The sequence below is a fragment of the Ochotona curzoniae genome, unplaced genomic scaffold (assembly GCF_017591425.1).
Source record: "Ochotona curzoniae isolate NIBS_2020 unplaced genomic scaffold, NIBS_Ocur_1.0 contig_908, whole genome shotgun sequence".
Classification (NCBI taxonomy): Eukaryota; Metazoa; Chordata; class Mammalia; order Lagomorpha; family Ochotonidae; genus Ochotona; species Ochotona curzoniae.
In genome coordinates, this window is record NW_024466607.1 from 17,030,393 (window position 1) to 17,262,500 (window position 232,108).

A 232,108-nucleotide genomic window follows, 5' to 3' on the forward strand; every position below is an offset into this window, starting at 1 on the left:
GTGTGTAGAGGGGTCAGAGAAACGGTTGGGGCTGTTTTTACACAAGGAGCTTTCTGCACCGGCCCCTTAAGTCCTAATGACACTTGCTTTGCAGGACTGGGTGTGCAGGTCTCATCCTCGCCCCACAGACAAACGAGAGAGCTGAGCGGGGGTGAAATTTCCAGGCCCCAGTAGCTTTCCGTCCGCTCCCTGGCCCAAAACACTTCAGACGGAGGGGCGGGCCTGGGTGCCTGGGGTGCCGCCCCCGGTCGGCACTGAACAGGGACAGCCTGGAAACACGGCGCCGCGGTCTGCGCAGGCGCGCCTCCGTGGCCGCTCGGCTGGCCGTCGGGTCACCGCTCATCCCGCACAGTGGCGGGCGCAGCGAGTGCCATGGCGCGCACTCTATTCAGCAACTGGTTCCGCCTGGGCCGAGCCCATCCAGCGGCGGCCAGCTCGCTCCGCCCGGTGAGTGTACCCCACCCCGGTGGAGGATAAACCTGCAGACTGCCCGAGGGCGGGCCACCCTTGCTCCACCCCTTCCCCCCTGCGGTCAGAGTGAGTCCAGCGGAAGGGGCTGGCGTTGCGGGGCGAGTGTGTGTGTGTGTGTGTGTGTTTGTGTGTGTGTGTGTGTTTGTGTGTGTGTGTGTGTGATGTGAGTGCGCATGCGTGAGAGTCTGAGCGTGCACCTGGGCGTATGTGTTTCTGCACACTTACCTGGGAGGTGTCAGTGTAGGTCTACTGTGCGTATTTGCGTGCGCACGACTTTGAGGGTGGAGTGTATATGTGTCTACCCTTGCCTGTGTGTGCCTGAAGAGTTGTGCGTGACTGCTTGAATTATTTCTGAGGGTCTGCATGTGGTTTTTAAAGCCTGTGTCTTCCTGATGCCTGACTGCATGCATGATTTCAAGACTGTTGTTCCAAGGAATAGTTTGTTTACCAGCTAATGGGAGTACGCACAGGGAATAGCCTAGGCAAAAGCAAAGCTTGTAGGGCCAAAAGTCAGTGTCTTTGAGCATGTGGGCACACCTGTGTGTCACTGTCCACGCGTACTCCAGGGACTTCTTGCAGGGGATAGTTCACTCCCCACCCCACTTGTATGGATAGAGTGGACCCTGGCATGAGCTAAAGGTCCCTATAGTTGGCCAGGATGTCCACACCCTGGGTGTCCACATGACAACCAAAGCCCAGCAGCTCCCTCTGGGAGAAGGCTGGGGTCTACCCTGCCACCTCCCCAAAGACTACAAAGAGAGGTGAAGCACCAAAGCGCTACTCGGTGGGAATCTGGGCATGCTTCCTGCCCCCTGGGGCTGTGAGCAGTCAGGAACCAGAAAGGAGGGCTCTCTTCCTCTCCCTGGCTCCTGCTGTTCCATCAGCACCCAAGGGTGCTGCCAGTACCCACACACTGCCTGTCCTCAGAGCCTGGGGCTGAGGGCTTCAGGAAACAGGAAGGATGGATTCCAGCTGCTGAGTGTATGTTCAGCTGGCTCGGCATAAATAAAAGTTGACAGGAATCCTAGAACAAGACAGCAGTGTGCAGGTCCAGGAAATGACAAGGCTGGCCCTGGATGGAGAGCATTGTGTTATTTCCATATATCACAAAAAGCCTGGGAGGGCAGTGTGAGGTTTCCCATTCTACTGTCAAACTGAAGGCACACCACCTTCAGGATGGGTCTTAAAGCCAGGGCTCACTGCCCTTTTTGAGGCTTTTTTTAAAAAGCTTTATTTGAAAGGAAGAGTTGCAGGGAGAGGGAGAGAAAGAGTGGAGAAGAGCTCTTTCATCTGTTAGTTCACATTCCAAGTGGGTGCAGTAGCCAGAGCTGCGCCAGGCTGAACCCAGCAACCAAGAGCTTCACCTGGGGTGCAAGGAACCAAACACGTGAACCGTCTTCCACTGCTTTCCTAGGCCATTAGCAGGGAGCTAGATCAGAAGTGGAGCAGCCAGGACTTGAACTGGTGCCCATATGGGATACAGGCATCTCAGGCAGTAGCTTAAGTCACTCTGCCAAAACACTACCCCCTAGGTCCTGGGTCTTGCAATCTGCCCTTTGGTCTGGCAAAGGCCTTGAACTGGAACAACTCATGGGACTGAGCTGTGTGCACGTGGGGGGAGTGGTAATCCATGTCTTCCCGCCTGCATGCTGCCCCTCCTGTTTCTACATGTGCCATGCCCTTCACTGGCCTCATTCCACTCATGCCTTAGCATTGTGGGCATTACAAGCATTCCCAGTGGGCTACACCTTTCACCCTTCTCATAAACTATAAAACATGATCGAACTCTCAATCAGACATGCAAGTGTGATAATAGGAAGTCCATCCAAACATGTACCACGTGAGAGGGCCTTGTATGTATGAGTGTATTCCTTGAACAGCCCTCATGACTCTCTCCGCGTGCAAGGCTCCAGCAGTTCATCTGTCCCCTGTCAATACCCACAGTGTCACCAAGTGTGTCCTGGCCCTTAGGAGTCCAGCCATGAGGTCAAATCCCAGTTTCCCTATTGGCAGCACTGCACTTTGGGCAAGAGAGGTTAAGTCCCTGGGCCTCAGTTTCCTCAAAGACCTGTAATCCCCCTGCTCCCAGGTATTCCTGGGGGACCAAGGAACTCTTGCATGCCAAGGATCAAGCACAGGGCTGGAAGTTCCCCTGCACACTGGTGACCATGATCGCTGAGCATGCTCAGACACACGTCCTCATGTGCAGGGCATCTGAGCCTTTGCTTTGGCAGGTGTAAGCATTGGCTGTCAATCCCAGCACATTTGCCTGGAGCAGGGGAAGGATGGGGGCTGGGGTTCTTTCTCAGCTGGGGCCTTCTGGATGGCATGTGGGGATGCAGCCCAGAGGACACTGTATGGGGGCAGCCCCAGTCTATTCGTTCTCCCGTCTTCTTGCAGGCTGTGGCACAGATTTCCATGCACTGGCTTGTGGGAGCCTTGTTGGGCCTGGGGCTGCTGCTCATGCTGCTCCTGTATGGAGGACTGCCAGGCCCCCCTGAGCAGACCTCTTGGTTCTGGAGACAGCCCAATGTCACCATCCTGGCTGCCTTCACCCATGGCAACCCCCCCATCTTCTACCGTGAGGCACGCCCCCTCCATCGAGCACGAAGGTGGGTGTTAACTCTCTGGAGGCCTGGAGGGGACCCTGTGCGTGGAGGGTAGTCCTCACTCAACACAGCATGCTCAGAACCTGGGAGGACAGCGGGAACAGTCTAGGAAAATGGGGGACTACCTGGTAGCCCCCAGGACATACCCTGCCCTGTGTGCCTGCAGGGTGGATGTGGTGCTGCTCCATGGCAAGGCCTTCAAGTCACACACATGGGAGCAGCTGGGCACCCTTCAGTTGCTGTCGCAAAAGGGCTATCGGGCCGTGGCCATCGACCTTCCCGGTGAGCATTCTGCACACTTCTGCCCCTCAACAGCCCAATCTATCCCCTGCTGCCCCAACCCCAACTAAGAGAGGCAAGAGGCAGCAGGTGTAGCAAATGTAGCACCCCAAAAAAGTCTTGAGTTTTAATTTCTGTCTTGGCAATTCCAGTGTGAAATGTATGTCATATAGCAGCGCCAACATGCCTCATTTTGCCAGCAAGCACATGGGAGATTGCTGTGCCTTCAATGACAAACCATGGAGCTTGAGGTTCATTGCATGACAACAATAGTTTGCACTGTCATTCTTGTCAGTAAAACAAGACACAACACAGCCCTGAAGGACCAGCCCCATGTTGCTCTCCCTCTCTGAGGCAACTTTGGGGTGCCAGTCCTTGTCCTGGGCCCTACCACACAGATACACAAAACACACAGAACAAGTGCCGCCATGTACACGTGACTGGTGCCCTGTTGGCAAGTCCATCCACAGCCTGGCTTCCCACCTGCACGCCCTGTTAAGAGCCAGTGCCTGCGACGCTCCTACTGTGTTGTCAGACCTGCAGTGTGTGGCACAGGAGGGATGGATGGGGTGTTATTTGGCCATATCTCTTACTATGACTTCTAGTGTCAGTTGAGATGGTTGACTATTTAAAAGAAAAAAAAAGGGGGGGAATGATGTACACTGTGTTTAGTTACCCTTTTTTGAAGTGCTGACATTCCCATATTGGAGAACTGGTTCAAATCTCAGCTGCTCCATTTCAGATCCATCAGCTCCCTGCTAGTGTCCCTGGGAAAAGAGCAGAAAATGGCCCAAGTACCTATGGGCCCTGCCACCCACATAGGATACCCACATAGAGTTCTTGGCTTCTAACTTAGACCTGCCCAGCTTCAGCCATTGTGGCCATTTGGGGAGTGAACCAGCAGATTGAAAATCTCTCTCTCGGCTTGTCTTTTAATTCTCTTTCTCCCATTCTCTCTCTCTGTCTCACTCTGGTTTTCAGTTCATTTAAAATACAAAAAGAAAGAAAGAGAGAAAGAGAAAGAGAGAGAGAAAGAAAGAAAGAAAAGAAAGAAAGAAAGAAAGAAAGAAAGAAAGAAAGAAAGAAAGAAAGAAAGAAAGAAAGAAAGAAAGAAAGAAAGAAAGACTCAGTAACCTAGCTGCATCTCCGGACATGCATCTTCAAGTATGTGGGTGTTCGAACCTTTTTACCCCAATTAACTATGTAAAGATTGTCAAAAATATAATAAAAAAAGGTTAAAAAAAAGAATGTGGGTGTTTATTTCTCTTGGGTAGTCTACTGAGCTAGTGATGGCTCAAAGACATACATCTTAAGATTTTATATATATATATATATATTTTAACTTGAAAAGTAAAGTGAAGGAAAAACAGAGATCTCCCATCTGCTAGTTCACTCCCCAAATGGCCACATCAGCTGAAGCTGAGCCAATCCACAGCCAGGGGTCTGAAGCTTCTTCTAGGTCTCTCACATGGGTGCTGGGGCCCAAGGACTTCAGCCATCTTCTTCTGCTTTCTCCGGTCATAAGCAGAGAGCTGGAGCAGAAATGGAGCAGCCAAAACTAGAACCAGCACTCATATAGGATACTCACATTACAGGTGGAGGATTAGCCTGTTGAGCCATTGCATTAGCCCCAAGATTTTGCCAAATACTGCCTCACCCTCCAAAAGACCTGTATGGATTTATGCTTCTGTCAAGTTACATGTGAAAATACATCTAGCAAGCCTGTTACAAATATATATATATACACACACATAAACATATATATGGCATCTGGGAAATGGGAGTGGCATGTGACATATCACACTTGTTCTCACCTCTCTCTAAGGTTTGCTTATTTGAAATTCAGTGATAGAGGAAGACAAAAATCCTACAACTGCTAGTTCACATTCCAAATTCCTACAACAGCCAGGGCTAAGCCATGCCAAAACCAGGAACTAGGCGCTCCATCCAGATCTCCCACATGGGATTCAGGGCCCAGGTTCTAGGGCCATCTTCTGCTGCCTTTGAAGGTACATTAGCAGGGAGCTACTGAAAGTAGAATAGCCAGGACTCAGACTAGAGCACTCGCATATGGGATGCCTGCATTGCAGATGGCAGCTTAAATCGCCACACCACCACACTCCTGTTCCCCATCTCATTTCCCCACTACAGTGGGCAGGCAGCCCTGGGTTCCTGCCCAGGCCCCCATCAGCTAGGGCTTACTGTCCTTCTTAGGTTTTGGAAACTCAGCACCTTGGAAGGAGGCCAGCACAGAGGTGGGGCGGGCGGAGCTGCTGGAGCACGTGCTGCGGGACCTGGAGGTGCAGAATGCCGTGTTGGTGAGCCCCTCGCTAAGTGGCCAGTACGCCCTGCCCTTCTTGATGCGGGGCCACCGCCAGCTGCGTGGATTTGTGCCCATCGCACCCACTTCCACACAGAGCTACACCCAGGAGCAGTTCCAGGCTGTGAAGGTACCCCATCTGGAGCTTATGTTGGTGGGAGTGAGGAGAGCTCAAGCCTTCCCTGCCGGGTGGGGGTAAACAAGGCTCAGATCCCTACAGGCTCTAGGTCATGGCCCCTTCACTTGCCCTCAGACCCCAACACTCATCCTCTATGGGGAGCTGGACCACGGCCTGGCTCAACAGTCACTACAGCAGCTGCGCCACCTGCCCAACCACTCCGTGGTGACCTTGCGGGGTGCGGGGCATGCCTGCTACCTCCACAAGCCACAAGACTTCCACCTCGTCCTCCTGGCCTTCCTTGACCGCCTGCCGTGAACTCACCTACTACCCGGGGCCCCCACGTCTGGCCTGAACTTGAAGGGAGCTGGACTACTACCTCCACGTCACCAGGGAAGGAGCCTCCTGGGATTGGAGGACAAAAGCAGAGGACAAGATCCAATCGGGATCTTCAATTCTTATTTCACACGCTCAATTTGTTTTAAGTCTGTTTGCCTATTGTGGGAAGAGACAAGTTCCATTTCCTGGCATGTTTTGGGAGAGGCTAAGATTGCAACATTTCCTAGCTGATGTCCCTACTGTCACATTGTTTTCTCACCTAAATGAAATGCTGAATAATAACGGAGGCTGGGAGGGTGGTTGCAGGCTTGAAAGCATTAGGGAAGCACCTGGGAACACACTTGGTACAGGACTTTGGGCAAGGGTTGGGGGTGGGTGACAGGTGGCTGCTAACATAGGACCCTTGGGATGGGTGGCACAGTATAGACAGCAGGCAGATTAGGAGTACAGATGTTGAAGTGCAGAGGCAGAACAGGGTTGAAGTAATGGCCTGCTAAGGGGCCGGTGTGGCGGTAGCAGGAAGAAGGATGTTATCAGTGATGCCAGCATTCTGTCCGGGTGCCTGAGGGTGTCCTGGCTACTACACTGTTGATCTAATATATTGCTGATCACATGGGGAAGACAGCAGAGGGTGGCCTAAGTGCTTGGCCCACAGCCACCCATTTGGAAGGCCCAGATGAAACTACTGGCTTTCTCTCCCGCTGTACCTATGACATTCACATAAATGAATCTTTTTTTTAAAAAAAAATTAACAGTGTTGTTGATAAACCACCAAGCCTGATCCCCCATTACATGTGGATTAGCAGGACTTAAACCCCAGCAGAGGTGGGATGGGCCCTTCTGGACCCAGAGGTTGAAGTCTCAGCTCCAAGCTCCTCCCCAAGCTGACTCAGCACACTGGAGCAGGGGCCAGAGGCCACCAGGCACCCCAATGGGCAGACACAGCCAGGGATTGCCTGCGGGTGGCCTGCAGGACACCTGTGCCACCTTCTCCCTCCCTCCCCAGGAGTGCAGAAGAGCAAGAGAGGTGGCCATACGGTCAGCCACGAGTGCGTGTTCTCCCGTCTCTCTCGCTCAAGCCTCCTGGGACTGCCCTGGCTCCCGGTTCCACCCACTGGTGGCACACAGCCAGCCTGCCGCCCACACCAAAAGCTTGGCCCTCACCATGGCACACTCCCAACCGGCTCCCACCCCTTTATTTACCCTCCTACTTGGCTCTTGCTCCCTGCCCTGGGCATGCGGGTCGCCCTCCTGGAGCGCACAGTGTGGGGCGGACCGACAGGTCCAGTCGGTCCCACATGAGGCGCTGAACAGTCCAGAGCAGCATAGGCCTGGAAGAGCCTGCAGGAAGAAGACTGCAGGGGTGGGACTGGAAGCCAGGAGCAAGGACAACCGGGCCCTTCCTGCCCACCTCAGGTCCCCTGGATCCCAACCTGCCACTGTGCTCCAGCCACATGGTGGGAGGGCCAGGGCGGGCCTGAGCTTCTGACCTCCTAGGACACTGAAGCTCTGGTCACAGTCCGGGCCCGACACTGGAGCAGTGAACGAAGCTCCAGGCCAGGAGAGCAAGGTCGAAAGTGTCCCCCAGTGGGGAGATTGGGGTGGTTGGATGAGGGAGAAGGCAAAAGGGAAGGTTTATTTATGAAAACTTTCATAGCTGCTCTGATATCTCTGTGAGCCTCACCTTTTTTGATCCATGTAGTGGGCATTCTGGGGCACACAGAAAATTGGAACCCTGGGGTGGGTTCAGGAAGAAAATGTGTTGAGATCTCAACACTGGTCCCTAACATGGTGTGGGAATTCTGGGGAGAAACCAGGTGACCTCTTCCGAGTGGGGGCGCTGTGTGCAGGTGGTGGTCCAGGACAGAGTGGTGTTGCCTACAGATCCCCACGTGCAGCACCATGACCAGCAAGGGTGCAGAGAGCGAGCACCCCTCCGTGACTCTCTTCCGCCAGTACCTGCGCATTCGCACGGTCCATCCCAAACCCGACTATGGTGAGCACAAGGAGCTTGGAGATGGGAGGAGAGCCTAGGGTGGGGGCTCAGGTGGGCGCTGTGCCCACATCACCCAGCTGCACCCAGTTCCAGCTCTCAAGTGGCTCCCCAACTCCTCCAGCCACTCTTGAGGTCTGTAAACTGAGGCAGCACCCAAGGGGCCCAGGATGTGCACCCTGCTCCAAAGGCTACACTGCTCCCAACTTCATTCCTGGCACCCAGTGGAGGTGGAGGTGGAGGTGGAGGGACCCCCAGGAGCCTCCTGGGGCTAAGACCAGGCACTGGCTCCTATGAAATGAAGGGGGACACCCAGGGATTGTGGATGTGGCATCCTGCTCTGGGTTGGCAGCCCAGGGGCTCTGCGTGAGCCCTCTTTTCTGCAGCTCTCCAATGCCATGGCTTCCCCACCTGAAAGGGCCATAGCAACTCTGCACTTTCCCAGGCTTTTGGCAAAGAATCCCTTCTCCCTGGGGGGTGGGGAGGGCAGAAATACAGGTGCCTCTGAGGCAGGGCAGGCAGGCCGGGGAGGTCCACTTCCTCCCAGGGTGAGTGGTGTGGGTGGGTGGGAGCCAGGGGTAGGTGGTCCCAGGACTCTGTGTCCCCAGGGGCTGCCGTGGCCTTCCTGGAGGAGCAGGCACGCCAGCTGGGCCTGGGCTGTCAGAAGGTGGAGGTGAGCCTGGGGCCCACACGTTGGGGGGAGGTGGGCCTGCAGGGTGGGAGGTCACCCCGTGCCGATCCCCCACCCAACCCTTATTACCAGGTGGCACCTGGCTATGTGGTGACTGTGCTGACCTGGTTGGGCACCAACCCAGCCCTCTCATCTATCTTGCTCAACTCCCACACGGATGTGGTACCAGTCTTCGAGGTGTGTATGGCCTGGGGCACAGCACAGGTCTGGGACCCCAGGAAGTGCATGGTGGTGAAGCCAGCACTGCACCCAAGCAGCCCTCATTCGTGCCAGATCAGGCTTGGTTCTGGACGAGGAGGTGGGGGTGGCAATCGGTTGCCTCCTCTGTCCCCTCACCACCCCACCTGTCACTCCAACCAACCTCTCATTGGACACCTCTTCCCATCCCTGCCAAAGGAACACTGGAGTCACGACCCCTTTGAGGCCTTCAAGGACCGTGAGGGCTACATCTATGCCAGGGGCACCCAGGACATGAAGTGTGTCAGCATCCAGTGAGTGTCCTCCACTCTTGTCCCTCACGGTGCCCACCCCAAGCCTAACACATGGACCTCGGGACCTGGGCTGTATGGGGAGACGCTCAAGGCCACAGGATATCTCTTTGCTTTTGCAATTAATTCACTCATCCTGTTTTATTTGAAAGGCAGAGAGATCACCCATCTATATGCTGGTTCATTCCCTATATCACTGCAGCCTCGGCCATACCTGGGGCCGAACCAGGCCAAACTCAGGAGCCAGGAACTCAGTCCAAGTTTTCCCCATAGGATGGCAGAGATCCAAGTCTTCAGCCACAGCCCACTGCCTTGAGGGTGTACATTAGCAGGAAGCTGATTGAAAGCAGAGCTGGGACCAGAACTCTGGCACTCAGATAAGGGATGCAGGGCAACACGTGGTGTCACGTGCTGTGCCAGACGCCCCCATGCAAGGGACTTCTTGACACCATCCCTGGGGCAGGAAGTACTGACATACCCGTTGCCTTGATAGGGAAATTGAGGTCCCAAGAGAGGTCCAGTGTTGATCCAGGACCCAGAGCTGTCACCTCCCTGGCCCTGCTCCAGCAGATGGCTTGTGTCCCCTCAGGTACCTGGAGGCCGTGAGGAGGCTGAAGGCTGAGGGTCACCGCTTCCCCAGGACCATTCACATGACCTTTGTGCCCGGTAAGAAGGCTCTGGCTGGGACAGCACTGGAAAGGGGAACTGTGTTGGGGGCAGCTCTCTCATCTAGTTCCCGTCACGCTTAACAGATGAAGAGATCGGAAGTCAAAAAGGTATGGAGCTGTTTGTGCAGCGGCCTGAGTTCCAGGCCCTGCGGGCTGGCTTTGCCCTGGACGAAGGTAAGCAGACTGCTGGTGCCTCTGAGCTGCCCGGCTGTTGGGGGAGAGTGAGGCCTGGGGCTGTGTGACTGGGCTGGGCCACTGCCTGTTCTGAAGCCCCGCTGCACCCACTACTTCTCAGGCCTGGCGAATCCCACTGATGCCTTCAAAGTCTTTTATGGGGAGAAGTGCCCCTGCTGTGAGTACATATTGAGGGAGGGGTCTAACACTCAAATAAGGTCCGGGAAGGTCTCAAACCCAGGGCCTGTCCTCCCAGTCCCTTCCTAAGTGGATGTCTTCTTCCTGGGCTACTCCAGAGTGGGAGCAAGAAATGGGTTCTACCCTGAAGGCTCAAAGGCCAACAGGGTCCTGCCAGCAGAGCTTGGCATGAGGGGGACAGGCCTGGACACTGGCTGTTCAGAGCTGACAGCCCCTCCCATGCCAAAAACCCCCTCCTCCCCTCACCCTTTCCTCCAACTTGGGCTGCTCTGCAGGGGTGCGGGTCACCAGCACCGGGAGGCCAGGCCACGGCTCACGCTTCATTGAGGACACCGCGGCCGAGAAGCTGGTATGTGACAGCTGCAGAGGGAGCCTGGGAGGGCTGTTCCCTGGACCCCTCAGTGTCTAACTCCATGCTCTCCTAGCACAAGGTTGTAGGCTCCATCCTGGCCTTCCGGGAGAAGGAAAAGCAGAGGTGAGACCGAGACCACCTGGCACGTGGTGGCTCTAGGGGGGCAGTGCAACCGAGGAGGAAGAGGAGGCCAGGCTGCCCTGTGTGACCTGCTGTTCCCCACCCTGCCTCAGGCTGCAGTCCAACCCCCATTTGAAGGAGGGGGCAGTGACCTCCGTGAACCTAACCAAGCTCGAGGGCGGTGTGGCCTTCAACGTGGTCCCTGCCACCATGAGCGCCAGCTTTGACATCCGAGTGGCCCCGGATGTGGACATGAAGGTACAACCTGCACTCTGGTGTGGAGGTTGGAGCCTGGGCCCTGTGCCCACCCCCTACACAGGGTGTTTGGGAGGGAAGCCTAAGTGTTGTCGGCTCATCTCCTCTCCCTCAGGCCTTCGAGCAGCAGCTGCAGGCCTGGTGCCAGGCAGCTGGAGAGGGTGTCACCTTCGAGTTTATTCAGGTATTACCGTGGGCCCTGGGATGGTGGTGTATGGCGGGTGTGTGAGGGGAGAGCCATGCACAGTGCATACCGGGCACCTTAGTCTTCTTCAGCCAGAAGCACTTCTTTGGGCCGTCAGTGTTTTCGAAATCTGCTGTATGTTCCAGGGCCACTGTGCCAAAGAAATGAAGGACTGCGATGCCCTCAGGAACCTTAAAGAGCCCATTCTTGCTTTGCTGTTCCATGGACATAGGTGGCTGGGAGGGCGGTCTCACACTGTGGGTCCTGCTGTGATCGGAGTGTTTGAGCAGGCTGTGGCCCAGCTGGAGCCCCATGGCTAGGATCTGAAGGCAGGCCTGTAGCCAGAGTGGGCATCTGCCTGGGAAAGGGGGTGGGTGTAGATGTGCCCAGGGCCCTGTCCTGATCCTGCTCTCTGTCCTTCCTTCCCCCAGAAGTGGACAGGGGCCCCGGTGACACCCATTGACGACTCAGACCCCTGGTGGGCGGCTTTCAGTGGAGCCTGCAAGGACATGTGAGCCTGTACTCCAGCTCCCAACCCCACCCCTTCTTCTCCCACTTCCCTTTACACCTCCAGGTCTCCCCTTGCCCACTTTCTGTCCCCTCTTCCATGATATTCCCTGAAACCCTAGGAACCTAACTTTGGAGCCAGAAATCCTCCCAGGATTCACTGACAACCGCCACATCCGAGCAGTGAGTCCCTCCGGATGTGGTTCCTGGGTGGCAGCAGCAGCGGGCTGGCCCTCCTGACACTCTGCTTCACCCCTGTAGGCAGGCATCCCGGCTCTGGGCTTCTCTCCCATGAACCACACCCCGGTGCTGCTACACGACCATGATGAGCGGCTGCACGAGGCAGTGTTCCTCCGTGGGATTGACATATACGCACACCTGCTGCCTGCCCTGGCCAGTGTGCCTGCCCTGCCTAGTGACGGCTGAGCCCCCAACTCCCCAACTCCTGTCCAAGACCTTCCTCTTCCCATGCCCACTAATAAAGTGTGTGTGGATGGGGCTGCCTCAAAAGGACAGGGTGTACTCGGGGTGAGATTTCCTTCTCTGGGAACACGCTACCACCGGCCCCACTGACCATGAGGAACCTGGGCCCTGCTTTTAGGATCGACATGTTCATCTGTCCGGGTCTTAGAGCCATAGTGCTTCTTGCAGCCACCACATGCATTCCTGCAAAGGTGTTTCCCAGAGACCTCAGGGAAGTAGTCTGGGGTACCAGCCTGAGGAGCCCAGACAGGACCAGACAGAGGGCAAGAAGCACAGCTTGGGAGGTTGATCTGCCTTGTAATGGTTTTGGTCCCAAGCCATGGATTCTGAAGTTGGGAATAGGGCCTTAGTAGAATCAGTTTCATTAAGGGTCCCCCACACACCAGCCTGGGTTCAGGGGTCCATATGCAAAGGCTCAGTGATCTTCTGAGGCTGGCTGGGGCTTTGCGTCCTCAGGCTGGGACCAGAATCTCCACATTTTGGCAGGGCACGAATGCCCAGGCCTTGCTCTTGAAATGAGCCAACTTGGAGCCATCTGCTTAGCCCACACCACTGTGAGGACACAAAATCTACTCCTGCCACACTTCCAGGCACTCAGAGCCACGTCGTCAGGAGTTAGCAACACAGCACGATGGACAGACCCACATAGAAGCTCAGGGAAGCTCCAGGTTCATGCCTTCACACTTGGCTGGTGTGGTCACTCAGAGTGAACGTAGCCAAGCAGAACACACCTCTCCTCCCTTACTGGTTTCCTTTTCTGTCTTTGTAACTATGACATTCACATAAATAAGGTTGATTTTTTTTTTAATTAACACCTTTGTTGATAAACCACCAAGCCTGATCCCCCATTACATGTGGATTAGCAGGACTTAAACCCCAGCAGAGGTGAGATGGGCCCTTCTGGACCCAGAGGTTGAAGTCTCAGCTCCAAGCTCCTCCCCAAGCTGACTCAGCACACTGGAGCAGAGGGCCAGAGGCCACCAGGTACCCCAATGGGCAGACACAGCCAGGGATTGCCTGCGGGTGGCCTGCAGGACACCTGTGCCACCTTCTCCCTCCCTCCCCAGGAGTGCAGAAGAGCAAGAGAGGTGGCCATACGGTCAGCCACGAGTGCGTGTTCTCCCGTCTCTCTCGCTCAAGCCTCCTGGGACTGCCCTGGCTCCCGGTTCCACCCACTGGTGGCACACAGCCAGCCTGCTGCCCACACCAAAAGCTTGGCCCTCACCATGGCACGCTCCCAACCGGCTCCCACCCCTTTATTTACCCTCCTACTTGGCTCTTGCTCCCTGCCCTGGGCATGCGGGTAGCCCTCCTGGAGCGCACAGTGTGGGGCGGACCGACGGGTCCAGTCAGTCCCACATGAGGCACTGGAACAGTCCAGAGCAGCAGAGGCCTGGAACAGGCTGCAGGCGGGAGACTGGAGGGGCGGGACGTGCCCGCAGGGGCGGGGCCATCACACCGCTCGCTCCGCCCCTCGTGGGCGGGGCTGGCCGCGCAAAGCAGCTGCCCGGGAGGGGAGGGATTCCGAGGCCGGCCCAGGCCCGGAGCGACACCGACGGGTCCTTCCTGCCCGCCTCGGGTCCCGGATCCCGCCCCGCGAACGCGCTCCAGCCACGTGGTGGGAGGGCCGGGGCGGGCCTGAGGTTCTGACCTCGCAGACGCTGAAGTCTTGGTCACAGTCCGGGAGAAGTGAACGAAGCTCCAGGCCAGGAGAGCAAGGTCGGGTTGTGGGACGAGAAGAAGGGCGTCAGGAGTTCCCAGGCATGGAAGCTGAGCAACTGGGAGAGGGCGGGGGCCGTGGGAGTAGGTGTGTGTTAATTCAGAGCTTTAAAGCTGCTCTGATATCTCTGTGAGCCTCACCTTTTTTGATCCATGTAGTGGGCATTCTGGGGCACACAGAAAATTGGAACCCTGGGGTGGGTTCAGGAAGAAACTGTTGAGAGCTCAACACTGGTCCCTAACATGGTGTGGGAATTCTGGGGAGAAACCAGGTGACCTCTTCCGAGTGGGGGCGCTGTGTGCAGGTGGTGGTCCAGGACAGAGTGGTGTTGCCTACAGATCCCCACGTGCAGCACCATGACCAGCAAGGGTGCAGAGAGCGAGCACCCCTCCGTGACTCTCTTCCGCCAGTACCTGCGCATTCGCACGGTCCATCCCAAACCCGACTATGGTGAGCACAAGGAGCTTGGAGGTGGGAGGAGGGCCTAGGGTGGGGGCTCAGGTGGGCGCTGTGCCCACATCACCCAGCTGCACCCAGTTCCAGCTCTCAAGTGGCTCCCCAACTCCTCCAGCCACTCTTGAGGTCTGTAAACTGAGGCAGCACCCAAGGGGCCCAGGATGTGCACCCTGCTCCAAAGGCTACACTGCTCCCAACTTCATTCCTGGCACCCAGTGGAGGTGGAGGTGGAGGGACCCCCAGGAGCCTCCTGGGGCTAAGACCAGGCACTGGCTCCTATGAAATGAAGGGGGACACCCAGGGATTGTGGATGTGGCATCCTGCTCTGGGTTGGCAGCCCAGGGGTTCTGCGTGAGCCCTCTTTTCTGCAGCTCTCCAATGCCATGGCTTCCCCACCTGAAAGGGCCATAGCAACTCTGCACTTTCCCAGGCTTTTGGCAAAGAGTCCCTTCTCCCTGGGGGGTGGAGGAGGGCAGAAATACAGGTGCCTCTGAGGCAGGGCGGGGAGGGCCGGGGAGGTCCACTTCCTCCCAGGGTGAGTGGTGTGGGTGGGTGGGAGCCAGGGGTAGGTGGTCCCAGGACTCTGTGTCCCCAGGGGCTGCCGTGGCCTTCCTGGAGGAGCAGGCACGCCAGCTGGGCCTGGGCTGTCAGAAGGTGGAGGTGAGCCTGGGGCCCACACGTTGGGGGGAGGTGGGCCTGCAGGGTGGGAGGTCACCCCGTGCCGATCCCCCACCCAACCCTTATTACCAGGTGGCACCTGGCTATGTGGTGACTGTGCTGACCTGGTTGGGCACCAACCCAGCCCTCTCATCTATCTTGCTCAACTCCCACACGGATGTGGTGCCAGTCTTCGAGGTGTGTATGGCCTGGGGCACAGCACAGGTCTGGGACCCCAGGAAGTGCATGGTGGTGAAGCCAGCACTGCACCCAAGCAGCCCTCATTCATGCCAGATCAGGCTTGGTTCTGGACGAGGAGGTGGGGGTGGCAATCGGTTGCCTCCTCTGTCCCCTCACCACCCCACCTGTCACTCCAACCAACCTCTCATTGGACACCTCTTCCCATCCCTGCCAAAGGAACACTGGAGTCACGACCCCTTTGAGGCCTTCAAGGACCGTGAGGGCTACATCTATGCCAGGGGCACCCAGGACATGAAGTGTGTCAGCATCCAGTGAGTGTCCTCCACTCTTGTCCCTCACGGTGCCCACCCCAAGCCTAACACATGGACCTCGGGACCTGGGCTGTATGGGGAGACGCTCAAGGCCACAGGATATCTCTTTGCTTTTGCAATTAATTCACTCATCCTGTTTTATTTGAAAGGCAGAGAGATTGCCCATCTATATGCTGGTTCATTCCCTATATCACTGCAGCCTCGGCCATACCTGGGGCCAAACCAGGCCAAACTCAGGAGCCAGGAACTCAGTCCAAGTTTTCCCCATAGGATGGCAGAGATCCAAGTCTTCAGCCACAGCCCACTGCCTTGAGGGTGTACATTAGCAGGAAGCTGATTGAAAGCAGAGCTGGGACCAGAACTCTGGCACTCAGATAAGGGATGCAGGGCAACACGTGGTGTCACGTGCTGTGCCAGACGCCCCCATGCAAGGGACTTCTTGACACCATCCCTGGGGCAGGAAGTACTGACATACCCGTTGCCTTGATAGGGAAATTGAGGTCCCAAGAGAGGTCCAGTGTTGATCCAGGACCCAGAGCTGTCACCTCCCTGGCCCTGCTCCAGCAGATGGCTTGTGTCCCCTCAGGTACCTGGAGGCCGTGAGGAGGCTGAAGGCTGAGGGTCACCGCTTCCCCAGGACCATTCACATGACCTTTGTGCCCGGTAAGAAGGCTCTGGCTGGGACAGCACTGGAAAGGGGAACTGTGTTGGGGGCAGCTCTCTCATCTAGTTCCCGTCACGCTTAACAGATGAAGAGATCGGAGGTCACAAAGGCATGGAGCTGTTTGTGCAGCGGCCTGAGTTCCAGGCCCTGCGGGCTGGCTTTGCCCTGGACGAAGGTAAGCAGACTGCTGGTGCCTCTGAGCTGCCCGGCTGTTGGGGGAGAGTGAGGCCTGGGGCTGTGTGACTGGGCTGGGCCACTGCCTGTTCTGAAGCCCCGCTGCACCCACTACTCCTCAGGCCTGGCGAATCCCACTGATGCCTTCACTGTGTTTTACAGCGAGAGGAGTCCCTGGTGTGAGTACATATTGAGGGAGGGGTCTAACACTGAGATGGCACACTGGAAGGCCTTGAGCCCAGGGCCTGTCCTCCCAGACCCTTCCTAAGTGGATGTCTTCTTCCTGGGCTACTCCAGAGTGGGAGCAAGAAATGGGTTCTACCCTGAAGGCTCAAAGGCCAACAGGGTCCTGCCAGCAGAGCTTGGCATGAGGGGGACAGGCCTGGACACCCGCTGTTCAGAGCTGACAGCCCCTCCCATGCCAAAAGCCCCCTCCTCCCCTCACCCTTTCCTCCAACTTGGGCTGCTCTGCAGGGGTGCGGGTCACCAGCACCGGGAGGCCAGGCCACGGCTCACGCTTCATTGAGGACACCGCGGCCGAGAAGCTGGTATGTGACAGCTGCAGAGGGAGCCTGGGAGGGCTGTTCCCTGGACCCCTCAGTGTCTAACTCCATGCTCTCCTAGCACAAGGTTGTAGGCTCCATCCTGGCCTTCCGGGAGAAGGAAAAGCAGAGGTGAGACCGAGACCACCTGGCACGTGGTGGCTCTAGGGGGGCAGTGCAACCGAGGAGGAAGAGGAGGCCAGGCTGCCCTGTGTGACCTGCTGTTCCCCACCCTGCCTCAGGCTGCAGTCCAACCCCCATTTGAAGGAGGGGGCAGTGACCTCCGTGAACCTAACCAAGCTCGAGGGCGGTGTGGCCTTCAACGTGGTCCCTGCCACCATGAGCGCCAGCTTTGACATCCGAGTGGCCCCGGATGTGGACATGAAGGTACAACCTGCACTCTGGTGTGGAGGTTGGAGCCTGGGCCCTGTGCCCACCCCCTACACAGGGTGTTTGGGAGGGAAGCCTAAGTGTTGTCGGCTCATCTCCTCTCCCTCAGGCCTTCGAGCAGCAGCTGCAGGCCTGGTGCCAGGCAGCTGGAGAGGGTGTCACCTTCGAGTTTATTCAGGTATTACCGTGGGCCCTGGGATGGTGGTGTATGGCGGGTGTGTGAGGGGAGAGCCATGCACAGTGCATACCGGGCACCTTAGTCTTCTTCAGCCAGAAGCACTTCTTTGGGCCGTCAGTGTTTTCGAAATCTGCTGTATGTTCCAGGGCCACTGTGCCAAAGAAATGAGGGACTGCGATGCCCTCAGGAACCTTACAGAGCCCATTCTTGCTTTGCTGTTCCATGGACATGGGTGGCTGGGAGGGCGGTCTCACACTGTGGGTCCTGCTGTGATCGGAGTGTTTGAGCAGGCTGTGGCCCAGCTGGAGCCCCATGGCTAGGATCTGAAGGAAGGCCTGTAGCCAGAGTGGGCATCTGCCTGGGAAAGGGGGTGGGTGTAGATGTGCCCAGGGCCCTGTCCTGATCCTGCTCTCTGTCCTTCCTTCCCCCAGAGGTGGACAGGGGCCCCGGTGACACCCACTGACGACTCAGACCCCTGGTGGGCGGCTTTCAGTGGAGCCTGCAAGGACATGTGAGCCTGTACCCTGCACCCAACCCCACTCCTTTCCTGTTTTCCCACTCCCTTTTACCCGTTGCAGTTCCTTGTCCTCCTCCATCCCCTTTTGTTTTCCCGTTTGGAACAGGAACCTGTCTCTGCAGCTGGATATCTTTCCCGCAGCCACTGACAGCCGCTACATCCGAGCAGTGAGTCCCTAAGGAGGTAGCCCCTGGGTGGCAGCAGCAGCGGGCTGGCCCTCCTGACACTCTGCTTCACCCCTGTAGGCAGGCATCCCGGCTCTGGGCTTCTCTCCCATGAACCACACCCCGGTGCTGCTACACGACCATGATGAGCGGCTGCACGAGGCAGTGTTCCTCCGTGGGATCGACATATATGCACACCTGCTGCCTGCCCTGGCCAGTGTGCCTGCCCTGCCTAGTGACCACTAAGTCCCCAAATCTCTAACTCCTGTTCATGACTTTGCTTTTACCATGCCCACTAATAAAGTGTGTGTGGACAGGTGCTGCCTCAAAAGGACGGGGTGTTCTTGAAATTTTTAAAGATTTTTTATTCGTCAGATATACAGAGAGGAGTGACATAGGAATTTCTTCCATATGCTGATTCACTCCACAAATGGTAGCAACCACTGGAGCTGAGCCCATCCAAGCTAGGAACCAAGGTCTCCCAAAGGTGCAGGGTCCCAAACTGTTAGGAGTTAGCATGACAGCCCCAATGCACAGACTCAACTTTAATGGTGTTCAGACCGAAACCTTCACCAAAAAGGTTCCAAAGGGCCCGGCGCGGTGGCGCAAGTGGTTAAAGGTCCTCGCCTTACATGCCTGGGATCCCATATGGGCGCTGGTTCTAATCCCGGCAGCCCCGCTTCCCTTCCAGCTCCCTGCCTGTGGCCCGGGAAAGCAGTTGAGGACGGCCCAAAGCTTTGGGACCCTGCACCCGCGTGGGAGACCCGGAAGAGGCTCCTGGCTTCGGATCGGCATAGTATTGGCCCGTTGCGCTCACTTGGGGAGTGAATCATCGGACGGAAGATCTTCCTCTCTGTCTCTCCTCTCTGTATATCCGCCTTTCCAATAGAAAAAAAAAAAAATAATAATAATAAAAAAAGAAGGCTCCACAAATACCAGCTACACTATTTGGTACTGTAAATAGACCAATTTACAGGATAGTGACACAACATGCTGCCCTGACCCTACCCACCCTTGGGCCCAACCTCCAAATCGACCTTAGAATGCAGGTTTTGCACCCTAGCAGGGCAGAAAGCCACCCACTCCCCCGGTTCTCCTTTACTAGCACTATTCTTGAAGCCCACCTCTTCCCAGACCCAAAGCAGGAAGCCACACTGTCCCCTGGACCAAAGACGCAGACCATGATATCCTGTCTCAGGTTTATTTGTACAAACAGCACAGGAGGACAGCAGCCTAGGGGTCACACCAGTCCTTCTGTCCCTGCAGTGGCCAGCAGAGGCTGTCTCTACTGAGCCTTCGTGGGGGGCTGGGCACCTTTGGGAGATGGCTGAGCTGGAGTAGCCGCTGCGGGTGCAGCCTGGGCTGGGGCTTTGGGCTTAGCCTTTCCCTTGAGCTGAGCCTTGGCTTCAGCCTTGACCTGAGCTTTGACCTTGCCCTTGATCTGAGGCTCGGTCTTAGCCTTTGCCTTGGCCTTTGCCCGAGCCAGCCTGGCACCGCAGGACATGCGGGCACGAGCACGCTTCCCGAGCTTGGGGTGGGCGATGTAGGCAAGTCGATCGAGCTTGCGGCTGACTCCCTTGGGGATGGTGGGCTTCACGTGCTTGGGTTTGACGATGGCCTTGATGGCCTCAGCCCGTGCACTCATAGCCTTGGCATTGTTGGCCTGCATCTTCTTCAGGCCCTTCTTGTTGTGCTTCTTGGCAAAGCGCATGTTCCTCAGGAACTTGGGGTCCACCTGGAAATCAGGAAAGGTGCAGGGGGCAAGCAGTGAGGGGCTGCATGGCCCTCCCTCGTGTGCTTTTCCTCCAGGGCACCTGCCACTCTAAAGGCAACAGGTAGAAACACTCAACTCTTTAAAACTGATTCCAGGGCCAGGCATAGTAGCTAAAGTCCTCGTCTTGAACTTTCCAGGATCCCATATGGGTGCCAGTTCTAGTCTCAGCAGCTCTACTTCCTTTCCAGCTCCCTGCTTGTGGCCTGGGAAAGTAGTCGAGGATGGCCCCAAGCCTTGGGACCCTGCACCCACATGGGAGACCTGGAGGAAGCTCATGGCTTCTGATTAGCTCAGCTCCAGCCATTGCGACCGCTTGGAGAGTGAATCACCAGATGGAAGACCTTCCTCTGTCTCTCCTCCTCTCAGTATATCTGCCCTTCCAATAAAAATAAAAATTTAAAAAAAAAAAAAAAGAGCATAACTGATTCCAGAGATGCACCAGTAGCACTCCAGCGGACAGGAGCCGTGCAGGCCACACGTTCAGGTCACATGTCCACAGCCCAATGCAGCTGCCCTGACTGCCAGTACTGCACAGCTTCCAGTCCCCACTACAAGGGGATCCATTCCAGTCCTCCCAGGTACAGCAACATAAAGACAGGTCTGAGCATAGGGATTCGCCCTACAGACCAGAAGAGCAGAAAGTTCAGGGGAAAAAAAACAGGGCCGGCCCGGTTCCTCCCAGCCCTCCCTGGACAAGAGGACCCTCCTCCAAGTCCAACAGGGAGTCATACTAAGGTACCAAGATCAGGTGCCCAACACAAACAAGCTCCTTCCCAAATTCTCTTTGGGCAAACGTGGTGGCACAGGCTGAGCTGCTGTCTGCAGCACCAGCGTCCCACACGGGTACCTGTTCAGATCCCAAGCAGTTCTAGCTCCCTGCTAACGTGCCTAGGAAAATGAAGTGCTCAGACCCCTGCATCCAAGCGAGACCAGGGAGACGCTGGTTGCTTCGGCACAGCCACTGCAACCATACGGGCAGTGAACCCAGTGGATGGGAAATCTTTATCACTCTCTTTTTGACTCTACCTTTCAAGTTAATTAGATAGATCTGAGTGAGCGCCCTTGGAGGCCAGAAGGGACAAGGACTGGGATTGCCTGCACACTCACCCCTTTAAGAGATTCGTATCTTTGTGATCGGGGCTTCTTGATGCCATTTCTGTGCCACTTTCGGGCTGCAAATAAAAACAAAAATGAAGACCAAGCACGATATTTCCTCTAACAAGACCCACCTGACACCCTGACATGTCATGGAGACCCTCCCTTCCCAGAGCAGGAGTGGAGATCCACCGGGGATTCTGCCACTGTAGGCCTGGTCCCTACAACCTTTAACCCCAAAGACACCGCAAGCGGGTCCCCTTGTCCCGCCCCAACCACCCCAATCCCTCCCAAGCTTACACTGGTTGTGTGTGGTGTGGTTCTTGGACTTGGCCATGTCTACACCTGCAGGACAGAGTGGAGATGAGCGAGGGGGCCCCAGGCCAGAGGGAAGCCACGCGACGCAGCCCCGCCGCTCCCCCCCGGTCAAGACACCCCGAGACCCCGCGGCCGGCGTCCAAGCGGCTGTCCTCCGCCACAGAGCCCGACTTCCTCCCCCCACTCCGCCATCCACCTCCTGAGGATCCAAGAGCATCGCCTCCGGCCAGCGGCCTCTACTCCGCGCAGCACCCAGCGCGCGCGCCTACCCTCCCCGCGGCCCGCGGCGCACAGCCGGCGCCCTGCCGCCAACCGTCAGCGGCGGATGGCATCGGATGCCACGGAGACATCACTCACCGAAACCCGCGGCTGCCGAAGCCTCCGAGACCGGAAGAGGAAGAGGGAGGCCGCAGTGCAGCGCGGGAAGTAGAGTCGACGATGCCGGAAGGTACTCTTGGAAACATTTCTCCAATCGCCTAGAAGAAAGGTTCCGGAGCCCGGAAGCGCACAGCCCGCCCCGGAGGCGGTGCTACGGCCTGGCCCCGCCCATTCGCTGGTCCCGCCCACTCCCTCCTCCTTGCGCGGCCTGGTCCTGAGGGGATGGAGGTGTGGGTGCTCCTGGAACGGGAGCTGCGCGCAAGGAAGCTTTGACTGGTGTGTCTGGACATGTTTCTTTTCAAATGCATTAAATCCCCTGAGCATCCGAAGTGCAGAGATTGGAGAACCTACTAGTAAGTCTGTTGTCCTCCAGGGCCTCTTCCCCTCAGTCTGTCTCTCTCTGTAGTTTTGTCTTTCAAGCAAATAGGATAAATATATTTTTTAAAAAATCTCCTTTGGGAGCCCGGCACACTGGCCTAGCGGCTAAAGTCCTCACCTCACCTTGTACCCTCAGGGATCCCATATGTGCGCTTGTTCATGTCCCAGTGGCCCACTTCCCTTCCTGCTCCCTGCCTGTGGCCTGGGACAGCAGTCGAGGACGGCCCAAAGCCTTAGGACCCTGCACCGATGTGGGAGACCCGGATGAAGCTCCAGGCTCCAGGTTTCTCTGTTACTCTGGGTCTTTTCGTTGTTTCCTTCCTGGCACTTTCCCAGACTCAAATTCAATGCTGTGTGTGTGTGTGTGTGTGTGTGTGTGTGTGTGTGTGTGTGTGTAGTGTCACAGACACCATCAGTTTTCGAGTGGTTGGTTAGGTCACCTTGGCTTTCCCACTGCCTGACGCAGCTTCACACACACCTGCCGAGTGAATATACAAGGCAGCTTCCCAGAGGGCGAGCTAGGTTGCCGAGCTTTGAGGAGTGATGGGGAAAGGAGGTGGTGGGGGCAGGACGGGTGGAATACTCCAGGCCAACACTCCTGAGGCCTGGCAGCTGCTAGCTGGGACCTGAAGAATGGCGTAAGCTCTCCACTTCCAGAAAGACGGCCTGGCTGATGTCCCGGCTACTCCACTGCTGACCCAGCGTCCCGGGGACCAGCCGGTACTGACTCGCTACCTGAGTCTCTGTCAGCCAAACAGAAAACCAAGCTGATCTTTCTGGCTCCTGGCTCCTGCCTGGCCAAGCCCTGGTTGTTGTAGCAATCTGAAGGCGAGCCAGTATATGGAAGATCTCGCTCTGGCTTTCAAATAAAATAAAAATATAGAAGTTTGAAAACCTTTTTCTAACAAAACCTCAATAAATATATTTCTAAAGATTTATCTATTTTACCTGAAAGAATTAGACAGAGACCCACTAGTTTACTCCCAAATGGCCGTAACTGCCAGAGCTGAGCCTATCTGAAGCTGGGAGTCAGGAAGTCCTTCTGGGTCTCACCTATGGGTGCAGGGGTCCAAGGATTTGGGCCACTCTGCTGCTTTTTTGAGGCCATTAGCGGGAAGCTGGATCAGAAATGGAGCAGCCAGGACTGAAACAGGTGCTCAAATGAGGGCCAGAACTACAGGACAGAGGATTGGCCTGATGTGCCACCGTGCCAACCCCAAAACATCAATAAATATGACTAGGAGCCAAAGATGTTCCGGCACCAGAAAGGGTGGTGAACTCGACCCTTCCTCTAGGGCCAATGTGCCATCTTATGTAGAAGCCCATGCACACTGCTTTCCTGTGTGGCGCACCCTTGGGCGAGGCTATTAGCAGGACACAGGGCATTGGCCAGCCTGAGCCCTCCCAGGCACCTTGGACGCAGCTAGCAAGGCCATCCCCAGCGGGGCTCATGTGACCCATCGAGCCATGTGGCCTTGTCTTGTCCAGGCTCGTGCCGCCCCTCAACCAGCAGGATCCCCTGGAGCCTGCTCAGGGGAGCGGTTGGCAGCACCCGTCATGATCCTGTTGTATCCGCCTGACAACAGTTTGAGGACTTTAAATTTCTTTTAAGATTTATTTATTTTTTATTGGAAAGACAGATTCACAAAGTAAAGGAGAGACAGAGAGAAAGATCTTCTATCCGCTGGTTCAGTTCCCAAGGAGCCGCAACACCCTAAGCTGAGCTGAGCCGAAGCCAGGAGCCAAGAGCTTCCTCAGGGTCTTCCATATGGTTGCAGGGTCCCAAGCCTTTGGGCTGTCCTCTATTGCTTTCCCAGGCCACAAGTAGGGAAGTGGAACAGCCCGGACAGTAATCGGCGCCGATATGGGATCCTGGCAGGCGTGCAAGGTGAGGACTTTAGCCACTAGGCTGCTGCGCCAGGCCCTAACAAAATCTTTTTTTGGAAAGATAGGAGAGACAGAGATCTTATTCTGCTGATTCAGTCCCCAAATGGCCAGAGATCCTGGCATTACCTCCTTAGCCCCAGGATGAGTATGTCCCTCTAGTGGGGCATCCACCTGGCCCAGGGAGATGCGGGGCCATGAGCCAGTCATCCACAAGGTGGCAGTGTGGAACCACGGATGACATCTCACCACTGCAAGTGCACCAGGAGACCAGGAGGGGGCCACCTCCCTCCCTGTTAAGAAAGCTCCTCCACTCCAGCTCTCCACTGCTACTTTACCCCCTGCCTAGGGTTTTTACAGCCTCTCTTCTTTATTAAAGATTTGTTTGTTTTTATTGGAAAGTCAAATTTACAGAGAGAAGAAGAGACAAAGATCTTCTGCCCGCTGTTTCTCTCTCCAAGTGGCTGTAACGGCTGGAGCTGAGCTGATCCAAAGCCAGGAGCCAGGAGCTTCTTCTAGGTCGCCCACAAGGATGCAAGGTCCCCAAGGCTTTGGGCTGTCCTCAGCTGCTTTTCCAGGCCATGAGCAGGGAGCTGGGTGGGAAGTGGAGCTGCTGGGACACAAACCAGCGCTCATGTATGATCCCAGATCATGCAAGGTGAGGCTTTAGCTACTAGGCTATCACACTGGCCCACAGCCTTGCTTCTAACCCATCCTCCCAGCCCCCTCCTGCTGTAATAAATCAAACCTCTCTCTGCTCATTCTGGAACAGCTCATTCCGGGCTTCAAGCACCTATACCTTCCTGAGAAAGGGCTCAGAGCAGAGCAAGAGCCAGGGGTGTGTGTGTGTGTGTGTGTGTGTGTGTGTTTGTGTGTGTGTGTGCACGTGCACCCACTCCTGTGCATGCTCCCTCTCGATTCTTTGGTTCTTGGGAGTTCAAGGAAGAGGCTTCAGTAGCTGCTGTTGTAGGGTAAGCAGTAAAGTCATTGCCTGTGACACCAGCGCCCCTTATGGGTGGCAGTTTGTGTCCTGGTTGCTCTACTTTTGATCTAGCTCCCTGCTAACGGCCTGGGAAAGCAGCAGAGGATGGTCCAAGTCCCAGTGATCCTGCACTCACATAGGAGACTAGGAAAAAGCCCTTGGTTCCGGACTTTAAACTGGCTTCAGCCATTGTGGCCATACGGGGAGTGAACCAGCAGGTGGAAGATCAATCTCTTTTTCTATGTAACTCTGCCTTTCAAATAAATACATTGCTTTTAAGGAACAGGCTTCAGTGTTATTCTGACAGCTGCTCTCTCTGGCCCTCAGTTTGATCCACAGTGCTGAGCTACCGGGAAGTCTCCAGGAGGCTGAGACCCACAGCAGCCCTGTGGGCGACGGCAGCAGGGTGTTCACCAGCCCACCTCACCGCTGCGAAGATCAAGTCCTTGGGCATGACTCGGCAAAGGCATTGCAGCCAGATGGTGATGTTCCAGGGACCAGCAGGACTGTGGGAGCAGGAGATGGCACACACCTGATGAGGCAGTAACCACCAGGTGATCTGGAGGAAACCCCCGGCTTGGATGGCTGACGGATGCTCCTGGCTCCACTCCCGCACACCCAGCCCACTCAGAACAGGCCAAGCAAACAAGTAGGTGGCCGTGCCCATGGCAGGAAGGCAGGCTGGGGCCAGCGGGTCTCAGGCAGGGAGTGGCAGGTGTCAAGGCAGGAAAGGTGCCAGGACAGGTGTGGAGGGAAGCAGTGAAGTCAAGTGGGTGTACAGGATGCGGGGCTGAGCAGGGCCGGCTGAGAACCCCCAGGCTGATCCCCTGACTCAAAAGAGGGCTAAGGATCCTTCTTTCACTCAGTCAGTTCAGTCCCCAGCCCCATCTCTTATGCAAACTAATGGATGGTTGGGTTGGGGCAAAGCTCTCACAGTCACCAGTGGGAACAGTGACCGGCCCAGCAGGGGAATATTTGTAGCCTTCCTACCAGCCCCACTCCAGGTCTTTTTTTTTTTAAGATTTATTTTTTCTTGAAAATGCAGATTTATGAAAAGAAAGAGATATAGAAAGATCCTTTATCTTCTGGTTCACTCCCCAAGTGGCCACAATGGCTAGAATTGAGCTGATCTGAAACCAGGAGCCAGGAGCTTCTTCCAGGTCTCCCATATGGGTACAGAGTCCCAAGGCCCTGTGCCATTCTCCACTACCTTCGCAGGCCACAAGCAAGGAGCCGGATGAGAAGTATAGCAGTTGGGCCTCATGCTAGTGGGTGCTGCAGCCTAGTCCAGCCCAGGCAGCCCCCAATCCCGCCCCTCATGTGAATTGGCTGGTGTTGTGACCCAACTAGCCAGTCCTGCATGCATCCTGTTCTAATTTTCACATCTGCCAGTGGGTGTTGCAAACTGGCTCAGCCCAGCCTACCCCCAGACCTAATCAACACAGAAGCCAGCAGGTACTGTAACCTGGCCTGATCTCGGCTGTCCTAGTCTTGGTTCTTGCACTCACCCACGGGACTGCATCCTGCAAGAGAATGAGTTCACCAAGCTCCTTTATCAGGTTACCTCCCAGTTTCAGATCTCACACACACTGGTGGGTTCTTGGCCTAGCCTGACTTGGCCCACCTCCTGTCCTGGCAGGAACAGCGGCCTTGCACAGCCAGCCCACAATCATTTGTTCTTACCATTGGATGCTACAGCCCAATCCTACCTAGTTCAGCCCATCCTGTATCTACCCTGGCTTCTGCAAGAAACAGCAGGTAGTAGAGCCTAACCCAGTCTGGCACACCCCAGACCCAGGCCACACCCATGCAAAGGGATGCTACAGCCATGTGCAGTCCAGTTTGCTGCCCCCATTTCAGCCTTCACACTTACTAGTAGGAACCACAGCCCAGCTGAGGTGTCCCCTTAGCTCTCCAACTATGCGTACTCTCAACCACAGAGCTTGCACATGCTGGTGGTTGCTCTGACCTACCCTGGCATAACCCATCACCTGGCTTGGCCTTTGCCATTGGATGCTGCAGCCTGACCTGACTTGGCCCGCTCCCAGTCCCAACTCCTGGTTGAGGGGTATTGCAACCCAGTCCTGCCCAGCCTGCCCACATCCCCAGCTATCATGCAAACTGGTAGGTGTGATAACCTAGCTGGCCCAGCCCAGCATGGCCTGTACCCCATCCTGGCTCCTGCCCATGCTAGTGTACTATGGTTTGGCCTAGCCCTGCCCAGTCACCTCCCTCCCTGGGGAACCAACCCACACACCTGCCAACAAGTGAAGCAGCAGCCCTGTCTGGCCTGATCCATGCCCAGCTGACTTACATGCTTACCAGTGGGAACTATGGCCCAACGCCCGCCCCCCCCAGGGGGAAATGATGATTATTTATTTATTTATTTATTTCTGTTTGAAAGGCAAGATTTCAGCAAAAGGAGAGACAGAACCATCTGCTGGTTCACTCCCTGAAGGACTGCAGGCCAGGGTGTGAGCACATCTCTGTCACCAGGCATTTGGAGGCCCAATTCATTCCCCAGCCACCTGTGGGTTCCTCCAGCTCCTCCGCTGTCTGGGCTGGCCGTCATGGAGTCAGAACAGTATCACTCCCTTTGGCAGCTTTCCTGGGACACGGCTAGAAAGGCAGGGAGCCGGACACAAAATGAGGGCCCCTCCCTTCCCCCTTCCGTTGTCCCCTTCTGGGCGCGGGGATGGGAGAAGAGGAGAGGCTGCCAGGACAGGGCCACATGAGCTTGGGCTGGGTCCCCCCGGGCCAGTGGCTGAGAGCTGCCCGAGGGTTGCCTCTGCCCATCTCAGTGCCTGCCGCCCGCCTGGCACGGGGCCCTGGCAGGCTTGCTTTGAATCGATCGCTTTCCGCAAGCAGCTCCTGCAGGCGCGGGGGCGGCTTCCCCTCCACTGGAGGCTCCGTGAGGCTGCAGCAGGACTAAAAATAACTGTCAGCGCGGGCGCCCCTCCACGGAGGGCGCGCAAAGGCGGAGCCTGGGGGCTGCGGGGGCGGCGTGGGGCAGGCACAGCTCGCTGCTGCTGCTGCTTCTGCTACCGGCACTGCGGCGGCGGCAGCCAGGAGGGGTTCCCTGGAAGGAAACACAGCCAGAACGAGCCGGTGGTGGCGGATGGGACAGTGCTGGTCTTTCCCATTCCCCTTCAGGTGGCTGCGCCAGGTTGCTTGTGCAACGGTCAGAGAGAGGCTTCCCTGATTCCTGCACTTAACTATTGAGGATGCCCAGCACCACCGAGGTGACTGGGGCAGAAAGGTAGTCGCCAAATCATCATTGGAAAGAGATGAGCAGGCATGGTGCTCCCAGAGTGAACCCTTCTCTCCGCCCTCCAACCTGCAGCAGACTTGGGACAGAGCAGCTGGATCTGGGCTGCTGTCCTGTGTGTGTGATCCTGAGCCCAACTGTGTGACCCCTCTGTGTGGCGCTGAGCCCAACCCCCTTACCTTACTGTACAACTAAGCCCTGATCCTCTCCACTGGCCCCCATCCACCCCCTACCCCCAACCCCACCTCTGTGCTAGGTGCAGTCTCCCTGCACCCTGGAGACAACCTCAGGTTCCCTGCTACTGCCCATCCCAGGCTGAGTGGTCCACCTGTGTCCATCCTGGGACCATCCTTCAGAGCAGCTCTGTATGAGAGCTGGGGGTCCTAAGCCAGCCAGGACCCAGGGCCAGGGGATAAAGGGGAACTGGTGTGGGAGTGTAGGGACATAGGGATCAGAAAGGTAATTTCAGGTCCCAGGCAGGCCAGGGGCTGGGTGGACGGAAAGCCACTGACCCTGATCTGGTGACAGCGACACAGCTGGTGCTGGCTTCCCTGCCCTCCTGAGCTTCCCACCCCAGGTCAGAATGGAGCAGCAAGGAGGGGCACAGAGTTTAAGGCAGGTCTGGGGCCCCTTGGTGAAGAGGGGACAGCCCAGCAGTCCCTTGCACACATGGGGCCCATTTGGATAGTCAGGTGTGGGACAGGGGACTGATGAACCCCAGGGCAGAAGTTGGCCAGGAGCTTCTGCACACGTGGTACCTCAGTTCCCCCAGCTGTGGAAAGGGCTGCATCAGCTACTCGGTAGGGCACCGCAGCCAGCCGGGGAGAAAAGGTGTGATGGGAAGGACAGGGCCTGGCAAGGTACCTCTGCCGGTGCAGGGCTATTATAGTGCATTAGCAGAACTTGAAGGTGTAGGTGGTGCAAGATCTGCTCCATCTTTGGCTGTTTCTCTCCACCAGGAGGAGGGGGGCTTAGCCTGCTATCCACCCCTCAAGCCATCTGTTCCGTCTGTTCATCTAGCCAATCATCCACCTGTTGAACCATCTAGGCCACTAGCCTTCCCTATCTACCCATTTATCCCACAGTCCACCCATTTAACCATCTAGCCATTCATGGATCCGTCTACCCAGTCATCCACCCATTCAACTTCCCAACATTGTTCATCTGTCCAGCCAGCCAGCCAGCCAACCTTCCACCCAGCTATCCACCCTTTGCACCATTTAGCTATTTGTATTCAGGCCCATCCAACCAACTTTCTCTCCCTCTTTGATGGGCAGGACAATGCCCCACCACAACCCATTATTAAATTACTTAACATGCCAAAGGACGGGGAAGGATTAAAATCACAGATAAAGATAAGGGAGTTAATTACCTAGTGTTAAAATGGAAAGATGAGCTTGACTTATCTGGGCAGGCCAAGTGTAACCAAAAGGGTTCTTAAGAGGAGAAAGTGGACTCAGAAGCAAGACTTAGCACAGCAGTGGAAGGCAAAGGCTTGGCCACGGAGGTAGAGAAAGTGTAGTCTCCAGCTGGACAGGGGAAGTTAGAGCCTCCACAGAGGCGCCCTGCTGACTCTGGGAGACCCCGACCCCGAGAACTGCTAGATAGTAGGTGGGTGCTGCTGTGCCCACTGATATTGGCAGTCATCTGCTGTAGGAGATGACCTTATCATGTAGCGTGCAAACCAACTCGCGGTCACCTAGCAGGAGCAGCAGTCACTGTGTATCGCTCTGGCCCCAGTGCCTCCTGGGCACCTGCACTCAGGGCCCTCAGTGCAGTGTGACTAGACTTGATGCCTTCCGGAAGGGTTATTGGGAAGGATTACGGAGTTTTTTGTGCCAGCAGCAAACAGGGAGCACTGACCACAAGACCACTGAGTCTCTGTGGTCAGCCCCTCCACGGAAGGCTGTTCCTCTGGGGCTGCTGTCTCTTGCTGCCTCTGCCCTCATTCCGGGGCACACTAAAGTCTGCTGTCCTGTCCAGTGCTGACTTCTACTTCCTGCTCTGCAGCTCAAATGCACACCTGCTGTGCCAAGGTCACTCCTGTTCCCACCTGAGTGAGCCCCTAGCCCACCGGCTCCTGGTACCCCTGAGGAGCACCTGCCTAGGGGTCCACTCGAGGCTAGTTGGAGAGATGTGTAACTTCAGGCCAGGGACTGCCCTTTTCTACATCTTCACAGCCTCGCCTGTAGAATGGGAACAGAGCCAGCCCCTCCTCCCAGGAAGGAGAGAACTGAGTGAGTGTTGTAGGGTAGCGGGTTAAGCTGCATCTCAGGACATACACCTCTGTGTTGGAGCACCAGTTCAAGTTCTAGCTACTCCACTTCCAAGAGAGCTCGCTGTTACGTAGTAGATGATGGCCCAGGTCCTTGAGCCCCTGCTATCCCTATGGGAGACCTGCGTGATGCTCCCAGCTCTTGGCCATCCTGGCCTACCCTGGCTGTTGCAGGCTGTTCCACCATGAGGAAGTGAATCAGTAAACAGAGGAGGAATGTGTGTTTTCCCTCTCTGTTTCTGTTATTGAAATAAACTAACAAATACATCTTGAAGTAAATCAAAAGGTAGTGAGAAGTAGATCTGGAGATCAGCCTGCAAAGCTTGACCTGTGGGAACCCCACTCGCATCTGCCCCTGGGAGACACGTGTTGGCTTTCTCAAACCCCAACAGGAGGATTAGGGCTCTGGAAACTGGAAGCCAGTTGCTGGGATCCTAGCTCCACCTCCCCCCCCAGGACAATCTCCAGTAACCCCAGGGGGGAGCTGGATCACAGGGGGAGCCTGCAGCCCTTCAGCCAGCAAGCTGCCCAGCATCATGTGGGTCCTGGGCACTGCCCCACCAGCACCAACGCATATCACTGTCCTCCAGGAACAGTCTGTCCCCTGGCGTGGCTCTGAGCCAGAACCAGGAAGGTGCTGCCCATCCGCCTCAGCCTCCTTGCAGGCAGGACGTGTGTTTGGCCACGTCCCGCGGCTGCTTCAGGCCAAGAATGTGGCCTGGGAGAGCTTCCCTAGAGGCTGGCCCTGGGTTGGGGTTGGTGAACCGGAGGGCAGGGCTCGGCCTGGGGAAGGAACGGCGATGAGGGTGAGGGGCACTTGGAGAGAGTGGGAGGCAGACTCTGGCAGGGTCTTGCTAAGCTTCCTTAAGGTCTCCCAGTGCACACTTCAGAGGACTGCTGAGCCAGCTCTGCATGCATCTAGGTGGCTTTCCTCCACTGAGACTCTAGATGCCACCTGCATGGGCCCTGCTGACTCTGACCTGCTCCAGGGCAAGGACCCATTGTGGTCAGGATAGTGCAACACATGTGCAGTGGGGGTGCACTCTGGGAGTCACTCCTGGCTCTTCCATTGCCCTCCATTTCCCTTCTAGAGGCCTGGGAAAGGAGTAGAGGATGGACCAAAGCCTTGGAACCCTGTACCCACGTGGAAGACCTGAAAGACTCTCCTGGCTCCTGGCTTCAGTTCAGCTCAGCTTAGGCTGTTGCAGCCATTTGGGTGGACCAGAAGATGGAAGGTCTTCCTCTCTGCCTCTCCTCTTTGTCAATCTGCCTTTCCAGTTAGAAAGAGAGAGAGAAAGATCCAGCGCTGTGACCTAGCAGCTAACGTCCTTGCCTTAAACGTGCCAGGATCCCATATGGGCACCAGTTCTGGTCCCAGCAGCTCCACTTCCTATCCAGCTCCCTGCTTGTGGCCCGAGAAAGTAGTTGAGGACAGCCCAAAGCCTTGGGATCCTGCACCCGTGTGGGAGACCTGCAGGAGGTTCCTGGCTCCTGGATTCAAATTGATGCAGCACCAGCCATTGCGGTCACTTGGGGAGTGAATCAAGGGACAGAAGATCTTCCTTTCTGTCTCTGCTCCTCTCTGTATATCTGACTTTGTGATAAAAATAAATAAATCTTTTAAAAAACAAAGAAAGAAAGAATCTGACCTCAAGGATGTCCCACCTGAAGATCAGGAGTCTGTTTCTCCCCTTGCTGGGTCTGGGAGTTGAGGAGGGTGAGATGTAAGGACCCCTTTCCCTGGCCCCTGCTTCCTCCCAGCTGTATGTTCCCTGTCCAACTCTGGCCTGTGGAAGCAAGATCCAGAAAGAAGATACCACAGTCCAGTCAATGTCATCCTCCCTCAGACGTGCAACTCCTTGGAGGTTCTGGCCAGGCAGTAGGAACAGAATCCCCGCCCTCCATGGGGCCTGGATGTGCAGGCTGCCCTGTGGCAGTCAGAGGAGGGGCAGAGACCAGTCACTGCATAGCTACTCTCCGATCTGGCCGGGCCATCTGGCTGGGCACAGAGCAGGATATAAAGGATAGCACCTGGAGCCCTGGATCTGGGTTCAAGTCCTACACCTGCCATGGTGAAGCAAGCCACTTGCATGTCCTTCTGTGCACCCATTATCTATGCAAATGCATTTATAGGGCCCTGTCTGCAAGCCAGACACAGGGCTAGCCAACAAGAACCAGGCCTAGGGGGAACAGGATGGGAGGCGTGTGGCTGACTGAGTGGGAGCAGAGGCTGGGGAGCCAGGCACCTGTGAAAGCAAGGCCCTGCTGCAGCCGGACCTGCTTGTGTGTGCACACACATGTTCACAGAGCCCTGAGTATCTGGGAGCAGTTGGTGAAGCCTGGGATCATTCGTCATGCAGCTGAGAAACACTCGGATAGTCAGGGCAGTTACACCCTGGCTGCCAGCAGGCCCAGAGCAAGGGGAAGGGGTCTCAGCCATACTGTCCCCCAGACTTTGTTCCCAACTTGCAGCCACGAGCCTCACCAAGTCTTGGAAGCCACTTTGAGGAAGCAGAGATAGGCAATGGTTTTTGGGGAAGCATGGGGCTTTCTTGCGGGGGCGCCCCCTGGCAACTTTGGGTTGCTGCAGGCCAGCCTCCCAGGGGAGTCTCAGCTCCTTCCCAACTGTCTCTCCAATCTTGTTGTAGTGTCTCCCTGCTGGACTAGACCCAGATCTCACTGGCAAGCCTGAGCAAATCCCCTCTCTGGGGGCCCCCTACAGCCATCTGGCTGCGCCGTCTCAGCTCCTGACCTCTCCGGGCTGGGCATGCCTTTCGGAGCAGCCAGCGCCTTTCAGCCTCACATCCCCGCAGGGAATCTAGGGGCAGGACGCCCAATCCCAGCTCAGCTGCAGCAAAGGAAAACCGGAAAGGGGAGGCCCAGGAGCTTCCAGCAGGCTGAACCTCTCCAGCTAAGGCCCCTCTCCTTGCCGATCCCAGGCTCTGCTGTGGCCATAGAAGCTCCCCAGCTCACTCGGGGTGGGCAAGAACCAGCATGTGTGCTCCACCTGGGCTGTGGAGCCCCAGCCCCAGTGTGTCCACTCCGGCTACCCATCTTGTCTGTCCCCAGGTACGCTTGTCTTGCTGCCTCTAGGATGTGCAGGTGTCATTCAGGCCCACCTGCCTCTCTACCTCTGCCTTGTGCAGATGAGGTTCCACCTCCAATGCCCCTGCCTAGATTGGTATACCTCCAGCTACTGCCTCCGGGACACCTCTCAGGACCACCCCAGACCAGCCAGGCCCATCATTCCCACCCCAGTCCAGCTATGCTCCCCAGTCCCACCTAGCCCAGCCAGGCTCCTCAGACCCAAAGCAGCCCAGCTAGACACCCCTAGTCCCTCCCCAGCCCAGTTAAGCCCCCCAGTCCCATTCTACAGACTGCACACGAGTTGTGCTTGGGCAGTCTTTCTTTGTTCATGGAAGGGCCTCCCAAGGGAGGTCCCAGACCTCTGGTACCAACACTACAATGGGGACAGTGTTCAACTTCCTTTTACCTGCCATTCCTGGAGGATGGCAGCCCTGCTTCTCCCCCAAATGTCAGGGCTCTGGACATCATCTCTTCCCCTCCATGGTGGCTTTCAGTAGGAGAGGGTAGCCAGGGCAGGGTCTAGGGCTGGGGGCTCTGGAAGAGTCCCTCATCCTAAGGACTCTGCCTCGGTAACCCGGGATGGAGGCTGGGACAGGGGCAGGCTATGGAGGAGGTGGCAGGAGCTGGTCCTCCATCCAAATCCAGGTCGCTTGTAGCCTGCGCAGCAGCCGCTCGGTAATTAGGGGCCAGCAGGACATGGGCAGGCAGTGGCAGGAAGCCTAATTGTCTGATTTTTCAGGTAATTAACGGGCGGCTGTCTGGCCTGTCCCCACGGGGCCCCACATCCGTCACCCCCTCCCCTGGGCAGGCTCTGCAGCCTAATGAAGCCAATTACCAAGTGCAACCAGGACCCTCAATAGCCACCTGGAAAGGTCAGGTGGGACTGCAGCAGGAGACAGGGCTCAGCCAGCTCCTAGGGATCCATCCACGTGTAGGGATGTGTGGGTGCCAGCCGGGGCTCCTGTCCAGCACCGCACACAGGACAACTGCTCTAGAACAGACAGAGCTTATTCTGCCGCCTGCAGCTGTGTGGCTTGGGCCAGGTCAGAGGGGACAGATGGACATGGAACCCCAGTGCCCTGCACACTGGTGAGTGCTTACATCCTTCCTGGGAAGCAGCTCCGGCTTCCACCTGCAAGGAATAAGGCCCAAGGTCACCATGTCAGCCTGAAAGCAACTGGGACGGCCTCTGGGACTGACCCATAGAGTCCGTAGGCCTGGGGTGGGGGTGGAGGAGTGGCTACTGTAGCAGCGGCTGGACCCTTAGTGCACCTGAGCCAGTGGAGGAAAGAAAGCCCACCTGTCTCCCTTTGAACTCCAAGATGCTCTAATACACCCAGGCAAAGTGCCCAGAGCACCTGGGCTGCCATCCCTTCCTGGCCCTGGAACTCTGAGCAGTGCTGTGCCCCGGGCTGCTGAGGCCTATGGCATCCCTGTTTTAAGGATTCTGTGACCTACTTCCATGCTGACACATTCTGTGTTCTGGCTCCTGGAATCATCAGCTAAACGCTACTTTTGGATTTGCTGCCAACCCACAGTCTAAGTTCTCCAAGTAGCATCCTGCCCCGCCCCTGCCACCAGCCTTCAGGAGGAAATGAAAGTTGAGGGGGTAGCCCCCCCAAAGCCAGAGCAGCCCCCTCCTTGACCTAGGATCAGTATCAGCAGTCTCCCCTCCCTGGTCTCTTACCACGTGCCAAACCCACGCAGGAACTCTGCTGCCACGATGGCACCCTTGTCCTCAGTGAACCCCAAGAGGAAAATGACTTCACTTCACATTTTCGAGGAGGATTCTGAGCCCAGCTTGAGGACTTGGGCTCGGAAGAAGGGGAGCTGGGGCCAGACCCACCAGGAATGTGAACTCGTCAGTTAGAAGCATGGGAAACCAGCACCATGGTATAGTGGGTTAAGCCTCCACCTGCAACACTGGCATCCTAGATGGGTGCTGGCTCAAGTCCCAACTGCTCCACTTTCCACCCAGATCCCTTCTATTGCACCTGCTAAAGCAGCAAAAGAGGGCCCAAGAGCTTGAGCCCCTGAACCTGAATGGGAGACCTAGAGGAAGCTCCTGGCTTCAGATCGGCTTAACTCTGGCCATTGCAACCATTTGGGGAGTGAATAAGCAGATGGAAGATCTCTTTCTATTTTTCCTTCTCACTCTTCTCTTTATCTCTGCTTTCAGTTAAATTGACAGATCAAAAAAAAAGCAAGCTTGGGCCGGGACTGGGGTGTACATCACATTTACCATAATGTGTCTCCTCTAGGTTGGGGTATAGGTGATCTCCCAAAGGCCTTTGCATTCCACCATGTGCTGCCTGCGTGCTGTCCGCTTCCCTATGCTGCCTATGCAATGACCTTGCCTTCCCTTGTGGTCCAAACTGGTAATATACAGTCCAGAAATAGCACGTCAATCTACCTCAGCTGGTGTCTGTGCTAAAGGCCTGGTGTGTTCTACCCCTGGGTTTGCTGGCTGGGGCTCCAAGCACGGCCATGGGCCTCAGCAGGTAGAGAATTTTGGAGGCTCAGGCTCGGGAATAGGGCCAGTCCTCCCCAGACCTGGGGTGGGGCTGGGGCCCAGCCCGGGCTGGGAGTCAGACGTCAGCACCCAGGGTCAAGACAAAACGGAGCTGACGTCACACTGTAGGAGTTTGGCCTTTGATCTTGTCATTTTATCAGCGGTCCAGACTTGGCTTGGGGGCAGGGGCACAGGTCAGGGTTTTCATTCAGAAGCCATGGAGAATGAAAATCCCAACTTAGGCTGGGTATTCAAGGCTGGAGTTTAGGTCAGAAGCCAGGGTCAACCCAATCCCGCCTGGTCTCTGCTGACTGGGTGGAGGGCATCCTGCTTCTGGAAGCGATTCCGAACAGAGTGACGTCACGACTGGTAAGACGGGAATCCCTGGGTCAGCATGTGGCTATAGCTGGGCCTGTGACCAGGCGTCCTCCCTAAGTTTCCAGCCACATTGGCCTGCTCTGGGAATGCTCATGCCAATGCCGTGGTTGCCCTGAAGTAAGGGTAACCCCATGCCCATCTGCACACTCACGTTCATCAGGCCCACCTAGTCGTACCATGGAGCAGTGGGCTCCAGAGTGGAGTGTGAGCCTGCCAGGCCAATGTGGGCTCCTGGCCCTTCCCTGCCTCCATGGCACAGAGTAGGGGGCATTGGTAGCAGACCAGGCCAAGGCTATAGGATTCCGGCTGCAGCCCAGAGCTCCAGCAGTGCAAGGCAGCCCCGCAGCCTGCATAGGCCTCAGCTGTCCCACCTGGGTGACAAACAGGTGCACACTCAGTGGCACTTTGTCCAGGCTTCATTGCCACTGGGGATGGCCCACCCAGCAGCAGATGGCAGAGCCAGGGCTGAGGTGGGCGAGTAGGAATGAGAGGCAGTGGCAGAGGACAGGGTGCGAGGGGACAGTCACATCACAGGCTTCTCTGTTCTCATCTCCCACGGGTCTGTCACAGGCCAGCCTCAGGCCACCAACCCACCCCCAGGCCCTTGACCCAAGGGGTCCCCATTTCCTCAGTATGGAGTGAGGAGACCAGGGAGCCTCCACCAAGGGGTCACCACCAGGTCCGTGAGAGGGAGTGGGGGCTGAAGGCAGAGACCTTCAGCCGGGATAAGAATGGTGACACTTGGGGCCAACAGGGGAGGAGCCAGCGGCCCACAGGAGGACTGCCCTGCCTGTCCAGGCTTTGAGGCCTGCAGGGTTTGGCTGTGAAAGTCCCAGCTGCCTCCTCCAGTTGAGCTATTAATACCCAGTGCGATCCACGCACCCTGGCTTGGGAGGACGCCGAGTTCCTCAGGGGGCTAAAAACGGAGTGGGGTGGGGGCGGGCTGGCCTGCTCCTTCTCCTGTCAGAGGAGCTGGGGCCAGAGGCCAGGCTGGCTTGGAAAGGGGCCTGCACTGTGTGGAAGTGCAAGGTTGTGGCGGAGCCCCGGGACTGGGCAGGAGGAGTGTGCCCAGCTCACTGTCAGGGACCTGTGGGTTGGCGGGATGGGGGAGAGGCTGACCACAAGGTTCAGTCCAGGAAGGGATTACTGCCAGGTCTCTGGCTGCTTGCTCCCTCCGAGGAGCTATCCTTCCCCTCAGCCGTCCTGTTGGTCCTTCCCAGGTTGTCTCTTTCCACCCAGTGGGGCCTGGAGGAGGGATACAGCAGGATCTGTGGGTGCTGAGCTGCCCTGGGCATGACCATCTGTGGTTCTGCATCATGTGTGAAGTCCTCCCCGTTCACAGCACTCTCAGCCTGCCAGGAATCGCCAGCAGCCCCATTGCTTAGATGGGGACACTGAGGCTCAGTCACCTCCACGGGACCTGAGATGCTGGACCCCAGCCCTGTCCTCTGTGACTTCTTTTCACAAAGCAACTTTTCTTTTCTTTTCTTTTTTAAGACTTATTTTATTTTTATTGGAAAGGCAGGTAGACAGAGAGCAGGAGAGACAGAGAAGAAGATCTTCCGTCTGATGACTCCTCAAATGCCCTCAATGGTTGGAGCTGAGCCAATCTGAAGCCAGGAACCAGGAACTTCCTCCAGGTCTCCCATGCGGGTGCAGGTCCTAAGGCTTTGGGCCATCCTCAACTGCTTTCCCAGACCACAAGCAGGGAACTGGATGGGAAGTGGAGCTGCCAGGATTAGAACTGGTGCCCATATGGGATCCTGGCACATTCAAGGTGAGGACTTTAGCTGCTAGGCCACAGCACCAGGCCCTTCTTCTTTTTTTTAACTGTATAAATTTTATTGTTTAGAATTTTTACATATTTGATTAGGGTACAAAGGGTCAAGGGCTGGAGGAAAATGGGTGAGACCATTGTTTTCACGTTCTCTTTTTTCATTACTGTATCTGGGGTGTGGGGAGAGATAAGGGGAAAAGCCACATCCAGCCTCCCACCATCCCAGGGTCTCCGATGTGGGGCATGCTCCGAGGGTCCTGCTCAAGTGTACTGCTGCTGATCTTGCAACTCCAGTCACTCTGAAATCTCTCCAGACTCCACTGGCTGACATAGTCCACCTTAGAGTCTGTTTGCCCAGGTATTCACTGCCATCTCTTGGCTGGGGTAGCTGATCCATTTGTTCTGTCCCCCGTCCTCTGTTGTGGTACCAGGTGTCCTCTGCAGACTCCAATGTACTGCCATATCCTCTATGTGCACCTGGATATGCTATCCATTGTTCTGTCTAAGCCGCTAAGGAGGCCCAAGGCACGGAGTAACTTTTCTGGTATTTCCTAAGGCTCCCACCATGTCCTGAGTCCACTGGGCTGCCCATATCGAGACTGAGGGGCCTGAAGGGGCCATGCTCCCTTTACAGAGTAGCTGGCTATATCTTCCCTTTACTCCTGTAGCTCAAGGGCACCTCCCAGAGAACCTGTGCTGGTCCGCTGGGCTCGCAGCCACTCACAGCCACCTGCTCCCTGCTGGGTGCCTGCTGTCCTCATGACAGATGCTCCCGTGGTCCAGACACAGACCCCAGCAGAGCACACACTTGGCCAGGAGATTCCAGACAAGCAAGTGGCTGAACAGGGCAGGAGGTAGGCTTCCCCCCCGCGTCTCCCCCCCCCCCATGCCGGAAATCCGGACAGCTGCTTGGCTAACAGGCCCTGGGCACTGGGCCCTGCCTTGGGGGCAGGCGGTGGCCGTGTCAGGTGTCCAGACAAGTTGAGGGAGGCAGTTGCTGAAGCCAGGGGCAGTCTGCCTGTGGTTAGCAAGGCTGTCAACACCTCTGGGGCCTGCCAAGGCAGACTGGACTGGGGGGCCGGGGGAGGGGTCCTGCCTAGAGGATCTAAGGGTAGACAGTGTATGACCTGGTCTGACCTGGGGGTGGTTCTGCCAGAGGGGGCAGGTCCTGCCTGAGAGGCCTGAGAGAAGAGGTCGACCCTGTGCTGAGAAGGCAGCTGGACCCTAGGTAGAGAAGTGTGAAGGGGGAGACAGGGTCCTTCCTAAGGAAGTCTGAGGTGGGAGGCAGGATTTGTTCTGTGAGCTTTGAAGGGCAGCCAGCCCTGTCCTGAAGCCTTAGGGAGGGAAGCACAGGCCGGCAAGCTGAGGGTGCCCTGGCTCAGCTTGAAGGATCTGAGGAGGGCCCTGGCACCTCCGGGACCTGGTGGAATGGCTGGGGCTGCCCTGGAGAAAGGGGCGCAGCCAGGCTGCTTTTGCTGCCCCGGGCAGGGGAATGAGGCAGGTCTCTCAGCACTGCCTAAATTTTGCTTCACTCCTTGGAAGGGGCCTTGCCTCTGAGCTGGGATGTGGAGGGTAGCCATTCCCCAGTCCCCCAGACTGGGAATAGCTGCAATGGTCAGAGCTGGACTAGTGTGAGGCCAGGAGCCAGAAGCTTCTTTCAGGTTTCCCACCTGGGTGCAGGGGCCCAAGGACTGTCTTCCTAGGTGCATTAGCAGGGAGTTGGATTGGAAGTGAAGTAACCAGGAACTCGGAGTGCCAGTACTGCAGGTGGTAGCTTACCCCACAGTACCACAACACCAGGTGCTCTGTTTTCTGGGCCGTGTGGTTCAGGATTCATCTCTGCTCTCTGTGTCTGCAGTTGTACTGGTGACTCTTCCCCACACCCTCCCAGCTCTGTGTACCATTCTGGTCTGGCATCACTCCATCTCAGTGTGTCCGTCATCAGACACCTGCTTAGACGTCTGCTCCAGCTCCATCAAGAGCTCCAGCCACACTTGCGGTCTCCACTCTGGCCCGGGTCCAGGTTGCTGCTGGGATTCCCAGAAGGCTGGTGAGGGGGACAGACCCAAGGGCCATATAAGTGTTTGTCCCTTGGGCCTCCCACTTGGGCCACTGACCATGGTTCCCAGCCAGGCTGCTGACCGGCAGCCCCCATGGTTCAAAATGTCACCCACCATCTTGGGCTGCATGACCTTGGACAAGTTCCTTATTTATTTTTATTTCATTTGGAAGGAAGAGAGACAGAGGGACATTTCCTATGTACTAGTTTACTTCCCCAAATGCCTGCAATGGTTAGGAATATGCCAGGTTCAAGACAGGAGTCTAAATCTCCATCCGGGTCTCCTGCAAGGGCGCTGGGGTCCAAGCCCTTGGACCAGCTTCCATTGCTTTTCCAGGCCATCAGTAAGGAACTGCATCGGAACTGGAAGAGCTGCAACTCGTACTAGCACTGTGGCCAATACAAGATCCAGTATCTAGATGGCAGCTTAGCCTGATGAGTCTCAGAACTGGCCAAGGAGAGCCTTAGGGACTGAGCCACACTTGCCCTCCAGGGGGAGTTTCTGAATCCTGGTCTTCTACAGATTGTGCCTGTTTCTGGGCCTGCATCAACAGATGTCAGAGGGTTAACTATCAAGGGTATGCGGCAGGCGTCTGGCACTGTGCCCAGCACACAGCAGTGCTAGGTGGGAGTCTCCCTTGGGGTGCCCGGAACCACGATGAGCTGAATGGGTCTGGGGAAAGTCTCTTCTGCTTGCCCCCAGGTGAAGTCCTCATCCCATGCCTGTCTTTCCTCTGCTGGTCAGAAGGCATTCCCCCTCCAGGGACCTTCCTGTCCTCAGAGTCCATCTCAATGGCACACAGAAATACTCACTCAGTTGCCCCTGGCTCAGAGATGCACTTTTTTAGGAAGATATTTTTTTCTAGAGGAAGGACATGCGGGAGCTATAATTAGTGGGGAAGAGGACAGAAGAGTTGAGTGTGTACACCTCAGCCCCCGCGGCAGGCGGAAGAACCAAGTGCAAGTTCTGGGAGAGGCTGCGGGGGGTGGAGTTGTCTGGGTACCTCCAGGTGGTGTGGCATGGGGATGCTGTGCCATCCCTGGCTATTGGGTGGGGGTCCTTGGTTTCCAGGTCTTTGCTTGTGTCCCTGAAGTGTCCTTTTGCCTCACCCCTGCTAGACCAGGATCTCCCAACACCAATTCTCCCCACCTCCACCGCTGCCATCCTGCCTCTCACGTCTCCTGCTCCTACCTGCCTTGACCATCCCCAGAGCTTCTGCTCTCAACAGCCCTGCCAAGGCCATTGCCGGTCCTTGCTGACTCACACCTGTGTAGAAAGACTTACAGGGTTGAAGCCAGCAGGGATTTGGAGAGTATCTGGACCAAACTGTCACTCATTCACAGACCTACAGACAGGCACCGCCCTGCAGAGTGCTGAGCAAGCCCCGAGGCCACTCCGCTGTGGGTACAGCAGCTTCTCTGCTCCTCTAGCTCACGTGCTCTGCTGAGCCAGATCCTGGTAGGGCTCTCAGGCCACCAAGATCCATTGTGTGTGAGGAAGGAATGGGTCCATGTATTCATTCAACAAATACTTTCTGAGGCACAGCAGGTTTGAGTCCTGGCTGCTCCACTTCCAGTCCAGTTCCCTGCTAATGCACATGGGACAGCAGTAGAAGATGGCCTGGGTGCTTTGGCCCCTGCAGCCACATGCTTCTGGCTCATGGCTTTGGATCTGCCCAGCTCTAGCTGCTGCTGGGGTCATTTGGGGAGTAAGTGGATGGAAGATCTCTCTGTCTCTCTTTATTACTCTGCTTTTCAAATAAATATATACATCAATCTTTTATTAAAGACTAAACACAATGAAAAGAATGTAAGGAAAACAGCTTGTGAGTCCAGCAGCCCGCCTACTAGAAGAGGTGAGTGCAGTGTGGAGAGGGACAGGCCCCACAGGCCACATGGCACTCATAGGCAAGGTGGAGGGCACAGGCATTGGCTTCAGGGCTAAATGAGGCCCAGGACGCTTGGTGGAACTTCTCCCAGCAGGGTGGAGGAGGGGAACCTGGAGTCCCTCCATTTCCTGATGGCATCTCTGTTGGGCAGCACTTCCTGCGTGATAGACATGCCCCTCTGCCCCACTCTCCTTGCCCCACTCTGCCCCCTATCTTTCCCTCTGCTTGTGACCTGAATATGTGCCCTATGGACTTAGGTACAGGTTCAAACCCCTAAGGTCTAAATTAGTTTTTCTAAGAGGGGGAAGACCTTGATCCTGGGAAGCTGGTTAGAGATGCTGTCTTTGAGAAGTGAACAGGCTGTGCTGGGTCATAAGGGTGAACAAAGGAACTTTGGTGGCTTTCTAAGGAGACCTCAACCAGTTGATGTCATGAGTCTGGCTCTATAATGCTTTGCCTCACCTTGAAACTCTGCAAAGGCCAAACCCGGGAGCTGTCTGCTCTCATGAGCCTCCAAAATCTACAGCCAAAATAAACTGCCTCCTGGTTGACAGAACCCTCCTACCCCAGGCTTCCCCAGTTGCGGGACCTGCTATGTCCTGGGTGGATGGTGCCTAGTGGCCTAGTGGGGGCATCTGGCAGCGATCATGCCAGCATTAACAAAAAACACACAGTCCAGTTCCTGGGTGCCCAGGCAGTTCTCCTACACTTCCTCCCTGGCCCAGCCCTGCTGCGGTCAAGGTGAAGACACAGCCGTGGGGTAAAGACAGCGACATACAGTATCATGGGCATGGCCAGCCAGATGGGGCACACAGGCAGAGAGTGCTGTCACCTACCCAGTGTGTATCTGTTTAACTTGACCTTGTGTTGGCCATGTTACAGCTGCTAGATCCCCCTGCAGAGCCAGGACAGGCCCTGGCCATGACGATAAACCAGCTCTGCTCTAGGCATTTGGGAGCAAAGGCTTATGGGGTCATTTCCACCCAGCAGCCTGGGAGGCGCCTTTCGAGGTAACCTCCCCTCCCTCCCCGCAGCCCCTAGTGCCAGGCTCTTTCCTTGCTGAGCCAGCTTCCCAGCCCTCACTCAGGGAAGCTTTGCTGGTCACTGGGACCTGCTCCTGAGTCTTCTGGCCACCACGGCAAGGAGACCTTGAATCATGTGCCTCCTCCCAGCACAACTGCTGCTGCCCATTCCTAGGAAGAGACCAGGACATGTGTTCAGTCAACACAGTTGAGTGCTGGGTACATGAATGTGATAGCTGGGTCAGGGTGGTTGTTAGGCACAATGGTTAGAATACCACCTGGGACTCTCCAGTGCCCTGTCTGGGTTGCATCTTGGTTCAGCTTTCTGTTCTACTCCAGTTTCCTGCTAACGCACATCAGAGGCAGCAGGTAATGGATTACTTAGTTGGGTCCCTGCCACCCTCATGGGAGACCTGGATGGAGTCCCTGGCTCCTGGCTTCAGGCTGGCCCAGTTCTAGCATTTGGAGACTACCCCAACAGATAAAAGATCTCTCTCTCTTCTTTCCTCTTTTTTCAAATAAAATAATTAAAAAAAAAAAACCCACACAGTGTTTCTATTAATAAAAAAAAATTGAGTTCAGGTGCATCCAAGGTAATAACATTGAAAATGAGTTTCCCATGTGCTGCAGATGTCACAAACACAGCCTCACTCCATCAGAAGAGACTGGAAGGTACTGCTTGGAATACTGCCCCCCACATAAGAGTGCCGGTTCAAATCCTGACTGTTCTGCCTCAGATGCAGCTTCCTGCTAATGTGCCTGGGAAGGCAGCAGACAATGGCCTATGTGCTTGGGTCTCAGTCACCCATGCAGGAGACCAGAATGGATTCTGACCTTCAGCTTTGGCTTGGCCCAGTCCCGACCATTGCAGCTACTTGGGGAGTGAACCAACAGATGGAAGAGTCTCTCTCTCTCTCCCGCTCTGTAAATGCCCTGGACAGCCCAGTGTTGCTGGCTGCTGCAGGTTTGGGGATGACCCTGAAGACAGTGGTAACAGCAATGAACATGGCCATGTGCTGGGAGGTGCCAACCGCATGTGAGTAGAGATTTGTCTTTCAATGAAGCCACATATTTGAGTGCAGGAATGTGGGCATCAGAGCAGGTGACATCCAGGCTCAGGTGCCAGCCATGTTAATCGTGTGCAGGGGTTGGCTGACTACCATGTCTGCCTAGTCCTTGCCTATCTCCCTATCCAGCTCTGGGGCTCCACAGGCCTGAGCCATGGGCCTTCCATCCGAAAGGCCATGGCTGGGTCACCCTGAGCACAGCTGCAGTCTGCAGACAGACACAGGCTGACCTTGTCCTGCCAGCTGGGGGCCTTGGACGCTGCGTCCCTCAGCTCTGCTGCTGGCCTTGAAGATGGACTTCTCCTCTTGGCACAGGAAGCCCACTCCACAGCCTCCTCCATGGGATCCAGCCCTCAAGCCACTACTGCTGGAGTCACAGTGCTGAGCTGCTCCTCCCTGTGCCACAGGCTGTGCTCCTCCCTGTGCCACAGGCTGTGTGATGGCAAGAGTAGGGTTGGGAGGGGGCAGAGGGAATGGGGCGCCTTGGGGGGAACCATGGTGCCTTCCTCTGGGATTCTCCAAGGCAAGACCTTGTTCTCCTGCTTCAGAGCAATCCCCAAGGTGTCTTAACCAGGAAGGGGCTGGGAGGGGACGTGGCCAGTTTCTCAGGTGCCAGGGCCTGGGATGCCCCGCAAGGGCGATGCTGACGTGCCTAGGCCCAGGTCCTCATCCGCTGTGCCCAGGGAGGTGTCTGAAGGAAACAGACAGCTTTTCCTCTGTGGGGACACTGGGGCCATTTATCAGGGAGATAAGCCATGGCCAGAGGACAGAGCTGGCCAGGAAACTGTCTGGAGGAGATAACTTGGGGTCACCCAGAGGATACGACAGCCTCCTGTCCCCTCCATGCCCTGACACCCTGCTCCCATAGCTGTAGGCCCAGACCTCAGGAGGGCCTCAGCTATAGAACAGTCACCTTTGGGAGTCCAGAAGCATCTGGATCTTGGGGGACAGAGACAGGGAGGAAGAGGAGGAGGACGGAGAGAGCAAGCACATGCCTGGGGTGGGGAGCCCGGCTGCTCTTTACCCCACAGCAGCAGAGACTTCTGAGGTCCCTATGTGCTCAGGAGTTAGAGGAAGCAGGCCTTGGCCTTCCTCTCTGTTCCAGAAAGAGGACAGGCTGGGGGCTTTTCTGCCGAGTTGGAAGGGGGCTTCCTGGGTGGAGCTTTGGCATTTCCTCTGCAGGTGCCTTGGCAGGCCTGGGGCCTCAGCGTTCATGGCCACTGTCAGGAGGCTTCTATAACATTGGGAAGGAATGGGGGTCTGGCTGGAGAAGCGCAGGGTCCCAGTTCCTAAGAAGGGGGCTAGCAGGGCGTGGCTAGTGACTGCTCACCCCCTAGGAGGTTCCCACGGCCAGAGGGGGACCTTCCCAAGCCAGGGGGCCTCATCCTCTCTCCCCAGCTGGACTCTGGAACTCCAGAAAGTGGGGGAGTTCTTACCTCACACTAAGCCCCCGGAAGGCACAGCCATCCACCTTCAGGGCACAGTGCAGGGTCCACCTCCAGGACCCCAAATGCAGTCCCACAAAAATCCCAAACTGAGGTAGTAACCATGACAAACCACAGACTTGCATGTGGATCAGGCCCTGTCCCATCGGGGGCCTGTGACAGCAGCCCTGGCAGGGGAGCAGCACCACATTATACTTCAGCCCAGCTCTCACACTGTAAGGGGTGTGGGATTGCAAAGCACTCCTCCCCTCCTCCGCTGGAAGAGCTGAGGCTCACAGAGTGAGCCAGTGTCCCCAGTTCTGGTGGCCGGAGCAGACTCTGGGGGGCAATGCTTTTCCTGGGTTGTCAGATTCCCACACACGCCCTTAGCAAGAGGGCCTCTGACCGAGGACAGCAAGGAGGGTCTCCTGGTGGGGATCCCCGGAAGCCCTTCTGATGACAGTCCTGCTCAGAATCCAATAGGCAGGCAGGTGTGGCAGGCTGCAGGAAGAGTCACCAAAGCCCAAGAGGGACCCAAGGCAGTGGTGGCCCCTCAGGGGTGTTATGGTCACCAAAACTGGGGTTGTGCTATAGGGTATGAGCACACACAACTACACACAAACTAGGGGATCCCCCTACCCCACCTTTCCTCAGAGCCTGAGGGTGCTGCCCACACCCAGGCTACCTCCCAGCAGACCCAACATGCTCAATCCCTCTCTCTGCCCGGCCACCCTGCCCACTGGGCTGGGCACAGCGGGATGCAGGTGTGCAGCAGGCCTGGCTGGGCTCCAGGGTTGCCCAGACCCTGGCAATCTGGGACCTTGGCTTTGTCTCTTCAGCAGCTCCTTCTCTCTTGTCTACTGCCTCTCACCTCTCTCTTAGCTTAGAGAAAGCCCCAGCAGGTGGGAGGAGAGTCTTTGATAGCACCAACCACACACATGGCATCCATGCCACCCTCCTTTTCCTTTGTCATGGTCAAGGGGTTCCTTCCCCTGCCCCAGAGCCTCACAGTGCCCGTGGGCAACCACCTGGGGTCAGGCTGACCTGTGGGGGTGGCAGCCTCACTTGGAGTCAGTTGGGCTTGGCTGAACTTGAGCAGGATGGAACACAGAGTCGCTGGCCTTGAAGTCCCCACCCCCACCCTGCAGCAGCTCTGAGACGGGTGCACTGTGGGAGGACAGAAGCTTCTGCGGCGGTGGCTGTTGCAGTGCCCAGGGAGGGCATGGGGCCAGAGGACAGAGAGGGTGCAGGCCTGGGAGGGCTGGCACAGTTTAGGGAGTGGGGCCAGGCTGGGCCTCCCTGGGGTAAGTCACAGCCCTTAGCTGACTCCAGCGCACCACCTGTCGGAGGCTGTGGACTGTCCTGACGTGTGTCTGTCATCTGGACCAGTGCCCCACCACCCCGCCACCTGGTCACTATGTACGCTGCATGTCCAAAATAGATGGACTTGCCAAGGTTAGAGCCAGGCTTTGAACGGAATCTTCTGTGCCAAATGACACTTTCAGAGCAGCCCAAACCATGTGCTGGCAAGAGGAGGCATGGTGCCTGTGACCTTGCTGTCCACCCCACCTGTGTCAGTGAGTTAGGGTCATTGCAGCCCCAGTGGAACCCACTAACTGGCTACAAGCTGACTCACGCTACATTGAACAGGGACTCTAAAGCTGGAGACCCACTAGCTCCTTTGCTTGGTCAAAGTTGTGCCCCCCTCTACTCCCTCCTCCAAGGAGCCCTCCCTGACCCCTTGCTCTTCAGCAGTCCACGCCCATGTACAGGGGGCCTCTTAGAGGTCTGGTGCTAAGTCTGGAGGGTCCCCTCCCAGCTGCAGCTGGCTAAAGGGACCTTCAAGGGTACCTGGCACTCAGAGAAGCAGAAAGGGGACTGCTGAGCCTGAATTCAGCTGCTCATGTGGCACGCTCTCGGGGAGGGAGAGGGACGAGCCTGGCCCTGGGCTTGGAATCTCCTGGCTGGAGTGGACACTGGCTCTGGAGGAAGAAGCCACCAGGGTTAATCTGGGAGGCCGCCTAGGAGGAGGTTGCCAGGGTTGGATGTTGCTCTCTTTGTCGGGGTGGAGTCAGGAGTCCATTCATGCTCATGACTACCCGGGAGGCTGGCCAGCCCCTGTGTCTCAGCCTTGCTCCTCCAGCTGCTGCACTGACACTGGGGGTGGGGGAGGGTCACAGAGCTCCTGGAACAGCCTGGTTCCTGAGATGACCCCATCCCGGATCTCCTGCACCATCCAGGGAAACTGCAATCACTCTTGAGTCAGTGCCCAGCCAGGCTACACTGGGAGGATGGGGCTAAAGCTCAGGAGAGGCACCTACCAAGAGCAGACCTGGAAGCATCACCTGCCCACGCCTGTGATGGTCTTGCCCCTTTCCTGCCCTTATACCCAAGTCAGGCCCAGGGCCCCTCATCCCCACCGTATGCCTGCTTGCTGTGCCCCTCATCTTCCTTACTCCCTCCCGACAGCACAGAGCATCTCAGCCTGGGTGCCTCAGTCTCTTCATCTGTGAGATGGAGAGAACAGGTGTATCTTGAGAGGTTTTCCTTTCTTTCTTTCTTTCTTTCTTTCTTTCTTTCTTTCTTTCTTTCTTTCTTTCTTTCTTTCTTTCTTTCTTTCTTTCTCTCTCTCTCTCTCTCTCTCTCTCTCTCTCTCTCTCCCTTCCTTCCTTCCTTCCTTCCTCCATCCCTCCTTCCTTCCTGGCTTTGCAGTCATAGATGCAAAGGTTTCCCCAGAGCAAGGCTGTATCAAATGGGGTTGGGGTGTGGCCAGGGGAGCCTCGGTTTTCACCTGAGACACAGCCCCGCTGTATTTTCCCACTGGGGATTGTGGGTCTCAGCATGGTTGCAGTGTGCCCAGGCATCCACAGAGAGAGGTTACAAAGCTGAGGCTGGAGCTGGGCCATCCCGCACCTGCTCACACTGATGGTTGAGGGGCAGAGCATCTGGTCTGTACAGAACCCCAGGGAGGAGGGTTGGGTGCAGCTGCCAGGCTCTGTGCTCAGCCCTCTGGGTGGGTGTGAGCTGGGAGCCTGAGCCTGGGGCAGGCCAAGGTAGGGGCAGGAGCAGCTGGCTGAGCTTAATTCTCTCCTCTTTTCTCTGGACGGGGATTGCCAGGGTTGGCACAGATGCTGCCACTGCATGAGCCCTTCCGTGCACGAGACAAACTGGACTGGCTCTACCTGGAGCTGGCGGTTAGGCTCAGCTCTGATGCTAAGGTTTGGCTTGAGAATTCCAAGCACATCCTGCAGCTGCAGCAGCAGCAATGCCAGGGTCTGGGCTGTGTGACCTGGCAATGGGGTAGGGAGGTCAGAGTAGACATACCCTCAGCACCTGCTGCGACTGCATGAGGAGTGTCATCATAAGCCAGGCCCCCTGCCAGCATCACCTCCTGGCCTCAGCCACACAGGGCATACTCCCCATTGCCTGCAGGATCACAGCTGTGTGCCTCCACTTTCTTGTTTGCTAGGGGTTTCCAAAGTTACCCCCTCCCACCCAGGAAACTTGGCACATGGGCGGGGCTGGAGCATGCACTTCCTCCTCCCTCACTCAGTTACGTTCAGATCCTGGGAAGTCGCGTGGGAAGAGGGCAGGAAGGCATCTTGCCCATCCCAAGGGTGCGTGTGGCACCCAGGGGTGGTGCTCCTCGCCCCTATTTGCCTCTCATTGCCTAGTATCCTCTGCTCCCTTGAACTCATAAGGAGCATGGGATGAGCCCTGGCTGTGGTCCATGATGGTTACCATCAGGATGCCTGCTAGCCTGAGGGCCACACGGGCTATCGCCATAGCTATTGTCCATCAAAGCTTTCTGGTTTCTTGACCATGTCTACCAAAAGGGAAGGCCTGGCACAACTGGGAAGCCCAAGCAGCAGGGGGTGTGCCCTCTGCTCAGCCAGGTGCTAGGCAGCTGGGCCAGGCTCAGAGGCCCCGGGCTGGTGACAGTGTGCAACCAGCATCTAGGGATTTAGGACACTGAGTGGGAGAGCGCCCACAGCCTCCCCCCATACAGCCTGATGCCAAGCAGGTCTCCCGGAGAAGGCAGGCTCTGGGCAGGGCTGGGTTGGGCATTTCCTGCTGATGGGTGCCAGCTCCTGCGCCCTTAAGGGATGATTTTGTCATCTTCGTCAGAGGAAGTGAGGTGGGCGGATGGGCAATGCTTGAAACACACCATAGGGGCCGGGTGGGGAGCAGGGCTGCTGGAAGAAATCTAACAGATGCTACAGGGGTCCCACCCCCTCTCAGCCAGCCTATGACCTGAAGGGCCCTGATGGTGACCAGTCCTTGATCCCGGTGGCCTGGACTTACATGCTGAGTTCTGCTCTGCCCCTTCCTTGCCCTGCAGTCCACACAGTCCCTACTCCTTCTCTGAGCCTCGAGGTTTTCATCTGTGAAAGGGGGACCCCAGGGTGGGGGCTCCACACTTGCCATGAGGCTACCACCCTGTCCCATAACCCCTGCAGCTCAAGGCCAGGCTTGGGCCTCTGGCAGCTGGATTTATGGACTTTTATCTGGCCCAGCTGTGGCCACAAAGGTGGGGAGGCACAGCCTCTGTCTTGGCCCCCACCTCTGGGCCTCCCTACAGCCAAGTAACCTTTGTGGCTGAGGCTAGCCCAAAAGTAAGCCTTGAGCTAGCTCACATCATGGGAACAGAAGACTCAGGAGGTCTCTAAAGCTTCCCCACCCAGGGCCAGGAGCCCCTTCCAAGGAGCTGTGGTCCTGCTCCTCCTCAGGGCTCCCTTGTAGGGGACAGGGTTGGGGCGATAAGGGGAAGAGCAGGGAGTCCCATTAGGATGTCCCCACTTGGAAACCAATCTCCACCCCCACATCCTACCGCCCAAGGTTCCAGGAAGGGAAAGGGCAGGAACAGGGCTGCAAAGTAGGGAGGTAAGGCAAGCAGGAGGTCTGTGGGACCACTGTGCTGTGCTGTTAGCAGCCTCGGAGAGGATCCCAGTCTCCCTCCCTCCCCCAGAGAGGCTGGGCGGGGCAGTGACTGGGGCGGGCAGGCTGTTGATCCAGCCCAACAATGATGAAACAGCCCCTTTGTCCTGCGGCGCCAAAGTTGCTGTGACTGGAGGAGGCGGACGTGAAAGGGTCATTGTTCCCACTTGGGCAGCCACTCAGGGAGCTGGAGGACCGGCCCAGAGCAGGCTTCCTGCCAGGCTGCAACCCTAGCCTCTGCCTGCGCCTGTTCTGAGGGCTGTCCTGGGCTCTCAGCGTCCCACTCGGGGCCAGCCCTGGCACAAGTCCCCTCTACCGCCACCATGGTGTCCCCTCCATCCCTGAGCTGCCTTCTCTACCCTGTGCCTCATGCAGTCTGAAGTTGTGCGTGAGCAGGGCTGGACTGCTCTTGTAGGGAGATCCTTTGTGGGGGCCAAAGGTACCAATCACAATCATATCCCTGGGCTGTGGCCTCAAGAACATCTTCTTCCCACCCTGGCAGCCCCAGGTGAAGCAGCTGCAGCTGACCTGCTGAGACCCAGGCTAGATCTCTCTGTCCACCAGCGCCCAGGCCAAATGGTCCTCTCTGGAGACCTTAGGCCCCTTCTCCCAGCCCCCCAGCCCTCTCCAGCCCCTCTGGCCCACACTCTGCTGGGAACTTTCTAAAACTCCAACTGAATCAGACCCTTTCAGCGTCACACCTGGGCAGTCATGGCCAGGGGGAGCTGATGTTCTCGTGCTGGCCCTCAAAGTCCTCCCTGCACTGCCGACCTGCTGTGGAATAGGCTTCCATCTCTCCATGACAGCCTCCGTCCTGCTCTTCTGTGAGTCTGGTTCTCTCTCCAGCCACATTGTCCCCCATCTTCCCTTTACAACTGCCCTGGGCCTCTGGGGCTCAGGAGTGGTTGGTCTTGGCCGCAGCTGGGTGATCGGCTGGCTGGAGTGCCCAGAAGCATCCCCTGCCTCTCCTGGGGTCCCCCTCCTTTCCTCCTGGGAGCAGGCAGCAGGTTCAGCTTGACCTTGGCTGGTCAAAGCATGCCCCAGCCCAGAGGAGGCACTGGTTCTCTTTTCCCAGGAGGGATGGAGCTAATTAACCGAAAGGGTTTAATTAATCAATTAGCGTGGCCTCCAGACCCCTCCACTTAGCCCGGGTAGTGGCAGATCTTTCTAAACAGACCCGTCTCTGGCTGGAACCCAGCCGAGAGGAGCCAGGCAAGCCGGGTGGGCGTAGAGGCGGCCAGGAGAGCAGCCAAGGCCGGAGACCCACAGAGGAACTCAGCCCTGCTAAACTCCCCAGGCCTGGGCAGGTGCTCAATCAGTGTTACCTGGACCCAGAAGGAGACCCAGGGGACAAGCCCTCCATGGAGTAGAGTTACACGGGTCACATAGGTCTGAGCCCAGAGCTGAGCAGGCCCCCAGAGCTGCTACAGAACTGTGGCCAGAGGTGCTGATGGTACCCAGCTGAATCTAGTACCCTGGCCAGCAGGGACTCCAGGGGGAGACCCCAGAACCTCAGCTAGGGAAGGAAGCAAGGGAAGATTTCGTGGAGGAAGAGGCATTTAACAAGGAAATTCCTCTTCCCCCAGGAAAGAGGAGACAGAGGAGGTGGGGGTGGGAGTGTGGGAAGAGCAGTCCCAAGGTTCCTGAGGCTTGAAACAAGCACAGCGGAAGATGAACACGCTGAGAAGCCTCCGGACGTGGCTCCTGCATGCTCCGGGCCAGCCCCGACCCTGTATTGGCCTCCCCTGCACCCCCAACCCCTGCCCAGCCCAGGTCACTCCTGCATCTCAAACTCTTCCAGAAGGGGACTCTGGATCCCTTCTCCTCAGCTCCCTGATTTCCCAGGTGGCACAGGGGTTGGGGCATGGTCAAAGACCCAATGAAAGCAGGGGCTTCTGTATCAGCAGATCGGGCTAATACAGTACCTCTCTCTGAAGGCTGCCAGGAGGAATGTATGAATTTATCTGCACCCCTGCGGAAGTCTCTTGCCATTGCCATTGCACTTGCTGCAGTTGGCCCAACTCTCAGGCAGGAGCAGGCAGGAGGGCAGGGTGCTCAGCCCAGTGACACATGGCTGCTCTTCCTCAGCCACAGGAGGAAGCAAACAGGAGAGGCAAAGGAGCCTTGTCTCCTCTTAGCAGCCATGTGCTGCCCCCAGATATGTCACGTGTGGGATAGGAGATCCCACCCCAGACACCCCAGGCCAGAGGAGAGAAGGAAACCATACGGGCTGAGCCCCAATGCAGGGCTTGGTAGCTTCTGAGGCTGCCCTGAGGTCACAGGGTCACATGCAGGCATGGAGGGGATTGATGGAGACCCCACACAGGCCACACGGTACGAGGTGCTCCAGAAGTAGATAGCCCTAGCAGGTGGGGTGACAGTTGGCTGTCCATCCTGGCACAGAGGGGTTTTGAGTGATGTTAGAGCCCTCTGACACCTGTTGGGGCTCCCCTGGTCCAGGCCGAGACCTTGGGCCTGAGGCCAGCAGTTGCCAGTGATGGGCTCTGGTGGCTGATGACATCAACCAGGACACACCCTGAGGAGGGGAGGTTGGAGTCAGAGGCAGGTGGCTCCTCAATTGGTAATGGGACCTGCTTGGGCTTGTCCAGTCTGGGAACCAAGGGGGTGGTATGTGTGTGTGTGTGTGTGTGTGTGTGTGTGTGGTTCCCAGAGAGCCAGAGGGGACCAGCTCCCAGGCCAATGGAGGAGGCAGGGCCAGGGCCTGGGACAGATTCAGGGCTGCGAGGTGGCCTGGCTTCTCTCCTGACTGGCTCTACAACACCCTGCTGGCATCCTCTTTCGTGTTACTTGCATAAGGTGAGGGAGGTCAGGATGAGTCTGGGCCTTCCCAGCGTCTCGTCTTGGGTGTGTTGGGTGTCAGGCTTTGGATGGACAAAAGCCATCCTAGGAAGCCTCTAACATGGGGCTCAAGGGGACGTGGCTGGGGCAGGGGAGCCCAGGGCAAACCAGAGGAATGGAGTTCAAGAACAACAGGAGTTCAAGACCAACAGGACCCAAGCAGTCCCTGAACCAGGCCACTCAGAGGACAGTGTGTGCCCTATAGAGCCACCTGGTTCCCCAGAGGGCCTCCTGGCATGCACTGAGGGCTGGAGGCTGGGCTTGGGCGTCCCTGACCCACGTACAGACACGCAACTGGCCCGAGTGTGCTAAACAGCGGCTGTGGCCTGATCCATTCATGACATTCTCCCTCAGGGGGCAGAGGCGGAGGGGTAGGGAGTAGGGCAGCAGTATGGGAGTGCCATCCCTCCCCCAGTCTCAGAGCACAACCATCCTAGGGAAATGCTGTCTTTTCTGGTCTCCTGATCAGACCTCCTGCAAGTGACCGGAAGTTCTGCTTGGTGTCAAGCATTAGTCACTCCCACTTTTGCACCTGATTCAGGTATAAGAGGACAAATTGAGGCCCCATGACCCTGCCACTCAGCCTAACATCACTAAACTTTCCCTCAGGCATGTCCCCTACTCCAGGGCCTGCCCAACCCGCACAGGAAATGACTGTTGGATGAATGTGCCAATGAGTAAGTGACCTGGCTCCTCCTCCCAGGAGGACATGAAAAACATGGCTAAGACATGAGAGGATCCTTGGGCCTGGGGATACAAACAGGGACGCAGGAGGCAGATGAGGGTCAGGACAGTGAAGGGCAGAGCAGAGTGGAGATAAAGAAGATGCTGCCTGGGGAGGTGGCTGGCAGGACTCAGTCTAGGATGACCTGCAATGGGCTGAATGCCTGGCAAAGGACAGACAGCCCAGAATGGAAGCCTGGATCAAGGCAAGGGAGCCAGGCAACCATGAGGGGCAATGGCCCAGCCCAAGGTCCATGGATGAGGATTGGGGGAGTTCCAGTCACTCAGCTGACATGTGCCCCACTGCTCACCCCACTGCTGCTGCCCAGCCTCTGGCAGGGTCTCATTGCCAGGCACGGCACCAAGACGGCAATCTCTACAGAGCCCACTGAGTTTGGGCTGCATGGGAGTGCCAAGTGCCGGGCCCGGCTGCCTTCCTGAGCCCCAGTCTGGAGGAGTTGGCTCAGGAGGCGGCTGCTCTCCCATCCTGTCCTGTACTTGGGCACGCCGGCACTGCCAGGCACGCACCCGGCCATCAAGGGCCTGCCCCCAGCCCAGCCCCCGCGGGCTTCCCTGGGCCTGGGTGAGGGCAGCAAGAGGGAACAAAGGCCCAGTCTCTGTCCTCAAGGGCTCCCACCCCTTTGCCTGGCTCTGGCACAGAAGGTCCAGGCCCTGAGGAAGCCCAGAGCAAGAGCAGTGCCCACCACTTTGCCATGGCTACCACTGCAAGAAGCCTGCTCTCCCGCCACACCCTTCCCCGCCATGGGCCTGCTGCCTGGACAGCAATACCTTGGCTCCCAAGAAGGGGACAAGTGGGACTCTGAGCCAGGGCCTGTGATGGCAGAACCAGAGAGGCAAGGACATAGATCCTTAAGCTTCCTGGGCAGCCCCATGGCTGAAGGGTTGGGGAGACCCTGGGAAGGTTGCTGCCTTTACCCTTGAGGCCTGCCAGACTGTGTCCTGCTGGGCTCAGCTCCATATTGATCCTGCAATCTGCTTAAGGGAAAGCTGGGGAGGGCAGAAATGGGGAAACTGAGTCAGCCTGGCACACTGCAGCCAAAGGTAATGAGATAGCACACAAGTGACATGGGACTGCCCCATTCCCCAGAAAGCTTGTTTCTCTACACCGTGCATACCGTTCTTCTCCAACCCGGGGGAACCTGCAGAGGCCTGAGCGCCAGCCCATGGCCCACCCTGCCAGACCACAGCAGGCCAGGCACCAGCCCCCATGTGGCAGAGACAGACACTTTAGCCTCGTCCTTGGCCATACCCTCCTCCAAACTGCAGGGTACTAAGGACCAGGCAAGTGCCAAGCAGCACCAGAAGGGCCCCTCTCCTCACCTCCCCAGACACCATGACTCACTTTACAGAAAAAATAATATTTATTTGCAATATAAACAAACTCCCGTTGCTGGCTCGGGAGTTATATATGTCCATGTGAGTGTATACATATGTAGGGTCACAAATCTTCCTTCATTCGGTCACAAAGCAAAGCTGGCCACCCTTGGCACACCCTCACTGACACAAATCTGATGCATCGTCCTGGGTTTGTCTTGTTAAAAATTAAAAAGAGAGAACCATGTACGGCGTGGGAGCTTTTGGTCAATTTCTCGACTGTGGCAAGATTTGAACCTGCTGCCCGAGAGCATCCCTGAAGAGCACCCCTGTGAGGTAAGATGCGGTGGGGGTGCAGTTTCCGTGGCCTCGCTCCCGCCCTGCCCCTGGCCCCCATACGGTCCTGACGCCTGGTGGGACTGAGGGGGAAGAAGGAACAAAACTGGAGGTGGTTAACGGAATCCGTGGCTTGGTTTCTGGGGATGCTGGGGTGGGGCAGACATGGCCTCCTGCCCCTTCCATGTGGCTGTTCTCGCCCTGCATGCCCCTGCCCTGGGGTTGAAATGGGTGTGAAGTTTCCTGGTGGCAGATGGCATGGGCAAGGTTAACAGCCAGGTATGCGTGCGGGGGAGGTGGCATGAGTGAGCAGGAGATGCCAGGTGGCCCAGCGCAATGGCCAGGGCAAGGGGCAGAGCTTGAGAGGCCGAGCCCCCATGCCCGGAGCACCTCTATTCCCCCTACAGAGCTGGAGAGGAGGGCGCAAGAGTGGAGGACATGCACAGAAGAGGGTCCTGGGCTCAAGCTCCCAAGAGCTGAGCCCAGAGCGTTAATGCTACTGCTTGGCAGTCCCCCAGGGTGCCACCTCCACCAAACCAGCAGCAGGGTCCCCCCCACCCCTTCCTCTGCCCCTTCTGCTTCGGGCAGGTCTACAAGGACCACCAGAGGGGCAGATGGGAGGGTGGAGTACCAGCTGTGAACCCAGGAGCAGGCCATCAACTACTGTGGTCATCACAGGCCAGCAAGGTGCAGCGCTGACCTGGGTCAGGGGCGGAAGATAGCATGACTTAGGGTAGAGGGTGGGCATGTTCCGGCACCCAGAGAGCAGCGAGCTACCCCTTCAAGAAGGGTCTGCTGATGAAACAGAGGTTTCACACATGTGCAAAATGCATTTGGTCAAGATCTACACAGGGCCGGGATTGGTATCTGTCTTTTCCATTGGAAAACCAAAACGGAACACACTGATAATGCTTTTTTTTGAACTGGGAAGAACAAAACTGAGAATGCGTCTCATGCGCGCGGGATCAAGAAAGGGCTGAAACACTGGTTAATACAATCCACGGTTGCGTGGAGCCTGAAAATAATACTTTTCGTTTAAAAACTTTTTTCAGAAGAGCGTGCACACTCTCTGTGTTTGGGGCAGGGTTCGGATTCCCACACCTTAAGAACAGGGCACACTTGGGTCCATAGGTGCGCTTTTGAAAAAGGAGCCACATTGGCCAAGGCTGCCGGCACAAAGGTGTCCTGGGCCCCAAGGCCTGTGTCTGAGTAAGTCTTGCGAGAGCGGCCTCGCCTGCGGGCCAGAGGGGGAGGCACGAGGGGAGCTCAGCACCCCCGCTTGGGCCTGGACCTGGGGAACAGGTGCCAACCAAGGGGTCCTTGGGCGGGGAGGGATGCAGAACATGGCACTGTGTCCACCTCCGGGCACCCTGCCTCACGTGGACTCCAGCGTGTTGAGCGGGAACAGGTTGCGGTTGGTGGGCGTGGAGAAGTACAGCTGCTCATTGGACGCGTGGTTGTCGCACGGGCTGCTCAGCCCCAGCGTCCGCTCAAAGTCCAGCAGCTGCCCCATGAAGTTGAAGTTGGGCGAGATGTTTGATTTTTTCCTCTTGACGAAGTCATAGGCGTCGTTGAGTGACAGGTTCATTTTCTGCATCAGGTAGGCCACGGTGACCGTCACCGAGCGGCTAATGCCTGCCAGGCAGTGCACCAGGACGCCACACTTCTTGGAGCGGGCTTCATCTGAAACACATGGGCACCAGTCAGCCAGCAGCCATCCCCTGTGGCTGTCCAACACAAGGCACCCGGCCTATCTGGCGCAGTGACTCAGAGCTACGCACAGAGCTGTCATGCTTGTGTCCTCAGTTACTGGCCAGGCCCATGCCTCAGTGTCCCCATCTATAGAATGGGCCTCTCAATACGAGCCACTGACAGTCTGTCGACCTATCCTACTGCTGGTGGTGCTGTGGCTGCCTAAAAGGTAGTTTACACCCCCGGCGCCGTCAGCCCAAGGCCACCCGGCAGCTCCTGTGGTTGTAGCTTCTGCTGCTGCCAGGCAGTGACCTGATGGGTGGAGCCAGATCTTTTCTCTTGGTGCAGCTCCTAAGGGTACTACTCCCAGAGTATCCTGGGAAGTGGGCTGAGGGAGGTTCCTCTGGCAGGAAGTGGCTGGCTTGGCCCAGCCCTACCAGTCCCCAAGGCCTTAGAGACCCAGGGGTTGGATGATAGCTATGCCCAATACATCACAGGTGGACATCACCTGAGTGGGCTCACCTAGCCCAGTAGACCCTCCCCGACAGATTCACGTGCCAGGACATTTCCCCACCATGGCCAGGTTGCCCAGTGTCCTTGGGGCTACCTCAGGTGTCACATAGGGAACCCCCCACCCCCAGCTGGTTTAGGGAGCCCGACACATGGTGGGTGCTTGGTCAGTGCTTGCCTGCAAGGTGATACACAGGTCCCCCAGTTCTTCAGAGCTTGCCCTTCCTTCATGAGCTACGGGTGGCTAAGGATGCCAGGACCCCAACTCAAGGACTAGCAGAGCCAATCCAGGGATAGGACCAGGGAGACAGGCCCAGAAGGGTGAGAGGCAGCTGCTGCAGCTTGCTGCGGGGCCATGTGTGAGGTCTGTGAGATTTGGGGTGACACAGGAAGGTGTGGACTGTGCGGGCTCCCAAACACACTCTGGGGTGACCCAGAACACAACTGTTTCTGGTTTTTACTTTTCGCCCTCTTAAGTGTGTCTTGTGCTAAAGGCTATCCCTCAGTCCTGTGGTCTCCATGGACCCCAATTCCTTCACGGCCTAAGTGGGAAAAAGGAACCTCCCACCCCAGCACCCCACATCCTGTTCTGTCCTCCCTTTCAAGAAAGACAAAGCCAGGCTCAACCCTGAGGAATTAGAGGTCCCATCCATAGCACCTCCCACCCCAAGACCCCTGGGGCTTCAGGGCTGGGAAGCTCCTGGCAGCCCCTCCTCCAGGCCTCAGCTTCCTTCCTTCCTCCCTCTCAGCCAGGCACCTAGTTTTGGTTCCCAGTAAGCGGATAGGGGAGGGCGGGGGTGGGCGCAGCCTCCCCACTTCCTGTTATTAACGCTAGCCCAGCCCAGCTGACACCACACGCCCTTTGCTGGACACAACTGCCCCTAGGGGAAAAAAAAGACAGTCCAGTCCCCCCACCCCTGCCCTGGGGAGGCTAGGCACAAACACTGGGTGGGCCAGACTTGCTAGAGCTGACCACCCTCCAGAAAACCAAGGCCACGGGCAGGATCTGACAAGGAGGCCTTTCAGCCTTTCCCTGCTTCTCTGAACACCCCCACAGCCTGCCCTGAACCCCACACCTCCATCCTGGGCACCCAGCACCACCAGACTCCAAGGGGCTGTCAGGGCTGGGTGGGCCTCTCACCCCTTTAGCCTTCCAGGAGGTTCTGTGACAACCCAGCCCTGGAGAGACACATGTGCTGGGGCATGAGACACAGTGAGCGAGTGAGCCTGTGGGAGGGTTGTAAGTGGGGGTGTTTTGGCTTTATATGCCCGGAACAGCAGCAAAGTTGGGAAAACAACAGTTGGAGAGCAGACAGCCCTAGAGATGCCGACAGCAGGGTGGGGGAAGCCTGGAACCTGGGGGACTCTCAGGCCCTGACAGGTCGAGGTCTGAGGGACTCGATGACTCACAGCAGGCATGGGTACACCCACGGGCACATGCTGGCACACGCAAGGCACACACAAGCCCTGACAGGCCCAGAGGGACCCGGCTGGGTGCAGGCGACACCCCCAAGGCCTGGCACACCCCTCACCGTGCCTGCCCAGCCCAGCCCAGCCCAGCCCAGTTGAGTGGCAAGCGACAACACCTACCGATGAAGCTGATGGCCTCGGGGAAGAACTGGGAGAGGTTCTGGCTCCAGTGGTCAGAGATGGGGATCTGCTTGTAGGTGAACTCGCCACCATGCTCAAAGGCGTTAGGCAGGTTGGGTGTGACGTTGAGGATGTACTTGATGCCATATTTGCCCAGCACGTCCAGGTTGGTGGAGTCCTTAGCGCAGCCGAGGTAGAGGTAGGGCAGGATCTGCACGGGGAAGGCCGGCTGGCTGGATGGCACAGGGCTGCCGTCTGACTCGGTAGCGCTGCTGGGCAGCTCCCGGTCCGACTCGCCATCCGAGCAATCAGAGCTGATGCGCAGGCCGCCCAGGCCCAGCACCGAGGTGGGTGGCGAGCTGCTGGGTGAGGACGAGCTGTCCACGTGTGTCTCGCAGTGCTCCGAGTACTCCGTCTGGAACTTGTTGAAACCACCTGCGGCCAGTGAGTAGCGGCTGCTCAGGCTCTGAACTGGCTGCCTAAGGCCCAGCTGAGGCTGTGACAGCAGCTGTCACCACGGGCCATGCTCGGCCTGCTCCCCATGGTCCCACTTCTGCCTTCACTCCATCTATGTCATGCCCGCTTTGCAGATGAGGACACTGAGGCAGCCCTGGGAGGTGCAGCCACATGTCTGAGCTCTGGCTTCTTCCCAGAGGTTTCAGGGCCCTTGGCCACACAGCACCAGCTGCAGGCCACCTAAGGACATGCCCTCAAAGCTCATTGCTGCTCTGTGGCTCCCTGCACACATCAGGCACCCATGGGTGCTAAGTGGTAAAGCAAGGCAGATGAGGGCACCCACATCTCAGCATGGCAACTGTGGGTACCCAAACCTTTCCTACAGTTAACACCACGGGCCTCAGCTGCACAGAGGAATCAAGCTAAGGGGCACACAGGCCTGGGCCTCCACTGGCACTGGCTGCCCACCCCTCACCAGGGAATGGGGTTAACCAAGGTCCTGGCAGGCTCCCCAGCAGGGGCCTGATCACCAAAGGGGTCTCAGCTCCACTTCTCAGGAATGTTCTCTCCCCATGAGAACACAAGCTCCATCTCGTCTCCACCCCCGCTCCCACCCTGGCCCCAGCCTGGGACCCACAGAAGAGGTAGGGAGAGACCACCAAGGCTGGTGGGGAGACAAGGGTGCCTGCAGTTAGACACCGGCCTGGCGCCCGAGGGTGCTGCAGGCCTCCCCTTCCCTCTACTCCCCTCCCACCCGCCCCGCTGCCAGTGAGAGGCCATTTTGGAATGTTAATTGGAAACACCAGCCGCAGCGGCTCGCTCCCCTCCAGCACTGCCTCCCCTTTCTGCAGGGTCTGAGAAGGAAGGCTGGGGACCTGGGCACTACCCACGCCCTACCCCAAGCGCCTCCAAGAGGCCAGGATCGCTTTGGGGTCCAAGAGCCATGCCCGGATCCCAGACACTCCCAACCCCCCGTCAGCCCCGACCCTGGGTGACCTAAACAGAGCCAGGCACCCATGAAGAGTGGCCTCTCTGACCCTGGCCCAACAGGGACACATACATTGCAGCCTGCCCTTGGGCCCTGCCCCTTTCCGGGCTACCTCTCTCTCCCGGGGGGTAGGGGGATGGCGTTCCGCTATTGCCATCAACGAAGGGGGGAAGGAAATCTTTGGCAGGGAAAAGTTATTCCACCCACTCAAGTCGTGCAGAGAAAGGGGGCCCGCGACTGTCCAAGCCCACACCGTGGAGGACGGACTCCCGGGAAGGCTGACGCGGGCCAGGGGCGACGTGGCGCCGGCAGTGGGGCGGGGGTGGGGAGAGGAAATGATTCGCGACCGCAGGCAACCGGGAACCCCGAGAGCTGCCCCCGACCAGGGTGCGGGGGTCTCGGGCCCGCCCTTACCTTGGAGGTAGTAGGCCTGGCAGCCGTCGTCGCGTAGCTTTTGCAGGAGCAGGCCGAGCACTGAGGCTGGGGCGCCGGGCTCTGGCTGCCACTCGGCCGTGGCTTCGTCGTAGAGCAGCACGGTGGCCGCCTTGCAGCGCGAGGCGAAGCGCTCCTTGTCGGCGTGGTTGGGGATGATGGAGCGGATGGGCAGGTTGCCCTTGCGCAGGCGGCGCAGCATGAGGCCCGGGATGGCCAGGTTGATGGCCGTCTCGATGTGCGACGACTCGAAGAGCTCGTGCGGCCGGCAATCGAGCAGTAGCAGGGACGCGCCGCCGCGCGCCTCCAGCTCCTCCTGCAGCCACTCGGCGCTCTTGCAGGGCATGGCTCCCGCGGCCGTCGCCGCGCCCGCCCCGGTACCCGCGCCGGCCCCAGACCCCGCAGCGGGCTCCGACGCCGCCCGGGTGCTCCCAGCCACCGCCGCCGCCGCCGCCGCCGCCCCCGAAGCCGACATGTGCGCCCGCGCTGGGGGGCCGCGGAGCTGGTTTTTCATGAGTCGCGGTGGTGGTGTGTGTGTGTGTGGCGGGGGCAGCGCGGGCGGCCCGGGGCCGGGGCCGGGCACCTCGCCCTGGGACGGCGCCCCGGCCGCGCGGGCCACCCCCCGCCCGCAGCCGCGTCTCCGGGCGCCCGCCTCCCGCCGAGCTGTGCGCCCGCCACCCCGGCCTCCCGGCCCTCGGTCCCCACCCGGCCGGCCGGCCCTCCGCGCGCGCCGCGGCCTGACAGCCCCAATTAAACGGCGGCTCCCGCGGCCGCGCGCCCAGGCGTCCTCGGGGGGGCGGGGCCGGGGCCGGCGCTCGAGCTTAAAGGGGCCGCGCTCGGCCGCCCCTCCCTGCGGGGCACGCGGGCGCGCACCGGGCCCTCCGCCTGCCGCGGCGGACTCGCCTCGCCCCGCCCGGAGCTGCTCACGACCAGCCCGGATGCCCCGACACTCCTGGGGCTTGTGTCCACAGGGAGAGCTGCCTTGGGGCGTCTCTTACATCTGGCTCCCCCACCCCACGCTCACAGCCGAGTCTGTGACAACCTCTCTGTCCCCTCCTGCCTGTCACTCCTCATCCATTCGGCCTTTGATCGGGTTCGTTCAACACTTGGAAACTGAACGCCCACTGCGTGCCCCTTGCTATCCAAAGGCGGTTACCATTTCAGGCGACCGCGTTGTCCCTCACACGGCCACCGGCCCTGTCCCCTGGAGCAACACCCCAGTAGGGCTGAAGAGATTTGGGCGCGTGGCAGGTCAGGACTGCCCGGGGCCGCCGCGACCTTGCGCGGACAGGCATGAGGTACCCCAGGTAAAGAATCGAGCCTAGAAAGAGGAAGCGAGCCCTTTAAGAAAGCTTCACCAGTGGGGTGGTGACAGGCGGCGAGTGAAGCGCCACGTGACTTTTCGGCTGGAACGGGAGCGCGTCTTTATAATCTGCTTTCCTTCGCCTCCCTCTCTTTCCAGGCACCAATCGGTTTTTACGGTAGGCGGGCGCACACCGTATAGGCGACCAATCACAGCCAAAGCAGGCCGTAAGGGGTGGGGACAGGGGCGGGGCTTGTGGCGGGCCCCACCCCGTGCGGGAAGCGGGCGTGGCCTTGCCGGCTTGAGTGTCGGCTTGCGGGCGGGGCACCGGAGGTGAATGGATCCGCAGGTAGCGCTTGAACAAAGCGGCTCCTCTCTGACATCGCGCGTGCGCAGACGCTGCCGCGCGTTCCCCACCGAGCCCGGGCGGTGGGCCCCGGCCCTGCTGGCTGCCTGTTCCCTTCCCAGTCCCTGGCGAGCAGAGCCCGAGTGAGGACCCCGGGGCCCCGGATCTGAGCTCTCAGCTGGTTTCTGAGCAGACGCTGTTTGCACCTCGTGGCCTCCATTCTGGGCCGTGTCTCAGAAGGGCCAGGCTGTCTCACCCAGAGGCCGCAGAAGTGAGGCCAGAGGTGGATGCCCAGAGCGTGAATGAAGGAGCATCAACTCTCAGCACAGTCCCATGAGCAGTCCAACAACCTGAAGAGTGTCGGGGTCACAGATGTCCAGACCCAGACAGGCAGGTAGAGGCAGAGAGAGAGAAGGAATGTCCTTCTCAGACACTTTCTGAGCACCTGCCCTGGGCCAGGAGTGTGCAGGGTAAGTGGTCTGGGGGTCAGATGGCATCAGATCAGCTTGCCTTTCCTCTTGCAGCTGCCCAGCTGGTGGTAATAGGGCAGGCCTATGGCCAGCCTCTCCAAATGGAGTCCCTGTGGTCACTCATTTGCCAGGGGCAACCGCAAAGCCAGGCCACCAGGTATGGGAAACAGAGGATGTTTTTTCCTCAAATTCTTCCAAACCTTTGCCCCTGACAGATAATACTGGTCAATCAGCGCTATTTTTGCTCACTGAATTATCCTTTGGCCTCCAACCCAGGCAGGCATGAATGGTTGATTGTGGAAGGTGATTAAAAACCTACAGGTTAGGGCTCCAATTCACCACTGTTGCCTCTGCCCCCACCCCCTGATCTCCTCGGGCTCCCTACACAGGGGCCCCTCCTCTTCATACTTCCTCATTCCATCCCACAAACTCCCCCCACCCCCTGTGCCGGGGCCTCACCTCTGTGGGCCTCTTTCTCATCACTGGAATTCTGCAGGACAGTAAGCAAGACAAGGTGACCCCCTGGCCCCATCTGAAGGTCTCCCCGGCCTGAGTTCCCTAAAGAGAGCTGGAGTGGGCCAGGCGGCCTCAGGTCTGCCTGCTGCTGTCTTGGGATCACTGCCAGGCACTCCTTCCTCCCTCACTCTCCCACAGCCTCTCTCTGACTTCTTTGTTCTCAGTCACCCCAGGTTCCCTAGTGGGGTGTGCAGAGCAGAGCTGGTCTGACCGTTCTATGGATGGGAAAGCTGAGGCCCAGGAAGGGTAAGTGTTTGGCCCAAGGGCCTTGGTGCAGCCCCAGCCAGTGACTCACCCAGCGGGCCTGGCTTGAGTCATGATGGCCCAGGTGATGGGAAAGCAACACATCTGTCCACCCAGGGGAGCAGGTAAGAAGGTCTTGGGCACAAGGCCTCTTGGGGCTCCTAGCTAGGAGTGCCCACACAGACCCCCACACACTGGACTGCCTCATTGTGTTCCTTCCTCTGTCAGCCTGGAAAGACCTGCCAGCTCCCATGGGGAACTGAGACCCATGCTCTCGAGGCAGCTGTAGCAGGTGCTGCCCCAGTCTAGGGGTTCCCAGGCCACAGGAATGTTTCAGCTCTGGGGAGGCAGAGTGGAAGACACACATAGGGAGCAGCTACCAATGCCTTCTTGCTTCCCTGGTAAACAGGGCTCATCATCCCACGTGGATGAAGCTCCAGGACACTGCCTGGACCCCTCCTCCCTGGCCCTGGCCCCACCTCCACCCCACAGGGAGCAGCAAAGCAGTTTTTTGAGAATGTCAGTACCACCTGGTCTTCCCCTGCTCTAAAGCCACCTGCTGTCCCTGGCAGAGTCTAGCAGAGTTCTTCGCTCTATGGCCAGCAGGGCCCTCGGTGGTCTGGTTTTGCTTGTGTGGCCAGAGCTTCTTTCCCCGGTCTCCTACAGCCTCCCAGGCTCCCTTCCTCTCCCCTCCAACCCAGACCCTGATGCTGTCCAGCCTGCTCCCTCTGTGAGGCTGGATACATATTAGTGTCCATCTCTTCTTCCCCAGCTCTTCTCTGGTTACCCTTTCCCAAACCCATGCCTCCTCCAGGCCAGAGGCACCCAGAAAGTAGCAAGGCCGGGACTGGAACCTTAGCCTCCTTCGAGAACTTTCTGTGCTGTCAGCTATGAGAACATAATCCTATGACTGAAAGAAAGGTAGCTGGCTCTCTCTTACCTTGCCAGATGGTTCTGGAAGCTTTCATCTTCATTTCCTAACTTGAGCCTTAGCCTGCCATGCCCAGTAGCACTCAGTGAGAGTTCATGGGCCCTGGAGGCCCCTGCCCTCACTAGCTGGCAGGACCACATCCCTAGGCCTGTCTTCCCCCCTCCCAGGTACAGCTGCTTCCTTCATACAGGGCAGGGTGGTCCTGTGTCTCTGCTCCCCCATCTTGGGTCCCACATACTAGCAGCAGGAGGGACTGGTGGGGGAGAGGGCTCTGATGCAGCCAGATACCGTGGCACTGGGTCACCCCTAGAGCCAGGAGAGCAGGCACTCAGCTGCTGGGGAAAGCAGGTTGGCGGTATACCATATTCTTGGGGCTCAGCTGGGCTGGGTTTTCTGCCTAAATCTGTGCGTCCCTAACTGCAAAGTCCCCAGCATCCCTGCCCCTTCATTTACCTGACACTCCAGGGTCTATGGTTAGCACGCCCATGAGCACACCCGGAGCTTCGGGGGACAGAATCAAGGGAGTTCTGTCCACATGGGGACTGTGTCAGCCTTGGCCTCCCAACTGAAGCTTCTGATGCCCACTTGAGGCCTGGAGCCCCAAGGGGTTCAACGGGGGAGTAGGAGGCCTACTTATGCGGTTACAGTAAGGGTGGGGAGCAGGGACTGGCTGGGGTGCCCTGGCTGTATTTGTCAGATCAGCTGGTGGGTCTGTGATGGGAGGGCTGGCCACAGAAGGCTCCTGACGGACAAAGAAGCCAGTCCTGTGTTCTGAGGCTTGGGAAGGCGGAGGGCAAGAATTCCCAGGGCCCCTGGCGGGCGGATGTGCCAGGGGCCTGGGCTGGGTCCGCCTCGGGTGGGCAGGTCCCTCTGTAGCTGCTGGGCTTAATTGCCTTATTAGCATCCGCCTGCTGCCTGGGCCTGTCAGGTCCCCTCCCTGCCTGCCCACGCCGCCCTTTCAGGAATCCTTCCTATGAGGTGCTGACGGTGACAGTGACAGAGTTGAGGATGATTCTGGGGAGGTGGCCTGGGAACGAGCCGGCTTGGGCCAGGCACGGGATTGCTGGTTCGTGGCCTCAAGGCCCAGTCCCATCCCACCTGGGCTAGGCTGTGTTCACAGGCAGGCAGCACCAGGAAATCATCTGGGGGATCCCCTGGCTGGCCCAGCCCCACCCAGCCCTAAGCCAGGGCGGACTCCCTTCCTGGAGAGACAAGGGTCCTCAGGAGACAGGGGATGCAGTGAACTCTGTCTCTTGGGGTTCGGGGAGTGGGGAACAGTGTGTACAAGGGGGCTAGCTTTGCTGGGGACAGGCTAGGGGACATGCAGCAGGTCACATCAGACTGCTGTTTGGCGGGCAGGAGGCAGTAAGCCGTGGTGAGGGCCTGGCCCAGTTTTCTATGTGCCCGGGGAAGTGGGGTGAGGGCTTGGGAGAGACAAGATGGGAAGGCCTTTGGGTCACGGGCATGGGAGGGGACCTGGAAGCAGCTGTGCCAGGAGTGTGGGCAGAAGGGCTGTATTGACGGGGAGGGGATGGAAGACAAAGAAGCTCTTCTGAACCTGGTGCCAGTGGCTGCCCCATCCCAAGGCTGGCATGGCCATGGGATGGACACTCCCAATACTCTGGACCTGCCAGTGCAGATCCCGCAGTACAAGGAGGGCTCTGCCTGTCAGATGCATGCCTCTTTGTATGCCCAAGACACCCACCCACCTGCCCACAGGATGATGGAGGGAGCACTGGGGTCATCCCAGCTGCACGCTGGCCTCCTACACACCCTTCCTTAGCTGTCACCCCATTCAGTCCCTTCCCCTTGCTCCCCATGGCTCTCCAGGATACCAGGCTTGCCAGGTCCACCTGGATAGAGGGGTCCTGAAGTCCAGTAACTGGAAGCAGAGAACTGGGTGGCCTCAGCTGCCCTGTATGGGAGGTGGCCAAAGGTTCTGACAAGTCCTGCAGGGAGGTAGCTGGCTTGGCTTTGCTCATCCAGGCTGTTCCAAACTGGTGACGTCAGCAGCAGTGGGGCTTTTTGTTGTTGTTTTTGCAAAGGCTCTACTCAACCCACGGAAGGCAGCCTTCAGGAGGGAATAGGGCTGCTGTCACTCAGCAACTCTGCATGATGCATGTCCTTCCCACTTTTCAGATGGGACTCTGGGGGCCATCAAGTTAAACCGCACAGCAACCCCTGCTCTAGGGGTCCTTAGCTCTGTGTTCCCAGCTAGCCTTGCTGCCCAGGTGGGATCAGAGGTCCCTCCCTATACTCACCTCCTGGGAGGCTGGACGCCCCCAAAGCAGGCAGCAGAAGCTGCAAAGGAGCCAGGTGCAGGGCTGCACTCTGCCCCTCCCACACTGGCCAGCTCTTGACTATGACCGGCTCCTTGTGGGCTCCAGTTCAGGGCTGCGCTGAGCCAGACAGGGGCCAGACAAGGGGAGGCTGCCACATTTCCGCTTGGGAACTGCAGCCAGGCCTTCTCCCCAAGCCCAGGCCAGAGTTAGGTTACGAGCCCTGAGGGTCTCCTAATGAGTTCCACATGCGAGCGGGAAAGAGGAGGGGGCATAGGGCCTGGGAGGGGATTGCAAGCATATGTGCTGGGGGAGGGGGAAGACTATCCCCAGAAGTGCTGGTGCCCACTTCCTCCCGCCCCCCCCACCCCTTGCCTCCGCAGGTTGACTGCTAGGCCCCTGTAGAAGGCCCCCTGTCCAGTGGCCGGGTAGGGGAGTGGCAAAGAGAAGCCCACCCCCTCCTTCAGGTGGAGAAAGCTGACACCTGGCCTGCTTGGGGTGCAAGCCAGCAGAGGGGCAGGACAGAGCCAGGCTGCTGGGAGGGTCTGGCAAGCCGAGACAGGAGAAAGCCAGAGCCTGAAAGCTCCAGTCCTCACAGCTAGTGTCGTCTCTGGTCCATGGCTGGCATGTGGCTCGGTCACTCATGCTGGGACTCTATGTAGAGGTGAGATGTTCGGAGGCATGAAGTGAAGCCAGAGCATTTCTGACCATGAGAATAGCAGGCCCTGGGGCTGGGAAAGAACTAAGAGGCTAGTGTGACTGGAGGGGTCTGGGGAGGGTAGACGGGTGGGCCGAGTAGGGGTGGCACAACCTATCTCGCAGGTTATTCTGATGATTTTTCATCGTTAGCACTCAGGAGAGGAAGATGCACTGATAGCACACGGGGTGGGTCAAGACCACTCCACAGGTCTCAGCATCTTGGGAGCTCACTCGGGGCAGCCTGGGAGGCGGCCATAGCCCAGCCTTCCTGGATAGCTTGGAACAGTACCTGACATGCACCCGGGGGTCCCTGTTGCTGCAGCTCTCCCAAACCACAAACATTCCTAAGGCGGCACTGGACACACCTCTCAGAAGGTCATAAGCACCTTGATGAAGCTCGATTCCTGGACACATCCCAACAACTGGGGGCACTGGACCCAATCCAAGGACCAGGGCCCACCCCAGGAGTACAGGTACAGTCCCATAGGTGAACCACCAAGTGCCTGGTGACATAATGCACCTTTTGCTCCTGGTTGCCAGGTTGAGTGGAGGGCCAGCTGGTGGGAGCCACGTTCTAGGCAGCTATTGAGGAGCCAGCCCAGGAGCAGTTGTCTTAGGAGGAAGATGCTGGGGTCGGCACTCCATTCCCACCTTGGGCATGAGGCCTGTCTTTGGGGAGGGGCAGGTACCCCAGGAGACAGAGATCTAGGAGAGGCCAGCTGAGTAGCGTGTCTACCAGACCTAGGATCTGGGACTAAGAGAACAATGGGCTGGGTAAGGGCAGGCACCGGGGAATTTGGAACCCTAAAGTCACCACTTCAAGTCACCTTAAAGTCACCACTAGGGTCCTGGTGCCCAGCTGCAGAGAATGGAGACAGAGAATGCTCTACAGAGGCTGCTGCTGCTGGCAGGGCCTCTGCCCACCGGGTCCCTACAAAGGATGCCACAGTCCCACTTTCAGGAACACACACTTGTGCCTAGAAGAGAAGTTCAGAGGCAAGAAAGGGAAGCTGAGGGAAGCCATCACTTCCTCCCGCAGCAAGGTTCCTCATCTTGGCGTGCACGTTTCTCACAGGGCTGGTGGGAAGGGGCGGGGGCCACTGCAAGTCCTCCTGGCCAGCTGAATGGCCACACTCCTGGTCTCGCTCTACAAGTGTGTTCTTGACCGAGGGCTTCTGGGAGGACAGCCTCTGGCAGGGCAGCAACTCCACAGCAGGTGCCCCTTTCATCTCAAGTGTGGCTGTGAGGGCCCACCTTGCAGACTTGGGTGCTCTAGGCTGAGCCTCTATTTCTCCAAGCACCCGCAATTCCCTCCCCAGCAGCCTGGGATGGGTGGAGCTAGGGGTTGGGGTCCTTGTGAGGAACTCAGGGATTGAGTCCTTGTCCAGCTTAAATGACTACATCCCAGTAAAAGCTGAAGCCATGAGGGCCCATCTGGATCAAGCCTCGAGGGAGATGAGGTTAATGAGAGCGGGTGGGTGGTGGGGCCAGCATGACTCACCCCAGCTTGCTCAGCGGGCTGGGCTTCCGGGATTCCCGGCAATCGTGGGTACCCACCCCCAGCCTTAGTGACAGGAGTCACCTTGAAGTGCTGGCTTCCTTGGCCAGGGAGGGACCCCAAGACCCTGAGCTGACTGATTCCTGACAAGGGCATGTGTGGTCAGAAGCCTCCCTGCAGCCCCGTGGTGATGGCTCTCATTCTGCACAGGAGGCTGCTGCTCTGGTCGCCCAGGGAGGTGGGCTGGATAGATGTTCCTCCCAGGGATGCAAAGGCAGTACGGATCATAGTCGGGACCCCAATTTCTTTGCTCCACCTTTGCCTTGCCCCTCACAAGCTCCAGAACCAGAATGATCAAGCAGGAAGCTCTGGCAACAGACAGCAGGACACAGGGCTAAGGCCTGTGTGGGGCAGGCAGATGGCAGGGTCTTCTCAGTGCTGGCTTTACTGCCTTGGGTCACCGGACCCAGGGACTCCTAGGCATGAGCATTCACTCAGAGACAAGGCACAGGTAGGCTCGGAACCTGCATCTTCCTCCTGCGGTTGCCTGGGCAGGAGTGTCCAGGGGTGTCTCTGGAACCCCAAGGAGTTACTGGAGGAAAAATAGGGCATGGCAATGGAAACTGGTTTTTTTGTTGTTGAGAAAGTCAGGGCAAGTGGGAACTGCTGCTGGGATGTACTTCCTGCCCAAGGGCCCAGTCCCATCACTTCTTCCTAACAGACAAGAAATAAAACAAAGGAAAGAGGGAGGGAGGAGAAGAGGGAGGAGAGATCTGCAGTGGGGTTTTTTGGGAACTGTTACCAAAATCCAAAATTAGGAGAGATGACGGCTGAGCTGACGCACCTGCGCTTCCAGAAGGCCTGCTTTTGTGCTTGGCAGGCAGCAGAGGAGATTGGTAGCAGCCCCAGTCACAGGGGAGCACTGGGTAGGGCTGGCAGCAAGCATTGCTTGGGGAAACAACACAAATCAAATCCCCCCAACACATGGGCCCCTGCCCTGCCACCAACTGGGAGGGTGTCCAGCTCGGGGGTCCTGCAGCACCTTCATGGGCAGGAGAGGGTGAGGGAACCAAGGCTGGGTGAGCAGCATCCAGAGTGGGCAGGGCTACCCAGGACTCTGCCCGCCTTCTTTCCCTGGAGCAACCTGTGCCCCCACCCTGGTCCCAGTTAGAGCAGCAGGGTATTGCTTTGGAAAAACTGGACCTCCCCATAGCTCTGCCCCCAGCAGTGACACACCAAGTCTAGACCTGAAGGAGGCAGGCCTGTGTCATGCACCACATTCCAAGAACGGATGTCCCCCAATCCAGGGCTGGCTAGTACATCCAGCAGAGGAGGAGGGCTGGGCTGCTCCTGGACAGCCTCCCCAGAAGCCTGCACATTGGGCAAGTGGGCCTTTGGCCTGCCTCCTCTGCGGAGCCCACATCCGGCTGGCCAAGAACTAGCGTCCCAGAACCGCCCCTCTGAAGCGGGAGTGGGAGCCCTGGGGCAAGTCTTGTGCCAACCCAGACCACTTCCATCCAATCCACACTCCCTGCCAAAGAGAAAGGCCACATTTCCAGATGCCGACCTTTACTCTGGAGTAAGCTCAACACAGGGGTGATGGCCACCCTTGTCTGGCCTGAGTCAGGGCTACTGTCTAGCGCCTTGGAGAGGACAGGCGTTGCGTTGTCCCTGCTAAAGGGCCAGCACTTCCCTTTGGAGACAACCTTGGCTGGGCTGGATCATCAGAGATCCAATACCTGGTAGGGTTCCAGGTGCCATCTGGAATCTACAACAGGTAGACGGTAGATGGTAGCTGGTCAGTAGGAGGGCCAGTGTGGGACATGCTGCACCCCTGTGCTGCCTGGTCTCCAAGTGACACAGCCCCTACCTGCAAGTTCAGACCAGCAGGCTGCAGGGTCACCAGAGACAACTACAGCAGGTCCCCTGAGGCCTCTTCCCCACCCACAGAGCAATGACAGCTGTTGTGTCATCCTACTGGGGATGCTGCAAGGCAGGGGTGGGGAGGACCAGGGGGCTTCCCTAGAGCACTGCTCCACACTAGATTGGGACAGTGCACACCTTGCAACCACCAAGAGTGGCTTTGGAAATGACGAGTCAGAGGCACAGAGAGGTTTGGTCACAATGTTGAGGTCACACAGGTGGTAGGCAGACCCAAGGCCAGAGCTTCCCTAACATTCTGCTGGTTTTGTTTGTTTGTTTTAATCAGAAATCAGCATGGGCTTCGCCACATCAGTACAAGTGCTTAGAGTCGGGCTGTGTTCCTACCTGGAGGCTGCAAAGGCTGGGAATCATTAACCACACACGTGTGGTACTTGTGTTGGGGTGCTGACAGCTCCTGGGGAGATGGACACCCCCAGCCCCCAGGGCAGGACAGGTGAAGGACACACAGAGAACACTCACACAGAGGCAGAGGAAGATGCCCTGGGGACCCTCCTGAGCAAATAGAAATGTGGGGCCTATCAGAGAGAGGTGGATGTCACACAGGCTCTGGCTGCCTTGGCGGAGGGTGCTTGGGGCTCACAGGCAAGCCTGGTTGGGCCTGCCCCAGGCACTAAGTTCATTCTCCTTTTATGGGTCCCAAGCACTGGACTAATGAGGTTTCCACCAGATCAAGCCATTCCTGCAACAAGATCAGTCAAGTTGGTTTTAATGTTCCAATTCCTTTGCTCTCCTGCAAGCAAGGAGGAGCAAGCTGCCAGGCCCTAGTGCACATGGGCAGGACAGACAGAAGTGAAGGTCGCTGCACAGTCCCTGCCTACCCCAGTGAGCATGGGCAAACCTGATTCCTAAGTGCCCACTTGAGCATTTTTTTCAGATTTGAGGAGCACTCCTGATACCTCTGACCAAGGAGCCATCCATTTCTAGCCCATGGCAGGGAAAGGCATGAGGAGCAAGCCAGGTGGACAAGACCAGAGGTAGCAAGTGCTAACAAGGGGCTCTCTCATGGTAAACTGAACGTGGTCCTGGTGGGTTGATTTCAAGCTTCTTCATCGTGGAGCTGCCCTCCTGCAAACAGCAAGCTAAGGCCAGAACTGCATTAAGCCCTGGGGCTCAGGGATGGATGTGATTCCCACTGAGTTGAAACCTTCCCCCCTTTATTTATCCAAGTCCCATGGTACAAATCCCTGGCCTGCCACCCCCCAAATCGACTGTGCTCTGATTCGTGCTCCCATGATCACGGTGTTGTTCTGTGCATGATTAGCTGCTGGTTCTCCAGACACTGCTTCAGCTTGTCTTCCGTCAGCGTCAGCCGCTGCTCCAGGATGGAGACCGTCTGCAAGACAGGTGACCGTCAGGGACGCAGCTTGGAGGCCTCAGGCTGCCCTGCTTGCCTGCCTCTACCCACTGCCCACACGCCTGGGGGTCCTGCCTGGTTCCCTGTCTCTCGTGGTTGTGGGTGGTACAACTCTTACCTTCCCACCCACTCCTGGCTCCAGGGGGTGGATTTGTACTGCTTGTGAGCAGGGGTGGGACACAGGAAGGGAAGGCAGAGGGCAGGTCCCACTGTTTTTGATTACTTCTCAAGACAAACCCAAGAATCGGGAAGACCTGGCCCTGGGGGCTGGTGCAGAGGCAGAACCAGCTGCAGGTAGCCGGGGCTCTGTCCAACCGCTTTAGCCGTCTCCACTACAGACGTGAGCAAAGTGTAAGCCAAATGAAGGCACTGCTCCCAGGCCTAGCCCCAGCTCAGGGGCCTCCTTTCCCCACCTGGAGGGGCCTCACCAGGGGCCAGGGGCTGCAGGCTGAGAGGGCAGTCCCCTGAGCTCAGGCGGACCACTGCAGGAATGTGCTGCATGGGGGTCTCTGAGGAAGGGGCAAAGGCCGCAGGGAGCACATAGTCCTGGACCCCTGATGCAGGTCTCAGTTTTCATGCTGCTTGGCCCACATCAACCATGAAGACCATGCCTGTCTTCCTGTAGCTGAGCCCTCAATCCCCTCACCAAACCCAGCATGGTGGCTGGTGGCATGGCCTGCCCCTACCTCTGGGGCTCCCAGGCTTCATGGGCAGGGGCCAGTGTTGCAGACCTGCCAAACTCCCAGGCATGCTGGAGAAAACTACCCATTTCTCATGGTTTTGGACAGTGTCAGCAGGCAAACAGCAACAATGGGAGCCCACATGCCTCCCCATAGGGGTGGCCTACACAGCCTGCCTGAAATCACCACCCCGCTCTGACCAGGGGGCAGCTCCACCCATCACCTCCTATTCTTCACCAGGGACTGTTGAGTGCCCATTGTATGCCAGGCCCACACCCAACACAGGATAAGGGGCATGGGGTGGGAGGGCAGATTAATGGCCCTCAAGAAGTTTTACCCTCATCCCTAGGACCCTACTATGGGAGGCAGTCTCTAAGGCTGCTATGTGTTCTCCCAGCGGCATACACAGACATCTACTGCCAGGGCAATGCTCCGCCTGGCCCTTAACTCACCGAACCAGGTACAGGACTGGCCCTGGGAAAGTCAATGCACTAAGGGGCAGAGCTGGAAAAGCTGGCCGTATCCCCCCATGCAGGCAAGTCAGTCGTGTGTGTATGCACGCGCATATGTATGATTGTGCACATGTGTCTGTAACTTGGAAAATGGCAACAGAAACAGCCCCTGGCCCTGCATTGCTGGAAGTTTCCACCACTGCTGCAAGACTCACACGGGCGTGAAACATTCTTCACCCAGACTTTTTCCAATGGCCCTGGACCCAAGGCCATGGTGGGGAGCCAAGCCTGCTGCTTTTTTTTAAAAAGCCATTTCACGGGAACCTAATTTCCAAATGTGGAGACATATATAACGTGCTAAGCCCACCCAACTTGGGGCCTCCAAGCAATCCTGTGAGGCATCCATCTTCCATTTAGGGGGCTATGTGATCACCAGACCTGTTGGCGGGAAGTTCCCCTGGGCAGAAATGCATCACCAACTGTATAGCCAGCCCCAAGTGGCGGTGCCTGAACAGCAGAGGTATAGACCAGTGCTCCCTATTCCTCAGACCTGCGTTCCTGTTGCCAGCCAGGCTCCAGAGACTTGGGTCATCTGCCTCCCCTGTCTCTCCTGCCCTCAAGTCTCCTCTGCCATACTGGGTCCCACTGTGCTCCATCTGAATGGGGAGGGTGCCTGGCAGACAGGAGGTTCTGGGCTTTGTGGGCCTGGGAACCTTGGTGTCACAGTTTTCCTACCAACCCGACCCCACTGTAGCACGGTCACTCCTCACGGTGAGGCTGAACCCACAGTCTGGTCTGGAATTTTACCAGGTGCTTCTCTCCCATGTCCAAGGAGAAGAGTCTCCTCATTGGCCGAGAGGCCCCACTGGGGCATCCAAGTGGCGACTGTCAGCGCAGTGCAGCTGGTGTGGTGAGGGGGACAGCCAGTGGACCACCTGCAAGAGTCTGCCTGGGCTGGGGGGGAGGGGAGAGGGCCTTGGGTATGGCATGTGGGTATTTGAGGCACCCTTGGCAAGGGCTAGTCTGGCCATCTCACACAGCCTCATCTGCAATGTGTGATATGCATCCATCAGTTCAGAGCAGCAACCAGAGAGCACATGCCCATACCAGTGCCTGGCACCCCACTGGACTTGGTAAGCATGCGCTGTCTCAGTGTTCCCTTGCCCCACCCAGAGTCCCAGAGCCCATGCAGGTGACCCAGGCAGACACTGAGACCCAGCCTGGCTAGTGCCAGCTGCTCATTTGCCCTCCTATCCTGGTCCAGCCCTAGGAGTTCTGCCATGGGGCTTCTCCTTGCTAGGCCCAGGGACAAAGCCACCCCTGCGCAGGAGGGCCAACAAACCCTGCCGAGGCAAACATGCCTATGGGCTTTCCTCAGCCCTCTAGCCTCTGAGTTTCCTTTATCAAAGGCAAAGGAGAACTGACCTTCCCGGGGAGCCCTGACCTACAGGACCTCTCACCTGATTGTATCTAGAGGCGCAGAGGCCAGACACAGCACACTAAGCCACTGTTTAGGATGCCTACCTCCTATACTGGAGTGCTTGGTTCCAGTTCCAGCCCCTCAGATTCCGACCCAATTCCCTGCTAACACTCCATGGAATGAAGCAGATGATGGTTATAGTGCTGGGTCCCTGCCACCCACTGGAAGGCCCGGATGGAGTTCCTGACTCCTGGATAATAAAAAAAAGAAGAGGCTCTGAGGAGGATTGGGTTGGGGCCAGGTGTCAATGAGGAAAACATCCCTGTCCGGCCCAGGAGTCTGTTGGCTCCAGGTCCTTACTTAGCACAAAGGGAAGCAGAAGGAAGAGCTGCGAGTGCAGGGCTCTGCTGCTGGACAGCCTATATGGTCAAAGTGACTGGGAGAGAGGTCCATTTCCCAGAATTCCTGCTTTCTAGGAAGGCTTTCTAGAGCCTTCCACAGGCTCCTCCCATTTGCTGAGCCAGGAGGAAGTAACCCTCCCCATGGTCTGGGTGTGGAGCCCAGACCTAGGCCTGCTGGAGGAAGTCCCGGGCCTGGGCTGTAGGGGTCACCCTGATGTCTTGCTACACTCTGGCCTAGGGTGGCCCTGGCAGCTGGTACTTAGAGTGCCCATGTGTGCCCAGCTGCCTTCCACAACTCCTCAGGTCAGGCTGTCCCATCTCTAGCTCTCTGAAAGAGACAGAGGGGTTAGGGTGAGCTGAGGGGCCCTGCAGGTCAGGATGATGTCAGCAAGGCGGCAGTCTGACTCTTCACAGGGTGAAGTATAGGGCCTTACAGGGAGGATCCAACAGAGGTGCTGGGGACCAACACCCAGAGTAGGGCTGGCTCTTGGGAACCAGATGGAAGATTCACCATGTTTCTGCCTATCCCATTCCTGTCCAAGAATTCAGGAATGAAGACCCAACTCCTGGGTCCTAACACCATTGTCACAGCCCAACCTCAGCGACACGGCCTGTACCAGCTCCTCTCTTTTAAGACACCCTTCCTAGCCCATGCCTGCCTTCCCCTCTTCCCAGGGTATTGTGGCTATAGCACGTGTGTGCCCCTAGGAAATACAGTGGGATGGCCGGTAAGTAGGGACGTCTGGCCTATGTGTTACAAACACAGGCTAAGGAGCTATGTGGCTTGGGTTTTAATTTAAACTTGACCTTTACCTTGCTGTGTGGCTTTGGGCCAGCTACCTGCCTGAAATGCATTTTGCTTATAAAACCCATTTCTCCCAGGATCAGCTGAATGTTCATTTCTACAATAAACAGCTATGCAGCATGTGCTGTGGGCCAGCTTGGCACAGTGTACACTGTGGGCAACCTGACTGCCCCAGCCGCTGCCCTGGCCATGTCCTGGGAAACAGGTCAGGCAAAGCCCTAGGCACAGGTAGGGTGTCAGGGAGGCTGGCCTGTGATCAGGCATAGGAGAGTCTGAGCCATCAGGGCACATGGTGGTCTGGCTGCTGCTTCAAACTCTCTCGTGACAGCAAGTTCCTTTTAATCACTTCCAGGGTTGGGTGAATGTGTCTTTCCCAGGAGGTTCTCCTGGAGGGGGTCAGGGCTTCTCCAGCCACCTTCATCCCCAACACAGGAGTCAGATTCCTCAGGGGCTATCCTGCCCCATCACTGGGGGCCACCTGGGGCAGGCCAGGGAGGAGTGCAGGGGCTGGCCACCAGCATCCATGCGGGTCTCCACTGTGCCATACAATCTCCTTTGGTTTCTCTGCAAACACGGAAAATGTGGAATTAATCTCCGTTGTAGCTTGGTTTTGACTTCACTGAAATCCTGAAGATCTAAAACAGATGTAATAAAAGGGGACTCTCTGCCGTGAGGGTCTTATGAACTATTAAAACAGAGCAAGGCTGCTGGGCCCTGTGTTGGCCTCACTCTGCCTTGTTTCCTGGTATATATGTGTGTGTGTGTATGTGTGTGTATGTCACATGCACACATGGAGGGACATGCCTTGCTAATGGTAGGCCATGTGTTGGGGTTATCAGGGGCTACAGAAGCCAGCCCGGCCCACCACCCAAGTTTCTGCTGCTCAGTCACAGACACTGACTGCCCAGTGCCTAATGGTCTGGCACAGGGGCCTCTGGGCGGGTGGGCGGGGGCATGTAAACGCAGGGCCTCAACAGCCTGTTGGCACCAGTATAGTAGCAGCACCACCAGGGTGCAGGCTTTGTCCTTCCTTGCTGATAAAGGTGCCTGGCACACAGGAGATGCACACTGAATACTGGGCACATGTCCAGGGATGAGTCTGCCTGGCTGGTAAGGAACATCTCCTGAACTTGGCCCTGGGCCCTGGCAGGTATGAGGGGAGTTCAGGGACAGGCAGGAGGGCCTAACCTCCTTGTGCTAACTCTGCCAAGCTGGCCTAGTGGAAGGAAGACTCCCGGTCTCAGCAGGAAGTGGGGGGTGGACAGTGGACCAACAGGCACGGAAGTAGCTGGTTCCTCCTCTTCTTCCTTGGTCCAATCTGCCAAAGCCGAGGCACTGAGGCCTGGACCTCAGAGGGCAGGGACAGAGGGGTCCACGACCACATCCAACTGATCACCAAGAAGTAGGGGTTCCTACAGAAATTCCTCCCACCTATCAGGGCTTGGCTATTATCTGCCTAGCCACGCCCTCCACCCTACAGCCTGCTGCAAACACCACAAATGAGCTTTGGCTCCCCCAGCCCAGTTCACATTAGCTCAGGAATATAGGATTTCTGTGGAGTTCCTGCATCCCTGCCCCCACTTCTCCTCAGGCTCAGTTCTCTTTGGGAAGTTGGAGAGGCACTGCTTTCCATCCATGTATTAGCTGTTGCTGGATTAAGGAATCTCAGCCAGTTTACCATTCTCATGGCTTCACTGTAGTTCCTTTTAAATAAATACAACCCTTTCCATAGTCCCATAGGAGAAGCAACACAAAGTAGGCCTATTCAGGCCCGGTGTGGTGGCCTAATGGCTCCACTTTACATCCAGCTCCCTGCTTGTGGCCTGGGAAAGCAGTCGAGGATGGCCCAATGCTTTGGGATCCAGCACCTGTGTGGGAGACCTGGAGGAAATTCCTGACTCCTGGCTTCAGATCAGCGCAGCACCAGCTGTAGTGGTCACTTGGGGAGTCAATCATTGGACGGAAGATCTTCCTTTCTGTCTTTCCTCCTCCCTGTATATCTGACTTTGCAAAAAAAAAAAAATCAATCAATCTTAAAACTAACAAATAAACAAAGCAGGCCTATTCACCACCATTCATAAAACTGGTTGCTCCTGAGGCCCAAGGGGTATCATTCACACCAAAGGGAGACCTGGGACACAGTTGTGCTGACACCAGCCTGGGTTCTAGCATGTTCTTTGCCATGCATGTGCAGGCTACCAGTTGCAGGATGCCTCAGTAATGGGCTCAGTTGAACACTCAGTAATGGACTCCGTTGTACTGACTCCAAAGGGGAGCATGGGCGGCCTGGGCCCCCTTCTGCCTCCATTTCTTCAAAGGTTTAAATCTCCCAATAATCCACTTGAAGTAGTCAGTTTACCAAGATAGGACAAAATGTGATCAGGCCAAGCCAGGAAGATGGCTTGCAGCTTGAGATGTGGTAAGCGGGTGTTCTCACGGTACAAGCCCAGGGTCCACGGCAGAGCAAGAGGCCAAAGGGAAGCCTACTGCAGCCTCCTCAGCCTTTCATTGGGGAGAGTGCTAAAGGCCAGTCAGCAGGGCTCAGTCGATAGCCATGTAGGCCCTTGGCAGGCACTGGGGCTTCACACACACGCCTTCTCTGTCCAGAGGAGCAAAAGCAAATCACCCAGAGTCCCCTGCTTCCCTCCAGGGGGAATAAGCCCCGAGTCAGCCTGTCTGAGACGGGGCCCTGCGCCTGCTCCCTGCTTCACAGAAGCAATCTTGAACGACTGAGCATGAACACTGCCAGGCTCCAGAGGTAACCAAAGCCATGGCCCAGCCCATCTGGCAGCAGGCAAGGGCCTTCAATCTGCGGCTTTGCTGGGGGAGGGGCTGCTTTTCGTCACAACCGCAGACGGGATCAAAGATGGAAAACCACAGAGTTTTCTGCCAGACCCCCGTGGGAGCTGCCACCCAGCCCCACAGGCAGTGACAAACATGAGCTTGCCCTGTTTTCCAAGGCTGCTAGCAGGCTGCACGCCATGAGGGGAGGCCCATGCTTGACACTTGCAGAAGGCACAGCCTCTCTGGCCCCTCTGGCTCTGCAAACACAGAGGGGTGCATGAGATGCCAAGAAGAACAATGGGGCGGACAAGAAGTTGGGGCTCATTGCCAGCCATCTTCCCCAGTACAGATCAGACAGGATTTGGATCCCTTATTCTCCCAACGCCAAGCGGTGGCACGCAGGCTGTCTTCAAGTTGACTTCAGCCAAAAGCCCAACTCTTCACTTTGCACAAAGAAGAATGGGTGATCAATTCCGGCCCAAGTCCACAAAGTGCTGGATGTACAGCTGATGCGAGAGGACTCATTTGTATCAAGATAGTCACGAGCCACCCGCCTAGGGGAGGAGCAGGGCTGGGCCTGTAAGTATGCGTGGGGGACTGCTACCGTACACCTCCCTAACAAATCTGGTCTGGGTGGCCTTGGGAGGACAGACTGCTCACTGAACAGGGCAGAAAGTGACAGCTGGCCTCCCCAGGGAGGGACACAGGAGCCCCTATCAAGCCCCAGCACTCCCACCTTCCCCACCAGCACAGACCTGAACACTCACCCAAGCAGCCATCCAACAAGGAACTGCTGGGACCATGGAGTGGGGACGGGGGAGGCTCAGCTCTTAAAGCAAACAGGACGTTCTAATCGCCCTTCCAAAGCAAACAGGCAAGCTCCTTGGCCTGCTTTAGTTAGCACAGCAGAACTCAGTGACCTAGGGTACTGAATGAACTCGACCTCCAAAGGGGCCCAGGCTGGCGGGGCTGGCTGGGCTGCTCCCCGCCTGCTTCCCACGGGGTACAGCTCCAAACCCTGGGGGCCCAGCAGTCTGAGTCACAGGCCCCTGAACATGACATCACAGCATTGCTGTGGCCAGCCTGAAGTCCTGGGCACCATCAAAAACAGTTGGAGCAGGAATTTCAAGGCTTGGTATTTTTAAAAAGCAGCAAGATGTGAAACTGGAGTAAAAAATAACTTTGCTGTGTGCTTCTGAGGCAAAACCACCACACAGCTCGCTGGGTCCGCGCCAGGTCCCTCACACACAGCAGCTTCCTCCATTCCTGTTAGCACCCAGAGCCCCATGCCCCACGTTCTTGGCTAAGAGAGACCCCTGGGCCTCTGCAGTTTGCAGATACCATGCAAACCTGTTACCCATGCAGGGTCCAACAAGCAGGCTGGGTGGAGACAGACTTGGCAGCAGTGCTCATCGTAGGAATCGCCTCTCCCTGCTGGCTGCCTAGGTTTCCATCACCTACAAGGGGTACCCCAGGTCACTCTGCAGTGCCCTCACAAAAATACAAGGGGGAGGGCCTGGCGGCGTGGCCTAGTGGCTAAAGTCCTTGCCTTGAATGTGCTGGGATCCCAGATGGGCGCCGGTTCTAATTCTGGCAGCTCCACTTTCCACCCAGCTCCCTGATTGAGGCCTGGGAAAGCAGTTGACGACGGCCCAAAGCTTTGGGACCTTGCACCCGTGTGGGATACCCGGAAGGGGTTTCTGGATCCTGGCTTTGGACCGGCACAGCATTGGCCGTTGCACTCACTTGGGGAATGAATCATCAGATGGAAGATCTTCCTCTCTGTCTCTCCTCCTCTCTGTATATCTGACTTTCCAATAAATAAATAAATAAATAAATAAATAAATCTTAAAAAAAAAAAAAAACACACACAAGGGGAAAAAGTGCTGGGTCCAGGCCTCTGCCTGCACACCTACTGACAGCCCAGCCCTGTTGAGGGGCCTGGTGATCCAGCCAGCTGGAAACACTCACTTCTGCAGCCCACCCTAGGAAAGCAAGAGACAGATGGGCCGCACTGAGACCCTCCCTGCTAGAGTAAGACACAAAGCAGAAAAGCTGGGTCAGAACAGCTGGGGCTTCTAGGGATTTAGGCTTCTCTTTGGACCCTTGGGGTCTCATTGAGGCAACTCTTGGAAGCCCTGGGAGGGCACAACAGGGGAGTGGCTCCCAGGCAGCCACGAGACAGGAACTTGCTCTCGCTAGAAGGCTCAGGGCAGGCTCACTGCAGAGCCCCTGCACCATGAGGGAGGCACAGCATACACACTCCTGACCTCAGCCCTAGTACCACCTGAGAATTTCTAAGGGGGCATGAGGAGCAAAAAGCCCTCCAAAGAAACATCTAAACTGCATGCACTGTCAGGAAATAGATTTCCCCTGCAAACCATGCTAAAGAATGACTCAAAGAATGACTGGCAGAGCCAGTGTAATGAGGTGGCAGGCTAATCCTCCAGCTGCGGCATGTATGGTCACAGGTTCATGTCCTGGCTGTTCCCTAGGCCCTGGACCCCTATAACTATATGGGAGACCAGGAGGAGGCAGATTAAAGATCTCTCTCTCTCCCCTCTCTAATTCTTTCAAGTAAAATAAATAAATCTACAAAAGACAAACATACAAACAAAACCTGCTCTTGATTTAATCTTCTTTTTATCTCTTTTTCTTTTCTTTTTAAAAAGTTTTTAAAGATTTATTTTTATTTGAAAGGCAGAGTTACAAAGAAAAGGAGAAATAGAGAAATCTTCTATTCACTGCTTCACTCTAAATGGCAACATTGGCCGGAGCTCAGTTCATGTGAAACCAGGAGCCTCTTGGTCTGCCACGTGGGTGCAGGGGCCCAAGACTTGAGCTATCCCCTATTGCTTTCCAGGCATAAACAGGGAGTTGAATCAGAAGAGGAGCAGCCAAAATGTGAACTGTTGTTCATCTTGGACGCTGGTGCTACAGGCTGAGGCTTAGTTTACTATGCCACAGCATTGGCCCCTCAACAGTTCCCAGTGCCTCCATCACTTTCTAGGACAAGAAAGACCTCTTCTTCTTCTCCTCTCTCATCCTCCTGCCTTGATAGCCACTGGAGGGTCCCTGGCAGCTGACAAGCCTAGGTATGCCCACTCCTGCCACTTTTGTGCTTTCCTTCACTGCCCCCTTGAGAACATGACTGGCCTGGGTGAGTATAATCGGGTAACCATGAGCATCCACAAAGGAGGGGTCTATAGCTCTGGGAGCCATATCACCTGCCCCAGGTGTGCCAGGTGCTGAATGGTGGAGCTGACGGGCACGTGGTTGCCTAGGTAAGCAGAGCAGCCCTGAAACCCACAGCTGGGGGAGGTGTGTGAAGCTGAGCACGCCCTGGCTGCACTGAGCATGGCCTTTGCCGGCGGCAGGGCCCTAGAGAGCTCAGCAAAGGAACCAGGGGAACCCCAAACAGCAACCTCCCAGGCTCACGAGGGTCTTTCCCAAACAACAGTGGGCCAGAGCTGAGAGGTGCTTACTCTCCACCTGGTGACCTCAGGGGCTCAACCTGTTGGGTTCTGTCATTACAGGGCCCTGCCCAAGGATTCGGGGCCTTAGGTTTCAGAAGGTCAAGCCTGGACTGCAGAAGAATTTATTGATGAGCTGCCCCCAACTCCGCCACAGCTGTTAGATGACAGAAGCTGAGGACACTCTGACACACGGTGGCTGAGATCAGGAGGATCTGGTTTGCTGGAGTTTCCCTGGGTAGGTGCAAGGGACACATAGGGCCTCACTGGCTTGATCAGCCATAATTATAGCCCCGTCTGCGTGTGGAATGACATTTGTCGCCAGGTGAGAGGATGAAGTGGGGGCTGCAAAGGAGAGTGCCGAGAGAGCTGCAGGCCTCAGAAACCCAGGATTGCATCCCTGTACTCTGAGGACCTTCCATCTAACACAAAAACAATGGAAGACCCAGGAGGCCAGCACCTACTAGGGAGAGCAGTGAGAGGCCATTTAACATGCAAGACTATTCCAAAGTCTCTTTTCCCCATGTAAACACACTTCTGAAAAATAGCATAAGCATTTATAGAAAAGATATTTCTAGGTGTGTCATTGTTTTTTAAGGAGTTATTATTATTATTTTGGTAAGACAATATGCCCCTAACTCAGGGCTAGACAACTAGAATTTTTATGCTACACAATCCCCAGGTTGCTTTGGTTTCTTCTAGCCCCAGGAAGGACTACAGGAAGCCACCCAGCCTGTAGGCCTGTTCAGGAAGTCAGAGGCACAGAAGGGCCAGCCATGTCACTGCTTCTTTATCACCCCCTTCCTCTAGACTACAAGGCAGAACAGCTACAGAAGCTGCTTCCCAAGGGCAGGGCTGTGATAGCCCTGCTCATGCCCAAGTCCCAGCCCTCTATGTCCCTATCTCTACTCCACCCCAGACTGCACACAGGGGTCAGGTCCCTACTCTTTTTGCTCAGAGTCCCAATGAGGAAGCCTCTGTGACTACTGCTTTGGTTCCCCCACCTCAGAGCACCCGTGGCCTGGCCCAAGAGGCTTCCACCTGACCTGCTCCTCCTTGGAGGCCGGGCTCTGACAGTAGTCAACTGAGCCGTGGGGACTTCACAAAGGTGGGTCCGGGGTTCCTGCAGCACCCCTCCTCCCCAACAGGACTCAGTGCTTGTGTGTGCATGGGAGGAACCCACCACTCCACTCTGAGGCCAAGCAGTGACTTGGAGCAGGCAGCAGGGAATGGCATCATGGTGAAGATTTTCCACCCCTTACCTTCCCGCCCTGAGCACTGGCCTTGGATCACGACAATGGTGGTGGCAGCAGCACCACCTGATGCATCAGCAACACAGGGCTCTGTTGGGCACTGTTCCACGAACTTCACGTAGGTGGGCACAGTGAATTTTCCCAAGTGGCCACTTGGCAGCTGGCGTCCAGGTTTGGAAAGTGAGGTACATGAAAGGGTCAGTGACTTGCCCAGGTCATAGAACTAGGCCATGGTAAAGGCAGAACAGCTCTGAGCCACATGTCCCCACAGGCCCCCGAGCTGCCTGGCCTCAAGGCCTTTGCTTTGCTTAGGGCACTGCTGAGGAACTGCCCTGACGAGCACAGAGCCTGGGTATCTGACAGCCACAGTGGTGCGGAAGGGGCCACATCCAGCCTGTTCAGCAGGAAGCCAGGCTCCTGGGAGTAAGCCTCTAGTGGAGTGCACTGGTCATGTCACCCAAAGTCCGAAGGCTCCATGCCTCACCCACTGGCCACTGCCTGTCACAGTCCCCATGGCACTTCCCTGGAAGCACAGTCTGCAGGATGGAGACCTGAAGGTCCTCAGCAGTCACTTGACAAGTGGATGTAGATGGGTGGCTTTGAAAGAGGAGTCAGTGCTGGAGTGACAGACAGCACATTGGGGCAGGGGCTGCCCGCAGCCAATATCCACAGACCAAGCAGGGAGTCCAGCTACACAACACTTGGAAAGGATGGTGGTGGTCATTTGGCTGCAGGTTCCCTGAAGTAGATCACTGTGACCAACAGAGTGGGGTCGGCCATGGACCTGCCCTCTGCTGGCCAATCTCAACCTGTCCACGGACTGTGTCTGGAACATCCCAGTGAACACCCCCAGTCCTGAAGAGGAAGCAGGGCCTGGAAAACATCTGAAGGCCAAGGCCAAGGAAAGCAAGGCCAGATGAGCACAAACACACCGTGTGCCAAACAGGCCCCAACTGGTGTTTCACCCACAGAATCCAAGTTTCCTTAGGACACACTGGCCTATCAAGAAGGTTCCTCACTTTACGGCATCTGGGAACACATGGTTTTGTAGGGCAGGTGACCCCTGGCCACGTGGACTTGCAAAGGAGCTAAACAGTGGGAGGCAGGACAAGAGCAGCAGCACACAGACATGTGGCCACCGGCGACCCCTCCCTCATCCCGTGTGATGTGTGTGTCTAGCAAGGTTACCATCCTCGTCGGAACTGAGAACACATCAGCCCTCTGCACGCACCCCGGAGACGCAGCGACAGGAAATGTTTCATGCTATATTCCTCAGGAGCCAATAAAGCTATTTTTAGTCCTCTTCTCAGACTTAATTTCCAATTTTATCCTATAAGGTTCAAATTAATTCCACCTCCCCTCATCTCTCACTTGATGAGACCATGCAGAACATTATAGGCAGTGTGGGGCGGGTTTGAAGTGGGATGTTTTTGAAGTCTTTGCACACTGCTCATATCTCTCTGGGCACACGCTCCTTCTCAGGGAGCTTCCAGAAATGTCCTGGTGTTGTTCCCAGGCGTCCCACAACCTCCCAGTCTGACACACAGATCCTTGCCTTCACATGTGCTTTCTTCAAGGGTGCTGCCCCAGCTGGGCAACCATGACACAGCTTAGATGCCAGGGTACCATGTAGAGGGCCCCCACTATTGGTTGCTGCTTCCTGCCAGGGCTTTGACTGAACTCACTGCACTACAAGGCTGTGTTACCAGCTGCCCACATCTGCCCTGGAGCTTGCTAATGACTGGTGGTCAAGGGCACTGCTAACATCTGTTGAGCTGTGGTCTAGTCTCACACACCCATAATCCTCACCATGAACTTGGAAGGCAGAGTCCACAACTACTTGTATGTTATAGAGAAGCACAAGGTTGTGTGGAAGACAAGGAGAGGTGTGGCCTCAGACCCAGAGGCTGGGCTCTTGAAGTCTCCATCAGCTGCTTGTTGTTTCCTGGCATGTCCTGGGAGTGCCCACCTGGTCATGAAGCCAGCTCTGGTTGGGTGCACTTGGCATGACCAGCACTGGTGATTTTGGAGTCTAGTGGGTCCCTTCTGGCCAGGGCTCAAAGGGCTCTGAGAACAGGGTCCTGGGGTAGGTCTGGCTATTTTATTTATTTGAGATGGAAAACAGATCCACTATATTACGTTTTAAGAACCCAGCTCCTGCTAGCTATCTTCAAGTGGTTCAAATGGCAAACCAGTCCGAGTGGGCAACTGAGTAAGCTCAGCCGGCGGCCTACCTGGGTGAGGACATCCAGCTGGCTCACGATGTGCTCCAGGGTGCTGGTCAGCGCCTGGGGCAGGCTGCTGGGCTCCTGCGGCTGGCTCTGCACCGACTCCAGACTCCTGCCTGCGGCTGATGGCAGGCGGAAATCTTCTTCTGGCTGAAGACACAGAGAAGAGAGTTCCTTAAGTCTGTTCTGTGCTTGAGGAAACACTGAGAGCAACATCTGCTCTGAAGGAGTCAATGGAAAACCAGCAGTTCCAAGTGTCAGAAAGAAGAGAAATGTGGTAGGGTTCCCGCCTCTGTTCACATGTCTGACCTTCTGGGCAGGGGCCAGGCTGGAGGTGCCAAGGGGTAAGGGCCTGGGCAGGCAGGCCTGAGTGCCCGCAGCTTATTCAAAAGCCCTCCAGGAGGTGGGCTGTCTCCCGACTCTTCACATAGCTTGCACCCTCCAGCAGCATCTCTGTGAGCCCAGAGACACCAAGGCCCACTTTGGCCCTCACAGCACCCCTCCTCTGGGTCAGCTTCACTCCAGAACCTATCCCCAGGACTCCCCAGGCCCCTCCTCAAGGCCCAGCAGCTGCTGCCCAGAACGGTGACCCTGGATCACCTGCAGAGAAAAAGGCTCTGTGTGACTATCCCAGCTGATGGTGGCAGGAGTCGGAACCCACTGAGCTGTGAGGGGCCTGTTGTCTCTGCCTGTCTCTCTGCAGCTCCAGACTCTACCAAGTCAACGCCTACTGGGCACTCATGCGAAGCTTCACTTAACCTCGGGAATATATTTTCAGTAGAAGGGGTGCCTACAGCTACAGGTGCCTGTAGGAACACCATGCCCAGTGATGGCTCACACTTGGGGTCCACCCCAAGGCCTCAGAGACCCATAGACGCTGCCTCACCGATGGGTACTGCCAATGTTACCACCTCATTGCCCAGCTTCACCAATCCTCGTGGGTGCTCTGCAAGGTAGCACAGTGGCCTGCCTCCTGCTTCCACACCCTGGTGTCTCTCTCGTTCATGGGCACTCACAGCTGAAGATGCCTTCAGTCACCTGCTTCCTGTGCCAGGCATCCCATCCTCTCCTTACCCTTGCAACCCCTGCATCCCTAATCAGGAACTCTTTGTTGCCTGCTTGCCCCAGCATCCTGTGCTCCCCCAAAACCCAGGACACTGACAGAGATCAAGGCCCACCAATTTCCCACTTATCACAGTCAAGGCTATCCCACCCAGCATCTTCCTGCCCACTGTGCAAAGGCCCCTGGAGTCTCCTGGTTATGATGGAGCTCTCTGAGGATGCCATGTTCTCACCCAGCCTGTGGCCTTGATGACACTGGGTTACCTGTAGCCTGGCCTGCTGTCCGCAGCAGCCGAGTCCCAGGTAGATGCTCTGCCCTCAACAGGCCTGGGGTCTCTGAATCATCCCAGGAGAGGACTCCCAAGCAGCAGAGGAGGAACAGGATGGCACAAGTCGCCCACCTGCGGCTTTTTGCTCATTAGAAAAGTGTTCTAATGCTATGGGTCACAAACCCGCGAGGGCACGTTGACCTGAGCGTGGACACATCCAGCTTTGCTGAACATGAGACCCAGGCAGAGGAATGTTTTCTAGCCATGGGTGGTGCCATGTCCTTGTGCCCTTCATCAGCAGCCTGGCTAGGCACTGCCACCATTCCGGCAGACCATGGACAGGAGGGCTAGGCTCTTCTAGTTCTCCAGGAATCCACACCCATCAGTCTTCAGTGCCCAGATAGAAGTCTATCCCTCAAACAAACTTGCCAGCCTTGCTAGGATAGCTTTCCATCCACAACAGGGGTCCACAGGGCCAGGCAGTGTTGCTGGGAAACACAGGAGGGTGCAGTAGTTAAAATCACAACTCACAGGAGACGTGGCTGAAATCCAAGCTCCACCCGTTGGGCCAGTGTTGTGGCATAAAGCATGTTAAGCCTCTGCCTGCAGTGCCAATATCCCATATGGGTGCCAGTTTGAGTCCTGGCTGCTTCACTTCTGATCCAGTTCCCTACTAATATACCTTGAAAAGGCAGAGGAAGCTGGTCCAAAATGTTCAGACCCCTGTATCTTCATGAGAGAGCCAGATAAAGCTCCCAGCTGCCGGCTTCAACCTGTCCTATTACAACTATCTAGGGAGCAAATCAACATGGGAGATTTCTATACCTCACACACCCCACTGCGTAACTCTGCCTTCCAAATAAGTAAATCCTTAAAAAAAAAAAAAAAGCTTTGCCACTGACCAGCTGGGTAGCAGTGCCAAGAAAGAGGCCAAACTTCTCTAGTCCTCTACTTCATCTGGAAAATGGGAATGATGCCTGGTCAGTCCTTCAAAAGGCTGAGCTGTGCGAGGGGCCTGTCTGCAGTTACCAGCACACTCACAGTCCTGGGCCCACGGCTCCCAGGGGTCCCACTTCCAGCCCGGGACACTCTTGCCCTAGACGCCCATTCTTCACTGCTCCTCCAGGCAAGGCCACTGGAGCGGGGCTGAGGGCCAGAAGTGGGCCAGACTGCTGCTGCCTGGGCTGGAAGGGACGGAAATTCTGAGTGTTTCTGCAGAATGGCCAGAACCTCCTGGAACTAAGCTGCACTTTTGGAAGCAGCGGGGGTGTAACGAGCACACTGACTGCAGTGACAGACACGCTTCTTCTGAGTTACAGCTGAGCCAGCTCCAGGGGCGCTGAGGACAGCAACCACAGTGCCCTGGCCCAGTGGGGTGGTCTTCTGAAGGCAGATGCAGGACCATTTAGCTTGCCCAACACTATATGCTTTCATAGGGTCTTTCTGTTTTATCACAACAGACTGGGAAGGACTGGTTGGGGCCATCCATCTTGGAGTCCAGGGCTGCCCCATGTTTTCTCCACCTCCTTGTTAGCTCTCATCAGAAGACATGACAACACCAAGCTTGCCAGCAGCCTGGTGACCACCGTTGTTCATCTGCTGCACTGGCACCCCCATCAGTATCCCCTCACCTCATTCTGTGAAACAGTCCTTCCCAACAAGCATATTAACTGTATTGTTCAGAAGGGAAAACCTGGGTTCAGAGAAGTCAAGTAACTCGTTCTAAATCACCCAGCACAAGACAAAAACGACAAAAGCTTGGGTCTGAACCCCAGGAGTAGGTTCTTCCCAGATGACAGGTGGCCTCTGGCAGGTGACAATGGCTGTCACTGGGCTTCCACAAGCACAGTTGCTCTTCTATACCGCCAGGAGGCCCCAGATCTTGAGTCTGACACTTCTCATTTGGCTCTCCCACCACGCCTGCCATGGAATGTCTGCCTGGCACCGAGCTGACGACATAGGAGGCCTCCTGAACACTTGGCTGCACCTCAAACAGCCAAACCCCCCACGATGAATTCCTGTGCAATGAAATCTCCCCAAAGTCTGTGCTTTGGCAAAAGTCCAGAAGCCCTGCTTCCCCATGGCACTGCTGCCACTCCTCTACACTCCAGCCTTCTAGAGCGGGGGCATTTCCCTGAGAGCTTGGCAAATAAGCAAGAAAGCCAAGATAAGAAAATGACACTGGGAGTAGGGAGAGACGCTCCTATCAGGGTCATGAGTAATGATGGTGCAAAACAACCAGGGCGTTTGCGGGCAGCCATGCCAGTGGTGTGTGTGTCCCAGTATCAAGGGTCCTGGGAGCTTTGGAGGGTGCTGAGTAATAACACAACCATGATTCACCCAAATGCCTGCACACAGGTCTATACTATGTTAACTTCTTCCTTGTGTCAAACAGAAATATCTTAATCCCACAGCAAAAAGATGGGTGCATCTCCACAATCTTTCTTACCTAAAGAACAAAATCATTGGGGTTTGAGGAAGAGCAGAGATAAAAACCCCTCTGTCCTTAGGGGAGAAGCAGGAAACTATCTTGAGTCGAGATCTCCTTGGCTGAGGGTGAGGCAACCCTGCCGAGAGTGCCCTACTTCTGTGACCCAGGGACACAGGGCCTGCCCAAGGTGGAAACTGGATCAGGATGACAGAGAAAGCCCTCTTTCCCCTCCCCAAACTATACAGTGGACAGGTACCCAGCAACAGGCTCCTCCTGGCATGGGAGAGAGCAAACCCCCCCAGAGGGATGCCCCACAGAGAAGGCTGACAGAGGTGGGTGGGACAACAACACTGAGAAAACTCTTCCACATCCAGTGCAAGGCAACACTCAATGAAACTCAACTGCTAGGACTGTGGGTTACATCTTTTCTGCCCTGGACCAGATGTCTGGCATTCACTCAGAAGATTACAAGACACACAAAATGCAAGGAAATTAAAGACAAAAAACAAACAAGGTCAAGAGACAAAGCAATGAGTCGAATCCAATTCAGATGATCCAGATGTTGGCACTATGACCCAGAATTTTAAAACAGCGGATTTGTATGTTAAAGATTCCACTGAAAAACGTGCATGAACAGACAGGAAATGTCAACAGAAAAGTAGAGATTATAAGGAAGACAAGTAGAAATGCTAGAAATTAGAGACTCAGTAATGGAGCTAAAGAACTGCTATGGTGGGCTCAATTGAGCTAAGGATGCTGTATTATTGCCCTTAAAGAGAATGAACACAGAACAGAGCATCTAAAAGCTACAAGACACATCAAGCTGACACATGTCTAACAGAATACCAGAAGAAGAGATAGAAAAGATGTTTCTAACTGTACAGGTTTGCTGGCAATTAATTTTTCCATTGAAATAAAGAACCCCCACCCATGAAGAGAAGTGCAGGTTCTATGGTCTGCCATGGAGTGCAAGTGCCAAAACAGAGCAGTGGACAATACAATCACGTGCACTTGGAGGATATGGCAGTCTACTGGAACCTGCAGAGGATACCTGACATCACAACAGAGGACAGAACAAATCAACCAACTACCCCAGCCATGTGCTGGCAGTGAAAAACTGGACAAACGGAGACTCTAAGATGAACTATGTCAATCAGTGGATTCTGCAGCAACTTCATCGTGCTTGGAATGGCGAGATTGGCAGCAATTCATAACTGTTGAACTATCAAAACCACTTGAGCAAGACCCTCAGAGCATGCCCCACATCGGGGACCTGGGTGGGTGGGAGGCTGAGTGGGGCTTCTCCCTTTATCTCCCCCTTTACCTCAGATACAGGAAAAAAAAAAAGAGAATGTGTAAATAATAATCTTACCCACTTTCCTGTAGCCCTTGAACCTTTTTGCCCTAAATTAAACCATGTAAAAATTATCAAGAATAAATTTAAAAAAAAATAAAAGTCTTTCCCCTTAATTTCTAAAAGATGTTTATTAAGCACAAGATTTTGATTGACAGATTTTTTTTTCTTTCACTATCTTTAAAAATAGTTTATTTTATTTATATGAAAGACAGAGTTACAGATAAAAAGAAGCAGAGATTCTTTGAGCCACTAGTTGACTCCCTGAAAGGCTACATTGGCTGGGGTTGGGCCAGACTGAAGCCTGGAGACTCATCTGGGTCTCTCAAGCACGTGCAGGGGCCTAGAGACTTGAGTCATCTTCTGCTGCTCTCCCAGTACATTAGCAGGGAACTGGATTGGAAGTGAAGCAGCCAGAACTTAAACTGGTACCCATATGGGATACCAGCGCTGCAGTTGATGGCTTTACCCAGTACACCTTGCATTCAGGGTAAAAGCCACGACCTCGCCACAGGCTGGGATCAACAGGCCAACCTCAAGGCCAAAGACTCCGGGTCAGGCCATAAGATCCACCACAGATGTGGGAATCACTTTCCAAATGCAAAAAGCCAAATGGTCCCGTTTCAGTGCGGTGCCAGCCTCAGAGCCTCAACCCGACAGAGCAGCAGTTTCTCAGGCCTCAGGGGTTCATCCACAGCCCAAGACAGGGGTGTGAGTGTAGTCAGCCGACAGGCAGCTGCGGCTGGAACTTGACCATCCAACACCATGAGCAGACCTGACAGAACCTCCTCTGGTGGTAGAGCAGACAATGATTAAAGCCTGCTCAAGGTGCCAATTTCTCTGTTTCTCTTCACCTCTTCACACTGGAGCTTGCCTGCTGCCTGGCCTACTCTTGAAACTGACACTATATAACAGACAAAAGTGTCCAAGATCTGGTCCACAGACTGAATATAGGACAGTGAGGGAAAAGGAGGTGAACGGGGGTGTTGGGTGGTGGCGGGGGAGGCATGAGCTGGGCTGTCTGCCAGGTGACTTTCTTGTACAGACCCAGCTGGGCAGCCTGTCTGGCCAGTGTCCACTTAAAACACCAAAGCATGTCACCATGTCGCTAAAGCAAGGCCAAGCGCAGTACTGGAGGGCACACACAGCCTGGGCCTGAACCGTTTCAGCTCTTCCCTGCACGCAGCCATCTGCTGAATGAGGATGAGGACTCACATACACAGGAGCTTCAAGTCCTGCTCTCGGACCTCTGTCTTGGGCAATCTGCCCTCAGGATGTTAACAGGCAGCCACGTCTGCTCAGCCTGGCCCTGTTGCGGGAAGCAGAGAAGGGTACAGAGCTCACCTGGGCTCTACCCGAGGCCCAGCTTATCCAGGGGAAAAGGGCAGGGCTGTTTTCCCGAAATCAAAGCTCAAATGAAGCAGCAAGGATTGTGGTGCCTCAGGTTAAGCTCCTGTCTGAGATGCCAGCATCCCACATGAGTGCCAGTTTGAGTCCTGTTTCACTTACAATCCAGGTCCCTGCTAATGCACTTGGGAAATAGGCGGAGGATGGTCCAAGTGGATAGGTCCTGCCACCAATACGAGAGACCCAGATGAAGTTCTTGGCTTTGGTTTGGCCAAGTCTTGGCTGTTGTGGACATTTAGGGAATGAACTAGCTGATTTTTCTTTCTGTAACTCTGCCTTTTAAACAAATACTTAAAAATTAAAAATCTTGCAGGGAAAAAAGGCTCAAAATAAGCCTGGAACCAAGGCTGGTGTGAAAGCTCAACTAGCTACTCTTATACCTGCAAGTGTCAGGATCCCATATGGATAAAGGTTCATGTCCCAGATGTTCCACTTCCCACCCAGCTCCTTATTTGTGGCCTGGGAAAGCACTGGAGGATGATCCAAAGCCTTGGGACTCTGTGCCCATGTGAGACCTGGAAAAAGTTCCTGGCTTCAGATTGGCTCAGCTCTGGCTTTAGTGGCCATTTGGGGAAGAGAATCAGCAGATGAAAGACCTTTTTCTGTCTCTCCTCTTTGTAAATCTGCCTTTCCAATAAAAATAAATATACCTAAGAAAGAAAGAAAGAGTAAAAGCAGCAGCCTTGTCATATATTCACTCTACATATTTGCAGATCAGATAAACTATTACAGCCTTATTTGCCCTATAATTTAGGGTTCTGGTCTGGAATCCAGTGAGAAAGGAAACTTCTGGTTCTAAACATAGCCTTGGACCCAAGAGGAATTTTGGTTTCTTAAAATCGTCTGTTTGGCAGTCTTGCCAGTATTCCTCCAAGCAGAAACAGGGGATTTGGTTACTGTGACTGGCTTCCATCTTCAGTACAAGCACCAGAGTCCCTCTTCACAGCCCCATGCCGGGCCCCAACAGGGGTGGGGTGCAGGCTCACCTGTGAAGGCTCGGAGACTCAGGGACTCGGGACTAGTCCACCAGCCTCCAAATTGAATCAGGCCTGCGCACAGCACTGCTGGGTCTCAAAACACCTCAACTACAGGTCCCTAGCTGTCAGAAACCGACATGGGGTCCTCTGGATTAAATTGTGCAGAGACTGAAGGGCAGGTCTGAAATGGAAGATAAGAGCTCCTCATGTCTGCTCCTGCCCCTGGACCCTAGATCTAGTGGTCCACAAAAGCAGTGTGCCTGGACTCCAGGCCCCTCTGTCATTCCATTACACTTGTGCCTGAAAGCATGTGGGTTAGTTTAAATACACCAGGCCAAGGCAAGCTGAGGTTCCCACTCCAGGGCTGGGACAGCCACTCTTAATCACTCTACTAAGTCACTTACCTCATTTTACAGTTTTTCTTTTCTTTTTTCTTTCTTTTCTTTCCTTTATTTTTTTTAAATTGGAAAATCAGATATACAGAGAGGAAGATCTGTTTGCTGACTCACTCTCCAAATGGCTGCAATGGGCAGAACTGAGCCAATCTGAAGCCAGGAGCTTCTTTCCGTGTCTCCCATGTGGGTTCAGGGTCCCAAGGCTTTGGGCCATCTGTGACTGCTTTCCCAGGCCTTAGGCAGGTGCTGGATGGGAAGCGGAGCCACTGGGATTAGAGCTGGCACCCATATGGGATTGCGGTACATGCAAGGTGAGGACTTTAGCTGTTAGGCTACTGCATCTGGCCCTAAGTTTCTAAGTGCTCCCCACATACAGAGGGAAAAGCTGCCGTGGCAGGCAGGCAATGGCAAAGCTCTTTCAAATCTGAATATGCCCCTAGGAGCCAGAAGTAGAGCTGATAGATCTTACTTAATGGGCAACAGGCTTGGGAAGCAGGAAGGAGATAGGAGGGTGTGGAAATTAGAAGCAGAAGGCTAAGTCACCTCAAACTAGCAGAGGTCAGGAGCCTGCCAGCACCCATGTCCACTGCAGCAAGGAGCCCCAGAGGACATCTCCACCCTCGTCCCTGTGCGAATCCATGAGCTAGAAAAGTAACCTCCATACCATTGTTTTTTTAATTTATTTTTTTTATGTAAAATCAGATTTACAAAGCGAAGGTGAGTCACAGACAAAGCTCTTCCATCTACTGCTTCACTCCCCAAGTGGCTGCAACAGCCAGAGCTAAGCCAATCTGAAGCTAGGAGCTAAGAACCAGGAGCCTCTTCTGGATCTCCCACGCAGGTGCAGGATCCCAAGGCTTTGGACCATCCTCTACTGCTTTCCCAGGCCACAATCAGGGAACTGGAAGTGGAGCTGCTGGGGTACGAATCGGTGCCGATATGGGATCCTGGTGTGTTCAAGGCAGACACTTCAGCCATGAGGTTATTGCACCAGGTCCAAACTCCTACATCTTGAGGACTGAAGCCCTCCAGGTTGTCATACCTGCTGCAGCCAGCAACACACACTTGTGGTAGCAAAGCAGTGCCAGCATCAGGCATATACAGAGAAGGGCCAAGGAAGGCATGAGGAGACTTGCAGTCCCACAAAAGTGTTAAGAAAAGTAGGCCCATTCCAGGGTGCAGAGTAACAGTAAGTCAGCACACCAAGGGGTGCCTCAACTCCAACCCAGAATCCCAAGTGCTGTTTTGAGACTTTAGAAAAAATTTGGTTCCCTTGTCAAATGCCTGATGTTTCACATGACTGGGTTCAGGTGAGAATTATACACTTTTTTTCTTTTTAATTTGAAAGACAGAGATGATTTCTCATCTATTAGGTCACTCCACAAACGCCCATGTTGGTAAGGCCTGGGCTAAAACCAGGAGCTGGGAACCCAATCCAGTTCTCCCCCATGCGTGGCAGGAATGTAGTCACTCAGTCCATCACCGCTGTATTCTTGCATTAACAGGAAGCTGGTGCCAGAGCCTGGTGTCAGACCCAGGTTCTCCAATATGCAACACGAGCCTTTCAGTCAGCTTCTCATCACTGGGCCAAATGCCTGGCCCAGCTTGTAAAATTCTGACACCACCACAAATAGGCACATCACAGGGTTCATGTAGACAGACACCTTTCTGGCATTATTGACCTTGATCAGTAATGACTGACCTTTGCCAGGTCCCCTATTCCAAAGCTACCAACTTGTTCTCCGTGCTAACTTCAGGATGCTAAGACCTTTTCTTTCTTTTTTTTAAGATCTATTTATTTTTTATTGGAAAGGCGGATATACAGAGAAGAGACAGAAAGGAAGATCTCTGTCCAATGGTTCATTCCCTAAGTGGCCGCAATGGCTGGAGCTGAGCCAATCCGAAGCCAGGAGCTCTTCTGGGCCTCCTCCAGGTCTCCCATGCGGGTGCAGGGTCCCAAGGCTTTGGGCCGCCCTCGATTGCATTCCCAGGCCACAGTGAGGGAGCTGGATGGGAAGCGGGGCTGCCGGGATTAGAACTGGCGCCCATATGGGATCCTGGTGTGTTCAAGGTGAGGACTTTAACCACTACGGTATTGCACTGGGCCCTTTTGAAAAAGATTTATTTATTTTGTTTGCAAAGTCATATATACAGAGAGGAGTAGAGACAGAGGAAGATCTTCCATCTGTTGATTCACTTCCCAAGTGACCCTAATGGCTGGTGCTGTGCTGATCCAAAGCCAAGAACCAGGAGCTTCTTCTGGGTTTCCCACATGGGTGCAGGGTCCTAAGGCTTTGGACCTTCCTCCACTGCTTTCCCAGGTCACAAGCAGGGAGCTGGAAGGAAAGCAAGGCTTCCAGGATTAGAACTGGCACCTACAAGGCAAGGACTTTAGCCACCAGGCTACTGCACTGGGCTCTGCTAAGAATCTTTAAAGGACAATGTGTTAGGGCGGAGGTGTAATAGCAGCCTGCCTTATCAGAGTGCTGGTTCCAGGACTGGATCCTCTGCTTCTACTCCAGCTTCCTGTTAATACGTCTGGGAAGGCAGTGGACGATGGCCCTAGTCCTTGGGCCTATCACCCACATGGGAGACTTGGAGTTCCAGACTCCTGGATTCAGCTTGGCCAACCCCTGGCCATTAGCATTATTTGAGCTGTGACCCAGCAGAGGTAAGATAGCTCTCTGTCTTGCCTTCTCTCTTGCTTTACCTTTCAAATATGAAACACAGAAAAAAATTAAAAGGAGTGTGTTGCTGCCACTAGGAAATCCATGTGTGAGCCGTGCTTGCCGGTGGCTGCAGCTGCCCCACAGATGAGGAGCATCTAATGAAGAGCAGCGGAGCCGACATCTCGGCGAGAAGCTGCTCAGCGACAAAGAGGAACAGTAGCAGTTTATTTATAGTTCCACTTGAAGACAGCTCATTGTAACTACTGGAGTTGAATTTTTAAAACCTAGGGGAACAAAGGCTGGCTATTTTAAACCCTCCTTGCACTTAGTTCAATGGAGAGTGCTGGAGCCACTGACCACACCCCGGGCAGTACTCCCGAGCTCGGTAATTCATATTTTGTGCAGCATCACAGGACACCGGCAAAGTCTGCCAAGGCAGATCACCAGCACTGGCTCTGCCCAGCCTGCAGAGGCGACGAGCTCAGATCCCCGCAGCCTTTGCCCAAGGCTTCCAGAGAGGAATCCTGGCAGGCTGCAAGTACTCCCCCATGCTAACCCCCCAGCCCTGAGTCTCACGGGCTCCCCTTTCCTGGAAGATGATGTTGCAGACAGCTGCTGTGAATCAAGGTCATATCATCCCCCACCCTGGCTTCAAACATGGCCAGCGCCCCCAAGTGGATGGCTGTCCAGGACAGCGGGCAGTAGCTGGCCCCGTAGCCCAACACAGCCCCAGACAGGGAAACAGGAACTCCTGGCCCAGGCAACTGCAGCTCCAGGCCGAGTCCTCATCCCCTCTGATGTCCAACAGCCACAGGAAGGGGTGGGGGAATTTGGGACTTTTTTCAACACTCCTTACATCCTTATTTGAACAAAAAAGCACTAAGCAAAACTCTGGACAGAAGGCAGAAAAATGTAAATACAGACTGAGAATTTGATATGAAGAAATTATTAATTTTGCAGGGTGTGATAAGACTGCCATTATATAACTGAGAAAAGTTCTTATTTAGGGTAAAATGATGTATCCAGAATTAAAAACACTCCTAATTTCTAAAAATGTAGGGGGTTAGGCAGATGAAATAAGACTGGCAAAATGTTGAAGTGAGATGAGGGGCACATGGGGACTTATAATATCCTACTTTTTGTGCCAGCTTAAAAATTTCCACAATACAAAGGTTTTTATTTTGTTTTAAGAAAAACAAAACAAAACAAAAACAAACAAACAAAAAAAACCCAGCTGCCTGGTGACTGGAGTGAGCTGTGTAGCCGAGGCCAGGCCAGGGGACCCCGGCAGGAAGCTGAGCCAGGAAATCATCACCACGCTGGTGTCGGGGGACTTGCACCACGGGGGGCGGTCATCTCCATCCAGGTCCACCCAGGGTTCATAGCAGCCTTTGGCGTGGTCAAAGAGAGAGCTGCTGATGGCATCAGGAGTCTTCAGAGAACCCTGTAGCAATGTCCAGACCTTCAAAGAAACTAATTGTAAGATAATCTCCATGGAAACCAACTATTCTGATTTTTTTCCCCATGGTAACCAATAAGAACATAAACACAGGCATTATCCAACACCCTTGCACCACATGGGCAATGCTGCTATCCAATCTGGAAAATATAAACTAGAAAGGGGTTTTTTCCACTTAAAATGGAAAAGAAGTTCTGAAACTTCCAGTCCAGACATGTAGATTCTGCTATCCTCTGTTGCCTGGTCACCACCCCTCACAGTCCATGCCAGCTGCCACCAAGCCGACAAATGAGGCCAGAAAGTGGCTTCCTTCAGTCTCGAACCTTCCGGAATGCCAAGAGGAAAGAGTCAGAGCCTTTCACGCTCAACCATGCTGCCACAGGCAACCAGACATGTGTCCCCCCCCCCCCATGTTGACTTTCAGAGCACTCCAGGCACCACGCACATGCAGGACACAGGGGCATAACAGACCCCTGCTCCCAGGGAGACAAGTGAAACCTGCAAGTAACTGGCAATGGGAGACAGGGGACTGTTCCAGGAAGGAACAGGAGGGACTCAGTCAGCTGGCCAGCTTTCAGGAAGGCTGCATGGAGGAAGTGCCACTTGGAAAGAGACTAAAGGCATGAACATAACTCCACTGGGAACAAGGAAAAGTAACCCCAAACAGCAGATTAAAAAATTGAGTATGCTTCTGCATGTGGCTCAAGTCTTGTATTTTCAGGTTCTGAGTTTTTATAAAATGTAATAAAACTAAGAGGGAAATTAAAAAGGAAAGAGCCTCACATGCGGAGGCCTTGGTTCTTGCCTACCCTTCTGTTGTGCACCACACCACTGGTGTGAGGCTCTTCCTGTGGCCCTTGGATGCCCCTGTGTGTAGAAAATGACCTATTAGCACAGCCTGATGGGCTGCAGGGGGATTGCCCAGGACACCAGAAGGACGGTATCCCAGCAACGGCTCCTGTGCTGATTGACAGGTGCCCCCAATGTGCAGTAGGCTCTCTGGAGGAGGGGCGTTGGCCCAGGTAACAAACAGCAAGAGAGACACCAGAAAACTTGGACTCAAGAACCAACCATCAGATGAATGGCAGTAGCAAAACGCTGTGTATGGCAAGGGCTCAGATGGGATGACAGGCCCAGCAAAAGCTCATGGTCGGGCTGTGGTGAGCTCCATCTTTCTTCCTACACACACAGACCCTCAGCTAGGGGTAGAATCTCATGCTGCCTGCCCAGTTTTAAACAGAGCTTGATGTTGCCTTTAGGTTTAAAGGGTCCATGAGGCACTGCTGACATGTGTCTTTTAACACTGGATAGAGAGCAGAACTAAGGCCATGCCCTCCTCCACCTCCTCTGGAAAGCAGCAGACTACAGAGGGCTGGGACGTGAATTCCCCAACCATATTTCTCAGGCTGTGGACCACCAGAGTCGAGACCCCTTTTCCTCCCTGATGCCAGTCACAACAAGCCAGAGTGTTTCTGCACAGGCCAGTGGTTCCCAAACCAGGACCCTAGGAAATTGTCAGAAATGCAAATTCCACACTGAGTCAAACAAATTGGATTCAGGGTGGGGAGAGTACCACACACTCAGGTTTGAGAACCAGGCAAGGAGCACAGCTGCTCTCTCCCGACAAGGTCATCCTAGATTGTCCCCTGGGAGCTGTAACACCTAATAAGTCCCCAAAAACACATAACAAAGTCTCCACCATTCCCAAGTCACCTCACAAAGCCTCAGTCCTGTCTCACAACCACGAAGCCTGGCAGGATGTGCCCTACGGAGAGGTTTTGCCCTCCCGTTTCTCACCATGCTTTCGTTCCTACGGCAGCTAGTCAGCCACACCCTTTCCGACTTCTTTGTCCTTGCAGACACCACGATGAAAGGACAGTGGCCACTCAATGTGCTGGCACCGCGGGCTCCACACAGCCAGCCATGGAAGTTACGTGGCCACCTGGCATTTATCAACTCACTGGCAGCAGGCAGAAAGCCAGGAATTTCCCCCTCCCCAACCCGTTTTAAGTGTTGAAAACACTGGCAAAGAAAGGTGCTCCTTTCCAACACGCAGAGATCTGAGCGTCACACCTGCTTCAAGCTGCTGCAAAGCCCCTGCTGCTTAGGGAGCACCTGGAATCCACTGAAAGCCAACACCAAGCAAGACACATTGTTTTCAGTGGAGACCTGAGTCCTCCATGTTCTCCAGCAGGGAAGCAAATCAGCCATGTCAGAAGGCTTGTGTTGCTTCCAAATTCACATGCCAAAACAGTGATGTGCAAGGTAGCAGGACAAGGAGGTGGGGCCTTCAGGAAGTCACTGAAATTAGTGTCACTGTAGAAGAGGCCCTGAAATGGAGCCAACTGTTGAGCACGCAAGCACACAGCGAGATAGAGCCATCCACGCACCAGGAAGCAGGCCACGGTCAGTGAGTCTTTGGTACCTAGCTTGGACACCTCTGCCTGGAGAACTTGAGAAATACTTGTAGTTTATCAGCTGCCTGTCTACAGCATTGCATCACAGTAGCCCAAACGGACTACAAAGCAGGGGTTGTGGGGCCCTTCTCCTGCCCACTCACAAACCTACGACTCCACCTAGCCAAGGCACCTGACATGAAAACCCAGATCTCCAGCAACTACTGCTGGCACGCAGCACCCTGAGGTCCATGGCAGAGGACAAGATCTAGTGCCATGAATATCCAGGCCAGGAGCTGGAGCTCCAAGACGCCCTGAAAGCACACTGAGGCAGTGACTGGGAGTGCCAGGCCTCATCCTCAGGAAAGAGGAGCCAGAAAGGAGAAGCAGCCTCCTTACTTGGCGCAGGCTCCAGCTTGCAGCCCTGTTCCAGGTAGCAGTTCTATGCTGGTGGCTCTGGGGGTCTGGCCAGGGCTGAGGGCCAGGACAAAGCACAAAGCAGGTCTGTTTTTACCCCAGGCCAAAGGTATGCTTTTCTGCTGCATCTGTCATCAGGAAATAAAACTAATGCCTGCAAAGGGCCGAGAACTTCACTGGTCCTTTAACGTCAACCCACAGACACGTCAACACACAAAGCCACAGCCGGGACAGAACCTTCCCCGCCGCCCTGCTCACTGTCCCTCACCATAGCAGGTTTGGGACATACAATCACCAGGAACAATCTAAAAATAGCTACAGCTGGGTGAGCCCTGGCTCTGCCAGGCATGGTGCCCAGTGCTGCTTGGTATATACCATCCAGGAGTTCTCACGAGGAGGGCCCGCATCTTCCTATCTGGGAGAAAAGGCCACCGGGTCTCATGGAGAGCTGGTCTCTCCCACAAGGCTGGAGCAATGTTCCATCAGGGGCTGGCCACAAGCCAGACAACTGTGCTCCTGACCACAGGTGAGTGGTTCTCCTTGAAGCGAGCTCTTGAGGGATGAAAGGAGACAAGTCCTCACCCTACAACTCAAGGTTAACGTCTGAACAGGAGGGCAGTCGGCCTAAGAACTCAGGAAGTGGTTGAATTTTTTTTTCCGGTTTCAATGAAATGCCTCGAACTCCGCATTCCGCCCCTCCCACTGCACAACTTCCCTTCCCAATTGCATAAAAGGCTCTCAAACACTCGAAGGGAGGGTGGCAATCAGAGGAAATCCAAATAAATGTATCTTTGCTATTTGGTAGTGGCTTAAAAAATGCTACTGAAGCTAATGCAGAAACCTGTCCTCAGAGAGCTGGGGCCTGGGCACTTGACAAATCCAAGGCCAGCTAAAACACCCCATCTTTATACCAAACAGCCCGAGGCGGAGCTGTGCAGGTGGGATGACAAGGCCAGGGTGGCAGGGAACCCTGCAGAGCACAGGTGCCTGAAGCCACATCACAGGCACCTGTTGCAGACAACTCCCCAGGGCCACCATGTACCCCCAAAGGACCCCACCCACCCTCCTCTAGCCTGTCACAGGTCATGGGCAGCATGGAGCTCTCTGCTCACCCTCAGCTCAGGGCATGGCCCAGAATTCTCCATCCTCTGCAATCTTCCACACAGAGAAAGTCCCCCCACCATAAGCCTTGAACTCCCTCCTCACGCATAGCTCCGCCAAGAATAGAGGAAAAATGGAACCCATTATTCTCATTCTGAATGGCTGGGAAATGGCTTTTGCTTTTCAACATGAAATGTGCCTAAAAATAAGCTGTGAATTTCAACCAGAGGTTGAAAATAGCTCTGCAGTGAACAGCGCTCTGTGCAGAGTGGGCTCAAGGACAGCCTCCGTGCCGGGATCCGGGCACTGGAATGCATGGCCACAGGAGAGATGTGAGCAAGACATTTTCCAGGCAGAGGGACTGGCCCAGTTCACAGGCTGCCCCTGCCTGGGTCTGCGGGCGGTGAGCCCAGCAGAGGCCCTCTGCTGGGTCTGCCCCCTTGGGTTTTTAGCTGCCATGCCAGAAAGAGCCATGTGGTTGGAAATCCAACACCCACAACACTTGGCTGATGGGCTTCCTAACACACCCGATGCCCAGAGCACTTCAGGCAGCTTTGGAGTCAGTGGCCCAGCATGGAGACAGCACTCAAGGAGTGGGGTGGGGGCAAGATTCCCGAGAAGTCACGCCACACTGCTTAGCACCAAACCCTCTCCAGACCTCATCTCAGAGCCAGGAAGACCTGTGGGGCAGGAAGGGAAGGAGTACATGCCTAAGTGAGGAAAATTAAGTGGCCAAAGGCAAAAGGCCTTTTCTGTCACTGCTTACAATCATCCCTAGAAGACTCAGTATCTGACACACCAAACATTCCTACAAAGCAAGCTTCCATTAGAAACCTAGGCCGAGAAATCGGCCACAGCTGCTGTAGCTCGGAGCCCAGTCCTACCGACTGGAGTCCACACACACACCAGTGGGCTTGAATGGCCAGGACTCAGCTCCTGTCCAGCCTCTCTCAGTGCTCAGCAGTCCCTGCTGGCCACATCCATTTCTCCCACTGTGAGGCCAGCTTCCTATGGCAGTGATTCGCAGCTAAGGCAATGTGCACACACCCGCACACACCCCTACTCCACATCATCTGTCAAGGTCTAGAGGCACTGGGAGTCGTCACGGCTGGGAGGGGGCAGCAGACTACCAGCTTCTGGGGGGTAGGAGTTGGAGATGCTGCTAAACATCCCCCAAGTGCACAGGTCAGCCCGCAGCAACAAAGAACAAGCCAATCCAAAGGATTCACACTACCCAAGTCAAGCAACCCTGAGCTAATGGAAGCACATGGTGTGGACCGAGGTGGAGGAGCTAGACAGACACAACTGCAGTGCTCCTGGCTCTCAGGGGAGCTGAGATACCCTGGCCAGCCATAGAACCTCCACGCCAGAGAAGTCTTTAGCAGGAAGGGCGGACACACACGCGTCAGCTCCCCTTCCTGTTTCAGGAACAAACCTAACCACTGAACAGGGTTACAAACACACGCCTGCCTCGGCCTGGGCAGGTGACAGAGTTCTGGGGGTGGGTGGTGACAGCTGCATGCCCAAGTGCAGGCACTCACTGCCCCGGCACTATTGTATACCTACAAATGACTCATATGGCCCATTTTATGTTACGTACACTTGACCACAATCCACCAAACCCACAAACAGCATGGCATTCCTCTCAGCTTGGGAGTGCTAAGGTGAGAGAAGCCCTGCCAGTGGACACTGCATGGAGTGCATGTGTTGGTGAGGACGTGGGCCAGGAAAGGAGCCATGCGTCCTCTCGGAGTCCCAAAGGAGCCACAACAAATAAGGAAGGAGCCCTAATCTTCGCTAAGAGCAATTAACAAGTCGCTCACCCACATTATATTGGGACCTCGTGGCTGTCTATGAGGTCCTCAGAACCCACGATGAAGACGGAGGCTTGGACAGAGCGGGTGATTTGCCGGAGCCACACAGCCAGGGCTCAGAGCTGTTTCTCTAACCCCGAGCTCACAACCCCTCCCTGGTTTGAGCCCCACATGGCAACAGCTCTGACATGGTCCTGAAGGTAATGGGGGAAAAGGGGCTGCCCTACATCCCTCTGAGTGGTTTGCCTGGCCACGTTTCATCCCGCCCTGCTGACGACCCTATCCCACCTGCCTCTGTATGAGCATCAGGGGTCCCACAGCTTGAGGAACAAGGTGAAGTTTGTGCAGCCTCGAGCAATATTCATCCCCAGGCTTATGGACTCAAATCATTCTCAACAGGCAGAAGACAATGCCCTCTCTTCACCCAGGCCTCCTGCACTTTCTAGGTGGGTTGGCTCTACTCATAGGGGCCAGCCAACTCTCTAACCCAAAGTGCCTCATTTGAGATTGGACCAGTGAGTTTACTCAGCTGTTCTGACATGAAACAAAGACAGGGCAAGGAGTTCAGAGTCTGAGCTGGGTCCAGAGAGGTCCTCAAATCTGTGGCCTGGAAATGTCTTTCTGGGCCTGGTGCAATGATTCTGTAGCTAAAGCCTTGCATTGCACACCTAGGATCCCATATGGGCACCAGTTTGCATCTTGGCTGGTCTATTTTCCATCCAGCTGTCTGCTTCTGGCCTTGGAAAGCAGTAGAGGATGGACCAAAGCCTTGGGACCCTGCACCCATGTGGGAGACCCTGAAGAAACTCCTGGCTTCGGACTGGCTCAGTTCTAGCTCTTACAGCCACTTAGGGAGTGAACCAGTAGATAAAAGATCTTTCCTCTGTCTTTCCTTCTCTCACTGTAAATCTGCCTTTCCAATAAAAATAAATAAATCTTCAAAAAAAAAAAAAAAAAAAACACAGAAATGCCTTTCTAGATGGAAGGTGAACTAGCAGCAAGCAGACCACTGTGCAACTTGGCCACCCCTGACAAACCCAAGTGCAGAGAACAGTCTCCCGGACGTGAGGCAGGCCAAGAGGGCTGCCCTAGAAAGCAAAACAGAAAGCTGGAGCCAGCATTGTGGCAAGGGGTATGAGTTCACCACTTGCAAGGCTGGCACCCCCTATCAGAGTACCAGTTCAAGTCCTAGCTATTCTGCTTCTGATCCAGCTCCCTGCTGATATACCCGGGAATATGACAGAGGATGGCCCCTGTGCTCATGTGAGAGACCAGGATGGAATCCCTGGCTCCTGGTATCAGCCTTGCCCAGACTTAGCTGTTGCAGGCATCCAGGAAATGAACCAGTGGTTGGAAGACTACTCTCATGAGGATGGAGCTGCAGCCCTAGCCACTGCAGCTATTTGGAAAATGACCAGCAATTGGAAGATTCTTTCTTTTCTCTTTCTCCCTTCTTCTTCCTCTCTGCCAGTCTGTCTTTCAAGTAAATAAATCATAAAAATTTTTTAAAAATTAAAATTACCACTCTCTCTGCCCTTCAAATAAACACATTTAAAAAAAAAAAAACAACAAAACACTGGGCCTGGCACAGTGGCCTAGCGGTTAAAGTCCTCGCCTTGAACGCGCCAGGATCCCATATGGGCGCCACCAGTTCTAATCCCGGCAGCCCTTCTTCCCATCATCTCCCTGCTTGTGGCCTGGGAAAGCAGTCGAGAACAGCCCAAAGCCCCGGGACCCTGTGGTAAACCCAGAAGAAGCTCCAGGCTCTTGGTTTTGGATCAGCTCAGCTCTGGCCGTTGCGCTCACTTGGGGAGTGAATCATCGGACAGAAGATCATCCTCTCTGTCTCTCCTCCTCTCTGTCTACCTGCCTTTCCAATAAAAATAAATAAATCTTAAAAAAAAAATGCAAACATATTTTTAAAAGCCAAAAGAGAAGCAAGAAACCTCAGGCCGACCTATTCCTGGAGGCCTACCACACACAGAACAGAGGCTGTGAGTGCGTTTGGGGAAGGGCACGTCCGTGTGCTGCAGCCATAGAAAACCCCACCCCGGGCGCAGGAGACTTCCTGCTCCTGTTCTCAGCCCAGCCTTGACTTGCTGGGGGCCTTGGGCGAGCTGCTTCCTGTTGTCCAGGCCAGCTGCCGCCTGTGGGGGAGGGAGGCACAGCCTCTATAGGAGCTGAGAATCCTGGGGCTATCACAAGCCTCGCTGAACTATTTATTTCAACCAAAGCTGCAAAACCTTTATAGAATGAGACTATTATCAGTTATCAAGTTTTCCCCCAAATATCTGTCAAAAACGTTAAATATTTTTTAATTCAGGAACACCAAAAGCCTTTTTACCAACAGATACTAAAAAGGGTTCTTGGGTAAAGAACTTCCTCTCTACGGTTAAAAAAAAAACAAACCACAAAAAAAAAGAGGATCAGGCCCTCAGTGGGCCAGGCTGTGCCTTCAGGCCCTGCACCCTGTTAGAACCTGACGCTTAAGGCCTGCACTCAGGCTCACCATGAGAGAGGTCCTGCTTCTCAAGGCCCCCATGTGCCAGAAAACATGGCTGCTGAGCATTTGCAAGAGTGGGCACCTGGCAGTCACTCCAACAGCCTCTCCAGGTCCCTAGTGTTCCCTCAAGTTTAGAAAGTGAGCACCCCGAGCAAGCCAAGGGCATATTTGATAGATGACAGGTTCTGACCTCTAGCACCCCACTGTCTCCAGAACCACCGCAGAGTCCCAGAAACTCAGGACTCACCTGTCCTGTCACTTACCAGAGTCCTGGCAGAGCTGGCCAGCGTGGCTAGGGGCTTCCGCACTTTGATGGCTTCTCCATAGTCAGCAACGTCAAAGTTACTCTTCCAAACCATTACCTGCCAAGATGAGCACTCAAGATGAGGGGCAGAATAGCCCTTGCCAGTCCCTTCCTTGAGAAAATGGACCCAGAGGCCACCCTACCGGGCCACTGAGGAACAGCTCAACAGGCACGAAGGGACGTGTCAGTGCCACCCTCTGGCCTGCCCCATCTCCCTGGGGATGGAGCTTCATTGTGCAGAGCTGCTAGGCACAGGTGTCCTCAGGGTTGGTAGCTACTTCACCCAGGGTCTGTCCCATTCACTTGTTTATCATCTACCCACCTCCCCCAGGCAGACACTCCTGAGCTTGGAGGCCAGGCTGTGACCCTGGGACAAGGCATGAATACATAGATTCCAGGTCAGACCAGGAGGTTAAGATCCTGGCCCTGCCCTTCCTGTGTGGCCCCAGGCAAGGACCTCAAGCTCTTCATCTCAATCCTCTCATCCAGTTTCCACTTCTGGGCTGCTGCAAGGCTCACCAGATTGTTTGGCACACACATTGGCACCCAGGGAACCCTCAGCAACATGCCCATGATCCCAAGGCAGAGCTCAGTCAGAACACGCCCCACCAAAGTATCTGCAAAAGCAGAGGGATCAGCCCTACTTTGAGAGCGAGAGCACCCCCTGCTGGAGGCTGTCAGCCATGCTCATCTGTGTGCTTCAAGGATCTCAAGGCATGGGGTCACAATAGACCAGTAGTTGGTCAGTGGAGGCCAGAGAAACCCATCACGTCCACCCAAAAGGACACAGCCCAGACATCACGGTTGCCACAGCTGTCCAATGCAGCTGGGGCTTGGTTCTCCAGGTGGCTCCCCCCCATGACCTGAGCAGCATCATGGATGACGGATCCCAGCCACAGGGGCAGCTAGGCTATCTCACCAGTCACCTAATGCATGGTGTGTTGGCCCACACCCACCCTGGTTTACAGGATCCTTGTGTAGCTAAAAACCTAACTGCAGAATACACTCCCAGGAGCCAAATGGTCATCATGAACCAAGAGATGATGCCAATGTCCCCTGTCCCAAGGCCCTCGGGGCAGACTTTCTTTCAACAGGCAGCAGGAGAGGGCAGCCAGCGTTGTGGTGCAGCAGGTGAAGCTACAGCCTGCTGTCCCATACTGAGACACTGGCCTGAGTCCCAGCTGCTCACTTCCAGTCAAGCTCCCTAATAATGTATCCTAAAAAGTGGCAGAAGATGACCCAATTGCTTGGGTTCTTAATGCCCATATAAGAGACCAGGATGGAGGTCTGGGTTCTGGCTTTGGCCTGGACCAGTTGTGGCAATTAATGATGTGAACCAGTGAACAGGAGTGTTTTGTCCACTGTCTTATAAGTAAAATTTAAAAGCATTTTAAAAAGGCAGGCAGCCATTAAAAAAAAAAAAAGAAAGAAAGACAAGCAGTAACTGCCCTAGGAAGACAGTTTTTTCCACCAGGCTGCCTCCAGTCCTGTGGGAATTTATGCTGCCACAGTGCTATTATCATACCACTCCCTGTCTTCCAAGCTCTAATTCAAGCTCCATGCTCAGGTAAGGCTCAAGGTGCCCTGTGCCTTACTCCACCTTTGTCCATTAGCAAGGAAGTGTTCACATGAGAAACATCTGCTGCCTCTTTTCCAGGCTGTGGTCAGAGAGCCTCAATCCACCCTTTCTGCTTTACTGCTGGCAGAGATGCAATGAAAACTCATGTATCTGGCTGGGGCTGGGGCCCAGGGAGGGCCAACAGTTGTAGCCAGTACTGTGCACAGAGAACTGCCAGTGGTGCCAATGGTGCCAACTCCCAGCTGTGGTTTTGAGCAGCCAGACTGGCTCTGGCCTCAGGGGCCACTGCATGGCTGTTCTAGAGACTGCTGCAGACAGACCCATGGGCTTTCAGTGCTTGCCAGAAGACAGGCCACTGCTGAGCAGGCTGGACAGGAACACAGACAGGGTGAAGAGGCAGGACAGCACCTCGTCACAGCATGCCTTCTACAGCCAGGGAGATGGCAGCAGTGACACCCATCCCGAGGACAAACGGTGGGTTAGGGGGCAAAAGGCAACAGAAAATGTATTAAAGGCTTTTAGGCCGGAAGGACAGCTCTCTAAAGTCTGAGGAAAGGCAGGCACTGCAGTGCAGTAGATCAAGCTGCCGTGTGGAATGCTTGCCATCTCATAGTGAACTGGCAGTTCAAGTCATGGCTATGCCACTTCCAATCCAGCTTTCTGCGGGATGCTCACGTGGGAGTCATAGGTAAAGTGCCAAGCTCCAGCCTCATCCAGGTCTGGCTGTTGAGGGCATCTGAAGAATGAACCAATGGAAAGAAGATCTTTCTCTGTGGCTCTACTGTCCAAACAAACAAAAATACATCAACAGTTTTAGGGGAAAAAAAAAAGATAAAACCAATGAAGTCGGATGAACCCTGGGGCCCTGTCCCAGTCTGCATTTGCTGGGAATCAGTTTTCCCATCCACAGGATGGGAAGATGAGAGGGTGTGTCCCATGGGACTACGATAAGCATAAAGAGGAATGACATTCTTATTGAATTGGGCACATTTGCAGGTTGCATTTAAGATCTAATAATTATTAACTATTCATAAAGAATCAGGGAAAGAACTGAAAGACTTCAACCTTTCTATGACACTATAGCCCAGAATCCTTTTCACCCATTCTGGTTTCAGCTGCAGGGGCTCTGAGATGCTGCCATGCAGTCAACACCTGCCAGAAACCTGTCCTGGGCCTCCCTCAGTGGCTAAGACGGTGTAGTGGATGGCATGCTCAGATGTACATGGAGGATTTGGCAGTCCACTGGGGTCTGCAGAGGACATCTGGTACCATAGCAGAGGAAGGAGGGCAGAACAAATTGGACAACCTCCCCAGCCAAGCGTTGACGGCAAATATCTGGGCAAATAGAGACTCTAAGGTGGATTACCTCAGCCAACGGACCTTGGAAGGATCTCATCTCTGGATCCGTGAGAGCAACAGCAACTTAGAACTATCAAAACCACTTGAATAGAACCCTTGGAACACGTTCCACAAGGGGACCCTGGGATGACATCGAATGGTCGTTCCCCTCCCCCAGGTACTGAGGCGGATGGGAGGCTAGGTGCGGCTTCTCCTCTTACCTCCTCCCTTTCCCCAAGTACAAGAAGAAAAAAAATTTGAAACAATGTTCTCATCCACTTTTCCCTAACCCTCAATCCTTCCCACCCTAATCAACTATGTAAACATCATATCAAAAATAAAAATTAAAAAACAAAAACAAAAAAACCTGCCCTGGGGTGGCAAGGACTCTGGACCTGCGTCCTCATGCCGAACTCCAAGAGGGCCTTCACGTCCTTGAAAGCCACCAAGCCAGCTGCTGAGCCACAGCCCGGCTTCAGGATGGTCGCCTAGACTCCCATCCCTGTCTGGGCAGTGTCCGTCCCGAATCCCAGACCACTGCGGACTTACCTGCTCATCAGAACCTCCAGAAGCAAAATACTCCCCAGTTCTTGAAAAGGCAACAGTGGTGACAGGACCCTAGCAGAGGAAACAAAAAAGGACAGACACCAAAAGTTACTCTGGATTCCATGCATGGGAAGAAAGCAGCTCCTGAATGACAGCAGAGGTGGGTAAAGGACCAAGAGCCCAGCCAGCCACAGTCCTCCCCAACCCCAGCAGAGAGGTGCCTGGAGGTGCCGAGTGCCAGCACCACTACCAAGTCCTCTTTCCTGGAGTGCCACAGCAGGGCCAAGGCCAGGCCACAGGAGCAAAGGCAGGCAGATGAGGGACCCTGCTGAGCTGGTATCATTGTCCCTATGTCCCCAGCAAGATGCTGAAGGTCAAAGTGATACACTAAGCAGCCCCAGGCCACAGCACCTTGACTGTGCAGCACTGTTGCTGACCAGAGCAGAGAAGTGGGAGTGCCAAGGAAGAGCTCCAGAGACAGGGCACAGCTGGGCCCCCAGGGCAAGGAAGCGGCCAGGGAGGGGTTATGAAGTGCCTGGGCAGCAGAGCATTGCTGCACGTCTCTCTAACATGCACGTCACTTTTTCAAGCCTCGGGGGAAGATGGGCCTGCTCTGGCTGCCCAAGTGCAGAAGGGGCACAGGAAGCCCAAGCACCCTGAGGGCTGTGAGCATACCCAGTCTTGGGAGAAGGCACAAGATCTTCTGGTAAACAAAGCGGGTTCCTGTCCCACACCTGAGATTCATTCCAGAAAGACGCAGAGTGGGAATCTATTTTGCCACAGTGACACCACAATCACAGCCACTACCCTCTCCTCCTTGGAACAAGGCTCTTACCACGGTCAGGGCCTGGCTCCTCCCAGCTGAATCAGACCACAAATCTTTCCCTCCTGCATGAAGAGAGTAGTCTCTGCTACACAGGCCACCCAGGTCAGGCGCACCGGGCAGGCAAGAACATGCGGCTCATGTCTGACGAATCCGCCCCTGGCTCATCCTCTCAAAGTTGCTTGTAAATGATCTAACTTGCTAACCACTCAGGCTGGCTCTGAGCACTTCACCTACACTGATCCACTTAACCCAAATCTACTTTTCCAAAAGCAGGTGTGGCCCAGCGAGGGGAATGAGCCTGAAGGGACACAAAGACAAAATCTTCAGACTGCGTCTGCTTGTCACGTGCCTTCTCTGTGTGGTGGCTGGCTTGCAGGGGAGAGCCACAACCCCCAGCAGTCCTGGGAGTCCTAATCCACCATTCACAAGCCTCACCATTCACTATGGAGAGGAACAAAGCCCAACAGCATCACTGAGTGTGAAGTGCCAGGTGCCAGGCATGAGCTGTGTGGCCCCATTTGTTGAAAACTGGCTGCACGTGCAGTGCCAGGGGGCGGCGGAGGGGGTCAGGTGGCTCTCAGATATCCTTCTGAGCAGACAGCCCTCAAAGAGATAACAGGGCTTAAGGGAGGGGTGCAGTTTTAGGTACCTTTTCCTTAATTCCAAAAAATCTGTCATTTTCAATACTAATTATACAATGAGTATAGTAGAAGGTACCGCCACAATTATTTAAAAATAAAGTTATTTTCACTTTGAGGAAAAACTAGAGAATAGAGAAAAGGAAAGGAACCTAACACACTGAGCATCAAAAATGATGGCCTGCTCCATGGCCAGCTCCATGGTGAGCAGGCTAAGCTTCCACCTATGGTGCAGCATGACATATGAGTGTCCCAGCTGCTCCACTTCAGATCCAGCCCCCAGCTTATGAACTTTGAAAGTAGTGGAAGATGACCCAGGTCCTTGGGCCTCTGCACTCATGTGAAGACCCAAGAGGAGGCTCCTTGTTCCTGGCTTCAGATCGGCTCAGCTCCAGCTGTTATAGTCCACAGTGGAATGAATCAGATGATGGAAAATCTGTCTTTCCCTTCTGTAACTCTGTCTTTCAAATAGAAATAAAACAAATTTCAAAAACAAAACAAAATGATGGGCCCTTTGCTGCCTGGAGCTGGCTGAGCAATGGCAGGTTTCCAAGGAGGCACGGTAACTCAGGAACCAAACCCTCCCTTTCCTGTCATGGCTCAATCAGCACATGCCAAGTAGGGAAGACAACACTGGAGGCAGAGCAGCACAGCTGTGGAGGCCAGACTCAGGCCAGAACCAAGGACCAGACAGCAGGTGTTGGCAGCCCTCCAGCTAAGAAGTTCTAGTGCTTGCCTCAGAGACCAAGTCTCAGGAAAATTCAGTGATTAAGTTGCAATTTGTGATTCCAGCATCTCATATCAGAGGGCCTGGTTCGAGTCCTGACTCCTCCAATTCTACTCTAGCTTCCTATAGATGTATATCCCAGGAAGCAGCAAATGGTGGCTCCAGCACACAGGTTTCTGCAACGCATGTGGGAGACAAAGAATTTTGGGCTCCTGTCTTGGACCTACACCAGCCCAAGCTGTTATGGGCATATAGGAAGTGAACCAACAGATGGAGGATCTTTCTCTCTGCCTTGCAAATGAAGTAAAAACCATTTTTCTAGTTTAGTTAAGCCTACTAATTTTTCTCTGGTGACCATTTCAGATGGATCCCACGAATTCTAGTACGCAATATTTGTACTGTCATAACTTACTTTCAAATGTTTAGTTTCCATGGCAATTTCCTCTTTAGCCCATTAATCAATGGGAAGTATATTAGAATGCTTTGGGATCTTAGAAGAGATCTTTTTTTTAAATATAATTTTCATTACTTAATTGTATTTGAACAACAGAGAAATACATCTCCCCTGCTGGTTCACTTCCTGCAAGAGTCAGGGTCCCAATGCAAGCCTCCCAGGTGCTTGGCAGGGACCCCAGTACTTGAGCCATCATCTGCAAAGAGCAGGCCCTTTGACATGCAGCATGGGCATCCTCCTAAGAGGCACCTTAACGGCTGTGCCTAATGCTCACTCCACAGCCTCTTCCTGGCATCACCAGCAATTGGACAGGACACCTGGTCTAACCTCTGCTGACTGATTCCTCTGATTAGTCTCTCTTGTGCAGGAGGACATGGGTTGGAGGCAGGGATGTTGCCAAGCTGCTTCTTCCCACAGGCCAAGCCTGCCCTGGGCACCTCTGCAGGAACACCTGAGTGTGACTCTGAGAAGTAGCTCCTGGCCAGGCCTGCAGTTGCTTGGACGGCAACAGCTCACATGGTGCCTGCCAGCAGCCGAGGTTGCTGTCCGCCTCTAGAAACCCAGCTTCAGGGACTCATCAAGGCCTGGCCTTACCCTGAAAGACCAGCCAGTCATTTTAAGCACATCTTACTCGACCAAACTCTTGCAGGAGTTGCTGCCAGGGGAACTCGAGACTCTTTCTCAACCCTAGAAGAAGACACCTGCTCTCAGCCCTCCACTCTGGGGGCTGGAAGGGACCACAAGCCCCTCATTCTACTGTGGTCCAGGTTTATCAAAACATCCCTCCAAGGGGCTGGTGCTGAAGTGTATCAGCACCTGAAGTGACAGCATCCCAGTGAACACCAGTTCAAGTCCCAGATGTCCACTTCTGACCCAGCTCCCTATTAAATGCACCTGGGAAAGCAGCGGAGGATGGTCCCAAGTGCCTAGGTCCCTGGACCCAGGTGGGAGGCCTGGAAGAAGGTCCTGGCTTTGGTCAGGCCCAGCTCCAGCTGTTGCAGCCATCTGGGAAGTGAATCAGTGGATGGAAGATATTTTCTATTGTCTTTCTGTCTGATGCCCAGACAAGGGCCAGCAGAGCAGCTGAAGAAACCATCGAGGCGAGGTACATGCTGTGAGTACCCACTCCCAAAATGGCCCACGTGTCAGGCCACTCTGGCCTACCTCTGTCTCCCTTCCTCCTTCCCTACCTCCAGCCCGGAGCCTGGCATGCCACAGCACCCAGTAAACACTGCACTCAGGCTGTGAGCCCCCACCACCGAGTGCAGATCAATGCCTTGTGCACCTCTGGGTTGGTGGCAAGGGCTGCTCACCTAAGTGTGGGGTCAGTGGGGGCACACACCCATGTGCAGCTCAGTCACTGTACTGCGACACACAGCCTGACTGCACTGCCACAAACAACAGATTTAACTCCCCTCCCACGCTCGCCCACCACTCTCCTAAATAGCTCTAGGGGATTTCAGCCAAAGGAGCAGAGCTCAAGATTCTGCTGCAGAAACTACAGGAAAAGTAAACCCGTATTTCCAGCACACTGTCCCCACTCTCACCACAAGGAGCTGTGGGGCACAGGGGGCTTAGGACAAGGCTCAGACCATGGCTCCTCTGCAGCCTTACCATCCAGTGGGAACAGGGGACTCCCTCTCCTCCCACTTCATTGTAATGGCCATGGAAGCACCCCCAAGTTGCATACTCGGCACTGGCAGCCCCACGAGCTAGGGCCACCATGGAGGCCTGGGTTCCCCCTCCAGAAGCCAGGCCCTGGGAAGGATGACTCAATGGACAGGACTAGCAAAGAGTGCTTGCCGCCCATGACCCACCAAAGCTCCCACCAAGGCAACACTCAAGTTAGGGGAGTGGTCCCAGCCCACCCACCTCTGGATTTCAGGAGCCACGTGATAAGAGAAGCAAAAACCCCCGAGACCCTAAGGGTGCATGGGAAGAGAGGAAGTGGGGGAGGTTGGCATTTACCTTCCTGTGCCCACCAATGGAGTCACTAAGTAAAAACCCATAGACTCCTTTTCCTAAACAACAAGCACACACCCTCTCCAACTGTGTGGTGCCAGGGCCAGTTCCACAACAAGAACCTGTAACAGCATTCTAATGGGCTCTTGCCCAAGACAGCCTGGGCTCATGTTCCCAGGGGCGCAGTGGAGACTCAATGTGGGAGGAATCACCACGTCTGTTTGCTAGGCACTTGCTGGGCCTTCTTTGGAGGTAGAGAACAGGAAGTTAGCCTCACAGGTGAGCAAAAAGATCCAACCAAGTCAAGGCATTGGCCTCTCACACAGAGAGGCAGAGCTGGAACAACCTGAGCCCAGTGCCCTGGCCCTTTCTTTTACAGGTTAGACTGTCTGGACTGAACAAGAGGGAGGAATAGCCATAGTTTTCCAAAATCAGCAAGGAGTAGGTACTACCTGTTTGTGTCTGGAGGTACTAGGGTTTTCTTTGTAAAGGTGAATATCATTGCTCAGCACACAAGGCCTTGTGAGCCCTGGCACCACCCCCCCCGACACATCCCAGAACCCAGGCTTGGACCAAATAGAAGCTGGCAGAGGGGACTGGGGTTCTTGGGACAAAAACTGAGGAAAGAGGACGACACATCACCCCATGGCAGAAGAGTCTCCCCAGGATGGGCAGATGCAGGCTGCAGAGAACATGCCAGCCACCTCTCAGCCCAACAGGCTCCTTGCTCTGCCTGCCTTGCCCCCATTGCCCTGGAAAACGAGGGATGAACTGAGAAACCTGCAGTCAGCCTGCTGCACCAGCTACAGTGGGGACAGTAGAAGGCCCATCCAGCTCTCTGGGCCACCTCCAAATCACTCAGCAACATGCATGCCCCAGAAGCCTCTGAGGAGCCATGTGGGTCCCAGCTGCAGCCCAGTGCTATTCCCAGGGGATGGCATGCACAGCGCTAGGGGGTGTCTGATAAACAGGTGGAGGAGACAACCGAGCTCCTCCCTGTTTCCCCTCTGCAGGAGAGCAGCCCAGTAGCTTCCAGGTTCAGGATAAACTTGTAACCATAACTCCTGCTGTGGCTAGAATGGTTTCATCTCCCTCAAAGTTCATACTGAATCCCCAGTACAACAGTCTTGGGGGCTGTGGCCTCCAGTAGGTGACTAAATCAATGGAACCTGATCCTCCTGAATGGAACTGGTAACCTCCCAGAAGGGCTGCACAGACAGAGCTTGTACCCTTTTAGCACACAACTCCGCAGGATATGGCATCAAGCACCATCCTAAAAGCAGAGAGCAGCTGCCCTTACCACATCCAGAAGCCAGTGTCTTGGTCTGGTCTTCCCACCCCCAGAACTGAAGAATTCTGTTTCTTACCAATTACTCAGAATATTTGGTTATAGCAACCCATATCAGACTCAACAACCCTCCTGCTCCACAGAGCAAGCATATCTAAACACTGCAAAGGGGGGCCAGGTATACACCACAGAACCAACAGACTGCCCACGTGATCAGATTCCTTGGCTGGAATACATGGGTCTAGCCCAAGACACCCAGGGACTGGCAGTTGGCAAGACCCTCCATCCATATACTTCCTGGGCCTTGGAAACAACCAAAAGGCACATGAGGGCGACCATGGCCTCGAACCAGGCAGCACTTCTGCCCTAAGCCTGCTTTGTTTAGCCTAGGCCACCCCACAGTGCCCTAGAGAGCTCTCCAGGGGCCTTATGCTCATCACAGGGCAGATGTACTTCCCTGACGCTCAGAAGCAAGGCCTGCTTTCCCCCAGCAGCAGCTGCCTAAGACTGACTGCTCAGCTGGCCTCAGCTCCAGCCGATGCTGTCCTCTTACAGGTACAGAAGAAGCACGAGGGGATCACCCCCCAACAGCCAAACAGTTGTGTGGGCCTATCTGCCCAGCTTTCCTGGGACAGTGCCCAGGCACTGCTGCAATCAGGTCCTCCAAATTCAGTGTCATGAAGTTCCCTTGTGTGGACCAGAACAGGTCATGCAGCAACAAAGCCAGATGGGACACGGGTCATCACGAGGTCTGCTGGCACCTGACCCAGACCAGGGATCTAAAAACAAGACAGGGATCACAACTCTGACTTAAAAAGCCCTGTGTGGGAGATGAGTGTGGTGGAAACTATAGACACTGGCACTTGGCCCAGCTCTGCCCTTTAAAAGGCACAAAGCCATGGCATTGCTCTTGGTTTTACCACCTGGACTCCAAGTACTTCAAAATCTGCCATCTTCCTCCCCTTTGGGTTTGGGACCCACTCAGGAATCATGGAGCTGCTCAGCCCATGGTCCAGGAAGTGGCCAGGCAGCCGCTATGCTCAATAGGGCACAAAGGCACCACCTTCCAAGGCAGGATGCAAAGGCTCAAGGCCCAGAGGTTTCACTCTGTCCTACAAGGACAAGCAGGGCATGGACCCTATGAGTGGGGAGCCCATGAGGAACACACAGTGGGAGCAGAGCCTCTGAGTCCAGTTCTGGCCTGACCAGCTTGGAACACATGGTAGTCTCACCTTGGGACCTAAAGAAGACAAGCAGAAAATCAGTTTCCTCTAGAAAGAGGCAAGGATTAAAGTGTGGCAGTGGGGCAGAATGAACTCAGCTCCTGCCTCCAGAACCCTGAACAAGCCTAGCCTGGAAGCTCCCAGCCCCTCGCACCTGCAGCACCTGACAGTGGGTATCCCCCAAGGAAGGCTCCCTAAAACCTGTGGTGCACCAATCCTACATGACCTACATAGTATTTGACAGAAAGGTCAGCGGGGTGCAGCAGAAAACAGTTTGAGCCTCACAGCCTGACATGTGGAGGGCACCTGGGAGACAGAGGCAGGGTCTGCCCACCATCACACCACCCTCCAGCCATCACATGAGTCCCAGTCTCCTAACCCATCTCACTCTACCACCAGCTCTGCTGCCTCCCCCACCAAGTCCTCTGCTTCCCAGGCTAGGAACCCCTGGAGATGGGACCAGGACACTCACTTCCTGTCCCTGGTACACAAATCACTGAGTTGAGGGGCAGGCGAGGAACAGACAAAATAAACAGAGCACAGCTCCCTTGGGGTGCCGTGAGCTTGGCACCCAGAAGGAGCATCCAAGTGATCCCACAGAGTCATTTCCGGTTCAGCACACCCCCCACTGTCAACCATCCATCAACCAGGCTCCTACATTTGCAGGGGACACAGCAGACAAGCAGCAGCACGTGCACCTCCAGTGCGTGGCCTTGTGTCATGCTTTGGGGAGGACAGTGTCCAAAGGCTTGCCTCTGTGTGCTGGATGCTGAGCCAAAGCCCTGGAGTGCTATTTGAGAAGCCACATCCAAATGCTCTTAGGCTAAGAACAGCGTCCGTTGTGTAAAGAACACTCAGAAAAAGAGAAAAGGGCCTGGTGATTACTTCACATGCCCTGTCTGTATGCTGTTTCTCAGAGTTGCTTTTTCTCTTTTTGGAGCCGCAAGCATGGTTGCAGCAGCATTCACATGATTTTCCTTTTAAAGTTTTACTTACTATTTTTATTGGAAAAGCAGATCAGATTTTACAGAGAGGAGAGACAGCGAGAAAGATCTTCCATCTACTGGTTCAATCCCCAACTAGTGCAATAGCTGAAGCTGAGCCAATCCAAAGCCAGGAACCAGGAGCTTCCTCCAGGTCTCAAATGCAGGTGCAGGTCCCAAGGCTTTAGGTTGTCCTCTACTGCTTTCCCAGGCCACAAGCAGGGAGTTGGATGGGAAGTGGAACAGCCAGCACATGAACTGACTTCATATGGGATCCCAATGCTTACAAGGCGAGGATTTGGCCATTGAGCCATCACACTGGGCCCACATGTTTTTGAACAGCCTCCTAGTTACGGTGACTCAGCTCAATGTGAATCTAAACAATTCCTATCCCAAGAGCTGACACTGCGGAATGGTGGGTTAAGCCACTGCCTGTAAAGCTGGCATTCCACAAAGGTGCTGATTTGAGTCTTGGCTGCTCCACTGCCCATCCGGCTCCCTAACGCATCTGGGAAATCAGAGGAAGATGGCCCACATCCAGAAGGCTCCAGCCATTGCTGCCATTTGGGAAGTGAATCAGTAGACAGAAGACCTGTCTGTCTCTCCAACTTACGATAATAGTAATAAAAATAATTGCCACACCAAGAGTCAACCAAGGAGGGACCCCTACATGCTGACACTAGGAGCAGCAACTGCCTGGACACACACACACATACACCTGAGTGTGCCAGCCTGGTAGTCTTGCACACAGCATGTGTTTCTAACAGGGAACCTAAGGGTGGCTCCTCACAAAGCTGGGGACTGTCACGGAAGCAGGAGAAAAGGCCTGAGTTCCCCTTCCTAGCCATGTGCCCCACCATGTACCCCAACTCAGATGGCAGCAAGATTCTGAGCAAGAGTTCAGAGAGTACTGGGTCTACCATCCCATAGCTGGCTGCCGACCCAGATACAGACACATCCCCCAAGACCTCCCACAGCCCAGAAGCCCATCCCTACCCTGTGCAACCTGCCTGCTGCTCTTGGGTGGCAAAGGTGACAAACCTAAAATCCCTAGATGCCATGCCTCTGCCCTACTTGGGCATGGCAATAACATCCCAACAAGAGGTACTCTGCTGACTGCTCTGCACAACATTGCAAGCAGCAGCTCAGTCACACTTCCTGCTGAGAGACAGGGTGAGGCCTGAGTGCAACCCAGTGGCTGGAGAGAGCCACCCACGGCCCAGCCACCATGGCTGGCCACTGCTCGCTCACGGAGTCAAGGGTCCTGGATGCTTTGAAGCCTGCTCAGAAAGGTCTCTGTACCCCTGATTCAATACCAGGAACTCCCACACACAGATCCTTCTTTTTCTCTGGCCTCTGTAAAAACTCTGTAGTGCCTCTGCCTACTCCTGCACCCACAGATGACTCAAGGCGTGCATTCTAGGGCTCTATGCAACTCTTGGGCCGGGGGGGGGTGGGGGGCATCAGGGGACAAATTCCATTCAGTCCCCTGGTGCCCCTCCCACCTCATCCAATCTCATTCCCATGGGCACAGGGAAAGACCTCTGTCCATCTCCCCACACAGAAGCCCATCTCTGCTCAGGCTGGGAGAGAAGCGCAGTGAACTTCAGAGGCAGGCTATCCCAGGGACAGCCTAGTTCTGTACCCCAATCCTTGCTGCTCGCTTCAGATTGCTGCTCTCACCTGATGCCCATGCAGTGTGTAGAGCAACCGGCCCTCCATCAGGTCCAGGATCTTCAGGGTTGAGTCGCTGGATGCTGTGATCAGGTAGTTTCCCGTGGGGTGGAAGGAGAGGGAGTTCACGGCCGCACTGTGCACTGCGGGAAAGGCATCAGTCAGGCACTGCCCAGGAGGTCAGCCATCCGGGGAGCTGTCCAGCGAGGTCCAGGGAACACAGCCAAAGCCTGACATGGGCCAGCAGGGCCAAGCAAGGCTCGGCAAGGCCTGCAGGGATGGGGAGGGGACAGGCCAGGTGACCACTGCACAGAAAAGTTGTGGAGAGTCCCACAGACTGCTCAGGAAAGGATGCATTCAGAGCCAAGGCAGTGGGAGACTCAGACAGGCAGAGACAGATGGGGCATAGGGCACTGGTGCCATCCCCTCTCCTACTCCAACTGCTGAGCAATGCTGTGGCACAGGACAGCATGCTCAACACAGCACAAATGGGCCCATATGACGTCCCTGCCCTGTGCAGGAGGCAGGTGAGCAGAGAACTCCAATCCTCTGAGTGGCCTGTCAGGCCTGGGTCCTGAACCCCAACAGCCTCCTGCACAGCCTCCACGCTGACCCTCTGTGGAACCTGGGGCACCCCCTTCTTGGCACTGGGGCTCAGGCTTGACATCCAGCAGGGCAGGGTGCTGTGAGGATGCTGCCAGGTAATGCTCAAGAGGCCTGTGCAGCAGCTGAGCCCTCAAACCCTAAAGCACACATGGCTGTCCCTCACCTCTGCCCCAGGTCCTAAGCAACCCCAGTCCTGCCAATTTATACATCCCATTCATGACTCTTTATCCCATGGTCCCAGTCCAAGCGCAGTCTGTCTTGGTAACCCTCATGCTTCAACATCTGGCAACCCAGCAACAGCAACTTTATACTCCTGTCCAACAGGGCTAAGATACTCTTAGCCTCCTCTTTCCATGATCTTATGTCCACTCCAGTCAGAGACACCTCTGCCAAGAAGTTTCCCCTGATGTCTTTACTAGGATACTCCCCTTCATTTGTCCTTGCAACATTACCATCCACTGACTCTTTACATTTACCAATGCCTGACCCATGCCCCGGTCTCCCATGTTGAATCCCTGGTTTCCAGCTCCATGCCCAGCACCCAGCAGGCTAGAAGGTGGGTGGTGCCCAGGTGCTGAGCACTGTGAGTGGCCCAGCTTCTCCCCAGGGCACAGGGCCTGTGATAGTGAAGCTGGTGGAGTGTGCATAGACCCAGGCAGTCCCTATGGGAATGGAGTCACTCCATGGCCAGTGCACAGATCAACAGGACCACAGATTCTCAGAGAGCTGCCATCCCAGCACCCTGGTACCTTTGTGCCCATTGCCACAAGTGTGGCAAAAGAAACCAAAAGTGTGGCAAAAGTAGAGTAGAGGGAAGAGAGAATGCTGAGCACTAAGTCATGGTGGCAAACGGCAGGGTAGGCTCTGGGACCGCCCCCCACCCTGGCACGGAGAGGATCTGTCAACACAGCCACCAGGAGACAGTCCTGCGGGGGCACACAGAGCCCTCCCAAGCAGCCCAGCTGAAGTACTAGAGTGCTGGGGAGTACAGACATGTTCCCAAACATACTTAGGGGGCTTCGCCAAGCTTTACATAACAATGATATTTATATCTGAACAACACCTCCCGGGTGCTGGCAGCCTGGAGGGGGCTGAAGGGGTCTCTGCAGCTAGTGCTGGAAGCAGGGCACTGGGGACCTGCAGGTGCCCTGGGACAAAGGCTGCCCCCACTCCCACCTACAGGGAAGCTGGCAAAGGAACAGCAAGGAGCAGAAGAGAGCAGGGAGCCCAGGGTGCCCCTACACTCTGGGCTACACGGGTGGTAGGGACCCAGCACCCTTCCACCCTTACCAAAACGGGAGGCCTAGAAAGCGGAGGAATAAAGTAACAACCAAGCACCGCAGCAGCCCAACAGGCACCACAACCAGCAGGAAAAACAGGAATAAAGCAGGGAGTGTGACAGTCACCACCCACATGTGACAGCTGTGGAAGGAAGCAACAGATAGAGTAGGGATTACCAGGGGAAAGGCCAAGAACAGGGGACTTCTAGAATATATATATATATATATTTTTTAAGATTTATTTTTATTATTTTGTTATTGGAAAGGCGGATATACAGAGAGGAGAGACAGAGAGGAAGATCTTCCATCCGATGATTCACTCCCCAAGTGAGCGCAACGGGTCGATACTACGCCGATCCGAAGCCAGGAGCCTCTTCCGGGTCTCCCACGCGGGTGCAGGTTCCCAAAGCTTTGGGCCGTCCTTGACTGCTTTCCCAGGCCACAAGCAGGGAGCTGGAAAGGAAGCGGGACTGCCGGGATTAGAACCGGCGCCCATATGGGATCCCGGGCGTGCAAGGCGAGGACCTTTAACCACTTGCGCCACCGCGCCGGGCCCTAGAATATATTTTTTGAACCACGAAGGCAGAGCTGGGGAATCCATAAGAATCTCTCTTTCTGTCCCCAAAAGGATGCTCGCCTCAGGGTGGCTGGATCGCCTGAACATTTGGGGCTGGCATCAACAGACAGTGCCCAAGCAGAGACGCAGTTATGCCCTGAGATTGTGGGCCCCAGGGATGCTAGCCTGCACCCTCAGGGATAGAGGGAGGACAGAAAAAGGACACAGAACAACCTGTCCAGGGTTTCCTGCCACCCTAGACTCCTTAATTGCGCAGCAGGCCAGCCTTGAGGCAGCCCTTAGCGCTGACCTCACCACAGCAGCAGTGAGTTCTCCAGCAGGGCTTCACCCTGAGCTCTGGGGCAGGCGCCCTCCTCCTGCTCTATACTAAGGTGATGGCCACCCAGCCCTCCACCCGTCCAGAGATGGAGTTAGTGGAGCAGCAGCTAGTGGCAGGAGAAACGTAGGGTGTCCCCAGCTCCCCTAGCCTCCAGACCACACCTCCCAACCACCTGGTTAGGCCCACCCAGGGCGAAGTCCATCCCCCACAGCAAACAGAAGCCCACCCCACCAGAGATATCAGGAATACCAAAGGGACAACAACTGCAGAAGAGGCCTAGCCTAGCCTGCCAGGCTTCGGGGCTGCCCTGGGTACCAGGACCCACATGCCTTGCCCATGTGCTCCCGACTTATCCACCAGGCATCCCTCCTTCGCTCTCCTGCCTCCCGCCTCTGAGGTGGTGCGGAGGGGCCGAACCACACAGGTCTTGTCGCTGCATGACAGTCCCACCACCCTGCCAAGGGCTAGGCAGTCGCAGGAGTCGGGGAGCCTCCTATCATGGTGCCTGAATCAACAACTGTCCAAGAATGGCCAACATTTCAACGGGCCAAAGCTGAGGCCCTTCTGGTGGCATCATAGCAGTCAGCACACTGAGGACACTGGAGTGGCAACTGTGACTTCCTAGCCACTACCCCCCTCTTCCTTCCCAGGGGTCAGAGAGACACCCATATCAAACTTCAGCAGCTCACCTAGAGCATAAGGAGGCTGGGACAAGGCTTCCTGGTTGTGCTCCCAAACAGACACAGGTCCCCGCTTGAGCACCTAGGGACCACCCTGCCTGCATCAAGAGGCCCTTAGCAAACCTGGGTCCCATGTCCAGTGGGTTCTAAACTGGCCAAGGGACTCTGAGAAAGCCTGGGTGCTCAAATAGGAGGTACCTTCATAAGGAAGACCAGCCTAGGGCTTAGCCCAGCCCCCACTCCCTGCTACAAAGGGCTCAGCTCACCCCAAAGGAGATGGGTGGCTTCTCGTGCACTACCAGTATTCCTGGTGACACAAAGGTGTTCTGCTAATGCCATGCCAATGTCTAATTCAGATGACAGGGAGGCCAAGCCAGCTACATCAAGTGGGATGGACAGTGCATTCAGAACAATCTCTCATGTCAAAAGACCAAGGCAAGTGTCCAGGCCAGCCCTGCTACCTGCACAGCCCAGAAAATCCACATGCCCAGCTCTCGTAGGGCAGTAGGGCAGGGCATGCTAAGGACAAGCAGACAACCTAAGCCTGGACAAGCTGAACCCTGCTGCCAGCCAGCCTAGGATAGCACCTCTCCTAGCACCCTCAGGAATGGGATGATAAGCAGAACACTAGGTGTGGGGGCCCTGAGGTGGAGACCCAGTTATGTAGCTCCCAGCTGCAAATCGGAGGGGAACGCAGAGTGGCCCTGCCTTGCTGCCCCCAGGTTTGTCACATGCCTGTAAACAAGGCACATTCTAGACTGCAACGGGGGCCGCTGCTCAGATGTCTGAACAGTTGTGACGTGGGTTCACAGCATATGGAGTCTGGCCCACCGCCATGTGGACTGGTGCCTTCCCCCAGCTCCACCAGCCCTCTCCTTGAGGAACTGGGAAGGGAAAGCTGCTCCCTGCAGTGGCAGGCTGGAGCCAAAAGTTGCATGCCTAAAAGCATCGTCCACAGCCCCAGGCCAACAACTTCAACTGCTGTGGCCCAAAGCCCCAGGTAGGCCTCAGTCTCAACAACCCAACCCAGGTCAGGAAGCAGCCTCCGGAGATTACAAGCATCGATGAGCGGCTGCACACAGGCAGGTGGCAGCCTGTCAGCAGTGTCATTAACCAGATCCTCCCAGGAAAGCCCAGCAGGCTTGGCTGCCTGAGGGCCACTCATAGCACCTGGTACTTGCCCAGAGCTGCCCACGGATACACAAGACATCACTGTGCCCTTGCACACTTCCGTTGGGCTTCTGAGGCATCAGGGATGGGAAACAGACCAGGCAGTTGCTGCCCAGGTGCGAGAAGTCCTTTCCATGGAATTGGCCTCCAAAGGAATCCCATCGCAGCCCTTAAGGGGGCCGCTCAGCAGGGGGGTTTAATCACTGAGCAATCTAAGGGAGCCCCTTGATGGAAACAGATTGACTCGCAGGAAGGTAAGAGCTGCAAGGCCTGCCCAAGGAGCTCACAGCAGCCTGGCCTACGGAGCCCCAAGGGTGTACCTGCCTGAGAACAGCTGTGCCAGTACCTGGGTGAGGAGCCCCCGAGGTGCTCCAGACCCCTGTTCCACACTGAAGCCGCCTGAAGACCTAGAGGCCGCTGGCCTGCTAGGGGTTCCTTCACTACAGGCAAGGATAGCAGCAAGAGCAGACTGACTTTCCCAGCTGAACCTGTCAACTCCACGCACTCTGTACCACACTGCACTTGTCTGAGTCCATCCTGCTTGTCCACCTCCCGGCCCTGCCATCACTAGGCTCAAGCCCTGCCCACTGGCAAGCCTGCTCCTGGGAGAGCCTAGGGCCAGCACCCTGGTACCCACAGCTCTGGGAAACGGGTTCACAGTCCTTCCTTTGGCTGTTTTCTGCACCGGGTCCCTTTGTAGCTCCTCAGTGACAGGAGCCAAGGATGCATCCTCAGCCCCTCTCACCTTCCAGATCCCAGATTTTGCTGGTTCCCATCCCAAAAAGGAGAACATTTGCCTCCTCTTATGCTCCACAGCCTGTGATCTGGAGCTGATCCCTCCCTATTCACGCTGACAGCAGGCACAGCAGCCCTTACCCATGCAGGCTGAGACCACTAATCTCAGAAGTGTCAGCCTGCTGGGCCCAGCCCCGTGGCTGCCAGTCAGGCCGCTGCTCTGGGACTGAGCCATGGATGGTATTCAGAGCTTCCCAAGAGGCTCCCCCTGCTGTCAGCTGTGAGCCCCAGGGCGAGCTCCCGGGATGAGAAATGGCCCAGGACTTCCCAGAGTCACATGGAGATCATCTTATTCCTGTGTCAAATTGGATGTGGCACAAACCACACCTCCCATCTCCTCTCAGAGATTCTCCACCAGAGAATCACACTCCTCACGAGGAAGGCCCTGCTACCATCCCAATCACCAAAGGACACAGAGCCTGCGTACTCCATATCATCAACCTCCCCTACCCACCTCTAACCAAGCCCTCTCTGCTCTGTACCTGCCTACCTTCCCCAGTCCCCCAGCCCTTAACTCAGGCCGGGCCCAGAGCAAAATAAAGAAGGAAAGACAGAGGTGCAGCCTCTAAGAAGATGGAAAAGCAAGCTACAGCTCCATTCTAGAAGCTTTTGTCTGAAAGAGCATCAGTGACACACCTCAGGATTCCCTGTGCAAGAAATAACCAGCTATTATGACCAGCTCCTGCCATCTGGTGGTAGTGTATGGTACTGGAAGTTTAGAACAACCCAGACTCAAGATGCAGACACCAATATGCAGCCAGCACCACCACCACCACCACCGTGCCTAGACCCCATTCTCTGCCAGCACCCCTACAGTTCTTCACAGACACCAACTCATTAGCTAACACCATCTGTGACAAGGGCCTTCTCACTGTCCCAGCATCACACCCCAGGAACCCTAGGACTGATTGCAGAAACCCTTCCCTGATCTTGTGTTTCTCTAGACCTGGATCTTCTCCCTCTTCTTGGAAGGTCCACTCACCTTGCGTACCCCAAGAAAAGTGTCATCGTCAAACAATTGAGAGCCAGCTAAGCAAAAGCTGGTAGAGGGTGTCAGGAGCAGCTCCAAGCCCCAAACCCCACAACCTGGCCCCAGCTGTGTCCTTCTCCATTTGGATTATGGAAGTAAGCCCAAGCACATCAAATGTAGCTCTAAGTGCACAAGTGTAGTTCGGATACCTCCAGCTCAGCTCACCTTTGTCTCTGACCCACAATCTTGGCTTTTGTACAATTCCCAGTCCCCCCAGAGTCTGTACCCAGAACTAAGGGCTCTCACAGCTTTGCCCAGTTACCTTGCTCTCAAGGCCTGTATCACACCCAACATCTTCATATCCTAACCACATCACAGCCACCTCACCCCTGCATCACTGGAGTCTCGTTTGCTCATGTCAAATGCCCAATTCCCTGCTTTGTAAGGGCTAACATTAGGTCAAGATGCACAGCAAGGAGCCTTCCCCTGACTAAGTCAACCCTCCACATGGCCTGTGCATCTTGGCAAAACACCATGGGGTCAGAGTAGCCAGGGTTCCGATCACACTGATCTTGATTGGTAGACCTGCCCCCTTCACCCCAGATCAAAGCACATCAGCTGGGCCCTGGAAGACAAGGCCACCATCACAGAGAGCTAAGTGACATGGACAAGCCCTAGGCAATGGCCTTCAAGGGCAGCCCTGACCGGAGATTCATTGGGCATTTCCCACAGGGCCCTCCCAAGTATGTGACTGTGTTACCTCATTGATCAGCACCAAAGGGCTTGCTGAAACCAGGTACCATGCTCTCTCCTGGCTGAGGTGCTAAGCCAGGACAGCCATGCCCAGTCCCAAAGATCCCACAGACCTAGGACTCCTCCCCACCTGAGACCACCCTCAGGGTCATACAAGGCAACATGGCAATCAAACACTTGCCACTGGCACAGTCCCACCATGGCTACTTGTGTGTCCAGGGGCTGTTGCACACTCACACTGATAGTGCTGTAATAGCCGGTGGGTCCGCACATCCCACACCTTCACCGTGTTGTCCATGCCGGCGGCAGCAATGCAGGTACCACTGGGATGGAAGTCCACGTAGGTAACAAAGCTGGAAAGACAGGGCCACTGAGCATGGGGGAGGTCTGCCCAGTCTCCCAAAGTGCCCACAGCTTTCCATCCTTGTGCTGTGCGGCTGATCACACTGCTCCCTCACCCAGAAAGCCTTCTCCCCACTCTACTTCTTTAGCTGGTGGCCAAGAAAAAACAAGTACAGCCTGAGATCCGTGGCCAGTAGTACCAAGGTGGCCCAGCAAGAACAAAGGGCCACCAGCAATTTTTAGGCCCAAGTAGAGAAGCTGTCTTCAGAGCCTCAGTAAGCCAGGCTGCACTGAAGCTGGTATCCTCACCAGGACTGACCGCAGGGCAGTTGACCACAGGGCAGCTCAGGCTCAGGCAGGATAGCTCAGCAGGGGACAGGGCTGGTGGCCCATCTGGCTCAAGGAGCCCCAAAGTTGATACTTGGCTAGTATGAGCCATGTACTCAGGGGAAGCCCTTCACCGCGGCTTCTAAAGAGGGCAGAAGCCAGGGTCCACTGGAAGACTTGGAGCAGTCTGAGCTCCTCCTCCGGGGCAGGCTCCTCCTCATTGGTTGAGACCCTCATTCATAAAGCCACCACCATAGGTAACAGACTAAGCAGCATCCAAGTGCCACTGGGGGACCAAGCTCAGTGGCTCACAGACACACAGCACAACACTGAGAACTAGAAAGTGAAGGAGGAACACAGAGGCCTAAAGAAGGACATGGCACCGGGTTAAGCCTTCCCCACTGCCTGTTGAATGGTATAGTCTGAACTTCCCGTCCCCACAGAGAACGGTGCCCAGCCACACAATGGACAGTTGTAGAGTCAAGGCTGCTGAACAGTACAGAGCTGACGCCAAAGATTGCTGGGCCTCTCTGGGCCCCACTCCTTGTTGCGTAAAACCCGAGCAGAAGGCTGACTCTGGGACTCACCTGCCATGCTCACAGTACGAGTGGACACATTCCCGGCTGCTTTTGTCCCACAGCTTGACAGTCTTGTCATCACTAGCAGACACGATGAGTCGTCCATCGGGGGAGAACCTGAGCCAGACAGGGCAGAAGCCACATGGCTGGTTAACAGACATTCTGGGCACCAATGCCATCTTCCACAGCCACCCTGACTTATCTGTGATAGGACCCAGAAACTGCTGGGGGCTGAGTGCCCTGTTCTGATCCCAAGCATGTCCAGCCAAGTAGCTGGACACACACACGATGTGTGACACACACGATGAACACCTACCTCACAGAGCAGAGTGGCACAAGCTCCAGAAAGCCCCAGCCCATGGAGGAAAGCTTACAACAGTAGGGGCCAGAAGCCCCATGCATATCATTATCCTGCTCCCAGGTCATCCGCAGCAGCCAAACACCATCTGCCGCCAAAAAGGCACAGAGGTCCCCAGGACCCACCAACCAAGGCCCGGGATGGGGGTGACTCTGCCAGTGTACAAGCCTGGGTCCCTCCCTCCTGCCCCCGGCCATTCTCAGCACCTAGATATGAGACCTTCTATAGCAAAGAAATGGAGGTATCCTAGAGAAAATGTAACTTGCAGAGGTCCCAGGGATTCTGAGCTGACATTCAAGGTGTCCTGGCAGTTCCTGATCACAACCAAAGCCCTCCTGTGTTGCACAAGGCAGGCTACACAAGAAGGCTCCTCTGGAAGGAACCAAACAGGCCAGAGGTAGACCCACCTGTGTCAGCAAGGACCTGGTCACCTGCCCCACCCATATGACCCCGACACCCCCACCAAGCAGAGGGCCAGGGGCCAGAACATGCCCCTCAAAGCCAAGTCACCACAACTGGTTGCTAGGGAGCCAAATAAACCTCTGGGAAAAGCAGCCCAACGGCCTGCAGGCAGGCCTTGGTGCTGGGGCCTCAGGTTCAAGCCCACCCCTGCTCCACTGCCACCCCACCCTGGTGGTCAGACGGCAGGGCTGAGCTTGCCTGGCTATCATGAGGCCCAAGAGAGAATGCACGCTGGGAGAAGTGGCCCTGCTGACCCATCTCATGCTACATCAGTGCAGAGGTCAGGGGATCATCTGGCCAGCAGGGGCCTGCCTGCTGTCACATCTCAGCACAGTGCGGTGTCTCAGCAACTTGAGAGACAGGAACTACAACTGGCTCCCTGTTCACTGATGAGGAACTCAAGACACAGAAAGAGCAAAGCTGAAGGGGTTCCCCAGAGAGCCCCCAACTCCCAGGTTCCCCCAGCAGTCTCAGGACAGAACCAGGCTCACCTGGCACAGCGGACCCAGTTGATGTGCTGGCTCAGGGAGAACAGGAACCTCTGGCGATGAGTTGACCACACCTTGACAGTCTTGTCGTCAGAGGCCGTCACGAGAGACTGGCCATCACTGCAGAAGTGGACACTCCTCACTGTGGCCGTGTGCGCACGGAACACAGTTGAATCCCCTTTGCTGTGAAGACAGGCAACCCAGTCACAAAACCCCTCCAGGAACAAACAGGCCCATTGTCCAGTGAAGCTCTCCTTACCCTCAGGAACCCTCCCAAAGTCAACCCAGAGCAGGCACCCAAAGGAGACGCCAAGCCTCTACAGCAGGATCAGGGCACTGCTCCCCAGCCCACCCACATTCAACCAGTATCAGGCAACACGCCTCCAAGACGAGCGGGGGCTGCTCAAGGGACTCTCTCCTGACCCAGCTGAAGCCCCAGCCCCCTTGTGGCAGGGTAGATGTCCCACTGTGACCAGTCGGAAGCCAGGATAGAGGGCCTCTGATGAACCCCTCAAGGACTGCAACTACTCACACGTTGGGTACCCAGATTCGGACGGTCTTGTCACGGGAGCCTGAAGCAAGCAGGTGTCCCGAGGGGGAGAAGTTGACGCAGGTGACAGCATCCTTGTGGCCGGAGAAGCGGTAGGCCCGTGACTGGGGCTTCATGTGCCAGACCATGAGGCATGAATCCATGGAGCCACTGGCTGAGGAAAGCAGAAGACGCTTTGACTTTTGGCTTTGGCGGGGCTCAAGCCTCAACCAGGAAACTGGCGCTGCAGGGGCAGCTACAGGTCCAGCTCTATCTTGCCCAGCACCCACAGACAGGCGGCTGCCACAGGGAGCTGGTAAGCCTGTAGTCACGGTTCTCCCAGTAGCAGGCTCACACAGGACACAGACGGAAGGGGTCCCTTCACATGCCAGACCTTGGCTACAATCCAGATCTCTAGAAACCTTGGCCCCACACAGGCTTAGATGGCCTCACAGATACACGGTTTAGGGTACTTGAGACTGAGTCCCCCAAGTGCTATAGAGCCAGGCTACTCAATGAGCCTTTTAGCATGGAGAAGGCCACAAGGAGGTCCACAAAACAAACCAAAGTTACTTTCATTCCCTTAATTTGTAACTATGCAGCCTGTGGCAGGGAACCTTCACAATAGGATAAAGGGGTGAGCCTCAACTATGGGAACAGGAAAGCTGCTGTGTCAGAGACACACATGGGACCCAGCATGGTAGCTTAGTGGCTAAAGTCCTTGCCTTGTATGCACCAGGATCCCATGTGGACGCCAGTTCATATCCCAGCTGCTCAACTTCCCTTCCAGCTCCCTGCATGGCTTTGTGAGCCTGCACCCATGTGAGCGAGCCAGAAGAGGCTCTGGGCTCCTGATCAGCTCAGTTTTGGTCGTTGCAGCTGTGTGGGGAATAAATCAACAGACAGATCTTCCTTTCTATCTCTCCGCCTCTCTGTATATCTGCCTTTCCGATAACAATAAATAAATCTTAAGAAAAAAACAAAAACTCCAATGTGATCAAGCAAGAGAGGGAGCACTGAGGCAGCGAAGGAAGGTCCGGCTCAGCTTAATAGCAAGAGGCAACAGGACCCATCAGGTCTCAAGCAGGGACGGGCATTTAGGCACAGCAGGTTAAGCCACCATTTGGGATATCTGCATCCCATATGCAAGTGCCAGTTTTGAGTGCCAGTTCCTCTGCTTCCAATCTAGCTTCCTGCTAATGCATCCTGGGAGGCAGCGAAAAATGGCTCAGTACTTTGAGTGCCTAAGGTTCTGCCACCATGTGGGAGACCTCAATGGAGCCCTGGGCTCCTGGTTGCAGCCTGGCCCAGTCCTGGCTATTAGAGGCATTTGGGAAGAAAACCAACAAATACACAACTTGCTCGCTTTCTCCATTTTCCCCAACTCTGCCTTTCAAATAATTTTTTTAAATGTGACATTTTATTTGTGGTAAACCTTTTTTTTAAAAGATCTTCTTTTTTATTTTTTATTTTATTTATTTATTTATTTATTTATTTTTGCAAAGTCAGATATATACAGAGGAGGAGAGAAGGAGAGGAAGATCTTCCATCTGATGATTCACTCCCCACCAAGTGACCACAATTATAGGTACTGTGCCAATCTGAAGCCAGGAACCAGGAATTTCCTCTAGGTCTCCCACATGGGTACAGGGTCCCAAGGCTTTGGGCTGTCCTCTACTGCTTTCCCAGGCCACAAGCAGAGAGCTAAATGGGAAGTGGAGCAGACAGGACATGAACTGACGTCATATGGGATCCCAGTGCATTCAATGCGAGGACTTTAGCCACTAGGCCACCACGCTGAGCCCTCAAATAATTTTTTTAAATCTTTAAAAAAAAAAAAAAAGACTCAAGGGAAACGGCCCCTGTTTCCAAGAGATGGCTATGATATTCAAAGAAAAGCCCAAGCTCACCCTCCAGGGCTGGGGGACCCAACAGGACCCCAACCCGCCAGGAGCCTCACACTCTGGTAGGATCTAGAGGGCTGGCAGGAGGAAGCAGCAGGCAGGTGTGTCCGCAGCAGCTGCATATCCGTTGTGCTCTGCCCACTAATCCCCCAACACCAGATGTCCCAGGTAGGAGCTCAGAATCTCACTCCTGTCTGGGACAGGATGCCTCCTCTTACCCAGCTGCTTCGTGTTGAGGTTGAAGTCCACACAGGTAACTGCATCTCGGTGGCCCTTAAAATGCCTCTCCAGCGAGGGGTCCTCCTGGGGGAGAGTCAGGGACAGTGTGAGAAGTCTGGGTGAGTAAGGGGCTGCCACAAGGCAGAGATCCATCCTGCAGCAGAGATGAAGGGCTAAAACAGCTCAAGGTGTGATCCTGCAGACAGGAAACCCTAGCAAAAGATGCATTAATTCCAAATAAATGTCCAAAGTATTAAAACTATATCAAACAGGAGCCGGTGTTGTGGCAGGGCACATTAAATCCTCGCTTGCAATGCTGGCATCCTATTGCCGATCACAGGCTGATTTGCTTCCCAATCCAGCTCCTGCTAATGGGCCTCGGAAGGCAGCAGATGGTGGCCCAAATTCTTGGGTCCTTAACACCTGGGTGATCCGGTTGCTAGATTAACAGCAACCGGATGAGAAAAAGTCAAAAGCCTGCATCCTAGCCTGGGCCCTCTACTGAGTCTTCAGACTCCTAAGGGACCCCGGGCTACTACCCAGCCCATTCAAAGACTGTTTGGGCTCTGGAGGGGTATGGCCCGGCCAAGGCCATATTGCAGGTATGCCTACCCGATGAGACACGACGTGCCTTCAACAAGACCATCCAGCCACCCCACTCAGCACCGGGACCGGTCCCACATCACACAGGAGGCGGGCCTCACCCAGATGCAAACCCTGGCTCCTGGGATTCTGTTCGCCCCACAAGCCTCGCACAAGTCACCCCTCCCTCCAGCGACGCCTGCAAAGATGGTAAACTGAGGCTGCGCAAGCTGGTCCTGGAACCCGGAGCCTCTCTCGCAGCTGTCCCTTCGTCCGACTAGGTGTCCATCGGCCGAGAGTGGAGACTAAGGACCTGGCGGCCGCTGGCTAGGACTTACCAGGCTGGGCGCGGCCATGGCACGGCCGGCAGCGCCGCCGCCGCCCGAGAAGCCGCAGCCAGAAGCCGAGGCCGTTGCAGCCGGTTCAGTTTCCGCGCCCCTAACCGCCGCCAATAGCAACGCGGGGCGCGACGCTGCGCCCCGCCCACCGCAGTTAAAGGGGAAGCCCCTGGGTAGTTTGACCCTCTGCCGGAGCAAGAGCTGTAATATCGGAGCCCCGGCTCCGCGCCCAGCTAGACCAGACCAGGGCACCTCCAGACGCTGCCACGAAAGGCCTCTCTCCGCCGCCACCCGTTCCTCTTGAGAAATTAAAAAAGCCCAGGATGAGGGGCTCTCCCTACCGGCCCTCACCCGGTGACGTAAGGGAGAGCGCGGCCTTCTGGGAAGTGTAGTTCCAAACCGCCCCACACACTCGAGCGTGGAGAATGGTGAAAACACATTTCCCGAGATGCCTCGGGAGGGCGAGTGGCGTTGGCTACTCCCGGCGCGGGCCCAAGAATCCCGGAAGCGGACGACGAATGTGTGCCTGTATCTGTGTTGCTTTAAAACACCTGATTCGCTGCTGGGTTTTTGCTGGAGACCCGCTTGAGAGCCAGTGACTCACTCCTGTGGAACACTAAAGGGTTCGCTCCTCCGAACGCACTTCAGACTCAGATCGATTTGAAAGAATGCGAGTCGCTAAAAATCGCGACAACGGAGTTAGCTGTGTGTGCGTGTCCGGCGCTTTGAGCTGCCTTCACGCCGAGACACTACTAGAAGTTATACTTGTGAAAGCGAGGCCATTTGGGACTCTCCTTAGGTTGTTCCTGGTTCTTTCCTTCTGCCTCACTAGTGCAGCTGGTTCGAACCGGATGTTTTGCAAGATTCAGGAACTTTCTTTGTCATCTCTCCAACTTGTCGGACTCCAGCCCTAATTAGGATCTGGCCACGCTCTGAAGTTATGGCCTCCCGAAACGTGAGACTCTGTGTCCCTGGGTCTGAAATCCACAGTAAGTTCCATAAGTCCAGAAACCAGTTAGAAGAAAGGAACTGGCACTCCGACCTGGAACGCCCCAAGACCAGGTACAGGAAAGGGGATATGTTTAATCCCTTCTCCTCTGGGACTTAGTATAGAGCTCGTTCCTTTGTGTTAGAAACGTTTGGGCCAAAACCAGAAAATTTAAAAAAAAGAAAGAAAGAAAGAAAGAAAGAAAGAAACGGTTGGGCTAATTTAGACACCAAAAATCTTGAAGCAAATTGTTCAGGCTGAAGTTTGAATAGTGTTCCAAGGACAATTTTCAAAACTTTCCACTAACGTTCACATTTTACTGGGTTATTTTCTTGCCTGCCAGGCACACATTGGAGGTGAGAGTGGGCATTGAATAGATGATGGGCCCTTACTGTGGTGTAGTATGTTAAGCTACCGCCTATGGTGCTGGTTTCCCATGTGGGCTCTGGTTCATGTCCTGACTGTTCCACTTCCCATCCAGCTCCCTGCTAATGAGCTTGGAAAAGCAGCAGAGGATGGCTCAAGTGTTCAGGTGCCTGTCACCATCTAGGAGACCTGGATGGAGTTCCTGGCTCCAGGTTTCACCCTGGCTCAAACTTGGCTGTGGTTATTTGGGGAATGAGTCAGCACATGGAAAGGATCCCTCTTCTCTCTCCCCGCCTCCCTCCCACCCCCCTTCTCTTTGTGTTCCTTTCCTTTCAGGTATCTTTTTACTTTAAAAAAAAAAAAAAAAAAGAATGCATAACAGCAGAAAACCCTGTCTTTTGTTGTTGTCAGGTGGTTTTAGTTTATTGGATACCCTGGCCTATAGAAAACTGAGTTTAGAGAAACTTCTTCCATAATATGCTTTTCTTTTTTTTTTTTTTAAGACTTATTTGATTTTTATTGGAAAATCAGATATGTAGAGGGGAGAAGAGACAGAGGAAGATCTTCCATCCAATGATTCACTCCCCAAATGACCCAAATGGCTGGTGTTGTGCCAATCCGAAACTGGGAGCCAGGAACTTCCTCTAGGTCTCCCACGCGGGTGCAATGCAGGGTCCCAAGGCTTTGGGCCTTCCGCCACTGCTTTCCCAGGCCACAAGCAGGGAGCTGGATGGGAAGTGGAGCTGCTGGGATTAGAACTGGCGCCCATTTAGGATCCCAGAGTGTTCAAGGCGAGGACTTTAGCTGCTAGGCCACCACACCGGGCCCCATATGATATGCTTTTCACAAGTCAAGTTTGTGACAAGGAAAGGGAGGTTTTGCTCATGCTCCCAAGTCTGCCCAGACCCCACTGGCTGGCTTCTGTCCCTGTTTGCCACACAGGAGATGCCATTCTCCTTACTTGTTTTTTGTTTTTGTTTTTTCATCACAGATGTCAACTCTCAGCCCAGCACAATACCTTAGTGACTAAATCCTTGCTGGGATCCCATAAAGTTTCCTATCACGTCCCGGCTGCCCCACTTCCTATCCAGGTCCATGCTTGTGGCCTGGGAAAGCAGTCAAGGACAGCCCAAAGCATTGGAACCCTGCACCCATGTGGGAGACCCAGAAAGTCCTGGATCCTGGCTTCGGATCAACTCAGCTCTCGCCATTGTGACCACTTAGGGAGTGAACCAGCAGATGGAGGATCTTTCTATCTCCTCTCAATATATCTGCCTTTCCAATAAAAATAAATAAATATATGTATATTTTTAAATGTCAACTCTGCCACCACGGCCCAGATGACCCAGAACCTGCTGCTAGCCCAGGCAGCCTAGCCATAATCCGTGCCTTCCCTGCTTGCCTGGGCAGGCCCCCTGCCCTGTGCCATTTTCATTCTATTGGTTTCCAGCTCTGCCTGTAAAGTTTAGTGTTGGAAGAACTGTAGTCAGGAAGCTAGAGAGAAACTTGGTTCCAAACTTCCCCATGGCAGGAGGTCCCTGTCCCAGCACGGAAGTCCACAGGCAAGTCCCCCTGCAAGAGTCCCTCCTCTTGCCACCACTTTCCCACCCACTGCCCAAAGCTATTCCTGGGTGGGACAGAAAGGGGAGGGAAAGACAGGGGTCACACCCACCAGCCTGCCCCTGGAAATCCCCATGAATTTCACCAGTCAGCCAGCCTTGTACCTGCCATTGGACAGCTCAGGACTTTCCAGGGTCAGGCAGGTCTGCAGATGTGTGTAAGCCCTGCCCCTTGCCACCTCCAAACCCAGGTGAGCTAGCAGGAGGGACCCGCCTCTTGCAACCTCCATGCTCTCAATCATAAAGCAGTCCCAATAATATGCCTACCACAATGGGGGAGGGAAGGTGCCGTGAGTTTTTAATTCACGCCAGAGCCTGAAGTTGAGCTGTCACTTACTCAGAAAGCATGTGACTTCTTGCATCCTCTGGCCCAGCCATCTGCTTAGCACCTCTCTCTGCCCACTCCACCCAGCTTGCTTTCTCTGCCCAGCCAGCCTTGCCTCCTCGCTGTTACCAGCCACACTCCCATCTCAGGACTGCTGCACTGGCTGTTAGGCCAGTGTCCACGTAACTTGATGTATCACTTCCTTCCAACAGGACTGGGTACTTATGTCACCTCCTCTGTAACTTTCCCTAACCCCCACCCCTTTAAAAATGTCACCCACCCCTCCCCCTCTGTTTCTCCACTGACTTATTACTATCGGACGTGTAGGAGTTGTCCCCAAGAGAAGCTCCTGGGAACAGACAGGACTGTACTCCTGCCCCCAGCAGGGACTCAGGGTGGTGGTACCATAAATATTTGCTGAATAATTACCGAATAGCCGTCCATCGTACATGGTGTTTGGGTCTGTGATGGGCAGAGCTGGCTCTCAGCTGGAGTGGTGGGGGTGGGGTGAGGGTGATTAGGGAAAGCTGTTTATAAGGGAGCAAGGACATGTGAGCCTTGAAGCATGAATGGGGCCCAGACATAGACAGGAGAGAGAAGGAATAGCAACTTGGATACAGGGAACAGCCTGGGCCAAGGTCTAGTTCAGGACTGAATTCAAGAACTCAGAGTGTCTTAGGCACAGGGCAAAAATGGTAGGATGAGGGGAAGGCCAGATTGTTCTACCCCTAATGAGGACTGATCTCAAAGTAGCCCAGTGGCCCCTCCTGGGGCTGGGAGACATCAGAAGAGATCTCGGGCCTATGCACCAGGCTCCCCTCTAGGGTGGGAGTGACTCCCTCTCCAGGGAGTCTTCCAGCAATTCTTGGTCTTGCTGGTACCCACAGTGGGTGTGGCATACCCACATGTCAGCCTCTTCTAAGTGCAGATCACACCCAGGGTGAGGAGCGCTCCACGGAGATGTGAACACACAGCCTCAGCCAGCCCTGCCCCTCTGCTGGACAGCGATGGACACTCTGGTGAAAGGCCCATGCTCGTGGGGACATTGGGAACTCCCTCTGGCTAAGCATCTAGCACAGGCCTGTCTTTCCACCTGCCAGACAGTACTGGTGTAATGGGAGCTGGGAGCTGCCATGCAGTGCCTGGGAAATAGGGGTTTCAGTGGGCCCCAGAACCCTAGGACAAGTTTCCTTAAAGTATGAGGACAGAGCAGACATGAAGGGCCAGGGAGCACCCCATCGCACAAGGCCTCAGCTCCAGGCTGAGCACCCTCCCACCCTGGTAATACAGCACACAGAGCTTCAGGGCAGCCATCCTCAGCCCCAGGTGCAGTTTGGAACCTCTGCAGGTGAAGGCTGAGTGGCAGGGCTCTAAGACACTTCTCAGCCAAGTGTAATCGGCTACTGGGGCTGAAAACTATGGCTCCGGCCCAACATTTACAGAGCGTTTTTACCATGGTGGAAACAGTTTATTGGCACTGTCTGCTGTGGTCACTGTGATCACAGCAAGTGTAGGGTAGATTCTACAATTCATTACATTTACATGTAAATGGCTACATGCGTCCAGCAGCTGCTGTATTGGCTTGTCCAGTCCCAAGTTGGACTGGCTCTGTGACCTTGGTGCTTGGTCTCCTGGTGAGGACATGGGGTACAGATGGGGACATGGTGTCCTGTCAGTGGTAGCTGTGGCTGCTCTTTCCCCTGTGCCAGCTGCCTAGCTTAAGTGTGTGTATGTCAGGATAGTGGAGATGCTAGTCTAACTCCAAGGGCCTGTGTGGGTGGTCAGGAAGCCATTCAGTTCCTCCAGTGTGTGTGTGCCCTGGAGCTGTGTGCCTGTTCTTGGAACTCTAGGCATGTGCGTGGCTCAACAGAGGAGGTAGGTACTTGCCCCAGGGAAGCAAGGAAATCCAGGCCTCCAAGCAAGTGGGGCTCAGTAGTGTTCACTCTGGGTTCCCAGCCCAGTACCACGCTGTCCCTCTGTTGGCAGGGCAGAGTCATCTGGGGATAGGAAGAGAAAGCATGTTGGCCACTAGAAGGGAAATGGGAAGTGGAAGAGCCTCCTGGTTTCCTGCACTGTGACAGACAGTCGGGGGAGCGGGGGCAGGGCTCCTGTCCCCTGATCCTTCGTGGCTGTACCCTCTAAGCCCAGCTACAAAGAGCAGAGAGGCTCGCCCAGGTGACAGAGACTTCCGTGTAATGAGTCATTCCTTGCTCCTGGGCCACAGCATTGGGCCACAGGAGCTGGCAGGGCAAGGCCAAACCTAGTTCCAGATAGAAGGGAACCAAACTGGAGGAGGAAAAAGTGGTGGAGAGATTGAGGGGGGTGGTGATTGCACCTGTGAGTCTCGCTGGTCCTGGGCTCCCTCACTCTATAGCCATCAATGGCTCCTCTTGCCCACTAGCTCTGGCCTTGCTGCCCCTGTGGTCTGGTCTTACTTGCCCATCTCATTAAGACCACCTCATGGGGCCTGGCGCAGTAGCCTAGCAGCTAAAGTCCTCACCTTGCACTCACCAGGATCCCATATGCGCGATGGTTCTAATCCCGGCAACCCCACTTCCCATCAAGCCCCCTGCTTGTGGCCTGGAGAGTAGTTGAGAACAGCCCAAATCCTTGGGCCCCTGCACCTGCGTGGGAGACCTGGAAGAGGTTCCTGGCTCCTGACTTCAGACTGATACAGCTCCAGCTATCGTGGCCACTGTGGGAGTGAATTATCAGACAGAAGATCTTGCTCTCTCTGCTCCTCTCTGTATATCTGACTTGTCAATAAAAATAAATAAACCTTTAAAAAGAAAAAGACCAACTCATGAACCAGACCTATCTGCCCTTCTTCCTGGTTTGTGCTGTAGTTCCAGCACCTGGAGTCTGATGTGTACAGACCCCACGAGAGACATCTCGTTCCCTATCTAACCTTTGTCCAAATGCCCTCCTAGTCTGTGTGAACAAGGAGTGGCTACCTCCCCCTCTGGACCCCACAGAGCTCAAGCTGCTCTGGTGGTCTCAGGCCAGAATCCCCTCCCATAGTTCCTTGGGGCCAGGTCTTACTTCAGCTGAGGCACTTCCGCAGGGAGGTTTCTCTGACTTCATTCAGGTTCCCTCCTGGATCTACAGAATGGGTGGGGTGTGCACCCAGCCGGCTGTGCCTGTGTCAGCCTGTGTGGCTGCACCCTTAGGGGCACTACTGTGTGTGCACGTCAGGCATCGCTGTGTCTTTGTGTCTGTGCTATGCTCCTGTGTGCAAGCCTGTTTGTACCTGGGTCTGAGGGTGTCTGGATGTGCACCCTTGGATCTGTAAAGTGGTGGCAGGTGTATGTGTCCATAAGAAGCTCTGTGCAGGTGCCCAGGGCCTGCATGTCTTAGTTTTGATTCCTCCAGAAGCCAATCCTGAAAACAACTTCAACAGGCACTCTTTTATTGGGGGGCAGTTTTGAGCAACGCCAGGAAGACAGGGAAGAAAAAGCAGCCACGATGAAGGGTTATCTGGTGGCTTACCTCACAGGGGGCTAGGTCCACTACTGATGTTCAGGGCAGTAAAAATGGCTCAGATACCTGGGCTGGGGTTGAGTTCTTGGTTCCTAGCTCTGGCCTGGCTCAGCTCTGGCTGCTCCAGCTGTTTAGGAAGTGACCCAACTGGTAGAAAATCTCTTTCCCTTCCTCCCTCCCTTCATCCCTGTTTCTCCCATTCTGTGTCTGCCTTTCAAATAAAAACATAAATATATCTTCTCTTTAAAAATGGCAAGTAGGGGCCCGGCACAGTGGCCTAGTGGCTAAGGTCCTCGCCTTGAACGCGTTTGGATCCCATATGGGCGCCAGTTCTAATCCTGGCAGCCCCACTTCCCATCCAGCTCCCTGCTTGTGGCCTGGGAAAGCAGTTGAGGACAGCCCAAAGACTTGGGACCCTGCGCCCGTGTGGGAGACCCAGAAGAGCTCCGGGCTCCTGGCTGCAGATCAGCACAGCACCAGCTGTTGCAGTCACTTGGAGAGTGAACCATCAGATGGAGGATCTTCCTTTCTGTCTCTCCTCCTCTCTGTATATCTGACTTTGCAATAAAAATAAATAAAATCTTTAAAAAAATGGCAAGTAAAAGGAACTGGCCTAAGCTTCAGCCCCAGCTGTCCCACCATGTATCCATGCTTTGGGAACATGCTGGGGTCCCCTGCCATGCTGCCTGGGCCCAGGATTCTAGAAAGGTCAGCCTGACATCAAGCACATTCTGGTCTTGCCCTCCTTTCTGCCCTGGACCAGGCTGACCAGGCGTATGCCAAATGTAGCCACGCACCTACTCTGGGCAGTTCAACACTTGACCTTGGACTAGGCATCAAAATCTAGTGTGGGTCCATGAGCAGGGAAGGCCTGACTGTGTGGGAGACACAGAGCCTGCTCTGCTGATCCTTGCTCTCCACAGGCTGTAGCTGGGGAAGGAAGGGCAATGCAACCTCTACCCTATAGGCAGTAGGGAGTGAAGGCAACTGGGGGTGTCAGGAGAGGCTCCGCCAGCTCCCCTTTAGGGGATGCCCTACAGTAAGGGCCAGTGGCCAAGCTGCTGGAGGTTTTGAAGACAGACAGAAGTTGGCAGATTGTACAAAACTGTCTGTGACAGGTGACTAGCCAGAGGCTGGAGGGGGTGCGTACCTGGTATTTTTCCTCTTAAGGGATGGTTACTGTCTTGGTCAGGTTTAAGTTCAGGAACTTTGGGACATGGCTGAAGGGGGCCCTAGGGAACAAGGGGGAGCCAGCAGGTCTTAGTGACAGAGTCTGTTGGCCACTGGACAATGAGGAGTTGTAAGGGAAAGTGGAGGGAGTGTGGGAAATGAACTAAGGAAGGTGCCCAGGGCAGCAGAGACCATGCTAAGGAGCTAGGGTAAGACGGACTGGGAGCAGGGAGTCTGAAGGACTTGAGGAGGCATTCTGGTAAAAGCCCAGGTAGGGAGGGGGATGTGTGCACAGGGACATAGTTAGGACACTTGGGAAGCACCACACTATGGGGGCCAAAATTCCCAAAAAGAAAGAGTGGAATCCCAGTTAACACTCAGTACAGAGTAGCATAAAATGTTAGGACAGGTGGGGAGTTGTGGGCAGTGTGATGGACTGGCCTGCATGTTCCACATCCACACCTGTGCCTTGGGGGTGTTCTCTGGCAGAAACACATGGCTTGGGAAGCAAAGCCCCCTCCCCTGACATAGTCACAACCCAGAAGGGCAGGGACAGCTGGCTCGGGAGGCTCAGCCCACCTGCCCAACCAAGAGGGGCTCAGCACATCCTGGCAGTGGCCTGCCAAAATCAAAGCACAGAATCGTCAGAAACTGCCTTGGACTTCTTGTGCAAGGCCACCACTGACATCACATGCAAATTCACACAGTCCCTGAAGCCTAAGGTTGCTCATGTCCTTGGCCTTGGCACCAGGGAGAGGGCCATGGGCTTCAGCCAGCACTGCCATGGTAAAGGAAGACTCAGGATACAGAGGCTTACAGGACCCACTCCCCCAAAAGGAGCTAATCTCAGAGTGGATCTGTGTTCCTCCACCCCTCCCCAGTATGTCCATGTTTCTAGGGGGGTTCACACAGCCCCAAATTGAACCTGCCCCACTCTGCCCAATTTGCCCATGGGTGTTACCCCCAGCCCAGGCCAGAAAGGTGAAGCGAGATGGACTGTCCTGACCCTTGTTTGTGCCCAGCACAGAAGCTTTGGATCCTGCCGCAGGACACACTGAGAACTCTTTGGGGTCACCGTTGGCAGCTGAGTTCATGCCAACTGCAATGACCTCTGGGCACCACATCAGGAACATGCAGTGCTCTGCTTAGGCCTCAAAGATAAGGCTGGTGGAGCCAGTGACCCAGCCCGCAGCACTGCCCAAAGGGCCACTCCCCAGTGCCCTGGCCTGGACACCTCCCTCCCTGCAGCCTCCCTGGAGCACCACACTCAGAATAGGAACTTCCTCTTGGCTTCCTCCTATGTCAGGATCCTGGTGGCTCTGGCCTGAAGGAGCCCTGCACCCCTCAACTCCCCGCCTGTGACAATACCCCAAATATACACACACACCCAGGAGTGAAGCCCTGGCCTCATGGAGTTGGCAGATGCCAAGAAGGCACTCCAAATTTATGTTCACAACTGTAGAGGGAGGCTGGTGGCTGGCAGGACAGGGGCTGGTGGTGCAAAGACTTCTTGGGAAGGCAAGGGTCCAAGGCTTGGGTAGAGACACAGCTGCAAGGGTCTGTGTTGGAGACTACCTAGATGGAGGGTTAGCCAGGCAGGTGCCTCTGGCACACACCTGGGAAGACTTGGCTGCTATTTTGAGGAAGACGGAGCTTTGGGGGGTAGGGAGAGGTGGTGCTTGCTGCTGTGCATCCCATGCAGTTCGGCTTTGAAAGCACTCCAGCATTCCCAGGCCAGAGCAGTCATTTTTCCATAGGTGACCCCAGATGGTAACCCTGGAAACCCTGCATGAACCCAACTCCTTGGGCTCTGCTTAACTAGCAACCTTGGGCTGGGTCACAGAGATCTGTGTGGGAAGGAAACCTCCCTGGGGGTGCCACAGTGGCCGGCCACCATGACTAGGACTTTGAACACTCCAACCCTCACCTTCCCCACACAGTAGACAGCTGTGACACAGGCTGCTGGCCCCCTCACACACATTGTGAAACACTTTGAATTCACAGGGCCTGTGAAAGATTCTGCCAAAATCCACAAAAAGAAGCCACTTCATCTTTGTCCAGGCCAGGAGGATGACATTGTGTACTTTGTTATTGACCTGACTGACAGTGGATGGTTTACTTTCAGAGAGTATGTCACGTGAGATTGCTGTTTCTGGTGCATTGCGGATTCTTTTTTTTTTTTTTTTGTAAGGTTTATTTTACTTTTATTACAAAGTCAGATATACAGAGAGGAGAAGAGACAGAGAGGAAGATCTTCCATCTGATGATTCACTCCCACAGTGGCTGCAACAGCCAGAGCTAAGTCAAGCCAAAGTCAAGAGCCAGGAGCTTCTTCTGTGGGTTCAGGGTCCCAAGGCTTTGAGCCATCCTCTGTTGCCTTTCCAGGCACAATCAGGGAGCTGGATGGGAAGTTGGGTACTGGGATTAGAACCAGCATCCATATGGGATCGCGGTGTGTGCAAGGCAAGGACTTTAGCTGCTAAGCTACCACGTTGGTTCTTTTCTCTGGGCACCTACACTACACCTGGCATTAAGTGACCCTGGAAGCTCTGGTCTTTTTGTGGCAGGAATCTCCTAATGGGGCCCTTATTTGACTTAGGTGATTTACAAACCCCTTGACTTTGCTGCAGTTTCTGGCGGGGCACTGACCCCCTTTGCTGTCCTCCAAGGGGAGGCCTGGAACAAGCAGGGGAGAGAGCAGGGCCCAAGTGTCATGGACTTCCTGGAATAACAGTCACCTCTGGTGTTTGGAGTTAGGGTCCTGCTGGAACCTTAGGCTGTGTTGCAGATTTTTTGCCCCAGAACCACCCTCAAGGCAGAGATAAGGAGCTGCTTACAGAAGGCGTGGGTTGCAACCCTGAGGTCAGTCCAGCAGAACTAAACTGTGCTCAAACTGGAAGTCATACCTGTGGCCTTGCAGACCTGCTTGGGGGTCCCCTTTGAGGCATGGGAGATTGTCAGGCTCTCCTTTGCTCCCAAGGAAAGTTCCCTTGGACCGCCAATGATTAGTGAGAGGAATCTGGCCACAGCGTTCCAGTCAAGACTCAGGAACCACATGGCCTAGGAAGTGCTGGAGGGGTCACAGAATTACAGCTGTGCCCATGTGAGAGGAAAGGCTGGGAATCCCCAAGGTCATGCACTCATGAACAGGTGGAAAAGCCAGCTTTTTCAGAAAGGAAAAAGGAGATTATGATCTCACAACTGTATCACAGCGGCCCCAGGGCCCTTCTCTGGTCAGTCTCTGGGCAGTTGAGTCCTTCTGTGAGAATGGGGGGTCTACAAGGTTACTGGGCCAGCTAGATCACGAAGGAGGAGATGGCAGACAGAGTGACAGTCAGGTTCAAGATAGCCCTAACTCTACCAGGGGTGCAGGTGGGGGAAGGGTGGTGATGTCACATCCTGGGAGCAAGGCCATACTTGGGCAGGGGTAGCTGGCATGGTAGAGGTGCGGGTGAAGCATCAAGCCCTGTGGCCCTGCACAGCTCAGCTGTGTGGGGGACACTGTGTGTGATGATGTGCTGGCCAAGCTTACTAGGGCTGTCCTTGTATGTCTCCTGGAACAATGGGATTCTGCAACTTCCTGTGACTCCCTGTTGGGCCTCTGAACAGAGTGGCCAGGTGTGTGGCTATGTGTGTGAGGCCATTTGTGACTCTGGACACCCACAGGCCCAGCACCATGCATGCATTTGCAGAAGATCCTGCATATGAGCCTATGACTGTGACCAGCACACTACCAAGACCCTGTGAACTTCCAGACTTGACTGTCACTTCAGAGTGCCCAGTGGTTTTCTGTCCACTAACACACACAACATCAATAGGTCAGGCCCAGAATCAAAGGGGAGAGGTGCTGAAGAGGACAGCATGGACTCCAGTGGCTGCCCATGGCCTTCATGTCCAGCACTGGCCGTGTGGTGCCAGGGTGTTGGCACTTACAGATCTCTCTAGGACAGGCTCCCAAAGATGGCCAAGTATGTGGTACCCAATGAACGGCCTTACTCAAGACATCCCACCCTTCTTGGGCTCTCTGCTGGCCAGCTGTGTGCGTCCATCTTTCCACACCTGCACTCCTTTCTGACACAGCCTGCCCACAAACAGCCACATCTCTAGGGCCCAAGGACCCTCCCACCCACAGACACTTGTCTGCACTGTCCACAATATTTGTCCACTCCACATCATTCATTGATTCAGATGCACCTGGGGGGCAGCAGCCCTGCTTGCTGACCTCCTCCAACCCCTGCAAGCCACAGTGCTGAAGGCACAGTTTCAGCAGGTCTCCTTGTGGGTGACTCAGCAAAGAGGAACCTGGGGTTAAGTGTGTAGGTGGCCGTTAGACAGAGGGAAACCCTGAGCAATGTCATAATCAGGTCACCACTAGGCTGTCTGGGCTCTAGGGGCCAGATGGGCTCTAGGGGTTGGGTAAATGCCACGGCTGCTCTTCCCTGCCCAACCCCTGCGAGGCCCCCCTAGGGAGGGAGGATGAGACCTTCTGGCTCCTTCCTACTCCCTGCATCCCTCCCTGGGTCCTTCAGGGACCACCTCCCAAGGGCCACCCCTCTCCACCCCTACCCCCAGCTTTTTCCTCTGCCTTCCTGCTCAGCCATGGAAAGAAATGGATATATGGCCAGCTGCTTGATGCTGGGCTCTCACGGGAACAAGCAGATCAAATATAGCACAGTGCTGCCTCCCCAAGCCAGGCTAGCTGCTGGCCAGCTCCACCATCCTCTCCACCTGGCTGCTGCCTTTTCCTCCTTCAGGACCTGCCCTGATTGTCCTCTCCACTCCTAACCCCCCGCCAGGGCAGTGGCTCAGTTCCCATGTGCACTCTCACAAGATCACAAACCTAGATAAATATGTGCTAGCTGTCTGCCCCCCTGGATGGGCACTCTTGGGAGCAGGCACTGTAGCCACCTGTTCACAGCAGCCACCCCAGGGTCTGGATAATTGCCAGCCCATCAGTTAGGTGCACTGTAAGTATTTGTTGGACACAGGAACCTACCCACCCACTTCCTGAAAGCTGCCCTTCCTGAAAGCCACAACTAGGAGAGCTGAGGACACTCACAAGAACACCTGCCGTTCAATAGGAGAGGGGAAAATAATTAAGTTGGAATAATACATTTTGACCTTTGACCTAATTGTTTTGTTTCTAAATATTCCAGAGAATTCCCCGTCTCATGAGGAGGCACATCCAGGTAGGATTATGGAACTAGTGGAAGCCACCAAAAGTTTGAGGGGATCGGCAATCAAAGAGTGTCATACAAAGCAGAGTGCTACACTGCTGTGACAAGGGTGGGTATGCCCTAGTAACGCAGGGAGCCCCTGCAAACTACAGGATTGAGTGCAAAAATCAAGACACAGATCAAGAGAAGCCTTTTTTTAAAAAAAAAAAATATTTATTTTATTTTTTATTGGAAAGAGGATATACAGAGAGGAGAGACAGATAGGAAGATCTTCCATCTGATGATTCACTCTCCAAGCGCCTGCAACGGCTGGAGCTGAGCCAATCTGAAGCCAGGAGCCTCTTCCAGGCCTCAGAAGAGGGTGCAGGGTCCCAAAGCTTTGGGCCATCCTTGGCTGCTCTCCCGGGCCACAGGCAGGGAGCTGGATGGGAAGCGGGGCCGCTGGGATTAGAACCGGCGCCCATATGGGATCCCGGGCATGCAAGGCGAGGACCTTAACCACTGTGCCATCGTGCCAGGCCCAAGAGAAGCCTTTTTTAATGAGTACAAAGCTGGACATATAGGTGATCAATCTAACTGCTGAGTGAAGTAAGGTCTTTCTGGAAGGATCTGCCTCTGTCTACACAGCCTGCCTTGGCCACATACTCTACCTACTTCCCTGGCTTTCCTGGCTCCAACCTCCCTTCTTGGTCCTCTGCTTTGCCTCATTTATATCTAGGGAAAAGCCTGGGTGAGAAGAATCTCTTTGCCTGTCATACTACTTGAATTTTTGCCATGTTCAAATATTATCAATTCAGATAAATGTTTGTGTTATTAAAACACAGAGGTGTGGCATTGTGGCACAAGGGAGTAATGTCATTGCCTGTGACACTGCTACTGATTTGTCTCCTGCTAATGCACGTGGGAGGTAGAGAAGGTATCCCAAGTACCAGGGTGAAGCTCCTGGTCCCTGGCTTCCACCTGGCCCAGCCCTGGCTGCTATTGTGGTCATTTGGGAAGTGAATCAACAGATAGAAGAGCTCTTCCTGTGTCACTGCCTCTGTCTGCTTCTCTTTCAAATAAATCTTAAAAATAATAAAGAATTTAAAGTATATCATTTCTCTAAAAAAAAAAAATGGAAAGAAGGCCTGGTAGGGGTGACAAAGATAGAGCTGAGTTGTACTTACCCCTCCTCCTGGACTTCCAGGCTGCCTCTGCTCTCAACCGTCTAGACCCTGAGGCCTCTACATAGTTACCCTGCACTTCAAAGGGCTGTGATTTCTAAGTTCACAGGCAGGCAGGGAGAGAGAGGGGCCATCACATGGGGTCACTCCTCAGAGCTAACGAGTGCTGCTTGGACACAACCCTGCAAGTGTTGCACAAGAACCATGAGGCCCCAACAGTGACTCTGGTCTCACCTCCTCCAGCAGTCTGAAGGTCTGGTTTCAACCCAGAGGGAACTCCAGAGAGAGGGCACCACCTCGGGTCTTGCGATATGATGGAGGTGTGGCTGTGGGAAGGCAGGCCGGTTCAAACCCCAACTCAAGATCTAGAACAACAGACAAGTCCCTCTTCCAGGCCTCAGTGCTGTTGTGGGTAGCCACAGCCAGGCCACTGCACACTGGGTCCAGGCAACACTGGTCATGCCCAGCATACAAGCAACATCTCACTGAATCAGAGAGATTCAGTCACAGGCCATGCTGTGCCACAGTGGTTGAAGCCACCACTTGCAAAGCCAGCATTTCATACTAGAGTACTGGTTCAAGGCTTAGCTGCTTTGCTTTTAGTCCAGCTCCTTGCTCATGCACCTGCCAGGCAGCAGAAGATGACCCAAGTGCTTGGGCACTTACACCCATATGAGCCATCCGGAGGATATTCCCGGCTCCTGGCTTCCACCTGGCCCAGCACTAGCTATTGAAAGCATTTGGGGGAGTGAACCAGCACATGGAAGATCTCTATTTCTGTATCCCTCTATATTCCTCTGCCTTTAAAAGAAAATAAATATACAGACTTCAGAATGCCGAGATGAAACTCAGTAAGGCAGTAGTTGGTCTTCACCACTGCTATAAACACTGAGGAGGGCAGGGTGGGCACTAAAAGAGTAGGCAGGGAGGAATAGGTCCTGCTCCCAGCCCTTAGAGCTGAGTTCTAGGGTACAGGGCTGAAAACCCTTTCCTCCTCCCAGAGTCCCCCAAGGAGGGAAAAGAAGGTACAGAGGAGAGGCCTAGCCTGGCTGTGCACTCTGACACTCTCTAGTCAGGCAGAGTCAGGGACCCAGGCACAGGGGACTGAGACACAGCAGCATCACTGCGGTGTTGGGTCTGGCAAGAGGCCTGCCTCTTGAGATCATGGCCGCCTGCCCAGAGGTTCCTGGAAGTAGGTGCTTTCTCTTGTGACCTGGCTGGTCAGCCACTGGATCGAAGGACTGGCCAGATTCCTTGGTTGGTGCTCCCATCTGCTTGCCTGAACTAGACCTGTCACCTGGAGTAGGGAGACACCCCACTGAGACCCCACAGAAACACTGGAGGCAGCAGCCCCAGCTCTGGGATGCAGCACTGGACCAGAAGGCAGAGGCCAGCAGTTACTACTGCTCCCCACTTGGGCAAATGATTCAACTGCTCTGAGCCTCTGTCCTGTACATGGGCTAACAATGTCTCTGACCTGTGGTGGCTGCCTGGATGGGAACCTGCACTTGTGCATGTAATCACACATCAGAGCTGCCCAGCTGCCACCCTTGCCAATCGTGTTGCCATCATTCAGCCTTTTGATTGACCCTGCCCACTCTGTACCACTGTGAACATAGCTCCCTCCCTCCCCAGCCCGTCTGGCCCTTGGTCCAGCTCCCCCACATCTGGGAAGAAAGGATGCTGAGTTGGCTTTTAAACATGTGTGCGGTCAGAGAGGACCCAACCCCTACCTTGGCACTGTTGTTGGTAGAGACATTTTGTTTACACAATCTGCCTCTGTCTACACAGCCTGCCTTGGCCACATACTCTACTCTACCTACTTCCCTGGCTTTCCTGGCTCCAACCTCCCTTCTTGGTCCTCTGCTTTGCCTTCACTGGGGTGTGGGACCCACAGCCCTGGCTGCTCTATTCCTGGTAGATCTTGACCATATGTCCAAACTCTGATATCAGAATCCACTCCCTCCCCTTCCTGTGGTTCTCTATGTCAGCACCCTTGCCCTTGCTGGCCACAGCCCCTAACAGCTCCATTCCTTATGTCTGTCCCCTATGCTGGGGATCCAGCATCTGGCAGGAAGCAGACATAGAACCTGCTCCTGTCACCTACCTCTGTGCCATCCTTTGAAAGGGCCCTGCTCTGACAAAAAGCTAGGGAAGCCCACCTTGGGTCTAGACATCTTACAGCTGGCTAAGTCTGTCCTTCATTCTTCACCCCACCCTCTGCCAGACATTCCTCCCAATGCCTGAGTCCATGTGTGGGCTTAGGAAGCAGAACACCTAGGTCCCTCTGCAGCCCAGAAGTCACTAGCCAACTGAGTTCAAGCAAGTCCTCTCCCCTCTGTGGGTCATGGTCATCCTGTCTCTCAAATGACTGAAGCCTAGCCTGATGTTTAAAGGGACAGGCAGCTATCATAATTGGACACAACTTCCTCTGGGTTAGGGACCCAGAGAAGGAAGGGCCAGCTGGGAGCTGGAGGCAGTGCATTTTGCCCAGGCAGGTGCAGGGGTCCCAGGCCCGTGCATTCCTCAAGAGGAAATCTAAGGTTGATGAGAAAGCTCACTGCTCTTTGGCCACCTGCTCCTCCACAGTGGCACTCAAGGCTGCTGCCCAGAAAGTGCCACCATCAGCTGCCTGTAGGCTTGGTTGTAATGACCTCCCAGCTCCCCATCAACCACCACAAAGGTATCTTCTGACATTCAGGATATCGTGACCAAGCTGTGCCTGGAGGTGGACAGGGAACCACAGAGAGGATGGTTTCGGCTCTGGCTGATCTTCTTCAAGGGTGGTTTAGAAATGGAAAAATGTTGGCACATGTGGCAATGACTTTGGCTCTGGCATGCATGTGTCATCCATACAACCGGATTTAAGGGAATGAGACTGATGTCATCCTGAGCTCATTTATTTTGACCACAATTTACTTGGACTGGAAGCAATGCTTTTCAGGAAAAAAAAAAAAAAAACAATCATCGTGTAGGTTATCTAAAAATAAATGCAGCATCTATAAATGCAGCATCTACATTCAAAAACAAAAACAAACATAATAGAGACCAAGTGGAACATGGCTGGACCATTCATTGCTCATGGCTGGGGGACTCTGGGCATTTCCTATTGTAGAACAGGTGGTGCTGTTCTTGCTGAACCCACTTCGGACCTGCCTCCTGTAGCACTCAGTGGCGTTGTTCATCCACCAGAAACCTCCCCTTGCCCCACACTTGACTTAGAAATGCAGGCCCAGGCCTTGGCTGCCCCTCCCAGGTGCCCACAGACTTCCAGAGCCAGAGACAAATTCCAAAGAAAGAGCCAAGACCTAGGGCAAGTGCTTAGAACCTTGGAAGTACGGAACCTTCCTGCCCGGCCCGGCCTTACTCCTAAGTTCCATCTCCCACGAGGATTCTTGGGCAGGAACCCAGGTCCTGTCACTGCCAGTCTTGGAGCTTAAGCCTCCAAGTTGCCAGGACAGAGCTGAGCTGTTGGCAGGATGTTTGGACATTGCCCCAGGCTGCCTCTTACCCCAACCTATCTGTAGAGGAGGGTACTGACACCCCATGGAGCACCGCACCATGGGCCCAAGACCACTCTGAAGACAGGCTGGCAGGATTTCTTGCTTGCCTGACAGATGTAGAAGCTGAGGCCCCAAGAAAGACACTACGTTTGCCTGGGATGAGCTCTAACCTTCATAGAGGGGCGCTCCTAAAAATAGTTCCTGGTTCCAAGAAAAGAAGGAGGAATTCTGGGGCAGGAGTTGACCTTTCCCTTTTGCCTTGACTGCTGGGCAGGGACCATGTGCAGCAGCCCCTGACGGTGCTGACGCAGACTAGGTGGGTGGAGGAGAGGCCCCCACGTCATCCTCAGAAGGGGGCTGACCTTGCTTAAACTCCTGCAGTTGGGCTCCCCCTCCCCAGGGCCAGAGCAGACAATAAGAGTTTAAACTGCAAGCCTGGGAGAAAGGGAGAAGGGAGGAAAGAGGCAAGGGACAGGAGATATGAGGGGAAGGAACGGTGGAGGGGGAGAGGAGAATAGGGCCTACCCAGGCTCACAAGTAGGTGTGGCAACTGCCACTTCTCTGAAACACACCAAGGTTCCAGGCAGCGGGCAGTTTGCCCGGGTCTCAGAAAGTGGTCCAGTCAGGAGAGTTCACAGCTTTAGCTCTTGAAGGTCTCAAACCTTCAGTTAATCTCCAAATGGGTCCCCCAGACAGCCAACCCTGCACTGGCAGAAGGTAGGTCTGATTATAACATACTTGCGGGTCGGATCAAACAGTGTGTCTGCTTGGTGGTCAGGATCCAGCTGGGGGTTCTTTGGAAAACCCTATAGCTCACTGAGGGCCTCTCTGAATTCCTGCCTCTGAGTTCCTTAACCCCCTTCCTGCCCCCATCCCCACTGACTCACACACCCCATCAGACCTGGGCTTCCTTCCCCACCAAGCCTTCCCCCAGCAGCCTCCCAGTGCCCTGTGCAAGCACCCTTCTAGCCAGAACCTTTTTCTTTTCTGGAAACTTCCTGGTGGCTGGGACCGCCTCCTTCCTCTGTATTGAAGTGGCTCCTTGCATTCCATTTCACTTTCTGTGTGAGCCAGCCTTGTTTCCCAACCCTTCTCTATTAAACAGGAAACTCCCAGAGGGCTGGAACCTTGTCGACTTAAACAATACGCCCCTGAAAATCCATGACTTCACTTGCTCTTCCTGCCAGCAGCAAGCGCAGGGCTGGGAGAGCTTTGAGACAAAGAAAAGCTTGGAGTGAAGAGCTTAGGGCCTGCCCAAGGCTGTGGCCTCAGATTCAGAACCGAATGTGGAAACCTTGGCCAGCTCCAGGGTTCCACTCTTTCTGCTTCTGCTCTGATTCCTCTAACAGTCCTGGGTGGCAGGAAGAACAGGGACTACAGTCCTACTGCCCAGAGACAAGCAAAACACTCAACACCATCCCTGTTGTCAGTCCCACCTCTACCTGCACTTGGTTCTGAATGCAAGGGCCGTTTCTGTCCTCCTCTCTAGCTCATGGAGGCAGAGCCGAGCTCCACATTCCTGGGACCAGCAGCATATAGGCCTCCTCTGGGGACTCGCTTCGCCTGCCCTGCAGTGGGTGGGTGCTCAGAGAGAGGGAATCAGGGCACTTAACCTGGTCACCACTACTCTAGACTTTGTCCCTCTAATCAATGCCCAGCTGAGGCAACAGCAACCAGAATGACCCTTTCCCCAGAGAGGAACCCGGCACATACCCAGCCCAGCCCAGTGTGAGCCAAACTGGGAAGGATGATGTCGCAAGGAGGCTGGGATGGGAGTGGCCAAGCCCTGCTCTCAGGTGTGGTCTTGGAAACATTCAAGGGAGACATGCCCCTCGGTGAACTCTGGGACTGAGCTCCAGACACCCACACATCTGGTGTCCAACAAAGGAATTTTGAACAAGCTTGATGGAAAACATAAATAAGGTGTATGCATGTCAGACTCTAACCCTGGGCCTCCCTCCCCCAGCCCTGCTCTCCTCCAGTACTGAACCCCCAAGAGACATGGGTGGCATCTTCTGTACCATCTCTGCAATATTTTGGGACCAGAAAGGACCTTGGCTGGGTCCCTTTCGTCTCCCCAAACACCTTGTTGCATTCCTGCTGGGACTGCTTCATCTTCAGGGTCTTGCTGAAGCACCTGTCCAGGGGAGCCTGCGGTTACAGGCACCAAAGGAAGTCCCTGGCGGGGTAGTTCCTGCTTGCAAGTCAAGCCGGTGAACCCCTCCTAGCCTCTCTCCTTCCCGGCATGTCGAGACACCCACTTGGGTTTGGCAAAAACAGGACCCCCAGCTGGCTTTTACATGCCACAAGGCCGGCTGAGGGGGTGGCGGGACTCTGAGGCTTTGGAGGCGGCCGCCTGGGGTTGCAGCACCACGTCTGGAGAAGAGTTGGCTGCCTGCTCGTGGTGGGCAAGTAGAAGAGACCCTCTCGCCGCACACCCGTGGCCACTCCCCTCACGGAGGCCGGTTCGCCTCGCCCCCGCCCTCGCGTCAGGGAAGCGAGGCGCGCTTGCGCAAAGAGGCCGCGCCCGCAGCGCATGCGCCGTGCTGCCACCCTCACTGTATATTAGGCGGCTGCAGTCGGGGCCTGAGGCTGCTCCGGGACAAGGGCAACCGTCTTCGTGGAAACGTCGGCCTGAGTGTCCGCCGTCGCTGCCACCACCGCCGCTGCCTCGCACACTGCCCCGCGCAGGTGAGGGCCCGCGCTCTGCCGAGGAAGGACGGCGCCGGCCGGGGTAGCCCCGCGCGTCCAGACAGCCCGGGCCCCTCTTCCTCGGCTCCTAGGACCCCATCCCCCAACACAGCCCCAGCCGTCGCCGCCTTAGGGTCGACGCTTACCCTCCCACTCTGTCCGTGTTGTTTTCCCCCTGTTCGGCCTTCTCTGCTGACATGCCCCAATAGACTGACTGCTTTGCACTGTTTGCTCTGGTTGACCTCACCTCACCCCAACTCCCTGAGAACTGCCTCCGTTCCACCAGATCCACCCCTGCCTCGCAACCCCTACTACCCTCCACTTAGCCCCAACGCATTCCTTTTCACGTCCCTTGGCCCCTTTCCTGCTGCATTCTGTCTGGTGCCGCTGACTGTGGGGCTTGACCTCGGGGGAATCCTTGCCTCAGCCATCGGTGCTGGGCTGGCTTCCCTCCTTGGGTTTTGGGGATGGCGGGGTAGGCATCTTTGAGCCCTCCCTGCCCGTGGATGCCAGCAGCTTCTCCCCCACCTGGGTGTGTGCTAAGGTGTCTTATCTGCTACGAGTCACTCTCAAAGCAGCCTTCGGCCTCCCAAACCTGTTCCTGACTTGTCCCTCGTCCTTCCCATCCCTTAGGTCATTCATGGTCTCTGTTCATTGGAGTTGCTTTGGGGGCACGTCCGTGTGGAACCCCTGGGAAGGAAGGAGACCTGGTAGAGTGTGATCAGCACTCAACCTCGTGCTTTCCTGAAGAGGTTTTTGAGTGTCCCCAGAGGCCTCACAGAACCTACCCTGGCATCCACCTGATGGACAAGAGTTGATGTCCCTCACTGTCCCTGTTTTCTGCAGGAGCCAGCACACTTCCTGGACAATGGAGACTGTGGTGCGGCGCTGCCCATTCTTGTCCCGGGTCCCCCAGGCCTTCCTGCAGAAGGCGGGCAAATCGCTGCTGTTCTATGCCCAGAACTGCCCCAAGATGATGGAGTTTGGGGCCAAGCCAGCTCCTCGAGCCCTGTCCACATCTGCTGGGCACTGCCAGCAGATCAAAGAAACCCCTCCGGCCAGTGAGAGTAAGTGTCAGGTGGTGAAGGGGCAGGTGGGAGTGCTGACTGCGAAGCAATTGAGCATCCACAGTGGTGATGAGGGTTGCCTGCAGGTCAGGATCCCGTTGTGCCCAGGGCTCTGCCTCAGGCACCTGGGATCAGGTGTCACTGTTGCCCTAGCCCCACCAAGCAGGTGCTTTGACTTTTCCCATTTTTAAAGGTGAAATCAGGGCCACATCACCAGTTTCTTCTGGTTTTTGCATGTCCACAGTGGTTAGGATTTTAGTGTTTCCTGTCTGCCTCATTTGCATAAATACTAAATTGGAGTGCTCAGTTCTAGCCTCTCCTTCATGAAATATTTGACCTTTTTTTTTTTCTTTAAAAAAATGTGTTGCAGTAAAATGCACACAGCATGAGATTTGCCATCCTTACTGTTTTTAAGTACTGGTGGATAGCAGCAGGTAAATTCACATTCTACACAGCGGTCTCCACCATACCCTTCCAGAACTTTCTTTATCTTCCCAGACTGAAATTCAGTCTGCAGCCACTGCTCTGCCCTCTGTCTAGGTATCTGGCTATGCTACATGCCTCCTAGCATTGGAATCATAAAGAATTTCTTAGATTTTCTAACACAGTTATCCTTATTTTGTATATAAATCTTTGTTTTATTTTTAATAAAGAGCCTAGTTGCCCTCTAAGAGCACCTGGACTGGTGCTACCAGAAAAGGATAAAGTTTTCAGATTTCACTTAATCCTAAGGAATATTTTAGGTATGTTTTCTGGGTGTGTACTTGGAAAGAAAGACATGTTTTTTTCCTTAATCTTTTCTAGATTTAATCCTTTGTAGGTTTGTTTCCAGAGTTGGTATGGTCCTTTTTTTTTTTTTCTTCAGAATTTTTCTAGTGAATATGTATCTCATTTATAATTAATGAAATTAACTCCAGGATAGTTTGGTTCACTCCCCAAGAGGCCACAATGGTCAAAGCTGAGCTAATCTGAACAAAGCCAGAAGCCTCTTCCAGGTCTCGCACGCAGGAGCAGGGTCCCAAGGCTTTGGGCCGTCCTCTGCTGCTTTCCCAGGCCACAAGCAGGAGCTGGATGGGAAGTAGAGCAGCCGGGACATGAACTGGCCCTCATATGGGATCTCAGCACATGCACAGCAAAAACTTTAGTCACTAGACAACCATGTGGGTTACAGAATCTTATTAAGATCTTACAGAAGAGTTTAATGAAACCTGTTGAAATACCTTATCCAATTTAGGAAAGGCTAGCCACTGCCTACCAAGATTATTCCAGAATGATGAAGAAAGACTTTTCTAGAAGGAAGGTGAATGAATTTGAGAGAAAAGGGAAGTCTTTGTATCTAGAAGTTGAACCTCCAGCCAGCTCTGTTAAGTCAGACATTGTTTGATGAACTTAGATGAGAAAATAGGTAAGGTCTGGTAGCGATACATCTATAGCTTTTCTCCTTAGCATACAAGTAATTTTAACTCCATTTAACAGCAACCCAAATACCTACATTTTAGTTTAACTTCTTTTATTTAGAAGAAAACGAATAGTTTTTATGTTAATTCAGAGCAAGCTTCTTTGTCAGGAATCTGCTGAGAAAAGAGTGGAGGAGAAACTTGGATGAATACTTCCAGCTCCCTGAGAGACTGTGGTGTCATGACACACGCTGAGTGTATTCGGGGTAGAATTCACTGGGGATGAGCCAACTCCAGGACTCAGGGTTGTCTAAAAATAGAAAATAGTATTTCTATTATTATGGGCTTGAGAGGCAATTAATATTGCCTGCTAACTCTTTATAGGAGTGTTATTGCTAGTGCAACTGAATAGAAAATCCCAAGATGAGCAAAACCTAATAAAAAGTTAAGATCTGGACTGACAATGGGGTGGAGGAAGCATGAAGTTTATTTTGGGGAGGCAATAAAAGGGGAAAAAAATAAATGGGTTTCCTTGTATAATGTGCAGCCAGATCTGGTGGTTCACTTTTTCCACTTCCTCCATCAGAAGATAAAACTGCCCAAGCCGAGGTCCAGCAGGCTCCTGATGGCACCCAGCGGCCTCTGGATGGCACACAGCTTCCAGCTGGACACCCCTCGCCAGTCCCAAGCCAGGGCACTGCCAGCAAATGCCCCTTCTTGGCAGCACAGATGAGCCAGACGGGCAGCAGTGTCTTCCGCAAAGCCAGCCTGGAGCTCCAGGAAGATGTGCAGGAGATGCACGCTGTGCGCAAAGGTAACGGGACCAGGAGCTGTTGGGGGGTTGCAGGAGGGCCCCGGGTTCATTCGGCCCCTCAAATTTGTCTGTTGCGATTTGTTCATATTAGGATGGTATCTGTGAAAACACCTTCCTCTTTTAGGACCGAGGAGGAAGATCCTCAAGACAGCTAAAGGGCTGCGTAATAAATGTGGGGCTTTCTTTCTGGCAGGTGTAGAGTGTGACCAGCTTGTGTGGGTACTCCTGAGCTTCTGCAAGCACCCTGCAGTCCTGGCTGCTGCAGCTGCCTTGGGACCTTGGGTCTTCCCAGCATCTGATGGGAAGAGAAGGATGAGCCTCTGCAGGAAGTGCCACAGGGCTCCCAAACCATGGGCAACCTCATGATCAGTGAACAGCAACTTCAGTTCCAGCTGTACCCACACAACCCCTGAGGCCCTCACTCCCCAAAAGTGTCATCAGCAGACATGATACAATGAAAGTTCTTTTCCTTGTAGAAAACGAATTAGGGCAGGGGGCTTGGGTGGTTTGAAAATGCTTGCCAACCAGCTAAAAAGCCCTGAATGCAAGTGGTTTTTGTTTTGTTTTATTTTGTTTTAGATCTATTTATTTTTATTGGAAAGGTGGATTTACAGAGAGAAAGAGAGACAAAGAGAAAGATCCTCTGTCTGCTGGCTTACTCCCCAAGTACTCACACTAGCCGGACCTAAGCCAGAGCTTCTTTCAGGTCTCCCATGTGAGTGGAAGGTTCCAAGGCTTTGGACCATCCTCTGCTACTGTCCCATGCCACAGGCAGGGAGCTGGATGAGGTGGAGAGCAGCCAGGTCATGAACCAGGATGCACATGGGATCCTGGTTGTAAAAGATGAGGATTGAGCCATTAGGCTTAAACACTCATGCCAGACCCAGAAGTGTTTATTAAAATGAGCTTGCAGGGACTAGCATTGTAGCCTGGCAGGTAAAGCCACATGTGATGATGGTATCCCATGTAGGTTCCAGTTCCCATCACAGCTGCTCTACTTCAGTCTAGCTCCCTGCTAATGCACTTGGAAAAGCAGTAAAAGATGGCCCAAGTGCTTTTACTCTGCACTCCCACAGGAGACCCAAAGGAAGCTCCTGATTCCTGGTTTAGTCCTGAACCAACACTGGCCGTTGTGGCCATCTGGGGAGTGAACCAGTGATATGAAATAATTATATTTTTCTGGGCCCTGCGCAGTAGCAGCTAATGTCCTCACCTTGCACACACCGGGATCCCATATGGACGCCAGTTCTAGTCCCAGCAGCCCAGCTTCCCATCCAGCTCCCTGCTTGTGGCCTGGGAAGGCAGTTGAGGATGGCCCAAAGCTTGGGACCCTGCACCCATATGGGAGACCTGGGAGAGGCTCCTGGCTTCAAATCAGCACAACTCTGACCATTACGGTCTCTTGAGGAGTGAATCATCGGATGGCAGATCTTCCTTTCTGTCTCTTCCTCTTTGTGTATCTGACTTTCCAATAAAAATAAAATGTATCTTTTTTAAAAAAAATCTGTGTTTTCTTCCTCACTCGCTCTCTGCAACTCTGACTTTCAAAACTACATAACTAAATGAACAAATAAGGTGGACTGGTAGTTAGAGAGCAGAACAGTACCCAGAGCCAGCAGTTATAGTAACTAAAGTGGAAGAATAGGTGCTTGACATACCCCAGTTACAGCTAACTGGTTATGATCGGCTTTTTTAGCAAGCTAGGCTGTGAGCCATATTTGACAATATGTCTAGAAGGAATTGTAGATATGAAATAGGATGTCAGCCTCCTTTACTTCTTCCTGCTTTTGTTGCAGAGGTTGCTGAAAGCTCGGGGAATCCCAGTGTGATTAGTGTGAAGACTGACGAGGGGGACCCCAGCAGCCTTCTGAAGAACTTCCAGGACATGATGCGAAGGCAGAGACCGGAGAGAGTGTCTCATCTTCTTCAGGATAACTTGCCGAAGTGTGAGTCTTAACACTCTGTCTGCTGCAAGAGAGAACTTCCAACTTCACCAGACATTAGATTGGACATAGAATTGTGGGGGGATTGAGGGCGGAGAGCCATGGCCCTGGCTTGTCCAAGTAGATGCTCTGGGTCTCATTGGCTGCAGATGCTGTTGATAGCCTGCTCTGTCACTTTTCACACTTGCATTCCACCCCCTGGCCCATGCCAAACCCTTACCATGAGCGATCACATTCACTCGCACAAGGTGAGGGCATCTTATAACTGGCTCAGGATCTCGCTGCTGCCTAGTGGCCCTGCTGGGCATTGAACTCACATCCCTCACCATCACCCAGATGTCCTGACCAGGACATCTCCTTAACCATCATGCTATGCTGTCTTTGGTTTTCAGCTGTTTCCACTTTTCAGTACGATCGTTTCTTTGAGAAGAAAATTGATGAGAAAAAGAATGACCATACCTATCGCGTTTTCAAAACTGTGAACCGGAGGGCACACATCTTTCCCATGGCAGATGATTACTCGGATTCTCTGATCACCAAAAAGCAGGTGTCCGTGTGGTGCAGTAACGACTACCTGGGAATGAGTCGCCATCCGCGGGTGTGTGGGGCAGTTATGTAAGTAGCACTCGACCTGTAAACACTTCCCTAGCATTCTTTGGCAAAGTCCTCATGATTTATAAGAGTTGGGTCTTTTATCTGGGGATTATGCAATAGTGAGAATGTGCCAGAACATTTTAAGACTTACGCACTTTAAAAATGTACTTGAAAAACAAAATAGCAGAGAAGGAGTGGTAGCACTGGTTTACTCCTCATAAACCTGTAACAGTCGGGGCTGGACCGGGCCAAACCCAGAAGCCAAGAATTCCCTGTTGGTGGCAGGAACACAAGTGCTTGAACTATCACCTGCTGCCCCTGGGATGCACATGAGGAGGAAGCTGGAGGGAGGCAGCAGCAGAACTCAATCCTTGGCACCCCGACATTGAGTATAGGCAGCCCAGCAGCCGCTTAATCCTGTGCACCACAGTGCCCACCCAAGGGTTACTTTTAAAGAAACATGCAGGTGGCTGATGGAGCCTTTTAGTGTATGAGGGTTCAGGTTCATGCTTTCAGCTCCCTACCTACCACTCCACAAGGGAGTGTGTGTTTACTGCCAGGTAATCTTGCCAAGGCAAAGCCAAGAGCCAAGAGTTTCTTCTGGGTCTCCCATGTGGGCACACTTGGGTCATCTTCCTCTGCTGTTCCCAGGTACTTGAGCAGACAGCCAAATCAGAAGTGAAACAGCCGGGACTCGAACCAGCATTCATATAAGATAGCCACAGGGCCAGCCTCAGTTTGCTAATTCTTAAGATTCTGTATTGGGAAAAGAATGATGTTTCTCAGGGTGGGTGGGTATTGACCTAGTGGTTCAGAAACCCGTTTCTCACTCAGTATCTGTGTTAAGTCCTAGAGCTGGCTCCTGACACTAGCTTCCCACAAGGTGGTAGTGATGGTGACGGCTCAGGTGACTGAGTACAGGAGAGCTGGCTTGTTCTCAGCTCTTGGCCTGCCTTAGTCTCAGAGGTTGCAGGCTTTTAGAAGTGAACCAGCAGATGGGAGCTCTGCTCGTTTCTCTACTTCTTAAATAAATAAATAAAGGCAATTTGGCCAGTGCAGAGTGCCTAGCTTCTGCACAGTGGATGCTTTTTGATGATCCCTGCAGGCCCATCACCTCCCCAAGTGGGTACCTTGTCCTGCCTTGTTTGAAGACAAAGTCAGTGGGAATCCCTGGCCCCAGATGTCACAGTGAGAGTGCCTGGATCAACTTAAGTTTCAGTTTCCTGGGCCCTGGAGAGATCAACTCACTGGAGCAAACACTGTGGCATAGCAAGTTAATCCTCTGCCTGCAGTGCCAACATCCTGCTTAGGCGCTGGTTCAAGTTGCGGCTGCTCTACTTCCAACCTAGCTTCCTTTTAATGTGCTTGGGAAAGCAACAGAGGGTAGCCCAAGTGCTTGGGCTCCTGCAATTACGTAGGAGAGGCAGAAGAAGCTCCTGGCCTCATACTCACCCAGCATTGGCCTTTTCAGCCATTAGAGAGTAAACCAGTGGACAAAAGATCTCTCCTTCCTTCTTCCTCTCCTCCCTCTCTAACATTGCTTTTCAGTCGGGTAAAAAATAAATAAATCTTTTTTAAAAATTAATTCACAATTCGCATTATTCACATAATGTTTGGAACCATGAGCTTCATATTCTTTCCGTTTTGTTTTTGTTTCAAAAACAGGGACACTTTGAAACAACATGGTGCTGGGGCAGGTGGTACTAGAAATATTTCTGGAACTAGTAAATTCCATGTGGATCTTGAGCGGGAGCTAGCTGACCTGCATGGCAAAGACGCGGCCCTCTTGTTTTCCTCATGTTTCGTGGCCAATGACTCGACCCTGTTCACCCTGGCTAAGATGATGCCTGGTAAGGAAGCCTGGCCCAAGTGCCATGAAGTTGCGGGGTTTTCTTGGTAATAACCAAAGTACTGACCACAAAGAAAGCTTACCAGAAGCTCTTGCTTGAGTGTAACAGTCCCAGCTGCGTCCATCTGCCCTTGGATCAAAGGTGAGATGCTAACTGCATGGTTTGAGTTCCAGTAGAATGAGATTCCAGGAAAATTCAGACTTGAATGGTCATGTCCTTAAGCTACTGGCGTCAAATGTGGTGAATGTCCATGTTAAGACTCTTTGGAGAAATTTCCTAATTCATTTTTTTTTTAGTCACCTCTTGATTGAGTTTTGGGATAAGCAGCTAAATTTGAAAGATTAGTTGTGGGGGCCCGGCGCGGTGGCGCAGTGGTTAAGGTCCTTGCCTTGCACGCCCAGGATCCCATATGGGCGCTGGTTCTAATCCTGGCAGCCCCGCTTCCCATCCAGCTCCCTGCCTGTGGCCTGGGAAAGCAGTCGAGGACGGCCCAAAGCTCTGGGACCCTGCACCCGCGTGGGAGACTGGGAAGAGGCTCCTGGCTTCGGATTGGCATAACATTGGCCGTTAAAGGCGCTTGGGGAGTGAATCATCAGACGGAAGATCTTCCTCTCTGTCTCTCCTCTCTGTATATCTGCCTTTCCAATAAAAAAATAAAATAAATCTAAAAAAAAAAAAGAAAGATTAGTTGTGGGGCCAGTACAGTGGTATATGAGGCTAAGCTTCCATCTGCCACATTGGCATCCTGTATGGATGCCAGTTTGTATACCAACTGTTTCACTTCCAACCAAGCTCCCTACTTGTGATATGGGAAAGCACTGGAGGATGGCCCAAGTCCTTTGAACCCTGCACTCGCATGGGAGACCTGGAAGAAGCTCCTGGCTCCTAGTTTTAGCTCAGCCCCAGCTCTGGCTGTTACAGCCATCCGGGGAGTGAACCAGTTGATGAAAGGTTTTTCTTTCACCTCTAACTTTTAACTTATTTTGTCAGGAAGAAGCTGGCACACAGTGCCTTTTTTCCCCCTGGGCATTTTCAGGAGAATCTGTCTCTGACCCTGGTCTTTTTGTCGTGGCAGACTGTGAGATCTACTCTGACGCCGGGAACCACGCCTCCATGATCCAGGGCATCCGCAACAGCCGAGTGCCAAAGTACATCTTCCGCCACAATGACGTCGGCCACCTCAGGGAGCTGTTGCAGCGAGCTGATCCTGCTGTCCCCAAGATTGTGGCATTTGAAACGGTCCACTCGATGGATGGTAAGTCAGAGGAGAGGCTCATTGGGACTCAAGATGAAAAACCAGGCCTGGCTGTCAACGTGTGGTGGGTGGTGCTGGTGTTTTGTTTTTCTTTCATGCCTGCTAGCATGTATAATTGGTGGGTATTGTACATCTCTGTACACACAGAGATTTTCTACTCTGGCTTTTGCCAGGATCTTAGAAAACCACAGGGGTAATCTAGAAACTGGGGGATACCCTCCTTCTTCCTAGTATTAAAGATGACACCTTTGGGTGTAAACTATCTAATTTGGTCTCTAACCAAGAGGAATTTCTGAAAAGCAAGTCCTGCAGAGCAGTCTCTGTTTCCCCCTTTAGGAGCTGTGTGTCCACTGCAAGAACTGTGTGATGTGGCCCATGAGTTTGGAGCAATCACCTTCGTGGATGAGGTCCATGCCGTGGGGCTGTACGGGGCTCACGGCGGAGGGATCGGCGATCGGGACGGAGTCATGCCAAAAATGGACATCATTTCCGGGACTCTTGGTATGTACACCCCACATACTGTCACCTAACAAGGCAAGAACTAAGTGGTATACCTGGGGTCAGGTGTGGAAACAATATGGACAGTTGAAAGCCTTGACCCCTGAGTGTTTTTCTGTCCCAGTGAGCGGGAGCCCAGCTTAGAGGCGTGGTCCCAGAACTCCACGGCTGACCACAGCAGAAAAGTCCTTTCCTTCCCTCCGAGTTTAACCCAACTGTACCTGTGGGTCTAGCTGCATGCCATGGCGGGGGTCTGTACCCTCTGCTCCTCCGGGTGTTCCCCTGTAACACTTATTTAGGAAAGAGACAGAACTGTGAGCCACATTCATTCTCCTGGTGCCTGGGCTAGGCTGGCGCCAAAGCTGAAGGCAACCCATGCATCCACAGAGGTCGCAGAAGCCTGAGCCCTCATTGCCACCTCCAAGGGGTAGCAGGAAGCTGGGATTGAGAATGGGAGCTGGGAGTCAAGCCCGGGAGCTCCAATGGGATGCAGTGGTGTCTTAGCTATTAGTCTGAGCACCCACCCTGGTTCCCCTCAAACAGCATAATAAAGAGTAGCTGTCAGGTTCAGGCGTTGTGAGCTGCTGAGCACCGCCTAGCGCAGGGAATGTTCCTGCCGGGCCTGGCTCTCCTCTGTGCCTTGACCCTTAGATGAAGTGCCTCGCGGGAGCTTGGAGCCTGCTGGAGCCGTGCTGCCAGAGCGGAATTCCTGTTGCATAACCCACTTATTGTGCCATCTGGGGTTGGTGCTAACCCCTGCCCTGCGGTTTCCTCGTCAGTGCAGGGGAGGCACAGGAGGGCCTCCTGCTGACAGCTCTGTGGGCCTTGCCTTTGCTGCGCAAGCCCTGTGAAGATGGAGCTGCTGTCTGTGTGTTTTGAGGACTTGTGCAGCCCTTCGGCAGGTGGGCAGACTGTCAGCTGAAACACTGATGTAACACAGGATTGGCAGAGGACGAACAGGTAGACAGGTGTCGGGGAGCGTGGTGTAGTACCGTTGAGGGCTGTGGAAGCTTTGAGTGGACCCCACAGCCTTGGGCTCCCAGGGTGGAGCCGTGCTGGGAAAACATTGGCTCATACTGCCTGTCCTGGCTCAGCAGCACGCTGCCCTGAAAGGGTGCTCTTGGTGTGGGCTCGTGGAAGGCATAGCCATCAGGAGATGGAAGAGGCTGGTGCAGGAATTTTCCACTGCCAGTGTTTAGAGTGGCACAGCCCTGCCCGTGGGCCTGGCAGAAATGTGCATTATAGAACACAGTGTTGAGGTTTCCGAGTGCTCTTCAGGAGGCTTAATCACTGAAACTTGAGATCCAGAATTGTGCAAAAGTACTTGACCAGTCCTGAGAAACAAGTCTGGCCTTCAACCAGCCCCAACAGGTTCTGATTTTTTGTGTTTATCTGGCCAACACTCATTGTCAGGCTTTGTGTTTACATAAGTGGGACATGACACCAAGTGAGTGGCTCAGTGGGGTGGTATCCCAGCCCCAGTGGTGGCTGACACACACAGTGAGAGGACGGTGTGGGCACCACTGCTCAGACCTGTCCCAGAGCACACAGAGTGGGGGGAACGGTGTATGGCCAGCTTGTAGCATGGCACGCTGGGCGGGAGGGGGCAGCTGAGAACAACATTCAGGAAGAGAGACAGCTCCCCACATTGGACTTTTCATAGGCTTTTGGCTGCATCTTGATCCCAGTCGTACATCTTGGCCATGCAATTTGCACAAGTCTCTTTCTTAACCCTTCTTTCAGCCTTTACAGTTTAAAAATGGGTAGCCGGAGGCTGGCATTATGGCTCAGTGGGTTAAGCCGGCATCCCATATGAGCACCACTTTGAACCCTGGCCGCTCCACCTTAAATCCTACTGCTGCTGATGCGCCCTGGAAAGCAGCAGAACATGGCTTGAGTGTTTGGGCTTCCGCTGTCTGCGTGGGAGACCCCAGAGCAGTATCAGGTTCCTGGTTTCAGCCTGGCCCAGTTGTACTTGTTGCCATTTGGGGAGTGAACCAGCCAATGGAGATAATCTATGTCTTCCTTTCTTTCTATAACTGCCTGTCAAATCATTTAAGAAAAAAATAGGGCCCTGTGTGGTAGCCTAGTGACTAAATCCTCACCTCTCACCCACTGGAATCCCATATGGGCCCTGATTTATATCCTAGGTACTCCACTTCCCATCTAGCTCCCTGCTTGTGGCGTGGGAAAGCAGTGGAGGACAGCCCAAAGCCTTGAGACCCTGCACCTACATGGGTGACCCAGAAGAGGCTCCTGGCTCCTGGCTTTAGATTGGTTCAGTTCTGCCATTATGGTCACTTGGGAAGTGAACCAGCAGACAGATCTTTCTTTCTGCCTCTCTCTCTCTCTGTAAATCTGACTTTCCAATAAAAATAAACAAAGTCTTAAAAAGAAATAGTTAGCCATACCTGCACTTTTGTTTGCCACAGGACAGATTAAGAAGATGAGGAGAGAGCTAACTCCTTGGAGGGCCTGTGTATCTTGAAGAGATTGCTGTAATTAATGGTCTCCCTGCAGGCAAAGCCTTCGGCTGTGTGGGAGGGTACATCGCCAGCACGAGCTCGCTGATCGACACGGTCCGCTCCTATGCGGCTGGCTTCATCTTCACCACATCCCTGCCGCCCATGCTGCTGGCTGGAGCCCTGGAGTCAGTGCGGGTCCTGAAGAGCGCCGAGGGCCGGGCGCTGCGCCGCCAGCACCAACGCAACGTCAAGCTCATGCGACAGATGCTCATGGATGCTGGCCTCCCCGTCGTCCACTGCCCTAGCCACATCATCCCTGTGCGGGTAATCTCTCTCTGTGCGAGCATCTCTCCACACTGGGACTCGCTGAGGGGTTGGGGGCCTGGGCCGCCACACCATACCTTCTTAAATTGGGGCTCAGGCAGCAGGGTGACTGCCATGGGGCAGGAGACGGTTGTTAGCACCCTTCTGCTGGGGCTCCACTGCTGGCTGACTTGAGAATGAAGCTTTTGAACCCAGCAGGCCGGAGCAGTGGGCCCTACTCCAGAGCCCTGAGTTGGTACAGAGTTTGGAAATTTCCAGAAGTCTGAGCTGGGCCAACTTTGGCATATAACTTTATGTTTACTAAATTTCAAAATATGTTTTGCCTTTCCTGGTACAGCTGACAGCCCGGTTGAGTTAATACAATTGATCCAGCTGCTGGGTTACATCAGGGGGGAACATAAAGGTTTCTGGGAAAGTACTGTGAACTTTTTGAAACCCGTCTGCATAATGGATACAAAGTCCAGCTGGCTTGGCTGGGACCTGTGCCTTGCCCTGTGAGGCCAGGGGTCGGGTAGGGTGAACTTGCCTGTGTGAGGTCAGAACGTGGGTAGGATTTACCTGCCCTGTGAGGCCAGGGGATGGGTAGAGTGAACCTGCTCGTGTGAGGTCAGAGGGCAGGTAGGGTGAACCTACCACAGGTGTCTGCGTGGTGTTGGCCTTCTCAAGCTTGTCTCCAGTGTGGCCCAAGCCCAGGGACCCCCGTGTTCACTGGCATCTCTGCCGAGGGGTGCTCCAGCCCATACTGACGTCTCTCTCTGTCATCACATGCAGGTTGCAGATGCTGCTAAAAACACGGCCATCTGTGATGAGCTGATGAGCCGACACAACATCTACGTCCAGGCCATCAATTACCCGACGGTGCCGCGGGGGGAGGAGCTCCTGCGCATCGCACCCACCCCCCACCACACGCCGCAGATGATGAGCTACTTCCTGGGTGAGTGCCTGGGCGCATCTGGCAGGTGTCCACAGAGCTGCCCGTATGCCTGTCCCCAGACCCTGAGGGGGCCTCCTGCTCCCTGTCTGCTCTTCCTGGGCAGTTGAGAACCCCCTCAGGCGGTGCAGGTCTCTAACACACACTTGATTGAGGGGTACAATTATTTGGACAGCTCCAGGGTCAGCCACTCCTCTCCTCCTCCGCCTGTGTTCCCACGCTGTTCTGGTGCATGTGACTCGAATACACACGGGGAACACCTGTGAGAGGCGAGAAGGGCCGGTACAGGCCTGGGTCTCCCTGGCCCTACCAGGTCCAGCTCACACTTACCTGTGGCGCTCATGGCTCCCTGACGTCAGTAGGCCTTGAATGAAACCAGCCTGATTCCCCCGAGAGTGGTTGCTCCCCATCTGATGCTGCCCTGTCCCCACCCTCTTGTCCATCCGAAGGGCAGGGACCCAGTTCAGGGTGCTTTTAGCTACCGGTTGCCCCTGCCTGAGAGGTACATTGCCCTCTTGATCCTCCTGAGCCAGCTTAGCTTCCTGACAGGTATTCCATTCCTTCAGAAATGCTCAGATTAAAGTAGCCAGTGGGCGGGCCTGTGCTGTGGGGCAGCAGGTAAAGTGGCCCCTTGGGGTGTCCACCGCTTGTCTCGGAACACCTGATTCCAGCGTCAGCTACTCCTTGCTTCTCATGAGGCTTCCTGCTAACATTTCTGGGAGAAAACAGATGACAGCCCCAGTACTGGGGTTCCCACCAACACAAGGGGGACTAGGATCCCTGGCTTTGAGCTGGCCTACCCCCTGCTCTTAGTGGACATTTAGGAAGTGAACCTGGGGTGGCCTATCTCTCTCTCTGTCTTTCAAATGAACACCCTAGTGTGATCAGAGCAGCTTCTTCCCGAAAAGCCTAGAAGTGTAAGCCCCAGGCTGGGTTTTGTTTCTGTTTATTTCTGTATATTGCAGCCTTATCAGGACCATAAAATCTACCCTTTCTGTACTCCTTACGTCAGGCCACCATCTTATGCAACCATTCCCTCTGATTCTAGAAGGTTTTCACCACGTCAGGAACCCTGAGCCTGTTAGCAGCCGCTTCCCTTCTGCCTTCCCTACCCCGAAACTGCTGCACCGCCTCTGGTCACCAGGGATCCCTGTAACCTGGACATGTCTGCGTGCTGGCTTCTTCCTGGTGTCAGGGTGTCAAGGTCCATCCCCCCACGGCGCACATCACTGCTTTGTTTCTTTCGTTCCCATGTCTGTCGTGCAGACTGACATGTTATTTAGTCACCAGTCAACAGATGCTTGGGCTGTTTCTATTTTCTGGCTACCAGGAACATCGGGACACTGCACACGCTTTGTACGAGATTCTGTGTGGACACAGGCTGTCTCATATGCTCTTTAATGTTCAAAACTTCTCCCCACAGAGAAGCTGCTGGCCACGTGGAAGCAGGTGGGGCTGGACCTGAAGCCGCATTCCTCCGCCGAGTGCAACTTCTGCAGGAGGCCGCTGCACTTCGAAGTGATGAGTGAGAGAGAAAAGTCCTACTTCTCAGGCCTAAGCAAACTGGTGTCTGCTCAGGCCTGAGTGGGACTCGGTGATGCCACCCAGCCCCCAGCCCGTCATAGTCAGCTCTTTGTAAGCGAAGTAAATTATATATCACATGTTAATCTAGAGTGCAAACAGTCCTGAAAATAAATTCCTGTTGAGGTGATGGGCTTCCATGCCGTTGGCCGTGTGTCATCCTCCCTGTCAGACAGGCTGTGTAAAGATACACTGGCCCCATGGCATGGCAGAGGAGGCCCTGGAGTGGCTGGACCCCCCCCACCCTGGGCCACTCCGTATCTTCCCCTCTAGTGTGGAGGAGGCAGACGGTGCCGCCCCGACTGAGCTCTCGGTGAGGCTCAGGCCATCAGGAGGGGCCTGAGAGAGGAGGGTGTGCCTCCCGGGACCTCTGCCTGTGTGTGAGGCCCTCTGCTTTCTCACGCATTCCTGCAGCTCCTTCCTTCCCTCTCATGCACTCTTGCCCCTCTGCACTGTTCTCACTGACTTGACGCAGGCCCTAGCATCTGTCCTGCAAACACAGGAACTGGGGCTGGTGTGGCACTGCAGGTTGGATTTCCATTTGGGGCTCCCACAGCTCATGCTGGAGTCCCAGTTATTCTACTTCCAATAAAGCTTCCTGCTGGTGTGTCCTGAGAGGGAGCAGGTGCTTGGCCCAAGTGCTTGGTCCCCTGCCTCCCTACCTGGGAGACCCCGAGGAAGGTCCTGGCTCCTGGTTTTCATACCCATGTGAGGAATGAAACTGAATGGAAGAGCTCCCTGGGAACAGTGCTGGCCCACAAGGCTTGCCTCAGCTGCACACAACACACCCAAGCCCACATGATATCCCTACTCCCAGAGCCACTGTCCCATGTGGCCACTGTCCCCTGGGTGTCTGTCAGGACTAGAGGGCAGGAGCAAAAAGTATACACACCTTGGGGCCTCGGCCTCTCTCAGACCCTCCCCAGTGCCTGTGCAGGTCTACCCGGCCCAGCCCCAGCTGCTGCTCAGCTGTCTCCCGCCACTGCCTCAGCTGAGCTGCCTGTACCCCAACAGTGACCTTTGAGAACTCAGCTCCCACCATGTCCCTCTCCTGCAGGAAGCTGTTGGGCCTGCCCCCACACTCCACAATTGCTGAGCCCAGGTGCCCCACCCAGCTGGGGTCTCCACCCCACCCTGCCAGGTGCTTTCAACTCCCCAGGCCAGCTTCAGGAATGGGCTCCCAGGCCTTGGTGTTTGTTGTTCTTCCTCTGCCTGGCTTGCCCTCCCGTGGCCATGAGGTGGCTGCCCCTGTACCCCAGGCACAAGAATCCCCTTCCCAAGCATGGCGGCCAGGCAGTGCCCCTGGCGTTCCAGCCTGTGTGTGAATCCCTGGCATCCTGCCCTTTGAAGTCTGGCCACCACCAAGAATGACATCCCCCTGCTGATAATTTGTCCTATCATCGTGTTGTGGCATCATCTCCTGTCTGAGGTCAGGCACCTGTCCACTGACTCACTTTGAATCCTCCAGTCCAGTCTGGTCCAGTCCCCACTGCACAGTAGGCCCTATGTATGCAGCAGGAGCTGAGCAGGTGCATATTGAGTGAAAGAAAGGAACCCTCAATGTTGACACTCAAGTCTACTGCACTGGAAAAAAAAATAGGTGCAGAGGCTTATGTTGGGGGCCACAGGTTAAAACCACCACGTGCAAAGGCAGCATCCTTTATTGTGGTACCAGTTGGAATCCCAGCTGCTCCACTTCAGATCCACCTCCCTTCTAATGCACCTGGGAAAAGCAGCAAATGATGGGGTGCAAGTGCCTGGGCTCCTGCATACATCCTAGATGGACTTCTGGGCTCATGCTTTCAATTTTGCCAAGCCCTGGCCACTGCTGCCATTTAAGGATGGGAACCAGTGCAAGGAAGAGCTCTGTCTCTGTCACTCTGTCATTCTCCCTTTCAAATAAGATGACCAGGTGGGCTGCAGAGCACCACACTGGGGTGGGGAGAGCATCTTAGCCCACCACGCCTCTTAGGGTGATAGAGAGGGCAGCTGTGTTTCCTGATGTGCTTCTTGCATTCCACACCCTTCCTTGCAGTCTGGGAATGGCCTCCCTTCCTGGGTCCACACCCTGCCTGGGGCCAGCACCAGACCAGGGAGAGCCGCTGAGTCGAGGTTCCATCAGATAAAATTAGGCATGCAGGCCAGCCATGGAGCGGAGACTTCACGCCACCTCTGAATGTGGTCCGCCTCCTTCCTACTCAGGAAACACCACTGCGTTCCCAGCACTCTGCCCCGGATGCGCGTTCAGACTGTCATTGTCCTGTGTATTCCCACGCCTGGGACACATCCCCGTTGCCCTCCCCTGCACCTCCTTTCCTTCCAAGAGGATTGCTTGCCTCGGCTACAGCCACGTTTCTGCCTGGGTCCTTCGAGCAAAACTCACTAGCCCTCTGTCAGCCTCTAGGCTTGCAGGGTCAGGGAGGCCAGAACCGAGCTATTCTTGAGCTCAGCAGACAGGGATGGGGGCTGCACAGATGGCTCAGCTACCGCCTGTGTGGCCAACATTCCATGTGAGTACTAGCCTGTGTCCCGGCTACTCTATTTCCAATCCAGCTCTCTACTAATGGCCAGGGAAGGCAGAGGAGGATGGCCCAAGTGTTCGGACTCTTACACCCATGTGGGACACCTGGCTTTAGGCTGGGTCAGCCATAAGTGTTGGGATCAATCTGGGAAGTGAACCAGCAGATGGAAGATCTCTCTGTCTCTCCATCTCTGTAACCCTTCCTTTCAAATGAGTCCTAAAACAAGAAAGCAGAGAGGAGGAGAGACAGGGAAGAAGAAATTCCATCTGATGATTCACTCCCACAGTGGCTGCAACAGCCAGAGCTAAGCTAATCCAGAGTCAGGAGCCAGGAGCTTCTTCTGGGTCTCCCACATGGGTGCAAGATCCCAAGGCTTTGAACCATCCTCTGTTGCCTTTCCAGGCCACAAGCAGGAGCTGGATGGGAAGTTGGGCACTGGGATTAGATCCGGTGCCCATATGGGATCGCGATGCATTCAAGGCGAGGACTTTTGCCACTAGGCCACCCCACTAGAGACTTCCCACAACCCCCATCTAGGGACTAACACCGCTCCTGTATTTTTTTCAGGAAAATAGCACTCAGAGCTCTCTCCTGCTGGCGTGTAGATGCACCCATTATAGAGAGCCTAACTCCCCAGGAGCCCTGTTCCCAGGCCACAAACAGGAAGATGGGGTGGGCATTTGGCACGGCTGCTAAGACCACCTGAGACATCCACACCCCATATGGGCTGTTTAGCTTTGCATCCTAGCTCCACTTTCTGTTTGAGCTTCCTCATGGGATGCACCCTGAGAGGCAGCAGGTAGAGACTCAGCTACCTGGCTCCCTGCCACCTACCTGGAAAGCCTTGGATGGCGCCTCTCAGCTTCAGCTCACGCCAGCCCTGGCCACCGTGGGCATTTGGGGAAGTGATTCGAATTAGGTGGGCTCACTCTCCCTATTACTCTCTCTCTCATGGAAAGATAAATTCATTTTTTTTAAGATTTATTTATTTTTTTTGGAAAGGCAGATAACAGAGAGGAGGAAAGACAGAGAGGAAGATCTTCTGTCCATTGATTCACTCCCCAAGTGGCCACAATGGCCGGAGCTGAACCAATCTGAAGCTAGAAGCCAGGAACTTCTTCCAGGTCTCCCACTCGGGTACAGAGTCCCAAGGCTTTGAGCTGTCCCTGACTGCTTTTCCAGTCCACAAGCAGGGAGCTGAATGGAAAGCGGGGCTGTGGGATTAGAACCAGCACGTATAAGGAACCCCAGTGCATGTTCAAGGCAAGGACCTTAGCCACTAGGCCACTGCACCAGGCCCAGTGAATTCTTAAACATTTGAAACATACCCATCCTCCAGGGCAGGTATGGCTGGGACTCCACCTGAGTGCCATCCATTTTGAGGGTCAGGATCGTCTTCCAGGCATCGCTCTCATCCTGGTTCAGACACACAGCATGCACCTGGAACCGGTGCTGCGCTCAGCTCATAGTCCTCTGGGGACCCAGGTGGCCCTGATTCACTGGCTTCTCCTACCAGGGCCTGGGACCAGCCTTCGCTGCACAGTATGACACAGCCACCAGAGGGCGCAATCCCCAGGAACTCACCGTACAATTCCCAGTGGTTTTGGAAGGAACATTGTCCAGGACTCTGGGCCTCGGGAGGCTTGGCTAGGAGTTGGAAAGAAACCAGATTATGCAGGGTCTATGCTCTCAAGGCATTTTCAGTCCAGCAGATGACCAATACACGACAAATCCTGGCCGGGCTCCCAGGCCCAGCCTAGGACAAGCTGGGCACAACACCGGCTTTGAAGTATGTGTGAGCCTGAATGTGAGTGTGTGTGTATGTGTGCGTGTTTGCATGTGCATATGTGTTCATGGGGTAGGGAAGGGGCAGGCAATTTTTCCCTGTTCCCTAGGAAGTACCAAGACCACATGCAGTGATCACCTGCAGAAAAGACATTGGTAGTAAGGCTGTGCCTCCCTGCAGTCCTCAGCCCCTGAGCTGCCCCCTGGCCAGCTTCACTCCTTGGCAGCTTGTAGCATTGCTTCTCTTGTGCTGCCCACACCTGCTGGCTGGATGACCTTCAGGAGTGTAAACCCACCTGAGAAACCAGCAAGGTCACAAGGACTTTATTGGGAGGTGTGATGGGTGGCACAGGTTCCAGTGGGGGTAGGGGCCTTAAATGGGCAAGCAGCAGTGCAGGGAAGTGAAAATTCCCCAGCAGGGGGTGTCTGTGGGACCCACCAGAGGGAGAAGAGGTGCGATGCAGCAAAGGCGATGGGACCCACAGAAACAGGGAGGAACATGCAGACACAGGTGCCAGTGTCCATCCGGCCAGGGGTGGAGCCTCAGGACGGGTCCTCCATGGTGTCTGGCCTCAGAGCTGCAACCTATTCTGGCAGCCAGCAGTCACAGAGCAGGCCTCTTACTCCATGCAACCCCATGGCCTCCCAACGCCACTTACTTATTTTGAGAGGCAGAGGAGTGGGAAAAAGGAAGAGACAGGAGAAACTCTCATCTTTTGGTCCAGTTCTCTAAATGACTGGAGCTGGGCAGCAGCTGCGACTGGGAGCCAGGAACTCCAGCCACGTCTCCCCGGTGGGTGGCAGGGAGCCAGGAACTCCAGCCTCCTCTCCCTGGTGGGTGGCAGGGAGCCAGCTATCTGAGTCATCATCTGCTGTCTCCCCAGGTGCCCGTGAGCAGGCAGCTGGAGCCAGAGTTGCTGAGCTAGGACTCGGAGCCAGGCCCTGTGACATGGGATGCAGGCATCTTAGCCAGGAACCTTTATAGCTACATCAAACACCCTCCCCACGGGAGGAGCTCCCTCTGCAGTGCTCCTGGCCTGATTTCCCCTGGGATTTCACAGTAGCATGTACTTAGGGCTTGCTGGATGGCAGAGTCCAGAAACAAAGACGCAGAGCCAGGCAGTAAGGCCAGGAGTATGGCGGCGTACCAGGTCCAGGCTGTGGCTCCCGGGCTATTCAGTCGAAGGTCCCTGGCAGAAGTTCTGGTTATAGAAACGGCTGTTGTCCCTGGTCAGGGCCATGCCCAGCTGGGCCCAGAAGCTGCTCTGGCCATTGGGCTGGTGGGGCCAGAAGAGGACGCTCTGGCGGCAGAGGCGTTGGCGCAGCCGCACGTAGCGGGAGCGGTGGGCAGGGCGGTGCAGGAGCACCAACACCACCACGTCCCTGCGGTCCTCCAGCAGCCGCTGCTGGGCCAGCAGGAAGCAGGTGCGCAGCAGGCCGCTGAGCCGCTCAGTGTGGGCCAGCACGAATAACGTCTTGCGACTGCCGTAGACCGAGGCCCACAGATTCTCGAAGAGCGACTTGCCGGGCAGCCAGTCCCGCTCTTCCAGACACAGGCGGAGTGCCCGGCGCCCACGGCACTCCTCCAGCTGCCTTCTCAGCTCGTTGTACACCCAGTCGGCCACATCACTCTCCGCCTTGTCGAAGACCACAAAAGCATCGTAGGGCAGGGTGTTGGCAGTCTTCCGCTTCTGCCGCCGCGGGAGCCAGGCCAGGCACAAGTGGGAGCAGTACCAGAGATTCCACCCGCAGAGGTGGTGCAGCATGGGTACGGCCAGACCCAGCACCACGGCCAACAGAGAGCAGCCTAAGCAGGCCAATGAGAGGATCTCCTCCTGGCAGAGGCGCAGGTCCTGAGCGAAGATGCTGAGGCCCTGCAACTGGCTTGGGCTGCCGCATTTCACATTGGTGGCCAGGCCAGGCACAGCGGTCTGCACATCCAGCAGGAAGTCTACGAATGTCGCCCCACAGGTGCAATGCAGGGGGTTGGCACTCACGTCCAGTGATTGTAGGGCACCTGCCAGGGGCCCAAACCATGAGGACTGTATTGTCTTAAGAGCGTTGTTGCTGAGGTTGAGCTGTCGCAACTCCCGAGCCACGGCAAAGAAACCAGGTATCACAAAACGGATCCTGTTGCGGCTGAGGTCGAGCGTGTGGAGCTGGGTGCCGTTGGGCAGGCTAATGCTGTTCAGGCTCTTCAGTCGGTTTCCTGCCAGGTCTAGGACTTCCAGATCGGGCAGGAAGGCTAGGGATGTCCAGTTGAAGAAACCCAGCTGGTTGTCCCGGAGCCGCAGCAGGCGCAGGCTCTTGGGAAGATTGATCAGCCTGCTCGATGGGAGGGTGTGTAGGTGGTTCTGGGACAGATCCAGCCGAAGCAGGCCTAGTAGGCCCTGAAAGAAGTACTGGTAGAGGTCACCCTCGGTCCACATCTGGCCGAGGACATTGCCGCTGAAGTCCAGAGCCTGCAGTGAGGTACTGAAGAGCTGTGGTGACACGCGGCTGTGGATGCCATTATGCGCCAGGCTCAGGACACGCAGGTGCTTCAGCTGGGCCACAAAGCTGAGGTTGTGGCCCACACCCTGCATCCTGAAGGGCTGGCCGTTGTGGCTGAGGTCCAGAGCCTCCAGGCAAGGCAGCTCCGTAAAGGAGCGTGCATGGTAGAGGTCCAGCTTGTTGTGGGACATGTCCAGCACCCTGAGGCTTTTCAGCGGCACGAACTGTGAGCCATCAAGTGTCTGCGCGATGGAGTTGTGGCTCAGACTTAGGCACTGCAGGTGTGAGAGCCCCATGAATGTCTTCTGCTGGACACTAGCCAGGTTGTTCCGGGACAGGTCCAGGGTGAAGTTGAGGTCGCTGCAGTGGGGCATAAAATTCTCAGAGTCATGGGTGTCCAGGGTGGTTGGAGCCAAGCACCCAGACTGCAGTGGAACCTGATCCTCGCCATTGTCTGCTGTCCCCGTGACAGCAGCCGCTACTGGTCTAGAAGCCCCGCTGATGCGGTTGTTGGACAGGTTCACGAAGCGTAGACCCCGGAAGGCCTGGAAGATGTTGAGCTGGGCGTGGGTGATGAAGTTGGCCTGCAGGTGCAGCCTGTGGAGGTGGGGCAAGTGGAGCAGCGGCCGGAGCGTGCCTTTGTCCAGCAAGCGGAAGAAGATGCCACTAATGTCCAGCTCCCGCAGGGACAGAAGGCTCGCAAACGAGGGCGCCAGCCGCAGGTGGGCAAAGGACACCTTCTCACGGTAGTTGAAGGACAGATTGAGATGGCGCAGCTGGGCGAGGCCCTGGAAGGCCATGGTGTCATTGATGCAGCTGTATAGGAAGTTTTCACTCAGGTCTAGCCTTGTGAGGTTGCCCAGACCATGGAACCACTGGGTGTCTAGAGTGTGGAGGGAACTGTCCCTTAACACCAGGCTTTCCAGGCGGCTCAGGAGGCTGAAGGTGGCAGGCTGCAGGGAAAGGGAGCTGCGGTTGCACTTCACACAGGGGTTGGAGGCGTGGTCACAGCGGCGGCAATTGCCACCCACATCCAGCACACGTAGGGCCGTCAGCTCTGCCAGGTCCTCGGGTGCCAACTGTTCAATGCGGTTGTAGGACAAGAACAAGAACTGCAGGCTGGGCGGCAGCTGGAGAGGCACCTGCGTCAGGTTGTTGTATTTCAGTGACAGGTGGGTGAGGTTGCTTAGGCCCCGGAGGGCCCCCGGCAACACTTCCAGGGCCTTGTCACAGGGGTTCTTGTAGTAGCAGTTGCCGTCCAGGAACAGGAAGCGGAGGGCATGCAGGCCAGCCAGGCTGGTCGGGTCCAGCTGCAGGATACAGGTGTGGCTCAACGACAGGCTCACGAGGGAGCTGGGCAGGGCGGGCACTGTGTGGATATTGTTGTAGCTCAGGTTCAGTTCCTCCAAAGTGGGCACAGCCAGGAAGGTGTCAGGCTCAATAGTCAGGTGGCAGGCGATGGGACTGAAGCTGGCTGGTGGGCAGTTCCACTTAAGGTTGAGGCGCCGCAGGTTGGGCAGGTGTGCAAAATCAGAGTTGTGGAAGTAGTTGATATGGTTGAAAAGCAGGGACAGGCTAGTGACATTGCTGCGGGGTGCCTCTGCGGAGAAGCGGGGCACAGCTCTCAACTGCAGCCAGTTGCAGTTTACCAGGCCATGGGGCTGCAGCTCGCAGGGCAGGAAGGGGGGCAAGGTTCCCAGGCCCCTGGCTGCAGCCAGCACTACAGCCTTCAGCAGCAGCAACAGGAGACACTGTGGGGAGGAGGGGAGAGCTGGTGAGGGTCCAGGCCCTTTCTGGCTCCAGCTCTGCCCGCTAGAGCTTCCAGTCCCACCCTTTATGGGTACACACACACACACACACACACACACATGCACACACCAGCTTGACCCTGCAGCGCAGCCCCTGCTTGGCCCGGCCTCCATCCCTGGGAGCCTTCATCCCAAGCAGCCCCCAGACCTCCAGCCCTTCCCCCTCAGAACCCACTTCTCTCTCATCCACTGCGAGGTGACGGCTGACTCCCCTCCCCTCGGTCACCCCTCGGAAACCCCCTCATGACCTTCCCCCTGCCCCCAGTAAGGGCTGGGGCTTTCCTGCTGGTCAGCTGTTCTGGCTGCCGCCCAGAGTTCTGGACTTCTGTGGTGGGCACTGCCAGCTTTCACCATTTGCCCTCCTGACCCTAGGCTGAGAGCCAGCAGTCTGTGGTGGAGCAGAACATATCAGAGGGGCAGCGAATGTAAAGGATCAGGTGCCTCTCAGCCCTGGGCTGCCCACTGAGAGTGCCCTCTGCTCAGACCTCACCCGCTGCAGGGGCAGGGGTCTTGCTGCTCAGAGCAGGGCTACTGTTCCAGCACCTTTAGGGCCCGTGGGTGATAGCCCCTGCCTCTGCTGCCCATAGCTGCCAAGCCCACCTCTCTCCCACCTCCCCGGGGCAGTGTCCTCCATCCCAGGAGGTGAGGGGCAGGGAGACCGAGAGCGGCTGTCTTACCATGACCAGAGCAGGGTCTTCTCCAGAGTAGGGGATCTTGGCCCCAGGACTAGGCGGCAGCTGTGGAGCAGGAGGCTCCACACGCGGATGACAGGTGACAGAGGAAGTGAGAAGCTTTGAACAGCCACCTCGCTCCCTCGCTCACCCAGGGGGAGCAGACGGGGTGCGGATGAGTCAGAGAGTATTTGCATGGGCTCATGGCAGGCAGCCCCTCACTCCTTCCTGTTTCCACTCCTCCTCAGAAGGCCGCCTCCTCACGTGGGTTCCACACCTGTGCCTGTGGAAGCCCACCACCAGCTCAGCGAGGTATCTGATGGCAGGGCAGCTCCTGTCGGGATCTACCCCCACCCCACCTCCGTGCATCCCTGCTCTCCAATCCCTGGAAGACTCCTTCACCTTCACACCTGAGCCCTGGGACCCTCGCACACTTGTGTCCTCAGCACTGTGGCCACCCCGTGAACCTCTCTCCCCAGCCGTGTAGGGACAGCAGGCTGTGACTGCACCTGCCTGCCCACAGCCTAGCCACCTCTGCTGGGAACAGGAACTGTTCTTCTGCACCTCTGGCTCCCCTGGCGCCATCATAGCACAGGGACTGCAGCCCCCCCTTCGGCTTAGGTTGCTTCTTTGCCTGGACCCCTCCCTCCCCCCCGCCCAGCCAGCTCTGGAAGCTTCACTTGTACCCTCTGCTCACGACCTGCACTACCCATTGACTCTGGCCTGAACCCAAGTTGTCACCACCTCCTCTCAACTGCCCCACCCATGCTGTCATGCCTCACAGCCTCCCGAGGGACTACACAGACCTACTGGTGCCTGCAGTTGCTTCCCTACTCAGACCCCTCCAATGCTGCCACTGCAATCCACACGACAGCTGCCAGGGTCTTCCATGCTGTTGCCTGGACGGCCATGCCCTCTCCTGCTCAGGGTCTTTGAGTGTGCTGGTGCCGCTCTCTGAAAGTACCTTCCCCACACTCTCAGAGGGCCCCTTCCTTCAGCTTCTCAAAGGTGGGGTCTTCTCTTTGCACCCCCAGGACCCAGGACAGTGTTAGACACACACTTGGTGCTTAGCTTTTGCTCAGTCTCTGGGTTCCCCGCCGTACTCAGCGCTAAGCAGGCGGAGAGGAAAGGAGTTTCTGAACAAAGGCTGAATGGGGGTGGAGGGCAACAAGGTAGCCTGGTGGCTGAATCCTCACCTTGCATGCACCAGCATCCCATATGGGCACCGGTTTGTGTCCCAACTGCTCCACTTCCCATCCAGCTCCCTGCTTATGGCCTGGGAAAGCAGTCAAGGACGGCCCAAAGCCTTGGGTACTTGCACCATGTGGGAGAACCAGAAGAGGCATTTGGTTGCAGATCAGCTCAGCTCTGGCTGTTGTGGCCATTTTGCAGGCATGAATTAGTGGATGTAAGATTCTTTTCTCTGTCTCTCCTTCTCTCTGTAAATGTTTTTTTCCAGGGCCCAATGTGGTAGCCTAGTGCCTAAAGTCCTTGCTTTGCATGCGCCGGGATCCCTTATAGGTGCTGGTTTATGTTTTGGCAGCCCCATTTTCCATCCAGCTCCCTGCTTGTGACCTGGGAAAGCAGTCGAGGACAGCCCAAGGCTTTGGGACCCTGCACCCATGTGGGAGACCCGGAAGAGGTTCCTGGTTCCCAGCTTCGGATCGGCATAGCATTGGCCGTTGTGCTCACTTGGGGAGTGAATCATCAGACAGAAGGTCTTCCTCTCTGTCTCTCCTCCTCTCTGTATATCTGACCTTCCAATAATAAATAAATAAATATTTTTTAAAAATTAAAAAAATAAAATTCAAAAAATGGGGAGACTTTAAAAAAAGGTGAAAAGAGGGAAGGAAGGAGGGGTGAACAGGGCAAAGCAGGGCTTCCATCTGCTGCTCCACGGCTGCCTCCGGGTGAGCGCCGGGCCTCCAGCTAGCTCAGAGCAGCTGCAGCCATGGTGCTGTCCCCTGCTTATGTGGGGTCCAGGGTTGGGGATGGGTGAGAGAAAGCCTTTTCTAGACCTGTGAGGGTCCCAGCTCTGCCCTCTGCAACCCCAGGGGCTTCTCCAGGGAGGTGCTGGCATGTGGGTTAAGCTGCTGCTTAGACATCAATATCCTACTTAGGAATGCGTGTTTGAGTCTCAGCTGTTCCACTTGCGTTCACCTCCCTGCTTGCTATGCTTGGGCCCCTGCTACCCACGGGAGACCTGAATGAAGCTCCTGGATCCCGACTTTGGTCTTGCCCAGCCCTGGCTGATGCAGCCATCGGGGGAGTGAATGAGCAGACAGAAGATCTCTGTAACTCTTTCAAATAAACAAATCAACTTTTTAAAATACAAATCAAATTTAGAAACAAGAATTAAGGCTCTGGGGAGGGCCTCTGCCTCTTGGGTTACGAGAATTAACCCCAGAAGTGCACGGTTGACCACACAGGAGGGGCCGCCCCACACTGTACAGAGGCACAAAGGAGAACCCCAAGCCAGAGTTAAGACTTTCCCACGGCCCCAACAGACCGCCTACCTCCTGCAGCCAGGCCCTTGAGGGTAGGCAGGTCCCTGGGGGAAGCTCACGCCCCACAGAGCACCTTGCATACACCCTGGATGGAGCCCTGCCACGCCCCCCATCAGTCCTGTGGGAGCTGAGCCTGCTTCCTTCTAGAGTTAAGAGGCACTTGGTCGAGGAAGGGTGGCAAGGGAAGAGGTGGGCACTGCTGTAGTGTAGCAGGTTAAGCCTCTGTCTGAGGCCCCCAACATTCTGTATGGGTTCCCATCCAAGTCCTGGTTGCTCCACTTCTGGTCCTACTCCCTACTTATGGCCTGGGAAGGCAGATGGAAGATGGCCTAAGCAGTTGGACCCCTGAACCCAAGTGGGAGATCTGGAGGATGCTCTTGACTCCCAGCTTTGGACAGGCCCAGCTCTGGCCATAGCAGCCATTTGAGAGGTGAAACAGTGGACAGACGATCTCTTTGTCTCTCCTCATTCTGTAACTGCCTTTCAAATAAAAACAAATCTTTTTTTTTCCCCCCTAAGATTTTATTTAAAGCCCATATGGGACGCTAGCACTTGCGGATGAAGGATTAGCCTGTTGAGGCATGGTACCAGCCCCAGAACAAAACTTGTAACTTGACTGGGATGATGTAGATTATGTAGTTTGGGGTCTTGGGACAGGCAGGAACACCCATGTCCCTTATCACGAGGGAGTGCTGACCACAGAAACAGAAACGGATGCCTCCAACTTTGAAGACAGAAGAGGGGCCACCCAGCAGGGCAGGCAGGCAAGCAGGTGCCGAGCCAAGGCTGTGTTGAGGACAGTGAGATCTGGGACTGGAGAGGCACCTGCACTGCAGGCCTCCACAGCTCTGAGGAGTAAGCGTGCCATGGCGCTCCCTGGCGGGGGCTCCATCCCCCCAAGATGCAGGTCTACCCTCAGAGCCAGATGCACGTTTGGTTTAAAAATATTTTATTCTTTAGAAAATACAGCATCCAACCAGCCCACCCTGCAGTGACCCCCACCCCAGACCCCACCCCCCCCTCCTGCAGCCCAAGACTTCTTTCTGGCCTGGCTGGAGTCCCCCTCTCAGTTCCCCTGGAGGTCAGCTTTCACACCAGCCCACAGGGAGGTGGGGCAGGCCAGGCAGGGCCCCCCAGACGACATCCTGGGCACAGAGGTGAGAGGCAAGGACAGGAATGGGGAAGGGCGTCACAAAAAAGCCAGCCCTGTGGCCCCCCCCAGGCTTGTGGAGGGTGCTGGTGTGGTACCCACCGGCCCCCAGCCCCTCTGCGAGTCCCAGGCAGCTTTTCCTGGAGGGAGGGCAGAGGTAGGGAGCAGGGGCGGGTGGGCTGGCAGCTGCCCGGTCCTCACACACCAGCTCAAGCCCCAGAGGCGCCCTAGCTGTCGTCGCCGTTCTCGCCAGGGCCGCGGATGAGGCGCTTGTGACCCCGCTTGCCACCGGGGCCCTTGGGCTTGGCGAAGGCCTGCTTGAAGGCTTGCTGTTTGGGGTGCACCTCGTCATACAGGAACTCAGCTGTCAGTTCGGCCCCATCGCCGATTTCCATCTGCACGGGGCAAGGCAGGGGTGGTGGCCACAGCAGCAGGGATGCCTGCCCAATGCATGCCACCCTTGGTGGTTCCCTCGATCTCACACCCCAACTCTGGGATGCCCTCCCTGACTGTACCCTTCCCCCCCCCGGGATTACTGATGCTGGGGCCCACTGCCCTGCTCATGGGTGACTCAGGTGGTCCCTTCGGCAGGGGCGCCCAGATGAACAGCCCCAGATGGGTTCTACTCTGCTCATGACTGGGTGACAGGCCCTGGGATGCCCACCTTCTTGGAGATCTGCAGCTGGAAGTCCTGCTCCACCGAGTCCAGGAGGCGGCTCTTGCAGCTTGAGTAGAGCATGCGTTCCTTGATGCTGCACTTGTAGCCCGGCATGGAGTAGATGAAAACTGTGGGGCACAGTGGGGTGAGCCAGCTGGCCTGTGTGGCCCTCACATCCCTCGCCCCTGCCCAGCCACGGCTGCTCACCCACAGACTCCAGGGGGTCACCCTCGTGTGTGTGCTTGTAGAGGAAGAAGTGGTATCGGGCAGAGTCCCGGGGCACTCGTGCAGGCAGCTGGGCCACATCTGTGGGCTCTGTGTGTACCAGCTCAATGGTCTCCCGTTCCAGGTCCAGTTTCTGCCAGGTAGAGTAGGGGGACAGAGCACACGTGAGGGCTCCAGAGACATCAGCTCAATATGGAGCCCTCAAGCAGGACCGACCACAGCATGAGGCTGCTGGGACCACGGGATCCCATGACCCATTCGTGGGGATGGGGTAGCTCTGCAAAGCCCTGCTCATCTCTAGCCCCTTCAAAGCTCTAAGAGAAAAGGCTCTCCCAGCAGGACAGCAGAGGGGCCTTGAGGGCACACATGCCTTGGGAGGGAAGATGCACCCTGCTGGTCCTCAGGACTGGACACAGGCGAGGAGGGCCGCCTGCTGTGCCGGAGGCCTGCTCCAGCTCCCTGCTGACGGAGACCCTGGGAGGCAGCAGCAATGGCTCAGGTGGCAAGGCTCCCCTCAACTCTGTGATGCTGAGGGGCTCTTACAGATAATGGGGAGTGGGCTGGCAAAAGGAAGCTACTAATACTTCTCAAATAACTTTAAAAGTTTAAAAAGGGTCTGGGTCAAGGAGGCTTTGGAGAGGGCTGAGGGGAGTGCAGGCCCCAGGGGTGGGTGTGTGTGGAGGGCGGGATCAGAGGAGAGAGGGAGGGGAAGGAATGGCAAGGCAGAGCTGTAGGGCATCTGAGGCAGCTGGGCTGCGGGCTAGTGGCACCAGCCTGTAGGCAAGGCCAGTGTGCCCCATGGGCATGTGTCAGGGCAGGAGCAGTCACCCACCAGCTGGATGTAGTTGATGGCTTTCTGTCGGAGCTGCTGGATGGCCCGCTGGGCCTCAGGCTGCAGCGGGAAGGCGAGGCCCTGCAGGGTCTGGCGCTTGCTTTCCACGCTGATCTCAGTCTTCACCTGGTGGTACAGGGTGTTGAGGGAGGCCCTCATCCTGGAGGCAGGGTGTCACCCACCAGGCAGTGGAGGCTTGGGGGGGTTGCCAGGGATTGGGGGGGCCTCGGGCTGGGCTGCCCCACCTCGTCGATGCGGATCTGCTGCAGCTCCCTTTCAGCTGAGGTGAGCGGGGCGGGCGCCGCACAGGACGACAGGTGCTTCTGGTACCCAGCAAGGGAGAGGTCATCCTAGGGAGTGGGGAGCAGATGCAGACGCACAATGAGCACCTTGGGGTCGGCTGGAGGAAGCCCATCCAGGTCTTTAGCCCTGCCCTCTTCAGCACACAGCCTGGCTTGCTCAGTGAGCAGGCACAGCACCTGGCCAGGTGGTGACTAACCTTAACGGTCCCGAAGAGCTCATCCTTGATGTGGCCACCGCCAAACTCCTTTTTCACTGTAGCCCGTGTGGCTGCGTACAGCATCTTCAGCCGCACCTGGAGCGCAGAGGCCAAACATTGAGACTCATCTAAGCAGAGGTGCCACTTCAGGTACTTCAGGCAGGGGACCCTGGTCATTGCACTGTGCCCAAACACTCAGCAGAGGGCGCAGCGCGGTGGTGGGCCACAGCAGCACGGCTCCCGCCAGCAGGGGGAGACCTTGCCTAGCCCAACCACTCAGCTTCCAGCTGCCAGGCTGGCCCCAGCCGGGGCTCAGGCAGCCATGGGTTAGTCTAAGCACAGGGTGCCTGGCTTGCCTCAGGCTCCTAGGGGCAGGCCTGGGTCCTGTCCCCTCACATTCCCCAGGATAGGGCCTCTTACCACATTCTCCCACCTTCCCCTGCATCCCCAGGACTCACAGGGGAATTATCAGGTGACCAGGCGAGGAAGAGCCACTCGAAGCCCTGGGCATTGTGTGAGTCGAGGCGATAGAGGAGGTAGCAGGGCTGCTGGGCGTCCAGCAGCGGCAGCACAGCCCCATCATAGTCCTGGTCCCAGCGGCCCACGGGCTCCTGCGAGGCACCCAGCACGAGCTGCTCTGCGGACAGAGGTCGGGTGAGCCCGAGAGCAGCCACCGCCCTTCTTGGCCTCCCAAGGTGTACTCTGGCTGGCCACCCAGCCCACCTGCTGGCCCTGGAGTCAACGTGCTGAAGTAGGAAGCTTATTCACACATGTACACTTGCAGGTGTGTGCATACACACAAGTCACTGACAAAAAAGGCCCCATGAAGCAGCACCATATGCACGTGAGGCACCAACAGTGCAACTCCCGCTAGGACCCTGTCCTACCGGCACAGCCGCTTACTACCCAGTCACCATGGTGCCACCTCCTGCTCTCCTTGCCCCTTAGCCTGGGGCCCCAGAATCCCAGCACACCCACCCCTGCAAAACAAGTGGTGTCACAACCTATGGCCACAGGGACCTGCAGGAGCAGCCAGCAGTTGTGCTAAACTCCACACACACACACACACACACAGGGACCCTGAAAGCAACCAACTTGTTAGTGTGTGGCCCTGGGCAAAAAGGCTGAACAGGCTCCAGGCTTGGCACACACTGCCTGGCAGCTGAGCCAGCAGGTGGATAACAAACAGCAACTCACAAACGCACAGGTCTGGCCAGAGAAAAACTGAGCCAAATGGGCAACCTCCACCTGCCCAGGAATCTGCTTACCTGGCTACCAGGGCCTCCTGATGGGGGCAAGGGCACCAGGTGCCCAGGAGCCTGGCATGCCAGGCTGGCAGGCCCAGCCAGGATCAGAGCTGCAGCGCCTGCCTACACTGAGCTAGCTGATTTGGATCACAGGCTAAGTGCACTCGATGGCACTCTCAACTTCGCCTGTTCACATGGCCACCTTCGGAATTTTCCATAAGGAATGGAATTCCCAACTTGTCCAGGGAGGACAGTGCCTGTGCCATGCCGGGAGGGGGCGGCCCTCCTGGACACCATGCAGAGCATGCAGAGCTGGGGAAGTGCCCACCTGCTGGGTGCCTGCTGTTTCAGGTGATGGGGAGAGCTGGGGACTGCTCCTTAAGCAAGGCGAGGCCTGCACCCCCTAAAGACTCTAGCTGCCCAGCCTCCGCGGGCATCTCACTTTGTGGGCCTTTGGATGAAGCCCAGCATGGCCACGGCCCTAAAGCCTGGGCTGATTTGGCTCAGGGTGGACCTCGCTTTGAAGTAACTCAGTGCGTGAACAGCAAGCTAGGCCTGTTACAACATAGCAGCCACGGGAGGAGGGCTGCAAGGGGCATGGGGGCCCAGGCTCAAGGTCTGTTCCCCAACCCATCTCCAGGGACATCAAGATGGAGGCGCAGGAGTGCCCCAACTCCACCAGAGCCCAGTTTAGGTTCTCATTTTCAAACCTTCCCCACTTCAGGCCTTGGCTGAAGCTCCTGTAACCCCTTGCATGGCCCCGTCCGTCTGCCAGGCTTGAAGGCCCGGCCAATGCCAAGGCCCACCTGGAATTCCATTTCTGCCCTGCGAATAAGTTGTAAGAGTTCCTAGTGCCCACCACTGGGGTTCCCAAAAGGGAAGGGGCTCAGCACAATCTGGAGGTCTCTCCCCCCACCAAGAGCCAGGCTGTGAACAAATGGAGGAGGTGGCACTAGCCACATGGGGCAGTGCCAGGACCCTCACTCTGTGTCCAACCCAGTGCCCCGACTAGGTGTGTCTCACCGCGCAGCCTGTACAGAGCCCAGCAAGACCCTAGAACCAGACTCAGCTTGCTGCCCCAGCCTCAGCCAATCACACCCACTTCCCTGGGAAGCTTACTTAGCCCCCCAACTCCACCCACGACCCCGACCCAGCAGGCAGCTGAGTCCAGCCTCCACCCTGAGCCCGGACCCATTAGGGGCACTCACCGTCCTCGATGACGACTTTGATAAGCCGGATAGAGCCGGCCCGTGCCTTGGCAAAGAATTCCTTCAGCTCCTCAGTGGCTACAAGGACAAGAAACATGGTGGTGGGGGGTGGATGGTGGGCCGGGACGAGCTCAGGGCCTGCTCTGTCCCACAGGGACTGGCGATCAAGCTGGGAACTGGGTTAAATACGGCCACCACCACCCCCCATGTGACTGGGAACCTGAGACGGCCATTGAGCACAAGCTCCCAAATTTAGCAGGCAGGGGTGGCGGGCAGGCGGCCCGCTGGCTGGGATAGGCCTGTCGACAGGGTGGAGCAGGCAGGCACGGGACAGCCCACTTGGACATGGGGCAGGCTCTGGGACAAGTTGGGTTAGTCCAAGGCAACAGCTCCCCGTCTGGCCCCTGCCCCCAATGAAGGCCTAGAACAGAAGGCCTGGGATGTCGCCAGCACTGTCACATCCACAGGCAAAGAATCCCCACGGCTGTGCCCACTGTGCATGCAATGCTGTGTCCACTCACACACACACAAGCCCTGGCAGCTCCCACTCCGCCCAGCAGGTGTGAAGGTGACACCTACCACGTGGATGTGACACACAGGAGCACACACGCAATCACGAGGGACATGCATGTCTGGAGAGGCGTGCGCACACACGGATCCCCGACAGCCACGGGGCTGAGGGACACATGCAGCTGAGAGGATCTACACGGCCGACACGCAGACACCTGTGTGTATGACACGCATACACACGCCCAGTCAGGCTGCGGAGGGGGCCTGGGGGACACCTGGATGGTAGCTGAGGGACTTCATCCTGGTCTTTGGGACATCAGAGGGTACAGAGGGGTAAGGCTGGGGTTGGCAGGAGTGAGGGCACTGTGGGAAGTCACGAACCCACCAGTGGACAGGGAGACCAAGGCCAAGTACAAAAGGGCCCTGTGTGGGTCTCTGGGTGAGCAAGGCCAGGCCAGCGCGACCTTGAGGTGGCCCAGAGATGGGGTGAAGTGGACAGGGACACAGCTGGAGGACTTAGGTCAGAGAATATTTATAGGGCCTGGAGTGGGCAGCTCGGAGGCGGGGGCACCTCTAGGCAAACAAACTCAGGCAAACAAACTCCTCAGGTGGCCTCCTTGTGAGGGACCCAGGGCCAGAGCCCACAGCCCTTGGGGATTCATGGGGGCACCACGGGAACAGTCCCCATCTGCAGACCTCACCACCCAAGGCTCTGAGCCTGGAGCTCTGAGACCCTGATCTCTGTGAATTTGAACCCCAACTAGGACAAGTGGCTAGCACGCTAACAAAAAGGGAGAAAGATGGCGGCCTCTCTTGGTAACAAGCAATTTCTGCTGCTATGACAGCAGGGAGGGCAGTGATGCCAAGGTGCTTTCCCAGGGGAGAGGCAGGCCAGCCCCTTCTAGTCTTACCAGGGCAAACTGACACGCAGGCAGGGGCCGAGACCCTGCTTTGTACACCCCCTTGGCCATCAATAATCCAGAGCCCAGGCTGGGACATCCGAGCCGTCATCATCAATGATTCACCAGCTACCACCACCCCTGCCCGCAGCAGCCCCTCCTCCAGCAAGCCTTGGGTTACAGGGCCCTCCCGTGCCCAAGGTCCCAGGTCAGCAGGACACGGCTGACACCTGCTCCTCCAGGGCGGCCTCTCCCGCCACCTCCCCAGGCCAGACACAGAAAAGGAATGGGCTGCTCACAGCTGTGAGGAGGGCCAGGGGGACAGCCCATCCCGTACAGGCTGGCAATGAGGCCAGGCACTGGTCACAGCACCTGCCAGCTGCCGGGGCAGGCACCAGCCAACTTCCTGGATCTCCTCCTGGCGGGAGGCAGCAGCTCTGACCACACACCCGGGGAAAGCAGGGGCAGTTCCCTCCTGTGGGAGCTGAGTAACATAGCTGCCCCCTCCTGGCCCCGCAGGAGACAGATGACCCACCTGGCCTGGCTGGCCATGATCCAGGTCCCTGCCTTCCCCAGATCTTGGGCTGTAGGGGTGGGGCCCAGGCATGGGCGGAGTCTGGGAAACCCTCTCTTGGCAGTGCAGCCACCAAGTGGCCACAGTGGCAAGGCTGGGATTCAGGTGGTCAGGCAGGTCGATGGCGCTGGCCAGCATGGGCAGGGTATGTTGCTGCAGCACGAGGAATGGCTGGCAGCCAAACCACCAGGCTGTCTGTGCAAGCTGCCTGGGCCTTGCCCACAGACCAGAGAGCCTCATCAGGCTTGGGGACAAGGAGATTTGGGCAGGGTCAGGGCTCCTGGCTGCTACTTCTCTCTCAGCCTGCCCAAGGAGGAACTATGCACCCCTCTCGCCAACCCAGGGTGCTGCTCTGGGTTAGAAAAGCTTTAGGGGAGAGGGGGTGCACGCTGGCCTGCATTCTCCAGTGCCGGGACCCTCTCTGCAAACCTCCCTCTCTTAAAACTTCCCTGCTTCCAGCCAGGGCTAAGACCTCGGACCCCTGGATGGGGCACACTCTGAAAAAAAAATGAGTTCAGAGGCCAAGGTCAGACCAGGGACTCTCCCCATCCTGCTTAAAGGATCTAGGTTTTCCCCAGCCTGGCCTGAGAGGACATATGAGGATCCTGGAAGGTCAAGAGCCTCCTGCACACAGGTACACACACGCAAGCCATGGACACGTCCAGTATTCAGAGCCATGGTATGTCCAGATGACAGAAAGCGGCGCCTCGCTGGAGATGCCCACAGCCCTGCGCACCCTGGCAGGAAACGGATGTCTAAGGTGGTCCTCTTGCCGCCTGCAGGCTGCATTCAAATAGCCGCTGAGTGCATGACCACGACTGACCCTGGCTGTGCACGAGCAAGCCACGCACAGGCCAGCTCACATAGGACTGCTGGCGGAAGACGTGCCCATGCATGTACGCCCACCCACCCCCCAAGCAAAAAGGAACACGAATAACCCAGATGGGCACATCCGCCCCCAAGCCGGCACAGCTGTGCTCGCGCGAGTACTCCCACTCCTAGCCAAGTACAGCGAGTCCCCCACTCCCCCACCCGTGCCCACCCCAGGAGACCCGCGGCTGCAAAAGGAAACAGGAAGCATCCCTCAGCTGATGCCCCGCGGGGGAGGAGCAAGGAGCTGAGAAAGTCGGGGAGCCGCGACCCGGGGGTCCCCTTGCCCACCCGCGCTCCGCCCTCACCGTGGATGCCCGTCTGGTGCGCCATGGCTCGGCGCTCCGCTGCGTCCGCGCCGTCGGAGCCCTCGGCTTGGCCCTGACCCCGCTTCGCTGCCTGGACCGGGAGGAGGAGGAAACGAGGAGGAGGAGGCGCAGCCGGAGGAGGAGGAGGATGTGGCGGCGGCTGCCGAGCCTCGCGCAGCTTCCCGGGCGGTGCCGCAGGACCCGCCCCCAGCGACGCCCCGCCCCCGACGGGCGAGGCCGCGAGGGGCGGGGACTCGGGGTTGCGCGTGCGCACTTTGGGTGTGGGAGTCGGGGCGTGCGCGCACGTGTGTGCGTGCGTGCCTCCGTGGGCGCGGAGGGGTCTGTGTGTGTCTGTGTGTGTGTGTGTGAGTCGGCGAGTCAGGTCATTGTGGAACGCGCTGAACTCGGGGGTCTGTTGGGGATGGGGAGGCATATCCGTGTATGGACACCCGGCCAGGGGAGTCGGGGCCGCTGTGGGCCCGCGCGTGTGTGACCGGCGAGAGGGTCTGTGTGGGGGTGCGCGTGCGTGCGCGCGCCCGCGGGCCGTCGCTGCCTCAACACCTCTCGTCGGCTGGTCAATGCTGACAGGCCAGGCTGGACAGTTAGTGATGGAGCAGTGTGGGGGGCCACGAGGGCTGCTGAGCAGAGAAGCTGAGAGACTTGGAGGAGCAGGGGAATTGTGGCCAGGTTCCTCGTGGAACATCCTGGGGAGCAGAACAAAGGGGAAGTTCTCTGAGAAGAGGCTCGCGGAGTGTGAAGGAGGGTTTGGCCAAGGAATGACTGTCCACGGCCCTGTTGGCCTGCCAGTGCTGTGCCTGCCTGCTGCCCAACAGCCATGAACATGTTACTGAGACAGGCTGACCCCAGTCAGTGAGCAAGATGAGCCGAGGCCATGTTTTTGGCTCTGGGGGTTGTGGAGACATGACGGGTGGCCTGCTTGGAGTCGGCCCCTCTTTTGTCCCCTCAGGGCAGCGTGGGGACCTCTGCGCCCCCCATGAGGACTCTGAGCATCTCATCTCCTGAGAGAGTACTGAGAACTGGGTGGCCTGCAGCCATCATCACCCCCGGTCCTCAGTGGCAAACAAAGCAGATTGAGTTGATTGTACTTATTGGAAAGGCTCCAATCCATTGGTTCATTCCTCAAAAGCCCACAGAGGTCAAGGCTAAGGCAGGAACTTAAACCTCCACCCTCACAGGTGGCGTCGCCAGGATCCAAATACTTGAGCTATGCACCTGTTCCCTCACACCAGCAAGATGTAAAGTAGGTGAAACTTGAACCCTGGGCCTTCTCGTAGGATATGTGCGCATCCCCAGCAATATCTTCACGATGTCTTTCAAATGGCTGCACTTCACCATGGTAAGTAAAGCTGTGTGTCCCTACAGCTGGCCCGCAGGGACGCTGGGCACAGGGGACTCCCTATCCCCACATCACCCTCACCCCCTCTCCCCACCTCCAACCCTACGGGGCCAGGTCTGGTGACACAGACTCTCAAGGTCCCACAGATCCCCAAAGAGACTTGACTTTCCAAAGCCAAGAATTACCCAGTAAATAAGGTCATGTTCCCTGTGAAACATGAACTGTGACAAGGCAAGAATGACTGGTGGCATACCTTACCCATGAGGCCTCTGGTGCCTGGCTGACTCCCCCACCCAGCTCTTTATGCTTTTATTGTGATCCGATACATGCATTTGTAGGTTTAAAAAATTATTTTTATTTTGAAAGGCAAACTTTTCATAGATTTATTTATTTTTTAATTGTATAAATTTTATTTTTGATAATTTCTACATATTTGATTAAGGTGCCAAGGATCAAGAGTTAAAGGAAAGTAGGTAAGACTGTTGTTTTCACATTCTTTTTTTTCTTTGCTGTATCTGGGGGAGGGTAGAGATAAGGGGAGAAGTCATACCCAGCCTCCCACCATCCCAGGGTCCCCAGTGTGCGGCATGCTCCAAGGGTCCTGCTGAAGTTGTTTTGATAGTTCAGCAGTTCTAAATTACTGCCAATCTTGCCACTCTAATCGCTCTTGAAGTCTCTCCAGACTCCACTGGCTGATATAGTCCACCTTAGAGTCTGTTTGCCAGGTATTCACTGCCATCTCTTAGCTGGGGTAGTTGATCCATGTGTTCTGTCCTCTGTCTTCTGTTGTGGTACCAGGTGTCCTCTGCAGGATCCAGTATACTTCCATATCCTCCATGTGCACCTAGTTATGCTGTCCACTGCTCCATCTAAGCCACTGAGGAGGCCCAGCTCTGATACATGCATTCCATGGTCAGACCATGAAACCTTCAATTTTTGCCATGGTTGGAATCCTGAGTCCAGTGATTCAGTTGGGGGGATTCCCAAAGAAACTACATCTGAGGTGATCCCAGACTGATTCTTTTTTTTTTTTAATGATTTATTTTTATTATTTTTTTTTCATTGGAAAGGCGGATATACAGAGAGGAGAGACAGAGAGGAAGATCTTCCGTCCGATGATTCACTCCCCAAGTGAGCGCAACGGGCCGATGCTATGCCGATCCGAAGCCAGGAGCCTCTTCCGGGTCTCCCACACGGGTGCAGGGTCCCAAAGCATTGGGCCGTCCTCGACTGCTTTCCCAGGCCACAGGCAGGGAGCTGGAAGGGAAGCGGGGCTGCCGGGATTAGAACCGGCGCCCATATGGAATCCCGGGCGTGCTAGGCGAGGACCTTTAACCATTTGCGCCACCGCGCCGGGCCCCCAGACTGATTCTTGTGTGTGCATGCCAATTCAGGGTCAGGTACAGTCCGGCGCTCAAATCAGCCTACTTGCACACTGTTAGTTGCAATTGCTGGGTCAGTTGTCTCCAGCCTTGTCTTCTATGCAAACTAATGGGTGTTGCAGTCCAGCCTGATCCTGCGCACCATACACTCGGCCCCCATGCAAACCAGTGGGAGTTGTAGCCTAGTTGGAGTGACCCACAATAACCCCCACCAGGCCCGCCCTCTGCTCTGGTTCCTGTGCTTGCCAGTATGTACAGCAGACTAGTCCAGTCTGTCTCACATCCCATTCAGCTCTCATACATGTCAGTGGGCATTGAAGCCTAACTCAACACAACCAGCCCCCCTATCCAGCCCACCCATATGCCTGCGGGTGCCACTCTGCCTAGCCATGCCTGCCCTACTTCTGCTTCTCATGCTCACCAGTGGGAATGGCAACCCAAGAGGGAGCTGCCCACTGTTTTTCCTAATGGACCCACTCCTGGATCTTGCACTCTCCAGGTGATTCTGCAGTTTAGCTTGACAGAGTTCCCCGCTCCCTGGCCCCGTGCCAGCATCTGCTAGCTGATGCTGTGGCAAAACCCAACCAGTGCTCACCCACTCTGGCTTATTCATGCACGAGTAGGTTCAGTCTGCCCAGCCTGGCTTATCTCTAATTCAGCTTATGTGCAGGCTAACAGGTATTGTAGCCCTGTCTGCCTGGTCTGCTTCCATCACAGCTCTCATGCTCACCAGTGGGAATAGTGGCCCAGCAGGGAAACTCCCTGTAGCACCCCTACTGGGTTTGCCCGCTCTCCCTGGATCTTTTTTTTTCCCTCTCCCTCAGGTCTTACATGTGCTGATTGGGCGCTACGGTCCAGTCTGGCATGGTCCACCTCACCTCAGCATTTTCTAGTGGATGCTGTAGCCTGGCTCGGCCAGGTCTGCCCCCAAGTTCCAGCTAACACTGGTGGGGGCTACAGCCTAGCCAGCCCAGCCAGCCCCCAATCCTGGCCCTAATGTAAGCTGGTTGGTATTGTGGCCTGATCTGGCATGACCCACACACCATTCTTGTTCTCAGATTTGCCATCAGGTGATATGAACTGGCCCAGCCTGGCTCGCCCCAGACCTGAGCTAAAGGTAAGCCCATGGGTACTGTAACCTGGCCTGGGCTGGGCTGGGCTGGGCTGGGCTGCTCCTTTTCTTGGTTCTTGCACTCACCTACAGAGACTGTGTCCCAACAGAGTTCCCCAAGCTCCTTCATCAGAACCTCTCCCAATGACAGATCTCGCGCACACCTGTGGGTACATGGGCTAGCCCTACTTAATCCATCTCCTGTCCTAGCAGTAACAGTGGCCTTTCCTGACTGGCCCTCACCCATTCTGGTTCTTACTGTTGGGTGCTACAGCCCAGCCAAGCCTAGTTCACACTCAGACACAGCTCACACATGGCTCGGCAGGAACAGAGACCTAGCCCAGCCCATCCTATACCCACTCTGGTTCTCACGATCACCAGTGAATGCTGGAGTCTAGCCCAGTTTGGCACATCCCAGGCCCAGTCCACACTGGTGGTCAGCCATGTTCCATGCTAACAAGCCCAACCCAGGACTCCCATATGGGCTTGTGCATCAGTCTGACCCATAAAGATCTTCAGGTCTCTCCCCTCCAAAACACCAGGTCTCATTCCCCTCACTTACCTGCAAGTACAGTGGCCCTGTCGTTGGATGTCCCTCAGGATTCATTCCTCATTTACATGTACAGTGGCCTTATTCATGGATGTCCATTCCATACCCCTAAGATCCCAGAAATCACTGCTGGGTGGCCAGCAGGCAAAGCTCAGCACCAGTTGGTACTATGGCCACCCACAAGCCCAGTACCTTCCTCCAACCCTAGCAGTGGTGAATTGGGAGCTAGGATCCCTAGCAGGAAGCCTGGCCGGGCATGGGTTTCCCCAGCCACAGCCAAATAAATGGCTGAGGGATCCAGACACCTGCCCACTGTGCAGACTTACCTGAACTCGACTGTAGATTTATTTTTATTGGAAAGATTTACAGAGGAGAGATATAAAGATCTTCGGTCTGCTGGTTTACTCCCCAAGTGGCCACAACAGCTGAAGCTGAACTGATCTGAATGAAGCCAGGATTTCTCCCAGGTCTCCCATGCAGGTGCAGGGTCCCAAAACTTTGAGATGTCCTCCTCTGCCTTTCTAGGCCACAAGCAGGGAGCTGGATGGGAAGTGGAGCAGCCAGGACATGAACAGGTGTCCATGTGGGATGTTGGCACCACAGGGCAGAGGATTAGCTTGCTGTGCCACTCCACCAGCCCTCATTTGTGTGTTTTAATTGTCTTTTTTCCATGTATAGTTTGCCCCTGCTGTCTCCTTAGTGTTTAGAATGAGGCCGGGCCTCAGCAGGCTGTTTATTAATTGCTGAATCAGCAGGCATGGTGCATGACCCATCAGTCTTCTTGTGGCACATGTAACTGCCTTCTGGGCAGATTTCATTCTCCAGACAGCCCCTGAGGAAAGTGTTGCTGTCTGCACTTTACTGATGAAGATTGAGGTTTGGGAAGACTGGAGTAATTGGGTCAAGGTCATGTGGTGATGAGTATAGCCGAGAACTTTTGTTTCCTGTACGCGAGAAGTTGGAGCAGTGAGCAGGGTTGCAGCACAGTGGGCTGAGCTGCTACCTAAGATGGCCTGCCTCCCCCGTACGGACTCATCTGAGTTGCAGCCCTTCTGCTTCAGGTCCTGTTTCGTGCTCATGTGCCTGGGAAGGCAGCAGCTGGTGGCCCACGTCCTTGAGTCCCTGCCATCCCTGTGAGCAACTTGGGGGTTGTGCTGGACACCTTGCCAAGTCCAACTGGCAGGCATTTGGGGAGTGAAACTGAAGATGGAAGTTCTCTCCCTCTCTCTGCCTTTCAAATAAAATGAAAAAAACAAAAATAAAGTGACTTGGCTTCCCGCTGAGATCTTGTGTCAGGGGGAGGGTCAGAAAGCTGCGAACACACGGCTCCTCCCATGAGTCAGGGCTGGGCTGGGCCCCCAGAGCAGGCTGGGTACCCTTTCTTTTTGATGTTTCTCAGCAGTGTCAGTAGTTGAAATGATTAGAGCAGTTTTTTCCAAGCAGGGAAGATGTCAATGTTTAAAAAAGTAAACTACTGAAAAAAGGAGAGCAGTTTGTACAATCTTGGAGTTGGGGTGAGGCCTTCTGAGTACATCACCAAGCCTAGCTAGCACAGGAGACAACACGAGTAGGTGTTTGGTCTCGAGGTCGAGATGTGGGTTGGATCCCCGCCTCTCACATTGCAATGCCTGGTGTGAGTGCTGGCTCTGGCTTCCGATTCCAGCTTCTGCAAGGCAGCAGGCTTAAAGCCAGTGTCCTTTATATACAAAGAGCTCTCATAATCAAAGAAAAAGACATGCAGAGGTAGGCTCAGGTAAAATTGCTGCTTGGTTCCCCTTCATCTCATACTAGAGTGCCAGGTTTGAGTCCCAGCTACTCTATTTCCGATTTCCTTTCTTGTTAGTGCATTGTCTTGGATAAGCAGATGAGGCTCATGTGCTTGGATCCTCAGCTAGCCGTGTGGGAGACCCAGGCATGGAGTTGCAGGCTCCTGGCCTTGTGCAGTCATAGCTCTTACAGGCATCTGAGGAGGGCACTCACAGATGGAAGACCTTGCTGTCTCTCCACCCTTCAAGTCGATATAAAGATAAATGTATACACTTTAAAAGATCAGTGGCCCAGGAGAAAATAAGGGAGAGGATACCAAGAGACTGATCCACAGGAAAAGGCACACAGATGATGTCTAGGAAGGGTGCTTATCCTAAGAGAAATGGAAGGTAAACAAGATGTGTGGGCTGATGGAATAGAATTCAGACTTTGAGGGCCTGGGGTGCCATAACCTAGAGGCTGAAGTCCTCCCCTTACATGCCTGAGATCCCATATGGGTGCTGGTTTGTGTCCAGGTTGTTCACTTCCCATCCAGCTCCCTGCTTGGCCACTTGAGAAGTGAACCAGCAGATGGAAAATCTTTTTCTCTGTATCTCCTTCTCTCTGTGAATGTGACTTTCCAATAAAAATAAACATCTTAAAAAAAAATTCAGATTTTGAAGGCCTTAAAGCCCTTAACGTCTGAGTGTGAGGAGTTGTCTGTCTGCCTAGAATCCTGTGACAGGTCTCAGGTCATGCCTTCTTTGGGAAACTTTCTTCTATCCCTCAGCATCAAGCCCCAGCAACCAGGACCTTTCCCTTCCTTGCACTGTGGCCCCATGGGCAGGTGCCTACCTGGCCTGACTCCCTGCCTGAGGACCTGGCACATGCAGTAGCTCTAGTCAGTTAGCCCTGCAGGCTGTTCTAGAGTTGAGTCATCCCAGGGAGGGGTGCAGGGCCCAGCCTCCTGCCTGAAGATACTTCCTCCTTGGGCCCGAGGAACTGCCTGTGGGGGCGGGGTGGGGGAGAGGGAGACAGTTTAGCTTCTGGGAGGAAGTGGTGCCACTGAGCAGGTGCCTGAGCTTGGGCAGAGCAGTGAAAGTGTGGACTGTCACAGAGCTGTCCCCCACTGGGGCATTCTGCACCTTGGGGACTTGGTCTGGGAACTTTGAGCTGGCAAGCCCTGGCTTCCTGGAGGAGGAAAGGGGAAGAGAAATCTGCTGGGGGAGGAGGGTCGAGTCAGCACCCTGTCATAATGGAAACAGCACGGGCCTGAGTGTCAGCACACTTCCCCTCCCAGGGCTCCGAGTGCTGCCTGGTTAACCCCAGTCCCGGGGTGTGGGGGAGCAGGGCTCCAGTGGCAGCAGGTGAAAAGCGCCCTGGTGACAGGGTATGGGGGACACTGCCCACTGAGCCCAGCATGCTAGGCTGTCTACACCCCACGATCTAAGCCTCTCACTTCCCTCATTCCCTGGTCTGAGCAGGGAGCCGCAACCGCCTTTGGGGACCACAGATTTCTCTCTAGATTCCCAAAGATGGCTCTTGACCCTGGTCATACAGGCCAGGGAGGACAAGGACATCTTGGTGGGAGGGACGGCCCTTCTGGTAATTTGGCCCTTGCAGGCAGCAGCCCCTCTCAGGTGGATGGGGAAGGTCATGCCCTCATGTCGGGGTGCCTGGCTGTGGGAGGCGGAGCCCAGAGGAGGGCAGGCCGCGGGGACAGGGTGCTCTGAGACACACCTTCCAAGGACAGTCTGGCCCCATCCTCTCCACACAGAAGGTTCCCGCCCTGCTGTGCCGTGGACCCTGTAGGGGAAGGGGGCATCCCCTCTCAAAGGTCATTGCCCCACAAGTGTGGGGGAACCGCAGTCCTGCCTACCCCGTGTGGCCGCATGATGTGGCAGGCAGGTGACTTCGCGTCCCCAACTAGGCCTCGGTTTTCTGGCCCGTAAATTGGGGTGGCATGGTGATTCTTCTAGTCGGACGTCTTCCAGGCCCAAGCTGAGCTGGCGTTTGGGGACCTTGCCTCCCCTGGCCCGGCCCCGCCCCCGGCCCGCTTCCTCCTCCTCCCAGGGGCGGGCGTCGGCGGCCCGGTGTCCGGCCCAACCCCGGCCCCGCGCTGCGCGGGCAGCCCCTGCCCCGCGCCATGTCCGCCGGCTGGTTCCGCCGCCGCTTTCTGCCCGGGGATCCGCTTCCCGCGCCGCGGCCGCGGCCGCCTGGGCCCCGCGCCAGCCCCGTGCCTTACCGGCGACCTCGTTTCCTGCGCGGCTCGGGCTCCGGCCCCGGCGCGACCGATGTCCCACGCCGCACCGACGCCCGGCCCGTACGCTGCCCGGCGCGGGGCCGCACGCTGCCCTGGAACGCTGGCTACGCTGAGTGAGTGCTCCCATCGCGGCCACCCCTCTGCCTCGGGCCCCTCCTAACCCAACACCCTGGTCTGAGCTACCCTGAGCAGACCTAGACAGCAGGCCGAGCCGAGGCAGTGACCCTTCTACAGAGCGGGCCATCAAGTCTTCACCTCGCCACCCTCCCAGCCGCCTTTTCCTTGGGAGGAGGCTGGAGGTGGGGAAGACCTGCACCCCAAGACCTGCGAATGAGAGCAGAACCGCCCACCCCTCTAGCAGCTTCTTTACTCTCCCAGACCCTTATACCCCTGCCCTGCCTTATGCCTGACACTGTGTGGGACAGGAGCCTGGCTGAGTTGGGGCAGGGGACAGGAGGGGGAAACCCGGACTCCCTGGGCATCAGCGCCTCTCGCTTTGGACAGATAGGAGGAAACTTGCCTCCTGGTTTGTCCAGCAAGAGAGCCTGCCTCTTCTGTATGTGCCAGCTTGATCCTCTGTGCCCAGTGGGCCATAGGTACATCTCTGAGGGGTCACACATCACTCCCCGGCCACAGGATCATCAATGCAGAGAAATCTGAGTTCAATGAGGATCAGGCAGCCTGTGGGAAACTGTGTATCAGACGCTGTGAGTTTGGAGCGGAGGAAGACCAGGAGTGGCTGACTGTGTGTCCAGAGGAGGTAAGTGTTGGCCTGCCTGCAAACGGAGGAGGCACAAGCCAAGATGCTCGCCCTTCTGCAGGCAGAGCTAGGGGACAGCTGGAGAAGCCAACCAGGGCCTGACGCCAAGCCCTTCCTGTGCAGTTCCTGATTGGTCATTACTGGGCCCTGTTTGATGGGCACGGTGGTCCTACTGCAGCCATACTGGCTGCCAACACCCTGCACTCGTGCCTGCGCCGGCAGCTCGAGATCGTGGTAGAAAGCATAATGGCCTCGCAGCCTCCCATGCACCTCAGTGGCCGCTGCATCTGCCCGAGTGACCCCCAGTTCGTGGAGGAAAAGGACATCAAGGCAGAAGACCTGGTGGTCGGGGCCCTGGAGAATGCCTTCCAGGAGTGTGTGAGTGTGGTCTTGGGCCGGGCGGGGGTGGGCGGTGGGAAGTTTCAGGGGATGGGGGAGGGACCTGAAGGAGCTGGGAGTGGTGTGCACTGTGGTGACCATCACAGATCTTTGGGCTGGAAGGACAAGGCTGGGGTGATTGGTTCCTCATGTCCGTAGATGTCATCCCTCCTCATGTGGCGCCTGCTGGGTGTGGAGCACTTTTACCTGCATTGTTGTTGCACGACCTGTGGTCTTTGATGCAGGGGCTGGTTTCCCTTCCTGTTTTGAATAGCACTTCTCTTGTCTAGATCTTGTGGCTACAGGGAGATCCCTGGAGTCATGACTGGTCGTGGGGTTGGGATGGCCAGGCCTGCAGGTGGCAAGGGAACTGTCAGGCAGGGCAGAGTGGGACAGAGGCAGTCTGCCCAGAACCTAAAGGGGACTTGGTTTGCTCCAGGATGAGGTGATTGGGCGAGAGCTGGAAGCCTCAGGCCAGCAGGGTGGCTGCACTGCGCTGGTGGCCGTCTCTCTGCAGGGCAAGTTGTATGTGGCCAATGCTGGGGATAGCAGGTGAGTGCATCTCTACAGAGTGGGCAGCAGTCATGGGCTGTGAGGACAGTGCAAAGTGACTAGATGAGGAGGGATAGGAATTGGGAGGGTTGTGTTTGATGTTTGCACATGTCAGGTGAGGGCTAACAGTGGTCGTCAGGGCAGGGACCTTGGCTGAGCCTTTTAGGTAGATGCTGGGCAGTCATGGCCTTGGGCGAGTGTAGGGACTACCTAATAGAGACCTCCCCTGCCCAGGGCCATCTTGGTGCGGAGAGATGAGGTTCGCCCACTGAGTTCTGAATTCACCCCAGAGACAGAGCGGCAGCGGATCCAGCAACTGGTAGGTGCCCTTGGCAGGGGAAGGCTGTGGAGCTGCAACTCCTGGGGTCTACACGGGGCCACAGGAGGCAGGCTGACCAGAGCATGGCTGCTCACCCCAGGCCTTTGTCTACCCTGAGCTTCTGGCCGGTGAGTTTACCAGACTGGAGTTCCCTCGGCGGCTGAAAGGAGATGACTTGGGGCAGAAGGTTTTATTCCGTGATCACCACATGAGTGGCTGGTGAGCCTGGTGGGGTGGAAGGTTGGGGTGGGGAGAGCCCTGGGGTCTAGGCCCAGCTGTGTCACCCGGGGCAGTGATGTTTCACCTGGGCAGGGTAGCTTAGCTGGGCCTGGGGCTTGGGATCTTGGCTAATGCTGCATTACTCCTGCTAGGAGCTACAAACGCGTGGAGAAGGCAGACCTCAAGTATCCACTAATCCATGGTCAGGGCCGGCAGGTCAGTATCTAGCCCCCTTCAAGAATTCTCTAGTTGCCACCTTAGGCCTTTTGCTGGACCTGTTTGCCATCACCTCATGCCTTCCCTGCCCCCAGGCTCGATTACTGGGCACACTGGCTGTCTCTCGGGGCCTAGGAGATCATCAGCTCAGAGTCTTGGACACCAACATCCATCTTAAGCCCTTCTTGCTCTCCATCCCACAGGTGAGGGGACCATATGGTCCATTCTGGCTTCCATTTGCCCAGAAAGGCAGGCAGTGAGGCTGTCGGGAGCCAGGAAAGGGGCGCTGAAAGATCCTCAGGCTTAACTTGCAGGTGACTGTGCTGAATATGGACCAGCTGGAGCTCCAGGAGGAGGATGTGATTGTCATGGCAACCGATGGACTTTGGGATGTCCTGTCCAATGATCAGGTGGCACGGCTGGTGAGAAGCTTCCTCCCTGGAAACCAGGATGACCCGTACAGGTACCGTAGCTCCCAGGAACCCTTCTGGGCTTGGGAACTAGTAGCAACACCAAGTAGTTAGGGCTGGGAAGACTAGTGCCAAGGGGCCTCGATTGGTGGTCAGGACCTGGCTTTTCTCCTGCTTTCTCGGGAGGACTGGGTTCCCCATTATGTCGTCCTCCCAGGCTTGTTGCTGTCTGGTCCACAGATAGTATTTTTTTATTTCCAGCTGCTCAGTTCTCCCAGGGGGCTGGCTTTTGTCTCTTGGTTCTTCCCTTTGAAGCACACAATGGCCTTTGCAGGTTTTCCGAGCTGGCCCAAATGCTGATCCACAGCACGCAGGGGAAGGAGGACAGTACCACGGGGGAAAGGCAGGTGTCCTACGATGACGTCTCCGTGTTTGTGATACCACTGCACACCAAGAGCCAAGGAAGCAGTGGCCACTGAGGACTCAGAATGTGTCCCGGTACTGTTCCAGGGCCACATGTGGTCTGTCTGCCCTGTTCTGGCACAGCCCTATATCCCTGCCATCCACCCCAATTAATACTCACTACAAGGAGAAACATACCAGACAGATAGAGTTGGCAGGGTCTGGCCTTCTGTGGGGACATTCCTCTGGAGGTGAAACTGAATGCAGGTCTCCTCAAACAGGCTCTTCCACGGCCCCACAGCAGGATTCTCAGGTAGGGAAACCCAGATTAAGGTAATAAACTTGAGATGCCAGGAGGGGCAGCCAGCCCATTTGGACTCAAGTCTTCAAGCCATGAATAATACCAAGGCATCTGTACAACCCCCCGAGGACCACGCCAGTGCCTCAGGGAAATCTACGGACATCTGCTACAACAGCCATCATAAAGGCAGTCCCTAAGGAGACGAGCTCAGGTCTCACCCTGCCTTCCTCTGCCACTAGAGGCAGGGCACAAACACTGGGGCTGTGGCTAGCAGGGAACAAAAGGGGCAAGAGTTCCTAGAATTGGTTGGTAGAGAAGTGCAATGTGGTCACTTCTACTTTGACCCAACTGGTTGCTTGTCCCTGGCCCTAGCAATGACTCTGCTTTGTTGCACCCCATCCATCACTTCTATTATTAAATGTTTATATACAAAACAGCCCTTGTGGATCATGAATTGATGTACAGCTGGATTCAGAACACCTTTGCCATTTATCACCTTCTAGTGGGTCACTGTGCCGAAAATCAGAGCTATGTCTTCTCTCAGTTCTCAGCCCCAAGAATGGAAAGGAGGTCTCTAGCCAACCACTGGTGAGCACCAGACTTCTGGTTACACCCCTTTCACTTTTGAATGCAAGAATCTATAAAGCTAGACTTAAAGTTATTTGTTGACTATATGGCAAAAATGCATCAGGTCTTCAACTGTTCTGCCTCTTTCCACACTCACCCAGTTTACAATTAAGGTGAAATCTTATTTGGCAATTGACAGCCTTAGACTACAGTGGGGCACAAGATCCATGAGTGCATGGATGCAGGAGGGCTGCCCCTCACCCAGTCTGTTAGCCCATGGACTGAGGATCTGCATCCTTGTTTTGTGTGGGTGCTCAACATGCTTGATTTCATCATCCTGGGCTCCATGGTCATTGGACGAGAAGTGACCAAACAGGCTTTCCTTCTAGGTCTGCCCGAAAAGGTGATGGTATGTGAAGTAAATGAGCCAAGTGGAGTCGTTTTGGCACTGGAAGACCTGTGCTGCCCCTTTCAAATGTTGCCATTCAGCAACACACTCAGTTGCCCAGGCATCACATACACTTTCAGGCATACACTTCCTCCTTCCTCAGCACAGTTGTGTGTGTGGGCAACATGCAGTGCCTTTTACACAAGTCAGCTGCTGAGCCATCTCCCCCACAGTAGGCCTCCTACTGACCTATCTACTTTTTGCTCTAAGTCGAGGAACAGGTGCCAGGTGCACTGTAGGTCTTTTGATTTCAAGTAGGCCAACAACTAGAGTGGCTGCTACAAGAGCACAGGTGAGGGTGTCTTTATCCTTGAAAAAACATTTTTTAGATAAGCCTATGCCCAGTGTACCATACAGAGCCAGGGCCCATGATGTTCCCTCTGCCATCTGTCAGTATCCCTCACCAAGCTCCAATGACCTGGCACAAAGTGGTATGCTTAAGGCTTCCTCTCTTGTTTTGGAGAGCCAGAGAAGAGGCAGGAAGCAGGTTCTGAAGCTCTGAGGATAATGAGTAATGAGTTGCAGATTCCAGCAATTACAACTCACCAGCCAGGCCATGGCTTGCCAAGCATTGTGGCTAAAATCTCCTACCAGGTCTCAGATAGGAATCCCAAGTAAGAGGACTCATAGTCCTTGCCCTGCAGAAGCTAGGGCCTAGCAGGACAAAACTTATTCCAGCTAGAGGTTGCCAGTTTGATCAGGAACTGAGGTCAACAGGGAGACCAATGTATATGCCAGATAGGTTTTGAAAATCAAGGTTGGCTCAGGCCTACCTTCCTGTGACTTCTGGGCCTATGGCTATTTATTACAGCCTGGAGTCACATGCTGGGCACAGGGTCTAGGACTTCCTTCTCCAGCCCATGGGACTTCATCACTGATTCAGTAAAGGGATATCCCTGGAACCGAACAATCCATTCTCACTGCATTTCAGCAGAATGCTGCAGAATGGAATACAACACACTCCTCCTGCAGCTCTGGGAACCAGGCACACAGTGCCACAGAGACCTCAATGGAAGAGCTGCGACCATAAAACCACTAAAGACCGGTAACATGGAAAAAAATGTTTATATGTTAAGTACAAAAAGGACATAAAATTGTATTTACAGCAGATAATAACTATGTAAACACACCAGGAATCTATGCACAGAAAGGTCTAGAGGAACATTTAACACCAAAAGATTAACATTGGTAGCATTTGGGTGGCCAAGTGATTCTTAGAGTTCCCAAATTTTCTTTAATAAGCAGTAATTACGATTGCAAGGGAGAATCATGTGTAAAAAAATACTTGACTGGCTGGTGGTAGGGTAGTGCAGTGTTGCTCTCATACAAAGCAATGGTTTTGGCCCTGACTCTGACGGAGGGTGGTAAGCAGACCCTCCTCCTCCAGGAAGGCCTGGGCACCTCTGGCTCCCACTGAGAGCAGCCCTATGGCCCCAGGTGTTTGTTACTTTCCTCCCTTCCTCCACCTTACCCAGCTCCATTTTGTTCTTTTCAGTCAACTCCAGAGCCAGCTTTGCAGCTCCATGGTTCAGGAATTGCTGTGAGGTGGCATGTCAGCTTTGGACGCATCACACACCTCCTGCTGGGCGACTCGTGTATGGTGGTGACTCTGGCTGCACATGTGTAAGTCCCACAGCCTTTCCTGTTAACGCAATCTGTGAACGGCTATTCTTAGCCTGAATTTTCTATCCTGAAAAGCTGCAAGTAGGCAGTTAATAGCTGAGTTTGTGGTTTCTTCAAGTCCCTCCACTGGCGTCTCAGTGGGTGGTACTGTGGCAGCTCCAGATTTCCAGGCTACAGTAGAAAAGGTGTACGCCTCTTGCCCTTTCAATCTAGGGAACAACTCAAAAACTAATTGCTTAAAAAAAGAAAAAGTGCTATCAATTCACAACCTATCCCTGCTGCTCAACAGAGGCAGGGATGGCTGTTTTAGCCCCTAGTAACTATGCAATCTTGGGCAAGTCACAGCCTTGTTGAAATCTCCTTCTGGATCTACAGGGACTGCTGCCTGCACACGTTTGCTTGGGAACACTGGGAAATAACATGTGCTGCTCTGCTCTAAGGCCAGGCAGGGAAGGAAAAGGCCATGGGCTAGCTGTAGTTCATCTCAACTTTGGCCTGGCTAGATCCCCTTGATGTCCCAAAGAGAAAACAAGGAATTGCTGGGAAAGGGGAACCGGGGAAAGGGGAGTGACCTGCAACCGGCAAGGAAACTTCAAGCAAACTGAAAATGCTCTGCTTCCAGCGTCCTGTTCTCAAATGCCAGAAGCCAAGAAGCAAGAGTGACTGCCACACACAGGCAGACAGCACTGCCAGGCAAAAGGGGGCTAATACTGCAGGGAGAGCCCCAAAGTGCGGCTTGAGGAACACTAGGGAGTTGTCCCAAGACCCTCACTTAGCTGCCATGGAAACAACAAACACTCGAAGTTTTGTCAAGTCTCCCAAAGGTAAGTAGGTAATAAGGAAGACTTACTAACACTTGTGGCAAACACTGTTAGCAAGGACACAGCCTTTCTCCCAGGTTGCAGAACTCCAAAAACTACATATATACATACATATATATATATGCACAAACACACATAGATGCATCTATGTATGTGTACAGGTGGATTTAAGTGAAGGTGCATATACTGTGCTAAAATACAAACAGAAATCAAAGGTCATATATAAAAAGGCTAAATAGAACATAACACAGGCTTAAAACCAGCTCTGGACTGGGTCCTGGGGCAAGGGTGGTCTCATCTAGAGACTACATACACAATTTGTGGTGAGCAGGGAAGGCATCAGTGTAAACAACTCAGACTCACTCCACAATACTGGCCCACAGGAAAGCGTGATGTAGCTCATGTACAAAACATAGATGAGGACCTTGCTTTTGTACAAACCGAGCACAGTAGGCACCCAGAAGATTGTGGGTTTGTCTTGAAAGGGACTATACCAAGCTGCTGCTAAATCTCCCACCAAGCCCATCCTCTTCCTTCCCTTTTAGGATCTTAGACCCTTTCCAACCCAACACTCAGGGCTCAGAGTCTTCCCATCCATCTCCACACTGCAAAGCATTCCTATCTGTCCCTTTCACTGACCTCAAGATATATGAAGACTTATTCCTGTAAATGTTTGGCACCAAAGAAACATGATGCTTGTGGAATAATGCCACAATTACACAGGGAGATCCAGTAACAAGACATGCAGGGGGAGGTGAAGGGGCATTGAGCTGCACTAGCATCTCAAAACCAGAACTGTAGCTTCCCATGCATTCATGGGGGTGACAGAGGGATGTGCAGAACTGACGACCCCACCGGCTCCTCAGCAGCAAATACATTCACAATAGAAGGCGCCTCAAGAGCCCCCACGATACCCTAACCATGAGTCTGGCCACTCCTCCAGTGACAGCTGGAAAAGCTGCATCTCAAAGGAGTCTGCTGCACCAAGAATGCTTCTGAAGAACCTCAGCAAAGTGACTCCCTTTTGAGCAGATGTGCAGCACTTTCATGGGGAGGCCATGTGAAAAGATGTTCTCCAGCCCAGTCAGATGATTCGGTCCTACTATTATCTCAGTCCCCTCTGAGTTTTTGTTTGTTTTTTATTCCTGCTGGTCACCATCACTGTACAGAAAGAGCCACGCTGCATCAGGATCAGTCATCAATGGTTGGCAACCAGAAGGCCTGCAAAAAGAACGTAAGTCCACTTTAAAAAGCTCAGCAACTGCACACAGCTGAAGGTTCTTCATACTCCACCCCGCACATCATAGTACACAACCCCAGTGGTGGAGGACTTGTGGCCTGATGACCCTCCTGACCAACTGACTGATAATCTATGGCTAAACAAACACTCTACCCATGAAAATAAGCTGGTTCTGTCTCCCTCTAGCATTCACTGTCCACTGTCCAATACAGGCTTCATGTCAAAGGGAAAAATAAGTGTTGCTGGGGAGGGGGCTGTCTGCTGATGCATCCCCTTATCTCAACAAGACCTTTCCCTCTGAGACATAACAATGGGAGACCGAATTTCTTCTGAAATGGGGAGGGGACAGTGTTCTCTGGGTAGACTAGTAATGGAATGCCTCATTCTCAAATACCCAGGTACATTTTTTTTAGAGGGTCCAAGAAAACTAGAAAACTAGAAGTAAAATTCACTGATTCCTTGGTTTGCTGGTTAAGTCCACCCAGAAAGAGATAAGAGATTGTTAACATAAGAGTTAACAATCAACTGTAAGAATTACTGAGCAATTCAGTATATACTAAAAGGAATGGAAAGTTCAAGTCTCTAGCCACACCAGGTTAATTCAGAATATGTTAAGGAGTAAAATAACTACCATGTATAGTGTAAGTGATTGATTTGAACCCAAATCTATAGTACCAAAAAAAAAAAAAAAAAAAAGGGCAAGTAATCGGGCAACTTTAGAGGTGATCCTGACCATGAGAAGTGAAAGGCCAGCCCAAACAAAGAACACAAATGGGAGTCAAACTGAGGAAGCCACCAGTTGAAAAGTGAACTTGGGTGCTAGTCAAGTGCCTATGTGGAATAAGCTTTCTCTGCTTGCTGAGAGAACTACCATCCCAACTGGAAAGAGTCCTTTGTGGAAGACACTTGTCATTCACATACCATGTTGGAACATGCGCTGGCAAAGGTCATGAATTTGGGGTTGAACTGCAAACAGGTAATGGGGCCTGTGTGTTTACCATCCAACACAGCTACTTTTATACCACTCTCTCCATTCCAAACATGAATCTTGCCATCCTCTGAACCTAGAAGGTGATCAAAGAAAAATTTAAAGAGTTCAAGATACAACACAGATAACTTGGAAATAGACTTAATTTGAGGCCTGAAGATAAACCAAGGACCCAGTCCTCAGTAACAACTGAAAGAAGAGACAGTCATGGAAAATGTTTCAGGATTTAATTTTGGTCCTGCTTATTTGAGCATAGGCAAGTCACTCTCCCCCTAACTTTAGTTTTCTCATCTTAAAAGGGGGGAAGGGAGGGCCCAGTGTGATAGCCTAGTTGTTAAATCCTCGCATCTGCTGAGATCCGATATGGGCGCCAGATTGTGTCCCAGATACTCCACTTCCCTTCCAGCTCCCTGCTTGTGGCTTGGGAAAGCAGTAGAGGATGGCTCAAAGCCTTGGGACCCTGCACCTGTGTGGGAGACCTGGAAGAAGCTCCTGGCTTCAGATCGGCTCAGCTCTGGTTGTTGTGACCACTTGGGGAGTGAACCAGTGGACAGAGGCTCTTTCTTTTTATACCTCCTTCTCTGTAAATCTGACTTTCCAATAAACAATAAAATAAATTTTCAACATAAACTAACAGGGTGGAGAGAAGAGGCATTGTGGCAGAGCTAGTGAAGCTGTGCCAGGGACAGTGGATCCATCAGAGTGCCAGTTCTACACCATTTCTAAACCTGTTTGCTGCTGATGTGCCTGGGGGAGGGGGTAGCAGATGATGGCTCATATGTTTGGGTCCCTGTCACCCTCCTGGCTTCAGCCCAGCACAACAGTGGCTATTGTAGGCATTGGTTCTTAGTTGCGCTGCCTTTCCAGCAGATGAAAATAAGCACTTTTGGGAAAACAAATTACAGACAAAGGGAATGATATCATTGCCCTACCAACATCTAGCTACTAAGAGGACTGAATGCAGAGTTATAGCAGGAACTCAGTATCCCTAACAAGGCAGTGCTTGTACAGATAAACGCTGGTCTAGGGAAGATCAATACTCATGCCAGTTCAACTGGAGAACCCCACAGTCAGGGCAGGCTGAAGATGCCATGTTCATGGCATAATGTGCTACACAAAAGCCTGAAAATATCCAAACAAATGCTATTATTTAGCTTAAAATAAATCTTTAAATTAAAACATTAATTTGAAAGGCAGATTTATAGAGAGGGAAGAAACAAGAGAGATCTTTCATCCACTGATTCATTCTCTAAAAGGCCACAACAGCTAGAGCTGGGCTGGTTCAAAGACAGGAACTTCTTCCAGGTTTTCCAGATGGGTGCAGGAACCCAAACACCTGGGCCACCTTTTTGCTGCTTTCCTAGGCAGTTAGGGAGCTGGATAAGATGTGAAACAGCTGGAACTCGAACCAATAAACCCTTATGGGATGTTGGCAATGCAGGCAGAGGCTTAACTTGCCACACCATGACACTGGCCCCCTAGCTTAATGTTAAACAACCAAATGCATAGTACCAGAGAAATGATGCCAAGGGGAATAACGGAAGCTCACCAATCATAATAAACTGAGAGTCGGGAGTAAATGAAGCCTCCAGGGTGACAGCTTTGCTGTTGGCATAACCCTGAAACAAAACAGAGCATTTCTCTTGCTGTTATAGGGCCATTAATAAAAGATGCCTAGAAACAATGAAGGAGCATACAACAAATCACTTTTTCCATGAAACTCTCATTGTCATGCACAATACTATCAAAGTTCCAAACATGGCTGACCCCCTTACGTTCAAACCATTATCTTCCATAGCCAAGGAAGCAAGAAAACTGTTGTTAGGAAGAGATTTACATTTAAACACCAAATCTAGATTACCTGGTGATTAATGGATGTCTTAGAATCCAAAAGGAAGAAGTTCAGAAAGCACAGGGAGAAAATGCGAGCCCATGCCTTGACTGCTGAGTCAAAGGCAATGGCTGGTTTACACTCCTGGCTAGCAGTTCTCAGCCCCAGAGGTTATGAGCACACAAACAGCCAGATTTGAAGGTTAGCTCACCCCAAACGTGTGCATCACCACTCCTTTGAATGCATCAATCAGACGGATGAAGCTGCCATTGGTGGAGATGAGAATGAGCTTGCCATCATTGCTGAACTTAAGTCCCGTCCATTCACACGTCCGATCGTATTGCATCTTAAAAGTTGCGAATGGCCCCTGCAAAATGATAACTCCAGACCTAAGGCATATTAAGAATTCTTTTCTTCAGGACCAACTCCTATCCCTGTAAGTTCACTTTTGGATAGGAAAGCAAAGGATCAGCTGGTGCTCTGTCACGCTAATAAGCTACTATATATTTTAAAATTTCTACCTCACCCTAACAATTCCTATAATATCAAGATAAATCAAATATTCAAAGATTTACCTTATCAAAAGAACGAAGGTCATAAAGTTTAACCATTTCAGAGTTGACACCTGCTGCAAAAATTAACCCTTCTGGATCAAAAGAACAAACTGGCTTGCCCTGTAGATGCATGAGGCCCTACAAGAAAAGAAAATAATGAATGCTGTCATTATATAATTTGCTTTTCCAAGTGAAAGTTTAAGAAGGGATATGAAAGATACCAGTCTACCTATTGAACAGAAAAGGCAATTAAAATTTAAAATTAAGCTTTCAAAAAGTCAGACAACAGATTTGCAGTCAATCCTAACAAAAACAACAAAAGGCTCTTGGCAAATTATTTTTTAAAAATTAAGTCAAAATGTATTACAATATATGCTTACTAGCTAACCACAAGGAAAACTGGTTTTCTCCCATGTTTAAAATGACTGTGGAATCCCAGAATAGAACCACTGCTTTCTTCTTTAAGAGAAAGAGATGATAATACTGACAACCACAGAAAATGCTGAAAAAGTTTAACTGTGAGGTAACATTACCTGGCAGTTAGGAGACCGGAGATCCCAAAGTCGAATAGTCTTATCAAGAGACCCGGAAATGAAAGTATCATCCACAGGTGACATAGACAAAGCTACCACTCTGCAATGTATCAAAGCAAACAGCAAAATGACCACAAACTGGATGTGAACTCTAAACCCCATGCCTACCTACATGCACCTGCTCTCTGAAAACTGCAAATTTTTTTAAAAAAAGATAAACTTTAATCATTCTCCAAAATGGCTGCAACGGCTGGAGCTGAGCTGATCCAAAGCCAGGAGCCAGGAGCTTTTGCAGGTCTCCTATGCCAGTGCAGAGACCCAATGCTTTGGGCTGTCCTCTCCTGCTTTCTTAGGCCATAAGTAGGGAGCTGGATGGAAGTAGAGCAGCTGGGAAAGGAACTGGCAGGGAGTTAGCTATTGAGCCATCATGCTGGGCCCTCAAAACTGCCATATTAAGAAACAAAGCAACCACCAGCATAGGCATAAGGTGGGGCAACAGACTGTGCTGGACTGTCCAACTAACTGCTGATCCCAGAACCCCAATCATGAAGAGAATTGCAGGTTCCATGGTCTGACCATGGAGTGCATTTGTCAAAACTGAGCCTCCTCAGAGGCTCAGACAGAACAGGAGACAGCATATCCAAGCACACATGGGGGAAATGGTGGTCCATCGGAGCTTGCAGGGGACACCTGGTACCGCAACAGAGGACAGATGACAGAACAAATGAATCATTTGCCCCAGACATGTTTGGCAGTGAAAATCTGGGCCATCGGAGACCCTAAGGTGGACTATGTCAGCCAGTGGATTCTGGAGAGATTTCATCATACTTGGAATGGCAAGGCTGTCAATTCAGAACTGTTGAACTATTGAAACCACGTGAGCAACACCCTAGGAGCATGCCCCATGTGTTGGTGACCCTGGGATGGGGTGGGAGGTTGAGTGGGGATTCTCCCTTTATCTCCCTCCTTATCCCAGATACACACACACCAAAAAATATGGAAACAATGTTCTTACCCACTTTCCTGTAACCCTTGACCCTTTGTGCCCTGATAAACTATCTAAAGATTATGGAAAAAAAAAAAAGAAAAAAAGAAAGAAAGAAAGAAAAAGCAAGCATTGAAACATTTATCTTCTCCATCCCGATCACAGGCCCATGTGGGTCTGCCACTCACTCAGCTTTGGAATAAATACAAAAATAAAAATTCATCTGCAAAAAAGACAATTTGTATAATGAAAAAAGCAACTTAAAGCCTTAGTGTAAATATATTTTAAAAGGAGAGGTAAGCAGTAATGGTAAGGATGCAGATGGTGGATAAACTGGAACCCTCATCCAATCCTGAAGGAAATGTAAAATGGTACAACTGCTCTAGGAAATATTTTCCAGAGAAAAACAAGATTCAAATTTCACTTTAGGTACATGCCCAAGAAAACTAAAACTATGTTTAAAAACTATGTTTACACACAATTTTATTATTCACAAGAGCCAAAGAGTAGAAAAACTCCAATGTCAATTAATGTGTAAACAAAATGTAATGTATCCATACAGGGGCCAATGTTATGGCTCAGCGGCTTAATCCACTGCCCAGGATCCCTGCTTCCAATTTTAGAATGCTAATTCGAGTCCCAGTTGCTCCACTTTCAATCCAGCTTCCTCCTAATGCACCTGGGAAGACAGTAAATTGGCCTGCCATCCATGTGAGAGACCCAGGAGGAGTTTCTGGCTCCTGCTTTTGGCTTGCCCCAGATATGGCCGTAATAACCAGCTGATGAGAAAATCAACAAGTGGGAAGATCTCACTCCTTCACTCTGTCTTTCAAGTAAATTAAAAAACCTTATCACCATCCCACCCAAATGCTATCTCTCATCATATAATGCAGTAGAATACTGACAATAAAGACATTTAAGTATTGATTCAAGAGAAAATACAGAGGAACTTACGAAACATGCTAAGCAAAAGCCAGACACAAAAGGGGATATAGTCTGATTCCATTTAAACAAAGTCTAAAAGAGACAACTCTTCAGAGACAAAGTAGATTAGTTGTTACCAAGGACTGGGGAAGTGACTGCTAATGGATATAAGGTTTCTCTTTGGGTTAATGAAAATATTATAGAATTAGATAGTGGTGCATAATTCTATGAATATACTAAAACCACTGAACTATATATTTATTTATTTATTTACTTATTTTTATTGGAAAGGCAGATAGAGAGAGGAGATAAAGATCCTCTGAATGTTGTCCCAAGTAGTCACAACGGCCAGAGCTGAGCTGATCTGAAGTCAGGAGCCAAGAACTTCTTCTGTTTTTCCTTCCCCTCATATGCTATCCTGTAAGACAGCTACCTGTTCTATAGTATTCATTTTCTTTGAAAGGCTGAAGACTGCATTATAACATCAGTTACAAATGAAAACTTCCTGATAAAACTGAAATAACTATGAAAAACATGCTGAGTGCAACAGACACATCATTTTATGCTATGGCATCTAGCATCAGAGCTCAGAGGTCTATCTTTCTTTTTTTTTTTTTATTTTTTTTTTAAAGATTTATTTTTATTATTTTTTCATTGGAAAGGCGGATATACAGAGAGGAGAGACAGAGAGGAAGATCTTCCGTCCGATGATTCACTCCCCAAGTGAGCACAACGGGCCGATACTATGCCGATCCGAAGCCAGGAGCCTCTTCTGGGTCTCCCACGCGGGTGCAGGGTCCCAAAGCTTTGGGCTGTCCTCGACTGCTTTCCCAGGCCACAGGCAGGGAGCTGGAAGGGAAGCGGGGCTGCCGGGATTAGAACCGGCGCCCATATGGGATCCCGGGCGTGCAAGGCGAGGACCTTTAACCACTTGCGCCACCGCGCCGGGCCCAAGGTCTATCTTTCTTTAAAAATAAAAAGATAATGCTGCGAAACTGGGCCAGGGTCAGACCCAAAAATGAAGGAGCAGGCAGATGCAGAAAGCCATGAAGGTTTTCTTTTTTTTCTTTTTAAAAAGATTTATTTTTATTATTTTTTCATTGGAAAGGCGGATATACAGAGAGGAGAGACAGAGAGGAAGATCTTCCGTCTGATGATTCACTCCCCAAGTAAGCGCAATGGCCGGCGCTGTGCCGATCCGAAGCTGGGAACCAGGAAACTCTTCCAGGTCTCCCACGTGGGTGCAAGGTCCCAAGGCTTTGGGCCGTCCTCCACTGCTTTCCCAGGCCACAAACAGGGAGCTGGATGGGAAATGTAGCTACTGGGATTAGAACCGGTGCCCATATGGGATTCCTGTTTGTTCAAGGCGAGGACTTTAGCTGCTAGGCCACGGCCCTCTCTCTATAATTCTGCCTTTCAAATAAATCTTCAAAAATTAATTAAGTAGGACTTAGTATGGTAGTCTAGTGACTAAAGTCCTTGCCTTGCATACACCAGGATCCCATATGGGCAGTTCATGTCCCAGCTTTCCACTTCCCATTCAGCTCCCTGCTTGTGGCCTGAGAAAACAGTAGAGGATGGCCCAATGTCTTGGGACCCTGCACCCATGGGAGACCCAGAAAAAGCTCCAGGCTCCTGGCTTTAGACAGGTTTAGTTTCAGTGTTGTGGCCACTTGGGAAGTGAACCAATGGAGGGAAGATCCTTCTCTCTCTAAATCCAACTCTGCAATAAAAACATTTAAAAAGAAAAAAATCAGAGAAATAAATAAAATTAACAAAAGGTTAAGATGCCTGCATCTGATACCACAATATATGGGTTCAATATCCTCTGGTCTCTGACTCTTGCTTCCAGCTAATGCAAACCCTCAGAGACAGTGGCAATGGCTCAAGTGTTTTCCTATCATCCAGGTGGATGACTCAGATTCAGTTCCTAGCTCCTGGCTTCAGCCAGCCCAGGCCAGCACCTGCTTCTGGGGAGTGAACCAGCAGATGGGAGCTAGCTCTAGCTCTCTATTAAATAAATAATTTTATACAAAAGCAATAAATAAATTTTCCTTTGTATCTTCATTATGTTCTTCTAACCGAGTATTTTTATATAGCGGTCTGTTGAAATGAAGACCAGCTACACTGGATGGACCTCATACATCCAATCTTCAATAAATAGTTTTTCCTAGACAATAATTAAAACTATAGAGCCTGGTGCAGTAGCGTAGCAGCTCAAGTCCTCGCCTTGCACATACCGGAATCCCATATGGTTACGAGTCCAGGTCCTGGTGGCCCTGCTTTCCATCCAGCTCCCTGCTCGTGGCCTAGGAAAGCAGTAGAGCACCACTCCAAGCACTGGGTCCCTGCATCAGTGTGGGAGACCTGGAAGCAGGCCCAGGCTCCTGGCTCCAGCTCAGCTCAGCTCAGCTCTAGCCGTTGTGGCCACCTGGGAGAGTGAATCAACAGATGGAAGATCTTCCTCTCTGTCTCTCCTCCTTTGTGTATATCTGACTTTCCAATAAAAGTAAATAAATAAATAAATATATATATGCATATATAAATTACTTTTAACATTTCAGTTTATCTTTGATGTCCAATCCATGCTTCCACATCCTCAGTAAATCAGGAGTTGGCTATTTAGGAAGGGCTAGTAAGACAAAGAATACCAAAATGCTGTGAGGAAACAGCTTCAGTTCACTAATAAAATTTTCTATTCTTCTATTTTCTGAGTTCCTCCAGGGACAAAAGATCTGTAACATTTGGGTCTTACCTTTTGCTATGTCCAGGAAAGTATCTGATGTATTTGTTGTCATGCAAGGACAGGTAACGAATAGTATCTGTAAGAACACAAATAAGGTATGATGTTGCACTATTCACCTTACATTTTCATCATGAAAAGAGGAAGTGAACAAAACACACTGTATTCCAAAACCCGGACTGGATGTGAATAAATAGTGACTGATTCCTCTCTGCAGTTGAAGAGGAGACAATCGACTTCACATAACTCAAAAGCAGGTGACAGTATACACACGGCAGTGCTCACAATTACTCTTTTACTGCCAGTCTTTGCTTTCTTCATAATTACAATGTAACTTGCCCTGCCAACTTCCCCCCACCCCACCTCCTACTCCCCTCTGGCAACAGTTTCAATTTTCCCCAGGGTTCTCCAACAGTAATGTAGACCTACCTAACCACCACCCGAAATGTTTAACTGGATACACAATTTACATAGAAACTGAACAAAATGGAGAATGTAGTAATGTTGAAAGTTGAATAGGAAAAGATCTTTAAGAAAAAAAAATCAAACTCACTGAATATACCAACAAGTCAAAGCAACTAGATTATAACAACATCAAGGGAAGGAATAATAGTTTTGTGTCAGGGGAAAACAAGACAAAATGATTCTTTATGAAAAAGTCAAAAGATGGTGGTGGTGAAGCAAAGTTCCATAAAGTAGGAGCACTATGCTAAAAAGATAAGAAACAAACAAAAGCTGCTAAGAAAATAGGAAATAGTATAAAATGCAAAGACATCAAACATTCTGAAGGCAAACAGAACCCAGGAATAAATAAACAGAAAGCAGCTAGCATTTTATAAGGGTGGTTTCTAAAGAGGGCATTTAACCTGGGAGAGGAAAATGAGCATTTCTCCAACCACAATTCTTTGAAAGCCTCTGCAAACTTCTTCAAGGCAATACAAAGGATTCCTAGTTCTTCTGGTGCTGCAATGACTCACCTGCCCTAAGAAGCAAAGCCTTCTTTCCCATTACCTGGTTTCCAGAGATGAGCAGGGCGTCGCCATCCTCTCCGCCCCACTGGGTAGCTGGCGCGCTGTTCCTGGCAAGGCAGTGGCCTGTACAGTTATCTCCTGTACCGGGGTGGTATCATAGACCCTCAAACTGTACAAACTACTACCTCAGCCTGGAATCAGGCAAAAGGAAATGGAGCGCTGGAGGAACTCTTCAGGATGCACTTGAGATGGGAAAGGCAATGTCCTGACAGCACAGTCCTGGTAGCAAAGCTCAAGTGCCACGTATTTGCCGACTCCTCATTCAATTACTCAGTAAAACAGCCCAACAGAAGATATAGACCAGTCATTCCAGTAATCATATACACATGTTCCTCAGGACCCTAACAATTTGCATTCCTGTCCAACAGCATCAACCTCACTGCTTATTAGTCAGAAAAAAGTAGCAGAAACAATATACTTACAAAAAAAATCAAGTAGCAGAAACAATATGCTTACAAAAAAAATCAAATACAGGCAGGGAAGTCTCAAAAAAGACTCCTGCCCATCTGCTAAAAAACAGACATTGCCAAAATAGTAGTCTAAGTATTTCCTTGTTGAATGACACTAGAAAAAAAAAATTCATACTGCAAAAAGTGGAGCAATTAATAAACCAGCGAGAGAAGTTGAGGGGAGTAGGGAAGGCAGAACCCCAACCGGAATGTTACTTGCTGTAGTTCCATTATCAAGATGGGTCATCTGTTCATTTACAAAGATTTGTCCCAGGAGGAAAGACAAGTAAAAACAGATCATTGCTTTAAAAAAAACTCACACAAGCTTAATTTCTAAAAATAACTTTCACTCTGAAAATAAAAAAGGGAGTGGCCACTGTGATACAGGGAGATGAGACAGAGTTTGAGACACCCAGGATCAGTGCTGGAGTGGCTGAGTCGAGCCCTGGCTACTCCATTTTTCCAATGCAGCTGGCTGCTATAGTGCCTGGGAGGCAGCAAATAAATGGTGTCAAGTATCAGGTTCCCGCCACCCCTGGGGGAAACTTGGATGGAGTTCCTAGCTTCCAGCTTCAGCCTGGCTTGGCCCAGGCTGTTATGGACATTTTGGGAATGAAACAGCAGACGGAAGACCACGATTTCTGTGTCTCTCCCTCTGCCTTTCAAATATATAATCTTTGAAAATAAATCAATAAAAAGGGACAAAATGCAGATATTATGAACTAATCCCTGGAATAAAAAATGACTACTGTCAGTACACTATCCTCTATGACACAGCTCATAAAGCACTAGGTATACACTAAAACCTTCCTTAAATTACTGTAGTTCAAGTATTTGAGAAATCTTTCCTTAGACTTACACACATTTTGAATAGAAAGGTCCTATTTACAACTTGCTGTGTCTCAAGCAGTCTTTCATTTTCTTTTGTTCTGAAAGTATCCACTCAAGTTTCAAGAAGTACAAGCCATAAATGCAATTTAGCTGTTTCCTTTTTCCACTCTCCACACTAGGCTGGAGACTTCATATTCAGTTCAATCCTTCAAAAGTGCTGCTGGCTTGTTCCCAGCATTCTATCAGTCATCATGATGCAATTATCATTACTACATTATGGGAGAATAACTCAACCAGAAGTCACAAAGATTCCATCAACTATTTAACGAAATAAACCATAACCAACCATAACACCCTAAAAAGGTTTACTTACCATCTATTTTGTTTGAGCTGTAAACAACAGTATTTGCTGCATGAGTATATCTGATGAGATCCACACCATACTTCTTACTGTACAAGGTTCTCTTTGGTCTGATGAGGAAATGGGCAGAGAAAGAAAACCATCAAAATCCTCCATCATTGGGACAGGCATTATGGTAATATAAATGAAGTCCCTGCCTGGGCTGTCCACCTCCCATGTTAGGGCTCCAGAGCCAGGGCTGCTAACTGCTAATGCATCTTGGGAGGCAGTGAATGAAGGCTCAAGTGCAAGTTCCTGCTAACCACATGGAGATGCAGACGGAGCGCTGAACTCCTACTTCCTTGTTTGACTTATCCAAGGCCTAGCTGGTGCAGGCATTTTGGGCTGTGAATCAGTGGATGGAAAATCTCTAATAGATTAAACAAAACCTCCATCACCAAATCTGGTATCACCATATAAAGTACCTGAATGATGTGGCAAGGGTGAGAATTTTTGGTCAGGAGTGAAGCTAGAAAACAACTTCTTCCAAAACACAGGAAACAAGAATCAAACACAACAACCATCCAAAGATGACTTTCACTTTGGAATATCCATTGCCATTATCAGAAATAAAAGGCTTAATTCAATTTTCACTATATTGTTTGAAAATAGGCTGTGTGAAAAAGGAAAGCACAGCTATTTGGGAAGAAAGGCACACATAAGTCTTTTTAAATTAAAGAGCAGAGGCACCTCCGAGTCCCTGCTGCTCCACTTCGGATCCAGCTCCTAGGTTATTACTCTGGGAAAGCAGTGACAATGGATGGCCCAATTCCTTGGGCCACAACACTCAAGTGGGACTCTTGAAGGAAGCTCTAGGCTCTTGGCTTCAGACCAGCTCAGCTCTGCCTTCTGTGGCTATTTGAGTGAACCAGTGAATTGAAGAGGAGCGCTTTCTCTCGCCTCTGTAAATATTGCCTCTCAAGTAAAAATGAATAAATTAAAAAACAAAGAGTGACAAGAGTGCAACAAGTACAGAAGCTTTCTTTTATTTTTAAAAGATTTATCTCTTGGGCCCAGTGTGGCAGCCTAGCAGCTAGTTCTCACCTTGCACACACTGGGATCCCATATGGACACCAGTTCTAATCCTGACGGCCCCACTTCCCATCCAGCTCCCTGCTTGTGGCCTGGGGAAGGCAGTTGAGGATGGCCCAAACCCTTGGGACCCTGCACCTATGTGGAAGACCCAGAAGAGGCTCCAGACTCCTGGCTTCAGATTGGTGCAACTCTGGCCACTAAGGCGCTTGGGATATGAATCATCGGATGGAAGACCTTCCTGTTTGACCTCCACTCTGTATTACTTTTTATTGGAAAGGCAGACTTATAGAGATAAAGATCTTCTAACCACTGGTTTGCTCCCCAAATGGCTGCAATGGCTAGAGCTAAGCTGATCTGAAGCCAAAAGCTGCTTCTGGGTCTCCCATCCTGGTGCAGGGTCCCAGGGCAAGAGGGGTTGGGCACAATGATTTGGGTTCCTTTCACATGACTTGGGAGACCCAGACCGAGTGACGGGTTGCTGTAGGCATCTGGATTGAACAGCAGACAGAAGATGTTTTTGTTTTTGTCTCTTTCAAATAAAATGAAATAAAATGAAGTAAATCTGGGGCCAGCACTGTGGCACACCAAGGGAATCCATTGCTTAATATGCCGACATTCTTTTGAGTCCTGACTACCCCAATTTATCTTTTTAAATATTGATTTTTATTTTTGGAAAGTCAGATATACAGAGAGGAAGATTTTCCACCCACTGATTCACTTCCCAAGTGGCCCAATATCTGAAGGTGAGATGATCTGAAGCTAGGAGCCAGGAGCCTCCTCTGGGTCTCCCACAGCAGTATGGTGTGTGCAAGGCAAGGACTTTAGCCGCTAAGTTACTGCACTGAGCCCCAGACTATCCATGTAATCCAGCTTCTTGCTAGTGTGCCTGGAAAGGCAACAAAAAAAAGTATTGGGCCACTGCCAATAAGATGGAGCTCCTTGTCCCTACCTTTGGCCAGGCCCATCCCTGGCTGTTATAGCCATGAGGGAAGTGACCGAACAAATGAAACATGTCTCTCTCTGTGTCACTTTGCATCTCAAAAGGTTAAAACACACACACACACACACACACTCAATCCAAAACTGTTACAATACTACTTAAATCAGAGAAAATAGATTCTTTAAACTCCTGATTATCAATGAAAAACTAGATGAGAAAGTCAGAACTCTTCAACATGCAGGACCTGTCACAGTACCCTAGTGACTCAAGTTCTTGCCTTGCATGCATCAGGATCCCATCTGGGCACCAGTTCATGTCCTGACTGCTCCACTTCCCATTCGTCTCCATGCTTGTGGCCTGGAAAAGCAGTCCAGGATGGCCAAAAGTCTTGGGGCCCTGTATCTGCATAGCAAATCTGGAAGAAGCTCCTGGCTTCAGACTGGCTCAGCTCTGGCCATTGTGGCTGCTTAGGGAGTGAATCATCAGATGGATTATCTTCTTCTCTGTCTCTCCTCCTCTCAGTATATCTGACTTTACAATTTAAAAAAATATATTTCTAAAAGAAATCTCCTTTCCCTCCCCCAACAACAAAAGAGAAGTTCACCTTCTCAATGTAAAATCATCTTGGAACCTAAACAATTAAGATAATTCAGGCAGCCCTAGGAAACCAATTACTTGAACTTTAAACTTTTTCGATGTCAGTGAGACCCATGGCTTCTTATATAAAGCTTATTTCCAAATAAGACTTCTTAGTACAAATGCACTGAATTTTCCATTCTTGCCTTTACTTGAATACTAAGATCAGCAAATACTATCTTGTCAAATCTACTCTAGGATTCTGCTATGGGGTTACTACAGGATAACAGTGAGAGTTGCGTGAGACTGAGTGTTAAGTGTGTGCTTGCTCTGTAAGATCTATGGAAGTTGAACCAAGTATTTCAGCATATTTACAATGGCAAAGGTAGAACCTGAAGACCTAGTGTTGAAAGGTATGTTGTAAGAAAAAGTTAGATCAGGCCCGTATGTCTGTTAATTTATCAGCAACACTACCCTGTGTTCCAAACGACAACAATCTTACTTCATGTCCTTTGCTAGTTTAAACGCAAAATCCTGTGGGCAATGGTTCACGTCCTGACTTCCTGGCTGTTCCACCTCCCAGCTTGTGGCCTGGGAAAGTAGTGGAGGATGGCCTAAAGCCTTAGGACTCTGCATGTATGTCGGAGACCTGGAAGAAGTTTCTGGCTCCTGATCAGTTTAGCTCCAGCCAGTTGTTTCAGTCACTTGGTCTGTCTCTCCTGCCTGAAAAATCTGCCCTTCCAAAAAAAAAGATCCTATGTATTACATCCTTTTAAAATCGAAAAGCAACATTTTCAAGTATTTTGTTAAGTATCTTCTCTCAAACTACGATTCTGGTAATTAAATATGAATTTAAAAAATACTAAAGCATCACCTTGAGTAATTTATATTGCCTATCATAAGCAATATTCTTTATATTCTTTAAATTTAATTTACTTTTGGAAAGCCAAATTTACAGATAGGGAGACAGAAAAAAAAATCTCCATTTCATTGGTACACTCCCCAAACGGCTGCAACGGCCAGAACTGAGCTGAGCTGATTCAAGCCAGTAGCCTAGAGCCTCCTTCAGGTCCCAAAGCTTTGGGCTGTCCTTGACTGCTTTCCCAGGCCACAAGCAGGGAAATGGATGGGAAGTGGAGCTGTTGGGACATAAACCAGCACCCATGTGGGATCCCAGCACTTGAGAGGAGAGGAATAGCCAACTGAGCCATTCCACCAGGCACTAAATTCCTTTAAGTTGACATTTCACTCAATGGACAAACTCTACTATAAAGTTTAAATGAAAAAATGGGAATTAAAAAAACAAATCTTGCTTTAGTCCCTATACCTTACAAAGAAACATGATTCTCTGATGTTGACCTACCCTGGTGGCAGAATTATTCTTCACATTAAAATTTCAACTCGTAGAGACTAACACCCAGTGGAGTGACCTGACCAATGACTGATTCCTGGTCACAAAGCCCAAATTAGAACCCAGCTCTCCTATCAGACCATTTACTCGCCAGAGAGCACAAGTGAGAACTGACCAAAGAAAAATCAGAACAACCTGCCCCAGAGCATCAATCTTAAAATTTCCAATTTGGGTAACTGGATTCTGGTGATGAAGGAGAACATCTTTGTGTTTAGGAAATTCACAAATATTAAGGAATAAAGCACCTTGATAGCTCCCACTCACCCTCCAATGTTTCTGGGGGAAAAAAAAACAATCCATACATAGAATTACTTCTTTACAGAGTGATAAAGAAAATGGGGAGAAATGTAACAAGTTTCTAGATGATATGGGAGTTTTTTCAAACAGTGTTGCAGTTTTCTGTATATTTGTAAGCATGTAAAAAGGCTGCTCAGTGCCCAGCATGATGGCTCAGTGGCTAAATCCTCGCCATGCAGGAGCCAGGATCCCATATGGGTGCCTGGTGCCTCCACATCACATCCAGCTCCCCACTCATGGTCCTAAGCCTTGGGACCCTGCACCCACGTGGGAAACTTGGAAAAAGCTCTTAGCTCTTGGCTTCGGATGGGCTCAGCCCTTGCAGTTGTGGCCACTTGGGAAGTGAACCAGTGGATGGAAAATCTGTCTCTCCTTCTCTCTGTAAACATACCTTTCCAATATAAACAAACAAACAAACAAAAAGGATGCCCAAATGACTAAGCTGCCTTATGTCATAAAACTGGCTGTTACTTTTAACTGGACTTGAAGCCACTGTCATTCTTCCCAACAAGTTGTAACTGCCACATTTGGAAACAAACTAATGAAATGCTAATGAAAGGTTCAGGCAACCTTTATTTCTTAGCAGAGAAGTCACACATCTCTGCCCTGGGGCTCCCTGGTGGAGATTCTAATCAGTGCACATGCAATAAATTATCTCAAGGTAGCAACTTCAAATTACTTCTAGCTCCACAACTCTCACCTGCCTCCCACCTGTCCCCAGCTTCAAGCTTCAAGCAATACTCCTTCCCGAACAGATTCCAGAGGTGGCCTAGGTCTGGAAACCTATCTACTAACTCAAATAACTGCCAAGTAACTAAAGATTACCCGGTATCCAAGGATCCAAATGGCAGCCTATCCCCCATATGCTGCAGGCGGATCCCCAGCCAGGTACGGAATAGTTTCTCACAGACCACGTGGGGAAAAGAATTCAGCCTTACTTTAGATCATCAAAATCACAAAGAGCTAAGTTCTACAAGAGTATCCTTTTTTCAAGGAAATTTTTAAAAATCTAGGATTCAAAAACGATGCACTGGGTCTAAGTAACAGTCTGACAAAACGAGTAGCCACGGAATTACACCAACCATCCTCAGGCCTGCTAGAAAGTAATGAGGAGTGAGGTAAGGCTGCCAGGGTCCCCGGGGAAAAGGCAGAGCCACGCGCTGCTTTTCAGATCTTCGCAAAGGGATGCTGGTGTAGTGGGTTTCCCCGCGACCTTTGGCAACCACAAAGTTTCACGAGAAAGGGAATTTTGATCACTCCATGCGGGACGTAAACTGAGTGTTGGGGGGGAGGGGCGGTGTGTGTGGGAGAGTGAGCAGCACAGAACTGTTCCCTGACGCTTTGTTTTACCGCGAGCTCTCATTTGGATCGGGATGGAACTCCGCCAAGTTCATTTGTGGACGGCAAAAAGAAAAGTTTCCGATGTTTTTTTACCAAGTTCACTAAAACGCGCGGGCTCCGGGCCTGCAGAACTTGGGGAGGGTATGGCGGGGAGGTGGGGTGGGGAGGGAAGGATTGGAAAAGAAAGCAAAGGCCCGTGCGGGCTCCAAAGATGCACGGCACATAAACCGTGACAGCTAAGGACCCCCAACGCTGCGGAGCGGCAGCAGGAAAAGGCCGGCCGAGGCGGAGGGGCAGGGACAGGCCGGGCGCGGTGCCAGGGCTGAATCGAGGTCACCGCGCAGAGGGCAGGGAGCGCGGCCGCCGGCGGCCGAGGCTGCACGGCCAGCACTCCCCTGCAGCTCTGCGTCGAGGCCAGGGCCCGCCAGCACCCTTGACAGTCTGCGGGAAGGAGGCAAAAGCCGTCAGCTGGGCTCAGGAAGGGCCGCCACGGCGTTTAAAGGTCAAGGTCAAGGTGGGGTCTGGCAAGCGATGCATTAGTGCCCAGAGGAGCACGAAGACGCTACCAAAAAAAAAAAAATTTTTTTTCATGCTGTGATCACGGTGACTACCATTATTATTTGGAAAGGAAAAGGTGTGCCGACGGGCAAGTGGCGCCACGGGCTGAGGGGCGCAGCGCGGGGCCAGCGGAGGGAGGGAAGGACCGAGCCCCGGGCCCAGGGCGCCGCCGCACTCACTTGCCCTCCTGGCAGTCATACAGCACGATGGAGTCGTCGTCGCTGCTCGAGATCACCGTCTCGCCGTTGGGGCTGAAGTCAAAGCAGTTAATCTTGTCAGAGTTCTCACGGAACACCTTGGCGACGCGGAAGCTCCGCAGCACGCTGTCGGTGAGCTTCATGGCGGCGGCTGCTGGAAGCCGCGGCGGCGCAGGGCCGGGGCGGGGCCGGCGGCGAGCGGGCGGGCGGGCTCGGCAGGAGCCGACCCGGGCGGGGCGGGCGCCGCGCTGGCGGCCGGCTGGCGGCCTGCCTCTGGCTCTTCCTCCTCCTCTTCCTGCTCAGGCACGGTTTTGCTGCCTAGATCGTGGGCCCTCGCGGACCGTTCCCCCTCTCGCTGTCGCCTCAGGGACAACCGGCGCGACGCCGGCTCATTGTGTCCGCCATCTTGAGGCGACCCGCAGAACAAGCCGAGGATGAGGTGAGGAAGGGTGGGAGGGGGAGAGAGGAGGAGAAAAGGCCTCGGCGCGGCGCACGCCGGGAAAAGGGGGCGGGGCGGGAGCCGCGGCGCGAGGCGGGGAGGCGGGGCGGTGACAGCAGCGCTGCCGCGGCCGAGGGAGGTGACAGTCCCCGTCGGCGGGCTGAAGGGGGCTTGAAGGAGCCGTGGCGTTCACGGACCTTCCCCGGTGGACGAGAAGACCAGGGTGTGCCTGGGAGCTAGTGAAGCTAGTGACCTTTCGCGTCGCGACTGCCATGTTTCCGGAGACTCGTCTGGTCCAGACCGCAGGCCTCAGGTGGTTCTCTGTGTGGTTCGGTTTGGGAAGCCCCTACTCCTAAATGCCTTTGGTGTGCGGGACTTTTATCCAGCCTTAGGCCCGCGCCCTCAGCTTGCAACGCCTTATATCTCCACTTGAATGAGGGCAAGGCAATAACCTGTCAAGATTAAGGCACTCCGTTGAGGGAGTGCTGCACCTGTAGCCCCACGAGACCCCCGCATTGGGAGTCAGAATTCAGTGGTCAACATTCACACCAGGCTCACACCATTTTGAAATGCTTCGTGCATCCCAGCCCTGAGTCCACAGGGATAACCAACCACAGGCAAGCAGGGTGCGCCCACGGTGCGGTCTGGTCGCAGCATTCACAAAAGGTGGACTTGGCTGCCAATTGCTAACTGAAAGAAGGCTGGGAGCACCGCGTGCAACCAGACAACCCCAGGACCTGATCGTACCACCTCAGTCCCAACTCTACAGATGCACCATTTTAGGGGACCATAATCTGGCAGTGGCAAAAGCAGATTGCTAAGAGTTGGTATCTTCCTCCAAAGCACCAGGAGCTCTGGTGAATGTGAGAGGAGAGCCAGAACACACACACACACACACACACACACACAGTTCCTTTGAGAAGAGTGGATGATGCTGGCTAAGGCCCTATTGCAATCCCCCCCCCCCCTAAAAAGAGCCAACCTCTGCCTGTAGATGTGTCTGTGGTCTGGAAAAAAGTCCATTTGAGTTAAACCTAAATGAGTGGCAAATTTCCAAACTGCAAAGCAATGGAAGAAAAAGGCCTCTGCCCCATCACCCCCATAGCGCTGTCTCGCTTCCCTGTAATCCCCATGTCTTTACGTCAGAAGCCAGAGTAGCTGATATATACTGTGCATATGCAGTATTAAAAATCAACAAGTAGTAAGCTATTTTAGAACAGATGGCTATTGTGAGCTAAGTGAAGCCATTGGGAAGCAGCTGATGCAGTTTCAGTACTGTAATGAATAAGTTCGGTAAGACCTTAACCTGCCACTGTTCTGGCTTAGCCGTTAGGAAGAAAAACAATGAGCTGTTTTGCATAAAAATTTGTTTTGATGACGGTATGGAAGGAGGAGAATTTCCGAGCACCCCAGAGCTCTCTTGGCAGGTAAGCCTCCACACTGAGTCTCTGGGCTGGAAAACCGCCTGCTCAGGCACCCATTCCAGTAAGAGCAGTGTCTTTGTTTTGGTTCCTTGCCAGCTGGTTTTGGGCACTCACAGCTATGCCCATGCCCCAGCATTAGAAGCCAGGTATCCTTAACCCGTGTGCACCAAATCCGAAAGCTAGTTGTCCTCAGCGAGAGGACAGCATTCCAGAGCTCCTGGACCAGGACTGCCCCAACCCTGCCTGCTGTATTTGTGGAGTGACTGTCTACCGCAACTCCTGTATTCCCCGCACACACTGACCATCTGCAACTTGGGCTGGTTCCTTAACTAAGGCAATATGTCCAAAACTGTTTCTGAGATTCCTCTGCCTCCCTCCCCCTTGACAATGTTACTTGGATTGTGTGGTACAGCAGAAGTATGCTGGAAGACTGGGTCTTCTGCTCTCCAAGAACCCATACTTATAGTGGCTGGTAGTCTTGGGTGATGCTTGGAAAGCTGCCATTTGTGGAGACCCCAGCGTGGACACCTGAGGAGTGCCACCAGGGTGAGTCCCACTAACGTACAGGAAGGGACTATACTGTGGCTCTGCGCCTCGGCACTCCTGACGGCTTGCAACGGGGACAGATTTGGGGCCACATTCCTGGAGCCATTGGGAAGTGAACACACCAGAAAGTACCACATTTTGATCCATGTTTACCTACAAAAATGTGCCACAGAAGCAACCACGACCTACTATACGTTGTCAGCTGAAAGAAATCTTTGCCCAGCGTCTCTGAAGTGTTCTACTCACTCTACTCTGCACTTTCTAGATTTCACTGTTAATTCCAAAGATTCCTGAGACTTGACTTCCAGCGTTGTTGTTGGGATGTGAAAAGTTGTTGTTCTGGTTCTGGAGCAGTAGCCTAGCAGCTAAAGTCTTTGTCTTAAATATGCTAGGATCCCATATGGGGGCCAGTTCATATCCTGGTGGCCCTGTTTCCCATCCAGCTCCCTGCTTGTGGCATAGGAAAGCAGTCAAGGACGGCCCAAAGCCTTGGGACCCTGCACCCGTGTGGGAGACCTGGAAGAGGTTACTGAGTCCTGGCTTCGGATCGGCGCAGCACCAGCCATTACAGTCACTTGGGGAGTGAATCATCAGATGGAAGATCTTCTTTCCTGTTTCTCCTCCTCTCTATATCTGACTTTGTAATAAAAAATAAATAATTTAAAAAAAAAAAAGGAATGAAACTTGGCTTCAAAAAAAAAAAAAAGCAAAATTTGGCCCGTATGGAAATAAGACATTCTCTGTTTGCAGATTTTGTGAAAGTTCTGTGCACTCACTGACTAGGTTCTCTGGATGGCTGGGTCTGTGCCAATAAAAACGGCATCTGTGCGAGGGAAGAAAGGTTTTAGATAGCAAAACTAAGAACAACTCTCTGGCTCTGTTGGTGAAACTTCTGGCTTTCTCTGTAACTTTAATCTTATTTGAATTTCCAAGGGATAACACACATGTTCAACTTACAAAATAACGTTTTAAGAGAAATCATTTAAACCAAGGAAGATGATTGATATTCAGTCCTTACCTCCTGAGTTCTGAACAGCAGCCTATGTGGTTATTCCCCTTGAGAGCATTGTTTTGAACCAGAATCTGTGGCAAAACTAAGAAAAACAGACCTCTCGTGTGTGTGTGTGTGTGTGTGTATTTAAAATTATTCATGTAATTCTTTTGTATTAAAAATTTTTCATCTTTATTTGAAAGACAGATTTTTAAGAGAGAGAAGGAGATATAGAGAAGGTCTTCCTACCTCTTCACTGCCCAAATGGCCACAATGGCCAGAGCTGAGCTGATTTGAAACCAGGAGCCAAGAGCCTCCTCTGGGTCTCTCACGTGGTTGGCAGGGGCCCAAGCATTTGGACCATTTTTCTCTGCTTTCCAAGGCACATTCATTGGCAGGGAGCAGGATTGGAAGTAGAGTAGCTGAGACTGGAAATGTTGCTTTTTGTAAGATGCTGGTGTCACAGGTGATGGCCTTACCTGCTATACCATATCGCTAAAACCTTGGAGTGTATCTTTCATATATATTATATATATGTGTGTATATAATGTATTTTATAACATAATAAATAAGTTATTTATTTAAAGGGCACTTGGAGAGACAGAGATCTTTGATCTATTGGTTTACTCTCCAAATGGCCACAAGTACTTAGGGGTCCAAGTTAATATATTGAAAGTGGACGTGGTGGCAGCCATAACGTAAAGTTACGCTGTTGCTTGGGATTCCCATAGTAAAGTGCCAGTTCAATTTTTGGATACTCTATTCTGAGCCTACCTTCCTGAGGGTGGAGATGATAGCCCAAGTACTGGACTGTGTAATGCATGGGATACCCAGAAGGAGTTCTCATCTCCGCCCAGCTGTGGCCATTTAGGGAGTGAACCAGTGGATGGAAGATCTCTGTGGCACTCAGTGTTTCACAGATGAAACAAATGAAAACAAAAAGGTGTTTAAAAGGTAAAACTAAAAATTAAGTTGAAGCTATGTTAAGTAATTTATACTCTTGCTAAAACAGCTCCTTAGGCATTTTAACTAGGATAAATTTTTGAGCCGGAGCGTGTGTGTTATCAGTAGGGCTTTCCTAAGCTTGACTGTCTTCTTGCAGGAGCCGGCAGAGCAGAACAACAGGAATCAGGTGACTTTCTTCTTGGTGGAGGCCGTGCCTGTGCCTGTGTAAGCTTAATTGCCCAAGGGGGAAAAGAAGAATGTTGGAACACAGTTGCTACAGTGGTAATTGTAGCTAATATGTTTCAGTTATCACACATACTTCACCTATCACCACTTCATTCCTGACAAATTGCTTGCTTGCCTTGTTAAATTAAGGTTTTATTTCACTCTGCACCAAAAAAGCAATGTTCTATGATGGCAATGAGCGCAGGAAATATTTTATATCAATTTGAAGTCCCACCCCTATGATCAAACTATATAAGCTTAAAAACATTTTAGAAGATATGGCACAGGACGCCTGCCGCCTGCATCCTGTATCAAAGTCCCCACCTGCTTTCAGTGCTGGTTTCCTTCTGATTCCAGCTTCCTTAATGCTGACCTGTGGAGGTAGCAGATAATGGCTCAAGTAGTTATTCCTGCCACCTATGTGGAAGACTCTAGATTGAGTTCTGGCTCCAGATGTCAGCCAAGCCTAGTCTCAGTTTTTATCGGTATTTGGGGAGTAAGTCGATGGATAGATTTCTGTCTTTCAACTGGAAAATATTCTAAAAAAATTAGAATATTTTGTTATGATGATTGCAAAGAAGCAGTGGCTGATTTTCTACAGCTTATGTCACTCTGGAATGGCTGTTAGTTTCCTCCAGGGGTCAGTAGTGGCCCTCTGGGGGTGCTGCTGAACAATCTGAGTGATGGGTTCTATAGCCCTCTTGCTTAAAGAGCTCTTCTGTGCAGCCAGTGGGCAAGGCCTGACAAAGAGCTCAGATTTTTTTTTTGTTTGTTTGTTTTGAGCTCAGACTTTCTTATGTTTCACTATTGCCAGGGAAGCCCAGTGCCACCTCCCCTGCTCATTGTGCTGAACTGGCTCTAAGTCCACTCACTGGAACCTCTTGGAGGGTCCCTAGGATTCTAGAAACCCAGGATGTGTGGATGAAAATGTCAGATGGAAAAATAGAAGCTAGCCTGTGTGTGTGAGAGGAGCCTAAGGAAAGGAGTGCAGCAGCCTCCAAGAGCCTCGGATGGGCAGGAGGTTTTGGAGGCAGCCCAGTGTTTTATGCTAAAGTCTTGCCTGCACCCCAGTGGCGACTTTATAGTGGTCCCAACCCTCTCCCCAAAAAAGGTACCTTGGGAGAATACCAGTGCACCCAATCTGTTAACATTGGAGAATAAAACCTGGGTAGGAATTTTACTTATTTCACACCCAGCAAACCCTTTGTCCTCTTGGGAGGAGGGAAAAGGAGCTGGATTGCATCACCTTATAAGCCCTAGACTGAATGCAGACTGTCCACTTTGCTCTTTCACAAGACACCCGCATGCTCCATCAGGTGGATTGCTCTCAGCTCTTGGCTGTGATGCTCACCTAATCTGTCAGGTGTCCTGAGTACATTTCATAACCATTTGGGTCAACATTGTGGTATGGCAAGTTAAGCCACTACCTGTGATGCCGGCATCCCATATGAACACCAGTGTCATTCCTGGCTGCTCTATTTTCCATCTAGCTTCCTGCTAGTATGTCTGGGGAGGCAGCAGATGATCCAAGTTTGTGGGTCCCTGTCACCCATATGGGAGACCTAGATGGAGCTCCAAGCCCCTGAGGACTGAACCAGTGGATAAAAGATTCTCCCTCCCTAGCCCAACTCCCAACTCCAACTTTCAAGTAAATAAATAAATCTTGAAATTCTGTAACCAAATTTTGCACCAGTCTGAATGGCTGGGCACTCTCAAATCCATCTAGAGATGCCCATCAGTTCTTACGTATGCCCTCCCTCTTTAAACCTTGCTACTCTACTTACCATTCTTCTCTCATGTCTGAATTCTTTCGCATGTGAAGGTAAGGATCTCTATACAGATCTGCATTGTAGCTTAGTAATTAAAGCTACTGCCTACATCACTGCCATCCTGTATGGGGATCAGTACTGAATGTTCCACTTCCAATTCAGTTCCCTGCTAATGAAGCAGAGGATGACGCAAAGGCTTGGGCTCTTGCACCTACATGGGACACACAGAAGCTCCTGGCTCCTGGCTTCCACCTAGCCCAGCCCCAACCACTGTAGCTGTTTGAGAAGTAGACTAGCAGATGGAAGACCTTGCTGTATCCCTCTGCCCTTCAAATAAATTAAATAGATCTTAAAAATGGTGAGAGGGGGAGAAGAAAAAATCCCATCCATCTCCCATAACAAAGGAGAAGCTTCTGCTAGCCGAAGTAACTACATAATTTGCCGTGTCTGGTATGGTATAAAATTGAAGAATAGGCACTTTGTTTTTGTTTTGTTTTGTTTAAATTAACAATCTCAAAAAAAAAATTAAGGATCTCAAGATGTTAACAGCATATATACAGTTTTTAAAAACATGTATTTTCTTTTAAAGGAAGTTACAGAGAAAAAGGGAAAGATAGATCTTCTAGCCATTGGTTTATTCCCTGAATGGTTGCAACAACCCATACTAGGCCATGCTGAAGCCAGGAGTCAGGAGTTTCATTCAGAGTCTCCCATATGGGTACAGGCGCCCAGGGACAGGGACCATCTTAACTGCTTTTCCAGATGTTTTTGCAGGGAGCTGGGTCAGAAATAGTGACCAGGACTCTAACCGGTGTGCATAAAGTCCTTTCTGAATGTGGTTTCCCAGGGATTGTACATGTATGAAGCTGGTCTAGCCCCAAAGTGTTACAGATAAAACCTGAAGGTTTTGTATGGGCACTTCATTTATTCACAGTCTTAAGCTCATTGTGTGTGTGTGTGTGTGTTTAGTCAAACCACCCTTCTTCCTCCAGCTTTATTGGAAGAGTTCAAAATTACATTTCAATTTTCTAGGACTTCAGTTGCATTTTCCATCTGACTTTTAAGAACTGATTATAGCAAATGAAACACAGTTGTATAAGTGATATAATATACAAAAAAAATCTTGATTTCTGTGAAAACACATTTCTCTGTAATTCCTAAATAGCTCCGAGTTATGCCAACCTTGGGCATCGATGTTCATTCTGGATTTTAGAAGTCTTTGCAAACATGTGTTTTATACCTGTGCCGTCAACATCTGTATGTGCAGCATCAACTCTGTGATGAAGTGGTTTAGGCTTTGATCTTGATTTCTCTGACATAGCCACCAATATGCATGTTTGTCTTCATTTTGTTTATTCCCACTCAACTGTATGTTCTATGAGGGCCTGATACAGATGTTACTTGATGTTATTTAATAGCTACTGAGGTCAGATGATCCAAGGCCATCATTATGCTAAAATTAAAGTTATTTATGGAAGTTCATAAGCACTTCCTGAATTGGTTTTACCTCCTACCTGGGAGGCCCAGCATGGGCATTCTGGTTGTATTCCACTCTTCCCGTTTGTCAATCCCTATTCACCCGTGGCATGGAAAGGGGGTTCTTTAACAAAGCTTTATACATAACACCTCTACCAAATTAAACATAAACTTTTTTAAAAAAGATTTATTTATTTATTATTTATTTATTGGAAAGGCGGATATACAGAGAGGAA

General features: G+C 54.0%; 11 protein-coding genes across 15 annotated transcripts; 5 read left to right on the forward strand and 6 right to left on the reverse strand.

Moving 5' to 3' along the window:
- Positions 1–1,822: 1,822 nt before the first annotated feature.
- ABHD14A (abhydrolase domain containing 14A) lies at positions 1,823–6,873 on the forward strand. The gene is made up of 4 exons (XM_040994574.1): positions 1,823–3,083; positions 3,247–3,362; positions 5,574–5,809; positions 5,933–6,873. The coding sequence occupies exons 1-4, from the start codon at positions 2,653–2,655 to the stop codon at positions 6,113–6,115; spliced, it is 966 nt and encodes a 321-aa protein (XP_040850508.1). The 5' UTR covers positions 1,823–2,652; the 3' UTR covers positions 6,116–6,873.
- A 764-nt stretch (positions 6,874–7,637) lies between these two features.
- On the forward strand, positions 7,638–12,281 carry LOC121165748 (aminoacylase-1-like). Its single transcript, XM_040994573.1, has 15 exons — positions 7,638–7,706; positions 8,021–8,132; positions 8,738–8,802; positions 8,893–8,997; positions 9,217–9,311; positions 9,898–9,974; positions 10,061–10,150; positions 10,272–10,328; positions 10,624–10,697; positions 10,774–10,823; positions 10,934–11,078; positions 11,191–11,259; positions 11,691–11,770; positions 11,889–11,949; positions 12,028–12,281. The coding sequence occupies exons 2-15, from the start codon at positions 8,039–8,041 to the stop codon at positions 12,190–12,192; spliced, it is 1,227 nt and encodes a 408-aa protein (XP_040850507.1). The 5' UTR covers positions 7,638–7,706; positions 8,021–8,038; the 3' UTR covers positions 12,193–12,281.
- A 1,662-nt stretch (positions 12,282–13,943) lies between these two features.
- On the forward strand, positions 13,944–18,548 carry LOC121165747 (aminoacylase-1). The gene is made up of 15 exons (XM_040994572.1): positions 13,944–13,968; positions 14,308–14,419; positions 15,021–15,085; positions 15,176–15,280; positions 15,500–15,594; positions 16,181–16,257; positions 16,344–16,433; positions 16,555–16,611; positions 16,907–16,980; positions 17,057–17,106; positions 17,217–17,361; positions 17,474–17,542; positions 17,974–18,053; positions 18,166–18,226; positions 18,305–18,548. The coding sequence occupies exons 2-15, from the start codon at positions 14,326–14,328 to the stop codon at positions 18,467–18,469; spliced, it is 1,227 nt and encodes a 408-aa protein (XP_040850506.1). The 5' UTR covers positions 13,944–13,968; positions 14,308–14,325; the 3' UTR covers positions 18,470–18,548.
- Positions 18,549–19,410: 862 nt separating this feature from the next.
- On the reverse strand, positions 19,411–21,851 carry RPL29 (ribosomal protein L29). 2 transcript variants are annotated; one of them, XM_040994577.1, is made up of 5 exons: positions 21,768–21,833; positions 21,393–21,437; positions 21,105–21,169; positions 19,658–19,958; positions 19,411–19,585 (listed from the first exon to the last, which is right to left on the reverse strand). In XM_040994577.1, the coding sequence occupies exons 2-5, from the start codon at positions 21,427–21,429 to the stop codon at positions 19,509–19,511; spliced, it is 480 nt and encodes a 159-aa protein (XP_040850511.1). In that variant the 5' UTR covers positions 21,430–21,437; positions 21,768–21,833; the 3' UTR covers positions 19,411–19,508. The 2 variants fall into 2 exon arrangements, with proteins under 2 accessions (XP_040850511.1, XP_040850510.1); XM_040994576.1 differs by having other exon boundaries at positions 19,411–19,958; positions 21,768–21,851.
- A 33,822-nt stretch (positions 21,852–55,673) lies between these two features.
- DUSP7 (dual specificity phosphatase 7) lies at positions 55,674–62,235 on the reverse strand. 2 transcript variants are annotated; one of them, XM_040994578.1, is made up of 3 exons: positions 61,632–62,230; positions 59,774–60,208; positions 55,674–57,664 (listed from the first exon to the last, which is right to left on the reverse strand). In XM_040994578.1, exons 1-3 carry the CDS (start codon positions 62,161–62,163, stop codon positions 57,357–57,359), a joined length of 1,275 nt encoding a protein of 424 aa, XP_040850512.1. In that variant the 5' UTR covers positions 62,164–62,230; the 3' UTR covers positions 55,674–57,356. The 2 variants fall into 2 exon arrangements, with proteins under 2 accessions (XP_040850512.1, XP_040850513.1); XM_040994579.1 differs by lacking the exon at positions 59,774–60,208 and having other exon boundaries at positions 61,632–62,235.
- A 10,874-nt stretch (positions 62,236–73,109) lies between these two features.
- POC1A (POC1 centriolar protein A) lies at positions 73,110–134,000 on the reverse strand. Of its 2 annotated transcripts, XM_040994581.1 has the most exons (11): positions 133,802–134,000; positions 132,881–132,965; positions 130,762–130,933; positions 130,233–130,412; positions 128,931–129,038; positions 127,912–128,027; positions 120,534–120,667; positions 110,753–110,821; positions 107,246–107,344; positions 86,735–86,878; positions 73,110–73,211 (listed from the first exon to the last, which is right to left on the reverse strand). In XM_040994581.1, the coding sequence occupies exons 1-11, from the start codon at positions 133,817–133,819 to the stop codon at positions 73,113–73,115; spliced, it is 1,224 nt and encodes a 407-aa protein (XP_040850515.1). In that variant the 5' UTR covers positions 133,820–134,000; the 3' UTR covers positions 73,110–73,112. The 2 variants fall into 2 exon arrangements, with proteins under 2 accessions (XP_040850515.1, XP_040850514.1); XM_040994580.1 differs by lacking the exon at positions 133,802–134,000 and having other exon boundaries at positions 132,881–133,153.
- Positions 134,001–134,297: 297 nt separating this feature from the next.
- On the forward strand, positions 134,298–169,088 carry ALAS1 (5'-aminolevulinate synthase 1). Of its 2 annotated transcripts, none has more exons than XM_040994582.1 (11): positions 134,298–134,863; positions 155,130–155,350; positions 157,334–157,561; positions 159,358–159,507; positions 159,897–160,119; positions 161,764–161,948; positions 163,024–163,203; positions 163,540–163,704; positions 166,222–166,490; positions 167,262–167,424; positions 168,845–169,088. In XM_040994582.1, exons 1-11 carry the CDS (start codon positions 134,742–134,744, stop codon positions 169,003–169,005), a joined length of 2,067 nt encoding a protein of 688 aa, XP_040850516.1. In that variant the 5' UTR covers positions 134,298–134,741; the 3' UTR covers positions 169,006–169,088. The 2 variants fall into 2 exon arrangements, with proteins under 2 accessions (XP_040850516.1, XP_040850517.1); XM_040994583.1 differs by lacking the exon at positions 134,298–134,863 and adding an exon at positions 154,174–154,283.
- A 5,128-nt stretch (positions 169,089–174,216) lies between these two features.
- TLR9 (toll like receptor 9) lies at positions 174,217–177,541 on the reverse strand (the record flags this gene model as incomplete). The annotated part of the gene is made up of 1 exon (XM_040995037.1): positions 174,217–177,541. A coding segment is annotated over one exon (3,060 nt), but the record flags the coding sequence as incomplete, so codon positions are not given.
- A 4,179-nt stretch (positions 177,542–181,720) lies between these two features.
- On the reverse strand, positions 181,721–189,925 carry TWF2 (twinfilin actin binding protein 2). Its single transcript, XM_040994584.1, has 9 exons — positions 189,769–189,925; positions 186,608–186,685; positions 184,611–184,789; positions 184,153–184,248; positions 183,899–184,003; positions 183,654–183,779; positions 182,804–182,954; positions 182,603–182,724; positions 181,721–182,333 (listed from the first exon to the last, which is right to left on the reverse strand). The coding sequence occupies exons 1-9, from the start codon at positions 189,791–189,793 to the stop codon at positions 182,166–182,168; spliced, it is 1,050 nt and encodes a 349-aa protein (XP_040850518.1). The 5' UTR covers positions 189,794–189,925; the 3' UTR covers positions 181,721–182,165.
- An 8,086-nt stretch (positions 189,926–198,011) lies between these two features.
- On the forward strand, positions 198,012–202,170 carry PPM1M (protein phosphatase, Mg2+/Mn2+ dependent 1M). The gene is made up of 10 exons (XM_040994585.1): positions 198,012–198,290; positions 198,814–198,937; positions 199,061–199,315; positions 199,755–199,867; positions 200,102–200,186; positions 200,287–200,405; positions 200,558–200,621; positions 200,717–200,824; positions 200,936–201,084; positions 201,366–202,170. The coding sequence occupies exons 1-10, from the start codon at positions 198,061–198,063 to the stop codon at positions 201,508–201,510; spliced, it is 1,392 nt and encodes a 463-aa protein (XP_040850519.1). The 5' UTR covers positions 198,012–198,060; the 3' UTR covers positions 201,511–202,170.
- A 1,625-nt stretch (positions 202,171–203,795) lies between these two features.
- On the reverse strand, positions 203,796–224,266 carry WDR82 (WD repeat domain 82). Its single transcript, XM_040994586.1, has 9 exons — positions 224,040–224,266; positions 217,676–217,773; positions 215,004–215,070; positions 210,340–210,439; positions 209,828–209,944; positions 209,464–209,619; positions 208,971–209,040; positions 207,355–207,497; positions 203,796–206,414 (listed from the first exon to the last, which is right to left on the reverse strand). Exons 1-9 carry the CDS (start codon positions 224,198–224,200, stop codon positions 206,385–206,387), a joined length of 942 nt encoding a protein of 313 aa, XP_040850520.1. The 5' UTR covers positions 224,201–224,266; the 3' UTR covers positions 203,796–206,384.
- Between the last annotated feature and the right edge of the window lie 7,842 nt (positions 224,267–232,108).

Coding starts and splice junctions, on each gene's coding strand:
- ABHD14A (XM_040994574.1), top strand. CDS start 2,653: ATGCTCAGACACACGTCCTCATGTGCAGGGCATCTGAGCCTTTGCTTT. Junction 3,084..3,246: donor CCCCTCCATCGAGCACGAAG/GTGGGTGTTAAC, acceptor GTGTGCCTGCAG/GGTGGATGTGGTGCTGCTCC. Junction 5,810..5,932: donor AGCAGTTCCAGGCTGTGAAG/GTACCCCATCTG, acceptor ACTTGCCCTCAG/ACCCCAACACTCATCCTCTA.
- LOC121165748 (XM_040994573.1), top strand. CDS start 8,039: ATGACCAGCAAGGGTGCAGAGAGCGAGCACCCCTCCGTGACTCTCTTC. Junction 10,824..10,933: donor CGGGAGAAGGAAAAGCAGAG/GTGAGACCGAGA, acceptor ACCCTGCCTCAG/GCTGCAGTCCAACCCCCATT. Junction 11,079..11,190: donor CCCCGGATGTGGACATGAAG/GTACAACCTGCA, acceptor CCTCTCCCTCAG/GCCTTCGAGCAGCAGCTGCA.
- LOC121165747 (XM_040994572.1), top strand. CDS start 14,326: ATGACCAGCAAGGGTGCAGAGAGCGAGCACCCCTCCGTGACTCTCTTC. Junction 14,420..15,020: donor CCATCCCAAACCCGACTATG/GTGAGCACAAGG, acceptor CTGTGTCCCCAG/GGGCTGCCGTGGCCTTCCTG. Junction 17,543..17,973: donor TCACCTTCGAGTTTATTCAG/GTATTACCGTGG, acceptor TCCTTCCCCCAG/AGGTGGACAGGGGCCCCGGT.
- RPL29 (XM_040994576.1), bottom strand. CDS start 21,429: ATGGCCAAGTCCAAGAACCACACCACACACAACCAGT. Junction 21,170..21,392: donor CCACACCACACACAACCAGT/GTAAGCTTGGGA, acceptor TTTTATTTGCAG/CCCGAAAGTGGCACAGAAAT. Junction 19,959..21,104: donor GATACGAATCTCTTAAAGGG/GTGAGTGTGCAG, acceptor CCTGATTTCCAG/GTGGACCCCAAGTTCCTGAG.
- DUSP7 (XM_040994578.1), bottom strand. CDS start 62,163: ATGAAAAACCAGCTCCGCGGCCCCCCAGCGCGGGCGCACATGTCGGCT. Junction 60,209..61,631: donor CCAGGCCTACTACCTCCAAG/GTAAGGGCGGGC, acceptor CACTGGCCGCAG/GTGGTTTCAACAAGTTCCAG. Junction 57,665..59,773: donor CGAGGCCATCAGCTTCATCG/GTAGGTGTTGTC, acceptor CATGTGTTTCAG/ATGAAGCCCGCTCCAAGAAG.
- POC1A (XM_040994580.1), bottom strand. CDS start 133,034: ATGGATCTCTGCCTTGTGGCAGCCCCTTACTCACCCAGACTTCTCACA. Junction 130,413..130,761: donor CGAATCTGGGTACCCAACGT/GTGAGTAGTTGC, acceptor CTGTCTTCACAG/CAAAGGGGATTCAACTGTGT. Junction 107,345..110,752: donor CTGGAGGTTCTGATGAGCAG/GTAAGTCCGCAG, acceptor TCATCTTGGCAG/GTAATGGTTTGGAAGAGTAA.
- ALAS1 (XM_040994582.1), top strand. CDS start 134,742: ATGGCCTCCCGAAACGTGAGACTCTGTGTCCCTGGGTCTGAAATCCAC. Junction 134,864..155,129: donor CTGGAACGCCCCAAGACCAG/GTACAGGAAAGG, acceptor TGTTTTCTGCAG/GAGCCAGCACACTTCCTGGA. Junction 167,425..168,844: donor GATGATGAGCTACTTCCTGG/GTGAGTGCCTGG, acceptor TTCTCCCCACAG/AGAAGCTGCTGGCCACGTGG.
- TWF2 (XM_040994584.1), bottom strand. CDS start 189,793: ATGGCGCACCAGACGGGCATCCACG. Junction 184,249..184,610: donor GGTCACCTGATAATTCCCCT/GTGAGTCCTGGG, acceptor TCTGCGCTCCAG/GTGCGGCTGAAGATGCTGTA. Junction 182,955..183,653: donor CCATCAACTACATCCAGCTG/GTGGGTGACTGC, acceptor TCTACCTGGCAG/AAACTGGACCTGGAACGGGA.
- PPM1M (XM_040994585.1), top strand. CDS start 198,061: ATGTCCGCCGGCTGGTTCCGCCGCCGCTTTCTGCCCGGGGATCCGCTT. Junction 199,868..200,101: donor GCCAATGCTGGGGATAGCAG/GTGAGTGCATCT, acceptor TCCCCTGCCCAG/GGCCATCTTGGTGCGGAGAG. Junction 200,406..200,557: donor GATCACCACATGAGTGGCTG/GTGAGCCTGGTG, acceptor TACTCCTGCTAG/GAGCTACAAACGCGTGGAGA.
- WDR82 (XM_040994586.1), bottom strand. CDS start 224,200: ATGAAGCTCACCGACAGCGTGCTGCGGAGCTTCCGCGTCGCCAAGGTG. Junction 209,945..210,339: donor TCCGGTCTCCTAACTGCCAG/GTAATGTTACCT, acceptor CTTTTCTTGTAG/GGCCTCATGCATCTACAGGG. Junction 209,041..209,463: donor TGGTGATGCACACGTTTGGG/GTGAGCTAACCT, acceptor GTTTTGTTTCAG/GGTTATGCCAACAGCAAAGC.